The sequence below is a fragment of the Erithacus rubecula genome, assembly GCF_903797595.1.
Source record: "Erithacus rubecula genome assembly, chromosome: Z".
Lineage (NCBI taxonomy): Eukaryota > Metazoa > Chordata > Aves > Passeriformes > Muscicapidae > Erithacus > Erithacus rubecula.
In genome coordinates, this window is record NC_136661.1 from 29,721,293 (window position 1) to 29,985,993 (window position 264,701).

At 43.9% G+C, this 264,701-nt stretch overlaps 8 protein-coding genes and 1 long non-coding RNA gene across 14 annotated transcripts in view; 5 read left to right on the top strand and 4 right to left on the bottom strand.

Annotated features, from left to right (window-relative positions):
* LOC306814384 overlaps window positions 1-31,172 on the bottom strand; it is a 40,316-nt gene extending 9,144 nt beyond the window's left edge. Inside the window, exon 1 of the long non-coding RNA XR_013777162.1 lies at window positions 31,083-31,172. This is a non-coding gene — a long non-coding RNA (uncharacterized lncRNA). The remainder of the gene's footprint in view (window positions 1-31,082) is intronic.
* Window positions 31,173-42,424: 11,252 nt separating this feature from the next.
* Window positions 42,425-53,717, top strand: LOC306814374 (urea transporter 2-like). The gene is made up of 7 exons (XM_079330373.1): window positions 42,425-42,641; window positions 43,475-43,603; window positions 46,378-46,570; window positions 48,174-48,321; window positions 49,777-49,911; window positions 51,112-51,161; window positions 52,998-53,717. Exons 1-7 carry the CDS (start codon window positions 42,463-42,465, stop codon window positions 53,265-53,267), a joined length of 1,104 nt encoding a protein of 367 aa, XP_079186499.1. The 5' UTR covers window positions 42,425-42,462; the 3' UTR covers window positions 53,268-53,717.
* An 11,238-nt stretch (window positions 53,718-64,955) lies between these two features.
* Window positions 64,956-79,621, top strand: SLC14A1 (solute carrier family 14 member 1 (Kidd blood group)). Of its 2 annotated transcripts, none has more exons than XM_079330371.1 (9): window positions 64,956-65,183; window positions 70,264-70,426; window positions 71,142-71,331; window positions 71,753-71,881; window positions 72,973-73,165; window positions 74,944-75,091; window positions 75,640-75,774; window positions 77,468-77,517; window positions 78,556-79,621. In XM_079330371.1, exons 2-9 carry the CDS (start codon window positions 70,279-70,281, stop codon window positions 78,730-78,732), a joined length of 1,170 nt encoding a protein of 389 aa, XP_079186497.1. In that variant the 5' UTR covers window positions 64,956-65,183; window positions 70,264-70,278; the 3' UTR covers window positions 78,733-79,621. The 2 variants fall into 2 exon arrangements, with proteins under 2 accessions (XP_079186497.1, XP_079186498.1); XM_079330372.1 differs by lacking the exon at window positions 64,956-65,183 and adding an exon at window positions 68,059-68,113.
* A 14,108-nt stretch (window positions 79,622-93,729) lies between these two features.
* SIGLEC15 (sialic acid binding Ig like lectin 15) lies at window positions 93,730-105,444 on the top strand (the record flags this gene model as incomplete). Its single annotated transcript, XM_079330389.1, has 6 exons — window positions 93,730-94,776; window positions 96,612-96,995; window positions 99,695-100,054; window positions 101,507-101,537; window positions 103,245-103,359; window positions 105,394-105,444. Exons 1-6 carry the CDS (start codon window positions 94,725-94,727, stop codon window positions 105,442-105,444), a joined length of 993 nt encoding a protein of 330 aa, XP_079186515.1. The 5' UTR covers window positions 93,730-94,724.
* Window positions 105,445-105,967: 523 nt separating this feature from the next.
* Window positions 105,968-167,518, bottom strand: EPG5 (ectopic P-granules 5 autophagy tethering factor). Of its 3 annotated transcripts, none has more exons than XM_079330327.1 (44): window positions 167,410-167,518; window positions 162,223-163,149; window positions 159,876-160,119; window positions 158,925-159,061; window positions 158,271-158,378; window positions 157,224-157,297; window positions 155,505-155,613; window positions 155,075-155,189; window positions 154,365-154,515; window positions 153,317-153,472; window positions 152,806-152,963; window positions 149,104-149,258; window positions 148,406-148,546; window positions 148,017-148,181; window positions 146,689-146,808; window positions 137,874-138,115; window positions 135,929-136,069; window positions 135,392-135,536; window positions 134,318-134,515; window positions 133,470-133,580; window positions 132,603-132,722; window positions 131,065-131,231; window positions 130,649-130,873; window positions 128,729-128,852; window positions 127,723-127,864; window positions 126,521-126,692; window positions 125,163-125,325; window positions 124,423-124,565; window positions 123,026-123,182; window positions 121,830-122,024; window positions 120,666-120,879; window positions 119,788-119,948; window positions 119,476-119,683; window positions 118,642-118,717; window positions 117,719-117,819; window positions 117,354-117,529; window positions 116,690-116,875; window positions 115,020-115,229; window positions 114,724-114,868; window positions 113,307-113,549; window positions 111,929-112,148; window positions 110,250-110,465; window positions 108,995-109,109; window positions 105,968-107,919 (listed from the first exon to the last, which is right to left on the bottom strand). In XM_079330327.1, the coding sequence occupies exons 1-44, from the start codon at window positions 167,455-167,457 to the stop codon at window positions 107,737-107,739; spliced, it is 7,707 nt and encodes a 2,568-aa protein (XP_079186453.1). In that variant the 5' UTR covers window positions 167,458-167,518; the 3' UTR covers window positions 105,968-107,736. The 3 variants fall into 3 exon arrangements, with proteins under 3 accessions (XP_079186453.1, XP_079186452.1, XP_079186451.1); XM_079330326.1 differs by having other exon boundaries at window positions 117,719-117,822; XM_079330325.1 differs by having other exon boundaries at window positions 117,719-117,822; window positions 146,689-146,811.
* A 2,742-nt stretch (window positions 167,519-170,260) lies between these two features.
* Window positions 170,261-192,635, bottom strand: PSTPIP2 (proline-serine-threonine phosphatase interacting protein 2). Its single transcript, XM_079330374.1, has 15 exons — window positions 192,554-192,635; window positions 184,344-184,444; window positions 182,621-182,698; window positions 181,605-181,639; window positions 180,090-180,196; window positions 179,367-179,429; window positions 177,806-177,904; window positions 176,994-177,039; window positions 176,556-176,635; window positions 174,754-174,852; window positions 174,168-174,264; window positions 173,787-173,868; window positions 173,098-173,132; window positions 172,739-172,796; window positions 170,261-172,212 (listed from the first exon to the last, which is right to left on the bottom strand). Exons 1-14 carry the CDS (start codon window positions 192,584-192,586, stop codon window positions 172,747-172,749), a joined length of 1,005 nt encoding a protein of 334 aa, XP_079186500.1. The 5' UTR covers window positions 192,587-192,635; the 3' UTR covers window positions 170,261-172,212; window positions 172,739-172,746.
* A 2,970-nt stretch (window positions 192,636-195,605) lies between these two features.
* ATP5F1A (ATP synthase F1 subunit alpha) lies at window positions 195,606-204,223 on the bottom strand. Its single transcript, XM_079330353.1, has 12 exons — window positions 203,040-204,223; window positions 201,816-201,894; window positions 200,626-200,795; window positions 199,689-199,862; window positions 199,445-199,611; window positions 199,169-199,317; window positions 198,076-198,227; window positions 197,722-197,946; window positions 197,510-197,617; window positions 196,852-196,996; window positions 196,502-196,652; window positions 195,606-195,833 (listed from the first exon to the last, which is right to left on the bottom strand). The coding sequence occupies exons 1-12, from the start codon at window positions 203,097-203,099 to the stop codon at window positions 195,752-195,754; spliced, it is 1,662 nt and encodes a 553-aa protein (XP_079186479.1). The 5' UTR covers window positions 203,100-204,223; the 3' UTR covers window positions 195,606-195,751.
* A 3,280-nt stretch (window positions 204,224-207,503) lies between these two features.
* Window positions 207,504-215,939, top strand: HAUS1 (HAUS augmin like complex subunit 1). Its single transcript, XM_079330158.1, has 9 exons — window positions 207,504-207,596; window positions 208,020-208,194; window positions 209,223-209,358; window positions 210,327-210,461; window positions 211,397-211,520; window positions 212,277-212,342; window positions 213,532-213,603; window positions 214,689-214,736; window positions 215,690-215,939. The coding sequence occupies exons 1-9, from the start codon at window positions 207,534-207,536 to the stop codon at window positions 215,747-215,749; spliced, it is 879 nt and encodes a 292-aa protein (XP_079186284.1). The 5' UTR covers window positions 207,504-207,533; the 3' UTR covers window positions 215,750-215,939.
* Window positions 215,940-224,156: 8,217 nt separating this feature from the next.
* Window positions 224,157-261,958, top strand: ARK2N (arkadia (RNF111) N-terminal like PKA signaling regulator 2N). Of its 3 annotated transcripts, none has more exons than XM_079330740.1 (4): window positions 224,157-224,313; window positions 238,813-239,626; window positions 257,660-257,842; window positions 261,795-261,958. In XM_079330740.1, exons 2-4 carry the CDS (start codon window positions 238,903-238,905, stop codon window positions 261,941-261,943), a joined length of 1,056 nt encoding a protein of 351 aa, XP_079186866.1. In that variant the 5' UTR covers window positions 224,157-224,313; window positions 238,813-238,902; the 3' UTR covers window positions 261,944-261,958. The 3 variants fall into 3 exon arrangements, 2 of the variants coding, with proteins under 2 accessions (XP_079186866.1, XP_079186865.1); XR_013777209.1 differs by lacking the exons at window positions 257,660-257,842; window positions 261,795-261,958 and adding exons at window positions 245,593-250,258; window positions 250,308-252,019 and having other exon boundaries at window positions 224,173-224,313; XM_079330739.1 differs by lacking the exons at window positions 257,660-257,842; window positions 261,795-261,958 and adding an exon at window positions 245,593-252,019.
* The last annotated feature ends 2,743 nt before the right edge of the window (window positions 261,959-264,701 follow it).

Sequence of the window (264,701 nt, forward strand, 5' to 3'; positions counted from 1 at the left end):
CCAGAAGCAACACCATTTAATCCATTACTTGATGCCAGTAGTTGCAAAAATAGTAACTATGCACCTCAGCCCACAGTGGTTCTCTCAAACTGGCTGCAAACAGCCACATCAGTGGCATCAAAATTGTTGCATGTGTCTGGAATAAAAGCCCTACAAGGAATACAAGAGACATCACAAGGAGGCTTCTACTCACCCACATGCATATCCAGGGGATCATGTGAGTTTGTGTTGATAAGGGTGAGACTGCCTTGCTAGGACAATATTTGGCAAACAGGAAAAGATCCAAGCCGCTGGCTTGCACCAGAGTTATCTTCAGGGCTGATTTTGAGGCTGGCTCAACATCATCTTAGAGGGCTGATAATGGCCTGCCATGGCTCATCTGCTCCCCACAGGGAAGAAACAGCTGTCAGTGAGAAACGACCAAGGGAAACGCTTGAATGCTGAGCGTGCAACTGCAGAATGAGGTGACACCTATGTAGGAACAGATTTATGTAGTCGAAGATCCTGGATTCCCATCACTAGGCTGTCAGGCAGGCAAGGATCAGTGCCAAGAATAGAGGATAACTGAGATCTGTGTCCAGCTATGAAGCTGAACCCAATCCAAGATGCCCTACGGCTGTTTTAACTAACTAGGAAAACTTAAACATTCCCCCACAGTCAGATTCAATCTTTTGCACTCATAATACCTCAACAGTTCTTCGCCATGATAAAGGCTGTCAAGAAACAAGTCCTCAGTATCTGCAAGGAAGTTTTGAGCCAGTCAGAATCATTTGTATCCATGCCTTCAAACTCAGCAAGAATGTGGGGTGGGAATACGTCATTATATGCACATTCCAGCTGCAAAATATTAAAATCTTCTGCAAGCATCATGACCTAACTCACGGTTTTGGCAGCTACCTCTCTCACAGGGATCATCTGCTTATGACACATTCCTTACTTCATTTAAGAGACATGTTTTCAACAATTGTCATGTGCAATTTCCTCTGCACCTGATATTTTTCTTACAAGGATGAGACAACTGAGCAGCTTGGTGGGGTGGAGTCTGACCCTGGTGTGCCACTGTCACACAGCACAATCCTTGAGCAGAGACAGTTCCTACACCAGCAGCTGTGAAGAGAGCAGGGCTGAGAACATTTGCAGACCTGGGTGATGCCTTAAGGGACACTTTTAGCCATTTCTGGCTGGCTTCTGATAATGTCAGTGTTACTTAGTGTTTTTCTCTATTAGATAGAATGACAATGTGAAAAACAAAAACGGGGGGAACTGGGAAGACCATGGTCATAGACAGAACTTTTTGTATAGACCATATTATTAAATAATAAATAAATTATTAAACAGCTAGTCCAGGATGATTGCCACTAAAATTATCAGAGAGCTGGACACCTCTCTTAGGAAGACAGGTTGAGAGAATTGGATAGTTCAGCCTGAAGCAAAGGAAATCTTAAAGAGCTTCAGGAGAGCTGCACAGGGACTGGGGACAAGGCAGGGACAGGACACAGGCAATGGCTCCCAGTGCCAGAGGGCAGGGCTGGCGGGATATTGAGGAGGAATTCTGGCTGGGAGGGTGGGCAGGGCTGGCACAGGGTGGCCCAGAGCAGCTGTGGCTGCCCCCTGCATCCCTGGCAGTGCCAAGGCCAGGCTGGATGGAATTGGAGCAATTTGGGACAGTGGAAGGTGTCCCTGCTCATGGCTGAGACCTTGGAACAAGATTGACCCTTAAGTTCCCTTCCAGCCCAGGCATTCCTAATTCAATGCTGAGCCAGCGGGGCCATTCCCCATGAACCACCCCTGCACAGTTTCACCTGGAGGTGCCTTACTATTTCCTGGGAGCTACAAAATTTCTATCAGAATAATCTTGGATAGGATGAGACAACCCATTGTAGACACCAAAAGGAGAAAGCCTATTCTTCAGTAAAATGAGAAAAAATTTCTTCCCAACAAAAATAAACCACCGAAAAACCCCACCAAATTCCATCTTACATATGCACAAACAGCCTTGTTTGTGCTAACAAGTCTAGTTTCAGGCATCTCCCAGTCAAAAGTGATGTATATATAACTGCTATCACATGTAGCAATTAGAAACACCCTGACATTCTGTTCTTTCTGCTCCTTCCCCTCCTCCAGTATTCAAATACTTCAGCTCCTAAAAAACACTCACCCTCATATCCCATTCCCCTTCATGTCAGCACCAACCTGGTTGGCCTCTTCCTTACCTTAAGTGTTCAAAGGTAATTTTAAAGAACACCTCATTTAGCTTTCATTTTACTGAGATTCAGCCTGCCCATAAATCAGAGCTGAAGGGGAATTGGAGAGGGTCTCAGCTAATCAAAGCTTCAATCTCTAAAATGTTTAAATATAAATCAAAATAGTTGAAGGCTCTCCAAAGCTTCAATTTTCTTTGAAAGCCTTAGCTCTTATTTTCCCTGTGCTTAGCTCTTCAATTTCATCCTCATACCTTGTAAGGTATTTTCTAAGTATTTTTTAGTCATTTTTCCTAGACCTTGAGCTGCCTGGTTCAAGAATTATATAAATTTTGACCTGTGCAGGAGTTGCTATGCTCCCAGTAGGACTGCTTTGTCCAAATTAAGGTTTTAGGGTTCAGGTTCCTAATTAAAGTTTACTACTTAACTTTAAGGCTAAAAATGTTCCTTGGATCTATGAAAACATGACTTTGATCATCCATTCCATATGCAGTTAGAACTACATGCCTCATATGTCAGAAAGATAAAATGTTTCTGCCTCCTTTTTGCATCAGGAGTCTGGAAGTCTGCTAAATTAATCTGCTTACCTATCTTTATCACATCTTATAGTTCTGGAATGGAATATGGGTTAGGAAAGTTAAGAATATAAGCTTATTTCTCTCTCTCCTGCCTCCCTTCCTGTGTTAAAGTTATTGAGAGAGAGGAAAAAACTACACATTGTAAAAGATACTTTAATCTGTGGGTTTAATCGTTCAAGCATGTGAGTTTACCAAAAAGAGTTTTCACTGAAGGCAGATCCTTTCATTCTTCCCAAAATGTGGGGTATCAGCATGTCACATCAATGAGTTTCCTTTTGCTAAAAAACCCAGTCTTTCAGAAAACCCTCTTGCTAGGAGAAAGAATGGGGAATGTGGGGCATAGGAATATTTGGACATTTTCTGGGTGTGTGGTGCACATGCATAAACATCCACAGAGGAATGATCTTCTGTGCAAAACTGCAATAACTGTTAACAGAAGGTGTACATTTTTTTTTTTTTGTATTTACAACAGATACACAAATGTTATGCAGTTATGCAAATCAGGATTTAAGAATATGTCTTGAAACATACCATATTGATACTCTCCCACCTACAATAGTTCTTCAGTTATTGGGTGACCTCCTCAGATCCCCTTTAGACATCTCTGAGTTAGGGCAGATGAACATCAATAAAAACACTGAGATGTGTGCAAGGGTTGGTAGATTGTTGGGCAAAATTTTCCACACAACAGACATTTTTGTTTACTTTAATTGCTAAACAGATTTCTTTAGATTAAACAGAATTTTTGAACCAGAGTGGTTTCAGCTGCCTCACACAATAAGAAATTTTGGGGGATTTTAATCATATGGAGAGTGCACTTTCTATCAATAAAATATCTGATGGATATTCAGCTGCATGTGAGCAGGCTGACTGCAAACTTGGTTTACTCTTATATTAAATATGCAGCCAGAATGGAAGTCCAGGACATCAATCCAACTGAAGGGGGGCTAGTGATCAAATCCTATGCAGGGGAGGAAAGGGAAACGGAAAGGAAAAGGAAAAGGAAAGGGAACAGGAAAGGAAACGGAAAAGGAAAAGGGGAAAAGGAAAAGGAAAAAGCGGAAAATGGGAAAAGGAAAAAGGGAAAAGGAAAAGAAAAGGAAAAGGAAAAAGGGAAATAAAGAAAATATTTCACTCTCATATCTATCAACATAATAGAATGGAAAATGTAGAATCCTTGGGCTGACTGATAGCAACTTTATATGATATTTGTTCAAAGCTCTCTCTTATTTGGCCGACCTCATATGGTAGCTCTCACTTTTCTCTTTTTACAGAAGGTAAGTTGCAAAATGTTTAATTTCTCAGCAGGTGTCTTCATTCTGTGTGGGAACAGCCTCACAGAAATAATGAAAAACCTGTTTCCTGGAAAATGAAATGTTTTGCATTCACATTCTCTTGGCTTTTGCATTCTTGTCATCCAATACAAAACCAGAAAAATCAAAACTACGAATAATCAAATAAATTAGTAAAGATTTCTTAGGGACATTGCTTGTACCCTTCTGCAAAAAAACCTCATCAATGCCCAGCAGCATTTGGGAAGTTTTATAAAGACAACTTCCACAGGTGAGGCATCATTCAGCTAGACTTTTTCTGAAACAGGTTGAAATGCAAAGGAGAAAGAAAATGCAATTTTTCAAACAGTTGGCACAAAACACGTAACAGACAATGTGTACATAAGCAAAAAAAGTGTTCCTTGAAAATATGGAATAAAACAGTTGTCCACATTTACAATAATTAGGTACACAAAAAAAAAAGCAATCTAAAGAAAAGAAAAATATTGCCAAAAAAGAAAAAGTTTGTAATTCCAAGGCTGTATGCAGTCTGGAAGGGAGGAACATCTTCCTATGCACACAGGATATTAGTATCCTGGGATGTCCATCACTGGCAAAAGGAAGGTGAGGGAGAGAAACTCAAACTACTTTTGTTCTTGATACCCAGTGAGTCTCTGAGCAGAGGGATGTGAATCAGGACCTGAGGTGGAGGGAACTGTGCTTGAGACTCTGCTTCTAGTTTTCCTCAGGGCTGCAGAAAGCTGTGCCCATCCTAAACCAAACCACCAGAGAGCCGTTTGAAATCCCTTCGGAAAACTGAGTGCTGGGGGAAAGGCAGCAAAAATGTGTCCTTTCATTCAATAAGGAGAAAAGGTAATTTCTTTCCTTTCATGTTGTGAGCCTGGCTGACAGCTAACCAGACTGCTGGTGTCACTTGCCAGTGTGCAAATATTGTAGTACATTAGTAATATAAATATTACTAATGAATGACAGGTATCAAAACTGTAATTTTCTCAGGACTTTGGAGGATCTAGGTAAACCACAAATCAGACATGGATGTGCTGACAGACAGACAATACAGACCATTGTATTGCGCTTACACAAGGACCTGTGGCATGGGAATATATTAATTTTTAATGGAAAATGTTATTCTTTATGGCCAGCTCTTTCAGCAGAATAATTTATCAAGACTGACATCAACCAGATACACTAAGGATTGATGTTAAAGTGAGAGGGGGAGGGGCACATCTAATATTTACAAATGGCACGGCTTTTAAAATGCCACTACTTAGAATCAAGTGCAATTACAGTGTATTTAAACGAGTATTAAAGTATTTGTATTGCCAGTTTGCAAATTCAGCATCTTGAGAAGCCCGAATGGATTTTCATGTAATTATTGTCATTAACTCAAAGAAGTAAATGCTCAGCAAAGTCTGCTTTAAAAAAAAATTTAAAAAAAAAAAAAAACAAGTGCATAAATGTATAATTAAATGGCATCTTCATGCTTAATTCCTCACATGATATTCTAAAATATACACCTCATAACTGCTGAGTACCTTGGTGACATAGCCCAAGCTTCCTTTCTGCATAGCATTAGCATCAGGGTAGCTATATTTGGGGTCTCAGAAGTTTCTCTTAAGAAGGTGACATTGAGAAATTTTCTTTCCCTGAAGCCTATTTATTTGCTTTTCATGCTAGGATATCCTTGCCTGTAATTTTCTACAAAAACTAGGAAAAGTATCTTTGCCAAACATTCTTACTGTCACAGCTGCGGTGCCGTTCATACTAGAAATCAGTTATTGTGTGTCCCACACCAAATGTCAACCAAAAGAGTTATAAAATCACAGAATCACAAAATAGTTTGGAAAATAACTTAAATCTCATCCTCTGTCACCACCTGCCATGGGCAGGGACACCTTCCACTATCCCAGGTTATCCCAGATCCCATCCAACCTGGCCTTGAACACTTCCAGGTACCCAGGAGCAGCCACAGCTGCTTTGGGCACCCTGTGCCAGGGTCTCCCCACCCTCACAGCCAAGAGTTTATAATAAATAAGGTGATCCAGTTCTTTGCTTCTTGTAAATTTGAATATGCTTTGGCAAGGTGAGTTTTAGAAGCTGATAAATAATAGAGGGCAGGAACAGCTGGAAATTCCAAGCTGAAAAATGATGCTTCTGTGTTTGACACCATCAACGTGTGGCCTCAGTGAGTCCTGCAGTCTCCATGATCCATGGGCACAGGAGTCCTTATATTTGCAGAATGTTCTCATCATCCTTCAGTGAAAGATTATATGAAATTTCAAATACCTGATCAGTTCCAGGAGTAGCATGTGGTACTTTATATGAGAAAACCTTCAATCTACCCCTTAGAGATCATGAGCCCCTGAATGACATAGGACTGTACTTAAGGCTACCTGGCTTTTACAACAAGATAATTTAGAGGGATACAGGCAGACCAGGGGGTTTTTGGCATTGGCTGAAATAGAAAACCAAGGAAACAAAAGAAAACAAAGATTATGTTAGGCTAGCTTTAATGAGGATGCAATTATAGGCTGGGAAGTCTATCAGGAGTCTGGTCTGTATATAGCAAACCTCTGTCTCAAGGCAAACATTGAATAGTTGCTGGTAACAAAGAATATGGCATTCATGGTGATAGGCAGCACTGATAGCTGGACTTGTGTGAACCTGATGAAGTTCAACAAGGCCATGTGCAAGGTTCTGCACCTCGTTTGGGACAATCCAAAACACAAAAACAGGCTGGACAGAGAATGGATTGAGAGAATCTTTGTGATGAGGGTGTTGATGGATGAGAAGTTCAATATGATCCATCAATGTGAATTGGCAGTCCATAAACCAGAGAGGGACATGGAGGAGGGATTTGGAAAGTGCATGGAGTGGTAGCACAAGGATAAATGACAAAAGGAAACATTGTCAGGGGACAGAGTTAGATTGATATCTTTAGGAAGAAATTCTTCCCTGTGAGGGTGATGAGGCCCTGGCACAGGGTGTCCAGAGAAGCTGTGACTGCCCCATCCCTGGAAATGCCCAAGGCAGGCTGGAAGGATTTTGGAGGCACCTGATCTAGTGGAAGGTGTCCCTGCCCATTGCAGGGGGCTTGGAACTGAATTATCTTTAGAGACCCCTTCCCTTTTAAAGATCCCTACCAGCCCAAACTATTCCATAATTATATCATTTTATGATTCATCTCTCTTTTAGAGATGTAGCCAATATTTGCTCAATATAAAAATATTTATTTTGTAAGTAATGGTGACTTAGAAAATAGTCTGATCAAAGAACTGCTTTCACCAGGCTCAGATGCTTTCACTCATAATCTCAGTGCTTGCCTCATTGTCTCACAAGGAATATTTTTCTCTCTTGATTGCCACAAGTAGGTCCTTGTTCCACCCAATGTAGTACCTGCTTTCAAACTGATGCATGAACTTCATTTCAACTGCTACAAGAGCAATTTCAAACTTAAAATGTCAGTGTCTAGTGCAGGGCTTTGCTTTATAAACATTCCTTTGTTAATGAAATTGGATAAGTTCATAGGAGGAATTTTCCATGAGTAATTCCTCATGTAAGCACTACTTAAAAGTCTATTCTCTCAAATTCGCTTTGACAGCTGTTTGGGAAATAGTAATAATAACAATAATAGTAATAGTAATAATAATAATAATCCTTATTTCTATATCAACAGAGTGGAAATCTGCAGGTTCAGGCACTGGAACCCAAATTTCCATCCAACATGATGCTCTGTGCTACCTAATGGCTGAGCAAACCCATGCAGATTGGGAACTAGACCCAGACTGGTGCTCAGCTGTGGAGACCACCACTTTTAGAGGACACTGAGGAAACTCTGATGCCATTATCCAAAGGGAAACACCACTTTGTGGTGTCTGTGTATTTCCCAAACCCTTCAAAACCCCTTTTTCTTTCCTTACTGCTGTCCATAAGCTGATTCCCCCTGCTGCCTCTTAAAGACAGATTGCCATTTCAGAGAAAGGGGGCTGGAACTTCATGATAAATTTCTACAGCACCCTGTGAAATGGTGATGGAATCCCCAGGGATTTTTGAGGTAAAAATAATTAATCTGACAGATTACTCCATGAAGGGGCAATCAATGAAGAGCAAGTTACTCACATCTTCTCTGTCAGGTTCCCATCACTCCATAGTCAGTAACTCCAGGAGAACAGAAGGAAAATGAGATACAAGAAGTCAAAGTTGATATGGCAGTTGTGCACCTTTCAGTTTCAGGTGACAATCCACATTGTAGCTCCTGCATCTCCCACATTCCCCAGAGCTGTTCCACCCTAACTCATGCCCAGCTCTCCTGCCCTATCTTTGTCACTCTCCTGAAATGAGCGGCATGAGACAAACACTAACCCAGATTTAGAGGAGCTTAGGGATGGATGAAACTGATGCTCTGGTCTTAGATTCAGAGCCTGAAGCCATTGAGGACATAAGTGAAGCACCAGAGCTGTGGGTACCTACAGATCTCCCTGCTGCTGTGATCTGCCTCACTGGACTGTTGTGTAAAATCCATAATAAACCACAAAAACAGCCAATGTGAGAAAAGAAACAAAGTAAGAAGTTAATGAAATGTTGAGTGCACAGACAGCACAAGAAAATGTGGGTAAAGCAGCCTGAGGAATAGCCCTGTGCACCAGTGTCTCCATCAAAAACACTGTGCTGATTGAACCAGCAATGTTCAAACTGGGTAATGAAAAATGTGAATCATGCAAGAAGCCCAGTGCTCATTTCACTGCCCTGCTGTTGTAACACAAAGGCTTTCCAAGAGATAAATATTCCTATCGTGATGAGTGATCTTTAAGTCTGCAGCTATGTCCCTCCCTAGAAAAAGGAAATGATGGAGTGCTGTTAGCACTGCCTCATGCCCCTTTGATTTCAGCACTATAAATATTTCCCTTCTCACTGGTACTGGCCACAGCAAAGATTGGCAGAAAAAAAACACTCTAGAAATCAAAAGAGCAGAAATTATAAGAAGTAGGTTTGGGCTTTGCAGTGCACCCAGGACACATGGAGCTTTGAGGTCCAGCTCCTAGGAAGAGTGACCTGTTTAAAATCAAAACAGTGATTTTTTTATCACTCTTTAGTCTTGAATTAGTGAAGAAAGACAAGAAGAGAAAAATAAATCTGCCTAGGCTTTGAGTGGACATGGTCTTGAGATGATAAATTCAAAGCTTTATTACAGAATCACAGACTGGTTTGGGACGGAGGGGACCTTAAAGTTCACCCCATCCCATCCCCTGCCATGGGCAGGGACACCCAGAGTGCTCCACATCCTGTCCAAACTTCCTTGGATGCTTTCAGGGATCCAGGGGCATCCAAAATTTTTCACCATTCCGTCATTAAGAAGAGGACATGTGAGTGCAAAAACAAGGTTTGCCTCATGATGTTTCTTTCTCTGTATAAAGATATAAAACTGATGGATTTTTAAAAATAGCTTATTTTCTATTTTTTATTATGTCTAGTCTAAACCACTGTCTGACAACAGACAGTCTACTCTGAAATGTAAGATAAGAAAAAGTAAATATCTGAAAGGGGAACTTAATGTAAGTGTTTATATAATACCAGTGCTTAATCTTTGGTCCTCAGAAAACCCGTCCTAAAATTTAAATCCTGGCACTTTCATTCACACATTCTTTATGAAACGCTCGAAGATTATTCACTGGAAGTCCCAGCAAGGACAAGCAATGAAATATTAGAATGGAAAAATGTGAAAGCCTTTTGTTGAGGTTCTGTTGTCAAAAGGATGCACAACAAGAATTTAGAAAACTTGTAAGAGCAAGGACTAATTGCTGAAAAACCCTCAAAGGTTACTTCTATACCCTGCTTTCCTATATATCATAAATAACACAGAGGAGAGAAGCCAAGTTGCATCCTTTTCTATCTTATCCCTTTATAAGACAGAAAAAACGGTAAAGATTTCCATAAATAGCCATTTTCTGCATTAAAAGCTGCTTGTGGAGAATGTTTCTACCCTGCTTTCCAAAGAAAACAGGGACTTACATGATCCAACTTATGTGCATATCAACTCATCTCTTTGTGTCCCCCTGACAAGTTTTGAACCTGTTTCAACAAAATTTGTTAGAATTGTACATGTTTCATGAAAATTTACTGCCTGGGGGAAGACAGGGACTTGATTAGTTGCACCAGACAGAATAAGAGAGGCTCCAGTTACCCTTTATCAAAATGTGGATAATCTGTGTTGGGTGGAGACACTATTCATATCACAGCTATGGGAAAATGTTAAATTGGCACCCTATTTTAACCAGAAAGTTCAAACCTGAGACACACATCCACATGAAACATGGTTTTGTTAATTCTGCTGCTCATGGAACAGCTTGTTGCCACTTACATCTTCAGTTGAAGGCATTAGCAAAGATGACACTTCTTCCATTAACACTGTAGTTTCCAAAAACCACCAGCTTTTAACAGCAAAATAATAATAATAAAATTAAAAAAAAAAAATTAAAAAAAAATGCTTTTAGAGGCTTTTTAGACTGGTGACTTTTCCAGATCATCTATTCAAACTAACTCCTTACACAAGCATAAGCCTGTTTCATTGTGCTCTAATATGAGTGTTAAGCACATGGGCAGAAATCCACAGCTTCTCTGAGTGCAGGCTGGTATGTTGTACACAAAGAAAGGCACCAAGGTGTTGACTCCAGGGGAATTTTTAAGGCACAGTAGAAAGGAACTACTTTCTGTTCACTGCTTGGGAATGGAGCTGCCAAATCATCATTGTGGTCTCAGCAACTGGGTCCTTTATCCCATGGACCTTTGGTGCTTCACAAAGCTTTTTTTGCAACTAGAAAAGTATTTGGTGTGTTGCCCTATAAATACATTCACCTTTTATTTATTGATCTCCCATAAAGCCTTTGACACCATTCCCCAAAACATATTTCTCTCTAACTAGAGATGGACTTGATGGGAGAACTACTAGATGGATTAGGAACTGGAAGGATGGCTGCACCCAGAGGGTTGTGGTCAATGGCTCAGGGTCCTGGGGGACATCAGGGACAGGTGCTGTCCCTCAAGGGTCCAGTGGACACCAGTGTTACTGAATATCTTCATTAATGACACAGGCAGAGGGATCAGGGGCACCCTCAGTGAATTGCAGATGGCACCGAGCTGGGAGGTGCAGCTGGCACACCTGGAGGATGGGATGACACCCAGAGGGACCTGGACAGGCTGGAGAAATGGCCCAGGGGAACCTCATGAGGTTTAACCAGGCCAAGTACTGGAGCTGCAGTGGGTCAGGGCAGCCCCAGGATCAATCCAGGCTGGGGATGAGCAGAGGGAGCAGCCCTGGGAGAAGGAGCTGGGGGTGCTGTGGGTGAGAGCTGGAGCTGCCCAGCCTGAGCCCCCTGCCCTGGGCTGAGCCCCCAGCGTGGGCAGCAGGGCAGGGGGGATTCTGCCCCTGTGCCCCTGTGCTCAGGTGAGACCCCACCTGCAGAGCTGCTCCAGCCCTGGGCTCCAGCAGCACAAGGATGTGGAGCTGCTGCAGCCAGTGCAGAGGAGGCACCAAGGTGATCAGAGGGATGGAGCAGCTCTGCTGTGGGGAAAGGCTGATGAAACTGGGATTGTTCCATGTGGAGAATAGGCAGCTTCAAGTTAACCTTCCTGAGTGCTTCAGTACCTGCAGGCTTTTATAACAAGATGGTCTTTAAGGTCCATCCAACACAAACCATTCTGTGATGTTATTATTGTCCTACTGTCACTCTTCTGTGGCTCTCCAGCATTTCAGATTCCTGTGTCTCTTTGTTTTAGGAAGACCAGGAGCTATCCCTAGTTAGCAACAGGCTGAAGCAGACAGGCTTGACTCTGCAAGAGTACAAGACCATCTCAATATCATTACCCTGGTGAGTTCAGAATCCCTGAGTGTGTTTGACTGCATCTTCCTGCCCATGGAAGTCTCTCATCTGAGTATGCTGTTCACCTCTCTACTACACCAGATGCTTTTATTTAGGCCAGAAACTCATTTAATTTATAGGGAAGGCAACTTTTTTCCAGCTGCCTTGTAAAGAAGCTTCTCAGCTCTTCAGGGAAGCATGGCCAGCTATACCCTTTCACTAGAGGACACCCTGGCAGGCAGCACTAGGTGGAGGATCTTTGTCATGTGTTTGCAGCACTGTGAACACATCCAGGCTATATCAGGGCTCTCAGTCCACCCTGTAACTCTGACACCATCAAGGTTTGCTTTCAGAATGTTCTGAGGAGCAATTACTCCTCCAAATAAAACGTATTTAGTTCATTGCAGGATATGTAGGAAATGGGGTGGTAAAAAAGTTATACCTTTATACTATATATATATATATATATATATATATATATATATATATATATATAAAAAACTAAAAAGTCACTACTTCTCACTACAATGACTATTCAGAGATAGAAGAGTTGTGTACATGCATTACTTGTAGTAGCAAAGCTTCTCCTTGGGACTCTCTCTCCTTAGAATTGCAGAATAGTTTGGATTGGGACCCTTTCCACTGTCCCAGGCTGCTCCAATTCCCATCCAGCCTGGCCTTGGGCACTGCCAGGGATGCAGGGGCAGCCACAGCTGCTCTGGGCACCCTGTGCCAGGGCCTGCCCACCCTCCCAGCCAGCAATTCCTTCCCAATATCCCAGCCAGCCCTGCCCTCTGGCACTGGGAGCCATTGCCTGTGTCCTGTCCCTGCCTTGTCCCCAGTCCCTGTGCAGCTCTCCTGGAGCCCCTTCAGGCCCTGCCAGGGGCTCTGAGCTCTCCCTGGAGCCTTCTCTGTGCAGCTGAGCACCCCCAGGTCTGCCAGCCTGGCTCCAGAGCAGAGGGGCTCCAGCCCTGCAGCATCTCCTGCCTCCTCTGCACTGGCTGCAGCAGCTCCACGTCCTTGTGCTGCTGGAGCCCAGGGCTGGAGCAGCTCTGCAGGTGGGGTCTCACCTGAGCACAGGGGCACAGGGGCAGAATCCCCCCTGCCCTGCTGCCCACGCTGGGGGCTCAGCCCAGGACAGAGCTGGTTTTCAGGACTCAAGTGCACTTTGATATGTCATGTTGAGCTTCTCTTGCCATGGTTTGGTCTCTAAAAGATTAAGCAGGCTGTGGGCATCAGGTTTATTCCCTTCAGGATGGAATCCATGAGGGTGTAACCCCCAGCCTTTCAGGAGAAATGGCTTAATCTTTTACAGTCAGTCCCTCAGGGGTGCAGTGGGCCCAGGCAGTGAGAGATCTCAGTCTGTGACTGGTAATGGTCACAAATGACCCGTGGAATTTTTCTTAGGAAAGACCATGCCTAGGGATGAATATAAATAGTATAACACTGTAGCCCATCCGCCTCCCTATCAATTAACAAATTATCAACCCAATAAGGGTCAAGAAGATTCTATTCAATATATAAACTGCAAATGCTGGCTTATTTTGAGCTAGTTGGTATGAACTAACAATCATATTAAAAATTTCTTATTTTTTGGAAATACACTTCATCTGCCTTTGCATGATGGCAGCCAAGAAAATTTTGTTCAGATTTTCCTAGGTGATTCACTTCCTGGCTTCTAACAAACCTGGTAAATGTCAGGTGCCAAAAATTTCTTCAACAAGATTTTTGAGCTAGAATAAAAGTTCCATTCCAAAGCATAACTTTAATAATTGTTCATGCTACTGTTTTTCTATATTTGGGTCTTTTTAAGAAGACCTCACAAGAAATAGGTTATTTTGTTGATATCTTTAGTACATTTTCAAATTCTTGGGGGAAATATCAGATGCAGTTTTGATTTTGAAGGTCATTTAGGGACATGAACTTCACAGTTGTTGAAGATCTCCTGTTTTTTCCTATTCATTCCTTCCAACCCTGCAGCACAGAGGCAATACTTGCAATGTTTTCAGTATCTTTTTAACCCTTCTTATGTGCCCTGTTGGAAAGCAATTTGACAAAAGGCCCTCATTTTTGCAATATACTATATATCTTCCCCCTGAAACAGATTTGAAAATCGGAATTCCAAACACTGAGGTGCATAAAAACATCTGATGTCTTTTGCACCACTGATGGGTCTGAGGGGCAAAGTCCCCTAAGTGTGGCAATAAAGCAGAGACAACCAAAGCAGGTGAATACAGGTCACCTTACTCTAGAGAAAGGAGCAGCTTTGCCATTTCACTTCCCAGGAAGAGCTGCAGAGCTCTGTGGGCTCTCTTTACAAATTTCATTGCCATGTGCACTTGGCTTATTAATTAAAACACATTCTTTACTGTTTTCAATACATTAAATTGAATGTGTCTAATGAATATCCAGCTGCACTCTTCTTTCTTTATACATAACAATTTAGAATCATAAATTGCACTCATTTCAACCCAGGAACATTTTTCCCATTATATGGCTGCTGGTGATAATGTATCAGACAGCAATAATGATGCTTGATTTTCATAAGCTGCACTAAATGGTAAGTGCTCAGAGCTACATGTTTTGATTAGCAGACTAAGCAAACCATGACATGAGAATCCTTATTTACACTGACTACTAAGGATTTTTTCACAAGGTAATTTATTTAGGCAGAGGGACAGTTTAAGTGTACCTGACCTGCCTCGACTGAGTTCTAGATCATCCCAAGTTGGACATCTGTGACACACACAGTACTTGAGTGATTGTCTTATCTAAGCCAGATATGCAAAATCATATACTAGAATTCATTCTGTGCAAGATTTACCAGGAAAAATAAGGACTATTTTGATGCTAGATCTGTAGAAGTTGAATCAGGTGCAGAGTATACTCTGGAGAGGCCTGTAGACAAGAGAAAAGGTATTTTGTCCCAGATGTAGGTTTTTATGCCCTCCATTCCTTTCCCAACTCTCCTCCATCATTCTCTGCAGCAGTCCTGCATCCCTTCACCGCACAGCCACACTTCTTTCATTTCACAAGTGCAATGCCTTCCTGGCACACTAAAAAAAAAGCAAACACACCCATGTGTGCCTTCACTCACAGGCTCTGCCTTGTTCCTTCAGCTCCATCTATCGACGTCCTGAAAAACGAGCTGCCAGGGCAGCAGGTCCCTTCCACCTGCCCCTGCTCACACACAAAGGGGACCCACAGCAGTTCTTCAGCACTTTGGGGGGCATGGCTCACCTCTGTGGGTTCAGGACAGCTGGTCACACAAGCTGTACTCCACCATGTTCAGCTGGATACTTATCCTTTGGGCTGTGACAGAGAGCTGAGTTTTAGTTAAATAAATCTGAATGCAAGCCAACCCTAAGGAAGAATTATCATTAAGATCATTGTCATCATTTGGTTTAAAGGGTGTCCCAAAGCCTATAGAAGCAATCAGTGTAAACTATAGAGAGGTGAAGAAATTAGGATGAAGGAATGTGTAGCCACATGAAATCTGAGCTCTTATTTGGCTCAAATTTACTGCTAGTGTCCCTCCTTGATTACAAAATACTTTTTCACTTCAAGTGTCTCTTAGCACCTTTCACATCTTTTCTATGCTCGTGTTTAAAGGAGTGTGTCAGATCATCCCCATTTTACCTGGAATGGCACTCACCCAAATAACTGATGGCAAATAAGGTCTCAATGGAGAGGGGTTCCTCTTCCAGCAGTTGCACTTTTCCAGTCCGTGCTGGGGAAGTCACCCTTGGCTCTGTGGTCAGGGAGAGGTGGTGGTGGCACCACCAGGGAGTTGCTCTGAAACACTGAAAAATTTCATACTTCTAAATATTAAATATTTCTTCATATTCAAAACTACTTCTTGATTCCTGGTTGGAAGCAAAATGCAAAGTGTTAAATATCATTTTGAAACAAGGACTGGGAAACTTTTCTCCAGCCATATGTTTGGTTTAAATTTGTTTTGGTAAGTAGCCCAAACTACTGGATGTGCCTCTAAAAGCATTGCTGGGGATGACTCTGAGTGCTGATTGTATTCAGAAACACACTCACACCTCTGCAGGTCTCCAAGCATTATCTGAACCATTCCAGATTGCAGACTGCTGCTGGAAGTCACAGAGAAATGGGCATTTCTATCATCTCTGGTAGAAATACCTTGACAACAGACTCTCCATGTCCTGGCACTTGTGGTTCCAGAAACTCGAGATGGAAGTGGAAGGGGAGAGAGAGATTAGAGGTATTTTGTTTCTGCCATCATAATGAAAGATTTGGTCAGATACATCCAGCACAGTCAGAGACTGAGCAACACATCCATCATGGGCTTCTGAAGGGCAACATTATAGCTTTTATCTTCTCCCCTACATATCTGAAGCTTATAAAGTAATTTGGAGAGCCTTTCTGGAGATAACCTGTCACCTGGAAGGTTTACAGCCTTGCTTCTGCTCTGCACTACCTAAAGAGGGGAAGGAGGTGTACAAATCCATCCCTGTGAGCTCAGCTGGGCTGAGGGGAGGCAGCACAGGGAATGAACCTGGCTTGCAGCTTGCTGTGTTTGATAAGAGCCATGAGAACTGATAGAATGTGATCCAGCTCCAGGCTCTGCAACAGCAGAGGCAAAAATTGCATACAGGCATTTTGGGAACAGGAGACAAAGCTGAAAGAGAAAGTCTTGTGGGGGGATACCTCAGGGAACTGGATTTGCAGCTCCTCCTGCTGCCACAAAAATTTGGTACTGTTCCTGTGAGAGCCTGACATCTCCAGGGAGGAGTTATAAACCCAGACACCTTAGTCTCTCCCCTGCAGCAGTCTGGATGAACCCAAACACACAGGTACCAATACCACAGAGCCATCTGACCACTTGCTACCATGCTCACAGAGCATGCTGCTTCCAGCCATCTGTTTGCTTTGTATCTGGGCCCATGCTGCCTGCAGTTTGACATTCTTGTATCTCTGCTAACTCTTCCCTGCTCTGAATTGCTCCTCCAGCATGCAGGAGTCACACTTCATGTCGAGATGCTGCAGTCCATAGAGACACATCCCCACCCCAGGCACTCAGACAGAGATTTTACTAACTCATGGAGTTTGTTTGTTTTTTTTCCTAGATCAAGCAGAAAAGTAGTTACAACAAAAAGGCTGGTGTGGGTGGGAAAAGAGGGAGGATATGTTCATTCTGCTGGAGGAAGCATAGGCTGAGGACACAATGTCTTCTGTTGAGGAGAGAGAGAGCAGGAGAGAGCATCACCTCTGTGCCCTTCACTCAGGCTGTAAGAATCACAGAATCACCACACCATGGTTTGGGTTGGAAAGCACCTTAAAGCTGATCCAGTGCCACCCCCTACCATGAGCAGAGACACCTTCCACTGTCCCAGGCTGCTCCAATTCCCATCCAGCCTGGCCTTGGACACTGCCAGGGATCCAGGAGCAGCCACAGCTGCTCTGGGCACCCTGTGCCAGGGCCTGCCCACCCTCACAGACAAGAATTAATTACCAATATCCCAGCCTTTTTTCAGTGTGAAGCCATTACCCCTTATCCAGGCCCTAGTCCAAAGTCCATTTCCAGCACTTCTGTGGTTCTTTTAGGTACTTTGCTGCACTAAAGTCACCCTGGAGTCTTGAACAACAAGATCTCATGTGGCTATGTCCACATGAACAGCCTGCCAATGCAAGACTCAGACACCTGAAGTCAGAAACACCAGATAAGGGTTGTCATTTTAAATAGGTACAGGGTCCTGGGGCACTCTTCAAGGCAAAAACCACACAGCCCATGTGTTTGGTTGAAGTCCAAACCAAACTGCCTCTTCATACAAGTCATGAGGCTTGTAGCCCCACACAATTTCTGCATTTTTTTCACACACATTTGAGCAACCAGTGCATAATCCCCACAGCTGCACATTTGCACTGTAAATTTACTGTCTGGTTCACCATCCCCTCCTTATAAACACACACACACACACACACACACACATATATATATATAATCATGCTCGGTCTGTGCCAAGGCTGAAAAACCAATTCGTAAAACACCTTAAATCTACACAGAAATTTTTATCCTCAACCATCAAGTTTCTGCAGTGATAGCTTGGTTCAGGTACAACATAGGGGCAGAAATGGTTTAGATTTTCATGAAGAAATGAGCTTATGAGCATTTGAGGTTTGCTTTGGTAGTGGGGAACACAGCAAATATTCCAGGAAGCTTCTATCAGAAAGTTATGCAAAACAACAACAATCATCTCACCAACTTCCAAACCTTATCCTTTCCCTTCCCCCATCATCTCCAAGTTATTATCTGTTAACCACATTTTTAAACTGCAACAAAGAAAACAGAATAAAATCAATAGCTCTCTTTGCAGCTAGGAGGACAGAAATATTCAGCTCCCCAGTGGGAAAACTGGTTCTTTCTTTCTTCCTTTCCTTCTAATTTTAAACTTCACTTAAGGTTCAGTGATTGAACAAAAGCAGACAAAAAAATATTGCAGTTATCTGACGTACAGAAGTGTAACATGAAGTCTGCTCATTATGGATAATATTTATGGCAGATCATAACGTTAAATTACAACTCAGCCGCCTCAGCCAGAAATTTGTAACACCACACATGTGCTTCTAATTAAGGGCTTTTGAAGTTGCCCTGGATATTTATTTTCAAGGGATTTAGTGCACAGAACGATTAAAGTTTGCTCTTGTTAAGAGTTCTGCAATCGAAAAAAAAATTAAGAGAGATTGCAACTGGACCTCAAACTAATATATACATTCATTTTTGCATGAGTGTATACATGTACATCTGTTTATCTATTGCCATAAAAAAAAATAAAAACGTGTGTGTTAACACAGATAAAATAATATATTAAAAAGAGGGAGACAAAGGGCCTTTGTTTCAAATGTGGTCTGAGTCCAAAATTTGTGACCGTAATTTTGTTTATAGGAAATCCTTTATAATGCTAGTTTAGTGTTTCCATATGGAATTCTCATAGGACTCTTTTCTCCCTCCCCCTCAACCCCCCCACGTCCCTCTTTTATTTGGATAAGGCAAGAGAAAAGTGAATGTACATTCCAAAGATGCATAGTCATTCCGGATCAAATTCAATGGATTCTGGCAAGAGTTGAAAAACACAGATGCAGTGTTTTAGGTCTCCTGCTGTGCAGCCTCCAGCCATGAGTGTCTGGTTGAAGCACTTTGTAAAATCATGAAAACCCTATTAAATTCATGAAATATGATATACTGCATTTTCTAGCTAACTTTCCATTGAACTGTCCATGAAGACGGAATTTGTCTGGCTTGCTTATGGTGCTCACACACACACACACACACACGTACACACTCAGGCATCCCTGTGTGCACACCAAGATACAACCAGGAGCTCCTGCAGTCCTTTATCCTCTGCTTCTTCAACTGAATCCTCCTCTCCAAACCAGCAGAACCTGGGTCAAAGAATTTCCCATTAATCCTGTTCTGTCCTTGCACCACACAACTCACACACTGATCCCCAGCAATTAAAGAGGTCCTGATGTTTAGGCAGAGGGAAGTGAGCATCCAACACAGCTGCCCCTCTTTCAACTTAAAACAAAATCCCTTGCTAGGAAACTGAAAGCAGACTGATATTCTTACTTCATTTCCTATTGGGTTTCACATAATAAAATCATCATATGTTTAGGATTGGGTTTCTTTTCTCCTCTTCTAAATGAAAAAGTGAGAGCAGTCCCCTGAGGACAAAGGTCTTGCTGTTAAAATTGTCCTTGAGACACGGGCAGTTGCAGGCCCCTTGCATGCCTGTCAGAGTGAGGAAAAATATGTATTTTAGTAAAGCTGGCCTGCCCTTGCTTATTTATGTCTTGGCACCCACGTGGCTGAAAGTTGCAATAAGTCTAATGAAATGTGGCTGTACCTGAGCTCACCATGCAGCCACGTGAGGTTTTCCTTACCTCCACGTGAGGCAGATGGAGCTCTCCCATAAAATACATTGTACTTCCAACTGTGGCTTTTATTCAAGGATCTGTAGGTACTTTAGAAACACTGAGATTCATAAATGCTCAGGCCAGACAGGGCATTTGAGCATTTGACTTCCAGTTTTGGGCTGAAGGCTTCAGGAGAAGAGGGATGCATTTCCTTTCCTGGAAGTTTGCTACAACAGCTAATCAGTCCTTCTATTAAAAACATTATCATACAATAAATAAGCCATGAGGTTTAAGATAATATTGCTAACAGGAGGATTTAAATTGTACATCTGTGGTTAAGATCGTCCACAGAAGGCTTAACTCCAAACTTTCTGAGCAAAAATAGTGATAATGTTCATCCTTTTCTGTCCATAGTCTCTACCAAGGTCTGCTCCACCAAAACCACAGATAATTTTTAAGATTTTGTGTGGAAATGGTGATTATATTTATCTTCATAAATATATCTTCAATTTTGGTACAAGATTTCCCTTTTTTGCTGTGTACATTTGCTGTCAGTAGATGATGGAAAGATCCTTGTTAATACCTGTTAATTAGGTTCACATCTTCTCATGAACAGTGTTATTGCAAGCAGTAAATCAATTCAAGACTAGAAATTGCTTTGCAAGTCAAATATCCAGAAATTTGTCTATGTAACTTTAAAATTCCAGATCCCTTTGGAATGGAAGCAAAGGCTTGAATTTCAGGACCACAGTGCAAGTTTGACACATTTGCTGGCCTCAGATATGCCAAAACAGATACGATAGACTGCTACTTCCCATTCCAGATAAGGATAAAGGAATGTCTAAAGCCCCTTAAATACTCACTTTTTTGGTATAAATAGTTTTGTACTTGAGCTTGTTTCAACATTGTTTGCATAAGTGTTAGATGTAAATTCTCTTAGGTTTTGTATAGATTATTTACCTTCTTTAGGTGCCTGTATATCTCTGCTTACTAAATAAGGAAGTCTAGGGTAACTTATTTGGACCTCCATGTCTTGTTAGATATTTGTTTTGGGTGAGAATCCCTTTTTTTTTTTTTCTTACAAAAACTCATTGAAATAAAGACATTTGCCAAGTCTTGCTACAGCAGTAATTGTCTAAGAACACAAACAAAAACGGGTGTACCAGAGATATGACTTTTTTGTTGATGAGGTTAAATTGCAGTATAATTCTATATCACGTACCAGCTAAGTTATTTTACATGTCTTTAAATGTCATTGATATTATGATTCATAATGTAATGCTCTGTGGTCTTCCAATTTCCTTTAAAAAACTGAATCATACATTTGCAGGCACTAAAGCAACATTAATTAGCAAGGTTTGTGTTAACAGACATCTTGAGAGGATTAATGTGCAAAAATTAGATAACAAAGTGCATGCCATTAAGGCTTAAAGTGCTACTCCTGCTGTGTCATGTGAACATTTTATGTGGAAAAACACCTGTATTCTCCATCATGCAACAAAATAATGGGGACTTAACAAGCTTTACTAATTCGATATATAAAGTGGCAGCTACAGGAAGTATGTATTTACAGGCAAGGAAGATTGTTTAAAAGAAACAGACAGAAATGGCCTGGGAATATTTTACTGGATATCCAGTGAGCAAGCTGAGTGAAAGTAAAATCTGGTACACTCTTGCATTGTCTTGGCCTCCACACTGCAAGCCCAGCCCTTGGTGGTTACAGCTGTCACCACAGGATGTTCAACCTTTTGATAAGGGCACATCTCTTGCAGGGCTACCTTTGGTGGCAGTGACCACTGTCCATGCTATGGAGATTGCATAACATTCCCTGTTATTCCAAAGCCCCCTGACACAGGAGGGAACACAAACTAGAGGTGACAACAGGATGCCTGGTGTCTTCATTACTATCTCTGACCAAGATGTCACATCCTTCCTTGCAGTGCCAGAGCTCCCAAATCCCCCAGCCATGTGAGCCAGCTCAGACCAGAGCCTTGTGAATGTGGATTTACAGGTTGTTCCCAGAAATGCCATGGAGGCGAGCAACACAATAGAACTCACAAAGGCCTTTAACCCTGTTATTCTTTACTCATTCAGCAAATCATACAAAAGATCATGGGCCTGTTGGAGTGAGTGCAGAGGAGGCAGGAGATGCTGCAGGGCTGGAGCCCCTCTGCTCTGGAGCCAGGCTGGCAGAGCTGGGGGTGCTCAGCTGCACAGAGAAGGCTCCAGGGAGAGCTCAGAGCCCCTGGCAGGGCCTGAAGGGGCTCCAGGAGAGCTGCACAGGGACTGGGGACAAGGCATGCAGGGACAGGAAGAAAAGGCTGTAGACTCCCCATTCCTGGAATTGTTCAAGGTCAGGTGTTTCTGAGTAACCTGGTCCAGTGGGAGGTGTCCCTGCCCAAGGCAGAGGTGGAACTGCATGGTCTGTAAGGTCCCTCCCAATCCAAACCATTCTGTGACTCCATGATTCTAAAATAAACAGAAAGCCCCCTCCCAAATGAACAGATTACACACACTTCTGTAACTAAGCTCTCTCTTTGGTTTGAATTTGTATCAAAGTCTCTCTGTGGAACCAAGATCCTGTTTACCTCTGGAAAGGTTAATCTTGGTTCTGCATTCAGGCAGTGTACTACAGTCCACCCAGCTCCATGAACAGCACAGAATATTTTACCACCATGCAAATAACAGTCCCCGATAAAACATTATCATTAAGGTTGGCAGCAATAGCCAGTGGCTCCATAAATCCTCATTTCTATACCCATAGCTATTCATCACTTCAAATCCCATTTAAGAGGCTTTTGGATCACAGTCTCTCTTCCCCCTCTCCAACAGCAGTAAGACTGTGCAAAGAGAAATATTTTGTTTATTGCTTAAATGCAATGAAATCCTTTGTCCACCACACAAGCCACCAGATCCCAAATCCTTTCCTGCTGCCCAAGGCAAAACTCCAACTAGAGAGTTCAAAACAACCATATCATTACTGGCATCCTGCTTACTATGCATTGGAGGGGTGTTTGCCATGGAGTAACAGGGATGGCACAGTTCAACAGTTGCTTCCTAAAACTCCCATTTAGAAAATTTATAAGCTAAAATGTTAGTGTTCCGAAATACAATTCCCCATCCACTTGCAAATTCCAGTAACCAAAAAAAAAAACCAAAAAACCAAAACACCCTAGCTTAAATTAATTTGAACTCTCTTGCTGGTGTTCTACTTTTAGATGTAGGATTTATGTTAGCTGTTCTAACAAGCTTATATTCTTCAGTATTATTCACATTATTCTTATTATTCATATTGGGTTCCTTTTGGAAGCCTTAATAATATATCCCACTAGGGCAATGTTCAGCATACTCAGTCCAAAAAGATGGCTCTGTTCCAAGATGATAGTTCAGGACAGAAACATGGAACAAAGGAAAAGTGTGATATAGACAAACATGTGAAAACATGAGCACAATACCAGGCAAACCTGGTCAGCTGAGCAGGCAGGAGCTCAGCACACCAGAGCCTGACTGCTACTAAATGTTTTTGCTCACACCACTGGGCTGTTTTCATTCAGTTCACTTATTCCTAACAAGGAAATTAGTCTCACCATCACAGCTCCAATTTCCCAGTGAGCCTGGAAGAAAACGGGGAGAACAAGAGAAAATAGGAAGGAACTGATTAACATGAAATTCCACAAAGCTCTAGAACAGACTTTATATGGAAATACCCAGGGAGAAACCCAAGTGGGCTGGTTTTTAGAAGAAGAAAGGGTATGTCTATGGGATTATAAATTGGATTTATGGGTGGCAACCAGGAGAAGGGCTTGGTAGCCCAGGACTTGTTGTGTATGTATAACAGGAAATATAGCTTTAGATCCAAAGGAAAAAGTTTCATAAACATATGTTTCAGAACAGCAAAATCATACAGAGAAGATAAAGGCTATTAAAAACAAAATCTACACACACAAAAAAAAAAAAAAAATGTTTACAAAGAACAGAAGCCATATATTGCTAAAATGTACCAGTCAATTTTATCACAGAATCATCACAGAGATTGGAAGAGACATCCAGGACCAGATAGCCCCACCATCAACAAACACCACCATAATCACCCCTAAATTCCAGCTGCTCCTTGAACAGTTCCAGAGATGGTGACTCCACCACCTCCTTGGGTAACTTATTCCAATACCCAACCACTCTTACAGTGAGGATTTTTTTTTTTTTTTTAATAACATGTATCTGAACATCCTCTGGCAGACCTTAAAGCCATTTCCTCTCATCCTTTCACTTCAGATGTGGCAGCCAAGAATGACCTTTATCTCACTCCACCTCCTGTCAGGGAGTTGAGGAGAGTGAGAAGGTGCCCCCTGAGCCTCCTTTTCTCCAGACTAAACACATCCAGCTCCCCCAGCTGCTCCTCATGAGAAATGTGTTTTAGACCCCCTCCACCCACAACATTATGAAGAGTAATTGCACATGTTCTGCAGATATACAAATTAAACTCCTATTTCTATTTCCAGCTCCTGGGACATGTTCAGGGCCAGGGGGTAGGACAGAGAATCTTTAAGGTCCCTTCCAACCCAAACCATCATGTGATTCTGTGATTCTGCAACAGACACAATTCTGTTTGGTGCTTTGAAAGATTCCCAGTAAGTACCAGCTACACCCTCAGGTCTCACAACGTGTTTGGGAATATGCATCAGTTAAGAACCACAGTGATAACAGTGGCTGAAGATTGCTCAGCCCTTGAAAGGGCTCACCCAGAGCTCCCTGAAGTCAAGAGAAAGTGTTCAAAATTACTTCAGTGAGGTTTGCACATAGGATTTGATTTCTAGGGCTGTTGATCTGTTGCCTTCCATGAGCACTAATTTTACTGACGTAGCTTTCAATGTAGTTCAGCTATCTCTTGGATAATTTCAAATCTGCCAAGTCAGATGGATGTGCTGCATGCCATGGTCCATAAAAAGGAAAGGCCAGCTATTAATTGGCTTTGCCTTCAGCTTAGTGACTTTTCTAAAGTCCTTCTTGCAGCCACAACATATAATTTATCGAGAGATATATTTGGATCTATTTATTTCAAGAACAAAATTGTCTGGTTTGGTGCCATTTATTTTATAAAAGAGATAATAAAAATGTAATGAGTATGGAGATTCAAAAGTGGAAATGACACAAAGAAAGCAATAATCATTAAAATAAAAATATAAACAAGTCTATAAACCAAACCCTCAAGACATTTGCCATGTATAATGTAACTTTTATACCTCTTACTTCATAATGCATAACTTTACAAGAAAATTAATTTAATGCTTTTGCTAACCTTACTCAACCCCAATCAAGTAATAGGTAGCAAGAAAAACAATTATATGCATACACAGTAAGCTTTCATTTAGATCAAGTGGTGATTCAAGTATTTCAATAGCATAATAAAGACCTGAAATCTATTTAACCAATGGCAATACCAAAATCCCTGAAACTCTGTTTTCACATGAGACTGGATATTTAAACCCACATAAACTTCTATGGCAGAGCTTTTGTGGGACCTCTATACATTTCATCAGGTACTTCAGCCATGATACAGAAATTATTTCTAGATACAGCAGCAGTCTAGAAGGAAGAATGGGGCTTATGGCCAAAAGATGCTGGAAATAACAGTGGAGAGGATCACAGGTCCCAGTCTGAGAGGGCAGGAGGGAAGGACTGACACTCATCACCCACAGCAGAGGGTTTAGCCATGGCAGCTCACACCACAAGCCCAACCCATCCCTGGAAGTGTCCAGGGCCAGGTAGGATGAGGCTTGGAGTAACCTGGCCTAGCAGAAGGTTTCCCTGCCCATGGCAGGGGTGGAACGAGATGGTTTTCCAGGTCCCTTTCAACCCAAACCATTCTGTGATGAGAGCTAAGGTTCTCTTGGAGAGGCAAATCACCACCACACCATCCATGTGATGTCACAACACTGCCCATGGTGATATAAGGGGGTATCAGAACAGAGGCAAAGGGCTGAAAAGCTCTTTAAACCCTCACCTCCCTCCCTGAGATCCTGCCCCAAGCTTCCAGCAGCATGATTCCCATTCCACTGCAGAGAGAATGGCTGAATCATAGAGGTATTGAAGTGGTAGGTTAAAATTGGGGCATTTAGTCCTTACATCTACTCAGAGATAATTGGCTTAATTTTCCCTGTTGTGAGGCCTTCCTGCCTCCTGCTGCCTTCAAAAGACATCAGACTGCACACACACAGATTAGAAAATAGCACTGACTGTTAAAATGTTTGATTACAGATATTTCCATAATCACAAGCAAACATGTCAGACTTAAATGATCCTACTCTTAGGCTCCCCACCTGTAAAACATGAAACAAGGCACTTGATGCACTTTTCTAAAGCAAGGGCAGTGTTATTTCTAGAGCTGGCTGAGGCCTTAGGCAATGGAAGAACCATGATCAGAAAGTCCAGGGATAAGTGAGTATATGCTGCATAAAATACTTTAAGAGGCTTTCAGAGGCAGGAAGAGTTTCTTTGTACTAATAAATCCCTGCAGGTTTTGGTGCCCTTGAGTTCAGTGACACGGCTGAGATATCCATGGTCATACAAAGACTCCAATTCTCTAAGCAGCTTTGTGGATATCCAAAGGCAAGATCTACAAACCAGTCATTACCACAATTCATATCAATTACTTTTAAAACTGATGAAAAGCCAAAAGCTTCGGCTCAGTAGGTTGCCTGTTCCAGTGCCTGATCCAGAGAGAACAACAGGGCAATCCTTGTGTCCCCTGACCTCAGCAGGGATTGAAGAGGGACTTCATGTCTTTGAGTCACAAATGCTGGGGCTTTAGACAGATCCTGATGGGTAACCAACCCCACGGGGGCCAGAGAATTCAGACACCCATATTACTGCAGAAAAGCATGAACTTAATGCAGATCCAATAAAATAATTGGATTTCCTTCAGCCACTCCCATTTTCAACTCAGTCAACAAGCATGACATCCTTCCATGTTTGGCTGGAAATCCAAAAGAAGAGTTTTCTGACCAAGTCACATCCCAGGAGGGGAGCCAGGAGCCAGCTGCCAGCAGAGGTGGAGCAGCCCATAGTACCTGGGGTAGGAGTCAGGGGGAGGCTGCTGCCAGGCTGGATGAAATTTTGGCAGGTTGACTGCAGCCCACAGGTCGCTTGTTCTCTGCCTCCTGCAAGTCCATTGTCCAATGAGTCAAAAGTCCCTTGCACCAAGCCAAGGAACAAGGCAGGAGCAGCAGTGCCCAAGGTCTCCTCACACCATCCCGTGGCTGAGAATGACTGCTGAACTTCAAAGCTAATTCCCTTTGCCAGATTCTCAGCTTCTTAAACTTTCACAACTTAAAATACTTATCTGTCCCATTACCTCAACCAGCTTGTTGATATGTCAGTTGAGGAGCATGTTGGCAAATTGGATGCAAATGTTTCTTCTCCTTTCCCTACCATGTCCAAAACATACAGTTACACCATCCTGAACTCACATAAACTCTCAACTGGGTTTCTTTCAGAACTGTAAAGCTGATTTGACCACAAGGAAATAGAAACAAATCACTTTACAGCCTCCAAGTTGGCTTCTGTTACCCAAATATCCCTTTTTTGTGCCTTGGGCCTCAACAATTCTCCACCAAATGGGCCTCCACCAAATGGGTCTAAGCACAAGTCATGAGTAGATGAGTTATTCCTAGAACATATATTTTAGGGTTTTTTATACTCAGATTATTTTTTTTTTCATTTCAATTCCAAATATCTGGTTTTCCTTAATCATTCATATCCTTATTAAGGACCTTGCCAATGTTTATTTAAAGCAAATGATGCCTTCTTGAATGGGTCAGACCATTCAGAAAACTAGAATTTTTTCCTCTTGTAAATCTATAATGGGAACTGTGTGAATAACTCTTTTTTTTGTTGTTGTTGTTGGTTTTGTTTAATGCTTTAACTGAAAAACTAGGAAAAAGAATTAGTATAGAATGAGTCTTAAAACTGTTTCATTTTTCTCAAAGGAATGAAAACAAGCACAAAAACACAATAAATGTTTTATTGCAGTACTTTTCTCCTTTGAAAAATTATCACTGAATTTAGCTAAACTAGGCTTTAATACATGCAGACTGTAACTCTTTTATTTTCCCTTCCTGCATTTGATCTTTTTTTATTTTCCTCTGACAAAGTACTCTGCTAAACACAGCTGTTACTTCTGGATGTGGAGTGACCTGAAACTGCTTTTTTAGCAATAAAAGGCATCTTTCTCTATAATTATTCTTTTATATCCACAGAGAGAAAGAGATCTAACCTTTTCCTCTCTTATAGGGCAAAACTAAGTATTTACTTGTGGTGGGGCATGAGAATCAGCCATGGGATTTGACTTGTGCTGTGGCCATGGAAAACATAACCATGGCACAGAGGTAACATATCTAATGTCAAGGGCAAAATTATTTAAAGTGTGTTTCTTCTCTGACTGTGTCACCACAGCATTTCAGCTCTTCTTGGAAGCACAGGAAATCCCAGAGCAGCCCTGAGGAGAGGAATTTTGGTCCAGAGCAAGGTCCCTGGGGTGCACCCCAAGTCTAACCCCACCTCAGATGAGGATCAGGCTGAGGGACTCAAAGCAAGTGGAAGCAGCCCTTGGCTCTTCCCTTCACATCAGGCAAGCCTCAGCCAAATCCCTGGCTTTCCAAATCAACTTTTCATGACCTCCAAACTAATCCCAACCTTTGCACTGGACTCAGTACAACTGGCAAATTTATACTGTAAGCCTCATTAAGCCTCCTTCAGTCTCATAAATCCTATATTACCCAAGAACTGGCTATGTAGAAAGCACTCAGGGTCACACAAGACTAAGAGTGTGGCATTTAAATAACTCACACTAGTTAGATGTTTCCTCCACATAACTAGAAGCCTTCATTGAAACAGAATGTTGCATTTTGAGCATTACAATAGAAACCAGCATTAAACCTAACCTTGGCTGCAGATAAGGCATATTCCTCAGGGTGAAAATTTACTGTGAGTAAAACAAGCTGATGCAAACTCCATTTTCCTTCACCGCTGTGCCAAAGTTCAGCACTAAGGTTCTGCAATGCATCTTTCAAATCCTGTAAAAATAACTTGTACTAATAATACAGAGAATGAAAAAGACATAAAGCACATCAAGAGGCTAGAGCTTAAAGAATTCAGAGTGATATCAATATTCTCCATCACAGAACTTGCGAATTTGAAAATAACTGTAGCTCTGTAGTCACAAGTTTCACAGAGGTTATCCTTGATCTAAGGGCAGGAATACATACCAAGAAAAAATTCAGAATAAGGCAGCCAAATCTACTGAGAACAGCACACAGCTTTTCTCTATGGGGTGAACAAAATTCAGCCCTAACCATTGTTCTGCAGTAAATCCTTTCATATTCATAACCCACCTGAGCACTATTTTGCACATGTTCCTAGTGCTAAACACAAGGTAGCAATAGAGCACTTTTTAAAAAGCCCAAACTGTACAAATCATGAACATATCTAGCCTGAACCAATTCTACAACTCTGTTGGTTTTTTTTTTTAATTTTAAAAATCTTCAATGAATAAATTTAAATTTTGAATTCCTAATACCCACCCCCATGTTCTTCCGAATAACTTCTGCACCTGCAACTGATTCCCAGCCTCAGGCAGTGCACTCTGCTCAGCCTAGAGATGATCCCCAAATTCCCTCACCTACCCAGCTATGAGAATGAACCCAGTGTTATTCATACACACAGGGTGAAATTGGGAGTGCCTTACTCAGAGCCACCAATACCACATTTCCACCTCTTTTCCACTTGAAGAACTAGGTGTTAATTCAGAAATTGGCTATGATTTTGTCTCCACTTCCCTGTTTCACACACTCCAATCTGGATCCCATATCCCATTCCCTCCTTTCCTCTCCTCTGCAAGAGCCAAACCTTGACCTTCCCCATTTTGGAGATCCATCTCCAAACTTTTTCCTATGGAAGCTCAATTTAAACACATCTCCAGTCTTTGGTGAATTCACAGCACTCACACTTGCAAATGATACACAGAAAGATGTCTGGCAAAATGCTCTTTCTTTTTTGTCTGTCTTCCCTTTCCTCACAAGCATGGACATTTCACCTAAAATATATGATTACATAGATTTTAGTCTCATTTATCCCCTGTACAATGGGTACTAACCCCATTCCCAATGATAGTTGTGGACTGGTCATCCAATAATATTACCTTCTAAAAAAATTAAAGCAAAATTAAACCTTTCGAAAGATGTAAATTTAAAAAATATATATTATAGTAATTTTAATTTTTTTTTCTTGTTGGAAATTTCTATAAAGGAACAGGGTTGCTCTGCACACCCCTTCAAAATCCTCCACAAAAGGAAGAGGAAGAGAAACCTTCCTCCATCCTTCAGTAAAGATGCCCCCACTTACAAACAGCATCAGAAACATATTTTTATGTACAACAACAAGAATCCAAAGCAGCTCCACTGAGACTGATGAAGATGACCTCTCTCTCAGTTATATAAGTGATGCTTTATTAACTACAGAGGAATAAAGCCTGAGGTGACAGCCAGACCCTATCAAATAAGTTTTTATCTGCAGCTCTCACTCCTTTCCATCTCTCCCATCTCAGGTCTGATGAAAAGACCATTCACATTAGGGGAATCCCTTGCACTGCATTTCAAAAAGACATTAGGCTATTTCTCCAGTGCACAAACACCAATCCCATGGCACAGGAGCAGATAAGCTACAACAGGGGTGTGGAGACAACAACCCAAATTAGAGAATCCTTGAAAAGCTTGATTTAGAATGGGACCTTAAAGGTCTTTTAGTCCCAATCCCCCTGCCATGGACAGGGGCACCTTCTGCTAGACCAGGCTGCTCCAAGCCCCATCCAACCTGAGTACCTGCAACATGCCACACTTCACCATTTTATTCCAATGACTCTGAGCAGCAGCTCGGGAAATTTGTCCTGTCGTTTACAATCTTTGAAGTGCAAACTTCAGACTCACACAGAACAGAGAGCAGAACTGATGTCTGTGTTTTCAGGTGAGCAAAGCTGCAGACTTCAAAGGTTCCGCAGTAGTCTGTGAAGCCTCTTAAAGATTGTCACCTGAGTTTATCAAAAGCTGGCAGAAAACGCATCCATACATCCAGATAAACGTATTCTTTGATCTGAGTGATAAAAACAACTGTTTTTCTTCATGTAAACTCCTTTTTTTGTAAATGTTTATGAACTGTGGGAAATTATGTCTCTGCCAGAATTTAAAATAAAGTGATTCAATGGGTTTGCCTTACACTTACCATTCATTATGTTCATAAACATTGCAGGAATCCCAATGGAGTTTTCAAGGAAGGTTCACGATGCTGTAGTTACCAGGGAAACACATGATAAATTGCTGCTATCTAAAAAAGAAAATCCCCATTAACTTTCTATTAAAGAGCAAGCGATGTGAACTATATGGAAAAATGCCTTTACGGTTACCATATTAAAATGCTGAGTGCTTTGTCCCAAGATTAACCAAATAATGGCCATGCTCTGACACTTTAATTCACTGTGAACAGCATCTAGCACTTTACAATCTGTGCATGCCTTGCTAAAGACAGCCCAGTATTCAGCAAGATCAGCCCAGGAACAGCAGACACCATGTGATTGTACTTGCAGTTAAAATATTTACAAGCAAATCTTTGCTAAGCTAGGCTAGAAAAAAAACATCAATGTATTTCACACCAAAACAAAGAGATTTTGCCAACTCCCCAAGGCTTGTACAGGATGTCCAACCCCAGATGAAGAGCTTAAAGGTTTAACAACAAGGTAATTTTTTGCATAGAATAAACAAGGTTTCTCAGTGCATGTTAACATCAGGCATTTGGTGCTGGAGCACAGGTGTTGCAAATCACCAAACACCTGTTTCTGCAAAGCACTGATGGGGTCATGGATGCTTCAAGTCTGCCTTGCCCTTTGTGCATCCTGAGAAAACCACATGGCACCACCTAAGCAGCCACACAAAAAAAAACAGAAAAACTTCCTTGTTCAAAGCCCTCTTTAAGCTCTTGCAGTCTGGATGGGCAGCTGAAGCAGGAATCACCACCCTTAAGCACTGCCCCCTTGAAGGATCCAATGTCTCTACCATTTTTTGGTGACTCCCCAACCTTTGAAATTGACCACAAGACTGCCTCCAATCTTACTGCAGCAGGAGCACACTGCCTAAAATCACCTCCAGCATAAGCTAAATTAAATCTGCCTTCTTCCACAATAAAATGTCCTAAGGCACATTTCCTTCCCTGTCCTCTCTCTCACACCCATCAGTTATTGTATCTCAGCCTAGCAGAAGGTAGCCCTCAACAAAGAACAGTAATTTCTCTGGCAGCTCCAAGCTGATTCACATTTGGCTGCCCATGTCTGTCACACTCAAGTCTTACAGAGTAAGACCTTGAATCACTACAGTGATTTAAAAGGAATTATTCTCATTGAAGAGGTCACCTCTGAATTGATGAGAGACATTCAGTAGCTGACATACCAAGTTTTCACTGTGAATTAATAAGAAAGCAGGGATATTGTCTAGTTTCTTGCTGTATTATTCCTACCTCTCTACTCTCCGGATTAAAGAAGACATTCATCTCATTGGAGCTTGTGTTAGGATGTCTGAGCTTTGCACCACAGGAGAGGATCTTTAGAAATACTTCTGACAAGTAGAGACAGTGTTTATGGGATGTGGGAGTTAATATTTCCCTCCTGATAAGACAGAGCAGTGACTCATTCTGAAAATGAAGGCAGCTTATGGTCAGTGTGGAGGAGAAAGACAGGAGGTGACATCAAAGTGAAACTCAGGAAGATGCTGCACAACAAGGCAGATGTGACCCCCAGGACAGATGTTGTGCTAAAGGAGAAGTGGTACAACAGGACAAGAGGACACAGCAATTCTTTATGGAAGGGTTGTTAAACATCAGGGTCCCCACCCCTGGAGGTGTCCAAGGAAAACTGGATATGGTACTCAGTGTTCTGGTCTGGGTGACAAGGTGGGGATCAGTCAAAGTTTGAATTTGATGATCTTGGAGGTTTTTCCAACCTTTATGATCCAATTAAAGGATCTGCAAGGTTTAGACACATCCTAGAAATGAGGCTCTATACCAAACTCTAAAAGCAGCATGAGCTGAAGGGGTGGGTAACAGCAGAGAGAAACAGGAAAAGAGGTGGGAAAGGGAAGGCAGAGTGAGCACAGGAGCACTGCTGGCAGGGTTTTTCCTTGACAGTTCTGCAGGTCTGTTCCTGCTCCAGGTCAGACAGGATATCTCACACTTCCCTGTCCCCTCTCTGTAAGAAATGGCTGGTCCTGGTGATGGTCACATCTCTAAGGCCATAACACTCTAGGGAAGGGAGGGATATTGGGTTCTCTCTGAAGGCAGGACCCATATCCAACTTCCATTCCTAGCTGTCAGGTCACCTGGCTGGTTTCTCATAATATCCAAGGCACTACTTCAGTTAAATGTTTGACATCACACAACTTCACACCACAGATTTAGCCCTAGCTGTAAATCAGTGTCAGCAGGATGCAAAATAATGGAACAAAAGTCTCATTTTAGTCTGTTGACCTGTTTTCTTCTTCCTTGCCTTATTTTTACTTTTACTGCTCTGCTTCTTAAATCTGTTCCTAAAACAAGCAAACCCTTTTTGTTTCCATTTGCAAAGGATATTTAAAAAAAAACAAAACAAAACAAAAAAATCCAAAAATGAGTGAGAGAGACGCACAAACACAAAAAGCCAAAAAGAAACAGTGGAGAGGTATGTGTTATTGGACAAGTGTTTAATTTATGGAACTTGGCCGGCAGAACAAGAGTTTGAATTGTACTTCAATAAGTGGAGCTCTTAGAATAAATGTGGCTTGTAAAATTGTTTTACAGTCTGCTTTGCCGAACAGCCAACACCTCATGGAAACCTTTGAAAAGCATTCTGTTTAGAAGCTATGGTTTTTATATTTCATATTTTCACTATTTGTTTTTCCCTCTGGTTTTATAACTGGAACCATATGCAGGAAAAACAAGATTTTTGTGTCTTAAAATATCTACCTGACTTGACTATTTTTACTTTTAAAAAACAGATAGCATTTTGAAAATTCTTCACATATAAGGCACTTGGTTCAAACATGAAAGTGTACTTGTTTGATATCCCAGTGAGCTAGAGATTTCCTGAATAACCTTAGGACAGTAATTTAGCTGAGACTCATCACGCCTCTCCCTGAGTACACGTGGTGCAGCTGTGTGCATCTGAGCTGTCTGTCTTTCCCATTATAGACAGAAAATGTGACAGCATTTGGACATGATTCATCTGTGTAGGACGGGAGAGGATGAATCATGCTCGAGATGCCTTTATTGACCAGCTCTTGAGTGGAAGTCAAGGCAAGATGCTCAGGTACAGACATTCACACTGCATACACAAACCCTCATAGGTGCCATCTCAGTGTCTCTGCGTCTCCACAAAAATGAGGCAGACACTTCTGGAAGTAGAGCCAACCCATCCCAATGATGATGGGACCACCACACACCTGGGTGATCTCCCTGGACAAGATACTGATCATTCCATGTCAGCCATGGATAGGTAACACAATGATAAGCCTTTGAATGGTTATAAGGAATATAGAGGAATGGTTATAGAGAATATAAGAGGAACAGAACTAGAGTTAGATAATGAAAATTATGAGAAATTATTCTCTGTGAGGGTGATGAGGCCCTGGCAGAAGTTTCCCAGAAAAGCTGTGGGTGCCCAATCCCTGGAAATATGCAAGGTCTAGAAGGTGTCTCTGTCCATGGCAGGGTGTGGGACAGGATGAGCTTTAATGTCTCTTTCAACACAAACCTCTTTGTGAGTTCATGAATCCCTTTCTGACAGCACCATTCAGGAGACCTGTGGTACGGGAGCCAAAGCCTCCTCCTTCACAGTTACACACATATGCATGTGTGTGTGTGACTGTGGGTGTGCAGACAACCCAAACACAAATGGTGCCAGCACAGCTTCTACCACAGACACCAATAAAATCCATTAAATAAACTCTGTGCCTCCACTGGCAGAGTGGGAGATGCAGCAGAGGGGGAAAGAAGTAGTAAACTTTTGCCTTGGAGCATATTGCATTACATAGTACAGAGACTGGGAAAGAAAGAAACAGAAAGACTCCAAGACCACACTGTAAAAGCCAATTATCTAAATAAGGATGTAAGAATCATATTTATCCCCATTAAACTACCCCAATTGCTAACTGTTATAGTTGTGCTTGTAAAGATATGATAGAACTGCTGTAAGATGTGACTTTATTTAATGCCTGTGATAGGAAAAAAGTTCACTTGAGCACCTTTTTTTTTCTCTTGGGTGTTTTTTTTTTTTTTGGTTGATTGTTTCTTTGGTTTTTTAGGGTTTTTTGTGGTTGGTTTTTTGTTTTTTGGTTTTTTGGGGGGTTTTTTAAAATTATTTTAAAGGTCTGTGGCTAAGGGTTTTGTACCTACTCTCAGAAAATGTGCTGCATGCACCCTCAGCAACTGTTCTGAAATGCCCTGCTTTATTCATTTGCTTTCAGAATCACAGATTGATCTCTGGTAGAGCCTCACTTGGTAAAGTCATTACAACTCAACCAAGCATTCTGCCACCATGCCAAAGTTTTTCCCTCTAGCTGTACACAGTATTTCTTCTCTATTCCCTTATAGCTTCTTATAACCATGCTTTTGCAAACTGTTTCTATTCAAGGCCCTTATGAGGCCACGTCCCTTGAAGTCAATGCATTTCTGATGACTGTGCTTTCAGCACAGAAGGGGAAAGATAATTTATCCAGGCTTGGCTTCAGCTACCTCAGCACATAGCCAAGCTCCCAACACAGGCAGCAGCCCTGTACAACCTTTGGCTCAAATTGCTCATCACCCTTCATGCTAGTCATGAACCATCTCACTGTTCTGACCAAAAAATTGGTGGTTTTATTTTTTAATTTGCATGAGGACACCAGATCACTGAAGGCTTTGTGATGGTGATAAGCTGGGAACATTTTCTTTAGCAGCACAAGACAAAGAGAAAGGCAGAGCTTGAGCTGGAATGCTTTAAAAACACACATCTCTGTGCTGCCAGCACCCTGTGCCTCAAAAACAGGCTGCAGCAGCTGTGTGCTGGGAGATGAGCAGGCACAGGTAGGTCTGGTGGTGAGTCCCAGCCACCTGGCACTACCCTGCAGTCTGTAAAATGTTCTTAACAAGCAGGACTGCTCATTACCACACTGATGAATTGGTGTTTGCTAACAAAAGGCCCTTTCTCAAGGAATTCCTCATCAGCCCTAGGTGTGCCATAAGTGATTCAGGCTCTCATTAGACTTAATTAGATAATTGTTCGAATGATTTCTCTGTTATTCACACAGCCTGTACCACTGAGCACCAGCCCATCCACAGACTGACAGGTGTTTTCTGCAAAGAAATGGTGGCTTTTTCCCAGGGTGAAATGATCCAGCAGAGATCACTGTGCTCATCATCACAACTCTCCAGGATCTTATCCAGCTGATGCAGCTCCTTGGGCTGCTCTTAAGTAAAGTCCCACAGTTCACCACTGCAGCACTGCAGAGGCTTTCAGCACCACCAAATCTCTCTCTCTTTTTTGTTTTTTTTTTTTTTGGTTTGGTTTGGTTTTTGTGGGTTTGTTTGTTTGTTTATTTGTTCGTTTGTTTGCTTGGTTTTTTGTGGGGTTGAAGAGTTTTTGTTTGTTTGTTTGTTTGTTTTTGTTTTGGTTTTTGGGTTTTTTTGCGTTACTTCTTTCCCCCAAAATTTGGTAATTCTTCAGCCTTCTCCTCCAGACATGTCCCAAGCTGCCTTGCTATCTGAGGAGGCTGATTGTGTTCCATCCAAGGTGACACTTATTTCCCTTCTAATCCATAAGAAGAAAGCAATCAGGAATCATTAAAAGGGGCTGTTTTGGGCTTTTTCTTAGCCTCAGAATCTCCAATGCCTGGCTTGATATGGATTACAGACCTGTTGCAGATGGCTCAGTGATTTAAAAGCACTAGCCTGGGACTACAGATCCCACTCCCAAAAACTTCAAGGTTGACCTTGGCAAAGTCTCTTAGGCTGGAACTTTTCTTGTCTGCAAAGAGACATCTGAAAGCTCAGCCACCAGGCTCCCTCTGCAGCCTGTGGAAAAAGAGAGGCAGAACACCCTTCTTTTTTTCCCTCTTTCAGAACTCAGCTAGGTATGTTAGGAAAAAGAGATACCAATCACTCTCTGAAGGTATTAGTTTCTCCAAACAGAGAGGAATTAGCTGCAAAGGGGTCTAATATAATGACATTGCCCTTAACCCCCTAGAGTTAAATTATGTGAGCAAGACAAGAATTTTAAAAACACACAGGTGCCACATCTCAGTTTCAGAGGGAATTGAGCTGTGCAGTCTTGTAAGTACAGGGTTTAGGAGCTCTGATGTCATGTTTCTGCTTTGTAAAACCCACAAGTAATTTTTTCTGGTGGGGTTTAAAACAAGCATAAGTTTTTCATGTGCTGTGATGACTTAGACACAACCCCTTGGCATTTATTCTCCCTGCTGGTAATAGCTGTACTGCATAGCTCATAGTGGTTACTGTTAGCAGCAAAGAGACCACTCACCTTTCTTTATTGAAAACTTCAAGACCATAAGACATGTTCCAGTCTCCTTTACACAGATCTAGTGCAGCTCTCTGAGCCCACCTCAGTCTTTGAAATCCTTTGGAAAACACTTCAGGGGAACATGAGCAAATAAACAGAGCAGACAAAATAGAATAGGATCACAGAAGCATAGAATTGTTTAAGTTGGAAAGCACTCTAAGATCATCAAGTCCAACAATAACCCAGCACTGCCAAGGCCACCACTAACCCATGTTCCCACGTGCCACATTCACACACCTTTTGATCACTTTTAGAGATGACGATTCCACCATTGCCCTTGGCTACCTGTTCCACTGTTCACCACAGAGTTATCTCTGTTATCAGATCAATTGCTAAATATGACTGTGAACCTCTCTAGGAAAAGCAACCTCAGTGACAGCCAGGTGCTGGCCTGGCATTACTCTGCAGTCTCTTCTCTTCTTGAGCTGTTGACTTCAAATTCAGTATATCTCCCAAAAATTATTGGATGCTTCACTAGAGCACCCAGGTTGAGCCATCGATGGGAATAGCAGGACATTTCTGTTGGCAGCTGTGGGCTCAGATGGCCTGACTTCCACCTGAAGGTGCCCACAGCTACACCCAAGGAAATCTTACAAAGCCTCAGTGCTCAGGGGATGTAACCAGACAGAAATATTTGGTTTTCCAGTAGGAGCTGGTCTCTTCCTATCTCAGAGGGATGTAAATTCCCAATATCTAACCACTGCAAGTTCCCTCAGCCTAAAGGACACATGGGAGGAGAAGGGGAATTCCAACTCAGTGCTCCCTACACTTAAGTCTTCCTGGCTAGCCCCTATGAATAGCCAAATGACAGCCCCCAAGGCTGCTTTAAACTGAAACCAGGAGCTGGACTCAGCTTCTGGCCAGAATGAGATTACAGATCGGAAAACAAAGAGAGATAATAAAACCACCCTCTCTCTTCTTTTGCCCCTTGTTTGTTCCTGCACTAAGCACAACTTTGCAGAGCCTCAAAACTTCCCCGTTAACAACCCCATAAGGCACCCCTGGGCAAGGGCTGGAGCCCCTCTGCTCTGGAGCCAGGCTGGCAGAGCTGGGGGTGCTCAGCTGCACAGAGAAGGCTCCAGGGAGAGCTCAGAGCCCCTGGCAGGGCCTGAAGGGGCTCCAGGAGAGCTGCACAGGGACTGGGGACAAGGCATGCAGGGACAGGACACAGGGAATTATTTTAAACTAAACCCAGGGAGATAAAAGTTAGAAAGGAAGAAAGTCTTGGCTGTGAGGCTGTGGTACAGGTTTCCAGAGAAGCTGTGGCTGTCCCTGGATGCCTGGCATTGTCCAAGGCCAGGCTGGATGGGGCTTGGAGCAACCTGGGATAGTGGAAGATGTCCCTGCCCATAGTAGGGTGTGGAATGAGATGAACTTTTAGGTTCTTCCCCACCTAAACCAATCCCTAATTACCTGATTCAAGGTTTGCAGATGTCTATTCCTTGCACAAGCACAATTTGTTTGTTTCAGATCATTTAATACCGTCTATAATCCTCCTCCATTAGGCTCTGCACAAACTGAGTGATGTCTAGGTTTTGTTAACACAGTTTCACACAGCAGCCTCTGCAGTTGCTGGTGCAGTCCTGGCCAGGCTGGGGGTGACCCCAAAGGCTCCTGCTGCCGTGGGGAAAAGCTGCAGAGCTGCCGGCAGAGAGAGCCAGAGCACCAGGGAACAGGAGCTGAGTGCAGGCTGTGCTCAGCAAAGCGCTGCCAGGGGCAGGGGAAAACCAGCCTTTGTGCTCAAGGACCTTCTTCTGAGCGCATTTACAGCCACAGCTATTTTTGGCATCTTCCTGTCAGTGCTCCTCTGTGCAAAGCAGCCTTTCCTGCAGCCAAGCATCCTCCCTGCTGCTGCCACAGGCTCCAGTGCTGATAGCCAGCATCTCTGAGCCACCCAAAAAACAGGCTCCTGCCGGAAGATGGTGCCCATATTCCACAAAACAGGGGGCAAGCTCTTCACAGCACAGTCCACTTTGGGGCAACACCCGGAAGAAACCCAGTCATACTACAGGAAAATCACCAGAGCAAACCCCCACAGCTGATGCCAGGCTCCCTCAGGCAGCAGGGATGCCATTTAGAGGGTGTGACCTGCAGTGTAGCTCACCAGGCCACAGTGTAGTTTATTTGTACATTTTCTCTTTAAGGTTTATATGGTAATAGACTTTTTAATGAGCAAAGCCCCACAACTGTAATTGGAAAACTAATAAACCCCTACTCCTGCTGAATATTCACCTGCTAACCAAGGAGCACACAGCCCTGAGCCAGTAATCTTGTCCTTGTCAAAAGCCACATGTGGATTCTGATTTCTGTGCAGTGTTTTGATGCCACCCCAGGTTGTTCTTGATGGTTTATTGAAGGCAGGTGTGGAATGAGGAGCATCACAGATTCCTGGTGATACACAAAAGCACCAACTCACAACATCAAGAAGGACACACGCTTCAGCCTCTCCTCTTGTATTTTCTCATCCCCTACTCTTTGCTGCTATTCTGGTGATTTGCATTGCTTGCCTCTAGCTCACTGCTGGACAAACTTCAGCAGACCACCTTCTCAGCTCCTGCCACAGTAGCTACACTCAGCCAAGCAATTTCAGCACATGGGTGCTACCCAGTTTTTTGGCAGATGTCATGTCTCATGTCCAACCAGCAGCTTGTCACAGGCTGCATCAGGAGCTGGAGTGAGGGTGGGATGCTGCCAGGCACCCATGCCATATCTCTCTTTCCCCCTACTGCTCTGTGTCTGTGCCACAGCCCCATGACAGCAGAAGGGCACTGCCTGGTCCTCATCCCTGAGAGGAGACACCACTGCAGCACACACCTCTCCCAGCTGTGTATCTGGCAGATCCCTTCTCCATAAATGCCCCATCTTTGATAAAAGAGATTACCACTGGGTTCTGGAGGTTGTCAGAGCCCAACCCAGAAGGTTTTTCTAACACACTCTCTCTGTGATTTACAGTTACCCTTTATCATCACCCAGAAGAGGATGGAGCTCGGCGAGATTGTTGTGACTGAACTTCCCAGTGAGAGGGAGATGTACAAGAAGGAGAGGCCAAGAGCCCAGCACCTGCTGTGGAGAAGTGGAAACTGGATCCACCATGGTTTTGGCTATCTCACAGGAGAAATGGAAGAATATGGAGAATGGATGAAAAGTAAGCAGAAGAATGTGTTTGGGGATATCCATATTGCCAAAGTACTTCAATGATGTGCTTCACCCCCTGAGGCAGAGCAGAAGCAGCATGGTCCAAGCTCATTGCAAACTCTGGCCTTTTAATTATATCACTCTCAGGAAGGCAGTCTCACTGCATCCCCTGTCCATCACTATGGCAGCAGGCAAAATTCAGCACAGTCCTTAGATGTGTTTCACACTAAATCAGTTACAAATCATCAGCATCACGTGTCACACAGCAGTGCCCAGAATCAGCACGGCAGAGCTAGGGCTTGAGTCTCATTTGTAACTGCCTTGGATCAGCCAGGTGTCTCATCCACCTGATGACAGGGAATTCCCTCCTGGTAGAGGCAGAGGCTCTTGAGTTCCCAGCTTTGGGGGAGCAATAAGCACTGAGAGTGCCATAAGAAAGGAGCCAAGCCTGATCTCAAATGTTCACTGTCCAGACAGGAGCAATGCATGAGCAGACAGTCCAAGCTACCTGTAATCACTGGGGAGGAGGGTTTGAGGGGCTGTCTAAGACTGTGGGTCCTCTGCCAAGGTTAGGGTTGTTAGCACTACACCTGTAGCTATGGGAAATAGGAGACATCCATTTACAGCCAGGCCAGTGTGATCTTCAGACACAGGGGAATATCTCTTCCTGCTTTCTCTTTACTCCAGTGGGCCATGCTTTATAGACACCCTTTCTTACTCAATGTTCTGGAAAGCTTCCACCACTGTCCTGTGGTCATATTTTGGATTTTTACTTATGTCTGAAATTAAGTGTACTGCTGATAGTTGTTGCACCAAATACTAATTAAAAGTAGTTCAGACAAGCTTGGTAATTTTCCTCTAATGAACTTCTTCCTCCTCCTCCTTTTCCTTAACCCTGCCTGGAAGGAGTTAATAGGAATAAGTCATTGCCCATATTCAGAAAATACCCTGGCACCTGACTGCATCTAATGAGCAGTCAAATTAAGACAATTGATTTCAAATCTTGAACAATATAAAAGATGCATATACACATTGCATGAACATCTGAACATCTTGTACCTGCAAGCAGCTCCCTTTTCCCATCCATTTTCCTTGCATCATCCTTTAATAACACACAGCAGTTCAGAAATGGTTGCACTTTTCCCAGAAGAGAGGCAGAAGAAAAACTCAAGTCAATTTGCAGTAGGAGAACCAGCAGCAAAAAGTTATTGCAGTGCCCTCATCCCACCTTGCCCCTGCACTCACCTGAGGGATCTGTGCTTGGTGTCTGTTTACTCTGCCTAGGTTCAATAACCTTCTCTAAAGAGCAATAACTCCTTGTCCTCTGGAAATGCCTCTTTGCCCTGACTACAGTCCAAGCTATAATTACTGCTTTCTAATTTAGGTTCTTAAGCTCTCAAAATACTTTAGAAACCTTTGACCCCATCTCCTATATACACCATAGCTCCGTGTTCAGGGTTGCTGATTTTCTTTCTAAAGCAGCAAAATTTCTTCCTTTTTTATATTTCCCTAAATACATACAAAGTATTTTCAGAGTTCTGCTCTGCACTTGAATTATACATCAAAAAATGTCTCCTTATTGAATTTACAGCAGAATCTAAAGTGATCTACCATGCAAGTGATCCTTTGACTATTCTCTGACCACCATAAATAAATCACTTGTTTGTCTGTCCCTCCATTAATTTTACAGCAGTGCCCAGTCCATCCCTATTAACTCTCAAGTAACAGATGAGAAATAAGCAGAGACAGCAATCAATCAGAGACTTGTTACACAGAACTGCTAATATTTCACCTCTGTCCTGTGCCCAGAAAGGGGCTGCAGAGATTGTGCCCTGCTACAAAAGATGCATTTTCAACAGTGTTTTGCTTTGATCTCCTCCAGACAAGCCCTTAATGGTTCAGCTGGTGGACTGGATCTTGCGAGGAACCTCCCAGGTGATGTTTGTCAACAACCCTCTCAGTGGGCTGATTGTTTTAGTGGGGCTTTTCATCCAGAGCCCCTGGTGGATGCTCACAGGCTGCACTGGAACCACGGTGTCCACGTTAACCGCGCTGGCCCTCAGTCAGGACAGGTAGGCCGCACCTCGTGCATTGGATAAAAATTGATGGTTGTGATATTATTCAGAGCCTACTGATGGGCCACTGCACATTATTAGAGACAGAAGACTCAGGTGAAGATAGAGCTGTGGCCCAGAAGAGTTGGCCTGTCCCTGTGTCTGGCTGTCCTCATGAAAACAGACAGTTCTTCCTCCCTGAGAGCCGCCCTCAAACCACGCAGGCCCTTTGAGTCACAAGGATCCATCACCCAGCAGCCCCCAAACTTTCCCCTTCCACACACCACTCAAAGCAGTACATCACTAATCTCACTGCTCTTTCATCCCTTCCACCAGGGACAGGACACTTAGACATTGCATTTTGGTGTATCCCAGTGCTGGGCCTGTCTTTCTCCTAGGCCGCATGGGCTAGGCCTGGCCTCCCTGGAACTGCTCTGGCCCAGCAACAGAGCACGCTCCTTGGCCTTTTCCCAGAAGGGAAAGAAGGAATAAAATCTTACTAATAATTTCTTTTCCCTTTAGTTATTAGAGCTTTAAAAACAGAGCCTGGCAAATTTTCAAGTCTTATGTTAAAGCCCGCCTGCCCCTGCCCAGCTCAGGCCACATGAAACTGGACTGGGCCAGTGTTACCTTATAAAAAAACACACACAAAAAAATAAACTTTCCCAAAAACACATAAACTTTCTCATTAGCGTAACAACATATCAATTTCAAAATTCCGACACTAATTAATCCTTGTCTAACACAAAAGAAACTACCCAAATCTCAACAATTAAAAATTTCAGAAAAACTTTACAAACCACCACAGCCACCTCCAGCAAAGCTTTCTGCCTCAATTGTTTCCATCACAGGTCATCCATCGCAGCTGGGCTGCACGGCTACAACGGGATCCTGGTGGGCCTGCTCATGGCCGTCTACTCGGACAAAGGGGACTACTACTGGTGGCTTCTCCCTCCTGTGGCAGTGATATCTGCAGCCTGGTAAGTGCCCTGCCCCTCCGAGGACAATTCCCAAAGGATGGGTCTGGCTACAATCAGCTCGGACACACTGAGGGCCCCCCTGTGCCCTACACCACTAACTGTCGTTATCTTTCTCTTGTTGTCGTTATCTCACAAACTGTGAGTTCTACAGCACTCCAAGCTAACAAGATTTAAAAATTTAGGGTTTTTTAGGTTTTCTTTTAGCTTAATCTCTCTCTTTCTACAAAGCCTTTTTAAGGTAAACTGCCCAATTATGCCTAAATTATTTTTACTTTTAACCCAATAATCAACCACCTGTGGCCCACAATGAGGACTTTTTTACCCAATCACACATATCACCTAGACCCGCAAAGAAGAAGGCGAAGAAGAAGGACTAGCCTCTGCCCTAAAACCTCCATCTTCCTTTATATATAATACTATATTCTAAAACCTTAAACACTAAGTTTTCCACCAGATGTTTTTGCACATTTCTATTCAAACTACACGCCTATGATCCCAGTTTGATCACTCAATTTTGGAAGCCTACTCCACAGCCTCAGGGCAAATGCAGTGCTCTCCTGGGGGTCAGTGCATGTCAGCACAGAAAGTCTGAAATTTGCAGTGATCAGGATTCCAGCAAGTAACTCCAGACGTGATGGCACTGGAGGGCTGTGCTAACCAGCACACACAGCTCATGAGGGATATGGAGGGAACAGAAACACTGATTATAGCCCACAGGCAAAGCAGCCCCACCCAAACCCTCTGAAAATGGCCCTCAGCAGCTGGACACACACAGGCTGGAGCTCATTGCACCCAAAATCAAAAACAAAACGTTCCTTCCTCATCCAGAACCAACCCTGGGCTCATTCTGAGGCTGAATCCAATATTCCCCTTCTCAGATGTGTAATCAGTCATGAGCAAAATTAATTTCTCCAAGAAGCTCCAAAGGACAGGCTATGCCCTTCCAGGATTAACTTCTGCCATTTTTAAGTACAGATCTGAACAGCACTGCAGAATCTGTTTAACAGCCTTAACTGAAATTAATTTAATAGTCACATTTTAATCACTGTAAGCAGTAAGATGCAAGTCCTTATTGGATTTTCTCTGCTTTTAAGATCAGATTTGTTTTATATTTAATTTCTTTAGTCTCTCTCAGCAAAGGTCATCTTATAACAATCTCTCAAAACCCAGGATATGTTGCAAGAATATTTAGTTTGTCTTATCTGCCAGAATTCCTTGAGGCCTTTTATTCAAAATTTTCTTCATTGTTTAGTTCACAAGTCTTGAGGGTAGAGCTGAAATATTTTAAAATCAGGCACTTCAATGATTTTTTTAACCGATACTTTGACTTTCAGCTGTAGAAGTCAGCATTTATTTAACAGTTTCCTTTTTTCCTGACAAGACGTGCAAGTGACAGAAGCTTTGTATTTCATCACAGAAATTAGGACACCATTTTCACTGAAGTACTGATTTTTTATTTTTTTCTACAGCTGCAAGCAAGGAAATCTGTAAACTACTTTGGGAACCAAACTTGTTAAAAAAAGAGTAGGCTTCATCTGAAATTACATAGGGAGAACGAAGTATTTTTCCCACTGATAGTGTCTATACAGCAGGACACAAGATGTTGCTTTTAAAATGTCAAATAATTTGGATGGGGTCGTTTTTTATTATAACCAGCTTAATGACCTTCTTGGGCTTAAATGCAGTTCCTTGAAAAATTAAAAGGTTTTAAACTGATTTTTCATAAACTATAATGTTCACTGCTACTTGGAGTAGACCATAAGAGCTCTTCAGCTCACCTGTAGCAGAAGAGCTCAGCTGGAAGGAGAACACAAGCCATTTGCACCAAGGACTGGCACCCAATGTGCTTCCATAAAATCCTTCATATAGGACATACACTTCAAGTGGAAACCAGGCAGTCTGGAAATGTCCTGAGAACAGCAGAATAAATGAAGATTATAACCCAGGTTCTACAGAAAAGAACTTCGGGAGAGGCACTGGTGTTTCATGGTTTACATGTTTTTTGTGTTCTGACTCTAGGTTGAGTCTCACCCAAATACTTTACGTGCTAAAAATATTCAATCAAGCTAATTAAAAACAAGTCTCAGTTTTCAGTAAGCGCAGTATGCTTTTGGATGTCACTTGGGCAGCACAAAATTACATTAGTCAAGGTCTGAGTGAAGTCTGGTACCAATACCTTTCCCAGCTCTGCTGCAGTGGTGGCTTCATCTTACACTCTGTTGGGCCTCATAATCCCAAAGGTAGTGTATAACATAGAAAATATTTCCATCTTTCTAAGATTTTCCACCCGCTTTGATCACTTCTTCTGCTTTATTTCTCTTCCAGAACCATCTCCTGATACCTTTCAAACTGTTTAAGCAAGAACAAAACAAAACAAAACAAAGGCCAAAAAAAAAGCAAATTGAGTGATTTCCAACACCCTCCTGCCACCTCGAGACAGCAGCTTTTTTAGATCATCTAAAGTTCTCCACAGTTTTTCATGTGACAATCACAAAATTTCCTTTTCTGCTTCTTGTTCAAAATTTAAACTGAATAGTAAGTCATATTGCCTCTGTCCATGCCCAAATGCTATGTTGGATGCACACATGGATGTGAGATTACTTTTTTCTACTTTGATGTAGATTAAGATATTAAGGTATCCCCCACCTGACGTTGCTACAAGAAATTGTGCTGGCCTTTATTTGCCAAAAATTACTATTTTGTGGCCAAAGAGGTAGACTGTTTCACCAATATAAATTGTGATGAACAAGTTATATTTCTTCTCCTGTTCTCAGCCCAGTCCTATCCAGTGCATTGGGATCCATCTTCAGCAAATGGGACCTTCCTGTTTTCACTCTGCCCTTCAACATTGCAGTGACCCTGTACCTGGCAGCCACAGGACACTACAACCCCTTCTTCCCCACAACCCTCATCAAGCCCGTGGCTGCAGTGCCCAATATCACCTGGTCTGACATCAATGTGCCACTGGTAAGATTCACACCAACAGGTTTTTGGTGTTTCACTGAGAAGGTGAGCATGAAGGCACTCACCTCTGGGTGAGACTTTCAAATGTCAGAATGACTCAGGAGCAATTCAAAGAGGTACAAGGGTTGGTTCAGTGCAAACAGAGTAGTGCCACAGAATCCCCAGGGAGAGTCCTGGGTGATCCAGCAGAAAGGCTGGTGGAGCCTGAGGGAGCTGAGGACATGAGCCTCTCATTCCACTCAAACTTGTCTTGTCCAGAAACTAGTCTTGAGTATGCATACAGCACACATCTGGATAAGGCCTACTGCTGTCCAGATATGGTTAAAAAACATCAGCAACAGAGTCGGTGCCAATAGGAAAATTGAGAGGAGGATTTCAAAGTGACAGAAACTCATTTATACCTAGTCCCCTCATATCTAGCTGTAGCTCTGGAGGGTTGCCTTCCCAAAGGAGAAAGGGTAATTGGTCCTGAGGGTTGTGGTCAATGGCTCAGGGTCCCAGGAGACCTCAGGGACAGGTGCTGTCCCTCAAGGGTCCAGTGGACACCAGTGTTACTGAATATCTTCATTAATGACACAGGCAGAGGGATCAGGGGCACCCTCGGTGAATTGCAGATGGCACCGAGCTGGGAGGTGCAGCTGGCACACCTGGAGGATGGGATGACACCCAGAGGGACCTGGACAGGCTGGAGAAATGGCCCAGGGGAACCTCATGAGGTTTAACCAGGCCAAGTGCTGGAGCTGCAGTGGGTCAGGGCAGCCCCAGGATCAATCCAGGCTGGGGATGAGCAGAGGGAGCAGCCCTGGGAGAAGGAGCTGGGGGTGCTGTGGGTGAGAGCTGGAGCTGCCCAGCCTGAGCCCCCCTGCCCTGGGCTGAGCCCCCAGCGTGGGCAGCAGGGCAGGGGGGATTCTGCCCCTGTGCCCCTGTGCTCAGGTGAGACCCCACCTGCAGAGCTGCTCCAGCCCTGGGCTCCAGCAGCACAAGGAGGTGGAGCTGCTGCAGCCAGTGCAGAGGAGGCACCAAGGTGATCAGAGGGATGGAGCAGCTCCTTTATAAGAAAAGGCTTGGAAAACTGGGTTTATTCAGCCTGGAAAGGGAGAAGGCTTCGAGGTGACCTAACTCAGGCCTTCCAATTCTGGAAGAGATTGTGTGGGAAAGGTGGAGGGAGATTACCTACAAGAGGCTGGAGGGACATTTGAAGCCATTTACCCTAAAGAGAAATTACTTCAGTTTGAGAGTATGTTTAGACAAATATTAGGAAAAAAAACCTCTTCCCTGTAAGAGTGAGGAGGCCCTGGCACAGGCTGCCAAGAGAAGCTGTGGCTGCCCCATCCCTGGCAGTGTCCAAGGCCAGGTTGGATGGGGTTTGGAGCACCTTGGACTAGTGGAAGGTGTCCCTGCTCATGGCAAGGGGTGGAACAAGGTGATCTTTAAGGTCCCTTCCAGTTCAAACCTTTCTGGGATTCTGTGAGGTACTCAGAGTTCAGCTCAGAGTTAGGGTTTCTTCCTTCCCTTTCCAGCCAATAGCTTGGACAAAATTTCTGCTGTGTCCCTCAGGGCACAGACAGGCAATAAATAACAAGCCCTTTTCTGCAATCTGCTGCAGCTCTTACAATCTATCCCAGTTGGTGTTGGCCAAGTGTATGGTTGTGGAAACCCCTGGACTGGAGGCATTTTCCTTGTGGCTCTGCTCATCTCCTCCCCACTGATTTGTTTAAATGCCGCAATTGGATCCACCGTGGGGATGTTTGCAGGTAAGAAATACTGACCAAATCATTTTTGCAACCAAGGTATCTTGACCCAAGCTGTCCAGACTTCAAAGTTGCATCAGCTTGGCGGTAGTTGGGACAACACTCTCATTTTCCAAATTCTCTCTGAATCTGAAAGCTCCTAGTAAAGGTTACACAACATGGTGCAGGCAAGAAGAGAAGCAGATTTTCTCTAAACTTTGCATTTTTTGTTAGATTTCTAACTCAGTCAGATGGTTTGTTCCACCTTACTTAACCCCCTAGCCACTGGATGGGATAAATCCCATGGAGAGTATGAGGAACCTAGTGAAAGACTTCCAGAACTGATTTCTTGCCACCACAAATGCTTTACATGATGACCACAAGCAAAGGTCTGCCTCAGAACTAATCAGCCAAACAAGAGAAACAGACTTTTCTGGGATACAGTTTGTTCAGTCCTCCTGTGGATTTGTCAAAATACTGAAAAGAATACCACTAAAAATGTCCTGTCTCTCCACTAATCAGGGAGAAACAAAACAGAGAGACATGAAGCAGACCCTAGAGGTTAGACAGCATTAATGCCACTTAATTGACCAATTTTAACAAATACTGGTGATGGAATAAGTGTAGTCTGGCTCCTTGGAAAAGACAGTGATCCAACAAGTTCTCTGTGCTCTGAAGCACTTTGTACAAGATGTAGCTGTCTTATATGCATGTTTTTAAGCAAAACTGTCCACAATTTGTATGGCTAAGAGCATATGGCAGGTCTTGTGTGACATTCAATCTAGAAGGGAAAGGTCAGGAGGAAAGTTCCTGGGGACAAACATGATGATAAAATAGAGGACAGATGAGGACAATATAGCAGAAAATGTATTAATATTGTAAGTGTCAGGATAGTGGCCTGTGCACTACATATTGAGATTTCCTTCCTGAAGCCTGTGAGAAATCCTGCAGAAGTTTCTGAAAGGTCAGATTTGGGGCAGATCCTCAGCTCCCATCCCCATGGAGAATTTCCACTGCACAAGTGAAATGACCGCCTCTAGTAACTAAAACATATCTCACAAAAGTCACTAGGAAAAAATGGAAAACTGTGCTTGCTCCTACAAGACACACAGTTGTGCCTCTAATATTCAAAATTAGGATAGGTATGAGGTTTAAACAGTGTGTGTGAGCACAGCATTCTGCAAGGAGGGCACCCAGGTAAGAAGGCTGTCCCACATTCTGCTCCTCCACCTGTGTGTGTGGATACAACACTCTTAGTGAATACACTGGAAGTTTTGTCTGAATTAAATGTTTGAGGCTGGGCCAAATTCCACTGCAGGGACATTATCAGAGCTCCAGAAGAGCCTCCTTTGACATCCTCCCTTTTCTGCCTGTGTGAGAGCAGACAAACACCTCTTGATATTATGAGGAAGAGATGACAGATTGCTCCTGCAGCTTCCTGTCATACTTGACCTCCCAGCCTTGCCCTTTGTCTTGCAGCCCTGAGCATTGCATCCCCATTTGACAGCATCTACCTTGGCTTGCACAACTACAACTGTGCCCTGGCCTGCATCGCCATCGGGGGCATGTTCTATGCCCTGACCTGGCAGACACATTTGCTGTCCCTTGCCTGTGGTGAGTATCTTTTATATAAAGGAAGGCAAAAATTTGTGCAGGTGGGCAGCACAGGTTTAGAGCCAGCCATCACTCTGTCTGTCCCAAAAGTAGGTACTGTGCAAGAGCTGCTTCTCTGGTGGCATCAGCGTTGAGCTTGATTGTGCAAGTGCAAAGAGAATAGAGACCCTGATAAGGTGAAAACATCTAGGAAGGGTGGAAGTACTGATTGTGAAATGAGCACAAATTAATCTATGAGCATGTTTAACAAATTAGAAACTCAACAGATACATGGAAGCATCTTTTTCATAATTACACATTTCACCGGGGAAAATGTGTCATGTTGCACCAGGTCAGTTTAAAATCCATCTATCCACATCCAAGAGCAGCCAAAACAAGGCACTAAGGGAACAGTTTAAGAAAAGATATTTCCCATTAAAGACATTTCTGTGAAGATATGCCCAGGCTCCAATTATCTTTATCTCAGTGTCATGAGCACAGTTTCTGGATTTCTCAGTAGCTTTTCCTTCCTTGACTTAGCCCTTGTGTGCCTGACCTTGCCTCCTGTTCTGCCATCCCTGACATCCTAGGGCAAGGAGATCCCTTGGTAACTGGTTATGGTATGAAGCCACAGAGCAGAGAAATTCTGAATTCCAGCACTATGGGAAAATTTCTGCAATTCTCACTGGATGTGGGTCAGGCCATGCCAAATAAATAGAAATTAAAAGAAATGCCACCATTGCTTCATCTTGACAAAACCACATTCTTCATTCACCATCCATCTCTACTGAGCAGATAGGACAAAATGTAGTCACAAAATCATTTGTGTTGGAAATACCTCCAAGGCCATGGAGTCCAACCCTTCCACAGCCCTGCCCAGGCCACCACTGACCCATATCCCCAGATACCACATCCACACAGCTTTTAAATCCCTCCAGGGATGGGGACTTCACCACTACACTGGGCAGCTGTGCCAGGGCAGGACAATGCTTTCTGTGAAGAAATTTTTCGTTAATATTCAACCTAAATCTCCCCTGTTACAACTCGAGGCCATTTTCTCTTGGGATATTTCAATTAATTGTTTAATTCTAGCAGTGATCCTCACTTTAGGGAGCTGAGAGGATATTTTGCTGTGCATTTCAACAATGATGCTGGTTCTTATATTTTCTTTGAGAACTGAACATTTTCCTCATCCTGATCTCTCTGGTCTTCTCTTCTCAGCATTATTTTGTGCTTACTCCAGAGCAGCTCTTGCTAATGCCCTCTCTGTGGTAAGTGTGGTGTTTTGTGTTTTACCTGATTTTTTTTGTTTGTTTTTTTTCACTTCATCTTGATTTGTTCAGATATAATGTTGAGGAAATGTCTCAAAACTCTCCATGTCAGCTTTGACAACACTGAAATGAGAATGTTGCAGCCAGTTGGCAGGTCTTGTACAAACCCTTTGTCAGCTGAATTGTGCTCCTGAAGACTTTATATCTGATAATAAGATTTCAAAGATCTTTGGAGCATGTTATCCACAACAAGGTTGTGCACATATATGTGAGCTACAGCAACAGCATATGATTTGAGATTAAATACTTAGCTGAACATTGTCTTTCAGCAATTCCAAATGGTCTAAATTTTCATTTTCTTCTTTCAAAGTCTTTCTCCAACCCTGCCCACAGATATTACTGAAGGTTGAACTGGGTATGAGAACTAAAATGAGGGGGAGGCTGTTCTCTTTAGTACAAAGTTATTATATTTGGACAAAACAAGAAAGGAGTGAAGACAGAAATGCCAGGTTCTGTTTCTTCTTTAAGATCTGAGAGATTAAAGCAAAACCATATTTTAATTAAATTGATTTACTAACTTAAAAGAAAAAAAAATATTAGAACTAGCAGCTTCATGCACTGAATATTTTCATCTGGCACCCTCTCAGTACTACATAGGTCCTTGCATATGGGCTGCTTTAAGCACACCTGGTTTTGAGAGGCATCAGGAAAAAGGACATCCACTTTTTACCCCTGTGATCTTGCTTTTGAAAGACATCAATTCAGGTCCAGAGGTGGGGGAACAGAAAGGGCTGAGGGTTGGATGTGATGCCAGTGTCATAGAGTCATTGGGGAGAGTGAATATATTTTACAGAAGAGAAAGGATAGAATTTTGGTTCCACTCAGCACCAGTACTGGAGCTGCACCTCTGTCAGGACTGAGGTCTGCAGCCTTGTAACAGTGGTGGTGTTTTTACACTACTTAATTAGTGGCTTGTCTAGAGTCTCTTCTGCCTTCACTCAGAGCCAGGATTAAAAAAATGCATGAGGGAAACTAATTTTCTCATGTTCAGACTTGGTTGTTTATTAAATCTTATTAAAAGTACAGAAAGTTCAGCAACACTTCTAGCAACCAGCTAGAAGCAAGCCAAATGGAGATGAATTCAGCTGCTGCTATGTCTCTTAAGGCTAAATAGTCCAATGGAGAATTAGCACCTATATTCTTTATACTTTTAACCCAATAACTAAATTCACATGACCCTCAGTGTGGCACTAACATTCCAACCAAAAACGACTACCTGAAACTATGAAGAAGGTGGAGGAAGAACACCGAAAAGGGACACCACCCAAAATCCTCCATTTGTCCTATACCTATTACTATATTATAAAAACCCTTCACCATGTGAAATCACACAGTTCTATTTAACTACACACCTGTGATTTTAACTCCATCACTCGAATTTGGAAGCTTCTCTAAGGCCTCAGGTCCAAAGCAATGTTCTCCAGGGGGTCAGTGCCTGACAGCACAGAAAGCTCAAAAAATCCCAGGTTTCTGGGAGCCAACTCAGTATCAGATGCTTTGTGCAGCCTCACACTCCAGGTGAAAACCAGACCTCAGCTCGGGCAGCTGAATCCACATTTGGTAGCCACTGTGTCTCCAAGGAATCCAGGCCCTCCCAGCTTCCCAAATGCAAGAATTTAGCTGCAGGCAGATGTAAGTTGAGGTGTTAGGGCATGGGTTGGGCTCCATGATCTTGAAGACCTCTTCCAACCTAATAATTCTGTGAATTCTGTGAATAAGCAGAGACCAGAAAGTGGTACCAAAGTGCATGCCTGTGTGTGCTCTGTCCCCTCCCAGCTCGGGCTGCCAGTGTGCACCTGGCCCTTCTGCCTCTCCGCGCTGCTCTTCCTGCTGATCACCTCCGAAAACCCGGCCATCTACAGAATGCCCCTCTGCAAAGTCACCCACCCAGAAGCCAACAGGATCTACTACCTGAGGATGAGGAGAAGGGCCTCGGAGAGCAGGAGGGAGGAGCAGAAGAGGAAGGAGCAGAAACCCTCTGACAGCCCAACTTTGAGCACCGGGGGTACCCCCCTGTGCACCCCCAAGAGCCGCCACGCTCACTGATGTCAGGCACACACAGCTGTGCAGCTCGGGGGCAGTTTGGGGGCAGCTTTTCAAACCTCACCCAGGCACAGCACAGCCACAAACACACACTTTTGCCAGCAGTCTGCAGGCTTGGGGATTCAGCGTTGCACACTGGGGAAATCACAGTGTGCCCTTGAGCTAAGCTTTCCAAAAAGCACTCAGGTAACATAATAACAGCTGCCTTATCAATCCACTGGCTGTTAACTTGAAAGTCACCTCTTATCAATAATAATTATAAGAATAGGCAGAAGAACATTAAAGCTGACAAGAGGCTGCATTTAATTTCAGAGGTGTAATTTAACAAAATAAATATGCTGAGAAGGCATTGGTGTCTAATAATAATAAATAATGTAAGAACTAAGTCAAGAGCTGCACTTCAAATTAAGAGCATGTATATTTGAAAGTGAAATAAACAGACTGTTCTCTTCCTTTCTTGTATGCCATCAATGTCTAACCCTTTTAATACCTCTTAACAGCTACAACACATACAGGTAAATATTCTTAGAGAGCACATCCTGTAGCACTTTTGGTGCCATCTCCTGGCTCCTCATTAATTGCCAAGGCAATGAATATATATGCTTTAATCAGACTAAAAAAAGAGCTAGCAATGATCAAACATTCTTCTTTTCCTTGAATAATTTTCTGTCTCACAAACAGAAGATCTCTCTCTCCTGCTGATTGCAGGATAGCAAGTCTGAATCCCTACACACATCCAGTGGGAAATAAAAAAAAAAACTTAATGTAAAGAATTTACTGCTGGTGGCAGTTCTTTCTCTCCCTTTCCTAGAGCAGCAGATCCTCTCCATTAAACCATGAGAAATTAACAAGGCAAAGGTTACCACTGACACTTTACGCCTCCTCGAAGTCTTTACAACAGGGAAGCTCCAACCGCCCTAAGGAGGATTTTCTCAGGAACCTTTTCCGAAGCCTCTGTGAAGGAAGCCTGACAGAGAGGCTTCCTCACTCTGAAGTAGTTTTAAGAGGTCAGCTTAAAACCACAGACCCAAGGGATGTGAAGATTTAAAGTCCAAAGGGACTGTGCAGTCACAAATGCTCGGGTCAGATGCTGTCCTGTCTGCCTGGTGATGTAGGGTTGTTTTGCAGATCCACTTGAGCATTTTTGAACAGGTGGGATCCCAACTCTGAAAACAACTTTTCAAAAGGGTGAGCCTGGGTGCTGCTCATGGGATTATTTGTGCCTTTATCACCAGAAATCCAGCAGCAGACCAGCATCTGCTATCCCCTCTAAATGTCCCCAAGAAACAGCATCCCAGATTGCACTCATCCTGGGAGACAAAATCATGGTGCTCTTTATGTTCAAATGATTCCAGTTGTTTTAAACAAGGGAGGCCATTCCAGGAATTCTGGTCAAATTTAGGTCCTACTTCCTCCCCTCTCAGCCAAGACATCCTTTGAGCCATGATATCAGCAAACCAATGCTTCAGTGGCCTCTACAAACTGCAAGGTCAGGGACATTCCCCTGCTGCTGCTGCTTTATAGAGAGAAAAAGAGAGGCAGAATAACACTGCCTGAAGACCTTCTCTCTACAGCAGTCAATGAAATATGAAGCACACACAAACTAGGAGAGCTTATTCATGGACAGTTTAATTCAGCTCATGCACAGTTAGAGAAATATTTGAATAGTAGCAATGCAAAGTTACTTGGAAAAGTACTGCAAAATAATGCTGGAACCTTATATGTGAAGAAAAACCCCAACTGCAGTTAGTTATGCCCAGCATATTGTTTGTTTTCCTAAAAATAAAGTGTGGATCCCAGGCACAATATGGTTATTGGAAAGGATTTGTCATGTAAGTGCCACTGCAGGCATTAATTCCTCAGCCACAAGAAAATCCATCCTGAAATCAATTAGTAAAGCAATTTCTAGAGTTGAAGCCTTCCATAAAAAATAGAGTATAAACAGCTTTTTTAAGTCTCTAGCTAATCAAAAAATTTGAGTAACTATAGCCAGTACTAATAATTCTTGAAAACAGGCAAGACAAATCAAGTGTCTCCTGCAAGGGAACAGCAGACAATAAAAGCACTAACTGAAACTATCAGTGGTAGCCCAGCAGCCTGATACCTAGAGAGTTCCATAAAAATTTTCATTAAGAGAGATAAAACGTACAGTTTTCAGTGGGGCTAATAATTTTGAGACAGCTCCCAGAGATCTAACATAAAACAAGTATGACTATTAAAGGAGGAAAAAAAAAAAATGTGTCTTCAATAATTAGAGCCATCACTCCATCCAGCTCACCTTCACCTTGAATAATATTTAATAAATGGTCCTGTACCAGCCAGCACCTGGCCTAGCCATAGCACTTAAAAAAAACACTACCTCCTAAAAATTTGCCTTAAAAAATAAGAACAGAACAGACTAAGCAAAGTGAAGGAATTGCAAAAGAGCTTCCCAAAATAAAGACAATTCTAATCAGAGCTCAATGTAAAAAATAGTATATACACTATGCAGTTCCAAGAAAAATGCTTACTTTGTTACCTCAAATATTTTTTTTCTCACTCTTGTATTTGCTTCATAACCCCTAAAAGAAAAAAATAAAAATAAAAAAAAATTTTAAAAGGTGCCTTTGCTCTTTGAGAGGAGGTTCTCAACCTTGTCCTTTAGACATAGATGATTCTTGATAAGCTCAGTCACAGAAGTCAGACAGAAGAAGATGGGGTAAGCCCTTAGATGTCCTGGATAGGGTATTGGTGGCTCCAGGATGACTCACCTGTTAATGACTCCTCATGAATAATTCCAAAGCTTCACGGTAGGAACATGGAAGGAAGGGATTTTCTTTCCCAGTGGAGATTTGTAGCAGAGGTCAGAGCCTCACTGCCACCTGCACTGGAGCATCCTCACTGATGGAGCACAAAGTTTCCCTCCTGATTCACAGGAGCCTGGAATCCTTGAGACTGGAGAAGCCCCCGAGTCCCACCACTCCCCCAGCACTGCTAAACTTGTCACCAACCCCTGTCCCCAAGTGCCACACCCACAGGGCATTTAAATCCTTCCAGGGATGGGAGCTCCATGCTTTGGGCAGCCTGTGAGTGTTTCACAGCCCTTCCCATATTGACTTTTTTTCCTGAAATCCACTCTAAAACTGGTTTCTATCATCTGATCTTCTTTGAGATCTAATCATCTCCTCACAGGGCTCAAGAGTGTGGGAGCCCAGGGCGTACCCCTGGCCTCCTTGGGGGTCTCAAAACCCCCCTGGCAAGGGGCTCAAAGACCTCTGAGTGAGACCCTGGTGTCACAGGTGCTGGATTCTAACCCCTGGGGGAAGTTGTCAGCACAAGGAGAATGGAAACAAGCTACCAAAATTAGTGAAGTGTAAATTAGATTGTTAGAACGTAGATAAATAGACTTTTGGGAATGTTTATGATAAAGGACACGTGGCCAAGATGGAGAATTTGGGGGGTGGACACCTTTTCCTCCTTCTTCTCCATGTCTTCCATGTTGGGTGACACGTTGGCACTCTTGGATTAGATGGGGTCAGGGCTGGACCATTTAATAAAATTGTATTGTATTGGTAAAATTTTGTAAACATGTAATACGTAGTACAAACTATATAAGATAAGCCCTGCCTTCACCAGGCAGATTCCACCATGGATGCCAGGCTGAGCAGATTGCTGCTGGCCAGGCAAAAAGTCCCAGAGATAAGAAATAATAAACAATTCTTGGAACAAGAAAACACCATCTCTGGCAGTCTCTTCAGCTGCTTCAGAGAAAACCAGGGTTTGAACCTTCGTGTCCCTCTGGGATGATCTCGGGGCAAAGGAGAAACCCCAGACTGGGACAAAGAGCTGATGGGAAGAGCAGCACAGAGGGAGACCACAACAGGAGGTGGTGACACTTGGGAGGACACCCAAAGCTGCAAACTGGAAAACCCAGTGCTGTGCTCCCAAGAGTGATGGGGAAAAGTGGCTGCAGCACTGTATGGCACTCACAGCCAGGCAAAGCACGGTGGGTTAAATCTGATGAACACATTTCCCTGTTGGCCTCTACTCTCAAGCAACCAGAGCTGCTTTGCAGCAGAGCCTGGGCCCTATTCCCTGTTCCATCCAACATTGTATTGAGCTTAATATTGTCCTTTTTCCAACCCTTCTGCAATGTGGCATCTCTTCTTCCCACACCTACAAGCAATCAGTGCAGGCAGGAGCCTGAAATCATCAGATACAGGGAGAGTGTGCATCTCTCCCCAGCACCTAGGCTGCTGGCACAGGGAGCCAGCCAGGTTTCCAGCAGGTACCAGAAAATACCAGGGAGGGCTCTGTGTTCCAGAGGGGCACTCCAGCAACATGGAGCCTTCCTACAAGCTGAAAACCCCAAAACTGCAAAAATTGTCAGAATAAGATCATTCCTAAAAATATCCAGCTGCTGGGGAGCTGCTCTGTGCTCTGCCCATGCCAGACATCTCCAGTCTGCAGTGACAGACATATAGGCCAACACTGCAGAATTATTTAGGCTTTCTGTAGATCACGTTTGCCAGGGTTGCAGAAATATCACCACTCTGAGGGACAGACCTGTTTGCTGAACGCTGTTCCCTCGCTCCCTCTTCCTCTACATCAGTTTTAATTTGGGAGATGGAAGTAGTTCAAACAGGAAAAAAGCCCTTGATTGCAGTTGATTTTACAATTCTCAGGGGGTCTTTTACAAGCTCCTACAGCTGTTGCCACAGCTGGAATTCACACATCACAGGGGTGGGATGAGATGTAGGATGGCTCTGTGGGAAGCAAAGGTTTCTTCCACCACGTTTTGCCTGGCAATGAGCTTGGGCATCTCTGACTTCTCATTCAGCAGCTCCTGAGTGCACTCAGCATTCTCTGTGGATTCAAGAGCTTAAGGTCTCATGGAACTGCACCCTCACTCCACTTTCAGGGGTAGCTTTTTGCATAGACAGGTGGGGCAGGCACAAATCCCTGCTCCCAAAATGTGCATCTTCACACAGCACAGCAGGGTTGAAGCACCAAGCGTGGGCAGAAGCCATTCCAAAAACATCCAACTACATCACCACCCAAAATGCACAGTTCTGGGAGCTGTTTAGCACATCCCAGCCACTGAAAATTAAACTGTGCTTTGCTCTGCATTGCAAAAGGCAAAGGCAGAGAGACAAAGGCATCCTTGACCTGTGCAGCTTAGGATGGTCTGGAATCTTTTCCCCCAGCACACCTTGTCCTGTACCTGACACTGCTTTTCCACACTTCTCTCATCTCAACCAAGTGCTGACGGGTCTGTTGCTCTGTTTTCCAAAAATCTCTGCTCTGCAGAACCACTCAGAAATCAGGTAGAGACTTCCTGTCTTTGGAGAGAACAAAAAAGTCAGAGGTGATGACAAACTGTCAGCCAATGATGATTTCTTACTGTAGCCAAGTGAGCTTAATTCACTTGTGCAAATTAAATTACATTAAGGATATTTTCTCTTTGCAGAAACTGAGTTATCCAATAGATATTACTTTTTTCTTTCTTTTGCCTATCCCAAAATGTGCATCTTTACTGCAAATTGATTTATACTTCTTTGTGCTTTTGCATGAAAATGTCACTCTGTAGTGCTGCTTGCAAAATCCTGTAACCACCCAGAGCCAGAGTAACTCACACCCTGCCCCTTGCACTATTAATTTTCAGTTGTTTCTACTGTCTGATTGTTCATTTTTGGATGCTGCCAGTCCTCTTTCTCTTGTTGATCAGCAGCCCATGTTATGTACAGCATCTTACACTTCTAGTGTGAGCTACTTGGCAAGAACATAGCAATCACTGGGATTTATAGGCTGAAAGAGTTTCTTGTTGGAAGAATTATAGTATTCTGCTCTGTGTTAAGGCCTAACACATACATCTCCTACAACATACAGGTTTGTGAGAATGGATTATTTCCTTGGAAGCAGCCATACCCTGAGGTGAGACTCACAGCCCTACCATCAGGGCAAGGGAAAAGTAAGGGACAGGGAAGTTTATTAAGCTGAGAGTAGATGCAGGGAAGTGAATTGAGTCTCAAATTGCAAAAGTGAATGAAGAAGCAGAACAACACTTTGCCTTGTGTCATAAGAAGGGGCAACTCTGGCCAGCCTTATCATTTCTAACAGGATCCTGCTGCCTTGAGGTAGGTTTAGAAAAAGAGCCTTTCTGAATCTGGGCTTTTCCTTGGAGCCAGAAGAACAGGAGAGGGGTTTGAAGCTGAAACTAAAAATTATTTGAGTTTTGATTTCCCATCTGTACTGAAATACAGCAGTACAGTCAACCTCAGGATTCCAAATTCCTCTAGTATTTCAGACTGTTTCAATATAATGTAGGGCTCCACCATCTCAAAGGTCTTCTCTGAACAACTATTCTATAATGCCACAATTCTAATGTAGATCCAGTGTAATTCTAGAGATGACCAGGAAAACAGCCTCAAGGTTCAGACTCAGGCATGAACCAGAGAGCTTTTCTCCCTCTCAGCTCCTGAGTCACAGGACTTGCAACTCAACCTCATCACCACAGGCAACCAGAGCAGCCTGGAGAGATGTCCACTGCTGTAGGAAAAATGATCCAGCTGACTGGGAAAAGGTGTCCACTGCTGCAGGAAAAATGATCCAGCTGACTGGGAAAAGGTGTCCACTGCTGCAGGAAAAATGATCCAGCTGACTGGGAAAAGGTAAGGGAACACAAAACCAAACAGGGGGAACTACCCAGAACAATGCATGGGCTTTTCTTTGACCTGTATTTCACTGGGTTTCATGACACACATGACTGTCTGCTCCTTCCTGAAGCCTCAGACACGTTTCCTGAGCTGGACACTGTGAGCACTGTGATCTTGGCACTGGTGAAAGGGCTGGTTCCAGGGCTCAGGTCCTCATCACCAAGCTGCTGAACCACCACAGCAGTCTTTGTGTTGGCCTTGGCTAGCTAGTGCCTTTCCACACAATTCCCTGCTCCCAGCAGCAACAACATTTTCAACAAATATCTTGAAAACCTTACAGCTGGAATAGAGTTGTTTTCTATCTACCCCAGCACTCAGAGCACCAACCTGCAGGAAGGGAGTCTGCACATCTCTCTAAAGTTGCCACTTATTTTTCCATGACAGAGCAGACCTTTTTTACACACTACTGTAGCTGCAAGACAACTACAACCTGCTCTTCACACACTCCTGCCCCACTCCTATCCCAGGATACAGAGGCTGTTGCTCCTATCAATAAGCTGGTTTCCAGATATCACTTATGCACTCTTGGAACTGCATGGACCCATAAGGTGAGTGATGAGAGCATGCCAAGGTGGACAGAAAGGACAGAAGGTCTCTAGAGCAGGTAGGAAGAGAAGTTATGTGCATGCATTAGAGAACTGGTAATTTTGGGAGTGTAAGTCATCAAGAGCAGTTCACAAAGCAGCAGATAGGCTCAGAGTACAAGGAGTTTGGACTATGCCAAGGCCAGAGAACTGCTGTTTGTGAGCCCTCTGAAACCAGAGATCTGAGTATTTGCTGCAATTTCCACAGCTGCACACGTGGCTGTGCTGGAGTCACACCATGAGAGGGAGACCAGGACTCACCCAACCCATCCCACTGCCACACACAGGAATGACAAACTGCAGTTCTCTCCAGAGAATTCTTACAGGCCAGAAAGGATAGAAGCTTCCCATCCAGCCCAACTGATGGGCTGCTCTGTATAAACCCAAAACTATTGCACTTACAGACACTGTGGTGCTCTGTGCTGAAACAGATTTTTGCACTCTTCACTCACTCATAAAAACAAGAGGATGAAAAGCAAAGAGGCCACAGATGCTGGTGGGGGCTGACTTGTTCCTCCAGGAACCCTGCCTGTGGGACAGGTCAGGCCACAGCTGGCCAGAGGAGCTGTGTCCTCAGCCAGGACTGGGGCTCTCTCCCACTCCTGCCACACTTCCATTACCACTGCCAGCTCTCCACACAGCTCCAGAGGAACCACAGACTGGCAGCACTTCTGGAAGTGAAACATTAGGTTTGGTGACAGTCAGCCCAGGTGAGCTATAGAAGTCCCTTACCTCACTGTAGCAAATTTGGAGCATCACCTCATTTTGACACTGTCCCATAACATCCTCACAGACAAGTTAATGAGGTATGGGCTAAATAAATCTGAAGCAAGTTGGATTGAAAATTGGTTGAATGGTTGGGCTCAAAGCATTATAAACAGTGGCACAAATTACACATCAGTCATCAGTGGTGTAAGCCAGGCATAATGAGTTTAACTTGTTAATTAATGACCAGAATGTTGGAGCAGGGTGCACCCTCAGCAAATTTGGGGAAGGCACAAATTTGGGAGTAGTGTTGGGTGTACCAGAAGGTTGTGCTGGCATCCAGAGGGTTCTCAGCAGGCTGGAAAAAAATGACCTGGCAAGAACCCCTTGGGGTTCCATAAAGAAGTGTAGAGTCTGCATGTGGGAAGGAACAATTCCACCCCTACATGCTGGTGGAAAGCAGAGTGGCAGAAGAGACCTGCAGGGTCCTGGTGGTCACCAAGGGGACCACAATGCAGCAAGGTGTCCTTGCAGCTAGAAGGCCAATGTCTCTGTGGCTGCATTAGGAGGAACACTGTCAGCATTTCCAGGGAGGGCATCCCTCCCTTTCTCTCACTAACACAGGTCACATACCACATTTCCACATTTCCACATTTCCACATTTCCACACCCCAGTCTAGCAAAAGCAGACCAAGACTTGGGGTTTAGTGACCTGCAAAGCTCCATACATGGATTTACACCATTTCAAAGCACTTGTTGGAGTCCAAGAGTTGATACAGCACCCTGAGCAGACCTATTCCCATTGGTAAAACCCGAGTGAAGGAACACTGCCAAAAACAGCAGTAAAAGCCAATCTGTGGTTTTAATTCACCTTTTCAAGGCCTCTGGGGCTTGAGGGAGGAGTGAAGCCAAAGTGTGTGAAGCTGAATTAGGGCCATTAGAATCTTTCCTGGCAGAACTGACCAGTTCAAGCTTTGTACCCAGCTGATGCAGTCAGACAGCTCCTGCCTGGCGAGCTAAACCAGCCAGGGATCATTCAGCATTTTTCTGGTGCTGCATCTGGTTGAGATCCAGTGACCAGCCCCTGTTCCAACCCTGTCAACCAAGGGATTGTTCTCAGGGATGCCTTCCCAGAGAGCACAGCAGAAGAAGAAACATCAAGCATCTTTGCCAGAGGAGAAGTGATGAGGTAAGTGACAGATTTAGAGCTCTTAAATCACACAGAGCTCAGCTGTCAGGCACCAACACCAGCTGCCTTGTCCTCAGCACCAAGTGCTCTTCACACACACTAAAATCAAGAGGCAGCTCTCTGATCATGTGTTACCTGCATGATCAATTTGCACACCTTTACCTGGTCACCCAGAGCTGGTGGCCCACTCCCAGGCAGGTGATACATGACAAACACGTGGCACATCACAATGCTTTTGCCAGGAATGGCCATTGCAGGATCAGTCTTCCCATCCCCAAAGGATGCCTACAGCCAGCACTGGAGGTTAGTGATGGGCACTAGAACTGACACTGAGTAACACCTGGGAGGTTTTCTGTCATTCCCACCCTTCTACATCAGTCCCATACAGAGGGAATCTCAGTTTTCAGGCAGCCAGGAGGGTTTTGCCTAGGGCACACAGCTGCAGGCAGGCATTCCTGCATCCTGCCCTGCACCTGGGATCCAGTGATTCTGTCACATGGCACTGGAGATCTTCCCTGCTCTGCCTCCAGCCCAGAGCTGGCTCCTTCCCACACGGGCATCAGCAGACTGTGATCCTGTAACTTATTAACCAGCTCTGATAATCTAAACAATGCACCACTGCAAGATATCCATCACTGAGCTGCCAGCCACTGCCTCGCTTGTGTGTCACTCCAACCTGTCAAATACCTCATTAAGGCACCAGAATCAGACAGAGCAGTCCTGAACCCAACTCCTTAGTGCAAGGACATGGTGACAAGGCAGGTGGGAGTGCCTTCATGCTGACAGAGATTAAATATTTGGAAGAGATTGTTCCCTTGAGGGTGGGGAGGCCCTGGCACAGTCCCTGCCCCATCCCTGGAAATGTTCCAGGCTGGGTTGGGCAGGGCTTGGAGCAACCTGGGATAGTGGAAGGTGTCCCTGCTCAAGGGGGGTGGAATGGGATGGGCTTTAAAGTCTCATTCTGGGGTTCTGTGACCCTGACATTGGTTTAGTTGGCAGAACATGGTGCTAACATCACCAAGGTTGTGATTCATTCCCTGTATGGGCCATCCACTAGAGAGCTGGACTCGATGATTCTTGTGGGTCCCTTCCAGTTCAGAATACTCTATGAATCTCTGAATGCCTGGAGGAAAGAAATACCCTACAGCACAACCCAGGAGTGAGCCCTGCCTGCCCCTCTGCTGCACCCCTTTGTGGGAGAGCTGAAAAGATGCTGCTTGAAACAACTTGAAGCCAGACCTAAGAATCCCTGAAACATGTGTGGTGTGAAGTTTAAAACTCAGTCTGAACAGACTCCCTGTGAGGCTCTCCCATCCAAATCACCCAATGCATTCCCCTTCTTTGGACATGCAAAGAGTCATTTCACAACTCGGGAAGCAAAGGCAGCCCAAGGAGAAATTAATGGGAATGAGAAAATATGTTAACTGCACTAGAGTGAAGCAGCTTCCCCTGCAAAATTTCATGTTCTACTGGGTGCAAAGGCATGGGATGACAGTGTCTGGCTCTCTCATAAGGGCTGCTGCCTATTTGATCAGAGGAAGACCAGCTCTTGCAGCAATGCTAAACTGACAGCTTATATCAGATGCCGTCCTCTTAGGGGAGAAAAAAAAAAATCCAGCCTGCTGTTAAAAACATCTCCATCAAAAGAGATGCACCCTGGGAATGAGTGCAGTGAGAATAACATGCCTCCAGCTCATGTGCATGCTGAGGCTGTTTCCACAGGGCTGGGGAAGCAGAGCCATAAAGCTAGATGGGTTCTGGTTGAACAATAAACCATTCTCTCCAGCACCCAGCTCAATTTGCAAGGTTGATTCTCTCAGCCATCACTGTGAAAGAGTCCTAAAGTGAATACTATGGCTTAAATTAGTCTAAAAGAGTCCCTTAAGTTCATCATCTTCTTCTCTGCCCTTTCTCCTGCATTACTATTCAAGACTTCCCTCTCCAGCCTCTTCTCTGTCATTCGCAGCACTTTCACAGCCTTATAAACCTCTCAAATATTACACACTTCTGATATTTCAGATTCCTCCGGTGAGATAGGGAGGGAGGATGGGTTAACTTTTATTTTTTTAAAGGAAAAGAAAGAAAAACACCCCGTGAATTTCTCAAATAATTGATAAAAGATAATTAAACAATTTAAGGTCACCAGGTCTTCCACTGCATTTCATTAAAAGAACAGTGCTTCTGAGAACTACCCAGAAACAGGAAAACTTGACAGACTGCTGAATACAAAATGCTGTGCTGCACATTCCCAGGTCAGAACTTTGATAGGGAAAGATGCTAAGTTGTATTGGACAAGGAGGATAATGCTGGAGAGGTCAAATTCAGGTACACTGAGAGTCCATTTCAAAATCTTCTTTTAAGTGGTAGAGAAGGAAAAAAAGAAAAAGAAAAAGAAAAAGAAAAAGAAAAAGAAAAAGAAAAAGAAAAAGAAAAAGAAAAAGAAAAAGAAAAAGAAAAAGAAAAAGAAAAAGAAAAAGAAAAAGAAAAAGAAAAAGAAAAAGAAAGAAGACATTTGAATGGATTGCTGGCAAGAGACCCAGGACAGACCAAGAGGAAAGGTGGAGAATTCAAAGGGGAACCTTCTTAGCATTCACTTGGAGCTCACCAAGTGGGAGGAGAAACAAATCAGTAATATCAGGACAGGAGCCATGCTGGCCTATATAAACCCGTGGGATATTTTCTTTTTCCCTACTTTCTTTCTGGCCTAACCAGCAAACCTACAGCTACTCCTGAGCTCATCTGAGAGGTAAGAACACTCTGTTCTTTCCTTTTAATGCACCCTGTTACTGACTTACCTGGGTCTTTCCTCTCCCTCAAAACACCTGGCAAACAGCATTTGAGCATTCCCGCTGAAGGAGAACAGCTGAGGGCTCAGGAGGAGCACGAGATTATCAGTTATCAAGGAGTTTCTAGCAGGGTGAGGATTTATTAGTACTGCTTAGCCTAGGTGGCTGAACCTTGAAGGAAAATGAGAAAATAAATAAATTTTTAAAAAAAAGAAATAACTGGAACTCTTTAATGTTTCCTTTTACTGCCTTTCCATTCTGCCAAATGAAAATGCCCAGATAGTAATAAGGCACAACTGATGGGATAGTGTCTCTGTATTTACCTGTTTCTGAGAGACAGGTTGCTGAAAACCAAATTATGTGTGAGTTTAATGAATATTTGAATCTGAGGGGTGAGCTTTCTTTTGAACTAATACTTTAAAATATGTCTTCTATGGGAGAACCTGAACTATTTTATTCCAGTGAGGGTCAAGTGCATTACACCCTGTTTCAAGGATTGTGCTTGTGCTTGCGTGTGTTCTTATGCCTAACACAATATTAATCCAGCTTTACTACACCCCTGCTAACATTGCACAGGCTGTGCTGGAATTAGAGCTGCTGAGAGTCTGGCCCTTTCCTCCTATTGTGCTTGGATGCAGGAATTCCTCTAAAAACAGGCTGCACACAGAGCTTGGCTGCCCGCAGACTTCACAGCAACAATTCGGAGAATGCAAAGTACAATGGCTGTAATTGTGTGGCAGCAGGTCCTCCAAACCCCCAGAGAAATTAAACCCTCAGAGAAATTTTGGCAGGGAGAGAGGAAAACTCCAGAAAGAGGAGAAAGCAGTAGATAACTTTGCTGCATTTTCACAGGTAGAAACCCCATGTCCAGCTTGGAAGCGCCCATTACCCAGGAGAACAAACCAGCCAAATTAAAAACTCTGTCCCTCTCCCATTGCAAGCACAGCACTGCTCTTACCATGCACAGCACAAAACCAAACAGTGGCCAGGCTTGTCTGCTCCTCAGCAGGTGGATAAAGGAGTATTTTCAGGGCCAGATGCTGCAGGAGTGCAGCCCCAGCTTTCACAAGGCATGACTGAGATGCCGTGGGTATGGCGTGAGAGAATAAGTGTACACAAGTGGAAGGAAAATTGATTTAGGGAGACATGGGGTTGCATAACGTCAGTACTTTGCTACAGGGCATTTATTAACTCTGAAAGGATGATTAAAAAAACACGGTAGATTAACATCTCTGCCCTGTGATGATTTCATCTTAGTAAAAGAGAAACGTCTTTTATGTTTTCTTTTATGTTTTCTGTTTTGTTTCATGGGAAGCTCTCACTTCCTGTGAAAATGGGTTTAAATAGTTTCTCTGCACTTTCAGCATGCTGCAAATCACTTGCACTTGCACCACTGGAATGAAAACTGCATTCAGGCTGGTTCTGCCTGGGTTCTGCTGCTGCTCCTGCATATCACCAGTTACACACTAACATAAACTTCTCTAGAGTTTATGCTAGAAAAGGCAGTGTGCTCCAAGCTGTCTGTCTGAGAACAGGACTTAGTCTTTAAACAAAACATTTTTCCCAGACGAATAGAAATCAAGAATTAAAAAAAAAAAATTACCAAACCTGCCCCCCTGCAGAAGCTAAGCAGACCGTTCCAGCAGAACACTCCCTTTGCAATTATTTCTATTTCCTTCCTTTGTACACTAAGAAAAAAGAACACTTCCAGTGAAAACCATGTGTTTCCATTAGCTTCAACTGCAGGCTTTCAAAAGACATGCTGCAGACCTGCAGCTGAAGCACACATGAAATCCTCATCAGAACATGAACACTTCAGCCTGCATTATTATTCAGACATCTCTGTGTTAAAATTCTCTGAATGTATCGACAATTCTGAGATAAGACACCTTTTGTATTTTCTCCTTTCTTAATACCTGCTATCATCTACTTCCTGAAGCAACATAATGCATTAACAAATCATTAATCTATGCACATATATGGTAGGGACTGCTTTGCAAAATCACTAAAAATGCCTAAAAAATTGTATGCTGGGGCCAGTTTCCAGGTGTTTCACTAACTCTTTATGCTCTTATTGAACAACTAAGTGGAAGTAGTACAAGTCCTTCATACTTTGTGTTTCTGAGCAGATGGGACAAGCCTCAGGGCTCTGGTGACAGCAAAACCCCCTCACACAGGATGCAGCCCCCACACAGTGCCTGGGGTAGGATTCAGGGGGGTCATGACACCAGTGGGGCTGGATCTGGGTCTTTGCTGTGCCATGAATGCCCCATCCAAAACCAAAGGTTGTCTTGGCCTGCACCTATTTCCCAGTTACTCTGCAGGTGAGGAGGTTGCTCAAGAATGGTTTTGTTCTCCCTTATCATAAATAACCACAGAGTGGTTTGGGTTGGAAGGGATCTTTAAAGCTCATCCAGCCCCACCCTCCTGCCATGGGCAGGGACACCTTCCACTGTCCCAGGTTGCTCCAAGCCCTGCCCAGCCTGGCCTTGGGCACTGCCAGGATGGTTCAACCACAGCTTCTCTGGGCAATGTCTGACATCCTGACATGGAACAATTTATTCCTAATGTCTAATCTAACCCTGCCCTCTCCCAGTCTGAAGCCACAGCCCCTCATCCTGTCCCCCACTACATGCTTTACTGAACAGATGAAGTCCCTGTGGTCCCTCTCCAGAGAAATCCATCCTAAACCAAAAGGGACTGCCTGAGGGGTTGGAATAGATGAGCTTTAAAGGTCCCTTCCAGCACAAGTATTCTATGATTCTATGACATGATGAACACGAGTTTGAGCAGCACTGCAGGAGGGAGGGTAACCAGGATCACTTGCAGTGTCTGTGACCCTGAATTCTCCACTGTGCTGGGTATTCATTGAGTGTCAAGTTCAGGACAGGTGAGTGCAAGTGACTCACCAGGTCACCTGGTCTCTCTGCCCTGCCAGCTGCAGTCAGCTGGCTTCATTTCTGCCCATGGAAACCAGGAGCACTGCCAGCTCACACTTGCCTTTCTATGGAAAAGAAATGCATCAATTTTTTTTTGTGAATTCAGGTCCTGCACTTCATCCACTTTTATCTCCACTGCACGAGTGGACTAGACAGTGACTCCAATACTTCATGTGTATGTTACACTCCATTCTGCAGATTCCTGAGTGCAAACTGCTCCTCACTCAGCCTGCAGGGGAACACCCAGGGCATGCCATGGGTCTGACAGCATCACCCCACACTGCAGTACTTCACTTCATGGGTTAGACCAGGGAAAGCCCAAGCTGCATGAACAGGCAGATCATTTATTAGCAAAATGCAAATGCACTGCCAAATGGAGAGCATTTTTATTGGCTGGAAATTCTGATTTAACTGGAAGTACATTCAACTCACTTATTCCAGAATAAAGTATGAAAAAAAAGTTAATTTAATGGATTAAGGTAGTGAATTATAACAAATCTAAAAAAAGCCTTCCTATATCAAGACACTACCCCCAGCACCACTGTTTCCTCCTTTTCTTTTCTTCCTTAGCCTTTTTATTCCAGGTCCTTACCTTCATGTCCCACACAAAGCCAAACTCACTACTTTTCTGTATATGCTGGTCCTATAATCAGTTTCTTATATGGAACCTATTCTTTTATTAGCTGGGCTCTCCCAGAAGGCTGAAAATGTCCGTTTATATTTGTGCAAATATTTGCTGCTTCCTGAAAGGTCACCACCAGCCCTCCAGTACCATAAGAGTGAGAAACTGGCCAGGAATAACCAATGGTGCAATAACCAGGCATTCCACTACACACACTCTGAGACACTTAACCACACTAGAGGGACTGGAAGTGCAATGCCCAGGGGTGAAGGAGTTTAACTACTCAGCACCTGTGTTTCTGAACTATGGGTTCTCTCCCCCAGCTGCCCACAAGGCTTTTAGAAAAGTTTAGAGTGAGCCAAGGATTAACACAAGACCTATGTGTCTGTATCATCCTATTTAGACTGTCAGCTCCCAATCTAAATTCATTATTTCCTGCACAAGCTGGTACTCACCAGTGATATCTGATACTAGTTCTGTAGTCATACAGACAAAACACCTTTGTCTGGTGTTTTCTTGATAATTACCAAGAATTAGCTCAGGAAACAGAGTATGCTCCAGGAACAGGGTTTTTATTTATTTGCTGACTTTGTATTCAGAATTGGCTCTTAGACAGACAATTAATTGGCTATAGGCACTGTTTTTTACTGTTAGGTGTAAGCCCCTGATCCACATGCCTGAATAATGCTGTCTAGGCTGTATGAGGTGCCAAACTGATTCCAGCAGCTCTTTATGCAAAGGGTGTGTGTCCCAAAGGGGACCCCATCTCCCAGTCCTGCACCCCAAACAACTAATTTAGGCCTAAACACCTTTGCTGGGCCTATAACAGTCCCCTAGCTTATTTAAAGTTTTTATGGCACCTGCTAGATTTAATAAATGTATTTTCATTAGTCTCTGAGGGTTTCTTAATACAGCTTCCAACATGCAGTCCTCAATACTCTCAGCATAGAGGAAAGCAACATGACTAAGGCAGAGTGGAAAGCAAGAACTGTGAATTTGGGGATCAAACTCTTGAGTCAATGCTGGGTACTTCTAGAGATTGGTCAGCTTTAAGTGCAGTTCAAATGAGAAAAGGGAGTGTATAAATGCATGTGAGTGTTGGAATAAAGCACCATTGGCTAAGCCCCTGCACACAAGAAAGGCTGAACTGATCCCAGTAGGTGATTATGAAACTGAATTTAGGTGCCTATTATTGATGGCTGATGGGTAAATTCAAACTGGAAATACGGGTTAAGCAGCAGAGGAGCTTAATAAATGAAACATCTTGTAACTGCATGGAAGTCTGGGAGGAAAGAGCATGTGAGGAGGGAATGTGCTCATAGAAACAAAAGAATCAGGTGTTCAGGGTAAAGATTTTCCTCTTTCTGGTTCCAAAGTAACATGTGGTGAGCAGTTATGTGGCAAAGAGAACAAACAGATATCAGAAAGAGACATGGTAATGAGGTCTCTTTTTTTCTTTTCCCTTGAATTTTATCAAAGATTCAGAACACCAACATGGAAAACGGTGTTGATGTCAAAATAGAAACCAAGGGGGAAAGAATGTCAATGAAGCAGAATCCCCTGAGCCTGGGTGGGAAGAATTTCTGCAGAACTGTGAGTTACCTCACTGGAGACATGAAGGATTTTGGAACCTGGCTGAAAGGTAAACCTACTTCATTGTGACTAATGACAGCAGATTCCAAATAAAAAGTACATCAAAGGGGTAATAACTAACTTCTCAGTGATGTGATTCAAGTTAAAGTAGTATAGAAAATACCCTGATTTATGTCCATTTTGTAGGTGGGAAAAAAATCAGCTTTGTGCAGAGATCCCATGCTGCTTAAATCTTGGGGATGTCTGAGGTGACATTTACCTCCCAGCATGCCATGTGCAAAGTGAATTTAGTCCCACAGAACATAGCCCTGAATGGTTATTCTGTACTCTGCCATTCTTCTTAGCACTCCATGTCCTTTCAGCTGAACAGTTTCTGTCAAGCCTAATGCCACTGTGAAGTTAAATTACACATAGTTAGGTGTGTTTGGTCCCTGTAATAAATCAGCAGTGGGATACACACACGATTTGCCATCTGAGCCACAGACATCATAAATTAGCTGGTTCATATGAATCTGGTCCAGGGTACTTTATAACACAGGGTTCTGGCAACCTCACTGTTCATCTCAGTTTTCCAGCTGTAAGACTTCACTGTGGACCATAATAAATCCCTATCAGGCTTTGCAGTCCCGTTGATTCATTACTTCAGTCGTGGTGCCAAGTCCCACTGCCAAAACTTTTCCCGAGTTTCAAAAATACCTCCCAAATCAGTACCATCTGCAGACTTTAGGGGGCTTGTTTTCATTGCTGAAATTAATCTTTTCCAGACAAACCTCTCCTGATCCAGCTCCTTGACTGGGTGCTGCGTGGGATATCCCAGGTGATGTTTGTCAGCAACCCCCTCAGTGGGCTGGTCATTCTGACTGGGCTCCTGCTGCAGAACCCGTGGTGGACACTCACTGGATGTGTGGGAACACTTGTCTCAACTTTGACAGCACTTATTCTGGGTCAGGACAGGTAAGTCCATCCTTTTTTGCCCCCCTCAGGTGGCCGGTTCAGTGCTGATTTATGTGTCAGATGTTTGATGTGGATGAGAAGCCTGGATTTAGCGTGAGGTGTCCCTGCCCACAACTTAGGGTTGGAACAAGGTGGTTTTTAAGGTTCTTTCCAACACAAACCTTTTATGATTGAGTGATCCAGCCTTGGCTGGGCATGGGTCTGGTCTGGTAGGAGCAGACAGGTCTTCCAGCAGCTGCACCTGGTGCAGAGGGACACTGCACACACCTGCAGAAGGGGCAGGTGCTGACCCAAGCGTGCAAAATCAAATATTGGTGGGCGAGTTCCATCAGATCACCCCCAAAAATGAGCCACAGCTGGGTGAAGAGGGAGGGCTGATGTGAGCAAAGCATCCTTCAAGAGAGCTGTTCCCTCCACACAGATCAGCCATAGCAGCAGGGCTGCACGGGTACAACGGGGTCTTGGTGGGACTGCTGATGGCTGTGTTCTCTGCTGATGGAGACTACAACTGGTGGCTCCTCCTGCCAGTGGCACTGGTGTCCATGACCTGGTAAGTCACAGGGATCCTCTGCTTCTCCTCCCAGCCCCAGAGTCCCCACATGTGCCACTGAGCTGCTGTGTTTCTATGCAGACAGCAGCAGAAAGGGAACACAACTAACACATATACTGTTAAATCTGCACTGGTATTTACGTGTTTAAACTCAGATGTAATCCAGAAACAAATAAAAATACCCACATAATCACAAAAAATCCCAGTGGGGAAAACAAAAATCGGTGGCTGATCATGTGTAATTCAATATTCTGAATGTGAGTCATATTGCTGTGATGCATCAATTAATTTCTGTTTCAAGAGGAACATTATTTTCACCATTTCCTACCACCATCAACCACAAGTGTTTCATCTATTTAAGTCACTATATAAAAATGTCATGAAGATTTACTTCTCCAAGCACAGAAGCTGTTCAGTGGTCCCAAGACATGATGGTTGATGCTAATCAAAACAAACAACTAATAATATTTTACTAGTATATATGGCACCATAATCTGCTAGGTATTTAGCCAGCAAAAAAATCTGAAACCTGGTCTTTGACCCCATAATGTCTAGATGCAGACTGCTAAAACCACACATGTAATTTGTCTTCCTGAAGTTCGTGTGGTGTTACAGCCACTTTGATGTCAGCTTTTACTGCTGATCCACCAGCCTGAGCAAGGGCACACAGCCACACTCACAGTTCACAGCTCACCCAGACCCAGCATGGGCACCACAGTCTCTTCAGGTGCTAAAAAGGTAAAGTAAACACTGAGACTGAGCTGGGGAATAACTCCTTTAAAGCATTGGATCCTTCATGCTCACCAAATTCACCATACCTATTAACATAAGGAGATTATCTGTACATTGATAATTGCCTTTGGAGGGGTAGGAAATTTATGGAGTGACCCTTTCCTGTCTCTGATTTGATCAGAAACATTGAGGAAATTAAACAGGGAGAAGGAGGAGACTTTTTTTATGTTTGGTTTGGTTTTTTAGTTGATTTTAAATCAACCAAATTTTCTGCAGCGGGGTTTATGGCTGGGTGGGTTCTGGTGTGATTTTTGCCTATCTGACAATCTTCTAGTGAAACTCTCTTTTTCTTCTTTCAGCCCTATTTTCACCAGTGCTTTAAGCACAGTTTTTTCCAAGTGGGACCTGCCTGTTCTGACCTTGCCTTTCAACTTGGCCTTGACCCTCTACCTGGCTGCTTCAGGACCACACAACCTCTTCTTCCCCACCACTGTCATTCACCCTGCGACAGCAACCCCCAATATCACCTGGGCAGATGCTGAAGTCACAATGGTAGGGTGTCTACAGGGGAACAATTTGCAATCTCGAACACTACAGAAATGTGTTATCTTCCTTTGTAAATTCCTATGCTTTGGGTTGGATGGGACCTTAAATGACCAAGTAATCTCAACCCTGCCATGAGCAGGGACACCTTCCACTGTCCCAGGCTGCTCCAATTCCCATCCAGCCTGGCCTGGGCACTGCCAGGGATGCAGGGGCAGCCACAGCTGCTCTGGGCACCCTGTGCCAGCCCTGCCCACCCTCCCAGCCAGCAATTCCTCCCCAATATCCCAGCCAGCCCTGCCCTCTGGCACTGGGAGCCATTGCCTGTGTCCTGTCCCTGCCTTGTCCCCAGTCCCTGTGCAGCTCTCCTGGAGCCCCTTCAGGCCCTGCCAGGGGCTCTGAGCTCTCCCTGGAGCCTTCTCTGTGCAGCTGAGCACCCCCAGCTCTGCCAGCCTGGCTCCAGAGCAGAGGGGCTCCAGCCCTGCAGCATCTTTATCACCCTCCCCTGGACTGGCTCCAATGTTATTCCACCTCCTTTGTTATTTCATTATGGCCTGGCAGTACAAAATTTGAATTATAGGAGAACTATTATCCAAAATATAAGGGTTTACTCTAGGAATGTATATTTTTGACAGCTTGAAAATCAGAATATTTTCATCTGCAGTTGGATCAAGTGTATAGATTATAATCTTCAAACACTCCCTTGAATCTAATTACCCATTTCTATTTCTATGCCTACACTGATCATCTCCCAACAGCTAATGTTGTGCTGAGAATGCCAGTTAACTCACAGGGCAATTCTAATTTTTCAGATACAGGCTGTTTATAAAATTACATATTTCTGATTAGATGAACAAGCAGATATTGCCGTAGTAGAATAGGTAAAAAATTGGGCACAGGTACACAGTCATGTATTTTAAATTTATATTCAAGTGGGACCTTTCCAAAGGAACATTTTATTCTCCTGGATTATACCATAAACAATACAGATACCAGAGTAACTATTTTCTCCTAAGGCTCAGCTGATTATTTTAAGGGGTTCCCAGGGAGTTAATAAGAAAAGGAAGCTAATTGTCACTAAATGGAAAACCACAAGTGACATTTCTCAAAGCACATTTACCATGGCACACAGTTTTATGGGGACTGTATATGGAAAAGTGCCTCAAAACCATCTTCAAGCTGTGACCCAGCTGGGCTCTGCTCACCAGCCCAGAAACTCTTGCTCATTTTTCCAGCGAATCCCAAGGAAATCATTCCCTAGGTTCACTCTTGTTGTCCCTATGGATATGTAAAAATGGTCAAGGAAAGAGGGTGATGAAACCCTTTCACAAAATATTTACCTTTAAACTTAAAGCAAAAACCTAGCAGAGAAGCTCAGGGCTGGGGAAGAATCCATGACTGATTTCCATTGAAGAGAATTTCCCTGTGGAAATGCCCTGCAGTCTCCCAAATGTTCCAATCAGAAAGACTGCATCCAACAAATGCCAAATGTGAGCCTGGCCAAGAAAAAATAGGCTTAAAAATAAAACCAAAAATTAAAAAAATTAAAATAAAATAAAATAAAATAAAATAAAATAAAATAAAATAAAATAAAATAAAATAAAATAAAATAAAATAAAATAAAATAGAAAATAAAATAAAATAAAATAGAAAATAAAATAAACACAAAAACCCCACAAAAATAAAAACCAAAAACAACAAAAAAAAACCCAAAACAAAACAAAAATGTTACAAAGCTAATAACAAATTGTCTTGTCTGTTTTGCTTTGTTTTGTTAATTTCCACAGCTCCTGCAATCCATTCCAGTCGGCGTGGGCCAGGTTTATGGTTGTGACAACCCCTGGACTGGGGGAATTTTCCTGATTGGGTTATTTATCTCCTCTCCACTCATTTGTGTCCATGCAGTGATTGGCTCAGCAGTGGGGATGCTGGCAGGTAATGGTTTGGCTTGTGCCACAAATTTATATAAAAGCATGGGGAATAGAATAAGAACTACAATAAGTGGAGCACTTAAAGTCACAAGTATTTCACCCACTGGAGAATGGCTTCTTGGAAACAAAATAGATTTCTGTTTCAAGAATTCTTTTGATTGACTTCCCCCTTCTCTTACCTTGCTTTGTGATGGTGGAAAGCTTCAGAAGAGTGCCCATTGTGCTGAGATTCATTTTTACCACAAAATACCTAATTTCTGGGTGTATTCTGGTGGGTTTGGGGGCAGATCAGTGAGTCACAGCCATCAGCCTGAATGTGGAGGCCTCAGGGGTGCATTCAGGGTTCACATGTAGGTTCATTCACTCACATGTGCTCTGTTGAAGTCAAATCACCAAACTCAGCTCAGCAGGAAAATTCTGCCACGATTCCCTTAAACCATATCAACCCAACTACAAACAGCTCCACGTGCCAACACTGGCTGGAACCTTTGAAAATCTGGATCCACACTGCTTTGTCTGAGGAATGACACATCTCTTGACTTTCTTTTCCAGGGCTGAGCTTGGCAACACCATTTAACCAGCTCTACCTGGGGCTGTGGGGCTACAACAGCTCCCTGTCCTGTGCTGCCATCGGGGGCATGTTCCTGGCTCTCACCTGGCAGACACACCTGCTGGCCATGGCCTGTGGTAGGTACCTGTGGGTGAAATCCCCACTCTTCTGGGCACCAACCCTGTTGGGTTATCTTTGCAAATGAGTAAAGCAGCTAATGGCTGCTACGAAGTTGTTTATTGAAGAAGCACGTCAGTCTTGAAAGCAAAGTCACAGGTGTTAAAGCCAATGTTTGGTATAAAGCCCCAGACTGAAGCAGAAGCTCTTCCTGGAGGTCCCAGGTCTTCTTCTTGGGTGGTGATGATGGTGGGGAGCAAAGCAAAGCAAAGCAAAGCAAGATGGCAAAAGCAATGGCAAAATGCACCAGCTCCCCTGTGCATGTTCTTATATAAAATTTTCTTAACAAGCTAACACATAAACTCTGACCACCACTCCTTAACCTATTAGAATTTTAGTTTCTTAATATGCCAGGTCACATATAAACCATGCATATGGTCTATCTTGGAAAATGTAAGTAATATCCTGACTATAGCTAAAACTATGTTCTTGGAGCTTCTACAGAAAACATTAGTGCCTAAGACTATGTTTTTCAACCTTCACTAGAACTCACACTGCTACTCTGGCATCTAAGACCTTTTGCTCACTAAAAGCACTTAAAACTCATTCTAAAACTTGCTTGCTTACTCACTTATCCTAAAACTTTAACTTTCACCTCTACTTTATGTGTGAGTGGCTCAACATCAACCCATCCAAAGGTTTTAATTCAATTCCTGCATTTTGATTTCTCTCTGAAGAATTCAGAGAGACTCCTGGCTCACTGGCTCCAGCAGGCACCCAGAGGGTTTCAGCTGCCCTCCAGGGCAGACAGGATGCTTTTGCCCAGGTTTTGCAGCTGGGCAGGGCTGGAGGCAGATGGGCACAGCCAGGCAGGGTGTGGGTGAGGCTGGGGACAGAGCTGGGTGTTGGCTTAACACACCCCATGCTCTCATTTTTGGCCAAGGGTTTTGTTTAAAGCCAAGAGCTGTGATCAGTGTGCAATGGTTAACAAGGTCTTTGAAACCAGATGCTTTCTTTTGAGTTGTTGATTGTGTTTGTTGCTCATTGCTGGAGGAATCATGTTGGGTTTTTTTCCAGCCATAGATACCAGCTCAAATTCCTTTTTTAAGAAGGACATGCCTAATCTTTGAGAAGAGTGCAGCTCTGCTGTAGTTAGACAGTACACATTCCCCATCCTCTGAAATGGATCAAAGGCATGAGCTGGGCAACACAGCAGGATTGAAGAATTATTTATAAGGCAATTCCATATGAAATTTCAATATTGGAGTGAGCTGGGAATGAAACTATTGCTCATTCAGTGCTCATAAAAGAAAGATTTAACTCTGCATGTCATTGACCCACCTTTAAGCCCTGGAGGCAGGACAGATGAGGGTGGAAGAGTTATTTTCCTACTTAACCCCATCCATCAAGCTACATACTTTCCACATCAGTGCATTTTTCAAAAGCCTGTGATACCATAGCACATTTTTCATCACTTCAGTTTTGTTTGTCTTTCTGTTTGTTTGTTTGTTTGTTTGCTTGCTTGTTTGTTGGTTTTGCCCCTCTCATAAGCCTCAGGTTGGAGGGGACACAGGAAGGGTTTAGCAGGATATTGTCCAGACAGGGTCATAATCACTGGTTGAGCTACCCAAGGCAGAAGGAAAGATATTTGTCATTTCTGTCCTACTCCATGAGCAACTGAACTCACCAGGATCTGCCTTTCTTTTCCCACAGCACTCTTCACTGCCTACCTGGGAGCAGCAGTGACTCACATGTTGTCTGTGGTAAGTAGTGTATCAGCTCAGGGCTGATTTCCAATACTGAATTTGTCTCTGGCTTGTCAGACAAAACACCAAGATGTGGAGAAAAATTCAGCCAGAGGCAGAAAACTGTCTGGAAGAGGGGTTACTATCTGCCCGGGGGGATGGTGTGATTCCCACTGGGACAGGTGACTGGAAATCATCATTTGACCCTTTCCATCCTTGGAGTTTTCATGAAGTTCCACAGCTCAGCTCCAGACACTTGGGAAATCACAGAATCCTGGAATGGTTTGGGTAGAAAGGGTCCTTAAAACTCATCAAGTTCCATGGGCAGGGACACCTTCCACTCTCCCAAGTTGTTCCAAGCCCTGCCTATCCTTGAACACCTCCAGGAATGGGGCAGGCACAGTATCTCTGGGCACCTTGTGGCAGGGCCTCCCCACCCTCACAGGGAAGAATTTCTTCCCCATATCCCACTAACCCTGCCCTCTGTCAGAGGAAAACCATTCCCCTTATCCTGTCCTTGCCCAAAATCCCTCTCCAGCTCTCCTGGACCTGCTTTAGGCACAGGCAGGCTGCTAGAACATCTCCTTGCTTTCAGATATTTACTTTATGTCTGAAACAATTGGAAAAAAGGCCCTGCATGTGTGTAAAGAAATATTAAATTTAAGTTAACTTCTTCTCTCAGTTGCCAAAAGCCAGTCAGTACAACAGCCCAGGGAAAAGCGGAATGTTTCTGGTGTCTGAATGTATTCTGGGAATTCTGGTGTCTCCTGTTTCATCTCCACCCTCTCCCACCTCACGTCCCCCCAGGAAACCTTCACCATGGCAGATGCACAAAGGGCAGGCAGAGCTGGTAGATCTGACCAGATGTCACCAGAGCTGGCAGATCTGGCAGGCTAAAGCACAATGCCAAGACTCCCTAGAGAAACCAGCCTCCCCAAGGAAAGAGTGCAAAACCCAGCCCAGTCTCCCCCTGAAACCTGGTTCCCATCTGGCTCTGAGTGTCACTCTAATGAAAGGACACACAGCAAATAGGTGGTTTGCTATTTCTCTTTGCAGTTTGGGGTGCCATCAGGAACCTGGCCTTTTTGCTTGTCTGCTCTGACCTTCCTGCTGATGACCACAAACATCTCAGGGCTCTGCAAGCTGCCACTCTCCAAGGTCACCTACCCAGAAGCCAACAGAGCCTATTACCTGATGATGAAGAAACATGAGAGGTCTTGCTGTGAAGCATAGAGACCCAGGAAGACAGAAACTCAGCAGATTTTAAGGCTAGAGCACGAGGTGTTTGCCCAACAGACTGTGATTTGTGTGCTGCAGTGCCCAACACCTTCTGCCTGGAGAGACTTTTCCCACCACATTTGTTTGTTCTATTAAGAAGATTTCTATTAGGTAGGACTGTGCTGTGCTGGAAGAATCTTTCCCAAGATCAACCTGCTATGATTTTAAAGCACACATGTCTGAAAAGACACTTGAATTATAAGCAACGGGAAAATGACTTATAAGCTGAAAAGAAAAATCTCTCTGTGAAATTGAAGACACCGAAATTAGACATAAAGAAATAAAGATCATCTTTCAGCACATGAGGGGACTTCAGATTAATGGCTAAACAGCTTATGACAGCAATAGGAGGCATCCTAGAGAGTTTCATTGTAGCAGAGAAATGGAATAAAGAGCACTTTTTGCCAAGTAGAAAATGGGTTGTGACGAATTCTGCCTGGAGGATCTCTCAAACCCTGTGGCAAGAGATGTTTATTAGCAATCAACAAACATAGATGGACATGATTTTTTGTGATTTTTGTGCTAATCTCATGATTTCTCTTAATACTTGAACTTGGTGATGGGTTAGCAAAGGAGGGGACAGCAAGAAAGTCCTTGCTGTCCCTTTCCTGTGCAATAAAATAGCTCTGGTCAGTCAATGCACAAATAGAACTACTTTGACCTGATCTGCTTAACTCCTCTCCCTACTTCTCCCTCAGCCCACAAATATCAAATATCAAAATGCTGCACTGTCCCAGCCTGCTGCTGGAGAAAAGGAGGCTCAGGGGGGACCTTGTGGCTCTGCACAGCTCCTGACAGGAGGGGACAGCCAAGGGGATTTGGGATCTTATCCCAGGGAACAGGGACAGGGGAGAGGGAATGGACTCAGGTCCAGGGGAGGGTTAGATTGGATATTGGGGATAATATTTTTGTAGGAATGGTTATCAAGCCTAGAAACAGGCTGTTAGGGGCAGCATCCCCATCCCTGCAGGGATGTAAAGGCATTGTGGATGTGGCACTTGGGGACAGAGGTCAGTGGTGGCCTGGGCAGCAATTCTGTGGCCTTGTGAAGCTGCTGCTCTGCCATTTCTCTCTGCCCCACAGTGGGAAGGGGATGTTTGAGGGCCAGCAGAACTCTGCAGGACACCAGCCCCCCCTGCCCAGGCTCCAGGGTGGGCAGTAGGGAAGAGGGAAGCTGAGCTTGTCCCAGCAGTGTGGATCACCCCTACAGGGATCCACTCTGCCACCTCTCTGCCTGCCTCACTGGCATGCTCTGTGCATGGTGGAGCTCATATCTTCACCAAAAATATTCCATGTGCTCAGGACCTGCAGCTGACAGGAGCCCACATGCATCAACATCCCACCAGGAAAATCAAATCAAAACCTGGTTTTCTTGTAGCAGATAAAATAAAGTCCAGCATGATTTTTGAGTTTGGGAAGAGGGAAAAAGAAAAACCTCAAACCACGTATTTTTGTAAACCTTACAAAGATCTAAGTGTAAAATACTTGTGAACTGTTGGCAGTATCTTCTGGTGAAGTTTTGGGTTTTCAGGTGTTCAACAGTATTTCTGTATGACTGACACTCACTTGTAAAATGTAGCATTTTCATGATTTACTTAATAAATATCTACATAATATTTTGTGGAGTTAATTTCTAAAGCTGACGTTCATCCTTTTTTGAGTTTGGTGTAAGTTTCTTTATTACCATTAAGTTCTTCCAAAAATAGGTTACCTCTTAAACAAGTAGTGTTGAAGGCATTGGAAAATAACTTTTTTTAGATCAGTGTGTGGGGAATACATAGGAAACTTTGAAATTCTGCTCTTTGTGCTTATCAAAGAATCACAGAATCACAAAATTATTTTGGGTTAAAGGTTCAACTCCATGCCATGAGCAGGGACACTTTCCACTGTCCCAAGCTGCTCCAATTCCCATCCAGCCTGGCCCTGGGCACTGCCAGGGATGCAGGGGCAGCCACAGCTGCTCTGGGCACCCTGTGCCAGCCCTGCCCACCCTCCCAGCCAGCAATTCCTTCCCAAAATTTTATCTAATCATGCCCTTTGGCAGTCATTCCCTGAGTCCTGCCACCCAAAACTTGGCCAAAATCCTCCCCCAGCTCTCTTGGAGCCTGTTTAGGCACTCAGAGGAGCTCTGAGGTCTCCTCAGATCCTTCTCCAGAATGAACATCCCCAGCTCTCTCAGTCCTTTGGCATTTTGTGGCATCAAACCTCCTTAAACCTGCAAGTGCAAAGTCTGGAGCTATACAGGAGGCACGACCAGCCCAAGGCACAGGGGCCAACAGAGCTGCAGTCAGAGCTACAAAAACCTGCCCAGACCAGGCAGTGATTAATTCCCAGCCTGCTGGAGCCCAGGCTGGGGTTAGATGGGTGATATTCTGTCCAGAATATGCCTGGAGCAGGCACAGAGGGCATGGAGATGCCCTGGGCATTTGGAGCCAGGCTGGAAGAGCTGGGGGTGCTCTGGACAGACAGAAAGTTTTGGGGAGATATTTTTGTGGCCTCTCAGTACCCAAAGACCTCCTTAAGAAAAATGTTGACAAGCTTTTGATCAGGGCCTGTTACAATGGGAAAAAGGTTGATGGTTTTAAATTAAAAGAAGATCAAATCTGACCAGATAAAAAGAAGAAATTTCGCATGGATAGGGTGGTGAAGGTTTGCCCAGAGAGATGATGGTTCCCCCATCCCTGGACAATTCCAGCTCCAGCTGGACAGGTCTCTGAGACACTTGGGGCAGTGGAAGATGTCCCTGCTCATTGCAGGGGTTGGACTGATGATCTTTGGGTTTCCAACACAACCCAAACCCAATCCTCTTCTTCTATGATTTACCAAACTGCAGTGTAAAAAGGTATTTTTAATGCCTGAGCTGTGGCCCCACCCAGGACCACGAGTGCCCCAGAGAGGCAAATCTACAAAGGTTGCTTTCCCCCTTATGTCAAAAATATGCACTAGAGCAAGAGAACAGAGTTTATGTCCAGTGTAAATCATCAGATTTCCTCTGACTTGTGCTATTCCAGCCTGCTGTTGCTGAGCAACAGAGACATTTTGGCAGTACCATAAAGAAATCATATGCACAGTACTGAAAGCAACAAAAGATGAAGGCCATGTCCCAGCCATTTAGAAAGATTTTGCACATCATTCAGAATTAATGCTAAATTTTACACTTTCCAGCGAATTTACTCTTCCCATCACCCCTCAGAAAGCAACAGCTATTTGGAAATTTGACATGTAAGTCAGTCAGAACATGCATATTATGCTTTTTCCCATTATCCTTCAAAATACTGTCTTTGCTAACAGAACTAATTTATCTCATTATTGAAACTGGATTTTCTTTGTTTGTTTTTTTATTTGTTGGTTTGGAGGGTTTTTTTTATCTTTAGACCAAATAAATACTACTCAGAGAACCCTTCTTTTTCAAGCACTCTTTTTTTCTGATACTTAGGGAATACCAGACTCATAAAAAAACATGCTGGGCAGAAATTTTGGGGTATTTTCCTGGACTACCTCCCAGTGTCATCAAAGAGATGTCACTGTGTTTACAATTCTTACAAGAAATACACATACACAAAAGTAAATACTACTAAAAAATAATTTGAAGGAAAAAATTAATAAAATTAAACAAAAGCATAAAAAAAATTAGAGTTTAAAAAAGAACCTAACTACTGGGAAACATCTGCTTGGAGTCACATTTTATCTAAATGAACTGCCTGACTGCCACTTCCTCAGTCACTCTCTTTGGTGATGTCTGATGCCCAATTTCATGTCAAAGTGCTCAAATCTGGGGAGATGCAACAATGCAATGTCCTTTATCTGATCCTCCAGGACTGCTGCAGGTTCTGTGTGGTTTTATTTTTACTGTGTTGCCCATGAAATACAAGCAGCACAAAGAATGATGGTGTTGATAATCATCTAATCTTTTGAATCTTGTCACTAAGTGTGAAGGGATTGACACAGAATTTGGCCATAGCTGGGCATAATTCACCCACTAAGAATGATGCTACCCACGAGGAAACAGGGCTGTGCACTGAAAAGATTATTCTTTGAATTATTTCTTGTTTCCCTTTCCCTCAGAGTGCAAGGACCCCCTGACAGGTGAATTGTTAGGCACAAATTAACACATTTCTGAAGCTTCTCTTTGTCTTGCCATGGAAAACTGCCTTCAGGTGCTAAGGCCCATTTTGTTACCAGCAGTTTGGGCTTTTTCCAGATTTGGAATGAGATGAAACAGCCCAACTCTCAAAATAAATACAGCTCAGTGAGTTAGGGCCCTCACTCTCCGAGTTCTCAGGGGCACAGACAGACTGTGGCAATTAATTTCACATACATGGAAACAGAAACTGTTTAAAAAGGAAAATACTTCAAGGATGTGGGTCAGAAGGATCATTTTAGGTCCTCAAAGAGGTTGTGAAGGTTAAATTATTTACCTGGAGGCTGAGGCTGCCTCTGACTTGCTATTGCACTCCAGTGTATAGCAGAATCATAGAAAAGAGTCGCAGAATGGTTAAGGTTGGAAAATACCATCAAGTTCCCCCCAGCACTGCCCAGGCCACCACTGACCCACTTGTTCCACATCCACACAGCTTTTAAATCCCTCCAGGGATGGGGAATCTACCACTGCTCTGGGCAGGACAATCCTTTCAGTGAAGAAACTTTTCCTTAATATCCAACCTAAACCTCCCATGATATATCTTGAGGCTGATTCCTCAAAAATTTTTAAAAATATTCATCTTCACAGTGCTCACCATTTAGTTTGGCACATACCTCTAAGATCAGTGCCATGATGATTTACTACAGCAAATTCAAACTCTTGGAAGGGAGCAACAAAATCAATCCTGTGAACAAACAGAAGCACCTGTGAGGTAAAATACAGCCCTGTTGTATTTGGAACACTGGAGCAATTGCTGCTAATTTTAGAACCAGTGATGGCAATGTCAACAACAGCAATTTTTTTAGTAAAATAAAACTGCATATGCACAACTATAAAAATGGGAGTTCAAATGCAAACACTTTTTAGAAAGTCTGTTGGGTTTTTTCCTTTTACCTCTCATGAAAATATATAGATTAGAAGCAAATGGATAGAAGCCATGGTCTTAGGAAACTGACTAACTGCAAATCCCCTCACTTTAGATTAAACATTCTTGGATTGGTCATCAGTTTAATCGGATAAGGCTGAGATCAGTGGGAGGTTAAGGATCAGATTTGCTAATTAGAACACTTAGAGAAGTAATTCTAGGAAAATCCTGCCCTGGAATGATGCATTGGGAAGGAAAATAAAGAAATTTTTTCAAGTGGAATTTTCCAGCAAACAGTCCTGGTGCCTCAGTCACAAAGCAGCTACAAAACTGATTGTGGTGTATGGTTGTGGTGGGGGGAGTGTGACACGGCAGGAAAGGGCAGGTCCAGGAGAGGGTGACAAAAATGGGGTGCTCACCTGCACAGAGAAGGCTCCAGGGAGAGCTCAGAGCCCCTGCCAGGGCCCCAAGGGACACCTCCTGTTTTTGGCCATCCCATCATGAATGGCTCTGTAAGCCATCACTCCCTTTCCCATTTCCCCAGTCCTGGTTTGCTTGCTGTGTGTGGGTGGTGGAGGAGTCACCAACTCCTCTGAGAAAGAATTCTGACTTCTCTACACTGCCAAACATTTCAAATTGACTGATCCTTGGCATTCTTTAGCCACAACACCCTCCAGTTTCTACCAGAGCTTATCCATGTTCCTTCACTGTCCATGAGCAGGAGCTCACTGGAGTTCATTCCACCCCAGCTGCCCTCAGCAGCTTCCTGGAAAGTACATGCCATTCACTTCTCTCATGAAAACAAAACCTAAAGACACAGAACTCCATTTCTGTGGGATGGGGAATGATAAAAAGCATGTAACATGACAAAAGGTTCCACAGCTCCAGCGACTTACTCCATCCAGGTTCAGGATCAGCATCACAGAACTGGAAAACCAACTCTGAGCCATGTTGAAAGGGCAGATTAAATGTCATTTGGCCACCTTTGAATCTCATGATACAGAAGACACTTTTGGATTGCACTAATTTAACTGGGAAATTTAAAAAATAATGGATTCAAGAAAGAAAGGATCCACTCAGTAGTGCAACAAAACACCAAAACATAACAGGGATTTAAATAAAACAGCACAGGGTTACACATAGCCAAAACATTATTGATACAGCTTTGGGGAGAATTTGACATGCTGTAGTTATTTTACTTTACTAAGCCAAAGGTGAATGCTGATTCAAGGCAGAGAGAGGAGATAGAATAGTTTTGAAAGGGCAAATTCCCCTAATAAACCAAATGAGAGATGTCTGTCATGGCCTCAAGTTGTGCCAGGGGAGGTTTCACCTGGATATTGTGAAATTTTTCTTCACAGGAAGGATGTTCAGGCACTGCAGCAGGGTCAGTGGTGGAATCTGCATCCCTGGAAGTGCTCAAAAGGCATGGGGCACTTGGGGACATGGTTAGTGGTGAATTCAGTGCTAATTCAGGTTGAGGGTTGAACTCTATGATCTCAGGGCTGTTTTCTAACCTTAATGAGTCTATGATTTGCAAGTCCTGCTGGGGAACAGGAGCAGAGCAGCAGGAGCAGAGCAGAGCAGAGGGAGATCTGTGCTCATCCTGAGGTGTCTGCAGGTGTGCTGGGAAGCAGCAAAGGGGTGTCACAGAAATGAGGGACACCCAGCAGGCTTGAGACACAGGCAGAGTGAGACTGAGACACCCAGGCTTTCCCACTGAACACCAAAAGCTTTTCTCATGTTTTCTCTTGTTACTGAAGTGACCATTGTTTCATATTTTGCCTGCAATGGAATTTCCAGAAGAACAGCTTTCCCCCTGACTCACACCTCCTGAAAGCAGAACTTGTCTCTCATCTTCAGCACCAGCAGGTGCCAAAAGAGGAATTACACACCAGGGATGCACAGCTCCAGCCTAAACTCTGCACAGGCTTTGTGGGATGGCCCTTCCCTGCAAAACAAACCATCCATCAGGTCTTCCCCAGTGCTGGAAATCCCAGCTGGAAGCACATCACTGCCTGCATTCCCAGGGTGGGAATGCTGCAGGGAATCACCAGGCTCACACTCACCAGCCAGGCTGAACCAGTGGTGCCCTTCAAGCTGGAGCACGTGGCAGGCCAGGGGATTTTGGAGCCCAAATAGCAGAGGAAATATGCCCACAAGAATGCTGTGCAGGAAAGTCACATTGTCCATGCAACAATGCTTCTCCCAGAGGAGCTGCTAACTTGTGTGCTGCAGGTTTAGGTCATAAATCTAAGGAGGCAACAGAAGCCTCATTTATGATGTGACTGATAATCATGCCAGCAATTTTTGCACATTCCTTTGTTCCATTTTTCCTTCCAAAGAATGATGGCTGTGTGTAAGGCTTGAAGAAATATGTGATTTAGATGAAGCTGTGAGGAAGCAGCAGAAGAAATGCACCCAAACAGTCTGACTCAAACACATGGGGCTGTTGCAGTGCTCCTCATGTACACATAACCAAATTTTCCTCTGGTCACAGGAGGGGTAACCACAAACCAGGACTGGAGAAGACAGCTGCCTACAGGCATGTTACAAATCCATCCAAGATTTAAGTTCTCCTGGGAGCTTATCCAAAAGCATTCAAAAGATAACTCAGAATTGTTTATATACTCAGGGAAAAATGGCAAAACCCTGACCATTCAAAATAACTAAACCTGACAGACAAATGAGAGATTATACCTCAGAGGATGTACATGTCTGCTCTTCCTCTCATTGCTAAATAACAGGCTAATCTTTCCACAGTATGATTATCTGTAACAAAACAATGCTCTTTGTCTACAAGAAATTGGCTCTGTTTCATCAACATGGGTTTAATCAAAATTTCTCTCTACGACAACAGTGGCAGAGATTTCCCAGAGGAATTGTGGCTGCCCCTGGATCCCTGGAGTGTCCCAGGCCAGGCTGGATGGGGCTTGGAGCTAGGACAGTGGAAGGTGTCCCTGCCATGGCAGGGGTGGGATTGGATGAGATTTAATGTTCTTTCTAACCCAAACCATTTTATGATGCTGTGACCTGCATTCCACTCCTCCAAAGCCTGTAGATGTCCTTAGTCACCCATCTCCCCAGCAGAAAGAGAAACCTCCTTTCCCACCTTGCCTGCAGGGATTTACAACAGGGGCAATCCAGGGGGACACGTTTTTAACCCTTTGCATGCTTAAGGACGTGCAGCAGAGCGAATTTCAATTTCAAATTTCAAATTTAAATTTCGATTTCAAAGCTAATTTCAAGCACCCCAAGTTGAGCCCAGGCCCAGCCCAGTGGGCTGTGCAAACCCCAGGGAGAGTCTCCAGGGGCTGCAGAGCCTCTCTGGCTCAGAGCAGCCAGGTCTCTGAGGATGTCACATGAGAAGCAGAGCTCTGTGAGAAACCCTTCCTGCCTGCCAAAGAGGGCCATTAACTGCTCTCTCCATCCATCATGTCCACTCCTAACCAGCACAGTCCCTTCACCACCTGCTTCACCTGACCTCAGCTCAGGCTGCCAGCATTTCTCCTACCCTGCAGTGACCAGTTTCACCGTGCTGATGCCCTGGCCCCATCCCACTGTGCTTTAAGGCATCTCCACACTAAGGCCACAATCCAGAAGGGGGCTCAGGGCTGCAGAGAGGAGAAATGAGTGTAAGGAAAAGGCAGCAGCAATCTCTGCTCCCTGTGGCAGGGACAGCAACCAGGGAAGGGCTGGAGCTGTGCCAGGGAGGTTTGGGTTGGATTTCAGGAAAGGTTTTTCCCCCAGAGGGTGCTGGCACTGCCCAGGCTCCCCAGGGAATGGGCACAGAGAACTCCAGGAGAGTTTGGACACTGCTCCAGGGATGCACAGGGTGGGATTGTTGGGGTGAATGTGCAGGGACAGGAGCTGGCCTGGATGATCCCTGTGGGTCCCTCCAGCACAGGATATTCTATGAAATATTAATGAATCCTCCATGCTGCCCTCACTCCCCAGCTCTGCTGTTCCCTTGCCCTGCAGCATCCCCTGTGCCCAAGCCCAGCCTGCTGCTCTGCCCTCCCCATCTCCCTTCTCAGCTCCTCTCCCTCTGCCCCCTCTGGGACAAGCATCTTCTGGTGAAACTTCCCTTCCCAATCCTTCCTGGACAGGAACACTGAGCTTCCAGCAAGGTCCTTGAGCCAACAGCCACGTGCACACAGGCTGTGAGCAGGGAGCACTGGGGAATGAAAATTATCTATTGTTTGCTCCAGCCCGCATGAGGTGAGGGTTGACATGAACAATGTGCTCCCCATAGCACTTCTGCTGCACCCTATCAGCTCTGATCTGAATCCCAGGAGCCAATGCCACCATCAATCACTGCTACTGAGAGCCAGCTCCCCTAGGCAGGGCTCTTATCTCACTCTGCATCTCCAGAGCCACATGAGGTCATGTCAGTCCTGCAATTAAGTAAAGGTTGCACTGGCCTGAAAGGGTTAGCACCAGCTCTTTTGGGAGCACTTCTGTGCTGTCACAGACCACAGCAAGCACAAGGAAGAAAAGAAAGTTGTCTTTAAACTGGAAAAGGGGAGGTTTAGACTAGATGTTGCAAAAAATTCTTCCCAGTGAGGGTGGTGAGGTATTGGCTGGCACAGGCAGCCCGGGGGAGCTGTGGCCACCCTGTCACAGTGTCCAAGGCTGGACAGGGCTTGGAGCAGCCTGGAATAGTGGAAGCTGCCCCCAAACATGGCAGGGAGGTTCAAACCAGGTGATCTTTAAGGTCCCCTCTAACCCAACCCATTCAATGATTCTATAAATTGATTTACCAGCTACAATTCACATGTCAGTTCCACTTTGGTACCTTCTGATCCAGCAGACCTCAGTACCAACAGCACAGAAACAGTTGGTTTTGCACACTTACCCAGATTTTGCCACCTGTTGTCACTAAAGGCTCCATTTTCTAGCAGAAATGTTTCCTGAGGTGAAGGCAAATAGTCAACACACAGGCAGCAACTCTGATTCTGTGATTCTGCATTTCTGTGGTTTTGATTCAGTCTCTCCCCTGTATCCCTGCCTCTTGCATTGGTCAGAAAATCACACCCACTGAGAAAACCAAACTCTGAGAGCAACCCCAATGAAAGTTAAACTGCATGAAAAGCCCACCACCAAGCTGCTTTCTGGGGAGCCCCTGCCACAGGGCAAAAATTACTGCTTCTCTTGGAGAAGGATCCCTCCATCAGAGCAAGGGAAGCCTTCATCTCTCTCATCTAATTCCTGTACCAGCTAGAAAGGAGCTGCTCTTGCACTGACAGGCTCTGCCAAGAATTCAAGTCAAGGTCTCCTGTTTCAATAGCAGTTCAGAACACTGCTTGCTCTTCACCCAGGTCATGTGCTACCTACAAAAATTATTTGTTGTGGTCTCCTTAAAGTCACAAGTCTCTACAATGCCATTAAAACACTCTTGCCTCTGTCTATAACTCAGCTGCAGATTTAACTGCAGCATAGACAATCCTGGGACCATCAGGTCAAGGCTGTCAATGAATATTGCCTCTGGACACAGTTCATGGGGAGGAGTGATCACTCAGCCCTGTCTCATTTATTATCTCAACAGCTTGGCTTCAGATCTCAACCTTTCCCCCCACACTTGCCCAGGGGCTGTGGGAGCTCTGCCCTCCCTCACCCCTTCCTACCCCACCAGGCAACTCAGCCCTCAGGTGAAACCCAAGGTTTGGGTCTCAGTTCAGCAGAAAGTGGATGAAAACCTCTGTGCTATGCTAGAAATTACATAGCAGAGCACATTAGCAGAGGGACTGTTATCCTCTGGCCTTTATTTGTTTCAAATGTGCTGGGCCATATTTAAGAGTAGAGATGATAGTGAGGTGCCCTTGCAAGGTGAGAAACCTGTGGATGATGCTTGCAGATGCTGAAGAGCACTTCTGGAGCCACAGAGCAACAGGTAATAATGCCAAATGGAGAATTTCAGTAAGGGGAAATTGATAAACAGGCCAAGGTTCCAAAAAAAAAAAAAAAAAACAAAACAAAAAAAACAAACTCAAGAAAAAATCCCACAAACAAACAAAAAACAAACAAAAACCATGACAGCATTCTGGCCAAACTTTGCATTTAAATCAGTGAAAACACTACAGGCTATCAGAAGGACAAAGGACAACAGGATTGAACATTGCCCAGAGAAGATGCCACAGTAATGTCACTGGAAGGGCACAGGATCCAGGCAAGGCAGGGTGTGGGTGAGTGAGTGACAGGAGAGGTATAGGGCTTATCCTAAGGAGGTGCCACATTCATTATCACAGATTTGATTCTGGGCCCTTTTTAATCTGTTTGGAGCCTGTGAAGTGAGGCAAGAGAGCTCAGATCATGGATCAGAGCCTTTCACTGGCCAAGAGTGCCCTGTCAAGGGAAAGTTCAGGATGTGCTTCAGATATTGTGTGTCCTGGTGGGAAGAAACAGCCCACACTCCTTGCCAAAGGAGAGCAGCTCTCATCCAGAGCAGGGCTGTGAAATCTACAACTAGAGGAGCATAAATCTCTTCAATCACCAGCAGTGCCCATTCAGCAGGGAGAGACTGAACACATAAATCCCCAAAGGCTCACCTTCAGCAGGGCAGGCTCTGTTCTGGTGGCATTCCAAGTGCCTTTGATCAGCCTTTTGGATCAGTCCAAGGGATGTGTGGTGACTCTGCCCTGCCAGATGGCTCAGCCCTGGCTCAGGCTAATCCCAGCATCACAGAGGACAGGCCAGACCCTCTGTGCTGGTTTGGGGGACAGAATGGCCAGAGCAGGAGGGGACACTCAGTGCCTGATGAGCTGACATGGGTCTGAGGAGGGCTGGCAGCCCTAAAACATTCCACAGCTCTCACCAAGCAAGCTGGTGCAGATCCCTTGTGAGCCAAAGGTCTCTTGGGGTCCCTGCAATGAGTGGCCACATCAGGCTGGTCAGCACAGAGCTGTGGTGACAGCAGGGCTATCTGCACTGCTGGCTGGGCTGGGACCAAGCCCAGTCTGGAGCAGGGAACAGCAGCACCTTGGTGGCCCCAGGACCATCCCCAGGGTGGCTTTGACCTGCCCTGGTATGGGCAGAGCAGAGGGAGCACTGCAGGTGCTCATAGCCAGGGCAGAGGGTGAGAACAGGCAGCAGCAGGGACAGAAATGCAAAAATTTGGGACATCAGAGCTGCTCATCCACCTCAATGGATGTGACTGCATAATCAACAAACAACTTAGAGAGAAACACCTCCTTTGCCTTTTTCCACTGCCCTGTTGTGCATATAACACAAGCTGTTTTTCATGCAGTAATTGCCCACTAGGTGCAAATTACCCAATTATACACTTAATTTGCTTTGGCTGATGCTCACCAGAGGCAACAAGGGTTCACCAGCACCCGTGTTCCAGCCCCACCAACCTGCCAACACAGCTCTGGTGATGGAATAGCCCAGACCCGGAGCAATGGCATGGCAGGCAGGAGGAATTCCCAGGTCAGGAGCATTGGTGAGGGGCTGAGCAATCACCACAGGACAAGTGGCTGAACCTGTAGACTCTCAAACCAGACCAGCAGGAGCTTGAGGCAGTGGTGACAGTGTTCTGCAGCACCACACAAATCCAGAAAACAGGATCAGTGTCACCTGCAATAATGATGCCTGCATTTGACACCCTCCATCCCTTTCTACTTTTCCTGCTCTGTAGATTTATTCTTTTTTTTTTTTTTTTTTTTTCTGCTTCTTCCTGGGTGAGGATGAAGTAGATACAGAGGGAAGGTAGAGCAGATACAGAAGGGGAGCATGGCTCCACTTTCTGCTGCTGGCAGGGACCAGACAGAGGGAAAACCCCTCTGTCCTCCCAGCTTCACTTCCCAGCTCTTCACAGAGCCAATCCCTCCAGGGAAGAGAGCCAGATGTGACAAAACACGAGGCTGCTGCTTCAAAAATGTGCAGGCTGGCACTCTCAGAGGACCAGGAACACACATGATGCTGAAGTAATTGAAGTAGAAAACCTTGGAGCTGAAGCTAAGACCTAAAGGGAGGGAGGGGAAACACCTGTCTTCACTCTGGTCCCTGAATAAGGGGGTGAATTATCAGCACAGGCAGAGCTACACAAATAACTCTTTTCTTCAGCCCTTAGTGACAAACCTGGGGCCAGGAGGGCTGAGCTCTGCCATGCTCCTCTGCAGCCACATGTTGGAACCTGGGTGCAGACCATCACCACCCAACACAGAGCCATGGGACCATTTAGGATGAAAAGCCCTCTGAAACCATCCAGTCCAACCATTCCCAGCACTGCCCAGCCCACCACTGACCCCTGTCCCCAAGTGCCACATCCAAACAGCTTTTAAATCCCTGCAGGGATGGGGACTCCACCACTGCCCTGGGCAGACTTTTTGTGAGAGAATTTTTCCCTAATATCCAATCTAAACATCCCCTGAGACAATTCCTCAATCATTCATCACAAAACTGCAGGAATTTCTTAGGGAGGCTGGAGAAATGCCATTGTTTGCAGCCTTTAAATTTACTAGGACTAAAACTAGTATTTGGCAAACATGGATGTCATCCTGGCTTTGGTATTGGACCAGAAACAGGCATCCAAATGAAATCTTACACATTATTTAAGCACAGACCAGGGGGAAAAAAAGGTCACAGAATGTGTGGATTATACAGCCATGGATGATTTTGCTTACAAAATTTTTTGGCTGATTCAGATAGTTGTAAATCTTTTTAGCTATACGTTATCAACTCTGTATTTGAAACACTAAAATGCTTTGTTCCAATAGCCATGGTCCAAGAAGAAAATCAGTCCACAGATAAAACTTGAAGGATTTGTAGTTCTGCTCTGATTTACCAGATATTTTTCTAGGAGATGCTGCAGTAAAACATTAAAGAGGAAGAGGATCATACTGGTGTTAACTGCAGCTATTCTTTACATTAATCATTTATGCTTCACTGTAACAAGATGTTTTTAACATGGATTTCACTTTAATCTTTTACTTTAATCCACTGAGTCCCACTGTGCCATGAGTGGTGAAATGCTTAAAAAAGAGTCACACCACCAAAAACTTTACATCACAAATAGATAAAATCAAGCTGCACATGGGGGAAGAAGGGGGAGGTACACAGAAAAGGCAGATGTCACAGATGTGGTAGGGATTACAGGTCTCTCTCCTGCCCAAGGATGACATGCAGAGGGGACAGATCTAAGTCGATATTTGAAAAATTAACACTCTTGGCTGAGTAGCAACAGGTCCAAAAACCATAAATAAGAGCTGGATACTTCTCAAAAAAGGCCTGGGGAACACAGAACTCTCACTCTTCACAAACACTGTAAAGGGAAGGAATAAAGGGATCAGAAAGCAGGGAGCACCCTTCACACTAGCACATCTCAAGGTCCCCCTGCTAGGAGATTCTCCTTGGGGTGAGAAGGGAGCAGGGATGGCAGGAGCAGGGCAAGGGTCCAAGGGGAGCCAAAGGGAGCCCAAGGGGAGCCAAGGGGAGTCAAGGGGAGCCAAGGGGAGTCAAAGGGAGCCAAGGGAAGCCAAAGGGAGCCAAGGGGAGCCAAGGGGAGCCAAGGGGAGTCAAAGGGAGCCCAAGGGGAGCCAAAGGGAGCCCAAGGGAGCCCAAGGGGAGCCAAGGGGAGCCAAAGGGAGCCCAAGGGGAGCCAAAGGGAGCCCAAGGGGAGCCCAAGGGAGCCCAAGGGGAGCCAAGGGGAGCCCAAGGGGAGCCCAAGGGGAGCCCAAGGGGAGCCAAAGGAAGCCCAAAGGGAGCCCAAGGGGAGCCCAAGGGGAGCCAAGGGGAGCCCAAGGGGAGCCAAAGGGAGCCCAAAGGGAGCCAAGGGGAGCCAAGGGGAGCCAAAGGGAGCCAAAGGGAGCCAAGGGGAGCCCTGTCATTCCTCCTGGGGTGGGCGCTGGCTCTGGCACAGGGAAAGCAGCAGCAGCAGCATCTCCTGGCTCTGGGAGCCCTCCAGTGGCTGCTGCAGCTGCAGTCCCGGGATCTGCGGGGTGGGAGGCACCTGGAGCATCTCCCAAGGGCAGGGACACCAGAGCAGGCTGCTCCAAACTCTCTGTGAGCCCTGTGGGCGCTGCTGTCCCCGGCACCATCCAGGAGGGAGGCAGCAGAGCCCTTCAGCAGCACCCCAGGCTGGGTGAGATTATCCAGGCACACACTATTCCTCCCTCTCTCTGGCCTGAAGCAAAGGCAGCAAACCTCAGGCTGAAGCCAGGCAGGGAATTCACACCCCAAGGCTGTTAAACTTAGCCATGAGATCACTATAAGGGAAATAAACACACCAACAGCTCTGCAGATGAGCAAACTGCACAGTAAATTTGCTAAAGCTGAACGCAGAAGGAAAGCAGGAAGCATTTGCATAAGGCAAAAAGCTGGAATTAATCTTATTTCAAAGGAGGGAATGACACATCACTCATCAGGGTCAGGTGAGTGTGGACAGAGCACCAGGGACACCAAACCACTCATCCACCAGTGAACCTTGGCACAAGTGTCTCCAAAAGAAGAGTAGTTTGGGGTTTTTTTTCTATGCCTAGGGATTACAAGATCCAGTGAGCACAAGGGGTAAAGCACAGCTGGTTTGAAGGCTCCAGGTTCAGGCTTCAGGTTCCTTCTCCAGGAGAAGGAGCTGCCTTAAGCTAGGACAGTAAAAGCCTTGCTTGTCACAGCCTCAGGCAGATTGCAAGGATTTCCTCAGGGCTGGTGAGTGGGTAGCAAAAGCCATCCCTGTTGCCCCATGTTTGCAGCTCCAGTCTGCAATTCCCTCCCCTTAGCTGGAAAATGGTTAATCCTGTGATTCCTTCTGGTGCAATTTTCATATGACTGACCACAGAACTATTAATACCTGAACCCAGAGCTGGATCAGCTGAACAACTCATTCCCTCCATGGAGAATAAAACCACAACTTCTTCTACCCCTGGAAAAACCTTCTGACTGCAAGACCAGCAGCTCAGATGGTTCTGGTGTGCTGATGCCCCTCAGGAGAGAGCAGAGAGCAGCATGAGGGAGCTGGGCTTGGTTCTTCTGTGCCTCCTTCCCATCTCCAGGAAGGGTGAGTCCTGAGCTGCTGCCAGCCCCTGCCTCATCACAGCTTCTCTCCAGTCCCAGTGCCAGGGACTGCCTGCTGCAGCAAACTCTCCTAGAACTGCACTCTCCATCATATTGCTTAAAAGTATCCTGAAATTCCAAGCGTGTGACAGCACTGGGAAAAGTCAGGATTAGTGATTACCAGACAGGTGGTCAGTTTCTGGGGGAGTTTTGCATTTCTTTGTTTCCCTAACCTGAGCAGGAAGTTCATCTTGCTTTTACCCAGCTTTGCCAGGCAGATGCAGCATTTTCATCACCTCTCTGCTTCATTTTCCTTAGGAGTTATTATGCAGCAGACACAATATTTTCCAGTTCCACTGAGCCCTTAAGCTCACATTTAACTTCAAATATGCTCTTAAATTCCACCTAACTCCATAGGATTTGCTTTGCTTCACTGCCAAACTGCATTTTCCAGAGCAAGGGTGGTGGCTGAGCTGGTCCCCAGCTCTTGCTGTTGTCTTCATGACCTTTCCCACTGACAGCCAGCAGTAACACTGACCTGAAAACTCCTTTTGGGAGTTACCTTCTGTAAGATGTGCAGGCTATTTGCCTCTCTCTTTCTTGTGAGAGCTTCACAAGCTCAAATGGAGGATGGGTATTAACAAAAGGAATATGGAAGATCTACCATGCTGAGGCTTTAGAGTTAAGGGTAGATTATACACTGGAAGTTGACAGCTCCCTCCACTCACAACTAGGCAAACTGTGTTGCCATGGAAATGGACAGAGATGCTAACATTAAAAGCACTTATTTTTAACATTATTTTTCATCTGGAAGGCAAGGGGCGGGGGGGTTTATGTGCTAAAAAAAAAAAAAATTTAAAGGTGCTCTTTGCTTAAGATTGAAAACCAAAAAAAAAATTTATCAAAGGGTGGCAGAAAGAAGCAAGTCGTACTCAAAAGCACACGATCTACAGTTCTCCTAAAGTAAAGGTTACAGTGACTTGCTGCAAAATAACTAAAACAAGAGCAAACAAGCTAGAGAGCAATAGCAATTGCTGTTTCCAGTGCCAGGTCCTTGTGCTCAAAGCCCATGAGCTTCATGAAGCTCCTGCAGTGCTGCAGCATTGTTTATTAGATTACCTGGGCTGGAAAAGGTGCCCATACTGTTATTGTGTATGACAGGGCAGCATGACTCCAGATCTCAGTAATCAAAATTCTGGCTTGGAGCTGACTCCATGTAAATATCTGAACAGGGAACTGGCCCTAGGATGGCCTTTGTCCATTGTGTAACACACAATAGGTTAATACAAGCTGCACTGCCACAGAGATGTTTGTCAGGTGCCATGGGCCACAGACACAAAAAAACAAATCTTATCTTTGAGCCTAACAGGAGTAATCTGACAGCTGAATGCCCATATGGTGGAGCCAGCAAGACCAGGGATGGGTGGAACTGCTTACAGGATGCTTTTGCATTTTACAGGTATTCTCAGCTACTGAGAGCCCCTGATCTAATGGAGTGAGTTTCATAAGACAGGAATGTAGGCACAGATGTTTCTGAAGCCACAATCTGCTGCTACAGCTGTTGATAGCAGCAGAACAGTGGGTAGACAGACATGTCTATATATTAAACTGAAAGAGAAAAGATTAAGATTAGATATTAGAAAGAAATTATTGGCTGTGGGGGTGGTGAGGCCCTGGCACAGGCTGCTCCTGGATCCCTGGAAGTGTCCAAAACCAGGCTGGATGGGAATTGGAGCAACCTGGGATAGTGGAAATGGCAGGGGGGTGGAGTGAGATTAATTTTAAGGCCCCTTTTAACCAATTCCACTCTGCAATTCCATGATCCCTGCTTGCTTGCAGGTGTGCAGTGCAATGGCTGGTCTGTCCACGTCCCCTCTGATGTTACTGGAGAGCTTGGGAAGATGGTGATCCTGCCCTGCACCTTCACACACCCCTACAAATCATTTGACCGGGCTCTCACGGCCATCTGGAGGATCAGGGAGCCTTACAATGGCACAGTGATCTTCAAGTGTGTGAGCCAGAGCAGCAGTGAGCTGTGCAGGACTGCCATCAGCCACAAGAACAAGTACAAGCTGCTGGGGAACCCCAGGCACAAGGACCTGTCCATCAGGGTGGAGAACCTGACCTGGAGCGACAGCGAGAGGTATTTCTGCAGGGTGGAGCTGGCTGGGGACATCCAGGACAAGTATGAGAGCAGGAATGGGATAAAGCTGCACGTGATTGGTAAGAGGGCCTGGGAGGCTGATGGGTTTTTCTGGATATTTTTTTCTCTTTTTTTTTTTTTTTATTTATATATATCTGTGAACACAAACAAGAGGATGGGAATGCTGGAGCTGTTATCTCCATCCCAATCATCAGCCTCATTTTACAGAACCAAGCAAAGGAGATGGAACAGCTTCAGCAGCAGCACAGCAGACCAAGTTCTCTTTGTTCCAAAGTCTTTTAACAACTTTCCACCTAACAGCATAATATTAAAAGCTGAAAAGCATTTGCTCAGGCTAATTAATAAAGCCACACATACATCTTGCTTTGAAAAATGTTTGCTTGAAATAGCTTAAAACAATGGTTAAAACTTCATTATTAAGATTGCATATTTCTTCTATCTTGCTTAATGTATTTTCCTGAGGCCTATCTTTATACAGCTCACAGCCCTTTTGTTTCTTGTCCTTGCATCTTAACATTCTTGCATTTCTCCATCTTGAGATTTGCTTTCACACAGCTTTCTGAGAGTTTTATACCTTTTCTGTTTCCCACAATAGGCAAAGGAGGCAAAGCCACCCTCTAGGGAAGAGCCACCAGGGTGTGGGAAATGACAAATGGTTGCAGAAATTTACCTGAGATGGTTTTCCAAAGGGTTGGGTTTTCTTTCTCCATGGTAATAAGGAAAGCTCATTTTCCAATATGAGTCAGTCTTCCAATACGAGACAGTGAGCACAATGCAGGGAAGGGAATAGGAGCAAAACTGGTAAGGAAATGGTGAGGCTCTGGCAGTTTTTCCTGGAAAAAAAAAAAGCCCACAAAGTTTTTTCCTGGAAAACCAGTTTGGAGCACCAAATGTTAAATGTTAATCCCATTCCCAGGGCAAGCTCACAGACTGAGGAGATACAGGAGGACTCAGAATCAGACTCAGATCTTACCCAGGCCATCAGGTTGGGTGGTTTTGCTACTGAGAGGGAAGTTCCCTATGCCTGCTGTGCAGTGTGAGTGTCCAGATGATGAGCTTGGCTGTTTCTTGAGCAGCTCTTCACAGTTTTGGCTCTCCTTCAGTTGTACCAGATCCTGAACATCCACACACAGCAGGACCAGGGCAGCACAGCAGCAAGACCTGTCCCTCAGGGGCTGCCTGGATTTTAACAGCAGAGGAATGATAACACACACAGATACAGTACCCTGCTTGAAAATGGGCCCTGACACTGTGGTTAGGAGGGGTTAATTAATGCTTAAAAGGTTAATTTAAACACCAAAACAGACCCACCACACACAGCCTCAGATTTCTCCTCCACTACATGGACAAAGGGGAAGACATGTGGTTGCAAACTCTGTTTTTGTTGTCTAGTCTGAAAAAAAATGAATTCCTGCTCTTCTTCTGTGAGGACACTCATTTAGTGCCCTTCACTTCCTGTAACATCTTTAAGAACATTTCCAGGGATGAAGGCTCCACCATCTCCCTGGGCAGCCCCTTCCAATGTCTAATCACCCTTTCTGTGAAGAAATTTCTCCTGATGTCCAGCCTGAAAGTGACCTGGTAACTCTGGGGCTGGAAAGAAAATAATCAAAAATAGGTTGTGGATATTTATAGGGAAAAACAGACATTTTCCCTATAACTAACCTGCCAGATCTAGCAAAGGGCTCACACAAATCCACGTGCACTCTGGAGGTCAGGGATCACAGGAACAGCCACAAAATGCTTGAACACTTTGGGTGACATGTCCTGGACCTTGTGGAGAACCAGCCAAGTCCACAAAGGTCACCAGCTGCACCTGAGCCTACAGTGGTGGGTGGCACTTCTCTGCCACCAAGGAAGGACAGAAGCTGACAACAGCTGAAGTTGACCAAAGTTCAGAAAAATGTGTGAGCCACTACTGGAATAAAACAGAGTACACATCCTTTCATCCAGGCTTTGCTGGGTGAATTGTTTTGCCCCTCTATCCAACATGGACTGGGTGGGAATATCTAGTAGAAGAAAGTGCCAAGAAAGACAAGGAAGGAGAGGGCTGATTCCAACATCCATAGAGTCATTAAATAGTTTCTGTTGAAGAGAATCTTTAAAGCTCATCTTGTCCAACCTCCCTGTCATGGCAGGGACACCTTCCATTCTCCCAGGTTGCTCCAAGCCACTTCTAGCCTGGCTTTGGACACTTCCAGGTATTCAGGGGAAGCCACAGCTGCTCTGGGCAATATTCTTTTCAAAAACATTCCTCCTCAAATCTAAGTCTCTACTCTTATAGTTTTGAAACATCAACCCTCGTCCTGTCAAAAGTCCTGCTAAAAAGTTTTTCCCCATTTTGCTTGGAGCCCCTTCAGGCCCTGCCAGGGGCTCTGAGCTCTCCCTGGAGCCTTCTCTGTGCAGCTGAGCACCCCCAGCTCTGCCAGCCTGGCTCCAGAGCAGAGGGGCTCCAGCCCTGCAGCATCTCCTGCCTCCTCTGCACTGGCTGCAGCAGCTCCACCTCCTTGTGCTGCTGGAGCCCAGGGCTGGAGCAGCTCTGCAGGTGGGGTCTCACCTGAGCACAGGGGCACAGGGGCAGAATCCCCCTGCCCAGCACAGTTCAAGGCTGGGGCAGGCCCATCTCTCACCCAATATCCAACTTTTACCCTGCCAAAACAACGCTAAGGGTCCAAAAAGACCAAAACTTCCCTCCAGTTGTTCTGCACCAGCCCTGCCTGACCCAAGCGCTTTCCCCGCGCTTTTGTGCTTCCCGCAGCCGCGCCCAGGATCATTAACATCACGGTGAGCTCCAGCAGGGATCACACCTTCCAGGCTCGGTGCACGGCCGAGGGGGAGCCGGCCCCGGCCCTGAGCTGGAGCGGACCCCCCGAGGGCAGCCCGGGCTGGGGCGGCGGCTCCGGACACCGCGTCAGCAAAGAGCTGCGCAGCCTGAGCCACGACGGGAAATACACCTGCACGGCCGCCAACAGCCACGGCAGGGCCGAGGCAGCCCTCTACCTCTACAGCTTCAGGGCTCCCGACAGCTCCTCCTTCAGGATCCTCATCTTCGTGCCGCTGGGAATCAAGGTGGTGCTTCTGCTGGCCATGCTCAGCTTCGCCTTTTTCTCCAGAGAAGGTCAGTGTCCTGACTTCCCGTCCATCCTGCTGGATGCTGGTTTGAAGGATAGGTGTCTGCTAATAAAGGCAGGAAATGGAGAATGTAAACCCCCTCCCTCTAAATTATCAGAATTTTCAACTTAAGGGTCTCTCAGATAAAGATATGGGAATTAGGAATAACAGTTCTTTACCAGGAAAATTAAAATAGCAATGCAGTATTACACAGAACAATCCCAGCCCTGCCAGAGTCAGAATCCAAGCTGGCACAGTCAGTCAGTCAGGGTGGTGGCACAGTCCCATTCCATGGTGCTGCATCCTCCTGCAGGGGCAGATGTGGCTCAGCTGGAGCAGTGCTCCTGGAGAAAGTGCAGTTTCCTCTGAAGCTCCAGAGATGATGTGGAAAGGTCTGGTTTTCCTCTGGAATCCAGTGGAAAGAAGGTTCCTTGGTGTCCAAAATCTCAGTTTTTCTCTGGGTAGGAAAGGCTTGGCTCCTGCCCTGGCTGGAGCATCTCCCAGTGGGATGATGGAATTTTATCAGCCATGCACTGGGACTCACTGGCCATGAACAGGAGATATCTCCTGGAGGGAGGATGGGCTGTGGGAAGATAAAGATGATTGCCCAGCTGGTTTAAAGCTGGCCCATTAGCAGATAATATGTGCCACAGATGGTGATGGAATACACATTTCTGGCCACATCAACCCAATACAGATGTGCAGACAAGTCAGGCAGGAGGAGACTGGGTTTGGAGGGAGGGAGTGTTATTGATTTTATGATTTTCTGCCCTAGGAGAAGGACAATTCTAGCAGGAAACCTAAGAAGAGCCAAGAGCTCTTGGCTGACAGAAGGGTCTTTGGAAATTCAGAGGAAGCAGGAGTTTTCCTGTGCCCAAGAAGAAATGTTAATAAACCAACAGAGGGGAAATGGGTGGAATAACCCACTGCCTACATAACCAGATCTTTGGGTTGTTTTTTTTTCCCTTGAAGCAGGCTAATAACTATATCTTTTCCTGCAGCCCAAAGCCAGGGTTCACCTTTGCTGAATGCCACACAAGTTTAATCTCCTCATTTTACAGAGCACCCTTGTCAGTCCCCTAGGGCTGAAATCCCAGGGACTTCCCCAGCTTACAGGAGATGAGCCCTTGGACTGAGGGACACAACATCCCTGGTTCCCAGCCCTGCAGTGCTGCTAGTGCTGGCATGGGCAGGAGGGGACTGAGAAGGAGGGGATGTCATCTGTAGGGACAGGCTGGTGTCACACTCATGGAAGCCACCACTTGTCTGGAACAGTAGTGGTTGTCAGACCAGCCAAAAATACTTTTCTCCTTATATTCCAGTGCCTAATTCCCAATCATATGGAGAGGGACAGATGCCTGACTTCCCTTTCACTGGAGTGTCACAGCCACCCCTCAGTGCAGCTCCCCAGCCCACTCTGACCTCATTGCTAACCCACATCACCATTTCCACTTCACAGGTCCCCCCTCTGCTCCATCCAGCCTGGCCAGGTAAGGATGTCTTGCCTTCTACTTGTGTTACCCTGCAGGAGAGTGAGGATGGCCAAGGTGAGAAATGCAGCTTGTCCTTGGTCTTGGCAACAATTTTCTGGCCTCAGAGCAGCTGCTGGGGCAAGGAGAGGGTTGAGCTGATGACCAGGTCAGCCAGTGTGAGGGAACAAGGACTGGACACTGCTGGGAGGAGGTTCTGGCTTGGGCACAACTGAGAGGAGACCCCAGTGGTGTGAGGACAGGGGACTGGGCAGCAGTTTGGAGAGACCACAGCACATGGCTGCTGTACCAGCAAAGGGCTGAGAGCAGTTTAGATGAGCCATAAGCCCAGAGCTTGGCTGGAAGGCTGCAGACAGGCTGGCAGAGCTGCACAAGAGAAGGCTCCAGGGAGAGCTCAGAGCCCCTGGCAGGGCCTGAAGGGGCTCCAGGAGAGCTGCACAGGGACTGGGGACAAGGCAGGGACAGGACACAGGCAATGGCTCCCAGTGCCAGAGGGCAGGGCTGGCTGGGATATTGGGGAGGAATTGCTGGCTGGGAGGGTGGGCAGGGCTGGCACAGGGTGCCCAGAGCAGCTGTGGCTGCCCCTGCATCCCTGGCAGTGCCCAAGGCCAGGCTGGATGGGAATTGGAGCAGCCTGGGACAGTGGAAGGTGTCCCTGCCATGGCAGGGGTGGCACTGGATGAGTTTTAAGTTTCTCCCAACCCAAACCATTCCATGGCTCTGTGATGCCACATTAAACCAGCAATGGACCAAGGGAAACGTCAGGGTCTCTGCTGACACTGTGAAACAGAAATCTTCCCATCCCTCTGCACCCCAATTTGTAATGGAGTGGAAAAAGTTGCCCCACCAAAGCTGATGAGCTCAGCCAAGTGTGCAGGGAAGGTATGGAGACAGCAGAGCCCAGCTCAGGTGTGACAGGGCCTGGTTCTAGGGCTGCATCCACACCACACTCCCACAAACCTCTGGCATTTCCCATTACCCAGCACAACACTGATCCTGGACACTCCTGACAGCTGGGGTGGCCAAATTTCTGGGACAGGAAGAAATAAATTTTAAAAGAAACAAAAAATATACCAAAAAATCCTACCAAAACCAACCCTTGATCTAATGGAAAAGAAGACTTATCTGAGGCCAAGGACAATTAGATCTGCTTGGGGATGCACTCCTTCAATTTGAGTAATTTCTTTGTGATACCTCCTTCCTGAATTACCCCACATCACCTTCCCTGACCTTTTCCAATAGCAATGGCCATTCCAGCAGTCAAGTGTACAGGGCACAGCCCAAGAAACAAGGCATTGAATCATACAGTCAAATCTGTAATTATTTGTAAAAAAAAAAATTTAAAAAGGCAGTTTTGCTGATTTATAAGGGTCTAAACCACATTGTACCCTTGGTTATATTTACTTAGATTCCTACACAGGAATCTAAGAAGGCTTAAAGCCAACACTCACATGAGAAGATCTTCCTCAGGACAGGTTTGTCACAGCCTCACAAGGCTCTGGGCAGGACAGGAGAGTAGCACAGTGGATATAAAAGTGCAGGAGACTGTGAAAGCTTCAAGGTGTAGAACAGCAGCTGCAGCTCAGACCCTTAAAATCTCCCAAAGAATGGATGTGTCAGAGTGCTGCAGACGCTTCCTCTGCCACCCACTGGAGCCTGGCAAAGCCCAGAGCAGTCTGAACATCCTGCCACGTCTCGTCCTGCCAGGGCACAGCTGCCAGAGTGCACCTACAAGAACTGTGCGCGCCGAGAGCGGAGCCCGCGCGCCGCCGGAGCCCCGCCACGGCTCCCCCTCCCCAGGGAGCAGAGCCAGCCTGCCCAGGCACAGCTCACACCAGCCTGGGAGCACAGCCAGCCTGCCCAGGCACAGCTCACACCAGCCTGAGAGCAGAGCCAGCCTGCCCAGGCACAGCTCACACCAGCCTGGGAGCACAGCCAGCATGCCCAGGCACAGCTCACACCAGCCTGAGAGCACTGAGCCAGCCTGCCCAGGCACAGCTCACACCAGCCTGGGAGCACAGCCAGCCTGCCCAGGCACAGCTCACACCAGCCTGGGGAGCAGAGCCAGCCTGCCCAGGCACAGCTCACACCAGCCTGGGAGCAAAGCCAGCCTGCCCAGGCACAGCTCACACCAGCCTGGGAGCACTGAGCCAGCCTGCCCAGGCACAGCTCACACCAGCCTGGGAGCAGAGCCAGCCTGCCCAGGCACAGCTCACACCAGCCTGGGAGCAGAGCCAGCCTGCCCAGGCACAGCTCACACCAGCCTGGGAGCAGAGCCAGCCTGCCCAGGCACAGCTCACACCAGCCTGGGAGCAGAGCCAGCCTGCCCAGGCACAGCTCACACCAGCCTGGGAGCAGAGCCAGCCTGCGCAGGCACAGCTCACACCAGCCTGGGAGCACTGAGCCAGCCTGCCCAGGCACAGCTCACACCAGCCTGGGAGCACAGCCAGCCTGCCCAGGCACAGCTCACACCAGCCTGGGGCTGCATCCTCTGCAAGGCGCCTTCCACGATGCTCTGAGCTCCAGCCCTGCTTCTCCTCGCCAGTGAGAGCAGCCTTTGTGGGGAAAAGAGAAAAAAGAGAGAATGATAGAGCTGGGAGAGCAAAACATGGTCAGTTCCATGTGCTTTTAGCCCATATCAGATATTTAGCAAGCAGGCAATAGTGTGAGATTGCCTCACAGATTTTTGCTTTGGTATTTTCTGAACATCACCCTAAAAAGCCATTTTCACCACTCTACTTCTCCAGCCACATCCAAGTGGGCTGCTGACATGACAGAAATCCTAGCTGTGGCAAAACACTGCTGGAATTTCTGATTTGGAATTTCTGGGGTTTGTTTCTTTTTTTTTTTTTTTTAATTATTATTAATCCTAAACTTCCAGAAAAGTTTATTTTAGAGTTTAAAGGAAACCTTAACTTTAAAAAGGAATCCAAGCAAGTTTTTTTCCAAAAACTGCTAGAGCTGAAAACAGGACATGAGAAGTCTAAACTAGTCTTAAAGTCTAAACTCTAAAGTCTAAACTTAAAGTCTAAACTCTGCTTCAGCTCCTAGTGACTAGAAACTCAGAGCTTTGTGATAAATGTTCCTATACACAAAATCGTTGGGTTGAGTTCTCTTTTTTTTTAATAGCTAAGAAAAAATATTTCTAAACCATTTCCATGCCTGCGTTACACAAAGGAGTTTCTTTAAGGTCTGACTACCCATTTCTGAAATCTTTCTTCTGAGATGGAGTCACTACTATGAAGTCCCAAAGGCTAAGAAGTCCCAAAGGCCAACCACAGACAAATCTCTAACTCAACTGCAAACATCCTCCAAGATCAGGTGAACAGATCCAGCTTATGGTATCCCAGTGTGGGTCAACCTGGAGAGGCAGGCAGAGCACCAGGATGGCTTAGATGAGGAGGAGGAGAAAGAATTAACAAAGAGAAGGTGGTTGGAACATATTTTCATGTTTATACTGATGGATTTGATGCTCTGTGCAACCATCCCAGTGTAGCAGCTCCAAAACTGTTCCCCAAACAATCCTGCTCCTGGTAACAGCCACCAATTGGTACTGAAATACCATCAAGCTTGCAAGCTCAACCCCAGGCTGGGAATCATTATTTTAAAGTTCACCTCTTCATAACATCTGCACTGGGAAAGCAAAGCAGAATTCTAAATGACTTGAGCAGAATGATAAGAGGAAAAAAAAAAATGCAAGGATATACTTGAAACTGATCTTTTAAATCCCTGCTTAAAATCCCAGCAGTGACAAAGCCAGATTTAATAAAAATAAGAAGAGATGCAAAGAGAAAAAGGAAGTTACAGCAGACAGTGTATTCACAGACCTGTGAGCTCAGTTTCACAGGTGTCACAGAGGAAAGAGACCTCAGAGATAATAGCTGGACAAACTGAATTGGATTTCTGAGCCCCTATGATTTATAGACAAAGAGTAATGAGAACTCACTTCTACCTCTGCAAGGTATTGAGGCATGGCTTTCTGATGTTTTTTTTCCTCAAAAATTACTTCTTTAACTCAAGTAGTTTGGGTCCAAATAGATGCATCAGACCTCATGTCCCAAAACCAACTCCATTCCCCCTGGTCCTCATGGGAGACTCAAACACCCACTCCAACCACTATAAACTGGAGGGATAAAACACAACAGTGCAGCCACCAGGACACTTCTGGTATTGAACTCATCTGGGAGATGCAGGGAATGCCAAAGTCCTTCCAGTAAAACTAGAAGGCATAAAAAGTCAATCTGCTGGGACTCCCAAGGTCTGGAGTTCAGATGTGCATAGGGAACTGCAATGCAGGTTCAGACTTCAGCCATTGCCATGCTGATCATGAAGCCAGGAGACTGGTCTGTAGGTGACACATGGAGCAATTATGTCTTATCTGATGTGGATCCTTCTACAAAGGTGAAAATATCACGATTTCTGTCACCAACTGCTTGATTTTCCGTTTTTATTTTGCATGGTCTTTGCAGACAGAGCATGTTATAAATACAACATTTGTAAAAACTCAAGAGCTGAAACAATTCCTCATTTTGAAAGTGCATGTCAAACACATATTTCTGACTTCTTCACATTTATATGCAACTGATCAGTAACATTGAACCTAATAAACCCAGTGCTTTTAAGTCTTTGGGGGGGAAAGCAGCAGAATGTATTCCTCCAGACATAAATTTTCCAAAAGAGTCTGTTAAAAACCATGCTGCATTGGTATCTGGTTACTATACAGAGGGATGTACATATATATATTTATTTATAGGCTCGCAGATAGAGCAAAGAACTCTAAGACCACATTAAAATGATGGTGATCCAATGACCCAGCTGGCATAATTAGCAGAATCTGTCACAAAGGAAAAGGTGATCTGTCCTCTAGCACCAGAACCAGAGCAACAGCTCAAAGCATCACTGACAGACAGTAGGTAGCACATTTCTATCCCCTATTGACCAGAACTCATGTTTTAACGTGCAACCATGTCAAAACCACAAAGGCACAATTAATGGAGGAAAAAAAAAAGTGATCAGCTCCTTCAAGAGATGTAGGGACTAAGACTGCAGGACCTTGGGCCAGCTCTAATAGATCAGTGATTAAAGGGACATCAAACAAGCACCAGGAAAAAATTGCCTTCTGCTTTTCCCAAACAAAAGTGCATCCCATGATCAGACAAGGCAACAAAACCAGTGACCATTCAGCTGAAACAACAGATTTACAGGCTCATGGTTCATGCTTTGGCAACAGAATTTTAACAAGTGATCACCAAATTTAATAGAACAAAAATAACTCTTCACAGTGTCATCTAAAATCCTGTCATGTCATGTCCAGCCAGGCAGAAGAAAATAAGCTGAAGTGGTGGCTGTTAAACATTTCCTGTTGTTAAACAACCAGACTTAGGAATTACTGAATCCTATTTAACATGATCATAACTGACTGCTCCCCTCTCAGACTCTGGAGATCCAGAAAATATGTCTCTGGATTTAAATCCCCTTTAACTTGGCTAGAAGTTACTTGCATTTAATCAAGCAATATAGATGCAGACACACTAATATTAAGAAAACAGGAAAAAACAATGTTCTTAGTTCCCATTTTTGTTGGTATTTACAGAAGTGGGTGAAGATTGTAGGCATGCCTCTAAACTACGGATTTCTGTGGGATAGCAAAAAAGTCAAGATTTAAAATACCATCCTTTCAAATACAGGGATTTCACAAAAATTGCTAGACACACACTCATCAGGTAAGACTCAGAGCTATCCTGATTAAGAAAGTCAAACCTCTTTTACACACAATGCTCCACTCAGTTTTGAACTGGCCTGAGTGATGACACAATGGAAAATAAAAAAGGCACCAAGTAAAAACTTCAGACACTACAGGATGAGCTGTGCTGTGATTTTTACACCTATCCCCAGGCACCCTTCTCTCCAAAGGGCACCACACACAGAAGATAATCAAGTGCTTTCAGTCAATTAAAAAACCAAAGAAAACCAACCAAAAAAAAAAAAAACAAAAAAAAAAACAAAAAACCCAAAACGCAAACCATTAAGCAATTCCACAGGCCTAAAAATCAAAAGGAAAGCAAGAAAACCTTGAAGTGGAAAAAACAGTGTGCAGTTCTTATTCACAGGTCTGACTTAATTAAAGTGGAACTCTGAAGGTAAAGATAATTTGTGCAATAAGGACACTGTTTGTAAACCAAAGCCACCACCGGCGCCGCTACCGAATGCTGTCCAAAAAATGCACTTCTGGGTACAGGGTGTTCACCAGGAGGGACAGGAGGTTATTGCCATCCTGAAGGCAGTGCTCAGGGTGCTTGATGAACACAGAGGCCTGGGAGAGCTGCTCTTGGTAATCCATGTATTGTTTGTTGGATGACATGGCTTCCAGAGCACTCAGTGCCTACAGGGAAAAGGGAAAATTCTGTTAGTTTTGTGTATTTTGGTCTATAATACAGCATTATCTCCACAATTCCCCTAAAGGATCCTCACCTACTACAGAACCCAAAGTTTTGTGCCTATTCAGAACAAAACAGTGGCAAAATACCATCCCATAACAGTGTTTCCAATCAATTCCTATTTTTCAAGCTGTTCTCTCCCCAGTATCAACACAAAAACTATTAATTGTTTAATGTCCTATCAATGCTTCCTAGGATTCTGTAACCCAAACATTGTCAAATATCTACTTCATGAACTCAAGACGTGGTTTCACAGAAATTGTGTCAAACTATAAGCTGCAACACACTTAAATCTTCACTTTAGGTTGTTCTTATGGATATACTGACTTGCATGAAAGCACTGTTTTGCTTCCATTAATAGTATTAAAGTTGGATATTAACTATCAAGTTAAAAATTGTATGTAGAGAAGTCTATGTTGGCAGGACTAGCAAGGACAAATGTAGAAAATATTTCTGAGCAAGTTTTGGTTTATTTTTAGAGAAATAAACTGTACCAAGCTACTTTGCTTTGGTTCCTAACCAACTCCTCCTTCCTCTTCACAAGCACTTACTGAGGGAACACCACGGTCAGTGCACATGCTGAAGGGGGAATGTTTATTTGTCACAGGGCTTTTAAGCCCTGACCTCACATAAACAAATGTCAGTGTGAATAAAGTAGCCTTGCTTTATCACTGAAAGGCAGTGCAAACCACAGCAGCACTGTTTTTTCCTGTTTTTTTTAAACTCCTTCTACCTGCTACGCTCCAAGCTTTCTGAAGTCAGATTTTACAGACATTAAGTTCATCAGCCCCTTTTAAATGTGTAAGATTCAAAAATGGTGCCTACATATTAAGGCAGAACACTGTTTAAAGTTTTACCCAGAGTACTTCAGGATAGAGCCAAACACAAAGTTTAGCAACAAGGTGAGAGCAGGATTTACCTTGAAGAAACGCTTGCAGCGACTCTTAGAAAGCTCACCCTAAAAGCTAAACAAGCATGCCGAGGGGGCATGCCAAGCAGCCAGAGATGGGCACACCTCACCTGCTGAGCCTTTTGGGACAGCCTGGGCTCTGAGCCAGCCTTGAGGCGCACCTGGCCCTCGGCAGGGATCTGCACCAGCAGGAAGGCAGACAAACTGCGGGCAACCACGCGGAACCTGCAGGGGACACACAGAGGGGCAGGGTGACACCACATCTGCAAGGCTCAACAGCAGAAAATTGTTAAGATCCATCCACGAGGTATCTCTTGCATGAGGAACAAAGTAAAGGCTTGAGAGGACCTGTTCCAATGCATTAGAAACCATTTCAGTATCACAGAATCCCAAAATGGTTTGGGTTGGAAGGGATCTTAAAGATCATCTTATACCATCCCCTGCATGGGCAGGCACACCTTCCACAAGACCAAGCTGCTCCAAGCCTCATCCAACTTGGCTTTGAACACTTCCAGGGGTGGAAGGGAATCCCAGCTTCTCTGGGTATACACACAATAGCAAACAATACATACTAGAAGATAATATAATACCTTTATAGTAAATACTGTATCTGTTTCAAGCCTAGCTGAAATACTCCTCATCTCACATCTGAAGTACCCCTAAGGTGGCAAATGTAAAACATTCCTATCACCCAAACCAAGGGAATTACTTGAATGACACCAAGAATTCAGGGCAATTTAAACAGCATGGCATCCCAGAAGGGCTTTATAAACACGAAGCTATGCTCAAGTGCAGGATTGAATTGTTGTTCCACAAACATTTATTGGGTACTTTCTCAGCTTTCTTTCCAGAAGGGACTTGATTTTGATGCCTAACTATCAAACTTGGTGTCTGTGTTCAGAAGGTAAAGTAAATCACAAGCAAGCACATGCTCCTTTGTGCATTTCTTAGTGTTTCCAATAACTCTAGGTTAGGACAGAAATTCCAACGTGTCTGTTTATATACAAAATCTTGGGAAGTCAACTGAAGTAGTTTTCTACAGACCAGGTGAAATACCTTCTTCTAACAAACAGTCTGCATACAAACTTTGCTTGAGGTGGACTCTAATTCAGATTTAGAACTGAATTTTCTTTCCTTTTTCACCACAACCTTTGCAGAGGTTCATACTTGCCTCCTAACCTCATTAACACACTCATTGTGCTAATTCTGTGACAGGCCCAAGAAACATTATAGATCTGGGGACAATGTGGACTCTGATCATCTTTCCACACTGTGCAGGACCCAGACTGGGCATTCTGCACCCAGGCTGAGGTTTGTTTAACACCATGATGTAACCAAATAACCCAACCCAGCTTCAGCCCTCACCTGGGTGACAAAGGAGACCTCCTGCCTAAGCCAATAGCACCAAGTATTCCAGAAGTGAGTCTCTCTTCAGCCAGCTGGCTCTGCCGGGCCTGGATGGACAGCAGGGTCCTGGTGACAGACTCAATCAGAACAGGGTCATCTTGCTCCAGCTGCACCAAGGACAGCTGCATGGCTTTATGCCACCACAGGAACAGCTTTGCCTCTTCCTTTGCTGAGCTTTAGGTAAGATTTAAAGAAAAATGTAAGAAAAAAATAAAGAGTCAGATGAATAGGTTAAGAAGTTTATTTTCCTCCTCGTTAGGTCCATGAAGAATTCATCTTGTTAATTAATTTTATCATGAGGATAGCATAACTATACTACCCCATCAGGTATTATACTGCTGTGACTGCTACTGTTATGGATCTGATCCACCAGCTAGCAGTTTTAAGGGCCTGTAACAGGACAAAGAACAGTGCTTCCTTTTAAGCTTTACAACTGGAAATAAATGATACTGCAGTCATAAGTGGATTTAAACTCGCCTAAGACTTGGCACAAAAGGAATGTAGCTGTATCTCTACTCCTTTGTTCTTTTCTTTACTTACCAATAAAACACTTCAGGAAGCACTGAATGTTGTTACCACAACAATTTAGGTATTTAATATGATCCTTGAGAAAAGGAAACATTGAAGCTTTCTGTTGAGTAAAGCCCAAAGTGAAGTTCCCCCTATGCTATTTTTAATCTTTCCCCAAACAGTTGGCAGTTTAAGTTAACAAGCTCAGATTTTCCACATAAAGCACCAGCACGAGTTTCCTGCATCAGACTATCCTCACATTCCTCCTCCCAGTCATTTCCCATTGCAGGCAACCTTAGATCTGATGTTTACAGCAAGGTTTAATCTGCCTTATATGGTGGCTTTGCTGTCTTTCTTCATACCTTGGCAATGAAATTACTACAGTACCTACCACAGTGGAAGTATTTTTTGAATTTCAAGAAACAGTGGGAACATACATTTTCCCAAATTGTTCTTTTACAGAAAATTTGAACATTATCAACATTAACATGCAAAAATAATTATCAGGTTTGCTAAATCCTGGCAATTTCAGCAGCAACTCTAACTACAGTTGTTACATACATTAAATATTTGTATTTGACCCCAAAGCTATGCTTTGTTTCCCCTCAGAACCCAGTTATCTAAGATGTTTTACAGCAATACAGGCCACTGGCTCCAGATTTGTTTCAGAGCTGCTGCACAGTCCCATCCACCAGCTTTCAACACTAGTTCTCTCAGAGTGCCAGACTAAATATTCAGCACATAACTCATCCCACCTTGTGGACATGCTGGGAAGTGGAACCCAGAATGATGCAGGGTTTGCTTCGAGTCATTTTTACAGAGCACAAATCTGGGCTGTCACTGAAACCAAGCTTGTCTGACTGAAAAATGACTGAAACTCACTACTGTTCTAGCAGATTAAATTCCTTCTTCCATTTAACCACCACAGATACTTCCTATTGGCACTGCAGATGGACAGACCCTGTATTAGTACATACAGAAGGACAGGCCATGTCATCCAGATCTCTGTTGAAATTAACTTAATTAACAAGGGCTACCTAATTATACCAGCTACACAACTCTAAATAAACTTTAATCTAAAAAATAATAATAATCCAAAAGTCCAGGCACACTCAGAAGTTTCATACCTGGGGTATACTTGCTCCAGCCATTTGCTGATGGTCAGCAGAATTTTCATTTCATTGGTAAGGGTTTGGTCAGTGTTCAGGCATTGCAGCAGGTAGACATAGAGGGTCAAGTAACTTCCCAAAGACAGGCACTCCTGCAGGAATTCTTCCATGGTTAGCTCAGGAACTTGGAGGGAAGCAAGTATAGGGCCCCAGCTTAACTCCTGGTGGTGAGGGGAATCTTTGAAGAAAGCAGAAGCAAAGAACAAAAAGCATGTTAGAAAGCAGCACTTGGTAAAACCCAAAAACCAGGACTACTAGTTAAGAGAATCTGGGCAGGTTTAGCTGTTTTTCATGTAATCAGCACATCATGCAACTCTGATGAAGAGAATAGAAAAATTCCACTATCATAGGGCACCTCCTTGAGGTCAAGGTGAGGTATTTTCCCAGCATTCAGCCAGGACTAAAATTTGAACATATTAGCAATGGAATTAAAAGTATTTCCCTCAGATGTACTGGTATCTTCCATACAGTGAAAGAAATAAAAATGTAGCTCCACAAGGATTATGTAAACAGATAAAAGGAGAAGAGAAGAGAAGAGAAGAGAAGAGAAGAGAAGAGAAGAGAAGAGAAGAGAAGAGAAGAGAAGAGAAGAGAAGAGAAGAGAAGAGAAGAGAAGAGAAGAGAAGAGAAGAGAAGAGAAGAGAAGAGAAGAGAAGAGAAGAGAAGAGAAGAGAAGAGAAGAGAAGAGAAGAGAAGAGAAGAGAAGAGAAGAGAAGAGAAGAAGAGAAAAGAGATCATGCACACCACACTTGCAGAGTTTTACCAAACCAGAATATTTTTTTCTTAAATTAGCCCACAGAACACTAGAGAAGTGGAAAAATGTCTTTGGTTCTCTTGGGGTGATGTTTTTTTAATATAGTCCTCCATTTTAGCTGCAAAAATGGCAACACTACACAGAGCAAGTTGGTTTTCACAGAGATGGGTATGGATATTAAGAAAATACATTGTAAGACCCAAGCCACAATCACAGAATCCCAGAATGGTTTGGGTTGGAAGGGACATAAAAGATCATCTTATCCCATCCCCTGCCATGGGAAGGGACACTCTCCACTATCCCAGGTTGCTCCAATCCCCATCCAACCTGGCCTTGGACATTTCCACAGATGGAGAAGCCACAGCTTCTCTTGTAAACCTGCACTGGGGCCTCACCACCCTGGAAGGGAAGAATTTCTCCCACACCCCATCCACCCTTGTGACAGCGTGAAGCCACTTTCCCTGTGGCAGAGTGGCTGGAACAAGGTGATGTTTAACAACCCCCCCAAGCCAACCCAGCCCATAGCTGCAGAAGGTTTGTGCTCAGAGTGAGCAGAGGCAGTGGGACAGTTCAGGCTCCTACCCCTGCTGAAGTAGGAGGTGATGCAGGCCTCGGTGGTCTCGGCCATGTGGCGCACGGAGGCCAGGCTGTGGCAGGCTGCTGTCAGGAGGGGCATGGCCAGCAGCCCCTGCACCCTGCTGAGGATCCACCTGCGCAGGCTGCCCCGCAGGGACTCGGCCGTGGCCATGCTGGAGGTGTTGAGCATCATCAGAGTCTCCATGAACAGGCTGCTCAGGGCCAGGTGGCGTGTCTGCAGGTCCATGTCTGCCAGGCAAACACACAGAACCTGTCAGGGAACAGCCACTGCAACCCAGCCCCAGTCCCAGACACAACACACAGAACCTGTCAGGGAACAGCCACTGCAACCCAGAGCCAGCCCCAGCACTGGACACAACACACAGAACCTGTCAGGGAACAGCCACTGCAACCCAGCCCCAGTCCCAGACACAACACACAGAACCTGTCAGGGAACAGCCACTGCAACCCAGCCCCAGTCCCAGACACAACACACAGAACCTGTCAGGGCACAGCCACTGCAACCCAGAGCCAGCCCCAGCACTGGACACCTTCTGAGAAAAGTCTCTTCCTCGTTACACACCCAGGAAGAGACATGAGCTCACACCTGTTTCTGTGGAGTGTAGTGAGACACAGATTTCACCTGAACTCACAGCTTGACAGTCCCAGCACTAAAAATGAGATCTAGACAAAGGGTGTCTGGACAAATCATACCACTAGGGTACACCAAGATACCTCTTTGACTTCAACACTGTCAGGTTTTCCCAGTTTCACAATTTAGAACTATTTCTGAGCCACAGAATCATAAAATATAAAGGGCTGGAAGGGACCTTAAATGTTATTCCAACCCTCCTGCCAGAGGCAGGGACACTTTCACTAGATCAGGTTCTCAAGGTCCTACCCAGTGTGGCCTGGAACACAGGGTTGAGGTATCCCCAACTTACCTAGGCAACCTGTGCCAGTGTCTCACCACCCTCACAGTAAGAATTTCTTCCTAATACCTAACATAATCCTCCCCACTTTTAGTTAGAACCCATTACTCCTAATCTCTCAGACCAGGAGAATGGATTTGTGCCATTCTTCCCTTTAAAAAAAGAGGTAAATGACAAGTAAAATGAAAATTAGAAAAAGAAACCCAAACCAGATGACAAAGAAATGAATCACTAAAGATCCTGTAGATCAGCCTGTTTTACTCACAAACATAACCCTTGTTTTTAGTGTTGGTTCTGTCACTCTTGACAGCTCTGATTCGTATTTTTGCTTTGTGGTAATATACCACCTATGTACACATCACCTAAGCACCATAAGGGAGACATGAAAGTAACACAAATAATTAAATCATCACAGATGTTCATCAATCCACACAGCATAAAAGAGGATTTTGACAGCTTTTAAAGTAATTTGCCATTTCCTCAACACAAACCTGGGGGATTAAAGATGACTACATCATCTAGCAGCTTGGCCATTTCTTGTTCCAAAACTGCAAGGGTTATCTTTCCACTTTGTTCTAAGGTGCTGAGGAACTGAACCACTTGGCGAATGTATGCTCGGCACTTCAGTGTTGCATCCTGTCAAACAAAATCAAAATCAATTAGGCAAAAAGAAAAAAAAAAAGAAAAATCACACCTAGAACTCTTTCTATATCCCGTAATATACACAAGCAGAACTTTGCAAAAGCCAAGAACAGCACAGAGACAGTCCAAAATTGTTTCAACTCACAAGATGGACATGACTGTCTGAAGATGCCCCAAATCCTGCTGAGATTTTCAGGAGCTTCACGATGAGTTCAGCTCCAGCATCCTTAGCAAGGATAACAGAGGGAGGGTAGTGACTGTTGCAGTAGCTGATGATGCTTTCATAAGATGAAATGCCCACAAGCTGCCAAGGAAGGGAGCTGGTCTGTCCAAGAAGATTTATGAGTGGAGATTCCTGAAGATTTAAACACATGAGTTTAAGCTACACCTTCTTTGCAGTTTTCAATTCATACTGACAGTACTCAATATTGGAAGGAAGCTCTGGCTTCAGAATTTGAAAGAGATGGAGCTGAAAACCTACATAACAGATGACCTTAGGGAGTCTTTCTGAAAAGCAATTCCTTACTCAAGCAGTAAGCTAACACACGTATTTAATCTCTAGTATTTGCAGAACTGTATTTAGGCTGCTGCAGCAGCTCTAACCAAGTACAAAAGTCTGTGAAAAATGTTAGAATTTGACATGTAAACATATAAAAACAGCTAGAAAGAGACCCTTCAAGTTAAAGTTACTTCAGTACAAGTTTAAAAGAGGCATTAAAATATTATTTTTTAAATTACATTAATGTAAGTTCACAGGAGAAACTGTGTACCTCAATTTTCCATTTTGTGAATCATCCACCAGCCTGGGGGCCTCCTCATGTGCTTATTCTCATAAATGCTGAACAGCACAGCAGCCCCACAGCTCACACAGGCAGTGCAAGTCAGCAGATATAAAAGTCTCTCTGTCTATGAGCAGCTCCCATCTATTCTTAAACATCTGCAGTGAAAAAAAGAGCCCCCTGGACACAGAGGAACACCAACTGGCATGGAGCTGTGTCAGAAGTTTAAACTGGGCATCAGGAAAGGTTTTTTCCCCCAGAGGGTGCTGGCTCTTCCCAGGCTCCCCAGGGAATGGGCACAGAGAGATCCAGGAGAGTTTGGACACTGCTCCAGGGATGCACAGGGTGGGATTGTTGGGGTGAATGTGCAGGGACAGCAGCTGGACTCAATGATTATTTCCATCTCAGAATATTCCACATCCTATGCTATGTTTTCTACAGGTTTTAGAATGAACAAATACTGGAATTGTGATGACAGTCCAGAACTCAACCAAATTACACTACTTCTACAGGAATGTGACACTGGTACAACAAGTACTCCTCAGGTTGCTCATGCCCTGGAACACAGGGCTGAGAAAGTTTGAGATTTAGATCAAGGTGTCACAGGAGTGCTCTTGGAGGCAAAAATCTCCTGACAGTATGTCAGTTTAACACACTGCTGGAGGGAAGGAGGGAATTCCTGAGGCTGACTCACACCATGTGCAAACAGCTATCTTCTGAAGCTTGAGAAGCTTCTGACAAGCAAACAAATTCAGGTCAAAGCATGTAAACTCTGGTAACTTTCCTAAACTGAAATACAATGATGGTGAAAGGCTGCTGGTGACATCTTGCTGCAGCATCTTGTAATGCCCCAGAGGAAATGGAGAGCAGAAGACACTGCAAGTGCAGCTGGCAGATGTGAAATGGAACTTCTTGAAGACAATCAAGACCCTCCAGATTCTTCCAGAAGCAATGAAATGGATTTAGCCACATCTCATACCCTTTCTAGTCAAGGATTATTTTTAAGAGATGGGTATGAACTGTCACAAAGAATTACCTCTTCGCCTATAAGCTGTTCCTCCTTTGCCAACAGGACCATCATGTACAGCAAACAGACAATCATGCCATGGGTCTGAGGGTGAGGGTTGGGATTCCAGGCATCAGAGAGGACACTGACCCAGTTTACTTCACATAAAACATAACCCAAGAACAAGAAACAACTCTTGGGGCTGCCTCTTTCGATCTAGGAAGGAGAAAGGGAAAAGAGTGTGTAAAACAATGTAAGATGTAAATACTTTTATACTTTTCAGTTCCTTAGCCAACTGTAAATCTACAGCAGCACTTTAGGTCAGCAAAGGAGTAAACAATTGTCTTTCCTCCATCATTTCCCCCTCTGGCATCTTTACCTTTTCTCAGATGACTTGGAAGTGAGAACAACATGGCAACAGCAAAATATATTAAATCTAACTAAAAGCATTAAATACACATGCAATAAATGAGACATTCTGGCAGATCAGCAAAGAGAGAGCTGTACACCTCCCCACAATTTTGTTAAGACTGAAAAGCACTCCTTCATAAAAATTCATCATAAATTGAGCAGCTGTGAATGCTAAAAACAAACTTTAAAAGCTTGTTTGCTAAAAGAACTGTGTTCTGGTCTCCAGCTATTTTCAAGGGCAGTACTGACAATGAACTTAATTCAACAGATGCTACAAACTCACTTTAAAGAACTCTTCCATAAGCATCTGGTCTGGATGCATTTCCTTCCATGGAAGTCTTCTGAACTCAGTGTGGAAAGCATAGAGAATAAACTCTGGCATTTTGGGGGCTGTGCAACACTCACAGTAATGCATGAGGTGCAACCAGAGAGCCCCATGGTGACTTGGCAACAGCTTTTCTAGAATTGAAGAAGATAGATGAATTAACAACAGCAAAAAATTCAGATAAAACTTGATTTCAGAAGAAAGTCTGCTTTTGAAGATTTAAAACTTGCAAATTACACTAAAATACACTCAAAGAAAAAAATGCACACTAAATTTTGGGCTTTTTTTCCTCCAAGTGGGGAGGCTTAGCATTTCATGCTCACCTTTGAAGCTCTCATGCAAAAGCTTGATGCAATCTGCAAACAAACAGACCACAGTGGAGGCCACAGGAGTGTCACTCTCCAACCAAGGATAGCAGGGCTGGCTACTGAAAAGAAGAACAACACAAATTTCAGTGTTCAGTTGCCTGAACAGAAACATTTCCAATTTAAATATTCTAAGCAGGGAAGTACAAGTATCAGCAGTCCTCCCAATTTCAGTTTTTTGGGACTCCCCTCTTCCTCCTTAGAAGAGCTGCACAGTTCACTATCCCACCAAAGATTCACTGAGTAAGCAGAAATTACTTGTTTGATATTTCATAATGGAATTGAAAGAACAGAGTTTCTCAGTGACACTATTCACCAACTGCAGACAACCTTTTAAATTCACTGCTAAAGGTGCACTCACAACTCCCAAAACTTTTAATTTTGAAAGAAAGCAAAATTTTAGTGTATAGTAACACAACTAACTTTTTATGTAAAGACAGAGGTACAGATGAAAATAGATCTTCACAGCACTCATTTAGCCTAAAGAGTCTTTATATACTACTGGCATTTGGTATTTGTTCAGCTTTTTTGTTTTCTTTTAAATAGATATTATAGATATTACAGAAGATAAAAAAGAGGAATCTGAAATTCAAGTTTCTGTGTTTTTAAAACTGTGTGAAATCCTTCAAATAACCGAGCTCTGCTCATATTATTGCAAGATCTTTCTCATATCTAAAATAATTATCCTATCCAAACCTTGGAAAATTTGATGTAAGTCATGAATTACTTCTGTAATTATTAAGGAAATTACAAAGTGAAAGCTATTTAAGTGGAAGGCAAGACAGTCACAAATTAATAAAAACCAGGTAATAATGAAAGCCACTCTTACAGAAGTCCCTACTTTAGCAAAAATTAATTTAATTTTAAAATGCAATATATACCTAGCATCTTCTTTCTCCAAGACCAGTATCCATGGTTTGAAGAGTCCAGCAATGATTGAATACAAAGACTGCAATGCTAAAGGGAAACAAAACAAAGTTGCTTTATTTCTTCAGATCAAAAACAGTGAACATATTATACTTTTCTAAATTTGCATATCATATCCGTTTCTCGTTCTAACATTCACAGAATTATAAATAATTAAGACTAGAAAAGACCTCTAAGATCATTGAGCCCAACCATTCAATCAGTCCTTTCTGGTCAAATAAAAATTTAAAATACAATATGCTTAATAATAACTCCAGTTAACAAAAGGATTGTTTTAACAACCAACATAAGCATTTTGCATTGTTAAGATGTTTTATTAGTATAACTTTAATAACACACCAGAGATTGTGAGAGCAATGCTGATTCACACTTTAAACCTGTACATATTAAAATGTGTTAATTAAAATTTGAATTAAAATTAATTAAAAATTAAAAGAAAAGCCAACTTTCTCCAGATCTAAATCAACCATGATAAAATTCAGTAGTGTCTCCTCCCAAACCTTTGCTCAGTGCAAAAGACTCTATTTTTCTTGAAGAAAGTACAATTGCCTCATAAAATAATTTTTAAGCAAGCTCAAATATGAAAAAGCTTCCTTTCAGATTATAAAGTATCAATTCCTACATGGCCATGAAGCAGCACCAGCATTTCCCATCCATATTTTAATATTACCATTATTGCACAAATGCAAAGTAACAAGATTTTACTGTATATTTAACTGGCCCCTAACAGAGGGAACTAGAGAAATCAGGTGTCTGTTCCTATGCAATTTGCTTTTAAGGCATGTTACCTGCTAAAATTCTGCTACTGCCAACAGGCTCTTGGGCTAAATTAGCCACTTCAGTGTCAATCAGTCTTTTAATGAGATAATCCAGGAATGTGTTCACTACAGGCACATAAGGAGTCCATTTTGAAAACAAGCCAAAAGTCCTGAAGTCCACAGAGGCCAGTCGGAGTTTGCAGAAGGATGTAGAAAGCCACTCTATTGTCTCTCTGACCTGTGAAAAGAAGAAAGCTATTCATCAGCTGCAGAAAGGCTGCACAGCAGCAGGAGGATATCTGTTCCACCCAAAAAACATGAATCAACCCAAGAGGCACCCACCTGTTCTGTAGAGAGGAGAGTTTTTGCAGCATCCCTCACCACAGGACCTTCAGCAGAATCGCTTTTCTTGAAACTGCCCTGCTCAGTCACTGCTGAATCACAGCCCAAAGCTTGAAGTGATGCCTTCCAACAGTCAGGGCTTAGAAGCTGCTCTGATGAGCCTTAGGAGAAAGAAGGGAATGCACTTGTAGAAACCAGAATGATGTTAGTCCCTTTCTCCAAACAAGTCAAAAAGGATTGTAATTATAGCTCCTTGCTACATGAAAAATTAGGTAATGTGGGAGTTTAAAAGCACCAAGTTTAAGGGTGAGAGATTATCTCTGGTTTGCAAATGTAATCAACATTTCCTTTTGGCAGCTACATGTTTTTCTCCTTAGATAGCTTTCCTGGCACCACGGCTGCTGCCTCAGCAGGTATGGTTTGACAAAGAGAAGTACGTTTGTTCTCATTTGAGGGGTGCATCAGAAGATGGGTGGCATCAACTGTCAACCAGGAGATTTTCAGCAGATTTCAGTGTCAGCTACATGGCTTCATAATTCCAGCTCTCTGCCTGATATTGAAGGGTAATCAAAAACAAGGGTTCTGTATTACAGACCATGCCATAACCATTCATAGGTGCTTTCATTAACAGAAGTGTCTCCTCCATCCTTCTCTTACATGGGCTGACAAATCTTTTGTCACTGATGTGTGTGCCTTGACCCACAGAAGAGCTACAATATGTCTAACAAAAACACATCACACAGCAAGGCACATAGAAATGCCTTAGGTAGAAAGCTAGGGAAGTGTAAATCACTCTGCAGTTTACTGCACAGAGCTCATATTTTTAAGCCAGAAGGGATCTGCACAGAGGCTCAGGATGCATCACCTCAGATACTCACTTTGCACGAACAACCTTAAGAAATCACTGTAGTGGTCAGGGAACTGATACTGGAGAAGGTTAGTCCAATGCTTGCAGAAGATATTGAATGGCATCAAAATATCTTCCTCAGGTTCCAGGCCACATGCATTGAGAGCCAAGTGAATGGACTCCAGGAGCTGGGTGCGCTCTGAGAGAGGCGGCTTGGCCACGCTCAACCACTGCGTGATGTCAAACTGCAACAGAGCACAGGGAGCCTTTGTAAGCAGGACATTCAACAGACACAACACCTGTAGGAGGAGGGAGAACTCACCAGCAAATTAAATCATGACACTTTCATGTATTGCAGAAAAACCTCACCAATTTCCATGTCGTCAGCCCTAACTCCAAACCTCATTCTTCAAAGGCTGTGATTTAACATACTGCAGATGTCTCCAGATCTATGAAACAGCCCTTGGCAGAGGGGCTCAGATTCATAAAGATATGTCTGAGTTTCTACACAAGCATTAAATTGGACTGATGCCATACATTTTCAGGTGGAGGAGCTTTCAGAGCCTCTTGAGCATCTGCTTGGACCTTGGTCAGTGGGACAGTAACTGGCCACTGCCACCATGGTCAGCTCAGAGTCCTGCCCAGGACAGACAGCCTCCTGCTTCCAGCTCCCTCCCTGTAACTGAAAAGGAGGATCAAAGCAGTACCAAAGGCCAAGTGTTACACTAATTTCTCCACTGGCAGTATGAGTAACAGGACATGTGCAAACCACTTGCTATTACCTTACTCTGATTTAAGAGAGGCAGGGAGGACACGGGTGCCAAACAGAGCTGGAAAATGCAGACACTGTCCCAAATTTTGTTTTGATTGTTAAATACCTGCTGTTCACTGGCTATTGGGATGAATGTCTTTGCACAGATACCAAACAGGAGAAATCATTGAGAGATAGTTTTCATTTCAGCAGTAAGCCCTGGGAAGCACGTACTGATAGTATCTGGGCTGGAAAAGGTTACTTAAGCTATTTGCTTTGGACTGCAGCCCCTCTTGAACTTAAATGTAACACTTACCATTCAGTGACCAACACAGCTCTACAGAACCTGTCAATGCTATTTTAAAGTAGCAGATTTGCATCTCTTTCCTTTTTAGCTTAAGGACATGGTCTTTAGGCAAAGAGCACCCACAGACCAGACTTTACCTTTGTCAGCAGCATGAAGACAACATCACTGTTATCCTCACTCAGAAAGGCCACAACTTTTTCATATAAAGTCACAAATTCACTGGGAGAGGCAACAGGAGTGAAGTAAGGAGAAAGGAGAGTACAGAGCCTCCGGTTCTGCAGGATCGTCTGGAGCAGACGCTTGCACTCTGACTTGGTCCCACTGATGAACACCTGAGAAAAGTGGGAATGGTGGAAAAAGTAACAGCCAAATATCAGTCAACTGGAAAATACACCTCTTAAGCTTGTTGTTGGGACAGCTATTATTTTGGTCTTTTTATAAAAAGGGAAGTTCTTCTCAAAAACAAAGACTGGGATTATAAGACTAAAATCAACTAAATGCTGTTATTCCACAAAACAAACATGTCTTCCTAGCTCACTTTAGACCAGCATTTGTGATAACATACATTGTCTGAAAACATCTAAAATAGCATTTTTCTCTGATGGAATAGTGTTAGAAAATTAATCCTGATTTCACTAGCCCTGCTTGATAATAGGGAAAATTTAGCAGAGCTAAATTTCACAGCTGTGAAGAATTTCTCAACACTTCAGCTGTTAGAGGTGCTCAAGGACAGCTGCACATGGAAATAAGCTGTATCTAAAATAAAAGTAAGTATCTGGACCCAAAGCAGAGGCTAATGATTTTTCTCAGAGCACAAACACAGCAAACATTACCACCACCACCAAGCACTTCTCTAACAGCAAAATTCTGATATAACTCACTACATGGAGAACACTGCAAGGCTGTAGAAGAAATATCAAATGTATCAAAATACAGAGGTTGACAAGATGTACATCAACCAGAATGTGACAGGTAAAAGTCTCTGCTGAAACACACTATTATGAACTGAAAGTATCCAAACCTTAGCAATCTGCCCAAAACTCCAGCATTTAACTAACACAATGACAATTTATTAACACTAAGCAGAGGCACCCCAGAGCAACAGTTTTTATTTTGCTTAAATGCAAGCTTCACCTCTCCTAAGGGCTATGCATATTACACAGTTAGTTGAAAACAAAATGGGACAGAAGCTTAGAAATTAACTCTGAGACTTCTGAATATGTTTAGGACCCCCCCCCACCATTAACAGCAGTGAAACTGGAGTGAGAACAAGCATCAAAAATCAAATTTAAAAAATTTAGAAAATATTTTTATATTCAAGAAATAAACTCACTTGGCCCAGAATCTCAATGCAGGATGTGAAGAACTGTCTTGTGGGAGGATTACGTTGAGTTTCATCACACACATATTCTACCAATGTGAAAAACAAACCAATTCCAACTTTCTTGATTGCAGGCATAGGCTGCACCTTGTAGATATTTATCAGGGCCCTAAAAATATTAAATTAAAAAGACAATTTATATTTATATACAGAGAGTAACATAGCCTTGGGATGAGTATTTGTGATACTCCCTGAGTACCTCTTCTTCTCAAATCCAGACTGAAAAGTCACAGATTTAGCTTATGTAATTTTGGTGCCTGAAATGGGTAATTCCAAACCTTAGAAAGTCTCCAAAATCAGAGTCAAAAAGTGAACAGTGAAAGATTTCCAAAGCATAGTTCCAATGGATTATTTCCCCTTTTCATCATGTACTCCTTATATTCTGATGACATCTCAAATGCCTTTGTATTGCTATAGAAAAACTACCCCATTTTATTTCACAGGTTCAACAATAAAATAATTAAGACAGAATCAATCTTTTCTTGTGTATTGCCAAGTAAATATTTAATTGAGATCAAACCCATGTCTTCACTAAGTCTGAATTAAAACAGGTGAAGAAGATGCAATTCCACAGATGAAAATCCCATGAGCTAGCTCATCCACAGAATTTTTCAGATTAATGATCAAGAATGAACAACAGAAGTAGTACATAAATCCTTTTACTTGTACAATCATGACATTCTACAGTAAACCAGCTACATTAAGAGAATCCCAGAGGAAATCTGGAAGACTGAGGATGAAGTTGCAAAAGTGGACCTCTGGGATGAACTGTAAAAGGTCTTCAAGGGAGGAAGAGGGCCTTGGATGACCCCATTTTATTCACACCCCTCCCAAAAAGTGATATTATCTTGCCTGCTTCCACTGCACCATTTTGTTTCACCTACTGAATAACTACTTCAAATTGTATCATTCTTTTAAAGATTTATGTTCTGCACTATAACAGAGAATAACCCATAGAGAGTCATATTCAAATCATGCAATTTAGCCTATAGCTGATTCAGCTGTGGTACAAGTTTGCCACTTCCTAAAGTTTAGCACAGCATCCTTGTCATCTCTCAGTGTCCTTTTACAGGATCAGGAGGCCTATTATAATGCACAGAACAATAAAAAGAAGTAGAAAACAATAAACTGAAGTACAACACAGTACTGTGTGCCCTGCTGAGCCTGAGTGACCCTCTGATAATAAGAATTACTGTGTCACAAACACATAGATCTCAGGATTCCAGCTCTGCTGGCCCGAGCTGCCGAACCCAAGGAAAAAACACACAAACAGGTTCCACATTTTAACTCTGACATACCAAAATGGAAACACAAGCACCACTGCCCAGAGCAGCACCTGAACAACCTACGTTATGAAATTCTCCACGTGCACAGCTGCCTCCACAACACCCAGGGAAGGTGGCTTCATGGCTTCTGCCTGCAGCTGTCTCACTTCTTTGCGCAAAGCATGAAGCTGCTGGCTCACGGCTTCATTTTTGTGCTTCCCTTCAAACTAAATGACAGAAAGACACACAATGATTTCAAAATTAACACAGTTTTGCCAAAACTCTTCCATGCTGCAGCTATTTCTATAAACAAAGCAGAGTGCAGTCAAAAAATTCTGAATTTGAACGGCTTTTCCCCGAGAGCTTTGATCAGATTTAGCACATCGTGCCCAAGTACACATCCTTGGTCATATTTCTAATTAATTATCACACACACTAATAGAATTCATGTCTTTTATCTAAGGCTTTTAATCCACAGGGACTGAAACTTAGAAGGGATCAAAAAATTAATTTACTAAGCAACATGGGAGTATTTTCATAAACATTTTCAAGCTTCTATTCCTATCAGCAAGCAAATTCCCACATCCATAAGCTGGGAAGCAGTTTAGAATGGATGCCACGAGCATAACAAATTATGCAACAACTTATTCTTCAGCTGTTGATCTGCTTCTCCTTTTGAGCATTACACATGAGGTGTTTCAGATCATTAATACACGTGTGGATTTATTTGGTCAAATGCTACCATTTTTGTATTAATTGAGCCATTTCACACTCATCCTCTATGCTCAACAGCCCCAAAACTGAGGTGATGCCATGCCTCTAACCTGGATGGTGAGCTGAGCTGCTCCCTGGCACTCTTTGTTTGAAGTTCCCCTGCACTCCAGGTGGAGGGTGATCTGCTCCTCCCTGTTGACATACAGCTTAGGCACCGTGTCCAGGATCTCATTGTTCAGAGCAACATGCTGAGACTCCCAGAGAGCTGCAGTTCTGAAAGGCATTTATTAATAAAATTACCAAAATCTTTCCTGAAAACAGCAACGCGAAGAATATTTAAGAGAGGAGACTTCAATTTATTGTGCTTACAAAGACTCATGACAATTTCCTGGAAAACATAAAAGGTTATTAAATGAAATTGAGCTAAAACTTCAAAGTAATAGCACTTCAAAGTGATAAAAAAACAGGTTCATAAGAACAAAACTACTCAAGTATGCGTGAGTTCTTTTGAATTACTTGATATGACAATCTGGAAAGAAACTAAACAGAATAATCTCAGCAGGAAATGCAATTTTCCACCAGACAAAAACAAAAAAAACAAAAAAAAAAAAAGCAAGGTGGAGTGTGATAATTCAGTCAAAAGTGAAAAAAAATACAGAAAGAGAAAAAAGAGAACCAATCTAAATTGATACTGGAATTGTTTAGACACAGCCTCTCATGGGCTTAGTAGTTTTTACTCTGGTTCATACTATAGTTATTAATTTACCACATTAGGTAAGAACAGCTTTAGATTGACCAGTTATGATTGAAAAAAATTCAGCTGGATTATCTGAGTTGGAACATTAAGAACAGAAGGTCTTTTTTATTCACAGAGCTAGCAGAACCAGAAATCAGATTTCTCTCCTGGGTGCTTCATATTGCAACTACTACCTTAGTGCAAAAGGGTAAATAACTCATTGTCAACAAACCTAGCCTAAAAGGAAGCTTTATTTCAGGAAATATGCCAAATGAGAAAATAAGTTAGATGACATCTGATGTAGTCTCAGCCATTAGATAAGACTTGTGCACTCTTATGTCAGTTGAAGAAGTAGAATAACAACCTGACAGAACAGAAGAAAGAGTAGACAAAGGGGACAAGAAGCAGAAATCAAGTACTGACAGTCTTATGTTAACACCACAAATGAGACTGCATCTTTAGGAAGAAATTGTTCCCTGTGAGGGTGCTGAGACCCTGGCACAGGGTGCCCAGAGCAGGTGTGGCTGCCCCTGCATCCCTGGCAGTGTCCAAGGCCAGGTTGGATGGGAATTGGAGCAACCTGGGACAGTGGAAGGTGTCCCTGCCATGGCAGGGGGTGGCACTGGATGATCTTTAAGGTTCCTCCCAACCCAGACCATTCTGTGACTCCCTGATGACTGTAAGGCACTGCTGGACACACTGGTGAGGGCCAAGGGGACAGGCATGACTCACCTGGCATGCTGCTGCAGGATGTTGAGGTCCCTGCGCATGAGCTGGATCGCGTCCTTCTGACTCACGAGAGAGCCAGAGGAAATCACTGGCACAGGAGCTCTCATTGTCTGCAGAGGCAGAGGGGGCTTGGGAGTATCAAGCTTCTTCAAATTGTTCATGATCCTCATTTTGGCTATTAAAAAAGCAGAAGCAAGCCTGGTCAATAAGAAAAGTTTAGGAGAAACTGAACAAAAACAGACAAATATTTCTCATGTTCCCCCATCACTCAACTGATCTTACTTTTGTCAAACTTTATTTCACACAGCTAATTTTCGTGACCAGCTCTTCCATCACACAAAGGTTAGGATCAAAAGACCCGCTGGTTTTCCTGAAACACTCCTATCTTCCAGTCTTCCTGTCACTCCATTTATTTTACTCATCTGACACAGGCACCCAGACAAAATTCTAAGCAAAATTCATCTTCCTTTCCCTACAACTCCTCCTCACCTCTAGTCTTGTCAGTGTCAATTCCTTTTCAGAGCACAGCCTCTCTCTGGGTCAGTCCTCTCCTCCTGCTGATTTCCATTCAGTTTCTTTGTCCAAACAGTGTAATTCACCTATGAGCTCTATTCCAGTTCCCTTTTGTTCCCTCACTCCTTCCTCTTCTTTGGATCAGCTCCAAATCCAATCTCACCACATACTTAATGTACCAGCTACACCCTGTGTACACCTACATCTGCAACTAGGGGTGACTATCACCCCTCCTGTGCTGGAACAACCCTTTCACTATGCCAAAATTTCAGGGAAACACACAGGGAAATACAACACAAAACTAAATCAAACAAACTAAACTAAACTAAACTAAAAAAATCCTAGAGATAGATGCAGTTGGTTTTATCTTTGATTTTACCTGTCTCTCTAAATTTTGGGAAAATGTCTGGAGCACAGTCTGTGCAGAACTTTTGGGGAGCTTGCCCATGATGCCCTAGCTCTGCTCTGTGACACAATAAAATTTGGAGCCAAAAAGCATCAGTGTTAGCCTCTCACACAAAAATCTTATCAGAAAACCATGACAACTTCATGGAAAATACTGTACCCACAGAAAACAAACCATATAAACATTTTTATTGACAGGCATCATTCAGCTCCTAAAGAAACCATAGCTTTGACAACCCAGTAATTCTTTAAGGTGCAGTTTCCTTAATGATATTTCTATCTCTTACCTGACAAAGGGTTGGTGAAATCTGTTTCCCCTGAAGAAGCAGAGGTTGCATGTGATTCAAGTTGAACCTGCAGCCAGAGGTTCAGTGCTTCCTGGAACTCATGGTGTATGAGTTCCACATTGACATACTCCATCCACAGATCCTGGAGTACAAAAGAATTGAATTATTATTGCTGACCATCCTAGTAGCTGGGGAACTAAAGTAAGTACATTAAAAATATACTCTGCAGTTTTAAGTCATAGAGATTTATTATGTGGGGCAAAAAATCTAAACTGAAGAAAAACACTGAAATATTTTTATTACATGTATCGTACACATATATCTACTGAAAAGCATTTGTGACATTTAGAGATGAAACCTCACAAAGGGTATAATTTCTAACACATAAGAGACAAAGAGAAAGACAGATTATTAAAAATCTGCTCCTAAAAAGGGAATACAAGAGACCAAGATAGTCTAAAACATCATGGCATGATTAACTGCAGCCAGGCTGCATTTCCAGTAGTCAAAGACACTGGAGGAGTGAAAACAAAACAAACATAAGGAAATGCCATTACAAAATCTCTCCTCTTGCAGGGTTTTGCTTATACTAAGTTTTTGGGCTTAGAATAATACACACTCACTAACTTATATTTGAGCCAGACATTTTACAGACTACCAACACAAACAAGTTCTGGCATCCAGTATTTTGTTAATTAACACTGCAACTTAAATAATCATCTAATACAAACTTAGAACATAAAAATATTTCCAGAGCAGTACAGAAAAAGGATTGTGTTGCAAGAAATGACAGATATGCAAGGAATCTATGTCTGAGTCCTCTTTCAAACATAAAGGAAGGCAGTTTAGGATAGTACAGAATTTTAGGAAAAAGATTAGAGCTATGAAGGTATCATACATGCTGTATGTGTATTAAAGACCAGTAACACAATTCTCTCTGATTTCAAAGACTCATTTTAGCAAGTGAACTTTAGATTTCAGTTTGCCAGTGTTATTAGCAACCCACCTGTTGATTCTGCATGACTTTAGCAAGTCTATGTGCATCATACTGCTTTGGTAAAGAAGGAATGTATGTATCTCCTTTCTGGAAATTCTCTTCTTCCAACCACAAAATTAAAACATTACAAAGCCTGAGGAGCCAAAAAAAAAGAAAAAATGAGAAAAAATCAGTGTGAGTTTGATTGTTATAAGGTTAGAATTAAGGCAACAAATAATGCTACAAGGTGGCATGGTTAAAAAAAGACATTTCAGCTGCTTTTTCACTCATTTACTGTCAAGTTAAAAACCAGCAGTGGAAAGAAGGTACTTAGAAAAATATGAAGGGCAGCAACAAAAGAGTAAGAGGACAAATTCTGTAAAGTAAAACATTTATGCAAACTAGCATAAGACCCAGCACTGGAATAGTCTCTTATGTCAGAAAATATCACTACAATCCCATTCAAAAGATCAAAGGAATAAACAGAGTACACATGATCAAGTTTTGGCTTCCCACCCCACAACCTCTCTGCAGTACCTGTTCCAAAAAGTCATGCCTGAGTTAAATCACATCTTTTAATTTCTTTCCAGGGTCTCATTCATGGCTAGTTCATTCTCATTTCCTCCTTTGTTAAAACTTTAACATAATACACCTTTTTTCTCAGCTGACATCATTCCACTGACTACTACCATTTTCACAACCACACCATCCAAGCCTTCCTGACAAGGAAGCACTAGAATGCCATTAAATCTTCACACTGTGGTATTAAATATCACTAGCAAACTCCTGCTTCCTTCATCAGTGTCATTGGTGAAAAAATGGAAGTAGACCAATTCCAAGCATCAGCCCCTATAAACCCTACCAATAATTTCCCTCCTGTCTAGGAAACCAGACAGGTCATTAAACTTCCTGAGCTTAAGATTTATTTGGGCATAGAGCAGTCTGGTTTTCTGTTGGAGTGGAGAACCTATTTGAAAGGAAAGACTGAAAATATTAATCTAGTTCATCTGGTGAGCATCTCTGGATTATTTTTCACAGACCAAGTGGGATTTATGATCTCCTCTTTTTGTTTGTACAGTACCAACTGAACACTGAGGGGAGCACTGAGCAGGAGCTCAGATTCCACATGTCCAGGGCCCCTGAACAAGGGACTCTTTTCAATTATTTCAAATAATTATTTCAATTATTTCCTCACAATATTCACATACTTCCTCAGGTTTAGTGTACACAAGGCATAGGTATCTCTTAGGAGCTACTATCCCTAACAACAGTGAGCATTCACCAGCTGAACAGCAGTGAGTGACTGTGTCCCCCTCCTTAGCCTATTCTAAGACAAAAAGGGAGTCCTGTGGCAAGGTTTTGGTAAGCAGATTTACTGTTTTTCAGAAAACACTTGGCAGAGCTCACCTTCAGGCTGCTAACCAAGCAAACTGCACTGAACTATGTGCTGAAGTCCACAGTGAATTTCCTGATGCAGTAATCTTACTCAGACATAAATTCAGGCCCTGGTCTGTGGCAAACATATATACACACCAAGTAGCCTTCAACATTTATAGCTAGTGTTGTACATATGAATAGCAGATATACCTAAATAATAAATATTTTGCCAGAAAAAATAAAAAAAGCTTTTCCCCTAAAGGAACTGACAAACCTATCAAAAATGTTTTATTTTTAGTAGTAAAACCAGCCTCCTCTCAAACCAAACAAGTTATGCAAACAGAGGAGTGATTTGAGTCCAGCTATGCACTTGGGGACATGGGTTAGTGGTGGCCTTGACAGTGCTGGACTTGATGATCTTGGAAGGCTTTTTCAACCTGAATGGTTCTATGATTTCATGCTTTTAGTAAGTGCCTGCAGTACATCTAAGGTCACAACCCTTCATTCCTCACAGCTATGACTGTGCTGTGGCAGTTGCATTGATTAACCTGGAACTGGGCAGGCTTTTCTTACCTGACGAGTTCCTTATGCAGCTCAGGTGAAGTCAGGTAATCAGGTGAACAGCTGGCCTTCTCTGGTGACCTGTCACTGCCCTCAGGACTCTCCACTCTCAGTGCTTTACTGGCAGCATGGTGGAAGTCTGCCACCTCTGTCAGCCGCTGCTTCATCTCGTTTAGCAAGTTAACATGAGCTGCACTCTGAAAAAAGCGTCTCCCAATACAGCCATCTACAGGTAATCTAAAAATGAACAAAAAAGCAGAACTAAGTCTTGCTGCAAATGTTAAATCAGCATCTCTGCAGGTAAATTGGCTCACCAGAGAAGCTGCTGGTACCCACTGCTTTTGGGAGCAGTCAGTGTCATGCACTGACTCTCACTTGCTGTGCACTCAATTAGTGCTTGCCAATCTGCTGGAGCAGGACAGACTCACCCATACTGTGGTCCTGGTCGGTGAAGGTACAGGAGGAAGAATTTCTGCCAGATGAGTGGCAGGAGAGGGTGGCCTGCAGGGGTAGCAAGGGCCTGGTGAGCCCAGCGGTAAATCATGAGCCTCTGAAGGGAAGGGACGATGGGCAGCTTCAGCTGGGTCTGGGCTTTCTGCAGAAACAACATTTCCAGACAAGTGTGGTGCTGTAAAAGGCTGTCACAGGTTAACTGAGCAGATTAACACAGCATGAACACTTGGTAATTACAGAAGAGAAAACTTAGGGAGCAGTCACACATCTGTCACAGGCCTTGAAGGATGAGCTGCCCATCTCACAGCCACGCTGGAGAGCAGCCCTGCATCTCTGATGCTTGCAAAACCCCAGCACAATGGCTCTGACACAAGGCCAACATATGGGCCTGGTGTTAATTACAGTTAATCACTGCTCTTCCTCACAGAAGTAGATGTCCCCAGTTTTGATTTCCAGCATGCTACTTTCAAAGTTTTTCTAGATTACATTTAATACAGCACTAGTGAAAATCTGAAATGTGAAATATAGCTAATGTGAAGAAAGAACACAGAAACAAAAGCAGAACAAAACCAAAGCAACCTGTGAGTAGGAGCAGCCCATTTCAGCAACATCAAAGACCCACTAAATTGTTAAACAGTCCCACTCCAAGTTCCCCTGGACTGGGCCTGAAGCAGGGGAGTGGGAGGCTTTTCTGAATTCCCAAGACTGGGAGCAGACCCTGGCACTCCTTCATCCCCTACACCAGACCTCTGGTATTCTTTTCCACACACCTCTTTTGTTTTCCAGCTAAATCAAGACATATGAAGCCAAAGAGCAAGTGTTCTCCAGACCAGCTCCAAGGATGCAAGACATGTACTTGACACAGCCCAAGCAAACCTATTTTCACAGAGCCTCCCTCTTCATTGAAACACTCTGAAATAGCTGAGATGAAGGATGGGCCAAAAGGAACACTTTGAGAATGGACAGCTTTGGTTTCCACTTGCTTCACCCCAGAATTTCTAACTGAATTTGGTCAAGGAAGTTGGAAAATGCTGCAATGTGACCTGAAGTACAGCTGATTAAGTGCCTTGTAAAAGGAGAGACCTAAATAGTTTTGAAAGCCTTGGAAAATAATGCAGAAAACAGAAAAAAGTAAATGCCAGTCTTCTGAGAAATCATCTGTTTGAAATATAGACACATTTTCCCACCTGAAATATAAGTACTCCCCATAACAGAGGCATAGAATAAATCCACACAAGGTATGAGGCACTCAGATTACTCAGAAAATCATGGAAAACCACAAATTTGTTTTCTCTAAATACTGACAGAGTAAAATCAGGTATTTCCATGGTAGCTTTTAAATGTAAAGGAACTCAAATGTACAAGAAAGTCTCCCTGCAGTATATTTTCTCCTGCACAGCCAGGTAAAGCATTATTTATCCTGGTAAGAAAGTAGTACGTAAGAGAAAAACTAAATTATACAGGGGAACACTTTTCTCTCTAATTATTAAAAAGGAATGAGCAGTTCTCTCACCTTCAAAGCTTGATCAGGAGTTAAAGCATTGATAACCAGCTCTCCCTCCACAACTCTGCGAAGCTGTGAATCTTCTTCAAATATTGACTCCATATTTAACACCATCCATGCAAACCAGACCTGGACAACACAGAAATGACAGAAATATTGATAACAAAACAGCAGGGAGCAGGATCAGGAAGCTTGGTGATTTCTTAAGAGGAATAAGTGTTTGACAGATTCTCATTGCAGAGTTGCAAAAAGCAGTATCACATCTCAACAACAAAACCTCTTTATTCTTAAATTCAAATTTCCCCTTTGTACAGTCTTGGGAAAGAAGGGGAAAAGCAGACACAACTGACAGAATTACCCAGAGAGCTCTAGAGGAAAAAAACCTTTGCAAACTCAGTAAAATAAGATTTCCTGCCTTCTACCTGCACTACACATCTCTCTCTGGTACTGCAAGGCTTTTTTTCTTCTTGCTTGAATAAGGAGCTCACTTAAGCAGAGAGAAAGTAACTCAAATTCAAAAGATTTATCATATGAAGACTGATGTAACAGAGAAATTCAGACTTTGTAGTTTCTGTCTTGTTAAACAGATCAAGAACAATAGTAGATTAGAAGAAAATTTAACTAATAAATCCTATTATATGAATTTTTGGACAGATCAGAAAATCTCTCCCTGTGCAAAATATCCATGTTCCTATTAGTGCAATGAACCCACAGCATTCTCTTAGGCTAAACTGGGACTTTTTTGCAGGAGAATTCTACGACAGGAAGAAAAAATGCCCAAGAGAGAAATCTGAAAAGAGAAAAAAAAAAAAAAAAAACAGACCCCTAGACAAATATGCTGCTTTTCCCACCACAAAAAATCACCATGGCACTCACCTGAGAGGAGTTGGCATTGCCCTCCACAAAGGATGGTGTGACATTGCCTGCCACGATCCAGCTGACCAGTGAAGACAGCATACCCTTGTCACAGTGATAGCCCAAAGCATTCTGCACAGAAACAGAAAACATTTGGGGTTTATTCGTGACCAGGTGATTTAGAAGCTGCAACTGTGTCACTCAATCTTTATTCAGGCTCCTTTCCACCTCCTGTTGCTAATTTCCAACCTCAACTCAGCCAGGCACCACTGAAATGCCTGCTTGGACTTTCTATTTCAGTGAAAACATCTTGTTGCACTGACTGTGTCTTGTTTTTTTCAAGAGAGGGAGCTGCACTTCTGTCCTCAACATTCTATCAGATATTTGAAATGCAAAGAAGACAAACCACAATAGAACTCACATGAATGAAGACTGTGATTCAAACTGGTTTTAGTAGTAATTATTACCATTATTACTAAATTGTCAGACATTTCATTAATCTTGACTCACTCAGAAAAAAATAAAAAATCTTGATCAACTCAGAAAAAAATGAGATAACCCCATCAATGCTCATCATCATGACTGGATGTCCAGAGGAGCTGTGGCTGCCTCATCCCTGGAAGTGCTGAAGAACAGTTTGGACAGGGCTTGAAGCAATCTGGGATAGTGGAAAGTGTCCCTGACCATGGCAGGAGTGGAACTGGCTGAGCTGTAAAGGTCCCTCCCAACCCAAACTATCCCAGGATTTCATAGTCAGTTCTTGTTGTACTTTCAGAAAATACATTCACATAAAAATCCAACTGTGCAACACATGAGCTGACCATTTACTCAACATTTACTTTACACACCGAAACACCACAGCTACTTACCTTGTGCTGCTGGTAAAGCAGCTTCTGCACACAGTCCTCTTGGCTGTACTGAAAAGCAGCTTTGCACAAATCATCCAGCAGGCAGAGCGTGGCCCTGTCCCTGTGCCACAGCTGCTGGCTGGTGAGCACCTGCACCCAGAACTCCAGGACTGCAGCTGGCCCCACTCCATTTGGATGGTCACTCAGAAAAATGTGAGTCTGACAATTAAAGGGGAAATTAAAATTAAAATTAAAATTAAAATTAAAATTAAAATTAAAATTAAAATTAAAGGGGAAAACTGGTCAACAGCTTGCAGTTTTGAGTAAAGCTTGAGAATTTATTGGACAACTCTGTTTGACTTGCTTGAGGCTGTGGGGCTACCTTTAAATTAAATAATTTACAGCAACACTCTCTATACCCAAGTAAGGACAGCTTTGTAATCTTCAGCCTGCAAACTTCAGCAGATTCTGAAGCCTGGAGAGCAGAGGATGTTGTGCAATCAGCAAAAACAGACACAGAAGCCTTAAACAGGACCCCTGCAGGCATAAATAACACCTATTTCCAAAGTCCAGGCTGCTGATCCTGTAACAGGCCTTCCCAGATTAAGTCTGCTTCCATTATCCCTCTCTATTATTGGAGGGTCTTAGGTTTTGACTTCTCAGCACTTAAAAAAAAACACTACTCTTCCTTAACTCAAGAACATTTTTCCATTCCAGAGCCCTAATTTAATGGTAAAAAACAGAGCTTGCAAACATTAATATCTCTGCTGCACTCCTCAAATAACACGAATAAGAAACCAGTGCTGCACATTACATTTCCTTTTTAAACAGTTTTGACCTGGTATGGCAAAATGAATTTTCCAAGAAGTCTGAAAGGCAAATATTGTTGTTAGTATCACATGTATTGCCAGATTTAGGCAAGTTTAAGCAGGAGCATTTTAGGAAACTAAATCCAACTCCTAATGCTTGATACAGGGTACTCTGTGAGTGAACTGCCAGGTTCAGTATCCTTTCTAATCTTTAACACTAACTCAGTCAAATAAGCTTAGTTTTATACACTCTCTCCTCCTTTTCTTTTTAAAATAATCTTCTTACCTGTATCATACTACTGAGCAGCTTAACATTTTCTCCATAGTTCACTCCTGTCAAGTGCTGTGTCACTTTATGGGTAACCTGCTGGGTCACTCCTTGAGGGACTCCACTATCCAGGTGCAGGAACAGTTCCACGTAAGATAAAAACCTAGGGATGCCAACAAATTAAATTAAAATATATCCTATTGCATATTAAACAGAATGCCTGCTTCTAGAGAATTTAAAACCAGCTCAGCAGCACCAGTGAGGCACACACAGAAAGGCTTTGATTCACAACCACAATGCAGATTTAATTTTTCCAGTTCAGCCATACACTGGGCACAGTATGAACATTTCACACCAGCCTGTAATTCAAGGCAGCTCATCAGGACTAAATACAGTTCTTGATCTACATCAGGACCCAAATCTTACTCAGAATTTGTCTGGGAGACTGTCAGGTATCTAAACCAAAATATTAACTTCCACTGCAACTATTAATAAATTAAATAAACAATTTTATAACATTAAAAAATGAACATATTAAGAACACATAATGCTTACTGTTCATTCTTCAGGAGGTAATACTGGCAAGAGTAAAACAAGGGTAAAATTTTATCCAGCACATGGACTACTGTTCTCAGATGTCTAGACTGGACTAGTACACCCAAAAGAGGGATCCCTTCAGCACAGAATTTCTCAATGCTGTCAGAAAATGAAACAAAACAAAGAAAAACATTCACTATCAGCAGGAAGACAAGGTGTTGATTTAATTCTTATTAACTGAGATGTAAATACATTCATAACTTTATACTTTATCTTCGGAAATCTAAATACAGAGGTTTTTTTCTTAAGCTGTAGAAGTCATTCAATTGCTGACACGTTTGCTAAGTATTTCCTTCTCAAATATTTACTAAGTATCTCCTTCCTTCACAAACTCCTTTCTGGGGATCAGTGTCCCAGCTTCCAAAAATCACTGGAGATGCAAGTCTCCATCAAGTTTCTATCACTTTAAAGCTCACTATTCTTGTCTAACTTGGACAACTGCCTCCCCCTCCAGGAAAAAGAAAAGCCAAATGCCAAACAGAGGAGGTGCAGGGGAACAGGCTAAAGAGATTCTTTGTTTTTTTTTCTTTCATGCTCAAAATTTTCACTCTCAACCCAAAATACCTTAATATTAGTCTCAAACTATTCCAGTGCTTTGAAGTATATATGGCAGAATGTTATCATGAAGCAATGGCTTCCTTGGGGAAGGAGAAGAAAGCCCAGATTATTTTTCCCTGAAAGAGTGACATATCACTATGCATAGAAAAGAAGTTAGTGAACATTTTGAACTGCACAGTACATAACCAAGGGATCACAAGTTCAGGGAAAACAGTTCTGGTGAGAACTGATCAAATTTTGTGTGGCTCTGTACCTCAAACAAGAACATTTGATGACACCCAAAAGCCTTACCTACAAGCCAGCTATGAGCACTGGAAAAGACTCTGTTGGAACACAATCATGGCTAAGAGGTTCACTGCTCTTGCAATACAATTTATTTATCATTCCCAGACTGAGCAGTTTTTTTCTCCTCACTATTTTCTGAATGCAGTGCTGGCCTGATAAAAGAAATCACCTCTAGAACAACCTTTTCAGTAAGTGTGGTTCAAAGTTACTCCAGTCCAGAGAAATCACTGTTACCCCACACTTTCAGTACTATTTCTTATGACTAGACCCTGAAATGCAGGCAAAAAAAATACTACTAGCAAAATTAAGGAAATAGCATGTTGCTTGAAATAATTCAGGAATAATTTCTTCACAAAAAGGATTAATAAGACTGGAACAGGCTGTCCAGGCAGGCACTGGACTCCCCAACCCTGGAAGTCTCCAAGGAAAGACATGGAACTCAGTGCTGTGGGTTGGGTGACAAGGTGGGGATTGGTCACAGATTGGACTTGATGATCTTGGAGGTCTTTTCCAACCCAAGTGATTCTAAGATTCTGTGGAACTATAGTCACAGAATCACAGAAAGCTGGGGTTGGAAAAGACCTTGAGATTATCCAGTCCAAAGCCCTTCAAGGCAGGGTCACCCTGAGCAGGAGACAAAGGAACAAGTCCAGGTGGGTTTGGAATGCCTCCAGAGAGGGAGAATCCATGACCTCCCTGGGCAGCTGTTCCAGGGCTCTGCTATCCTCAGTGTAATGAAGTTCTTCCCCACACTGAGGTGAAACTTCTTGTGTTTTAGTTGTGGCCATTGCTCCTCATCTGGTCACTGGACACCACTGAAGAGTCCAGCACCATCCTCTGGACACCCCTTTGAGTCATTTGCCTGCATTAATGAGATCCCCTCTCAGTCTTCTCCAGACTAACCAGGCCCAGCTCCTCTTCCTAAGAGAGACAACAACCTCCTCGATCCCTTCCACCGCAAACCCTTCACTCTTTAAAAACTCACAAACCTCTTTACAACCCCCAGCTCAGCCCCTGGGGGCCATCCAACCAAGCCAAACCCCCCAGAAAAAGGCCTGACCTGTGTCCCAGGGTGGTCATTGCCAGTGCCAGGTAGCAGCCGATGGGGATGTTTGCCTTCAGAGCCTTGAGCAGCGGGTGCAGCGCCGCCGCCTCTGCCGCGTCCAGCGCGGCGCGCTCGCCCGGCCGCGCCCCACGGTCGTTCCTGTGCAGCTTCAGCCTCAAAACCAAACCCCACGCCCACTGGTTGAAGGAAGTTTCTGGTGTTTCCCCGTAGCGAACGATGCTGGCCAGGTAGGAGACCTGGAACAGAGCAGGAATGAGAGGAAGAACAGACACAACACAGCGCATGTGGCACTTGGTCCATGGAAGGGGAACTGGTTGATATTTGGGTCCCTTTCCAACCATTAGACCAACAGCAATTATTTTTTAGACACACCATGTAGTTTACTTAAACATTCTCTTCCTGTAGCCTCAATTTCTGCCTCCTTCTCTTTCCCCCATACCTTTAGGTAAAGGCTGTCAACTTACCCGGTCTGCTTAAATTTTTCCAAACTGGATGCTGACCTTTAATTAAATTTTAATACAAAAAAAAAAAAAAAGCCAGACACAACCTTCAATAATGTTTAAAACATTTAAGACTGTTAGTGAAAGGAAACAGAAAAATCTATGCAAAAAATTATCTGCCTCCCCTTAGAAAAAACCCTGTATGTGGAAAGGCAGGGTCACAAATGTATGTGTCTACTGTCACAAAGACCTTGTCTAGATCACAAGGAATTGTAAATCTGGAGGAAAAAACAAATGTACACGTTCTCACAGAGCAGTGTAAATTGCAGGAAGGCACTGCAGATATTTCATCCTCTCTGAGTACAGGCACAAGAATTTAAGCACTATTTTCTCTCAAATTCTAGCTATAGGCTCATGCAAGTCAGGACAGATTCAACAGCAAAAGTGGCAAATAGGGCTGACACTGTCTTAAAAAAGAGAGCTCATCTGGCTGGCACAAGGTAACAAACCATGGTTAAGTAGTACAGAGGAGCAAGTCAGAACAGAGCAGAGACAGCAAGGAACATTCAGAGTGTGGGAAGAAGAGTGGGGGAAAAGAGGACAGAGGAAGAAAAAACACTGTACAAAAAATACTGTGAAGACAAAGCCCAGCACAATGCTAAAACCTCTGAACAAATAAATATAAGCATCTTTGACTGAATATCTATGGAGGGACTTGACAGCTGGCCTGTAAGTCAAACTGAGTTAGTACAAGAAACAGCAATTGATGAATTCCGAGTGCATCCACAGCAAGAAAGAAAACAAGGCTGTTAGCATGGAAACTGATTAAAAAGGAGACATGAAGGATTTTTGTAGTTAGACTACATGTGTAAGTAAACGTGTATACACACCTTACTAAATTTTTGCCAAAGTTTTGCCAAATATATTGGTAAAATATACAAATATACAAAATATATTGACATGCTGAACTGCCAGGATGGGGGCAGTGGGGTCAGAGCCAGCAAAGCTAAAGAGTAGCTGGGTGCAGGTGCCAATCTGGACCTGATTCTGACACCTGAAGAAAAGGTGAGCCAATGGGGACAATGGGAAATAATTTAACAAGCAAAGAACAGACTGTTTTATCTACATGGAAATCTTTGTTAATAAAATAAGGAGTTAAAACTACAGACTATGCTCTTTGTAGTGTTTTAATCTGCGCAAAGTCACAAAACTTTAAGACTGATGCATTTACTGCTTTTAGTGTTAGAGCTTGGAAGGAAGCTGGAGAAAGACTCTGGGATGTAATTTCAAAAGGGGATAAAGTAGCTGCAGATCTATCTCCTACTTGGAGATTGTTTCATGACACCCTAAAGGAATGGAAAGTGGAGCAGGATGAGAGAGACTCAGAGGAGGTGGCAGAAGGGGAATTGGAGCAGAAACTCAAAGCTGCTGGGGAGCAGCAGAGGGGAGAAGCTCAGCCTGAGAATATATCCTTCCCTGAAGTAGATCTTGCTGAAGTTGTTGCTGGGCCTGCTGCTACCAGAAACAAGGAACAAGTTGATAATGTCTCTCCATATGTCCCCAAAAGGTTCCGTGTACCCCTCCCCTGCAGAGCAACTCACTGGACTCAGTGTTAGATCTAATTATGAGTATCCAACACAGCAACTGGTTAAGATGACCTTAGGAAAAAAACAAATTGAGCCATCCACTCCTCTCTTGCTACTCCTCCTGAACTGCACAAACAAATGAAAGCATTAACTCTTCATCCTCCACTGCCTTCTGATACTGATAATAGTGAGGAAATTACAGAGATTAAAAGATCTGAATTAATGAATAAATCTGTTTGCTCTAAAACTGGTAACAAAGATAAGCTTGTTGTTTCAAGAACTCTGCCTTCTTGTCAAGTTACTGGAAATGCTTGACAACCTTTACAATTCTGTAAACACATTAAAAGGAAAGCAACTGAAGCAGGAGAGTGGGATTTATTGGAAAAAATAGGTCCACCAAAGACATTGGATATGCAGAGTGTTGATATGAATGTTGCTGGTGATAAAATGGCTTTTCCTGTGTTTAAAGCAGTTCCTAACTCAGGACAGAATTACAGTGATCAGGTTTTTGCATGGAAGTTTGTGCATGACCTCCAAGCAAAAGTGGCTAAGCTGGGTATTAATTCTCCTGAAGCAATTCAATTAATTCATGTTATTAATGCAGATCTGTTGGCTCCTTATGATGTTAGGCACTTGGCTATAATTCTGTTTCAACCAGTTCACTATGGAGTATTTCAAAACACCAGGAGACAACTAGCTGAGAGAACAGCTTTAAATAATATGCAACCCTTGTCATGCTGAAGGAGTTGATGCTTTGCTCAACCATGGGCTTTTTGCTAATCCAGACTCACAGCACAGAGAGACCTTCTGGTTTTAACACAGACTCAACAAATAGCTATGAGTGCTATAATTGAAACAGTGGAAATGGCAGCTCCAGAACTGAGATATGTCCCTATAAGAAAAGGTATTAAAGAGCCTTTTCTGCAATTTGTAGAAATAATAACTGCATCAATTGAAAAACGGGTAGACGATGAAAATTTAAGACAAATTCTATATAAACAGTTGGCCAGAGACAATGCAAATGAGGATTGCCAAAAAATTATTGAAGCTCTACCAGGATATCCCTCTGTTCCAGAGATGATAACAGCCTGCTCAAAAGTTGGCACAGTTCAATATAAAGTGACTGTAATGTTCCTCTTGTGGAGAACAAGGACATTTAAAAGCCCTAAAAATGTTGAACAAAAAGTGAAATCTAAAATGAATCCAGGTAATAAAATTACCTGTAATCATTGTGGTAAAACTGGACACTTTGCAAAATGGTGAAAATCAAAATACCATGCAAATGGACAATTATTGCAGGGAAAGGGGCACATGTGGACACAAATACCTCTGCAAGCACAGGCCCTCCCAGCACTACAAACTTACCCATTTGTGAACAATACCCAGGGGCAACAACTGGTTCAGCAGGAACTGATATACCCCCAGCAGACACAGTAAATATTAATACTCATGGTTTTGTTAAAGTATCCTTGGAAGACTGGGAACTGACTGGCAAAGGTCTCAGTGCTCTTTTGGTTGGAAGACCTAGTGCCACCTAATTGGGACTAAATGTACATAATAGGGTAATTGATGCTGACTGTACAGGGCAACTCTGTGTTATGATTTCAACTAATTATCCACCAGGTACTATACCTAAAGGAACTCTCCCTTCTCAAATTGTTCCTTTTTTGAGTTGTGATCCCTAAACAGAGAATTGACCACGTTCCACTGGAGGCTTTGGAATGCTTCAAGTTTTTTTGGGCATAATGACCACCCAGTGACCTACACTGCCCTACACTTGACTTCTGAGAATGCAAGACTTCAACAGATGCAGCTGAAGGGTTTGCTGGACACTGGGGCTGATGTACAATTGTGTCTTCACACTCATGATCCTCACAATGGCCTGTGCAAGCAAAGCACACTGGGCTGGGGGGCACCAAAATGGATGGAATTTCAATTAACACTATTTTAGACACAAACCCTGCAGGGCAAAAAGCTGTAAAGCCATAAGTTACCTCTGCTCTTTTGAATCTATGGGGTACGGATTGCCTCAGTAAATGGGAAGTGAAAATTGCTACAAAATTTCAACTGTGTTGCAGGGCATTAAGCAACCCACTCTTGCTTTGACCTGGTTAGCCACCAAACCTGTGTGGCTCCTTCATAGTGAAAAATTAATTGCCCTGCAAACATTTATTCAGGAACAATTAGCCACAGGACATTGAACCCTCATACAGCCCATGGAATTCTCCTGTTAGTTATAAAAAAGAAATGGCTACAAGGGGGGCTTTACAGCCTGGTTTACCATGCCCTACCACGATTCCTATGGAATGGAATACTGTTGTGATGGCCTTAAAATATTGGGGTTTTTTACAATTCCTTTAGCAGAACAAGACAAGGAGAAATTTGCATTCATGGTGCCAACAATTAACCATTCTGAGCCAACACAGAGGTATCAGTGGAAATTTCTTCCCCAAGGCATGAAAAACTCACCTAGCATTTGTCAGTGGTTTGTTGCACAAGCCTTAACTCTGGTGAGAGAAAGATATCCTGATTGTTATTATCATTACATGGATGATATTTTGTTAGCAGCTAAAGAACAGGAGCAACTGACTAATTTACAATCTTTTGCAATAATTTCTTTACAAAATTATGGCCTGAGTTTAGCCCCAGAAAAAATTCAAACTGTTGAACCTTGGAAATATTTAGGTCTCATCACATCTCAGAAAAAAGTGAGACCTCAAAAAAAAAATTATAAAACAAGATTGAAACGAAAATTTGATTGATGTGGAGAAATTAATGAGATCAATTAATTGGATAAGACCTTATTTGGGACTTACTAATTTGCAATTACAGCCATTTTTAAAAATGCTGAAGGAGTCAGAAAATCCTACTGTAAGTTGACCCAAGAAGCCTTTTCTGTTCTTGAGATGGTTGAGAAAGCTTTGTGTGAGAAATTTGCTCACATTGATCTGGCACAAGCAGTACAACTATTACTCTGATTAACAAGGAAACTCCTTTTGGAATCCTTGTGCAATGCAGTGATCAGTAGGAGGATCCTTTACATATTTTAGAATGGATGTTTTTACCTTCAGACCTATAAAAACTGCACCTGATCTTTTTGAATTAATTGCTATTAAGGCTCATAAACTATGTGTTGAATTAACAGGCTGAGATCCTGAAAGAATTGTTTTGCCTGTTAAGAATTAGTATTTTGAGTAGTGTCTTGCCAACAATTATGCAGCTACAGCTGCTTTTACAGGGCAGGTGTCTTATCATTTACCAAGTCACCCCTTGTTAAATTTTTTTAAAAGTACCAGTTGGTGAAAAACAGTTAAGTATAAAAAGTCCTATTGTTGAACTCACTGTTTTTACAGAAGGTTCTGAAAAAACAGGGAAAGCTGCAGTTACTTGGAAAATCAATGGCAGTTGGCAACATGGTAAAATGTCAAACAGGTTCACCTGAAATTGTTGAATTGCAAGCCACAGCCACTGCATTTCAGTTGTTCCCTCAAGCTGTAAACATTGTGACAGATTCTCCCTATGTAGCAAATTTGACCCAAAAATTGGACATGGTTGTATTATTTGAAATTGATCATTGATTTTTATTTGATGTGTTGCTGGAATTGTGGAATACAATTTAGCAACACACTGAACTATATTTTGTACTGCACAGTTGCAGCCACACTTCTTTGCCAGGATTTTTCACAAAAGGAAATACTGTATGTGATGGTCTCCTTGCTAAGGCTGCCATAACAGTCCCTGATGGCAGGCAACAAGCAATCAATCTTATTTCATCAATTTTACCATCAGGGATCTCAAGTATTATAACTGCAATTTGGCCTCAGTAACAATGATGCCTGTTCAATTGTTGCTGCATGCCCTGACTGTCAAGGTTTCCATGCTCCTGTACAGTATGGGTCAAATCCTAGAGGGTTGCAAGCATTGCAAATCTGGCAAAGACATGACTCATATTGCTGATTTTGGAAGACATGTACATATATCAATTGCTACTTTCTCTCAAGCTATTGGAGCAACAGCACATGCAAGTGAAAAAGCTGTAGATGGTGTTCGTCACTTTCAAAGAGCTTTTGCTGTTTTTGCAGGAGTTCCTCAGCAATTTAAGACTGATAATGGATCTGGTTATATATCTCAGAAAACAGCATTTTTTAGCTGCTTGGGGTATTGTAAACAGCACAAGTATTCTTCACTCTTCCACTAGACAAGCTACTGTTGAACAAGCTCATGGCACACTGAAGCACCAGATTCAAAAAACAAAAAGGAGGAATGCAAGGAGAAACCCCCCAGGCATGACTGGACAAAGCAGTCTATGTGTTGAATTTTTTATTTTATAGTGAAACAACTTCTTTACCTCCTTTGTTTTCCCCATCTTGTCTTTCTGATTTTGAAATCAGAGCTGCAAAAGCCTAATCAAGAGCAAGTGAGAGATTTGGTTAGTGGCCAGTGGAGTGGTCCTGTAGATTTAATAACCTGGGGGAAGAGGTATGCTTGTGTCTCTGCAGAAAATGGACCACACTGGATTCCTGCTCACTGTCTAAGCCTTTCCTGGAGCACACAGGAAGGAATAGGATGGAAGATTCCACCACAACCAAAGCAGAATGTGTGGGTGACACTGCTGAGGCTACATGTCAGGACACATTGTGTTTATCAATCTCCAGTCATGAAAATCCACTCTCTACATGTCCTGCTGGTGTCCCTCTTGACAACTAGCCTTGACCCTCACAAGCTTTTAATTGTAGATCAATGAATATTGTACACAATGTAGATTTTTGGGATAGTATCTATGCACACTTGCCTCAGGTTACAATTGAGCCACAAGAACTGGAATTGCTGGGATCATTGCAAATGGATGCTTGTGTAATGTTTAGTTACAAGAGGAAAGACAAGATCACAAGGGGGCTGCTTCCGAATGTAAATGTAACATTAGATGTATACAGAAATGCAAGCTTGTGGCATAACTACACTTCAGTCCTATATCAGGTGCTCTAATGTTTCTTTGTAGCTGCCAAAAGTTGCCTTTTTAATCTGTGGTGATGGTGCTTGGGTTGGTATTCCAAGTTGGATAACAGGAGATCCCTGCAGTTTGGGTGACTGACTCTACTGACACCCAATATCACAATGAAGCATCAAAAAATAAGAAGTAAACAATCACAGACATAAATTTACTTCTCAATGTCAGGATAACATGGCTTTTTGGGGACCTGCTTCTATTGCTTCTGCATCCATTTTCACACCTGGAGTAACTGCAACTTCTGCTCTAACCTCTTTGAATAAATTTGGCTGTCAGTCAGCTAAACAAAGCAATGACACATCTGTGGCTTTAAGTGGGTTGCTACTAGATGTAGACAGCACTGCACATGCCACTTTGCAAAATAGAGCAGCCATTGATTTTCTGTTGCTAGCACACAGTCATGGATGCCAGGATTTTGAAGACATGTGTTGCATGAATTTATCAGATCACAGTGAATCAATCTACAAAAAGCATTGCAAACTTGAAAGAGAAAGTCAATCAATCAATTACAGCTGGATGAAGGATAGGGATGGCTGAACAATTTCTTCATGAGTTGGGGCATCACTGGGTGGCTTAAAGCCCTTGTGAAGACTGGGGATTTTGGCCCTGCAAAAATCCTTGGCAGCTGTGTTTATAGCTCAAATACAAAAAGGGGGAAGTATGGAGGGGCTTGACAGCTGGCCTGTAAGACAAACTGAGTTAGTAGGAGAAACAGCAATTGATGAATTTCAAGTGTACCCATAGCAAGGAAGAAGACAAGGCCTTTAGTATGGAAACTGATTTGAAAAGACACATGAAGGATTTCTGTAGTTAGACTAAGTAAATGTTTGCACATGCCTTATCAAATTTTTGCAAAACTTTTGCCAAAGTTGTTATTCTGTTATTGTGTGTGTGGATGTCACATCCAACTGACAAATACCCAAAAAAGGGGATTTTTTAACCTTATCTTTCTATCCTTCCTGTTGCATTCTATAACTTGGAGCTAATCCTTCCTAAGCCCAGTGTGCTGTAAAATCAACTTAATAAACATCTGTGGTGTGTTCAGGTCACATAATACTGCCCACTGCTGAAAAGCTCCAAAATGGATTAACACTTGAGTCTTCAAGTAAGATAAGAGCTGAAGTGAGCTCTCTTATGATCACCAGTGTCTACCTCTGCATGAGTAAAAGAGGAGCAGTTTGTGACTACTCAAAAAATAAAATGCCTATTTTATAGACATCAAAATTAAATGTTAAAATTAAATGTCTATTTCAAGAAATATGGAGAGATTGTTTTTAAGAACATGGAGTGACAGGACACAGGGAATGGCTTCAAACTGAGACAGAGTAGATTTAGATCAGTTATTAGGAAGAAATTGTTCCCTGGGAGGGTGGGCAGGGCTGGCACAGGGTGCCCAGAGCAGCTGTGGCTGCCCCTGCATCCCTGGAAGTGTCCAAGGCCAGGCTGGATGGGAATTGGAGCAGCCTGGGACAGTGGAAGGTGTCCCTGCCCATGGCAGGGGGTGGACTAAAATGAGCTTTAAGGGCCCTTCTATCAAAACCATTCTATGATTCTGTGATTCTCACAGAGATGTTTAACAGAAGCCTAACAGTATTTTCAAATAGCTCTGTGGGTGTAGGCTACACTGAGTGTTTGTATGTTATGAAATTGTTGATGGACAAAGAACAGCTTCAAAAAGAAGAACAGAAAAATAGAGCAAACAAGGTCTTGCCCGGGAGATCTTCCCATTTAAAGTCATCCATAAGTTATTCCTTGTAAGGAAGGAGAAAGGATACCTGTTTTATGCTTTCAGAAAGCAGTCCAGCATATGGTTTTTGGGAAAGATATTTCTGATATGCTTCCAGGACCATCAATGCAACTTCAGAATGGACAGCTGGATCCAGGTGAAGAGTATTCTGCTAAAAACAGTGTCAGAACACAAAACCTTGAGTCATTTAAGAGGTCTCTACAACTGTACATTCAGCTGCACCACAGAGAAAAAAATCCTAATATTTTTCTGGCTGCTCAAATTAATCACTGCAATATCTAGACAAAAGTCTTTCTCAGTGAAAAAAATTCAGCTCAATGTTAAAGAGTACCAGGCTCACACTGGGCAATACAAAGCTCAACAACTTGATTATTTTTCTGAAATGCATAATATTCACTTTCCACATGCATTTTATGAACATATGACAATTAATCCAAAAATCTATAGATGCCTTTTTAAATTACATAACACAGACACTTGAACTCCTGCCTTTAAAAGCAAAACCAAATCCCATCACCATGTTTTTTGTATGAAAACACAGCAATTCCTCCAGCAATTGCCACATTAAAGAGCCATTTTCCCCCTATCAAAGGGTACAGACACGGCATTACTATTGCACAGCAAAGAATTGTTAATTTTCCCTAACATTCACCTTTCTTTACATGTCCACAAAAAACAGAGAGAAAAAGTAAGTCAATATTCATGTACAACCATCAGCATGGCAAAGAGAAGAGCTCAGGATGACCAAATGCACAGAATGCAATGCCAAACTAAATCAGCAACATTATTTCCCCTATCTAATTCTGCTTTTCTCTGAAACAGCATTCACCCTCAATTATATCCTGAAGTCATGGAGCTCCTAGAATTAACCCAATATTATGGGATAATTCACCATAATTTAAATGATGCTCAGGGGTTTGAAATGTTACATTTCAATCATTACTTTTCTTGCACTGTGTAAAACACACCTAGATCCCAGCATGCAAACTACAGTCACACCAGTCTCCTACACATTTTTCAGAAGATTCCTCTATTTCAGCAGTTAAAAGCATTTTAATCATGTGACTCATAAAAAATTGTCCTGACAGATATTGCCTCATTTAGAGAGGAAAAAAATCCCTCCTTAAATATCTCTTTTAAACTCATCTGCAGCACTGTAAAAAAGCAGCACAAGTAAATTCTCAGGCAGAGTGCTGTAAAATTATTATGAAATTCCCATTTTGTGCCATGAGGTGTACAGCTATAATATAAAAGCATGCAATTAACTGTTTTGAAATTCTGTTCCACTCCCAGGTTGACTTAAACTTTTGCTCTGAAAAACCAAGGAGGTTCAAAGCTTCTGTTTTCAATACCTACATGCTCACCAAATCCCCAGTTCAGCCCTTCCAAGATAATGCAAGCCAGTTTATTCTCCACTGCTGTCAGGCTGTAATTCAACAACCAGTCACGGATCAGGGCTATCTCAGATGAAGAAGGCTTCCACAGGTACAGGGGTAGCTCTTTAAACAGGTATAAAGAAACCTTTAGAGGAAGAGAGAGAGCAAAAAGTGCAAATCAGCACTCAGCACACAACAATAATCAGCACTGTGCACTGCTGTTTGAAAGGGAGGTATGACCAAAAACTCCACAGACAGGTCTTTAACACATCCATTCATACCAAGCCATGTGTTATCACACAAGCTGGTATGGGCCCTAGGTTTAACTGTCTGATTTAAATTATTTAAATTATAGATATCAGCACTTACCATCCCCACTTTATCAATGGTGTCTCTAATCCTATCCAGCAGTACAGAAATAATCTGGGTGTGGATGCTGGCAATGGCTCCCAGGAGCTCTCGACCAACCTTGGAGAATGCTTCCCTTGTGGAAAGACTCACATAGGACACCTGAGAAAATGAGCAGGGAGAATTTACTGCTCCTGGCTGACCTCCACTAACATGGAAATAAAAATACAGGACTAAATTGTTCTTGGTTATCATAAACAAAGTTGATAAATGCCCATATGGAAAATGAAACTGATTGTCCTAATAGACCAGGAAAGTTCTGTTCCACAGTGACAAAAAAACAAAGTCCAAAACTAAACACAGGAGCAACACAGCCACAGACACTAAAAATAATCTCACCAAAACAACAGAAAAAACACTACATAAGGAATTACAAAGCTACAAGTCAGGCCTGCATGAGAAAAATAAAACAAAATAAATGTATTTTTGTTTATTTGCTTCATTCTGGCTTTGCTTACAGAAAAGTTGTTCTTTTTTTCCAGAAAAATACCAAGTAATTCAGGCAATTTTAATTCAGTACTTCTTTTTAAAAAGCAGCAAATTTTTAATTCCATGGTAGAACCAACTACAGAAGCCATGAAAGTTTCACACCTTCCACTGTTACAAATGAAAAAAAGCATTTTCATTCTTTTCCTGAATGAACCAGTAATATTACTCACCTCATATATCTCCAAGACAACAATTTTGATAAAATCCTCATCAACATCAGCCCGTTTGGTTTGTGCCATCTGAGCAAATGTGGTGAGCAGACAGATTTCTTCTGAGCAGTTCATAGATTGGAGATACTTTTCAAACTGTGCAAGGTGCTCTGGATCTAGAAAAAAAAGACAAGTGAAAGAAACATGATAAAAGTGCAATAGGATACACATCAGCAGCATTTATACAGTAATAAATAGATAAATAAATAAATATGTATATATATACATGTATCTATATATGTGTGTGTATATATATATATATGTATGTACATGTGTGCATATATATATATATATATATATATAGTTATATATATAGTTAGTCATTCAAATCCCAAAGAAGTGATATGTGGAGATCATTCCATGCCAACTACAAATAAAAATTCTGCAAGTAACTATCTCCAGGTCTTGATTATGCCCAAGAACTATAAAGAAAGACCAGTTTTAATTTCCCAAATAAAATACAAGGAAAAATACTGGATGCACTTGCTTGGAATCTACCTCTGAAAACAGAGAACTGAACCTGCACAAACAGGAAGGCTAAGGCTTCACTCAAATTCAAGGGAGATTTCCTTTTAAATTCAAAAGAGATATTGCCAAAAGCAAATAAATATTCCATTCCTCAGGGTGTGGGACAACAGGAAGGTAAGAATACAAAGGAACCTGTACAGGGTTTTAAAATGTATTTTTAATTTCTTCTACATAACTTAAATAGAGTCTGTGCAGCAAAACAAGCACTGAAAGCAGCATTTGAGCTGTAAAAGTTTTGGAGAGTGATCTGCCTTCTCTAAATCACAACATGCCAGCAAACACTGATTACAGTGATTTTATCACAGCAGCTGAATATTCAGAAAAAGCACCCATTGTGCACTCAGCTAACCTGGACACACGTGTGCCTCAGCATGCTTGTGATCAAACACTTGGACTTAGGTTACATTCTATTTTAAGGGCTTTCAAGAATTTTGCAACTCTACTCCAGCCTGAGAAGGTCAGGCTTGTACAGGCAAAACAGCTCATGGAACAGCTAGAGGATTGTGCAATTTAAGAAACACATCCAACAGTAAGAGAAACTACACTGCTGACAGATACAGCAGGCAAACAGGGGATGCCACCTCCAATTCCAAATGGTATTTCTTATCCTTATGGCAGAAGTTACAGACAACTGTGTTTCCCCTTGTAATTTAGAAGGATATTAAAAATAACCACATCATTATTGTGTCTAGAGGCACAGCAGAGTGACCCACTCTGGGGAGAAGGGGTCAGCTCCACACTGACCTCAAACCCACACCAAGGCAGAGCCTGGGATTGAAGATGGGGATAAGGAATGAGGGAAGCAGAGACTCCATCTAAATCCTGTCATATCAGAGAGGAGAAACAGCATCTTCTTGCTGTTTCCATCCACTTGCTACTTGACCCTATTCCTTTCCTCTAATCACACTAAAATTCAAGTTCAAGGCACCCTAAAAATCACTGACTTCTCAAATTCTGATACTGGCAGCAAGGAAAGTGTCATTACAAATAAAATCATAGTATCCTTGGATTAAAGGGATATTAAATATTATCTTGTTTCAAATCCCTGCCATGGGCAGGGATGACACTCACTAGAACAGCAACTATGCTCCTGATGCCTTAGGATTTTAGCTTTTATATTTTTCATATATTTGTAATCCTGTAATTCTTCAGTGTATAACTCTAAACTCCATACAGAGTGTTAGCTCTTTCCCATTTTGGTCAAACAAAACAATTCCTCCAGGGCTGGGAATCAAGGGAATTTGGGAATCAACCTCACTGTTTCAGGCTCTGAGAAATGTAAACAAAAGTGAGTTGGGGAGAAGCAAACTTGGTGTAAATGACTTCATTACCTGAAACTGTAAATGGAAGATTAACCCAAATGCACAAATGGACCCAACTTACAAAAATATGAATACCTGAGACCCATCAGCCTTTATTTGGGTGTAGCCCCTGGGGGGCTTTGTCTGCCCCATAGGTACCTGAAAACCCTTCAATAAATATAACCACTTTTTATTCCCTTAATTTTGTCTGGCCTCTGTTTTTAGGTAGTCCCAAAAAGGCATTACTCCCACCCCTATGGATCTGATGCTTAAAGCTTCCACCAATTACCAAAGCCTGCTTCCACCTGTAGATTCAGCACCTTTTTTTCATGCATAATTTGGGAAAGGAAATCACTAAAAAAGGCTCTCTCCCAAGAGAGTCGTGGTCTTCCAGGGTAGGAATTACAGGAAATTAAGCATTAATTTGTTAAGTGTTGGTTAAAAGAAAATATTTCAGAAGATTAGAGCGTTTCACTGAACAAACTGTTGATACTCCCTGTCTACACACTGGTGAAAAACAGTATTATGCTGATAGAACACACTGAGGAGAATGAAGAGGATAAAGAAATCCTACATCAGCATACCAGGGACTTTGAAGCAAAAGTTAGCTAGAAGCAAAACAATGCCTGAAAAAGATAATTATATATTAAAAAAGAAATCTGTGTTTGTTACTGCAACCCGTAATAGATGCAGTAAAAACTTTCTAGCAAAACCACAAACAAAGACATTCTGCTGAAACAGTGTAACAGTTACTGCTTTGGCTGGCAAGTGCTTATCAGATCAGCACTTCAACTAGTGCACACAACTACAATCTTGGTATCTCTTTTCCTTTTTGTGTAAACCATCTTATGTGTCAGCTGGGTTTGCACAGAGCCAAGATACTCAGTCACCTCTCAGAATCACCATTTTCTGCTGCTTCTCCATCAAAATTGGTATATGAGACAACAGCTACCTGGGATACCAGCCAGCTGAGAAGTAAAACTGACAAAAATGAGATCTGCTCTCCTTGAAGACAGTGAAGAAGCTGTAAAGTAGGGAGCAGTAAACTGTTTGTTTACCTGTCCCCCTGTCAATCAAGTCCTGAAATATTATCCATGAATGCAGCAGCAGAGGGAAACTAGCATTCCAGCTGACCTCTAAATAGCTCTGCTATAGCTGAAGACACCACGTTCACTGTGGAGATCACCATGGGACAAAAGTCAAGAGGACATAAAAATAAAATGTACCACTTAGGACAAGAAATGCATGAAAAGAAAGCCTGAGATAAAGGAAGCATAGCTGGAGATAAGCAGTCTCCCAAATGTGAGTTACTAAAGCCAAAATTAGCAAGTTTAGTGGGGGGAAAAAAGGAAGACACTAAAAATACATTATTTGCATAACTATCAGCAGCTCAACAGTCAACCAATCACAAAAAAAACAAAAAACAAACACAAAAAATCAACAAACAAACCCAACCAAAAAATTGCCACACCAACCCTAAGTGATACAGAAGTCTGTACTTTAGGATTTAAATCTCACTCTACACATACTGTTGAAGGTCAAGGTGGGAAGTCATATGAGAACAGACAAGAGGTACCTCCTGCATGTCACCCTTGCAGCTCTGAGGCAGCCACAGAGAAAACTAGGGCAGCAAATATGTCAACTGCTGTTAAAATGACAATTTGGGCAAACAAGTACTGGAAAACCATGAACTGCCCAAGACATTTCTGCAGCCAATGAACCAGTGATGCTCTCAAGGGTGCATTTAAGAACAAAACCATCAAAGAGTTAAACCCACAGCTGTTCCAGCAGCAGCTGAATGGATTAGAATTGGTTCTGTGGGGGGTAATTTTACCTTTGAGTCTTTGCTTGTAGTCAGCAGGTTGAAGAGTAGAGCAGAGCTGCTCCAGGTGCTCATTCTCAGCACAGTGCATGACAAAGAAGAGCCTCCAAAGCATGTTGCTGGACAAGGTTCCATAAGGCATCTCAGACATGAACAGCCAGACTCCCAACCTGGTGGATATGGAAAGGCAGTAAGGAACAGCCCCACCCTGATAAACCCCAACATTTGGAAAGGAGACATCTCTGGCCCACACCTCTGCTCCACAACAGAATTAGCAATGTGAGGATGTGTATTAGCACCTCAGATTCTGAGCCAACCTCATTCTGAGCTGAGCAAGATTTCAGAGCTTCTGTCAGTTGCTACAATTCATGTCCTAATTCCTCCCCACCTTTATGGAACAAATGCACTGAAAAATCCTACTTATTTCAGTCTTGTTTAAACCTTTAACTATTTAAAGCCACTCCAAATCCCAGTTTCAAATATTCAACTCCTCCAACACTAAGCCAGTAAAGGGATTACTCACCTTTTTGCCTTCAGGACATGTAGAACAGCCCTAAAAAACAGCTCATCAAACTCCAGTTGCAATTTTTCCACAGAGTAGGGCTGTTCTACTGATCCATACTGTTTATTGCCACTGACATACTGGGCCCAGTGGTCACTCACATGACACAGTGTCATCCTACACAGCAGAGAAAACAAGCCAAAGAAGAATCATTATGTACGTCCCCATCTCAGGAAAACACAGACAAGGGCAACCAGATCAGAGTCCAGCCACAAGAGACATGCCCAACATTTTGCCCTCTAGGTTTCAGAGGGTTCTACATAAATTGCATCAGTCACATTTCTATGGTCTCCTTCCTTGGTTTTGCAAACAAACAAGGCATAATATTCAGTTACACCAAATTAGTTTGTGTGTGACCTTTGGAGCCTTAAGTAACTGTATAGGATGAAAGGGCAGTACATACAGAAAGCTCATACAGAAATAATTACACTGAAAAAGTTACTACCTCCATAACACAAAGAAAAATATGGATTTTGTTTCTGATTTGACTGTATTCCCCCTTGAGAATACACACATAGAAGCCAATGCTAGAGATTTAAAAATAAAGAGCAGCTTTTAGGCTCCAGCTACATTTACTTACTGCAACAATAAAATAATTTTCAGGGACCAAATTAAAAACCCCAAAACCATTCTGGGTAACAACAGCAATAAAACAGTTAACATCAGTTATAAATAAGTGAAATTCAAGGAATTTCTGTTTGTTGTGTTTCAGTGACTACCCAAAATAAGCCTAACAACATCACTAATGGAAGCCTGGTATTCCACAGCTCACCTGGACCCTTTGTACCCACAGCACTCATATTTTGCAATTTCACATTTCAGATTCCCAGACCAGCCAACCCTGAAGTGACCAAATGTCAGAGCAAACCCTACCTGAGAACTGTTTGGGTGGGGTTTGGGTTTTTTCAGCTATTTGATGGCCAGTTCTGGGGATTTTTTAGCAGCTCTGAATATCAAATATATGTATAAAACAGATTCAATAACACCACAGAGAAAAAAATTCTCTTACTTGATGAGCTGACCAATTCTCTTCACAAACTGTCGGTACCGTGCTCTATTAAATGTTTCTAACCCCACAGACAGGAGCTCCACTAAGGAGTTTGCAAAGGCAAAAATCTTCATCATCTTCTGGGGAGATGTTTTTTCAGGAAAATAAGCACCTAAGATGGAGACACAAAAATAAGAGTCAAAAAAGAAGCATGATTTCTGGATTTTTAACTAACTTAACAAGCAGTCAAAGCAACATTGGCCACATTGTGAACTGAAATGTGTGCCTTGTTTATGAAATGAACAATAACTACCTGGTAAGTATGAAAGTACAAATAAATTATGCAGTAAGACCTCTGCAAGCAATTACCTTCATGTATTTGTCTAGAAACTTTGAAAAAAGAAAATCAGAGAAAAATCACAGTAACATCACAATTAAGAGGCAAGGGGGAAAAACACTTCTGAAAGCACTTTTGGAAGTTAACTGACAACCAAATCCAGACTAAGGAAAAAGACTCTAATGTTTTGCATGCATATTGCTATGAGGTTTCTATTTATCCTATACACATGGCATTTATTTCCATCTCATCTCTTTAGCCTGTGAGCAGTTGCACAGGTTCATTGTTATTTTTCTCAGAGAGTTTCATAATAGAGTAGCATTCCAGGCAGTGGCAGTCATCAATTTAATTAGCATAAGCAAAATGACAAGTAACTCTCTAGCAACTGATTTACCTTCAGGTGTAAACCCAAGGAACTGCTGAAAGAGTTCATGAAATGGGAACTGTGACAACAGAGCAATCAAGTCATCTTCCAAAAGCAGAATCCAGCTTGTTTCAGGATCCTCATCCTATAAACAAATACAGGTGCTGTCAACAGCTTTACAGTAAAACCAATAGTAAAGGGCTTTGCTATTGTACTAATCACAGTTTTGTTAAGAAGAAAAGAAATATTTTAATTCTCTCTGCTAATACTCACTACTGCAAGTTCCACTCACTACAGTTATACTGCAGAGATAAAAAGAGACTAGAATAGAAGTAAATTCAAACCATGCATTTTAACTTAACAAGTCAGATTCTCTTCATCCATTTCACAAAGATCAATGAGCTTAAACAAAAGCATAAAGGACAAAAGAAAGAGAAACAAAAGAAGTCATCTGCCACACCTCTTCTCCTCCTTCATCTACCAGAGTCCAGTTCCCAGATTCCATCCCAGATGAAGAGGAACTTTTCCTTTCACCTGGTTTCATATGGCACATGAAGTCTGCACGATTTCTGGTTTAAAGTGAAAAATCAAGAATAAAAAATTAGAAAATTTAAAAATTTGAATTCAGTAATCTTTCAGTTAAGGCAAGACACTAAAAAAACCAGATGCAAGAGGAAAAAATTAGAAAGTAAAGCAGAAATATGCCTGGCAGGAAATGCCCTCTGGATGCTGGTGCCAGCAGCTGGACAGGAGCCCAGGAGGCAAGAGGCCAGTGGCCCCTGGGCTGTCCCAGGGTGTGACACAGCCCCAGGGCAGTGCCTGTCCCTGTGCTGGCACTGCTGGGACACTCCAGTGCTGGGGACACTCTGGAACCCTCAGGACAAGAGAGACCCCGAGGGGCTGGAGCGTGTCCAGGGCAGGAACGGAGCTGGGAAGGGGCTGGAGCCCCAGGAGAGGCTGAGGGAGCTGGGAAGGGGCTCAGCCTGGAGAAAAGGAGGCTCAGGGGGGACCTTGTGGCTCTGCACAGCTCCTGACAGGAGGGGCCTCTGCTCCCAAGTTAAAAGTGATAGGACTGAAAACAGCTTCAAGTTGCACTAAATAAGTTTTGGATTAGATATCAGGGATGTTTTTTTTTTTTTTAATGGAAAGTTGGTCAGGCACTGCAACAGATTGTTTAGGGCACCGGTAAAGTCAACATCTCTGGAAGTGTTCAGAAGGTTTGTGGATGTGGCACCAGAGGACATGGCTCAGCAATGGACACAGTGGTTCCAGGTTAAGAGTTGGACTCAAAAAACCTAAAGATGTTTCCCAACCTAGAAAATCCTGTGATTGTAAATGACTCTAGGATAACCTGGTTCCTGATATGCAGGAGCTGTAACAGACAAGCCTCAGCTTTTTCACCAGTAAGAGCAGACCCTGTGGAGGCTCTGAGTTCTGGTATCAACATTTAGAGCAGCACCCCAGATACATTAAGGGGCCCCTTGTTCCAAATACAAGCATAAAAAGGCACTGGAAACACACATTCCCTCAGGATATACTGGTTTCCCGAGGCAGTTCTAGAAAGGAAATGTAAAAATGAAACCCTTTAAAATAACAGCTTTCAATAAACAAGACTCCCACTTAACTCAGACCCAAACTATCAAGATCACAGTGACAACCCTAAATACCAGCAGTTTGATTCTTTGACCTCAAATTTCGGGCAGAGGGAGAGGCAAGTTATGTATTTTATCTGGAGAACTTGTGACTGTTTCATTAACCAGCCTCTCCAAGCACCACACTTGCACTAGATTAAAAAAAAAAAAACTTTAAAAAAATGAAAAATATATCAAGTAGTCTAATCAGTGTGCACACCAGCTTAACATCTTTACTCAGGGGATTCTACTGCAGAGACAATGCAAAAAACAGGCATGGTGCAAAGAAAGAGATATTTCAGACTTCACAAGCTATTTCACAGCTGAAAGAAAGATGCATCATACTGTGTACAGCACAAGGAGGAACTGCCAAGGCTGAATTTTAAGATGAGTAAGTAAAAATGTTTGAATTAAACTGCGAATCCATTTGTGCTCACTTTTATGACTTTGCCTGCAATGAACTTTCAGAGTTCTACAAGTAGGTTGTGTATTGTGTTTTCTACTCTTAAATAATCTGAACATATTTATAAAATCATGTTCATACTTACTTGACAGGAGACATAAGCAAGGCAAGAGACTGCATGAAATGAAAGACACCCGATGGGTTACCCAAGACTTTGATCTGAAATTAAATGCAAAAATCTAAATAAATCTAAATGAGCAAAGGGCAAATTATCCTTAGCACAGAAATTCTCATTTCTCACTAGCCTTTTGCTAAGACTTAAAAGAATCCATAAAAGGCAACACCCACACCCTGGATAAAGTATTGTGACTTGTCCAAAAGAATTAAATAGAAGAACTAGAAGAGGGAAGGAAAAAAACCCTGATCAAATGCTCCATAAGAAAAAGACAACCTCTCTCTGTGCCACATGTAGGTCTGGGCACTAGGGGTAATTCAGACACTGAGCATAGGGGAAGATGAAATCCTAACACATTAAATTAATTGGACTAAATGATATTAAAAGTCTTTCCCAAGCTAATTTATTCTATTCTATTCTTCTACTGCATTGTTTGCCTTTCCTGTTAGTGAAATTGAAGCCCTTTTCCTGTGACTAGATTTCCAACATTTTCTCCCCTTAAAAGAGCAAATATGCTCTTTGAAAGAACACCCTGATGCCTTTGGATAGCTGCACTCCCTCTGACCTAGACCACGTAAACCCTTTCCTTTGTCCCTGAACTTTCCAGGGAAATCAGTCCCACTTCATTGTATAGGACATTAAAAAAAAACTGGTCGTCCTGAACCCTTACACATCACACAGCTGACTCCAATCTCACTTTTTATATACAGCTGCTGCTTCAAATCTAAACATGTTTGCCACTTTTTGGAGAACACTCCCAAAAACCTGGTGCATAAGGCCTTGACTCCCTTGCATGGAATCTCTCCAGTCAGGAATGAAGTGTGTGCCCCTGTTAACCTGCACATGGTTGGCCTGACACAGATAAATGTATTCCCTGACAAACTCCCCACTGCCACCACAATTCCACACACCTGGAAAGGCAGTGTGGGTCATGAGGGATTAACCAGGCACAAGCCACTCTCCTTTCCTACCCACACCACTCCAACCTGCTAACAGTAAAGAATTAAACATTCACACCTGAATGAATGGACAAGCCCACTCGCTGATGCCAGCTGGACACCGAAGGATGTGGTTGAAGAGGAAGAGATGGTCACCTGGACAGCCAATTCTCTGCAGCACAGACACCTACAGGGAAGTTCAAATCATTTTGAAGTTCATTTCCTTACAATCTTGCTAACTAGAGTAATACTGTTCATTTCTTTTCTCACACTTTCTAACAAACCTGCATTTTCAGAGCATGTTACAGAACAATATTTAAAGTCTGTTTGCTTGCCTTATGAACCACAAACAGTTTTCTTTAGTGTACTTATTTTCTATAACTGCATTAAAATCTGATTTATTTAGAAACTGGCAGGAACAAAAGTTTCTCAAACATGACAAATCTGAACAGTTCTAATTTCAAAATAAGCACAAGTACAGTGAATATAATTGAGTTCACTGTGATCACTGTTGGCTGCTCAGGTGCCAGTCATCACTAATGCTGCTTGACTTTATCAGACAAAGGAATTAATTCTGAAGATCTGCTAAGGGATTCTGCTCCTCAAGGAGGATAAACCCCACCCAAAAAAACCCATTACCCATGGGACAGGGAGCAAACAGTCACATTTCCAGAAATCATTCCCAAATTCATCGTGTGTGTTGGATCAGATATATCCAGGTCTACTCCCTCACCAGTCTCTGCAGCCACATGAGAAGGTCACTGTGAAACTGAGGATCTTCAATAACCCTGCGAGTGAAGCTGAAAAGGACACTGATACATTCCTTCAAGTGGCTCAAGTCTGAAGAGAGATTTTCTGACTGCTTTGAAACTGTAAATTAAAAACATAATTAATGAAGTTTTGACAAGTAGCAGCAGCATGAACAATGGGTGTGGGCTGCATATAAAACTGCTCTCTGTATCTGCAGACACCAAGATATTTCAACACAGCTGCATCCTAAATCTATCAGGAAAAGAATACCTAGAGTACATTCTTTAATCTTATAATTAAGCTCTGGACACTAATTAGAAGAAGAATATACTATGGTTGCTCTCACAAAAGGCCTTCCCTCAACATTAGCTTTATAAGAACCACTGTTTACTATAAACTTTCTGGGAGGTGGAGAGTAAAGGGAGGAGCAATAAGAAAGAAAAACATATGGGGCAGGAGGAGGAGAAATACTTTATCTAAAAGATTATAGAGGCACAAACTCAAAAAAAAAAAAGTTAGGTTAAAATCCAAAAAAATAATTCAAAATATTAAGAGCTTAAGATTTAAAATGGCTTTCCAAGAGGAAGTAAAGCAGGAAAAATATCCAGCTCATTTGAGAAATGGGAAAAGATTGGGAATTTGGGTGTCCCATCCACACAGAGTTTCTGTGCAGTAACCAGAGTCTGTCTGCAGCTGAGACAGCAGAAGTCACTCCTGCAGTCAGCTTTTACTACCCAGTGATAAAGCCAAGGGAATTGGACATTTTCCTGTGAGAAAAAGGTTTCACTGATCCCTACAACAGATCAACAGCTTTTTGTAACAGAGCAGAAACACTCCAGTACACAAATTCCACCCCAACACTCCGAAACTGCAGCTGGACAAGGTGCAGGGCACCCTGACCAGGAGTGGGATCAGTCCAGACCAGCAAACACACCTTGCTCTTGCTGCTGCAGGGCCACAGATCTCAGCAGGGAGGAGCTGCTGAGCAGCCTGTAAACGTAGGACTCCACCTGCAAGCGGGACAGCACCGAGGTGTAGGAGTGCAGGGCCAGGGCCTGGTGCACGTGCTCTGCCTTGGCTTCCAGCAGCTTCCTCAGCTCGCCCAGCACGCTCTCCTTCAGCTCCACTGTCTGGTAGCGGTGGTGACCTGTCACCTTGCACTGATCTGCACACACACCCTGGGAAAGACAGCAAATATTTCATGGCAGCAATTCTGACATTTCGTTGGGTCGCGCTAAAGGAAATCAATCGCGATAGAACCCTCTCCCTAAACAGATCTCAAAGCTTTCATAAAAGGGGATATTTCATAAAGGGAAAGACAAACATTTGGCAATATCTTATGTGCTTTTTAGAGCTACTGCTTACTGAAGATTCATATCCTTGACTCCTGAAGAAAAAATGTATTATAAACACTCACTAACCCAGGAGTTATTTGCCTAGAGCACTGAGAGATGTGAACAAAACCAGGTGGCTCACTCCCAGTGAGTGCACCTGCTTCTTAGTTTAGGGGTTTCCATATATATTTGGATCTGCTATTTTAAAGCTAAAACATTCACTGGAACAAGATAAATATTCCCACACTCTCAAGACTGGTAATTTGCAGCAATTCCCCATTGCATGTTTAAAATGTTCAGAAATTACCTGCGCTCTAAAATTTTCCCAAACTGAAATTAAAAGCTCAGGTCAGTTTTTCTCTGCCTCATTGTCCTGGGACACTCATCTCTACTTCTTCAGCACAAGAAAAATACAATAAATAACATTCTTGTTATTCTTACAATAAATAACCTTCCTGTTATTCCTGTTTTATGCAATCAGGAAGCATTCCTAAGAGCCAGCACTTTGAAAGCTTACCTTGAAAGCATTTCTGTTTTTCTTAAATTAGCAGAATAAAAATTTTAAATTGGTATAAATACAACAATTATTCTGTACACACAATAAATTCATAGTGCGTTGGCATGAAATAAAGCAATCTTAGACAACTCTGTGATGACCTTAGAGGATGCAGGAGTGAAGCCAAAATTGTTTTTGGACAGAAAATTATCACTGCAAACCTGAGAATGTAGTGAGGCTCCGTGTCATTCCCCAAGAAAAAGGAAAGAATTCAGATGTGTTCAATTCCTCAACTCTGATGAACTGCACTCACAGAAACAGCAAAATCTACCCTGTGCATAGGTGTTCAGCATCTGTGGACAATTTCAATGATGTGTGGACTATAAACAGCACCAGAACAATTTAATTCACTCCCACTGTAACACTGAGCTCCAAAGGCAAACATCAGAGAAGGAGTCTGGGGGGAAACTTTCTGATGTGTGACCCAAAGAGCTCCACAAACCCCTCTGGCCTGAAGACAAAAATGTTACAGAGTACTTTGCCCACTCTGGAAGCAAGAAAAACCTCAGTTACAATTATGGAACAAGTTACTGCATCAATGGAAACTGTTCCTACAGCTGGCAGCAGGCCAGCAGGACATCACTGCTACAGTCACTCCCCCTCCTATCCCCACCTCTGCGTGGAGTGCTGTGGTACAAACTTCACCTGACACCACGCACAGAACTGGGTGTACACAGCTCATCCTTTCTGACCCCAAATGAAACCACCAACACATTTCACTGCCCTGCACACATCACGGGTCAAAAATCAAACAACAAACTGTTTTAGTCTCAGGAGGATGATATTCTGAAGTATTGGGGGTCAGTGGAGAGACAGAAAGCAGAGGCAATAACCTCTGGAACTGCTAGAGCCAGAGAAAGCTCAGAGGTAGCAAAGAAGTTGATAAGAGAACTGGAACACCTTCCCTATGAAGACAGGCTGAGTAAATTGGGGCTGATCAGTCTGGAGGAGTGTAGAGACCTCACAGAACCTTCCAGTATCTGAAAGGGGCCTACAGGGAAACTGGACAGGGATTTTTTATCAGGAACTGTAGTGACAGGACAAGGACTAAAAGGATTAAACTGGAAAAAGGGGAAATTTAGGTTAGATATTAGGAAAACAAAAATCTTTACTGTGAGCGTGGTGAGACACTGGCACAGGTTGCCCAGGAAGGTTTCCCCAATCCCAGCAGCACTCAAAGCCAGGCTGGATAAGGCCTTGAACAACCTGATCTAGTGGGAGGTGTCCCTGTCCATGGAAGACAGAACCGGGATTAAATTTTTAAAGTCCCCTCCAACCTTTAACACTCTGTGTTTCTTTACCAACAAAACAGCTTAACTACAATAAACCTGGCAGCAAGTAAAGTTAATTTGCAAACAGTCTGGGTTCAAAAGCAGCTTCAGCAACAGCACCTGCACAGTTTTCTGTTGTTCCTTGAACGTCCACAATCTCCCCTTCACATTTTGGCAGTCTGTTGCCATGGCCTGCAGCTCTGCCTCGGCCAAGAGCAGCTGCTTCCTGCAGCGCATGTAGTTCAGGAGCAGCTCGTAGAACTCGTGCCTGTCCTGATGAGCCACACTCTCAAACTCCTCCGCATAGGAATCGACGTTCTCCAGCCAGGAGCAGGGCTCAAAGATTTTCAGCTGCTCCCTGGTGAATGGCACCAGCTCGGGCTCGGAGGGGAGCTCGGGGTAGAGCCTCTCGTGGTGCAGCAGGGGCTTCACTGCCATGATGGTGGGTTTCTCGTAGGACAGCTCCAAGGACAGGTCGGGATAAACCGGGCGCGGCGCGCGCGCCTTGGGCTTCTCAGGGCGCTGGGAGGTGCTGAGGGGGAGCTTCTCTGAGGAGCAGGAGAGAGGATCTCTGAAGTCTTGTCGGTTTTCAGCTCTTCTGCCCTGTACAAAGCCCATCACTAACATAGGGGGAGCAGCACTGGGCTGAAAGGTACTGCTCAATAAATCCGAATTTCTAGACCCGCTGGCAACTGCCTCCACGGGGCTCTGAGGTTTGTCCAACTTGTTCTCCTCGCTCTTCTCAACATCCTTCACACATTCCTCCTGGGAAGGACCAGCTTTGACCTCTTCTGCATCTTTGGGAGGCTCCAGAGTCACTGCCAGAGCCCCTTCATCTGCTGAAGATAAATTGCTTTGGGGGATGTCAGACACATCATTTGTAGTTGTCCTATTGTCTACTTCATCTCTGAGCTGAATTTCTGTAAATTCTCCAGGATGTTCCACTTGTGCTCTCCTGGCTTGAGAAGACCCTTCTGCCAAAGGAGGCAGGAAAACATCATCAGGTTCTTGTACCTGGGGCTCCTCATTACTTCGTTTCTTCTTTTCCTAAGAAAACAAAAAACTAAGAGTGTCACTGCCAAGTGAAACTCTCCACCTTGTATCTCCAATCCCACCAACACCAAAAGTAGTATTTATCAACATTACAACTCCAAAAGCCTTTTTAAACATAATAATTTTCATAATACTAAAGATAAAAACAAATATACCTAACAAATCTTTGCTCCCTAGCTGCTCTATGAAGACTGTCTACCAGTGTGTGTCTTCTTGGTCACCTCTTGCACAATGCTTCAACATTTCTAAGTAAAAATCTATAAATATCACAGGACAGACTGTTTCATTAACACAGAAAATAATCAACATAACAGGACCCTGATACCTAAGAACAGTTACTCAATTTCACTATATTGACCAGGAAAAAAATAAGTTACTCAGTGATCCAGATCTATCTTAAGTTTTACAGAATATTTTAGTGACATGGGAAAATATTTTCAAAACAGTAATTTCAAAACAAAGCAAGTCTGGAATGCAACCCTTAGCTTCATTCTAAAACCATGGTAACATCTGAACAATTACTGAAATATCTATTTTCAGTAAGCAATACACACTGGAGATGTAGAAAAACTTAACAGGGCCATTAAAATTGCAAATCAATTTAAAATTACAATTTGTTTGAGGGTAAATAATTCCCATAAACCTAATCTAAGGTGTAGATTAGCTTCCTTCTCAAAAGCACAGCATAGGAAATGAACCAAGATTTTGATAACCTGTAAATCATTAGCCAACTTGTAAAACAAAAAACTGGCAAAGTGATTAGCCAATCTGTAAATTGTGTAGACCTAGCACTTTATTAGAAGCAAAACTGAGGAGTTAGGTCACAGTGCTCCAGTTTTGGATGACCCAGATAAGGTAACAATGAACACAGGTAAAATGAGTACAAGCTTTTAATATGGGGAAATAATAATAGGGAAAAGATGACAGTTTTGGAAACTTGCACACAGAATCACATATATTTTTACTAAATGTCTGAATGTTCTTGCCTTAAGAGAAGGCATAAATGAAAACAGCCCAAATCACAGCACTAACTCACCTTGATCTCAAGGCTAATTTTACTCTGAACATATGGCCACAGGTCCTTTACAAAAAAAGTACTCTGGCTTTGCTTTCATACTCTTTTCTGGTGTATTAAAACCTGTAAATACTTCTGATCACAAAACAGCTCTGACTCACTAGCTAAAGCTGCAGGTGAGAGGCTAAAAATACATCAGTGCAATTTTTTAAGCCCAGACTTGTCATAATAAGCATCTCCTGACAATTACCTCAAAGTCAATAATCTCCACAGGATACTCTATCACTAAGTCATATTTATACAGTGTATTGATCCACATACTTCACAAACACATGCTGCTCCTCTCCCCTCTACAATCTCAACATTTCCTCTTGCAGTCCTAGTATACAATAAAGAATAAACTCCCTTTATCTCTCAGTATCAGACTGCATCCCTCACAGACATAGCTGGTGTTAAAATTTATGATGTGCCTTTCAGTTCTCACTTCCCTAGGCAAAAAAAAAAATAAAAAATAAAAAAAAAAACACAAAAAAAAAAACAAGAAAGCATAATCATTAAAAGAGATTTTATGAGAGAAAAAATGAGAGAAATCAAGTTCTGAACTAAGCTACCACGGACGATTCTGCTTAAGCCACATATCAAAGAATCCCAGAATGGTTTGGGTTGGAAAGGACTTTGAGAACCATCTCATTCCAAACCCTTCCATAAGCAGGGACACCTTCCACTACCCCAGGTCACTCCAAGCCCTGTCCAGCCTGTCCTGGAACACTTCCAGAGATGGGAAAATGGCACATGGTCTTTAGTCTTGCCCCATGCCTGACCACTCTCTTCTCCTAGCACATCATCAATGACCCTCAAATTCTAAGGACATTTCAAACTTTTCAGGAAAATATATCTGAAATAGTTTTGATGCTTTTTTCGGACTACCTAAAACCAGCATCCAGACAGGATTAAGGGAATAAAAAGCAATTGTATTTATTGAAGGGCCTTCATGTACATGTGGGGCAGACAAAGCCCCCAGGAGCTACACCCAAAAATGGACAAGGGGTCACAGGTTTTCACACTTTTATAAGTTTGGTCCATCTGTATAGTGGGGGTTAATCTCCCAGTTACAGTTTCAGGTAATATAGACATTTACCCCAAGTTTGCTGATCCCCAACTCACTTTTATTTACATTTTTTAGGGCCTGAGGTAGTGAGGTGTTCCTGATTCCCAAGCCTAGAGAAGAATTGTTCTGTCTGACCAAAACAGCAAAGGAGCTGCTAACACTGGATGTGGAGTTTAGAGTTATACATTGAAGAACTGCAGAATAACAAATATATGAAAGACATAAAAACTAAAATCCTAAGGCATCAACCTGAGTGCCACACACAGAAACAAGCAGACACAGGGTCTCCTCTTCAAATTTCCAAGTGCACTGGTTTTGCCCTTTCACTGTGTTTGAATCAGTCTGGTGCTGCTGGTGCTGCACAAGTTTAACTTTGGGGCTACTACTGCCAGAAAGCCCTGGGCTCCATTCCACCATTTGGCAGCTCTGTAGCTGAGCCAGCCTTTCTTTCAGCTCACAAGAATTCCAGCTTTTCAAAGGATTACAGCTTTTTCTGTGACACGGGAATGGAAAAGTCCTTAATGTGACTGACCTGCAAACTGCATCCTCAGGCACACCCGGGTATTAACAGAGGTGAGCACCATAATAGCAACAGAAATACCAGAAATGGGTCATGTGCAGCGCTGGAGAACCCAGGGTTCTCACATGTGACACCTCCTGTGAATTGTTGCACAGTGAATTTCACCTGGAAGGGATAGCTAAAGACTAGAGTCACCACACACATGTCCTTAATGAAACAGCAGTGTCATCCATGACTCACCACCTTCCTGCAGGGAACCAATTCTCTTAGGCAGCAGTTTGAAGGTTCAACTGCCTTGCACACGCCAGGGGGGTGAATCAAAACCAAAACAATGACACAGTAACTCTTCTGTGATTGTTTTTCCCTGCGATCTTGACTTGCCTTCCACCAGGAAGCACACCCACACCCGACATTTAGATTTAGCCCTGGTTTTACAGAACACTGGCCAATTAATTCAGTGTTTTCAAAGAGTTTTGACAGTCATGACTTGAATATTCTTGCTCTATGTGGTCGTCCATAGGGACAAGAAGAAAGAGGTTAAGAAACCAAGGAAAACATTTCCACTTTGTGAGGCAGTTCAGATCATTCCCACAAACATTCTACGTAAAGAAAATAAAGCCTTCAGAGAGCTGTCACGACTAATATCAGGAACAAGGAACACACTCAAAACAGGATTAAAACCTAGGAAGGGTGATACTTAAAAACTGCAGCACTAACTTATGAAGAAGCAGCCACTACTGTGTGCTACACAGAGCATCGTGCTCGCAGCACTTCAAAGCCAAACGTGGACAAGATGGAGCAACACAGAACCACGGAACGGTTTGGGTTGAAAGGGAACTTAAAGATCATCTCATTCCACCCCTGCCATGGCAGGGACACCTTCCACTGTCCCAGGCTGCTCCAATTCCATCCAGCCTGGCCCTGGGCACTGCCAGGGATGCAGGGGCAGCCACAACTGCTCTGGGCACCCTGTGCCAGCCCTGCCCACCCTCCCAGCCAGCAATTCCTCCCCAATATCCCAGCCAGCCCTGCCCTCTGGCACTGGGAGCCATTGCCTGTGTCCTGTCCCTGCCTTGTCCCCAGTCCCTGTGCAGCTCTCCTGGAGCCCCTTCAGGCCCTGCCAGGGGCTCTGAGCTCTCCCTGGAGCCTTCTCTGTGCAGCTGAGCACCCCCAGCTCTGCCTGTAGGACTGCCTGCCCACATTACACCAGGACACTGTAAACGCAGGCCAGTCCCACTGCTGCACACGGCCCCAGCTCTCCCACAGGACACAGGACCCCTCAGGAGGCCGAACGAGCACATAATAAAAACCTTGTTTACTTCCTGCTACAGCACAAGGCCTATCACAGCTCCCACCCGCCGGCACGACAAATCCACAGATACAGAGCAGGAACCAGCAGGAATCTTTTTACGAAAACAAAAAAAAAAAAAAGCCAAAAAAACACAGCAACATCACCCATACACTCTCGCCCACTCTCCACCCTCCACCATTAGAGGCCGCACAAACACAGATGTAAACACGGCCTGGCGCAAACTGCCCCACACGCGGGACACTCCCTTTGCCCCCACCGCCCGCGGGGCGGGCCCCGAGCCCCGCTCGCTGCCGCGTTACCTTGGGGCGGGTGCGGGCGCGGCGCGGGGGTCGCACGGCCTCGGCCATGGCCGCGCTGCCCCGCGCTGAGGCGGCGCCGCGCAGCCACCAGCACGGACACGCCCCCGCGGCGCCGGCCAATCACAGCGGGGGACGGGCGGAGGGACACGCCCTCTGAACAACGGCCAATCACCGAGAGAGAGATGGGTGGATGGACGCGCCCCCGCTGCACCAGCCAATCGCCGAGAGGGATGTGGGAGGTGGGACACGCCCCCGTGGCGCAGGCCAATCGTTGAGAAAGAAAGGGCGGAGGGACACGCCCTCGCTACAGCGACCAATCGCAAGGCGCGGCTTGGGTGTGGGCGGGGCCGTAGCCGTGTGGGCGGGGCGGAGAAAGGGGCCGGGGAGCAGGGGGGCACAGAGAGTGTTGAGGGGGACAGAGGGACACTGCAACGGGACAGACAGACACTGCATGGGGACAGACAGACACTGCATGGGGACAGACACTGCACGGGGATAGACAGACACTGCACGGAGACAGACAGACACTGAACTGGGACAGACAGACACTGCAACGGGACAGACTGCACGGGGACAGACAGACACTGCACGGGGACAGACAGACACTGCATGGGGACAGACAGACACTGCAACGGGACAGACAGACACTGCAACGGGACAGACAGACACTGAACTGGGACAGACAGACACTGCATGGGGACAGACACTGCACGGGGACAGACAGACACTGCATGGGGACAGACAGACACTGCATGGGGACAGACAGACACTGCACTGGGACAGACAGACACTGCATGGGGACAGACACTGCACGGGGACAGACAGACACTGCAACGGGACAGACAGACACTGCACTGGGACAGACAGACACTGCACGGGGACAGACACTGCACGGGGACAGACAGACACTGCATGGGGACAGACAGACACTGAACTGGGACAGACAGACACTGCATGGGGACAGACACTGCACGGGGACAGACAGACACTGCATGGGGACAGACAGACACTGAACTGGGACAGACAGACACTGCATGGGGACAGACACTGCACGGGGACAGACAGACACTGCACTGGGACAGACAGACACTGCATGGGGACAGACACTGCACGGGGACAGACAGACACTGCAACGGGACAGACAGACACTGAACTGGGACAGACAGACACTGCATGGGGACAGACAGACACTGCAACGGGACAGACAGACACTGCATGGGGACAGACACTGCACGGGGACAGACAGACACTGCACTGGGACAGACAGACACTGCATGGGGACAGACAGACACTGCATGGGGACAGACACTGCACGGGGACAGACAGACACTGAACTGGGACAGACAGACACTGCATGGGGACAGACACTGCACGGGGACAGACAGACACTGCATGGGAACAGACAGACACTGCATGGGGACAGACACTGCACGGGGACAGACAGACACTGCAACGGGACAGACAGACACTGCACTGGGACAGACAGACACTGAGCTGGGTGTACTGTAGTGAGTGGGTTCCACTGTAGGGACACAGAACCAGCCACTGGGACCCACAGATTGTGCACAGGGACTGACAGACACTCCATGAATGACCAGGGTCCACCAGAGGGACCCAGAGATCATCCACAGGGACAGACAGACCATCCTTAGGGACTGACATATTATCCATAGGGACACACAGACCCTCCACAGGGACACACAGACTGCCATAGGGACCCACAGAGTGCCCAGAGGGACCTACAGAGAGCCCAGAGGGACCCACAGAGTGCTATAGGGATGCTACAGGCACCCACAGGGTGCTATAGGGATGCTACAGGGACCCACAGAGTCCTATAGGGATGCTACAGGGACCCACAGAGTCCTATAGGGATGCTACAGGGACCCACAGGGTGCTATAGGGATGCTATAGGGTTGCCATAGGGACCCACAGAGTGCCCAGAGGGACTCACAGTCTGTGGTGAACCAGAGACTGCAGCAGGGACTCAAAGTCTGCCCATAGGGCCAGCCCAAGCTTCTGCCACAGGGAGTTTGGGATGAAAGGCCAAGCCCCCACTAGGGAGGATGGGGAGTGTGAGGTCTCTTCTGTGTGCCCCAGGGCTGGGTCACCTCCAGCACAGCAGGAATGCTGTCTCAGCCCCAGACCAGATCCCTCAGATCCCTGTCCTGGCACCCAGCCACCCCCAGGGAGCCACAGGTGGAGCAGGGCACAGATCCCAGTGGGAGCAGGAGCTGCTTCTCCCCCTGCCCAGGAGGATGAGCAGAGCCCAGGGACACTTTGCATGTCACAGACCAGTTAATGGCCTTCAACAAGCAGTGTTCTCTCCATGGGACTTAGGGCTTGAGAAGTCTCTATGATACAAGTGTGACCTGGAATTTGTAGTATCTGTATATTTGTATTTGTAGGAAAGATAAACTGCACGTGAGTGTAGGGGGAAACCTTCCCCAGCACCCCGATTTTGGGATTGCTTCTGTACTTTTAGTAAGTGTGTAAGCCAAGTTTTAGCCTCACTGGGGACCTCTATATCCAGAAAAGCCCAACAGCAACTGCTGTGCTCAGTGGAAAAATCCCAGGAAATAAACCATGCAAGTTTTTGCAGAGCAGACATTCTTCCAGGGCAAACAGCCCTGCATGGTCTGCAGTTCATGGCTAATCATAGGCACTTCTCATGCCATTCCCTTTTGGGATGTTTTCTCCCACTGTTGTGCTGGTATTGAGCAAGGTCTGAAATAAAGGCTCAGCAAGGATGTGATCTTGTAGGAGAGATTAGATTGTTTTGCATGGATCCCAACACAAAGTAAACATGACAACTTCAAAAAAGAACACGTGCTCAGAACACAAGACTCAAAACTTATTTTTCAAAATATGTATTTATAGAATTGAAACTACAGCAGGCTCCTTCAGAAGAGTATTTGTATCTTTGGTCTTTCAGAAATAAATAGGACAGCTGATTCCTTGGCATGTGCACTCTGCACAGCTCACTGTGAGGCAGCAGGGCAGATGTTACAGCTCAGTGTCATCTTCCCCACACAAGCAAATTCAGTAAAAACCCCAAGGACTGGTGAGCTGAGGCACATGCTGAAGCCATGCAGATTCAATTTGAAAAAACACTGTGAAAACAGCAGATCCTGTTGCTCCAGGTTAGTGACCTGGCCCCAGGCTTAGACAGGTAAAGTGTGTTTATCCCCATGTGCTGTGTCCCTGTATCCAGTGTCATAAGGCAGAGAGGAGCAGTGAGGCAGCACTGCACACAGGGACATCAGAGAGACCAGCAGCCCTGAGGCACGTAAGCTTCTGAATCAAAGCCACAATCATATCTGTATCTGTGGGAACAGCAAGGGCAGGAACTTTCAGGAGATGTGGTCAGGAAACAAGTTTCACGGCTCCAGCTGTAAAGTTTGTTTCCAGTGGTGCATAGTCAGAACAAGTTCCAAAGTTTAGAGAGTCACATAAGTTAATTAAATCATAGAATCAGAGAATACCAGGATGGTTTGGGTTGGGAGGGACCTTAAAGACCACCTAGTTCTGATGCCTTAAGATTTTAGCTTTTATATTTTTAATATATTTGTAATCCTACAATTCTTTAGTGTATAACTCTAAACTCCATACAGAGTGTTAGTTACTGCTTTCCTATTTTGGTCAGCCAAAACAACTCCTCTCTAGGGAATCAAGGGAATTTGGGAATCAACCTTACCAGGAGATGTAAACACAAGTGAGTTGGTAGGGCAGCAAACTTGGGGTAAATGATTTCATTACCTGAAACTGTAATTGGAAGATTAACCCCCAATATGCAAATGGCTCAAACTTACACAATTATGAAAACCATGGCCCATTGTCCATTTTTTGGGTGTAGCCCCTGGGGGGAGCTTCATCTGCCCCAAATGTACCTGAAGGCCCTTCAATAAATACAACTGCTTTTAATTTTCCTTAATTTTGTCTGCCTTCTGTTTTAGGTAGTCCCAAAAAGGCATCAGTTCCAACTCCCTGCTAGGGGCAGGGACATCTTGCACTAGAGCAGGTTGCTCCAAGCCCCATCCAGCCTGGTCTGCAGAGCTTCTCAGGGACAACCTGACAAACTTTAAAGCTCACAAGACCCTCATCCAGAGAGGTGGTTGGAAAAGCTGAATTAATTCCTTCAGATCCTTCCTGGGACCTCCCAGCAGGCTGGATGTGACACAGGCCCTCCCTGGGTAGATGCAAAATCAGCTTGCAGTGTCAGCACTAAGCTTGGAGTACAGCCACAGCTAAGCCAGAAACGCAGTGAAACTGCTGGTGCCCCTCTAAGTAAGATATCTGAGAGATAAGAGCAAAATTTTACCTAAATGACAGGTTTAATCCCCACTAATGAAAGACTTTAGGAACAGGCAAAAGCCCTTAGGAACAGGCAAAACCTGAGATGTGGGAGGGATGCACATGCCCTGAGCACAAGCCAGCGTGCCCAAAGCATGGTGCAGCACTCCTCTCAGCACACACAACTTCTGAGTTATCTAGAGACAGGGAGGCTCCAGACTTTCTAGATGGCTACACTTTAGAGAAACTTCACATCAAAAACTTCTTCTGACACAGATCACCCCTGTGTCTGGTCGTTTTCTTCCTCTGAGTGTGAAAATCCAGCCAAGGAGGTTGCTGATCAAAGGCACAGATTTTTAGTAAGCGCTTTCTGAATGTACAAATAATTATTGGAGTCCTCAAATATTCTCTTGAAAAGCAGAAGCAGTTCAGCTCTATGTGTCTGTGAATAACTGAAAATACCATCTCTGCTACGCTGGTCACAACAACAGTGTCTTCTGTCTTCTGGAAAACCTAGAGAACAGGATCAACAGTGTCTAAACCACAGCTACAGCTCAGACAAGAGATGGGAGGGCTGACAGGAGCATCACTTCCAGTCAGTCACTTCAAATTGTCATTCCTTAATCAATACCCTTTATTTCTCCACTGTCCCTCTGTGTAACTTCATCTCATATTAAATCCTTACTTATAGAATCTCAGAATGGTTTGGGTTAGAATGGACCATCAGGACCATCTCATTCCAATCCCCCTGCCCTGGGCAGGGACACCTGCCACTATCCCAGGTTGCTCCAAGCCCTGTCTAACCTGGCCTGGGTGTCCCTGGAACACTTCCAGAGAGGAGGCAGTCCCAGCTTTTCTGGGCAGCCTGTGCCAGGGCCTCACCACCCTCACTGGGGAGAATTTCTCCTTCTAGCTCATCCAAATCTAGCCTCTCCTGGTATAAACCACTCCTCCTTGTCATATTACTATCTGCCCTAGTAAAAAATCCCTCCCCCTCTTTCTTTTAAGCCCCATTTGTTCATCAAGAGTGGGTACTTACTGTGACTGCTAGAAATGTACCAAGCTGTAGCCATCAACTGTGGCATAATCAGGCTCCCCTGAAACAAAGAGCACAAAAAAAAAAAAATCCCCTCAGGTTTCCCATGAGAAGGGCTCATTATGTGACTCTAAAGAGAGCAGAAGCACCACACACTGGCCATCCATGCTAAAGGGATGGCATGCAAGAGTGAGGCTCAAGCCAGGCTGGGTGAGATGGGGGTGTTCACTTGGAGAAGGCTCCAGGGAGACCTTAGAGCTCCTTCCAGTGCCTGAGGGGGGTCCAAGGGAGCTGGGAAGGGACTTTTGGCAAGGGCTGATAGCTCGCAGTGTGGCCAGAAATCCCATGAAGCAGTAACTCACCTGGTGCAGTGGTCGGGGTGGGCAGGGGTCCCCTCCTGCACAGAAGGAAACACAGAGCTGAGGATCTGCTGGCTAAGGGACTCTCTTTGCCCTGGTTCTGCACCCCCCAGCTGCCAGGACAAGAGGATTGGCCAGCCTGGGCTTTATGGAGACCTGACATGGCAAGTCATAGTGGGCTCACCACCCACAGCCCACTTGGCAAACATGGGAGGTGAACCTGACACAGTGGGGGAGAGGAAAAAATAACCAGAAAGCACTGACTTGGGGAAAAAATCACAAGTGAGCCTCAGGGCATGCCTTTGTGCATGCCTCTGCCCAGAGTGAGACATCAGGAAACCACAACTGGACATGACTCCTCTGTCAGTGTGGCAGCCAAAGTGGCAATTATTCATCCTTAGCATGAGTCCCGGCCCCTGTCATCATCCTGCCCCTGACAGAAAAACCCTTCATCCTGTCCTCCCTGCCCAGCTTTGTCCCACAAGAGTGAATCCAGCCCTGCAGTTCCTCCCTCCACCCACAAATGCTTTTAACTCTCCTCACACCACACCAAGAGCCAGGCAAGCAAATATTTTCCTCTAATACCCTCAAGTCAAGCTTCCAACTGACTGAAAGGAAAAAAATGTGCCTGTTTTGGGGGAGCAAGCATCATTTGCAATAGCAATTGCAGTTGTACATGTTACACACCTTACCTTGATATAGGTACAGGAGCTGGACTTCTTGCAGGAGTCACATTTCTCTGGGCATTATAGTAGTTTTCATAAACAACAGGAGCTAGGAAAAGTTGACAGTAGTAAAGTACAAGCCTCTTACAGACATAAAATACCTGCTAAACCAACATTCAGCTGCTAAGTCTTTCTCCTCTCTGAGAAAATGCCTGATCAGGAAATTAAAAAACGTGGCTGTGATCTCCAGGGGCTGTCAAAAGTGGCAGAAACTTGTGCTGCATGGCAACAAATTAAATGCAAAATTGGTATTTTTCTGCACACAAAATGATGCTGACCAGAGCAGCCAGCTCCATGGGGAGCACAGAGCAGGCAGCACTACTTTCTGAGATTCTACTAGGCTCTTACCTGGAGCCAAACTTCCAGTTTTGCGCAAATTTACGAAGAAATCAACATCCTTCTCAATGCTGCACATTTCTAAACTCTTGCGGATTTCCTCATACTTCTGCAAAAGGAGAATAAAGTGCATTTGTATACATCAGGTAAAAAAAAGAGGCTTTTTCCCAATTGCTTAGCACACACAGGGTGAAAGCCCAGTATTCACACAAACCCCAGAGTCAGGGGAATCACAGAATCACAGAATCCCAGAATAGTTTGGGAAGGAACTTTAAAGCTCATCCCAATCCACCCCTTGCCACCTTCCACTTGCTCCCAGCCCTGTCCAACCTTGTCTTGGACATTTCCAGGGATGAGGCAACCATAGTTTCTCTGGGCAGCCTGTGCCAGGGCCTCACCATCCTCTAAAAATGTGGGAATCCCAGAGGAAACCTCATTTGGAAGAGTTTTGGCCAGTCCTTCTGCTTGCCCGCTCATGTCTGTGGTCAATCAAAGCCACAGCCCAACTCGGGTGTAACACAACTTAGTGCCCACGAAAACAAACTGGGCTCTGCTTATGCAGAAAAATGAAGATTTTAATTTGAAAAAGTTGAGGTACCTCATCATTCTGGACACAGCCCAGGGAGAGCTGGTTGACATGGAGCCAGAGGGCATTACGGAAATAGTTGATCCTCTCGCACTCCTGCGTCTCGAAGAACTGAAACAACACAGACAAAACTGCCCATAACATCTTTGAAACCAGGGCAAATCTCTTTGGTCCTGATTGCTCCTCACCCCCACGTGCCACAGCAAAGCTAACTGCCCTGAGCAGCTGGTGTTGGTCTTCTGCAGGAAACAAGGAAGCCGTGAGTCCTCCGGCTTGTCCAGAGGAGAAGTGATCCCTCTATGCAACCACGTAATTCAAAGGTGAGCACTGAGTTGGAAAATCTGCAAGACTAATGTGGAGGGGACCACCCAGCATGTTTATACCTCTAGGGAGACCAAGCCAGCTTCCTAAGGGCAGCAGAGGTTCCCAAGGTACCCTGTGCTGCTGTGGTCCCAGCCCACTTCCCTTACACAGGTACCCTTAAATCACAGAATCATTTTGGTTGGAAAAGCCCTCTAAGATCATCAAATCCCACCATTACTCCTGCACTGCCAAGACCACCACTAACACATTCCCCCACATGTATGTGTTTTTTTAACATTTCCATGTTCCAGACATGAAGCAATAAAAAAAGCACAAGGAATGTATGAAAACAGAGGTGTATTGACTGGTTGGTATTCTTGCTCTTTTTGCCCAGCCCTCTTCCAAAAGTTTAAACCCTTTTGAAATCAGCTGTCTGGTACACCTCAATTTCACAAGTGTTTACTCATTTCCATGAACATCCACACTTGCTATCACTTACAACCTTTGCAGCACATAGAGAGGAAAACTTCCACACCATCCATCTGCAAAAGTAAAACTGCTGCTTTCCACTCCCCACCACAGAATCATTAGGGTTGGAAAAGCTGCCTAAGAACATCAAGTCCAACCACTAACCCAGCACTGCCAAGCCACCACTAAACTGTGTCCTATCCTAGAGGCTTCCAGAGAAGACTCCAAAAGCACACCAGCACAGAAACACCCACACAAAACACACCATGCACACCATACAAAACAGCAAATTCCAGTTCAAAAGGGAAGAGTAGAATAGCAGCCTGAAGAAAGGCGACTTGGAAGGGGTCAGCACAGCTGGGAATGGGAAAACTGGTTGCAAGCCTGAAGTGGATCTGGGATAAAATCTGTCTTTGCAGTCTCTATCCACCCCCCAGACACACATCAGAGGCCAGCAGCAGAGCAGCTGCTCAGCCCTCTTGCTACCAGCCTGGAATTCCCCAGCATGTGCTGGAAATCCCTGCTGGACCTCACTTCCCTGTGATACACCCACTCAGATGGGTTCCCACACTGCTGAATGGTCTGTGAGAAACAAGGTGAGGAGCCCTTGGCACAGGGTGGAGATGGCTTCACCAGCACCTCCAGCCACTGCTGAAAAGTCATGTAAAGCCCTCCAGAGTTTCACAGTCTCCCAGGTGTTAAGGCTCCAGGACATACTGTCTGGAGCCACTGAGTATCCAGAGCAAACAGCTCACAGCTATTCAAGATGACAGCCACACACATGCAAGCAGTCAGTGGGCAAAAAGGTCACCACCTGGACTCTGTCAATTTTAGAAGGTGGTGGGGAAATAAAAATAACAAAATAAGAGCATAAACCTTAAAGCAGTGGGGCCTTGAATCCAGAAGCCACACAGAGGGTTAGCTGCAATACATTCACTGCCAGGGGAATACACAGATAGAAAAACCTGCACAGTCCCTGAGCCCTGCAGGACTGCAAACCCAGAGGACCATGCTGCCATGTGGAGATGTTTAGGGGCATTTACCTCACAAGCTTTGATGTGCTCATTCTGCCACTCTTCCCGGATCTTCTCCATTGTGGTCACACTCTGCTGGTAACTCCTGTCTGCAAGATAAATCATATTTTGGCTGAAAGTGTCTCTGCCCATGGCAGTGGGGTTGGAATGAGATGACCCTTAAGGTCCTTTCCAACCCTTGATTCTGTGACTCCATGATTAACATTCATTTAAAAATGCCTTTGCTAGAAGGTAATTCTAGGGCTGAAAAGGCTCGGAGATCAGGGATAAAGCAGAAGGACATGGCTTTGGTGGGGCCATGCAGGCTTTTCCAGGAAAGTTGCCCACTGCCACTGTGATTCTGAAGAGTCATGCCTGACCCAAAAGCTGGAGCACACCAAGGCTACACAACCCCCTGCCCCTGGAAACACTCCCTTCACCCTCCCAACATGGCATTTCCACACTCACCAGTGTCCTCCAGTGCTGATTTTGTCTGAGCCAGCTTCAGGAACAGCTGCCAAAAACAGGAGAAACAAGAAAAGTGGAGAAGAGGCTGAGTGCATCATTAGTGGCACTGCAGCCCCACTGGGGAACATCACCAACCACTCATCTCACCCCAAAACCCAGAGCTGGGAGAAGAGCTATGGGGCAGGAGAGCTGCAAGAAAAGACATCCCTTTCCCTCTTTCTGCCATGACCACCTGTTAGTGACTGACTTCTTTTTTTCTCTGCCTTCAGAGTCAGGATTGAAGCATGAGAGAAAGGATTTTTGTGTTTGGACTCAGTTGTTTATTAATTCTTATCTAAAGCCCAGTGACTGCTACAGAACTTGTAGATAACAAGATAAAAATGACAAAACAGAGCTATATCTCACTTGTTATAAGGTCTTTTAAGGCCTAACTATCCAATTAAAAGCTAACATCTGTATTATTTATATTTTTGACCCAATGACCTGCGACCCACCCTGCGAGATTTTCTATCCAACCAAAAACTACTAGCTAAAACCAAAAAGAAGAAGGAACAAGAAGGAAGACCCAGTGCCCCAGAACCTCCATCTGGTCCCATACCCATTACTACATCCCAAAACCCCAAATTCCGAACCCTTCACCACGTGACATCACACACCTCCATTCTAACCACACACACGATTTTAACCCCACCACTCAAATCTGGCAGCCCTCTCCAAGGCCTCCAGTCAAAATCAGCATTCTGGGGGGTCAGTGCCTGGAAGCACAGGAGGTTCAAGCCTCCCAGGCTGCAGCAGGCACCCATCTGCCCTACCTTCTCCTGCTGCTTCTGCGTGACCAGGTTGGCGTTGCGGTGCACAGCCTGCTCCGCCTCGTCCTTGTCGCGGCAGCGCTGCTCGTACAGACGCTTGGCCTGGTGCCACGGTGGGAGAGCAAAACCAGTGAGAGCCCAGCTCAGAAACACAGTTTAAGAGGGGGGAAAACAGAAAAATAAAATGCATGCAATACTAAAAAAGAAAATAAACACGGACAGTCAGAATACGATGTGATACTTTGTTAGTTCGGGTGGCGGTAGCAGTGCAGATGAAGCAGCCTTGTGGAAACAGTGATCCTGTAGAAAGTTCTAGTAGCTCTTGTCCTCTGGAAACCAGTGGGCAAGGGCTACCTTGGTGTTCTAAATCTTAAGGGTTTTTTAGATAGGAAATGCTTGGCTCCTCCCCTGGCTGGAGCATCTCCCAGTGGGATGATGTAATGTTATCAGTCATGCACTGGGACTCAATGGCCCATTAACAGGAGATATATCCCTGGAGGAAGGATGGGTCACAGAAAATATAAAGATGACTGCCCCACCTTGTTTTAACAGATGGCCCCTTAGCAGAGGATATCTCCCACAGAGATAAGAATCACTGCCCCACCTGGTTTCAGCAGATGGTGATGGAACACAAACTTTGTAGATAGGATACATACATACATTATAACCTAGGACACCTAGGACACAGGCATCCCCCAGAGCCAGACACAGATACCCCTCGAGGAGAGGCCTTGGAAAAGCTCAACCTGGGAGGAACAGGCTGCCTGCAGAGCAGGGAATGGCACAAAAGGTTCCCTGCAGCTTGGGAAAAGCCTTGCAAGGCAGACTGCTCTTGGATTGGGGTGAAAAGCTCCTGGCGAACAAAGCCATGGGCATGCCCAGAGAAGGGCTGGGGAATGGGCAACAGCACAGGTCTGATGAGGAGCAGCTGAGGGAGCTGGGAAAGGGGTTCAGCCTGGAGAAAATGAGGCTCAAGGGTGACTTTGTGGCACTGCACAACTCCCTGACAGGAGGGGACAGCTGGGGGAGTCGGGCTCTGCTCCAGGGAACAGGGATGAGACAAGAGGAAGTGGCCTCAAGTTGCATCAGAGGAGGTTTAAAGCATTTATTCAGAAAAACTTCTTCCCAGAAAGGGTTTTCATGCCCTTTGGCATGCCATGGGAACAAGCTGCCCAGGGCAGTGGTGCAGTCACTATCCATGGAAGTGTTCCAAAAAGGTGTGGATGTGGCACTTGGGGAGATGGGTTAGTGGTGGGCTTGGCAGTACTGGGCAAATGGTTGGACTCAAATATCTTAGAGGGCTTTTCCAACCTGAACAATTCCCTGATTCTAAGCCATTTCTACCCAACCCTGCAAGGCTACCACTGGCCATGTCTTTGGCATGCTCTTCACTGTTTCTGAGCTCACCCTGCACTCCACTCACACAGACACAGCCTCAAGAGTCACAGCAGAGGAGCAAACCCCTCTCATTCTTAGCCTATCCTAGTGCTCTGTGTGTGTGTGTGTGTGTGTGTGTGAGCAGCACTAACCCACATGGCAAGAAACAGCAGCACGTTTGCTTTACCTCCATGGTCTTCTTGTACTGGAGATTCCTGTTTTTGTGAATTGCCTCCATTATCAGCTCTATCTGTGAAGACAAGAGACCTGGGGTCAGCACATCACTGAGCTCCAGGACACACTGTGAGGCTTAGAAGAGGAAGAGCCACAGACCACACTGAGATGTGTTTAAAGACCTACATCCACCCAAATCACCTTCACAGAACTCATGTTTTGTGCTTCTGCCTAAGCCTTGAATTGTGTATGCAAGGGAGATCTATGAACAAAATCCTAGCAATGTACAGTCCTGTATCACCTCCACAGACCCTGGCAAAATTGAGAAGCACACTCCCCTCTGCTAGATCCAAACCAGTCCCTGCAGTCCAAACCAGTCCTAGCAGTTTTCCCTGGTTTTCCTGACAAAGGAATCTCAAGCCAGAAGATGTTAAAAGGCTTGGCCATTTTAGCAGCTGCTATGGAGATCACACAGCAGTATAAACAAATGCCTTAGGAACATTCCAGTGCTGTGGCTGGCCCCAAAAAGCCCACAAAGAAGACGTGGAAGTGAGAAGAAGGAAGTTGGAGGTTACTACACAGTTCAACACAGTTACAACACATAGGAAGGAGCTCAGCACTTCCCAGCAGCACAGGCAGTGGGGGAGTGGAAGGGGCTGGCACATGGCATGAGACAGCAGGGGGATCAGCCCCTTGCTGGGGCAGGACCAGCCCCCTGCAGGAAGGCACATCTGACCTTTTTCCGATGCAGCTTTTGCTTTTCCCTGAAATCCTCCATCTTCTTTGCTTCCTCCCGAAGGGTTTGTGCCAGCTGGATGTGACCTTGTCCCACATTATCTATCTCTGCAAAGAGAAAATAAATTCAATATTAATATATATATATTCCTAAAGAGACTGTTTCTCAAGTCAGCTTAGAATGCATCACACATCCCCTCTCAGAAATGTGATAAATTCCCAGCTTGTTTGAAGCAGCCTCCAAGCAGTGCTCACCAGTGTAAGGATCAGTCCTGCTGGGACCTGCTCCCCAGTTTGAGAAAGCTCTCCCCTTCATGCAGGTAAATCTGGGCATGTTTCAACACATTGCATTGCCCCAGGCCAGCAGGCAACAACTACAGGCATAGAAAAAGGAAGGCTAAAGCAATCTCAGGCTCCTCTTGCTGAAGGTAAATAGCCACACTGTGAAACACACCCCAGCAAGTCCAAGGGAGCAGAGCCAAATGGCAGCTCCTGATTCAACCCCCAAAGCTGCTTCAAACCCACAGCTGTGAACTGTCAGCAATGGTGAGGGCAGAGCTGTGCTAGGGAAGTCCACAGGGCAGCAAAGAAACCTGGATTGGGCAAGGGATGGACTGGGCACAGGATAGCAGAGTGCTGACCTCAAGATGCTGTCTGAGGGTACTATGGCAGGATGTGACACATGACAAGCTACAGTGGCCAAAGCACCATCCTTTAGATGCCCCAATTACAATCACACAATCATTTAGGTTGGAAAAGCCCTCTTAAGATCATCAAGTTCTCCCCCAGCATTGACAGGGCCAGCACTAACCCATGTCCCCAAATGTCACATTCACAAGGCTTTTAAATCCCTCCAGGGATGAGGACTCCACCACTGCCCCAAGCAGCTATGCCTGGGCTGGATAACTCTTTCCAAGAAAAAACATCCCTAATATCCAATCTGTCCCGGCCCAGCCTGAGGCTGTTCCCTCTCCTCCTGTCCCTGTTCCCTGGGATAAGATCCCAAATCCCCCCGGCTGTCCCCTCCTGTCAGGAGCTGTGCAGAGCCACAAGGTCCCCCCTGAGCCTCCTTTTCTCCAGGCTGAGCCCCTTCCCAGCTCCCTCAGCCTCTCCTGGGGCTCCAGCCCCTTCCCCAGCTCCGTTCCTGCCCTGGACATGCTCCAGCCCCTCGGGGTCTCTCTTGTCCTGAGGGGTCCAGAGCTGCCCCCAGGTTTGAGGTATGAGTTACAATGTCCAACAAACTCCAGATGAGCTTCCCATGCTCAGCTTCCTGTGTACAACATAAACACATTCAGACCTGAAAACCCAAAATCCCAAAATGCTGCCCTGCAGTCTCCTGTCCCACGTCCTGTCTCACTTTGTCCCAAACCCCACACACTGGGGTGAACCAGCCCAGCAGTATGCCTGGCCTCAGCACTGCACAGCTTTGGAGATTCCTCTGCTATTTTCTCCCCAAGCAGTTGCCTTCAGGTTTTAGTGCTGCCAAGTGTCCTGGCAAACACCAAGAATTACTTACGCTGCTTGAAAACGTCGAGGGATCTCTTCAGTGTGCTGGAAAATACAGGCAGGGCATTAAAAAGGGTGGAAAAGCACAGTCAGGCACAGGCATCAGCAGAGCACCTCTTCCAAAACTGAGCTCATTCAACAATGGCAAAAGTATCTTCAAAACACATTTATTTATCCTCTTAGTACCTCCAGCTCTTTCCCCTCTCAGCAGATATAACACAGTTCACCTGGTTTGGCACCTACTTTACATCTTTCTGAACACTGGATGCTATTAAAAATTCAAAGTTTCAGGACAAATGCTTCCAGCAACCTCCCAAAACCATAATTTGAAACAAATGAACAATTTCAACATGGTTGGAAAAGTAGGGAGCTTTTCTCTCTATTAATATTGCATAGTAAAGACATCAGAAACATTTTAAGTGACACCTCAATATGAAACTGTAAATAAATGAACAATGGTGTGTTTGCCAGTAGTTGGAAAAGCAGGGAGCTTTTCTCCCTGTTAGTTTTGCATAGTAAAGATGTCAGAAATATTTAAAGTGACACCTCAATATTAAACTGTAAGTAAATGACCAGGGCATTTGTAAAGTATGGAAACAAAAGAGGTAGCAGGAGGCACTGAGGGTCACTTGGGAAGTGGGGTAAAGTGTGGTGGCCACAGCATGATGAGCTCTGAAGATTTGCATGGTTTGAGCCAAGGAAGTACCTGCACTTCCCTCTGGCTACAAAACCTGCCCAGAGGTAACCCAAGGTCTCATGATCCTCAGCATTCTGCTGACCCACCAGCCCACACCACCCTGAGCATCCACAGTGCTCTGGTTAATCTGTGGCCAAGGGGAACTTGGTGGGCTCCAAATAAAGCAAATTAGAACCCTGGGCACTGCTCATGCATGAGAATGATTCAGCTCATCTTCTGAACATCACAATCACATTTCACATTTCAATTCTGTTTTGTCTCACAGCTTCCTTCCTTCTCTTCCCCCTTCACTGCTTCAGGGATATCCATAAAAGCAGGTGTGAACTTACTTCAGCTCTGTCTGCCCACAGGGCTTCTTCTTTGACAAGTTAATGAGCTCCTTGCCATATTTTTCTTCTATAATTGCTCTGTTGAGGAAAGAGAGAAACCAAAGAAAGAAATCATCTGATTGGGTTGGAAGGGACCTGAAAGCTCATCCAGTTCCACCCCCTGCCATGGGCAGGGACACTTTCCACTGTCCCAGGCTGCTCCAAGCCCCATCCAGCCTGGCCTTGGACACTGCCAGGGATGCAGGGGCAGCCACAGCTGCTCTGGGCACCCTGTGCCACAGAGAGTTCTACCACCCTCACAGCCAAGAATTCCTCCCCAGTACCCCATCTAACCCTGCCCTCTGTCAATCTGTGGCAGCAAGTACCCTCTGTACCCATTCCCCATTCCCTTAGGGAGAGCACATGAAGAAGAGACCAAATCTTGTGAGGTGACATAAATAACACCTTTGAGAGACCATATTATCTCCCCCTCTTGGAAGAAAGGAAGGAGGAAAAGAGAGCCCATGTGTTGCAGAGTAAGAGCAAACAGTTCTTGCAGCTCCTTTGAAATCACCACAGAACCAGGGCTGGACTTGCTTGGTCAAACATAATTCTCTCCATCTGGGCAACCCTAGGTGTCTGTGGAAAGGAACAAGTACTGCTAGAGGCTGCCATTAGAACATCTACTGGATAAAACAAGTAACTTTCTAAAATGCCTTAACTCCTAACACAGGTGGAGACCCCTGTGTTTCTGGAGTTTGGCCATGAAATTCAGCTACCTTAACTCTAAAAACTCCAGAAGCTAATAGGGAAATTGAAAAAAATATGTATTATAGATTGATTCTTTTTTTCTACCTAACAACATTCCCATTAGCTTTGTTTGAGACAAAACATCCAGCAGGCACATTCTCCACAGCTGGAACTGTGTAACTGGATAACTGGGACAAGTCCAGGTCCAGCCTCTGATCTCCTGGCTAGGCACTCCAGTGGCAATCTACACCTCCTTTGAGACCAAAGAGGGCACAGGAGGCTTTTGGCACTCTCTGCACTGCCACAGATGAGTGAGACTTGATTCTCAGGGTCCAGTTCCTCATGGAAGGCCCAAATTTTCCTGGAACATGGAATTATAGCCTGGACAGATGTAGGTGCATTAGACTCTTTTAAGTGCAGGTCTCCTCCTCTTCATGCTCATTCTGTTTGTTCCAGGATGCTCTGTACTGAGCCATGCAGTCAGAGGTTGATTTTCTCCAGTTAAATTAATGTCATTACCAAAATTATCAATTTTTTTTCCAATTAGTGTCATTACCAAAATGATGTTAATTCAATGTAATGTACATGTTCCACGTGTTCTACAACGCTCCTCATATTTAGCCAGTGCTAACCAGGTGGCAAAACCTTAAAGGCAAAATACATGGCCAGATCATCACAGCTGTTTTTGCAGCCACAGAACATCTGCTTAGGTAATCACTGATTAATAATGGCAGCACCTAACCTTGACACTTTTTAACACTGAATCTGTGGGATGTAGATAACATACAGAGACAAAGATAGGACAAAGCCATGGCACTCCTAGGCCAAAATCTTTTAACCTCATCTTCTGCAAGGTAAGCAGCAAGGTGAACTTAATGGGAGAGCATTTTAACATCAGTTAAACACGGCAGAAGTCAAAGTGGGGACAGCAGGAGAAGGAGCAGTGCCACAGCACCACTTCCAGGCTCCACTGTCAGAGCACAAAGCTCCCTACCTTTCCTTCAGGAAGTCCTCAAACTCTTTGCAGTTCTTCCTGCCATCATTCAGATGCTGAATGATGCTGTCGTAGCCAACTGTGCTGGTCAGATCCGTGCTCTGGAAACACAGGAACAGCAATCATGACCTTGCCAGTGCAATCCATGGCCACTGCCACCTCCTGAGGTTTGACAGGCCATGCTCAGCAGCAGCAAGTGTGCAAGGGCCTCTTTATGAAACAAAATCTTTTCTTTTAGGGGTGGGAGAGACTCCAGAATGAGAACAATGGTGGCTAGTTGAGACAAGGTACATCTGTGCCACTCACTGACTTCTGAAAGGTCAGTGTTTTGTTCCAAATTATTCTTTAAAAACATATATTGCACTGATGCATGAAGGAAAAGGAAATGGAGAACGAAAAAGAAAAAGAAAAAGAAAAAGAAAAAGAAAAAGAAAAAGAAAAAGAAAAAGAAAAAAAAAAAGAAAAAGAAAAAGAAAAAGAAAAAGAAAAAGAAAAAGAAAAAGAAAAGAAAAGAAAAAGAGAGAGAAAAAATAAAAGAAAAAGAAAAAGAAAAAGAAAAAGAAAAAGAAAAAGAAGAAAAATGGAAAAATTAAAAAGTGATAAAGTGAAAAAATAAAAAAATAAAAAAATAAAAAAATAAAAAAATAAAAAAATAAAAGATGTAGCAATGATGTAGGCTGACTTACTCTACTCCCTTTTTTTCCCCACTCCTATGCAAGGCTGCAGAAAAGGGAACAATAGCAGGAACAGGTATGAAGCTCAGCAAAAGGAAACAAAAGCCACAAAAAGTTATCAAGAAACCTGAAGAGGATAGTGGCAGGATGGAGAGACTCAGGAAATGGTTCAAAGCCAGGTTGAGAGCAGGCAGAGACCTGGCACAGAAGTGAGGGCAGCAGAAGAGGGGATTTCTCAAGAGTTTGTTCCTGGTGCAATAAAGGAGAAGGAACAAGGCTGGTATTTGTGATAAAGGAAGAGTTTAACTAGGTGGAATTCCCTATTTAGGTTCTTGACTGTGATTGACCAGAAAGCAAGAAGTGAAGGGGGGATGTGGTGGAGTGGGACTGGCAGAAAATCCAGAGGCATGCCAGATCTGCATGGGAAGACAGGACTGTGCAGCAGAACCTAAGCAGGAGCCAAACTTCCTTCACAAAGTACAAAATGAGGTTAGTACTGATAAACCCACAACCAGCTCTCAGCTCATGGTGTCTGTGAAAAGCAAACACTGCACTGGAATCAGGCTTCACTCCATTGCAAAACACAGGAACAGCCTAACTTGGATTCCTGTCCCACTTTCAAAGGAACAAAGTGGATGTAAAGCACAGCTGCTGGTCACTGAAGCCCAGGCAGGAGGGAGGGTCAGAGCCCATCACTGCACATCCACAGGCTCCTGCATCCTGCTCTGCTGCCTGGCACTCCTGGGCTCAGGGGAAAACTGGAAGTATCCATCAATAATGTGCACTAAGCTCCTTGTTTTATCACTCTTCCTCCTACAGTAGAAGGGTTAAATTCCAGTGTGTGTTTCCTAAGCACCCAAGGCTGTAACAGACCTCAGGGTGCAAGGGTTACATGGAACACAGAACCACACAATTGTTTAAGTTGGAAAAGCCCTCTGAGATCATCGAGTTTAAATGTTCCCCAGCACTGCCAAGCCAATCACCTTGCCACATCCCCAAGTGCCACATTTATATGGCTTTTAAATTCTTCCATGTGAGTTTTCCATGGGAGGAGCTCCCAGCCCAGATGGAGCTGGGCAGGGTTGTATGGTGCCAAATCAGCCTTTGCAGAAACCTTCTGGGCAGGTCTGGCACAGAAAGAGTCAAAAGGACGAGCATGACTGGGAGTGTTCAGCCTGAAGAAGGCTCCAGGGAGAGCTCAGAGCCCCTGGCAGGGCCTGAAGGGGCTCCAGGAGAGCTGCACAGGGACTGGGGACAAGGCAGGGACAGGACACAGGCAATGGCTCCCAGTGCCAGAGGGCAGGGCTGGCTGGGATATTGGGGAGGAATTGCTGGCTGGGAGGGTGGGCAGGGCTGGCACAGGGTGCCCAGAGCAGCTGTGGCTGCCCCTGCATCCCTGGCAGTGCCCAAGGCCAGGCTGGATGGGAATTGGAGCAGCCTGGGACAGTGGAAGGTGTCCCTGCCCATGGTAGGAGATGGAATTGGAAGGTCTTGAGGGTCTCTTTCAACCCAAACCATTCTGGGATTCTGTGACTGCAAAGGCAGGGCTGGAAACAGCAATGGAAGAGGAAGTGCAACACAGCAAGCACAGAGCCATGGGCCAGAGGAGAATATTTACAACCCTAATAAACTAACCCAAAGGCAGGTGTGCAGGATGGGGAATTGCACCAAGCCCTGCCCACACAGAGCATAAGGATCTCTCCTGCCTTCTCCAGCACAAATCTGCCCTGGTCCTCCCTGGGCAGAGCTGAGGCCACGTGCTCTTTAGAGGACAGCCCATGGAAACTGCAAACAGATGATTTCAAGGTGACAAAGCAGCACCTGATGCTTCCCGAGCTCGCAGGACATGCAGCCCCCCCCTTCCTGATCTGCTGCCTGGATTTGCACCCAATGGACTCAATAATGAGAAGGAGTTCGTGTGCTGCTTGTGATGTTTTGTTTTGAGGTTTCAGCCAAAAGACAGGATAAAATGCTCTTCTGGGGATGTGAGAGCACATCATGATCCTGTCTGACTCACCAAGCTGATGAGCTTGATACTTCCATCTTCTACCCCACTTTACATGGAAAACCCCTGCAAACACACAGCCCGTGAAGCAAATGGCATTGGAGAGACACAGAGACATAGAAAAGTTCAAATTAGAAAAATCCTCTAAGGCCATTAAGTCCAACCACTCCCCAGCATTGCCCAGCCCACCACTAATTCACCTCCCCACCTGCCACATCCACAAAAATCCCTCTGGGGCTGGGGGCTCCACCAATGCCCCAAGCAGCCTGTTTCTAGGATTAATAACCCTTGTCATGAGGAAATTTTCCCTGATATCCAATCCACTTGACACAGCCTGGGGCTGTCCCCTCTCCTCCTGTCCCTGTTCCCAGAGCCTGTCCCATGTGCCCAGGTGTCACATCCACGTGGCTTTTAAACACCTCCAGGGATGGGGACTCACCACTGCCCCAAGCAGCTGTTCCAGGGCTGGGAAACTCTTTCAGTGAAGAAATTGTCCCTAAAATCCAATCCAAACTTCCCCATGCTCAGCCTGAGGCCGTTCTCTCTCCTCCTGTCCCTGTTCCCTGGGGTAAGATCCCAAATCCCCCCGGCTGTCCCCTCCTGTCAGGAGCTGTGCAGAGCCACAAGGTCCCCCCTGAGCCTCCTTTTCTCCAGGCTGAGCCCCTTCCCAGCTCCCTCAGCCTCTCCTGGGGCTCCAGCCCCTTCCCCAGCTCCGTTCCTGCCCTGGACACGCTCCAGCCCCTCGGGGTCTCTCTTGTCCTGAGGGTTCCAGAGTGTCCCCAGCACTGGAGTGTCCCAGCAGTGCCAGCACAGGGACAGGCACTGCCCTGGGGCTGTGTCACACCCTGGGACAGCCCAGGGGCCACTGGCCTCTTGTCCCCTGGGCACTCTGGGCTCATGTCCATCCCTGTCCCAGCCCAGGCCTTTCCCAAAGGGCCTTTCCAGCCCCTCTGCCCCAGCCAGAGCTGCTGGGGTTGGAGAGATTCAAGTGCAAGACCTGGCACTTGTTCTTGTTGAACCTCACAACTTTGGGCTCAGCCCATGGATCCAGATCCCCTTGCAGAGCCTTCCTGCCCTCCATCAGTCTGTCCCAACCTTCCCAAACCTAAAGGTTTGGGGCACTGCACTTGTTCATGGACCATCTATTGAAAGATCTATATTTATTCCAAGCTCTCATTATATTTTCTCAGCCTCGTTTGTTAGAGAAAGGCACCAGAAGGCAGTGAAAATTTTAGTAGTCAAAAACACTGTGCAGCTGTAGCTGGCTGTGCTGTCCTTGTTCACAGACCTAAAATCTCTGTCCTGCAGAAGCAGTTGAGACAAAGAGAAATGCAGATGCTGGTGCCTGCAGGAGGCAGGGTGAGAAGAGGCTGCACAAGGCTGTGGTTCCTCCCCACCCCATATCCAGCAGGGTGGAACAGAACAGACAAAACTCATTGCAGGGAGGAAAAGGCTTCAGTGCAAATCCACCCACCTGGCACCAGCACCCTGCAAAAAGCAGCTTTTTGGTTAATAATTTTCCATTTGAAGTCTCCTTCCCCTAGGCAAACACCTTCCCTGCTCATCCCAGAGACACCAAAAGCAATGGACCATTCTGCCTTGATGCAATGATTTCTTCCCACAAATCCCACCTTGTTCCTTTGAAACAAGGACCTGGGGATTTCACAATGCTGCTGCTAAGTTCCACCAAGCCAGTCCCCATTTAGAGAAGGACAAACAGGGGAAAGGGGAAGTGAAACAGCCACCACCAGTCAGCAGCAGGGAATAAAGCCAGGAACCCAGGGCTGCATCCCCCCAGCCCCAGGCTGTTTTAGCAGCATCACTAAACACTCTGCAGGGAGCAGAGCACTGCCTCATTGAAGGCAAAATGACCAAAATTCCATTCCCCAAGTCACAACCTGTTAGCCCACAGATCAGAATTAGAGTGGCTCTTAGCATTATTGTCATTTCTATTTTGACCAAGTGGTTTTACAGCACCAAACTGCACTGATGAGACCCAAGGCTGTTGGGTTACCTGAAATAGGCACAAGAACAGGCTTGTGGAGAACAAGGCATGTGCTAAGAAAGTGCAAAAAAGTGAAGGAAAAAACCCTTGCACAGTGAAAGAAGAACAGATTGCAAAAAACAAATGAAAGCAAAATGTCAGGCTTGCCCAACTTGTGGCAATCACTACAGACAGGGCAAGAGCAAACAAACACGAGCTTTGGGGTATTTTTGTTTTTGCATAGCTACTTCACAGGCAGGCAGGATGCACAGCCTGTGGGAGTTGGAGCATGCAGGGCAAAAAAATGTTCAGCTTTGGGCATGTCTGGACTTCAGTGCCTGAGAAAGCAGGAGGTGCAGTGGGGTGCCAGAGAGGAAATATCTTTATTTAAGAAGATTTATCATCCTATATTGAGACCCAAGAGCATAAGCAAACCTCAGTGCAGAGAGCCAAGTGGCCCTGTGTTTTCCCAACAGAGCACATCAGGAATATCACACCACCAGCTCCAGCAGGGAACAGGAGCCAGTGCAAAAGCAGACACAGCACCCCTAAAGGAACCAGAAGTGTTGGGGTTTAAAACACAATCAGTCCCCAGGAAAGGCTGGAAGTGCAGTCCTGCTACCCTGACAGAGCAAAGGGAGAGCTGCAGCTTAGCCTACAATTACAGAATCCAAGAATGGTTTAGTTGGAAGGGACCTTAAACCTCATCCCATTCCACCTTTGCCATGGCAGGGACACCTTCCACTGTCCCAAGTTGTTCCAAGCCCTGTCCAACCTGGCCTTTGACACTGCCAGGGATGCAGGGGCAGCCACAGCTGCTCTGGCACCCTGTGCCAGGGCCTGCCCACCCTCACCATTACCATCCCATCCCCACAAAGAAATCTGGAGGTCATCACTCACAACCAGTCATATTTCAAAGCTGGAAGATCTGACAGCAAAACTAGTCTAGGTTTTGAGACTTTGAACATTTTTTTAGTCTTTGTCCCATTAGTTGGACCATATATCCCCTGGAGTGCTCCCAAAGTCTTCTCCTTCTCAACAGGCTTTTCTAACCACTGAAAAATTTGGTCCCATCACATTAACATACATTTTTCCCAATATTTAGGGATTCTGCAGGTAGATTGGGATGATGTGATAATTGCGGAGGGGGAGCAAAAGACATGGACATTTTGTTGGACCAGCAAATCTGAAGCTGAGCCAGCATCACCTCTAGAGAACAATGTGTGGCAAGCATCTGCCACCTGGATCATGCAGCAGTGGCCTTTTTGGTCTCACCTTGTCTGAGAGGTGAAGAACCTACAGAAGATCAAAGTTGTGCCTCACCAAGTCTTTGTAATGATGGGACAAGGAATGATGGTTTTAAAATAAAATATGGAAAATTTATATTAAATATAAGGAAGGAATTGTTTGGATTGTTTATGACTGAGGGTATTAAAACACTGGCACAGGTTACCCACACAAGCTGTGGCTACACCATCCCTGGAAGTGTTCCAGCCCAGGCTGGACAGGGCATAGAGCAACCTGGTCTCATGGAAGGCATCCCTGACCATAGCAGGGTGGTGGACTAGATGATTTGTAAGGTCTTTCCCAACCCAAACTGCTCTATGCTTCTATGATTCTAAGAAATCACTTGCTTCAGCAAAGACTTCTCCTTCTATTTTTGCCTTACGCAAAGCAATCTAAGAGGAAAATTGCAGGAGGAAGTGTGTGCACACTCACAGCACTCAGCAGCAGGTGGAAGCTGGATATGCAGCCCCCCCACAAATCTTGTCTTGGCTTTTTTCTTCCTACCCTTACTCACCCCTCCTCCCCAGCCCTCACAGCTGATGCACAGTCACCAGTACATGGTGTGGCAGCTGCCTGGGGTGGTACCTGCCTTTTCCATGGGCCCAACGACAGCAGAAGGGCTCAGTCTCTCCACTGAGTCACATCTATCACGTTCCCATCCAACCTCCACACCAGCTGCCTGCCCCAGGCACGTTTCCTTGGTCAGGGGACTTGGAGCACACAGGCTTCAGAAAGGGCAAGACTGAGGAAAAATTCCTGGCACCACCCGTGGTTTGGGGCTCAGCAAGGGACAGGGATTATTCAGGAAATAGATGTGGTCAAGCAGGGGTGAGCACCCCACACAACACCCCAGATCCTCCTTGTCTTGGGAGCTGGAGGCTGTTCCTGCCCTGGTGTTTTCTCCCACTGAGCCCCCTCCTTCAGGATCCTCCTTCAAAAAGCACCACACCACTGCTGGAGAGGAACAAACCAGACAGAAATAGCCAAAGTCAGCCCTGAGGTGAGAAACTCTTCTTCAATCCAAAGTGCCACTGAGGCACCACAAACCCTGTCAACTCAGCCTTTCTGGCATCACAGTTATTCCCCCAGCCCAGGGGTGCTGCCACCCCCCTCAAAACCTCCCCTCTGCACATCTGCAGAGCAAAGGGAGCACAGTGGAAAAACTGTGTGTAACAAATGGCTGGGAAGCAGCTGCCAGATGCAAAGTTGGCTTTATTCTCCACAACAGGTTTGACACCTGTGTGGGATTTACAAATTTGACAATGCTATGCCAGTTAACTCTTTAATGATGCTGGGTGAGGATGGTGCTCTGCACTTACTCCTCAACACTCAAGAGTCTCAAACCTGGTGCCAGCTCTTCCTGGGCCTGTGCTTCTCTCCTACAACCTACAAGATGGGAGCTGTTTCCAGACAACATCTGGGAAACCCCAATCATCATTCACAGATGAGGATTTTCAGCCCCAAAAGACCAAATTTGGTAATTTACTTCCTGGTTGCCAATACCTAGAACGAAGATCCACCACATGAGGAACCAAGTAGCCACAGAGCTGAAGCTTTGCAGCAGATATGTGGGTTTCCTGCACTTCTTCTTTTATAAAAGCATAATTCAGACTGAAAAGAATAAATTGTGGTTTTCCCTGAACTGTAGGTTTTCCTCCCTGGTTCAACAGCTGGCAAGAGCACCACACCAAGTGACTTGCTCCTAGCCCAGGATTAGCTCCACATCAATAAAACATTTTTCACCATGGTGTCTCCAAGTAGTTCACCAATGGCAAATTAATGGTATCAAATGCTTCAGCCTGGCACTGACCTCCTCCAGCAAGGCAGCAGCCACTAGCTGGGATTATTTTGGCTGCAAGGAGCAGGCTGTAAAGCCACACCTCTCAAGATATGCATGGTGGGCAGCACCTGTTGGGGATCACAGAATCCCAGAATGGTTTGGGGTGGAAAAGACCTTGAAGCCCATCTCATTCCACCCCCTATCGTGGGCAGGGACACCTTCCACTATCCCAGGTTGCTCCAAGCCCCGTCCAACCTGGCCTTGGACACTGCCAGGGATGGGACAGCCACACCTTCCCTGGGAAACCTTTGCCAGTGTTCTATCGACCCAGAGCATTCAGCAGTGTCACCCCACGGCCGCGATCGTTGGCTTTGGAGCCAACTCTAACCAGAGAGCAGTGATCCCTCCATCTCCAGCTGTGCTCCCCGGCTCCGGCTGGCTGTGCCCTCGCTGTTTCAGTCCCGCCGTGCTCCCACTCACCCAGAAGTGGTCCCTGAACCGCGCCTCTCGCATCCTGCTGCCGCCGCCGCCGCGCTCCGCCGCTCCCTGCCCGGCCCTGCCCGGCCCGCAGTCTCCTCCCACGCACGGCTGCTCCCGCCCCGGATCCCGGGACGTGCTGGGGACATGGGAGGGACCGGCGGGGAAAGGGGGCTCGGGGTCAGCGCGGCCCGGGACAAACCCACCCGTGAGGGCCGATCCCGCCGAGCCGCACGGCTTTCCCGGGAGAACGCGGAGCGGGAGCGCCGCCGAGCCCACTGCAGTACCCTGCCCGCCCGGCTCGGAGCTTCAGGAGTATTTTGGGAAAGTTTCATGGAATCATAGAATCGCGCAGGTTGCAAAAGCCCTCCAAGGTCATCGACCATTCACCCATACTGCCAAACCCACATTAACCCAGGTCCCACGCATCCACAGGACTTTGTAATCCAAGGATGAAGTCTTCACTGCTGCTCTGGGGAGCCTGTGCTAGGGCAGGAAAACTCTGCAAGTGAAGAAATTTTCCTATAATCAAGTCTATCCCAGCACAGCTGTCGCCTGCCCTGTCCCTGGAGCAGAACCCGACCCCCCCGGCTGTCCCCTCCTGTCAGGAGCTGTGCAGAGCCCCAAGGTCCCCCTGAGCCTCTTTTTCCCCAGGCTGAGCCCCCCAGCTGCTCCTGAACACACGCAGCCCTCCTCACACACACACACATTTATTAGGGACCATTGCCTGACACAAGGCACTGTGTGGAGATCGAACTGTGTGCTGAAATGCCTCAGTCACACCCACCACACTCAATTTCTGCCTCTGCTTGAACACAGGGACAGCAAGAACACCCCAGTAATGTAAAAAAGGGCATTTTTAAGTTACTGAACTAAGTCTACTCCATTGTAACCTGAGGCTGATTTAGGCAGACTAACCCTGTGCATAGGTTGCCTCCTGATACGAGATGACAAACTGCCACCACGAATCCACACCATCAAGCACCCAAACGGGCTCTAAGAGAGCTGGAGAGGGACTTTGGACCTGGGCAGAGAGAACAGAACAAGGAGGCGTGTCTTCCCCGTGAGAGAGGGATAGATGGGATGTTGGAAAGAGACTTCCCAGAGACCGCGGTGAGGCTGGGGGTGCCCAGAGCTGCTGCAGCTCCCCAGCCCTGGCAGTGTCCAAGGCCAGGCTGCGTGGGGCTTGGAGCAGCCTGGGAGCAGCCTGGGAGCAGGCGTCCTGCCCACGGCAGCAGGAGGATGGAGATGATCTTTAAGGTCCCTTCCAGCCCAAACCATTCTGGGATTCTGTGACCCACCCCCTGGCCAGGGCAGCCCATGGAATCACTTAGGATCTGTGACATCCTCCAAAAACCTTGACGCGCTGACCTTCACTCTGACCCAACTGGATGCATTAGTACATGGCGCTTCTAAGAGGAAGTTACCACCTTCCTGCATCAGAGCAGCAAGATGGCAGAAACCAGAACCTTGGACCATTTATCTTGCATTACAAAAAAAAATTTTAAAAATTTTTAAAAAAATCTCTGTACTAAGACACCTCTGAGCTCAGGGCTTTCCAACTACAGCAGCACTTAAGTAAAACACAGCACAGCAACATCAAGGAGTAATCGGGGCTTAGTCACTGGGCAGAAACAGTCACGAGGTGTAAAAGCTGTCCGGGAAGGAACGAGTGATGTTGGGCAGATCAGAGTGGAAAGGTTCCACAGCAATATTCCCTCACACCTGTGATGCCCCCACAGCCACCTCTTCTGGGACTGTGGGATAAAAAAGCCAGGATGGTGAAAGACCAAAAATCTGCAGAAGTCCCTCCTCCTGGAGTACAACACTAACTGCTCCCAAAAAGCTTTCTACCATCTCTGGATTGCAAGTGTGCCTTTATTTTTGTGCAGAGCTGCAGAGCTCACTCTCTCAAAGCACTCAGGCCACCAAGAGAAGCCTGTTAGCCTGAACTGTATGAGAGCCCAGCCACCTGTACCTGCACAGGTTTGAACAGGGAGGCAGGACACTCCTGTACAGAACTGGGAACAGTGCACACACCAAGAGCAGCCCTGCCCAGCCTGAACCCCCTGCCCTGGGCTGATCCCCCCAGGGTGGGCAGCAGGGCAGGGGGATTCTGCCCCTGTGCCCAGGTGAGACCACACCCGCAGAGCTGCTCCAGCCCTGGGATCCAGCAGCACAAGGACGTGGAGCTGCTGCAGCCAGTGCAGAGGAGGCACCAAGGTGATCAGAGGGATCACCTCTGCTGAGAATTAGGATTGTTTCAGCATGCAGAAGAGGCAGCTTTAGGGTGATCTAACTGCACCTTCCAGTACTTGAAGGGAGTTGACAAGAAAGATGGGAAGACACTATTTACATGGGCCTGGAGTGATGAGCAGCAATGGCTTAATAGTGCTGGGCTAGATGGGATATTGGGAAGGAATTCCTAGCTGGGAGGCTGGTGAGGCCCTGGCAGAGGGTGCCCAGAGAAGCTGTGGCTGCCCCATTCCCTGGAAGTATTCAAGGCCAGGCCGGACGAGGCTTGGAGCACCCTGGAATAATGAAAGGTTTCTCTGCCCATGACAGAACGATGGAGTGAGATGATCTTCTATGACCCCTCCAAAACCATTCTGGGATTCTCAGATTTAAATCTCTAGCTATTGCTACTGTGACAGCTACATCTAGAGCTGTCCTGAGACACAAGTATTTCAAAGGCCAGGCAGCAGGATGGGTCAGACACATTCCAAGAAACGCTCTGTCAGTGTCAGGCAGTTCAGAGATTCCTGCAAAGTCCAGGGGGTTATCCCTATGACAAGGCAGGCCAAGCTGCCTCCCCAGCTGCACTGCCATGCTGCAGGAAAAGCTGCCTGGCACAAACAATGAGCACGGAGAAGGTCCCTCAGCCCTGCTGCTCTCATGGTTCATGTCGGGGGAGTGTGCTCACTCAACCACTGGAGACCCTGATTCCAGACTCCTCCAGCAGGGCTGTGTCCAGGGGAGGTCAGCTCTGTGATTCTACACGCCCATGAGTGAGCCAGAAGTACAGACAAAAAGCAATCATTCAGAACACAGTATCTTACATTCAGGACAGAGCCTTTTTACATGGGAACCTTTATTCTCACCGAGATCTGTACATTCAAGTCGCACATGCTCTGTCTTTGACGGAGCTGGAACACTGGGTCACAACAGCCTGGTTACAACTGTTAAAACAGTTTTAAGAGTTTATGCCTCGAAAGTAGCCAGGAAATTTGTGACTATTTCCTTCAACTTCGCTTCTGTCTGGTCAGAGATCTTCCCTTCGGTCCTGTGGGAAGAGTTCAGTTAAATTCTGACATAGCAACCAAAACAGAGTCAAACCCGAGGCAAATACTGAAGCTTTACAACAAACCTCCCCATTTGAAACAAATTCAGTAGATAAACGAACACATTTGTTTGGTGCATGAAGCCATCCCACTGATAGAACACCCTTCTCCTAGAAGAGCCAGTTCTGTTTAAGAACTGGAGTTTGTTCACACATTCTTTCAGAATAGCCCTATGTATTCCAACAAGGCTCAACCTACAGAGCTGTGCCCCAGAGACAGAAGGCATATGACTTTCTTCATGACAAAAAAAGTCAGGACTAGTTTCCACGACAGGACTATGGAAATACTCAATCCCCAACAGTTCACTCAGCAGCACTTAACCCACAGCACTCCAACAGCTCAAGGCTGTCCACAATATAGAAACTGATTCAATCAAGTGATTCCTGGAACAGGTGCCAGAACAGAAACATTGGAAGAAGGCTCACTTTAAGCATCAGCTCCATTTCCTAAGAGCTGAGGAAGGTGGATGGTAAGAAGGCTGATTTAACCCCTGCTTTTGATGCAGCCAGCTGAACATCTGATGTTCTAGGATACACTAAATTAACAGCTGAGTAACCATTATCTGCAGACATCAATGCCCTCGGCGATAAAGCAAGGTAAACAAGCATACCTGATTGTGGAGAGGAGTGACTGGTGCTGGCTCAGCACATGAGCTAGGAAAGCACTCTCAAATTTTGTGATCTTGCTGGGCTCCAGCTTGTCCAAGTGACCTCTTACACCAGCATAGATGACTGCCACCTGCTCCTCAATAGCCATGGGAACTGCAGGAAAAAACAGCACTCACACCACTGGAACTGTTCCATCAGGACACAACAGACCACAGAGTCGTTGGAAGACCAAGCGTACAGTTTGGTTCAAGCAAAATCTGCATTTGCCATGTGCACAGAATAAATGCTAAACAATAAATGCTAAACAAGCCCAAGCTCGTTAGCACAAGGCACTAAGGGGCAGGGCACTCACCGTACTGGCCCTGCTTGAGCAGCTCCGTCAGGCGCACGCCGCGGTTCAGCAGCTGCTGCGTGGCCGCGTCCAGGTCAGAGCCGAACTGGGCAAAGGCAGCGACCTCCCGGTACTGAGCCAGCTCCAGCTTCATGGTACCTGCCACCTGCAGGGACAAGTCAGAGCCACTGTGATCACCTGCAGGAATGCCTAGCAGTTGAAGGTTATCTGGCAGCTGATCAGTTGTCACGAGTCAGCTCTGCCGTGCATTCCAGGCAAGTCAATCTAAAAGCTGACAGATTATTAATTATTATCACAAAAATCCTGCATTTATCCTAAGTACACTATTTCTCCCCTAAAAAAGCAACTGTTTATATTAAATCTAATTCTATGTCTGGACTAAAAGCCTGTGATTAAGACAGCATTCTCTAACCCTAAGTGATCAACACATAAGCACTTAATACTACATCATTACACAAATATTATTTCCCTTTCTCACACGCCTTTCTCAGCAGGCAACGGAAGCATTAAAGAGATCTCCAAAGTTTGTTCTTTCATAACACTAAGAGATCCGAAGCTTTATTCTCTCTCTGTTCACAGCTCATCAGAATGAAATGGCTGGGAAGGCCTACACACCATTCATCTCTAGCATGAGGACAAACACCAAATTCTCAATTACCTGCTTCATAGCCCTGGTCTGAGCAGCAGAACCCACACGGGACACAGACAGACCAACGTTGATGGCTGGACGAATACCCTTGTAGAACAACTCAGTTTCCAAGAAAATCTGCAGGATGGAATTGTATCATTATCTTGTTCAGAAGCCTGGAGGCCTCCTCAGAGACCAGCCACAAAGTTCTGCGGAGATGCTGGGCTGTGAGGAAGCCCTACCTGTCCATCAGTGATGGAGATGACATTGGTTGGAATGTAAGCAGACACATCCCCAGCCTGAGTCTCGATGACAGGCAAGGCGGTCAGAGAGCCGCCCCCGAAGGAGTCGTTCATTTTGGCCGCTCTCTCCAGCAGGCGGGAGTGCAGGTAGAACACATCGCCCGGGTAGGCCTCTCGGCCAGGGGGGCGGCGCAGCAGCAGAGACATCTGACGGTAGGCAACGGCCTGCGGGGGGCAAGGACAGCCTTAGAGCTCAGCACCTCAACAAACATCTTGGATTTCTAAATATGAGCTGTTCTTACAGCTACAAACACCAGTGCAACACCACAAGGCCTAAAACCAATGTTTCCTGACCTGTTTGGACAAGTCATCATAGATGATTAGGGCGTGTTTCCCGTTGTCTCTGAAGTACTCCCCCATGGAGCAGCCTGAATAAGGAGCCAGATACTGCAGGGGTGCTGCATCAGACGCTGTGGCAGACACCACAATAGTGTACTTCATGGCATCTGGAAAGGATTGGAGACACCTCTGAGTGCCTTGTACACCATGCCCAAAATCAGCAAACACAACAAGCATGTAAAGCACCAGTGCTGAAGCAAGTCCAAGCAGTGTCACTACACTGCTACAGGAAAGCCCAGCACACCAGCAGAGCATGTCTGCCAGCAAAACTGACTCTGGAAGTCTCAAGGGCAAATCTGTGGCAGCTAACATCTAACATTTGCAGACTTCTTTCCCATTTAAAACAAAGCTTAAAACCAACACTAAACTAGTAAGCTTTTGTTCTAGAAAAAATTCACATTGAAAGCCCACATTTTTCTGGCTGCCGCAAGTACAACCCTCTGACACAGTCTCAAACAAATTACTGTCCTTAAAATGTGGGTTTTTCCATGACAGATGCCAAGACCACCAGGTATGAGGGTGAAGTGCTTGATCTCCTGTGAGCTCTGCTAAATGTGGAGCCTTGGTCATGGAGATCACTGGCTCTGAAGAGATGTTATCATTTAATGCGTTGTGTTTGGGCAATGAAAGCTCTTCACCACATTTCCAGCTGCCATTCACACTGACTGGCATGTGGAACACATGGGACCAATGCCAAGTCCACGACAACTTGGAAGGCCACAGCTTGTCACCAGGCCTGCCTGATGGCCAAGATGAAGCTTTCAACTATGCTGGAAAAAACCCTCAAACCACAGGGTGACTTTTCCAGAAGTAGTTCAGCAGTTTGGGGGCCTCAGAATAGCATTCCTAATTGGGATACAGCAAAAATGAGGGTTTTTTCCCCCCAGACACCTATAGAGATTTCTTGTTCACAGAACTATGTAATTCACTAATGTAATGTGAATTCTATCTACACTTGCAGCCAGGAGAGGTCACAACAATACTCAGCATTACAAACAGAACAGTATGTCATTGGGTGCTAGGCTCAACCATCTCCCAAAATCCATACCTGCATCAGTGAGCCTCTTCACCAGCTGAGCAACAGTGGATCTCTTCTGGCCAATTGCAACATAGATACAGTACAGCTTCTTCTTCTCATCTGTGCCATCATTGAATCGTTTCTGGTTGATAATTGTGTCAATTGCAATTGAAGTTTTCCTGTGGAACAGAGAGGCTGGTAAGTTAAATTGCCCAAGGTTCTCCCAGTCCCCACCCAACCTGTGTCCAGCTCCACTGTATCTGAGACTCTGTTTAAGGAACATTTTAGGTTTGGGTATTTACTTACCCGGTCTGCCTGTCACCAATGATCAGCTCACGCTGGCCACGACCAATGGGCACCAAGCTGTCCACAGCCTTAATCCCAGTCTGCATGGGCTCACGCACAGAGATCCTGGGAATGATCCCAGGGGCCTTCAAGCCAACTCTCCTACGTGACTTAGATGCAATAGCACCCTACAAGAGAGGAAAAACTGCTGAGGTCTGTATCGCACAGATACAAGCAGAGGTACTTAGCACCCAGCTACACTTACCTTGCCATCAATTGGGTTGCCCAGGGCATCCACAACACGGCCCAGCAGCTCCTCCCCCACCGGAACATCCACAATGGCACCAGTCCTCTTCACAACATCCCCCTCCTTGATCAGTCTGTCGTTACCAAACACGACAACACCAACGTTGTCAGGCTCCAAATTCAAGGACATGCCCTGGAACAGAGATCACATTACCTTGAGAAAACCTGCAGTGACATGCATAAAAACTTTAATATTGACATGATTATTTCACCGTGTACAAAATCCTACACTATCCTACACTGTCTACCTCAACTTGTGACAACAGTGAAGGTTTGGCTTTTATGTACAAAGTGTCTATTTCCTTCTATATGGGCTGGAGAACCTGCCTAAGTTTTCAATTTACCAGACAGTTATACCCCAGCAGCCTAGCACTCAACACTCAAGCCAACTGTTTATCTAAAAAGAGCAGAGAAGATAAACAAGGTTCAAGTACAACATTACTCCCTTTCCTAGAAACTGGACAAGCAAAAAGGATTGTTTTCCTCTCTGTCCAAAGTGAAATGGGTCACTAAAAATGCTCAAAGAGGTGTTACAGTAATTTCAAAACAGGTTTTAACTCTAACCAGTGACAGGACTACAAGCCAGCAAGCTGTATAATGTATTGAAACAAAGAAGTCATTACTAAACAGCAAACAGAAAAGACACCCTGAAACCAAGGAAAATAATTCAGTGCCAGGTTAGTCCTTTTACTTTCTAAATGAAAACAAAGACAGCTTGAATTTTCAAATTTTCAAATTAAAATATAAAAAAAAACATCACCAGTTACAACGTATTAAAGTTGCAACGAGGCTAACGCAATGCTCATAGTGGTACCTCCAAGCAGTCTTAGGCTCTTTTTAAAAACCTGCCTTTTCAGTATCTCTGTGCTAAAGGAACTCCTCTAGTGCTGGCTCACCTTCAGCCCAGAAGAGAACTCCACCATCTCCTCAGCCTGGACATTCCTGAGGCCGTAGACGCGGGCGATGCCGTCCCCGATGGAGAGCACGCGGCCCGTCTCCTCCAGCTCCGCCGAGGTGTCGGCTCCCAGGATGCGCTCCTCCAGGATCGAGGACACCTCGGCAGTACCTGGACACACACGATTGGAATCACATCAGCTTATTATTAATATGCACTCAGGAAGATTGCCTCGAATCCACAAGGTGCCCTTTGTCAGCTGTGCCCCAAAGTCTAGCTAGCAACACCTTTACTTAGAGCAAGATCAATACCAGCCTCTGTATTCCCAGCTAATAAAAGCAGCTTCAACTCATCATTACCAGCCAGCTTCAACCAAAAACAGGCTTGGCTGTGCAGTTTATCCACTTTCCTGATTATGTCCTATGCTCTCTCTCCCTAGAAACCAATTAAATTAATTAATCAGCCTTAGCTCAGGCAGGAACAGGCCTGTTTGCAGAGCAGTTACTTAGCCTTGGGTGCATCAGAACACCCTGCTAATGATTTGTAATCCAAGATCCACACCTATATAAAGGAACTGCATTATGTTTCAGGAGCAAGTTGTTCGATAAAAGATAAAAAATACATTCTCCATTCATCTTCAATTTGACTTCCAACAGCTTGTTAACTCCTCAGCTAAAAAACAGTAAGTAAACTCTAAAACTTATATCCTAGTAATGCCCTTAATCACCTTAAACCACTTAAAAAAATGTGCATGAAGCACTGCCAAACACACTGCTACACAGTGCAGCTGTCTCCTCTAAACACCAGACTGCTGGCAGCAAAATAAAGTTGTGCTCAAGGGCACAAGGTCAAACCCATGCAGGCCTGGGGAAGCCATCCACTCCTTCATTCTGTTACAAGCAACTCTAGTCTGGGGTATTTTTTTTTTTTTCAGAGTTTTCAAATAATGGTGCAGGAATCCTAGTAAAGCAGGTACTATGTAAGCCAGTCATACAGACACTCCCTGCTCTGGGGGCATTGTCAAGTTATTAAAGTGCAGTTTGCTGGATTTGACTGGGTAATAGTTCACCAGATAACCTCAAAACATAAATGTCCTCAAGTGCTGTCAATCAACACTCACCATAATCGAATTCCTTTTTCATCTGACAAACCAAATTTTTAAACTACACTCAAGACCTTTCTCAGACTCACCAGTTTTCTGAAAGCATGGTTTGGAGGCATGGAGGTTTCTTGAAGCAACAAATGCTGCACCAAGGGTGTTTCTGGAAACCTAAAAGAAATCATTGCTTCAGTAAGATTCCTTTAATCATGGAAAAAAAAAAATGCTGAGAGATTAACACATCTTTGATCTTGAGCTGCTCATGATGCATCTCAGCTTTGAGTTAAGCTACACAGTACCCCATTCACAGCTATGGAGTCCTGGAATAAAGTCCAGCACCTCCAAGGAAGGACACATAATGAAGATTTCTCCAAATCCCTCACTGCATTCTTCTGCAGTGCACTGATGTCACCATCGACTGCTGCAGCAGTCCCCAAAAAGAAACCTCCTCACGTTTGTCATTTCTGTGCTGAACATGACAACCTTGGGGCATAAAGAAATCACTGCGTCACTCAGGGTTCTGCACAGGGAGAGAGCTGTGTATTCTAACACAAAATCAGCAGCGGTTTGGGTATTGTTAACACACATAAAAAAATAAAAAATTAAAAAAAAAAAAAAACCCTAAGCACAAAACACTGTAACAAAAATACCTCAGAATCACAATTACTATGGAAAAGAGCTCTGAGATTATTTGAGTGCAACCTATGACCAAACACGACCTTGGCAACTAGATCATGGCACTAAGTACATTATATCCTTAAACACCTCTAAGGCTGGTAATTCTTCCATACCCCTCGGCAACCCCTTGCAATGTCTAACCACCCTTCCTACGAAACCCCAATTTTAAACACCAAACAAAAAAATATGTGAAATTGAGTGCACTATATGATCATACTTTTGCACCTTACACATGGCTCTCAGTGCAGCACCATGCAGCAACGCTGATGGCATTTAATATCCTGCACCCCAAGCAAACCTCTCCCCTGTTCACATTCACTGGAAACACTGGCATGAGTGGGTCCTCACGGCTCTTCCCACCCTCCGCTTCCTCACAAATACGAGATAAACCCTTACCCCCCCCTCGCACCTCACACCGACAACCTTGGCTTTGCCCTGGTAGCTTTAAACCACTACCCCGAGCCCGGGCAAGGGCACCCCGTTCCTCAGAGGGGTCTGCTCCAGCCAACGGACGATACACCCCACGCTTCCCTCACCACACTCCAATGTCAGCCCCTCACACCCTCAATGTCACCGCGGCCCCCAAGATGGCGGCAGCGCCGCGCTCCCGCCGGCTCCGGGGCGGGCACGGTGCTCACCAGGCCGGCCTGCCGAGGCAGGGAGCGGGCGAGGGCGGCGGCCACGCGGGCGGAGAGCATCGCGGCGGCGGCGGGTCCCGGGGGAGGCTGAAGCTGCGGGACGCTGAGGACACCCGGCCGCGCGCTCTGCACACAAAATGGCGGCAGCGCCTCACGCCCCTTTTGGCGCCGAGGCCGCGCCCAGGGGGCGGGGCGAGCGGCGGAACTGCTTCCCGTGCCCCTGGGCCGTGTGTGCGCGCGTATCTATCTGAAGGCACACAAATATGTAGGAAATGTCATAAAAGTAATACAAATAATTTTTTAAAACCTAAATGAAGATTTTAGGAAAAAATCCCACTGCGGGAGGTGTCCTTGAAATGGGCCCGAGCGGGCGGAAGAGGCGGGGAGTGAGGGATGCGACACGGGAAGGAAAAGGGACAGGAACTGAGGGAGGGACAGGGACAAGGGCAGGAGTACGGACAGGAACAAGGACAAGGACAGAGGCATGGAGAGGAGCAGGGATAGACACTTTGGTAGGGACAAGGGCAGGAATACGGAAAGGAACAAGGACAGAGGCATAGAGAGGAGCAGAGACAAGGGCAGAGGCATGGAGAGGAGCAGGGGTAGGGATTTTGGTAGGGACAAGGGCAGGAGCACAGAAAGAAACTGGCACAAGAGCAGGAGTATGGAAAGGAACAGCGACGGGGACATTGGTAGGGACAAGGGCAGGAGCACGGACAGGGACAGGGACATGGAAAAGAACGGGGATAAGGACAGGGACAGAATCAGGGACAGAAATGTTACCCGCGGGCTCGTTCCCCGGTGTGCAGCACCATTTCACACACCGAGACGAGGTTCTTCCATTTGTTTTTCTAGTTGGCACAAAGCAGGTAGCTGGGTGTCTAGGATTTTCATCGTCAAAACGCTACTCTGTTTTTACATTTCAACAACCAAAAGTATCAGCATCCATTGGTTACAAATTACATAATTTCTCTGTTCATTAGTACCATTTCATTAACTACCACTTCAATTAATTACCACTCAGACCCTTTTTGCTAGTTAGATCTCTCACTTCTCGAAGCTTTAGTAAATCTGTTTGGAGTTGGTGGTCAGTGACATTCTGGTCACAATCTCCCATTGCCAGAATTACTCCCAGGTAATACTCAGTCCTGCTGACTTCAATTCTTGTGACTCTCATCCAAACAGCCCATTCCTCTTGGAATTATCTTAATTTCCTTTAAAAAGTTAGTCAAGCACACAATGCTCACAATATGCAGCTGCTTAATCGTAGCTCTCCTGCTACAGCTACTGATTAAATCTTAAGGGGTGCAAATCTGGCAGGGCTTAGTATTTGGCATAGGGAAAGGGATGGGGCAGTGACAATGTTGTCTGCAAAAATTTGATTCCTTACCTGTTATGCAATAAGCCAATAATTATACACACAAGAGAGACATTGATTATTTTTGCAGGGTTGTGCAAGCCTGGGCTTGCTCAGTGGTATTCCAGAACTATCAAAACGCTTCACAATTTTTACATTTTAGCATACAAAGCAACTGGCATTCACTGGTTACATGTTACTTAGTTCTCTTATTAATTAGTATTCTCTTGGCTAATGATTCTGTTGTTTCTCATGCCCAGTCTTTCTCTTCTCTTGAGTCAGTGGGTTTCTTAGGTCAGTTGTCACCAATTGCCCCGGCCAGAATTGCTCTTTACCCAGTCAGGGTGATTTCAGCACAGATGCTGGATTCATTTCATTAGTTTCTTCTTCATCATGGAAGTTCAAGCAAATGTCCCCATGGCCTGTAAAGTTCGTGTTCTCTGTGCTCACTATCAGTGGTAAATCCTTCCTTCCCAAGCTTTGTAAACCTCCCCCTAGGTCTAAGATCATTGAAGCACATCAAGCCCTAAACCTCGACAAGGCAATTCCACCAACAAGAAATTTGTTTTCTCTTAATGCATGAACACCACTCAGGGCTTGCTTGTTAGCTGCTGTCTGTTCCATGGATTAAATCTGACTGGTTTCCCCAAATATAGAAGCCCAGAAGATAAGAGGTCGTGTGCCTCAAACACCAATACCTGGGTAACTATGGAGCCAACCAAATAACAATCAAGGTTTGTTGGTAAAAACACAGTGAGGAAGAAGAGGATGTGGTTGGAGAAGGTGCCATTCAGAGATAGGGCAGCATTTTTCTGGGACAGACATCCTTTTTCTAGTTCCTGGAGACAAACACAGAACAACACAGCACAGGAATGAAGCCAAGAAGTGGTCTAGGACTGTACAGGGAATCAAGACCACCAGAGACTCCTGAATCTCTCCAGCCCATTTTCAGAAAGATCTAGAATAATGAATTGTGGATGATAAATCTAGGTAAGCTCAAACCTACTGCCATGGGCTTATACAAGGAGGCCAGAGACTCCCATTAATTTCCATGCCAAGTATGTAATTTAACTTGGTAAACTTTTGTCAACACTCTGACTTTTGTCATTCCTTTTGACCACGAGCATCTATGATTCTTGGATGCTCCATTCCCCTAAAGGACTGGACACTACACCATGTCCAACCATCCCAGAACACGTCCAGGGTTGGGGCAGCCACAGCTGCTCTGGGCACCCTGTGCCAGCCCTGCCCACCCTCCCAGCCAGCAATTCCTCCCCAATATCCCAGCCAGCCCTGCCCTCTGGCACTGGGAGCCATTGCCTGTGTCCTGTCCCTGCCTTGTCCCCAGTCCCTGTGCAGCTCTCCTGGAGCCCCTTCAGGCCCTGCCAGGGGCTCTGAGCTCTCCCTGGAGCCTTCTCTGTGCAGCTGAGCACCCCCAGCTCTGCCAGCCTGGCTCCAGAGCAGAGGGGCTCCAGCCCTGCAGCATCTCCTGCCTCCTCTGCACTGGCTGCAGCAGCTCCACCTCCTTGTGCTGCTGGAGCCCAGGGCTTTGTCAGGAAAATTAATACACAAACACCAGAGGTTTATGTCCAAAAACGAGACAGAGGAGTCCTCTTGGCTTTATTTGAATAAAGGGAGAGGCCATGGGGCATTCCCCTGGGATCTCTCAAAGTTTTGGAGGACGCAGCCTCTTTTTTATCCCATTTTCCTGGCTGCTTTTCCCTCTCTCTTTCCCCCTTGGCTGAGGTACTTGAGAGGCACAGACTTCCCATAACGCCTGACACCTGAGATTCCCCTCTAATGTATGACCCTCCCTTTCAATTTTTAATTCTTATAGAATTCATAGTTTGCCCCCATTGCTTCTTTCATCTTCCAATATCCAATTTCATTTATCAGCAAACCTACAGTTTGTTTGTAAAGGCAAATATCTTCTTTCCATTCATCAATCAGTGGAATCTATCCCACTGTTTCTTTTACCTCTTAGTGTTAGTCTTATCTACCAGCAGATCCAGCTCGTTTATAAAGACAAATCCAACATTCCTCTTAGCTGGAGGCAGCTCTGCAGGTGGGGTCTCACCTGAGCACAGGGGCAGAATCCCCTCCATCCCTCAATCTGCAGCTGGGGATGATTTTATGCCCCATATATGAGACAGGATTTGGTCTGCCAGTAAGAAGGTGCTGAAATTCAGGCACAGTGTGATCAGTCCCTCTGGTAATCCAGAGAGGTTGTTCAACCCAGAGATTCCAGTGAATTCCCCTTCTGGGAATTGAAAATGTTAAGTGAAAAATCCTCAACTACTTTGACATGTGTTGTACCAACTGTGATTCTTCAGCAATTCTTTCTATGCTGATTATTTCGGAAATAATTTAATTTCTGTAAAAATCCCTGACTAAAAAACCCCAAAAACAATCAACCACATGGATGTGAATAACTAACACCACTACTCCCCCCGGGCCAGGGCTTGATACCCCTTTGTGTGAAGACAATTTTCTGAATATCCAATCCAAACTTACCCCAGCTCAGCCTGAGGCCGTTCCCTCTCCTCCTGTCCCTGTTCCCTGGGATAAGATCCCAAATCCCCCCGGCTGTCCCCTCCTGTCAGGAGCTGTGCAGAGCCACAAGGTCCCCCCTGAGCCTCCTTTTCTCCAGGCTGAGCCCCTTCCCAGCTCCCTCAGCCTCTCCTGGGGCTCCAGCCCCTTCCCCAGCTCCGTTCCTGCCCTGGACACGCTCCAGCCCCTCGGGGTCTCTCTTGTCCTGAGGGTTCCAGAGTGTCCCAGCACTGGAGTGTCCCAGCAGTGCCAGCACAGGGACAGGCCCAGCCCTGGGGCTGTGTCACACCCTGGGACAGCCCAGGGGTCACTGGCCTCTTGTCCCCTGGGCTCCTGTCCAGCTGCTGGCACCACCACCCCCAGTACTGTTACACCCCACTGTACTTATTGACGTCTTTCATCTCTTTTGTTCCGCTCTGCCGCTGTTTGGCGTTCCTTAACATCTCCCCTTAACTAACAGGCAGCTCGATTCAGAATGTTTAACCCTCCCATTCGCCGTTAAACACCATTTCGTTCCGATTCCCGCCGCTGCGGGTCCGTGAGGCGGCGGCCCCGCCCTCAGCCGCTCCCGTCAGGCGCCGGGCGCGATGGCGGCGGCCAAGGCGGCGGGAAGTTCGGACGGGCTCTCCTTCGACGAGAAGCTCTATCAGGTAACGGGGCTCGGGGATCGCTTTGTCTTTCCGACACGCTTTCCCCCACACACACACCCCATCGTCCTTCGTGCTGTTGGTGCGCTGGTTTCCTCCACTGCTGTTTGTGTGCTGGTTTCCTCCACTGCTTTGTGTAGGTCGCTGAGGCGCGGGTACGGCAGCAGGATGAGGGGCGAAGTGCTAGGTGTTGAAAGAAATGAGGGAGATTAAAAGGGATATAATATAGTCTTCTAGACCACAGAGGGTGTTTAAAGAAGAGGAAAAGGAATTTTTCTCCTCTTTTGCTGCCCATGCCTTCTGGACTGATGTAGGACTTACTCTTTAGGAATGCAGGATTTGCACTGTTTTACATTTTTCACATGTATCAGCTGTTTTCTGTCATTTCACATGATTGCTTGCTCTTTTGTCTCTCTTCTCTGGCAGGTTACTTTGTGGCTGAGGAAACTATATCTGGGTTTGCCTGTTCCATGGTATGAGGTGAATGAAAGGGCAGTGGATATTTTGTATAAAATTAAGGAGTACAATGAAGAGAGAGACAAGGATGTTATGTTGCTGATAGAGGACATGAAGGATCGGGCAGCCAAGTATGAAGCACAAGGTGAGTTTGAAGCTCCATTTCTTAGTTCCACCCAAGTCAGGCAGTTCTGAGTGATCTTGAAGATTGTATTTGTTAAAAACTTAGTGATATATATAAATATATGAAGTTGAAATAGTCTCAGGTTAGTTTGTTGTTGTTTTTTTATTTTGATGCATCACACGCCTTCCTTTCAGCTAAATTTACAGTGACTTAAGATTGGTTAAGAGCAATTTTTTAAGCCATCTTGAGTGAGCCATCAATTTGGACAAGCAGATTAATTGCTAAAACCTCCTAGTCCTCTGGGCTTGATAGCACAGCATAGAAATGCTGCCTGGATAGATAGGGAAGTGTCTCTGCAACTTATTCAAGAGTCTGAGGTGGTGCTAATCCACTGTTAAGGAAAGCCCTGGAGAAGCCCAAAACAACATTGAGGTGATTAAGTTGTGCTGAAGCTGCCTAGAGTGACTATTTTATGATTTGTTTGGGTTTTTTTGAGCAAGTGAGTAGTTCAGGGGACCATAGTATATTTTAAACACACAGAGGAAAGGACTGTCTCTTCACAGGCTTTTCTCAGGAAGGAATTTTGCTTTTCTGTACAAAGGCTGGCATAGTACACATGAAGATTTTTTTGTAAGAAAACATGTTCGGTTTTTGTTGCTTCAAGTGCCTTGCCACCAAACAAATAATGATGGAGACAAACTTCTTTGGTCTGCCATGAACAAGGCTCAGGATGAGCTTTGTGAGGAGATGACCTGCATGTGCTCATTGCTGTAGCACAAGGGTGAGCTCTTTATTTGTCTGATGTCAGACAGACTGGTCAGGGAGGGAGTGGAGCAGTGCTTTCTCCCTTTATACACTTAATTCATTTGACAAACAGAGATGTGGTAGAATTATGGCATGCTTAAGTCTTTTTTTAAAGTATATTTTTCCCCCAACAACAGGTAGGTAGCCAAGTTCACAGTGTGGGACTGTGTTCTAGCTTTGGAGAGTTCCATAGAAGAGCAGTCGTGTTTAAACAATCACTACTTTGAGTTGCATGTGTTTTCCAGCTTACGAATGGCATGATATCCTTAAAGAAAGCCTGGATTTTTCTGTGTATAGTCTGTCTGATGAAGCCGTCGCAAACATCAATGACCTGGTAGAAGGTGCATTGGAACTTGAAGTGGAGAGCATGTCTCTTACCAGGTAATTCTTCACACTCTGTGTTCGTGGTGATGGTCTGTGCTGTTTGCCTCTGTTTTTTCACATCAGCAGCTTTAAACTTGACACTAGGAATCTTGTTTGTCAGGCTTATTTTTCAGTCCTTGGGCAGCTTTGGAGTGCATGGGAACTGAGCACAAAGTGCTAGCTTTGGGTTATCCCAGCACAGGAAGGTTCTGAAGCCCGAGAAGGGCCTGGGATGGAGTTAAATCCCTCCTTTTTCTCCTGCTTTTGTGATCAGTGGCTGCAGGTTGCTGCCAGTTGGACTGTTGTTCCAGGTATCCCAACCTACAGCGGTGTTCACACTGCTTAGGCAGAGACTGGGGAGCTGTGATTGATCTTCCAGCCTCAGCTTCTCATCCTTGTCTGTCTCACCTGGCCTCAGCTCATGCGAGGAGATTCCCTCTGCCATGGAGAAATGGCATCTGTTAGTCTCATCTCCTTGGGCCTCTCCCTAGCATGGAGAGTGCTTGCAGAAAAGAAGGGGCAAAAGCTGCTTTGGGATCCAATTTTTATGTGATATTTAGGATTTTGGCTCTTACAGCTCTCTTCCTGAGCTGGAGGGGGAAGAACTTTGGGCCGCTTGGGAAGAGACTCAGATGCTGCTGGGCACATCCTGTGACCATGCATTTTTAGGGACTGAATACAGTTTCTCTCAAAGGCAGAGGCAGGTCAGGACTGGAGCATGTGGTGGTTTCAAACCCAGTGGTTTTATTCACCAGTGCCAGTTGTTGTTCACTTTCTCAGGTTGCTGGGCTGTTTTCCCTTCCATGTGGAAATCTGTGTTAGTTGTGGAAAGCAAATTCCCTTAGTGTCCTATTTTAATTTACTCCTGCCATAACGTCAGGAGAAAACTAAGTAATTTGTGTAAAGTGTGGAGAGAAGAATAACAATAAATCTGACTTTCAGAAGAGCTGACTCCTAAGCGTTCCCACTGATTTTCTCTTCACCAGCTTCTACAGTGCCATCACTTCCATGACCTCGGAGCTGCATAAAACAAAATCAAAAAACAATAAGATGGAACAGCAATTGAAGACTCTCAGAAAAAAACTAACTTCAGCAGTGATGCTGGAAAAGAAGTTAACGGAGTGAGTAATGGGTGAGGAAGAGGGAAAGATTAAAGTAATACTAGTGATGTCTGTCTTGGGCAACATTGGTTGTGGTAATTTACAAGGATAACTGTATTTTTAGAGGTTTGACACATCTCCAAAGTATTTGGAAATACCTATCAAAACCCATGCATTATGGATACTTTCAGTAATTGAAAGAGATCTGGGAAAGCATCAAACCCCTAATTTTCAAGCAAAAGTGATCTACAAGCAGTTTTTAGATACAACTTTACATCTTCCACCAGTTGCTTTTGTCTGAAGCTGAAGATAAATCTGATTTTCTTAGCATGTTTAGTGTGGGCTCTGTAGTCAGAGGGAGGCAAAACAAAAACCATTCCCAGGTAAGAAGTTCCCTTAACCAGTTTGTAGAAGATGCACTAGTAGTAATAACTCTAAAAAAGAGTGTCAAGTCCATTCCCTGAAGGTTGTAATCTTTGCCAAGCACAGCAGGATCCACCCCAGCCTTGAGTGGGGATTGGCCTGGATGCTTTCCACAGCTCCCTTCCAGTCTAATTGTTTGTGGGGTGGTTTTTTGGTCTTTTAAAAGTGATAATTTGGATTGTAGAACTGATTCCCGTGTGCTTTGTGCAGGTTTGCCTCTTCTTGGTTTGAGGTTTAGCTCATATAGCAGGTCTCTAAGTGAGGGAATTATGCACAAGACTATTACTCTTTGCTTTTAGGTATATGGCTATCCTTTTGCCATTATTTTCTATCACCTGTGGAGTTCTGGAGGTAACAGCTGTATATGTTTCCACTGGAAAATCTGACAGGGAAAGACGAGGTTTCCTCCATTTTATTCCTTCTTGTGTTGGTTGTATTGCAGGGTTTAGCTTGAGCATAGGTAAGTAACATTATTTGTATATTGATATATCTTTGAGTGTAACAGTTTTTTTCTTTTCATATTCTATTTTAAGGGATGTTGAAAAAGTACAGGAATCTCAGAAAGCAGAACGGGCCAGGATAGAGTTTCGATCCAAGAACCTGAAGTTCCTGGTACTTAAAATTAAGGACCTAAAAATAAAGATCAAGGAAGCTGAGGTAGGTGGAAGGAATTTTCTTACGAGACACTGTGATGGGATTACACAGCCATGGTTGGTTGAGCCCAAATTTTTAGTTACAGAGACATTCCAGAAGCTTGCTAAACTCCAGGACTGGGGACTTCTGAACTAACAGGACAACATGTAAATGTAGTTCAGTTGTCCCTGCTGATCTCTCCTCTGTGCATCCTGTGGTCAGTACAGTGCTCTCTCCTCATTCCCTGAAAAACTGCTAGCTGGGATTACCTGGTGGTTCTTGTGACCTACAATAGAACACAGACACCTACCAGTAGAGCAGCTGATTCACTGGGGTAGATTGTGTCTCAAAATAATGAATATGACCCATTTTTTGGAAAGAATGGATGACTAAATACAGAAAGGTGAAGTTGTACTGTCTGCTCCTTCACCCTCCCTAAATGATGAAGGACATGTGAATGCTTTATTTAACACTTGGATGCTGTCTAATACCTTGACAAATATGAGATGGAAAGTGTTGTGTTACAATTGACATTTTCCTGAGAAGTCTTTCTTCAGCCTTGTTGTGTGCCCTTCTCCCACTACTTTTCTGGAAAGACTTGTTATTCTTAATACAAATTTTAGCAGCACCTTACTTTGTACACCAGCTATAGCTGTGGCTCAAATAGCACACAATTCTGCTATGGACAACCTGCAATCTTCTTCACCTGTTCAGATAAGAACAGAAGGAGGTGATTAAATCTTTCTCCTTGTTACATTTTGTGCCCTCTCCTGTTTGCAGAATAAGCTTATTGACGTGGGGTTGGACCGATCCCTGACTCATGAGGCACTCATGGACTCATCTGAGGTAGGTTTTTGGGTACAAGAGGGATGTCTCTACAGTGGGACAGGCCAGGCTTGCTTGTGGTTTGTAGCTTTGGTTGCCTCAACAAATTGTAGTCTGCTGTTTGGTTGCCTGAGCAAATCTTAATGGCCAAAGGGGTTCCCATGAACTTGGCTCTTTTGGGTGGGTTTGTCTCTCCTAGAGGTATCAACTGGAGAATTTCCACAGAATAAATTCCCTGCCACTGAAAACAGATCTGCCTCCTTTATTTGTGGTCCATGTTATAAATAGAGTGGATATTCCGTGGACTAAATCCCATTACATGGCTACCTGAGTATTGCATTTTCTGGATAGAATGACTCGTGTGATTCTTTTTACTTTGTATGAAATAAATCTCTTTCAAACACTTCAAAACAAGGGGACAAGGTCTAATGAAACCCAAATTATGAACTATTGTGTGCGATTTTTTTGTTGTGTCTTTAAATATAACATTTTTCAGCTGTATTGTAAGCCTAGTGGAATATATGTTAAAGAAAAAGCACATTTCTTGAGTTAGTAACTACAGATTTTACACTTTTGTGCTGTGCACTCAACACATCTTCGTATTTTTTGCTGTTATTGTAGTGGGAACTCAGTGTTTCTTTCATTACTTTTGCTTTCTTTTCCTGTATGTTTTTGAGTGGAGAAGTGAATGTAGGTTTCCTGGTTTCTCTGTTGTGGTTCTCACCAACTAGCACTGGGTGGCAGTGCTCACATTGCCCAGTATTACAGGAGGGTACTGACCAGAATTTTTTTTTTTAATTTTGCATCCAAAAAGCCACAGGCAAATTTTCTAGGCTTGCCATCTTCTAGAGCCCAAGCATGAGGTAGGGTTTGACTCCTTGATGTTCATAGAACTGTTTTGCCAAGACATCAGTGAAATGGGCAGCACAGATGACTTTATGTTTTTTATTTAACATTGATTATTTGAAAAAGTTCAGGATTGTGGAAGGTACTCAATTGGCAGCCCCAAAGAGAAATTACTTCCCCTTGATAAGCGTGAGAGTCTTTTTGCTGCTTGTGTGTGCAAAACTTCAGTTTCCCATGTGCTTTATAACAAGATGAAAGCTCTCAGATTCTGAAATTTTGTACATAACTGTGGATCTATCTCACTCATTTCCATCAATTCTACAAGTAATTCCCTAGAATATGATCTGCCTTGCTCTCTCTGCAGGAACTGGCTGCACTGTACAAAGGAATGGAGCCGTTGAAAAAGGAGCTGAAGTCCTACCATGATTTACCTCTTGTAACTATTTATTCCACTGTTGCATTGTATTTGCCATCAGGTTAATTTTAGTGGACTTTGGAATGTAAGGGATATCTTTGTGATGGCTTTGGTGGACAGGTAGATGTCCTACAGGTCTGTTAATGATGCAAACCAAAGATTTAATCTCTATTTATTAATCAAAGCCAAGAAATTAAGTTTCCTTGTCAGGCAAACTTTGTTCTAAGATAGTAGACAGATTTGCTGGGTAAATTAGTGTTTAGATGAATTAGCTAGAAACTGGACAAAGAAAAATGGAAGAAAAGGAATCCTCTAGTATAACCAACTTTTTGAGATTTAGCAGTACTTTAGCTCTAACTGCTGTCAGGCTGTGTATATGGTGGACACAGCACATGGTGCAGAGTTTTGAGCTCTGAACAGGATTTTAAGTATCCTGAAGAAATAGCCAAATGTAGGTTTTGTCCCCTAAACTGGCTTCTCCATCATTTCCTTTGATTTCTCTTGAAGGTGCTGGGTACTCAGCTCCATGAAAATGCAAGTTTCCCATCTCCCTCATACAAGCACTGATGTCTTGCTCCTAGGGAAAAAGCAAAAAGGCTGTGGGTAGAAAGATGGGACTGCTGCTCTGCTTAATCCATCTTCCTCCAAGAGGCAGCTTCCTCCTTCCCTCAAGTGGAACAGGAGATTCAAATGGGATCAGGTTCTTCAGTTTCATCCTCCAGCCCTGCTGTCAGTGAAGACAGGGAGAGCCCCAATGCCTCACTCCTGGTGCAGGCAGAAGGAGGGGAGGGAGGTTTGTCCTTGCAAACTTACTGGGCTTTGGAAAATTCTTGCACAAATATGTTTGAAATTAAGTCCTTTGATTGGTAGATTTGGAAAATTGCTTAAAATGAGGTAATTTTTTTAGACTTTAGACTTTTGAAAAATACATGATTGCCCAAACCAAACCAATACTAGGCTTTTAAGGGCAATACCTTCTGCATGTCCAGTGCAGACACAAAACTACATTAATTATCCATTAATTCACTTGAGGTTTAGATCTTGTGAGCATGCAGGGACTCGTTTCCTCATGAAATGCTGATTTTTATGCCATTTTGTCTTTTTAGAGCATACCCCTGGCACGAGTGATAGTTGAAGAAGCAAGAAATGAACTTGTAAGATTTTATCATTCCAGAAGCTGCATGTGTTAATGGATTACAGATTTACCCACCTTAGACTGCAGTCTTAATGTTCTCATGGGGAAATTTGGTGAAGCAGAAGTTGCAGATCAGGAGAGCTGTTGGAGTGATGTCTGAGCTGCAAAGGCAGCTGGGCACAGTGATATCCATGGGGATTGGGTTGCTATATCCCCATGAATTTTGCCTATTGGAATCTTTATGCTCTCAGTGCAGGTCTCAGAAGCTTTATTGCTCCTCCTGAACTCTCAGAAGGCTTGAGGGTCCATATTATAGTCAACAGCTGCCTTGTAGACTGCAATGGGGACCTTCCCCTGTAAAACATAGTATCTGTTTCCTCCTTGCTTGTGTGATCTGCAGGTGTGGCTGTTGAGCCAAGCACCATAAAGCTGCTTGGGAAGTTCATACGTAGTTTTCCTCAGTGAGCTGGGCCATGTTTGAGCCCCATAAAACCTATTTTTGTTCCTTTGGGCTACTTACTGCCTGCTTGCTCGTAAGGCACAAGTGGCAAGCCTTAAACCTCTGATCAAAAGATCACAGCTGGGTGAGAGCATTTTTCACATTTTCAGGCAAGACTGCCTGGGTTGGTACACCACTTGTTTTTGATTCTGGAGTAGATGTTCCCCTTACCAGCCTGAGGCTTTTCTGGGGGCAGAATCCTCACCTCTGAGGAGTACCTGTGAGCTGGGAGGTGTCCAAAATCACATTGGGGCACAGATTGAAGGCAGCTGAGCTTGTCCAGCCCTTCATTTGGGGGTTTTCCCGTGGTTGTCTGCCCTTTGCAGTGACGAGTCCAGCTCAACACTGGGGTTAATCCATCCCTGCTGCTGACAGCCTCCCAGGGTTTGGTCATTGCAGATGTGTTTGTTTGCCAGCAGTGTGTGGAAACCCTCTCGTGGTCCCTGATTGCTCTTGGTTTTCTCTCTCGGTAGGAAGCCTTGGATAAAGAGCTCACAAGGGAGATTGAGACTGTGCCTTTTCACCTGACATAGCCCAGCAAACCCCAGTTCACCTGAAGGGGCCTACATGGAAAAGGATTTTACTTCTGTTAGCCTACTTGACACTAGCAATACATTTCAAAATTCTTACTGTACCTTGTCAGCTTCCTGCTGTGTTCTTCTTTCTGTTTGCCTTCTGTTTGTAAACTTCAGCTATTTTTCATTAAATAATCTCCAAACTTGCTGTTGTCTTTATGAGTTATTTTTCCCTCTGTAATACACACCTGTAAAGCAGCTCTATGGATAGTGCAGGCATAGCTTTAAAAAAAACAAACAAACAAACAAAAAAAAAAAAAAAAACAAAAAACCGCACAATAAGACCTTTCTAAATCTGAAAACGGTATTTTTGCAGAACCAATGTGGGACATGATGATTTTGAAGTCAGATTGTCCTTAATAATTCTACCTCCAATGTCATCTTCCACAAGGGTTCCTGAGCTCTATTATTTCCATGCCATCACCACATCAGCCTTCCACACTTTCAGAATTGTTTGGCACACTCCAGCTTTTAGAAGCCATTTGATACCAAAGCCAAAAATCAGAAAATCTCCTGTGGATAGGGAAAAAGCAAAAGAAATAGCAGTAGCACCTGAGGATATTGAGCATTGGCCTGTTTATTCTGGGAAGCAACCAGGCAAATAGTGGTGCTCTGTTTGCAATGGGAGTTGCAAGAGATTATGCATGAGAGCTGTTGCTTCACTGCAAAAGATGATTTTCCACTGATCTGCAGGAAGAGAGATTCGAAACTACACTGGTGTCAATAAAATACCACAAGTGTGACCTCTGATCTTTTTTTTCTTTGCTGTGATGGGGAAGAACGAGGGATGCCCGGAGAGGCACTGCCCATGGGAATCTCCAACCTCTTTCATACAGCAGAAGGAGTTGCTGTTTAGTTCCAGGTGCTTAAATCAAGCTGTATGGAAAGGGTGAGTTGCCTTTGTTTTGGGGCAGTTTATCTTCACTCATGGGGTGGAAAATGAGGGCAAAAGCAAGTGGAACATTCATGGGCTAAACTGGCTCAAGAGAAATTACCTCAGAGGTAACTGATGTGAAATTTGGAGCAGGCATTGTAGTGCAGAGATGATTACAGATACAGGTACTTCTTATGAGTAAAACCCACACAAAAGCCGTAGGAATGGTGTTTGAACCGGAAAGAGCATAAATATAATCTGATTTTCCTGTTGTGGTAGGGGAAAGAAGTTGTAGTCTCGGAAGACATGAGAACATGGCTAGGTAGACATCAAAGGATGATGTAACAAGAAAGCAAGTGTAAGCCACTGGAGGTCATAGCCTGGCAGTTAAGGAATCTTAATCACTGGAAGCTCATAAAAGCAGATTACAAGTTATTTGCTTGAGTGTTTAAAATGTGAGGGAGTGTTGATCATGCTTTGGGATACAAAGATGGGATAGGTGAGGGCTGGAGGGTGCTACCAGCCGTGCTTTTTAATGGGACCCTCAAGACGTTCTTGGCTAAGATTAGGACAATACTTTTTATCTGACACGTGTATCCATGACTCCAGGCTCGGGAGGATTTCCTGAGCACTGTGGCACTTCCACAGCTCCACCTTACCATGAAATGCTGTGCCAGTTGTGAAGCCTGGGGCTGTTCTCCCCACGCCCACGGAGCAGCTGCACTGCTCCCTGGCTGCTGCTCCCCATTTCACAGCCCTGAATCTGGAGAGCAGCAGGGCCAGACTGTCTGGAGAGCTGCCCAAACACAGCCACGTGTTGCTTCCTAGCACTGGAAACTCAAGGAGGAAAAAACAATCCCCAGCAGCTGCATCTGAGCCACAGCCACAGTCACAGCTGAGCTGTCCCCAGCAGACACAGTGTAAATCAGCAGACAGCTGCTCAGCTCTTGATGGAAATCGGGAAAAGTCAAATCAATGAGATTTGTGGAGCTCCTTGAGAAGGTTTCTCAGCTCTTTGGCTTTGCATGGGCAGAATGCCTTGCAGGAACACTTTATTCTGGTGCTTTGGGACAGAGCAGCTTTCCCCACATGGGGATGGGATGCTGGAAGAGGAGCAGCTCTCTGAAGTCCTGATGAGACAGGAGCACACCAGGCTGGCTGAGAAAACCTCTGGTTCTGGGCTTCCCCCTCCACCCTGGAAGCTGTTGAGTGTTTCCACGAGGGTCAGAGCGGGTGGCTGCCAGCTGGACTCTCAGCTGTTGGATAATATGGAATAGTCACCCAACTGAGAGGGTCATGATGCTGGGGAGGCCTCTGCTGCTTCACTGTCCTGCAGGCTACATCAGCTGCTCCACCCTGAGCTCCCAAAATGAGTTTTGGAGACACCTGTGTTAACACCTGCAAGAAGACAGCAGGTGCAGGACCAGACTGAGCTGCTGGCATTCAATTTTCCCAACAAAGTGCAAAAGGTGTTTGTGTTTTATTGCTGCATGCTCAATTCCTCCAACTGAAAAGCATGAGGAATTCCACCAGAAAGCAAAAAAGCAAAACAAAACCAACTAAAAAAACCACCCTAACCAACCAACCAAAAAACCTAAACAACAAAAACCTACAACCGTGCCCCCACACCCCCAAAACCCCAATAAAACCAGGAAAAAAAAGAGCAATTAAAATTATGGACTAGATGTGAAAATGGGGGTCAGCCTCAAGCAAAAACATTTTACCACAAATTGACATACTCTCCTTATTAGGCCAGTTTGCAAAATAGTAAATGTTTTAAGGAAAAAAAAATAATCTGCAAACCAGCAAAGTATTGTCGATCTATTTAAAAGAAAACATTTAGAATAATTCAAGTAAAATGGTAGAGAGCTGCAGATTCCATCAGGCAAATTTAAGGCTTCTAAGCTGACATGTGTATCTTTTTACTTAAAATGCATTGAATCAAAAGGTGTGGATGGAATCTCTTTTGGCTATATCTTTTGGCTAGTACTATAGAAATACTCCATCTGTTGCAAACATTTCATTGTGATTCCTTTCCAGTGTTCCTTTGACTGAAAGTATTCAAAACATCTTTTATTTATATAAATTCTTTAGCAGATGTAGGATATTAAGATGGGACTTCAATTAAAAATTACAAAAAATATAAAAAGTTTCAAGATTTATCCTAAAAGTAAGTTTGTTGCATTTGGTACCATGTCCAGTAAAACACTCCAAAATACCTTGATGCTCAATTCTGTTTTGTGTACTTATAAGCAAAATTTTATGTGTAAAATGGTACGTGTGTAAAAGATCTTTCAAATTACATTTAGAACTGAATAGGTCTTAGAGGTCTGGGAGATATTTTGTATTTCTCAGCTATTCTTTGAATTTTTAAAGTACAAGGTCAGCAGTGAAACAATAGTGATCCTGGTCTGCGTGACCTTGCAGGAAATCCTTCACTTTTCCTCCAAGCAGGCAGTCTCTGTTAGTACCTACAAGCAACTTGAGAAGCATTTCTTATTTTGTGAAACACTCACTTCTCTAAAGAATTTCAGTACTGGGCTGTGTTTCTGCTTCTCTGATTCACAAATATTTCTTCTACAGAAAAACACCACGTGTGAATAAGCAGAGGCTTTACCAATGAGAGTGTGTTTAAAGGAAGACTTGTGATTCCTTCTGTCTTTGTCAAGGGAGGGCACAGTGCTGCCTCCCTCTGCCTTGAAGTCCTTCAGCATTGCACCATCCTGAACTGTGTAAATTCCGGTAAAAAAACCATCCAGCAACTCCAAAATCACAGCCTAATCTAATAAATGCTTTCTCTAGCCCCTTGATAAATATGCCTCTAATGAAACAGCTGTGCTGGTTAATTAGATTATGTTGGCTGATAAAACCTAGCAGCGAGGAAATGTTTTATTTCTTTTCCTTCCCAGGGAGTCGCTGGCTGTACCTCGGGCATGGATGAGCACCCTGGTGTTCAGGACACGTTTTCCATGGTCCCTGTTTGGCCACTGCTTTGGCTACAGGGGAGCCTGGGTGACCTCAAGAGCAGCAGGGGGATGGCTTGGCAGCAGCAGGACATTTGTGATTTCAGAGACATTGAAAATGGATGTTATTTAAATGTTGCTTAGAAGGTGAAGCTTCCTTTGCAGAGGATGCTTAGTAATGCACCTGTGGATGGCTCCAAAATGAGCTCTTGAGAAGTCATTCTTCAGTCTGGAGTTGGAGGGAAACTTTTGGCTTGGGGCTGGGAAAGAGAAGGGAGCAGGGACAGAGGAGTGTCCCCCTGCCAGGAGCTGGCTGAGAGAAGCCAGCCTGGAAGCTCTTATGACCCAAAATGCTCTCACAACCAACTTTTACTTTGACAAGAGAGTGTGGCTCAGGGTTGTGCTCCAGCACCGAGCTGATTTCCTCCCATTGTCCTTGGGGAAGCGCCGAGATTCCCTTTGCTCAACCACATTTCTTCCTGGCAGAGGAGTTCTTATCACATCCTTGTGGGGTAACTGAAATCATTGCACTCTTGGCAGACACAGTCAAAGAATGGAGCCAGACGAGCCTAGAAGATGTGCTGGGCTGTACTCCCAAAATTCCTGGAGCCAGCACCACCTCTAGCCTTTCCTCTTTCCTTCCTAATCTTTCAGCCTGATCTCCCTAATTTTTCAGAACGAGTCCCCTGGTATTTCCCTTAATCTGGCATTTAAAATCTCAGGCAATAAAGCTTTCACCACTTCCCTTAAGTAGATGATTTTCCAGCCTGTGGTTTTCCATTCAAAAGCTTTCCACAGGGATTCTCAGCTTAGACATGTCCTTCTGTAATTTCAACCCATTAAAATCATTGATATATCCCCAGCCTTCTCCCTTGATGCCACTTGTTTCATTCAGACATTTACAGATCACTGGTGTCTCCCCGCTCAGTTTCCACTAATTCCCCGGCACTTAAGACAGAATTCATTTTCCTCTCTTTTGTAAAGCCTCCAGCCAGTCGATTCCTTCAAGCCGTGGAGTCTTGGAGCTGCTTCCCTTGTTTCATTCTTCCTGCAAATCCAAGGCAGATGCTCACCGCCCTCGCCTGTGTCCTTATGCTTTCCTGTACTCCGTCCAAAACCGCTCTGCCTGTTCCCGATGCCGTGTCCCGACGCCTGTGAGCTGCGCGGTGTCCTCCGGGTGTCTTTCAGGATCCGTGCCTCCAAAGCACATTGTCCCCGCAAATACAGCTCCTGGATGTTTAATACAGGTCCTGGATGTTTCCACCCCCCCCTGCAAATACAGCTCCTGGATGTTTAATACAGGTCCTGGATGTTTCCACCCCCCCCTGCAAATACAGGTCCTGGATGTTTAATACAGGTCCTGGATGTTTCCACCCCCCCCACAAATACAGGTTCTGGATGTTTTTACCCCCCGCAAATACAGGTTCTGGATGTTTTTTCCCCCACAAATACTAGTCCTGTATGTTTTTTCTCCCGCAAACACAGGTCCTGAATATTTTTTTTTCCCTGCAGATACAGGTCCTGGAAGTTCCCTCCCCGCAAATACAGGTTCTGGATGTTTTTTTCCCCTGAAAAGACAGGTCCTGGATGTTTTTTCCCCCCGCAAACACAGGTCCTGGATGTTCCCTCTCTCCCTCCGCCCCATCCCCGCCCCCCGCCCCCCGCCAAATACATGTCTTGGATGTTTCCCCATCCCGCCCCACAAATATAGGTCCTGGATGTTCTTTTCCCCTGCAAATATAGATCCTGGATATTTTTCCCTCCCAGCAAGTACAGGTCCTGCATGTTTTTTCAGCGGCCAGCTGAGCGGTAAATGTTAATGGTTCAAGCCGCGTAGGAAATCGGAGGGGGCTCTGAGTTCTGCCCGCAACCCAGCAAGGGGAAGATTTTGTCTTTGCTCAAGTACAGATTTTGTTAGTGCTTTTCTTCATGCCGACACCACAAATAATGCATTCACCTTCGTTGACGTGATTTTTTTTTAAACATATTTGGTGACAAGTACTTTGCAAAGTACCGATTTTAAAAATAATTGTGGGCTCCTGAATGCGTGGTTCTGCTTCTAGCTGAATGTCTTCATCTCCCCCAATATGATAAATGCTTCTGAGGCGGCATGATGTCTGTTTTTGCCGAGTCCGTGCACACGGTTTGGTGCAGGGAGGTTTCCCACACATTTCCGTGCTACCAGCCCTAGGACTGAGCCTGTGCCGCCAGCAGTTCTACGGCGAACGCTTAACTCTTGAATTTCCCATGTGCTCCTAGCCCCGATCAGGACGTATGGACTATGCTGAAATGATTTCCTGCCACGTTTCCGAGTCTCAGGGACACCTGCAGCTATGCAAGACAACCCCCGGGGTGTAGAAAAACCAGGGCGGTGCTAAACGAGGGCATTACGATGTTTAAAGCGTGCATTACAATTATGAAAATGTGCATTACGAGGTGTAAAGAGCGCATTTGAGTGTCGCTCTGATTGCACCGCACGTTCCCCCGCGCAGCCCCCGCAGCTCGGCTCCCCGGAGGTGATTCCCAACCCAACGATCCCGGGATTCTGTGGCTCAGGGAGCGCAGGATCGCCAGGATGGAAGTCGAAGGGAGAACGTGCTCGGAGTGCGTGAGAGGGGCGTGTGACAGTGACAGGGACAGAGTCAGTGACAAAGGACAGTGACAGGACACAGTGACAGTGACTGTTACAGAGTGGCAGGGACAGTGATAGTGGCAGAGACACTGGCAGTGACAGAGGCAGTAACACAGGGCTGGTGACACAGGGACAGTGACTAGGGACTCAGGGACACAGGTGGACAGTGACACAGGCACACAGACACAGGTGGACAGGGACACAGGGACACAGCCACAGTCACACGGTGACATGGGGCAGTGACACAGGAGCAGTGACACAGGGACAGGGACACAGGGACACAGAGACAGTGACAACGGACTCACGGACACAGGTGGACAGTGACACAGGCACACAGACACAGGTGGACAGGGACACAGGGACACAGCCATAGTCACACGGTGACATGGGGCAGTGACACAGGAGCAGTGACACAGGGACACAGAGACAGTGACAATGGACTCAGGGACACAGGTGGACAGTGACACAGGCACACAGACACAGGTGGACAGGGACACAGGGGACACGGTGACACAGGGACAGGGACATAATGACACAAAGCCTGTGATAGTGGCCCAGTGACACAGGGACACAGACAAACAGGGACACAGTGACACATTGACAGTAACACAGTGACAGGGACACAGGGACATACTGACAGGGACACAGAGATAAAGAGATGGGGACATAGAGACACTTTAGCATGGGATACAGGCACAGAGGGACACAGGCACACAGACACAGGTGGACAGGGACATGGTGACACAGATACAGGCACACAGGGACACAGGGATACAGGGACATAGAGACCTAGGGACACAGGCAAATAAGCAAACAGGGACATGGGGACGCAGGGACATGGAGATGCAGGGACATAGGGGCACAAGGACACAGGGATGCAGGGACACATGGGCACAGGCACACAGGGACAGAGTCGCAGGCACACGGATATAGGAAGAGGGACACAGGGAGACAAGGACACAGTGACATAGAGACACAGAAGCACAGGGACAGAGACACACAGGGGCACAGGGACATGGACACAAGGACAGGGACACAGGGACATGGGGACATATGGACATGAGGACATGGGAAAAAAGGGACATGGACATGAGGACAGGGACAGGGGATAGGGACAGAGGGGGACACAAACATGATGACAGGGACACATACAGGGGCACAGGAACATGGGGATAAGGACACAGGGATAGGGACACAGATATGAGGACAGGGACACAGAGGGACATGGACATGAGTACATGGGAACACAGGGACACGGACATGAGGACAGGAACAGAGGACAGAGGGACAGGGACACAGGAAGCTATGAACATGAGGACAGGGACACAGGGAAACACGGACACAGGGACATGGGGACACAGGGACATAGACACAGGGACACAAACACGCGGACAGAAGCACACATGGACACAGACATACGGACACAGGCACACACGGACATGAGGACACATGGACATGGGGACACATAGACACACGGACACATGGACATACAGACACACAGACACGGGCACACACGGACATGAGGACACACGGACACACGGACACACGGACACAGGCACACACGGACACATGGACACAGGCACAGATGGACACAGGGACACACGGACATATGGACACAGGCACACACGGACACGGGCACACACGGACACAGGCACAGATGGACACAGGGACACACGGACATATGGACACATGGACACACGGACAGAGGCGCACAGGCACACACAGACACACGGACACAGGCACACACGCACACAGCGCTCCCGCCATTCCCGCCGCTCGCTCCCGCCGCTCGCTCCCGCCATTCCCGCCGCTCGCTCCCGCCGCTCGCTCCCGCCGCTCGCTCCCGCCGCTCGCTCCCGCCGTTCCCGCTCGGGCCGCGCGGGGTCGCTGCGGCGCGCGGCGGGCGGAAGTGACGGCGCGCGGCCCCGGTGACATTCCCGGCGCTTCCCGGCCGCTCCGCTCCGGCTGCTCCCGCCGCCGCGGCTCCTCCGGCCGCCCATGCCCCGGCCGCTGCCCCCGCCGGGCAGGCCGCGAGGGGCCCAGCCTCGCACAGGTGAGCGCGGCGCCGTGCGGTGCGGGGAGGGCGCTCCCGGCCTGGCTGCCCCGGGCGGGAGCGGCCCCGCAGCCCCCGGAGCGCGGGCGGGGGCTGCGCCCCTCAGGGGTGGTCCTGCTGCTGCTGCTTCTCCTCCTCCTGATCCTGCCCCTTCCCCTCATCCTGCTCCTCTGCCCTCACCCCGCGGGCTGAAACTCCCCAAAACTCCCCACAGATTCTGGGCCGCTTTGTGTTTCCCGGGACTTTTGTTACGTTCCCCCTATTTATTTATTTATTTATTAACGTGCCATTTATTTAATTACTTATTTACTTATTTACGTCCTTCCTGCAACGACTTTTGAAGCGGTGGGTCCCCATTGCTTTGTCTTTCCCGGGACTTTTGTAACGTGCCATCTATCTATCTATCTATCTATCTATCTATCTATCTATCTATCTATCTATCTATCTATCTATCTATCTATCTATCTATCTATCTATCTATCTGTTTTTTTCCATCCTGCAACGACTTTTGCAGCGGTGCGATCTAGTGGAGGGTCCCCCTTGGAAAAACACGGGGTGCAAGGGCTCCGGTTGTGCTCTTCTCCAGGGGTTTCCTTTGCATCTTTGTTTACCTGGGATGGTGTGTTCCTGTGGAGGGAAAATGTGTTTTGTACGGGAAGGACGCTCAAGCTGCTGGTTTCGTATCTAGCCCGGGTTCCCCTTGAGCCTCCTGACTTCTAATGGGTTGCAGATGTGGCTCCGAGCCACACAGCCATCCCAGGGGAATATGAAGCTTAACTGTGCTACTTGTTTCTTTTTAAAAGTGAAAGAAAGACGGACTGAGCAGACTTGTAATATTTTAACTATTTCCCTAGTTCCAGTAGTGTAACTTTCTTAGCCTGGAGGTTATTGGACAACAAAAGCCATTTTCTGAAAGACTTGGGGTTTTTTGGGGGTTGTTTTTTTTTTTTTTTTGGGGGGGTTTTTTGTTTTTTTTTTTTTTTTTTTTTTTTTTTTAGGGTTACATTGCTTCCACCTTTGTTAAGTAGCATAGAAGTGCATTTATGTCTTAAATGCAAGAACAAGGCAACTTGCCTTAAAGTTTGTAGGTACCTTGGTGAAACTATAACTGCAATAACTTAGTTAAACAAGGCTGTGGTTGTAACTAGCTGTGCACTTTACACCAGCACAAAGTACCTAACAACACTTCAAAAGCTGAAAAAAACTTGTGTGTCAAGGTGGCAGAAGTCAGTCCTGTTGGATTTTTTTTTCCCTGACAAGTAATTCTAGCTTTTAAAAGTGAATGAATAAGTAAATATTTGAACCCTTGAGCATCTCTTTGAAAATGTAACATTTATATTAATTCCCCCTCCCAAAGACTTTATTCGGCGTTAGATCTTCTTTGGTACTTGTCAAAGTACCATAAGACAAAATAATAGTTTCACTTATAGGGGAAGGCTAAATTGTTTCCACTTTTCAAGCTAAAAATTTAAGTACAAACAGTAACGCCTCTCCCCTTGTAACAGCAAACAAATGCTACATTTAAAATGTTTCTCTTAAAGTGTGTTACATGTCTTAATCTATTAAAAACATAATGTTTGACCTTGAGGTGGAAACTGAGCGTGGTGTGGTTCTCCTGCCCCAGTTACCACCTGTAATTGCTGTTCCTGTGGGACAAGTGCTGGGAGCCAGGCAGTCAGGGCAGCACAGCTTTCCCTGCTGCCCTGGAGGAGGGAAACGTGGCCTCTGTGGAGAAAACAGGTCTGTAGCAAACTCTCAGGAGAACAGTGAGTTGCTTGTCATGTGTTTGCTAAACCCAGACATCTCCCCCCAGATATATATATACAAAAACAGTGAGAGGAACTCATCTGTCCAGCAGCAATCATTCTTAGGAGTCATTTTCTGAGTATTTCTCACCTCTAGTGATCCAGAGGAAGCTGGTGCTGTCCAGGCAAGCTCCAAAGGGGGTGGTTATGTGGCTACTGAAAGCCAACAAAAGCAGATTTCTGTGGTTCTGGCTTACCAGGACCCTGGTGCTCTGTCTGGGGAGCCGAGGGCAGGGACTCAGCGATGTGTGAGTCTGGGCAGCTGACATTTCTGCTCGGGTGCATGCGGGTAGCAGTTCTGACTCATTTTGAAACACTCGAGTTTTTTAATTGCACAGTGTTGACTCTTTGTGTTTGCTCTCCAGCCCAGCTGCTGGTTGGTGTGGTGAAGAGGTGCAGTGATAAGTCAGGGAGAGGGGAGCACCATGTCCTGACACATCCAGATGTGTGATGTGTGTGTGGCAGTGCAGCCTGGGCATCTCTGCCTGCTTGGAGGGAATCACAGAGCCCAAACCCGGAGTGGGTGCCTTCAGCTGGGTGCCATGGAGGGAGGGGAAAGGGGAAGGAACCCAAAGCCACCCACAAGGCAGCTGAGAACGGTCACGGTGCACAGAAAATGTTGCCCTGCTCAAGCTGATAAAGAGGAGGTAGAAAGGATGTCAGAGTGCCTTTGACAAATGGGCACTGTGGAGGGGGTGGGATTAAGGGGGTAAGTTAAGGTTGAGTGAACAGAGAGTAAATATGGATTATCATGACGGGCTTTGAACATCAAACATTAGGGAGATAAGTTTGGTGTAACTCAATCAGAGCAACAAGAAATAATTGCCTTGGCTGGCCTGACCTCCTTCTCCTTGCTGTATATTTACCTTTAAAATGCAGGATTCTTTGCCTGGATCCTGTTCACCCTCTTCCTTTCTCTTGTATATTATCACATCAACTCCCTGCACCACCAAGGATGTATGTGCCATCTTTGACCTGCCTGTATATCAACATCTCACTGAAACATCTGTTAATGAGATGGGGGGTCTCTATGTACCACACGGTGAAGGGGCTGCACACTGAGGGATCCAACTCTCTGGTTACCCTCTGACCAAATTACCACCAATTATCTAACAATGTGAAAGCTTTGGAAAGTTTTTCAAATGAGTGAATAGTTTCAAGCAACCTGCACGTGCTTGTCTGTAGCATTTCAAACTTGTGTTGATGGTACTTTTTGACAGCATTGGGTCTATGGTCGATCTCAGCTTCTGTGTTTTTATTTGCAGTTGACAGAATGGCTTAGAAAACTGCAACCATTGACAGAAACTGAGCAGCAGATTTAATAACACATTTGCTAGATCAAAGTAAAAGATTTAAATGCCATAATTGCCAGTGTGTAACTTGTACTCTGGAAAAGAATTGCTAAAACTTTAATATCTTTGCTGGCTTCAACATTACTGGTGGCAATGGTAACTGAAAATGCAGCAGCATTGGGAGAGGGGGACAGGCATAGTGCTGGGAAAGAGCTCTGAGATAAAGTGTAGAACAGTGTGTATCAGTGCTCTGAGATGACCTTGTGTGGAAAGGAAACAACTTTTGGTTTTCCAGAACTAAAATAAATGTTCAGCACATGAGCAGGAGTTCAGCCTTTATCACTGTAAATTAGGAGCAGCCAAACTTATGATACTGGAATCTGTGGCAGCAGATATTAATTGCAGGGAACTTGGACAACACAAAATCACCACAAAAATTGTTCTTTCTGTCACATATTTGTTCCAGGTTTTTAATGCATAATGCAGTTCTGAGTCTGCGACTTGAGGTTTAGAACACAATGTCCACAAATGTGCAATTCTGAGCAAAGAGAGAACTGGATGAAAGGGATTGTAAATCAAAATGTGCATATGGTGTAAACATTAGTCTGTGCTGTTGCTTTCTCTGATGTACTACATCTCCGAGCTAAGCTGAGGACTAATACTCCTCACTTACTCAGTGTTACTGTTTAAGGGCTCAAGTTTAAATCTGTGTTTGCCCTTTCCCACTTGTTAGTGTTGCCTCTGCCCGTGTCTGATCTGCATGAATGGAGCCTGTAGCAGTTTCTCTGCGGTCACAGTGGATGTGACTGGCTCCCTGCAGCTGGGGCACACAGGGATTACTCATGCAGGGCTGGAAATGAGCTGCAGCTCAGCAGCACAGGTGTTGCAGTGATGCTCTGTCAGGTGCATTGCTGGACTGCTCCAGGAGGTCATGAGGTGTGTCAGCTTTGGGTTCAGAATGATTCCACCTCATATCCCTTTTTATTTAAGAAGGTGTTCCGGGGTTTTGTATCCATGTGACCACGCAGTCTGTCTCTCCAATGCTCAGAAGTTTATATGAGTAGCAGAATAGTGCACAGGCTTCAGCCTTACCTTGCTTTGTGATATTTGGTCTCCAAGAAGACAGCTTAGAAGCTCTTAATACACCATCTGACAACTTTTGAATCATAAGCAGGACAGGTGGTTATTTTTTAATTAATGCAAGTATTTGAAGACTCCTTCGACTCCTTCATTTTTGTTTTGGTGTGTTTGGATCATGGGTTTGATATTATACTAAGGGCTCTGCAGTTGCCTGCAAGATACTCTTCTGTGTGATGCTTCAAAATTTCCTGAAAATGAGCAGGAAGAGCCAGACCTTGATTGAATAAGCATTCCTCTTGCTACCTCTCTGCTCTGGTGTCTTGTTTCATGATGCTTGATTGCTAGCATTTCACAACTTATTTTAGAGAGGGCAGATTTCACTTCCATTCATCCAACATGGGTAGAGGCCAAGTGACTCACAGTAGCAGAGCTGGGAATAACTAAGAGGCAGACTTTATAATACCAGTTGTCTGCATGATGAAACAATTACCATTTCAGTAATTTATTTTCCGCTGGGACTTTTGCATTTCCGTGGTTCCAGCGTGAGGCTGGTGCTCCAGCAGCACTGTCAAACATTTGGAAAAAAAAAATAAACTGGTTGTCCCAATAGCAAGGTGAGGCTGAAACAGTGCTGGTCTCTTGTACTTTAGCTTTCTCATCAGCTGGTAATTCTCCTGGCTCCTCAGCTCACTCTCCTGGTTCATGCTTTCTTGGGATGCCAGATCTTGCCAGAAGGACTTTTCTAAGCAATCTGGCAACTGAGGGGAAAAATCTTGGTAAAGAATAGATCAGGGAAGCTATCTACTAAATCTCTGTGCTTGTGACTGGAAATGCAGTGATTTAAAGACTGTCTCCTAATGAAGGAAATTGGGTGAAATGCTAGTTGTGGGGTCCTCATTGTGTTTGCTGAGAGGTTTTTTTGGAAAAAAAATCTTGCCCTTGTGGGAAAGAATGGTCTTTTGGGTAGCTGTGCCTGTGAGCCCATTATTGATAAGTGCAATTTCTGTTTCCAGTAACTAAAGTTCCTCCAGAGGAGGTAACACCTTTTGGTAGCACTGTGCAGAATCTGTGACAAGTTACAAAAATGCCACATATTTCTTTGAGCATTGTTTTCAGAAACCCTTCAGGGTGAAGTTATATATTTCATGGCTCCACTTACTGTTGTTAGCAAGTCATCTTAAATGCAAAATACAGACTTTGGATCCACTCACTGTAATAAAGAAAATCCAGAAAATGTTGAATAAAACTAAGCTAAGGAAGTTCATTGAATATCTTGCCAGGATTACCTTCATAACCCCTCAATAATCAGTTATAAACCTCACCCCAGCTTAAAGTGAGTTTGATAACAGATGCCTGATTTCCCTTGTTTGTTTTACAAGATCAGAATGTTTTTTTTAGTTTGACACCTGTAGTGGATTTTATTGTGTGTCTTTATGGAACTCTCGAAGCTCCAGCAGCAATAAGGCTGTGTTAAATTAATGAAATGAGGTTGAATTGATAATCCAGACTCCAAGCTCTTTTGTTTTTTTTGTTCCATCTCCCCTTTTACTGGGAAAGCTGTTTATATAGTTTATGTCTCCTGTGTCTAACTGTGCTGGCTGAGACACTTTTTCCTAAACAGAAATAATGATGTAAGAAGTAAGCTTTGGGTAAAAGATGCATTTTTAAGGCTTATTTGGTTTGCATGTTTTGTTGGGGTTTTTTTGGGGGGGGAGTACTGGAATGAGTGGGTTAATTTTCTTTTTTTTTCCTCCTGTAGTACCATGCTTGCATGGTACTACTGAAAACTGCCTTTTAATTATCTTTTTCTCTTTTTGTAGGTGGTAACTTGGTACCTTCTTACATACTGTTCTTTAATATCTGCCATCAAATACATACAAAGTCTTTTGTGTGTTGTGGGAAAGAAGTATCTGCTTTCTGGTCTGTTGTCTTGAAGTAGAGCTCAGATTTCTTCTCTGCCAACTGGAAGTAAATACTGTAGAAAGTATGTGATAGTAAAGCCCACGTTAGAGGCATTTTTGGTATCACACACGTGACTGGCATGAATTGTTTGTTGATTTAGGATCACTTTGGACACGTAAAAGCTGTGCTGTTGATTGTTAGCAGTCTGGTGGATGCTGAAATGAATTGGCATCTTTTGGTACTGGTCATTTGGTGTAAAGAACAGCCCAGCAGCTCTTAAATTTCATTATTTGAATGCCACATGACATCTGCAAATCTGTATTGCAGTATTTAGATTTGATACTATTGTTATTATTAAAGAAGCAACTGAACAATATGAGTGGCTGTGTGGATAAGGAAATTATTTGAGATCAGGGCTTGTTGGGCTTGCAGCTCCTCTTCAGCCCTTCTATAGAATTTAGATGTATCATCTGACAGTCAAACCATATAATAAATATCATACTGCCCTATACTGTATGGCACAAACATTCATTGATGCTGAATTAAAGCATTAAAATACCTGAGGGTCAGTTTTGTTTGGTTCCCATGGCAAAGATGTGTAAAAACATCTCACCATAGAATTTTTACAAACTGTAGAGTCACTTTAGTATCTCATAACTCCTTTTCCTTAAACAGCTGTCATAAATCCAGAGCAAATCTGATTCAATGCCTCGAGCTTTTGGGTGGCTGTGGGAGATGTGGAGAGACTGGAACATTGCTGTGGAATGTGGCACTTGAGGACATGGTTTACTGGTGATCATGGTGGTGGTGCTGGGTTGAAGGTTGGACTTTATGATTTTACAGGTATTTTCTAATCTTTATGATTCTGTGAGTGTGGCACTGCTGAGATGGATTTACTGGATTTACTGAAGTTACATTGCAGTTGGCCTGATCTACCAGTTGGAGCTGTTGGCAAATGGCACAATGTTGATTATTTTAAGGATAGCTCAGGTAAATGTTCCTTGCTTCTAATTCTCTGAGAATTAGAATTAATTTGTTACACGGTGCCCAAGCAATTCAAAATGTGGCTTTTATTTGAGCATTACTTTGATCTTGGTGGAACAACAGACCAACATTTCTTGAGGAGATCTGTTTGTATATAATGGGGAAGCACAGAACCCATTTCCTTCAAGAAAAAGAAGTGGATGGGTAAAGTGGGAAAACCTGTTAAACTCAGTATCTTTAGAAAAAGGTGGTCCATCCATGTGACGATCCTCTGTAGGGTGATCTTCGAGCTAATGTGTAGCAGAGAGAATAGGGAACTTTTGTTGTGTTGATTTATTTTCTGATGAAAGAAAAAATGTCAAAGCGAGTCACTTAAAGATTTAGGAACAGGTAGTAATAAAGATATGCCCTCTCTAGTTTTGAGAGTAGAGAGCTTTGTAGACTTTAAATTGTTATGCCCTTGAGAAAAATGGTTTCATTACGAGGAAGAAAGGAGATTCTTAGAAGGCTAAGTGCAGCCAACCCTGCATGCTTTTTACCCTGTGTGCAAGGACTGTGATTTTTTTTTTATTGTGGGGTTGTGAGTGCAGCTGGTGAATGTTTATGGAAGCCTGTCTACAGAGTTGTGAAATAAACCTTAGATGTTACTTGCCTCAAAGAGGCAGAATATGTGCATTAAGCATTACAGTGCAAAAACCTGTATTTAAATGTGCAGTCTTGCTTCTCATGTAGCATAAAAAATGTTGCTTTTCAAGATGGAAAAGGATGCTCTGCAAATCTTTGCATTAACACATACGCTTGTAATTTGTATTCAGGCTAGGGTAATTTGTATATGCAGCCTGTTAAACACTCAGTAGGAGCAGCCTGTTTTTAACTTCATTTATTTATGCAAAACCAGTTGAAACAGAATTAGTTTAATCCTTTCTTTTGTTTTGCACTGCAATTCTCTTACCATGTCGGTTCCAAAGGATCCTGTTCTTTGGGGTTGCCACCAGGCCTGATTTGTGAATCATCTGATAAAGATCCAGCTCCACTCCCAGAAATGTGCCTTAGGTGGAATCGCATGCCAGTGAGTCAGCTTTAGGGCAGCATTTTCAAAGGAACGCTATATAAATTACACAGTATCCCTGTGGGGGCGGCTCAGTGTTATGAAAAATCGGCTGTGGAGCATCGTGCACACACATCCACACAGAGCTGAGTCAACTATCTTGAGTTAAATTGACTGAGTGCTGGTCTCATTTCTGTTGTTTGAAGTACACCGGTTTGTGTGACACTTAACACAGATTCTTTTCATTTCCTTTTATCTTTGGGAGGAGCTGAACAAGCTGGGAAGTCCAGAAATTGTTGGTACTTCTACATTTGTCTGGGTGCAGATCAATCTTTCCCAATAGATGTCTGATTATTTGAATTTATTCATTTTTAGTTAATTAAGCATTCTGCTGTCTGGCATAAGGTAATGGCTTGAAACTGACAGTGAGTTGGTTTTGATGAGATATTAGGAAGAAATTCTTGGCTGTGAGGGTGGTGAGCCCTGGCACAGGATAGCTTGTCCCACAAAGTTCAAGGCAAGGCTGGATGGGGCTGGGAACAGCCTGGTCTAGAGAATGGTGTCCTTGCCCTTGGCAAGGGATTGGAACTGGATTATCTTTAAGGTCCCTTCCAACCCAAACTGTTCTGTGATTCTCTGATATCTCTATGTTTGGTTTTTTTTTTTTTTTTAAATGTCACTGGTGAGTTCACTGAATTAATTGTGTTGATTTTCAATGGAAAGGAAGGTGATTTGAGAAGAGTGTGATCGAGACACAGCTACACCTGCAAAGGATTTTGGTGAAGCTTCAGAAGTGGACAGGTTCATTAGCACTTCACATCTTCAGAGTTACACATCCCCCTGTCAGAAGAGGGCCTAACTTTGCTTTTTGCCAAAAATTTATCCTGTATTATGAAGCAGACATATTCATTGCAGTCAACCCTTTAGTACCTAGGCTGTCTCTCCTTTTCTGACCCACCCTCCTCAGACACACAGTGTTCAAGTCAGAGTTCTTAATGAGCTTGTCTGTGTGTTGACATTTTTAAAAACAGTCAGGTATTTTATATAATTTTATCAGCCTCTGTTTCATGTGATTGCCATTACCTCTCTCACACCTCTGATTTATTCCATCTCTCTTGCAAAAATGTGAGATAATATAATCCACTGGTGATGGAAATAATTGTTTGTGTAAAAATGAGCCATTATAGCATTTAGTTCCTTATAATTGTCAAAACATATTCAGATTCAGATGAAAATAACCGAGTTCTGTGGCACTGAAATGGTGAGGTTGGAAGGATATGGAAGGATCTCTAGTTAACTGTGTACTCTGAACAAATAATTTGTAAGCAGCACTGCAGTTGAACTTTTCATTTCTGTAGTCACAAAAGCCTAAAGAACGTAAACAATTTTATTTGCTGCAATAATACAGGTGCAGTTTCTAATTTTTAAAGAAAAAATTATGGCTTCTAATGGTAAGTGGTGAGTGGAGGTAGGTTATTCAAATATTTTTCTTTCAGCACTAACTGAAAGGCCACTAAAGGCAGTGTTCTGCTAGATAATTTTTTTCATTTCAACAATTGCTAGAATTGGCATAAGAAGGTGATATGACCTTCTTATATCAGGGATTTAGAAAAAAAAGAAGGGAAAACAAGTGGCCTGTTGGACTGTGATTAAGAGGAAATGTGTTAGTAATGAGCTAAAGTGAGTTTTCCAGCAAGCTGCTGTGAAAAAACTACCTGCCTCCAAAACAAGAATCTGTCCTGTCCATAGTTTCAGAATAAGAGCAACTGATTTGCTTTGTACAAACTAGGCAGTTTTAATCATTAGTCAGCTCATTAACACTTAAAATGACAATGTACAATTAAGATTAGGGTGTCATGGAGTTTAAGTGTTTCAGGCTGTTGTGAGATATCTCCTTGTTCAGCTTAAGTAAGTTGTAAGTAAAGTGAGTAACATTCTAGCCGTTAATGTAGGATAAGTGATTTAGTCTGTTGATTACTTTGCCTCAGTAGCTGGATTTGATGAAGCCTTCAGCCTTAAGCTGTGCACTTACTGCTGAGGACTGTTTACCTAAGTGAGGGCTTTTTTAGTTCCCTGTGCTCTGCCAGAGCCACCAGGAGCTCAAACCAGAGATCAGAAAGCAACAACCACCAGCAGAAGCTGCAGTTCCACACCAGCTGAATGGCCTGCCTGGACATGGAGAAAGAACTCAATGAGGTGCTGTAAGACCCCAAAAATCAGCAGTGAACTAAGGGGTGCAGGCAAGATGGGTGAGGGATGGGTGCCTAAATTGTGTAATTCCCTGGGGATTTCTCTGTTCAGGGTCCCTTTCCAGAGACACACAGCTGATCTGCTGCTCCAGCACTCTGTTCAATTATTTATTTTTATAATCTGATGCCTGAGACTCTGCTCTGGAAAATCTGCTATCTTTAATATTAATCTTTGTGCCACAGTATATATTACATGAAAATTGTTCTTTAGGAAGCTACTCTGAGACTCTGAGGCTTTTTGCTCTTAATTTTTTTTTTTTTTTAATTTACAAAAGTCTCTTCCCAGAGCAAACAGTGTTGTGAGGGAATGCTCAGCACCCTGTACTGTGTCTAGGCAGAACCTTTGAGTTCCAGGTGTGATGATGCAAAACAGCAGGCAGCTTTTAATCAGATTTGTTTTTTCTCTACAGGAATGATTTTTGCTTGCCCTTCCTTCTCTCCTTCCTGTGAGCTCTGTCAGAAAATTTCACTTAAGTTCTCATTTTGATTTCTGCTGGCTTATTGAAAGGAGTCTTCCCACCAAAGGGTGAGCCTGTCCTGTGCACAGGAGGGAATATGGTGGTGCAGTCACAGTTAGGTGAGAAAAGAATGGGGACAAACCCCAGAGGGGCTGGGCTATCTCTGCAAATCTGATCTTCAAAATCCTTCTGGATTTCTTCCCTGAAGTGCAGATTCCCTAGTGTACAAATTGTGTATCTTTACAAAAAAGCCCGTGATTTGAAAATATTTTCCAGGATAATCTAATGGTTTCTGCACACTAGTGTGTTCTGTGTGTGTCTTGGAAAATAACATTTTCTGTTGGAAAAATCCAGCACAAAAGTTTTTTTAAAAATTGTCTTTTAAAATTATCATTGCAATGTCTGTTTGTCAGCAAAAGAGAATGCCATTTCTGATCACTGTCTAATTAAGTATCCATCTGTGTCTGTAAGCATCACAACTAATTTTTCAGTGCTGTGTTCTCATTTCAGTAGAAAAATGGTCTTTTGCTAGCACCATCTTGAGATTTCCTCTTCTAGTACTCTTACTAGAAAGGTGAGTAGCAAGATAGGAATGGGGGTGTTTTGCTGTTCTGTATTTTTCAGGTAGAACTAAATGAGGACATTTTTTTTTCTTTCTTTGAGACAAGGCTTTCCTTGGCATAGATGTTTTCTGCCAAACTGACTGCGTTCTTCCCTGTTTGACAGAAGCCTGTTTGAGTCAGGCAGGTAGGGTACAGTTTTTTGGTAGGGTTTTTTTCCCCCCACAAATGAGTGAAAGGCAAAGCTCTGGGCCTTTTTTAAATATATATAAAAATCATGATATATGATAGACATCATAATTTAATGATGTCTAAAGAGTCAGTTCAATTGATCTGTAGACTACAAACCTTACCAGAACATGTGGGTTTTTTTTCTGTATGCACAAAAACACATCAGTGTTGTGAAATTACTATTCCCTCCTTTACTACCAACTCACTGAAAATCACTGTGTGAGGGATCAAACCAGTGTGGTTGGAGTAGTTAAAGAAAGTAGTTAAATCCTGCTTAAAAAATATCCAATAAAATCATTGTAATTGAGCTGTTAGCAAGGTGGCAATGTGCAGATGAAACGTATTTTTTTCTGGGTGATAGACCTGAGAGATGGAAAGGCAAGTGCAGGTGTTGTTACAGCCCTTTTGGGAGCTGTGAGGTAAATGATGTTTCCAAGTAGGACATTTGTGGAAAAAAGCCTACAGCTGACTTTGGCTGCCCTTTAGCTTCGTGTCAAGCTCTGTTCTTTGTGCTCCCCAGGCTAAAAGGTTCAACAGTGCAGAAACTGTTCTGCAGTTATTAGTATGAATATTTAAGTATGTTTTCATTTGGCCAAGCTAATACTCTTTTGGTTTGTGTCTGAGCAACCAATATTTTCCTTGTGTGTACATTTCAAAACTCTTAGAGAAGATATTTTTCATTTTGAAGTGCATGGCCAGAGGAAAGCTGGGAGCTGCACTAGCAGGTACAATACAAATTCCACTTGTTCCATCATCAAATCTGTGTTTTGCTTACCTGTGTAATAGGAGAATTATTTGGTAATACAGCTTTGTGAGTGAATTACTTAGAAATATTGATTTTATTGACATGCATTTATGCCTCAGAATGTGTGCATTCATCATTTGGGTTTGTTAGTGCTCTGCTGTAGCCTTGGAAATAAATTGTTCCTACGTGCTATTTAATGCTTACCTGTAATTACTGTCTCCAGAAAGTCTTCTTTGAAGTTGCTTTCAAGAGAGGGTTGTTCAGTGCCAGTATGCACAAATATTTTTCCTGATATATATGTTCCTCTGTTTCACTATGCACTTTATTCTGGTTTTTGGAAGGGAAATGCTGAGTTTATTGTTTGGGATTTTGGGTTTGTGGGGTTCTTTTTCTCCTATTTAGCAGACCTGGTCTTGTCATCTCTTTCTTATGATGTCTGATATTAAACAACCTTTCTTTCCTTAGCTAGTGTTTCTCTCCCATAAGTATTTTCATAATTTCCTTGTACCATGCAGTCCATTCATTAGCCTGAAGGAAGCATGAGCTCTATTTTAGTATTCTCTAAAAATGCAGTTTTGAAGTGAGTTAGGGCACACAGGACAATGCTGAGCTTTGCACAGCATCTTTCAGAAGCAAGAAAGTATCCTTATATTGTGTATTACATACATATATAGAATTACATGCTTACAGACAGCTTGGGATGGATCAGGAAACTGAAGGAGGATTTTCAGGGTATAGAAAAATCTCTCTGAAGAGAGATCTCTGAAAATCTCTCATCCATGCTTCCTCAGGGTGCTCAAGTACTGATTGGCCTCTTCTGCAGAAATGCAGTTTTTCAGATAAGATCTCACTGCTGCGTTTTGTTGCCTACACTTTGTTTTTTGAAGTGCCATAAATTTATCATTTACTATACTTCTGAAGTTGTAAAGGATTTGTTCCATGCCATTAAATCTATAAGTGAATGAGATAATCAAAAGATCTTTATTCTGTGTTGTATTCCAAGAGAAAATTCAGGTGAAAAGCAAAGTGTGAATAATGAAGACAGAACAGTAACTATTGATCTCTCCAGGAAAATTTCCTTGAAGTTGCTTCAGGTACTTTCGAGTAGACAATGTGCAAGTTATCAGTTAGATAAACAGCTTGGTCTTTGTATTTGCACTGAAGCAATGCAATTTATTAAATTATAACTTGAAGTGAAATGTAGGATACTAGTATGGGTAGATAACGTTTCTTGCTTGCAGCCCCTATTATTTAATGCTTTTTTCCTGGAAAATTTGAGAGAAACTAAATCAGCCTTGAGGTTCTCATATAGCCAGGGCTTGCATGGAAGACACTCAAGGACTTCCTGAATGGTGTATTAGATATTCCTAAAACATCTTTGTGACTCACCAGCATGGTGATTTTCTGGTGAGAGCAATCTGTGTGACACGTAGCCAGAGCCTGCAGCTGTGCCTCTAGCAATTCAGTAGCAATTCTTTATTGAATAAATCTTTGGTATATAAGGTTCCTATGCAGAATGGTTCCACTGGGAACCCGATTCAATGGATGTGTAGATGAAGAAATAATATGGTGTAACAGGATGAATTTACTAGGAAAAGGTAAATGAAGAAAACCGACATGATGCTGAGCAATAAGATGCTCTTCTGTAGAGCCAGGCTGGCAGAGCTGGGGGTGCTCAGCTGCACAGAGAAGGCTCCAGGGAGAGCTCAGAGCCCCTGGCAGGGCCTGAAGGGGCTCCAGGAGAGCTGCACAGGGACTGGGGACAAGGCAGGGACAGGACACAGGCAATGGCTCCCAGTGCCAGAGGGCAGGGCTGGCTGGGATATTGGGGAGGAATTGCTGGCTGGGAGGGTGGGCAGGGCTGGCACAGGGTGCCCAGAGCAGCTGTGGCTGCCCCTGCATCCCTGGCAGTGCCCAAGGCCAGGCTGGATGGGAATTGGAACAACCTGGGACAGTGGAAGGTGTCCCTGCCATGGCAGGGGTGGGACTGGATGAGTTTTAAGGTCCCTTGCTACCCAAACCCCTCTGGTGTTCTGTAAACCCATTCTGTCTGCAGCCAAAAGCAGTGAGTTGTTTGAGGTAACACTGTGAAGAGCAGACCAAGTTACTTGTGTAATTCTTTCCTACTGTTCTGTTCCTGTGCAGGCTGCTGCACTGCTGGAGACCACGTCTAACTCACCCAGCCTCCTGGACAATGTGCTCAATGCTTTGAGACTGGAAGGACCTTGCTCTGCAATGAAGATGGAGGCAGTAGGAAAAGCAGAAGAACTTGTTGATTCAGAAATTCCACCAAAGACTTCTGAAAAGCAGGAGACTGCTCCTGATGAAGACAGGCCTATAGACCTCGAGGCGCAGCCTCAGAAGGACAGCGTGCCCACTGCAGCAGACTCTGCAGTGCTCTCTTCCATGCCTTGCCTGCTGATGGAACTGAGGCGGGACTCCTCCGAGTCCCAGCTGGCATCCACGGAGAGCGACAAGCCGGCGGGGGGCCGAGTTTATGAGAGTGACTCTTCCAACCACTGCATGCTGTCCCCCTCCTCCAGCGGCCACTTGGCCGACTCAGACACGTTGTCTTCCGCCGAGGAGAACGAGCCCTGCCAGGCTGAAGCCGCCGTGGACGGAGACCCTTCCGCGGTGTCCGGGGCTGCGGTCGGGAGGAAATCCAGGAGATCCCGGTCCGAAAGCGAGACCTCAACCATGGCTGCCAAGAAAAACCGACAGTCTAGCGATAAGCAGAACGGCCGAGTCAGCAAGGTGAAGGGCCAGCGGAGCCAAAAGCACAAAGAGAGGATCCGGCTGCTGAGGCAGAAGCGGGAGGCGGCTGCTCGCAAGAAATACAACCTGCTGCAGGACAGCAGTACCAGCGACAGTGACCTGACCTGTGACTCCAGCACCAGCTCCTCAGACGACGACGAAGAGGTTTCAGGGAGCAGCAAGACAATCACTGCAGAGATACCAGGTAGAGGATGTTTTTTAAACTGAACTGTAACGCGCCTGACATCGTTTCTCAGCTGTCATGCTAAGTTAGATGAGTGACACTTGAGAAAAACCCAGGAGAACTGCAGCTCTGTGTAAATTTGAAGACTGCAGTGTAATAACAAGACGTGGGCAAATTTTAAAAATCTGTTTTGAGGTTCCTGTGTGCTTTTGCAAAACAACAAAGCATAGAAATGGTAAATGGGAGGAAGGACCACCTTTGAATTCTGGATTTTTCAGATCTTTGTAAGCCTATATGAACTCATGTCAGTGCTGTGAAATCCCCTTAGATGGTGATAATCTAATCCTTAAGATAAGTGGCCAGCTTTGCTTTAATATGTAAAGCCCACAGCTTGGCAGCTGTGTTAGAAATGGCACAGCACACCTCTTGCCTGTGTAACAGTAAGGCCCTGGCCATTATTGCACTTATTCTGTGCTGTCAGCTCAACATGTCAGTGCATGACAAACCTGCTTAGCCTTATTCTAAGTTCTTTCAGATTGCAGCTGGTCACCTATTTTAGGATACAGATGTGGTTGCACAGGTGCCCAAGCTATATTCACACCTACATTTTCAACATTTTAGACAAAGTTGTTACCATTTTCCTATGTTGTTAGGATCAATGATTTCTACACCCTTTGCCTTCTAACACATTTATGTTAAGATGGGAGGCAGCAAATTATAGGGGCCTCCTTGTCATTAGTGTCATTTTATTAGCAAAAGAAAGTTGAATTCTTCAAGATTTTTGTCTGCTGAGTCTTTGTTATTTAATTAGTCCAAGTGCTGTGGACAGGACTTTGTGTGAATTGCAGCATATTATACCATAGAACCATCATCATATGGCAATCAGAAATAAAATCCATAAAAATAAAAATACGTAAAAATAAACTTTTTTGCTTGCCAATTTTTCCTGGGTTACATGCCTTTTTGCCTGTTGTGATAGATTTTTTTTCTTTTTGAGAAAAATAACATCTTATGTAGGGCAGGAACATTTAAAGGAAAACTGCAATATTAAATAGTTGCTGAACTAATGCTTTCTAGAAGAATTATTTAAAATACTACAGCAGATCTCACAAATAACTGATTTAACTGAGTTAGTTATGGTGGATGATGCTGTCACCATGAAAACTGGCATTTTTCCCACACCTGCTAGGAAGCAGGTTGCACAAAGGAAATAAATGTTTATTATTAGAATGTCTGGAAAAGGCATAATATCCTCCTATAATTATTGTGTAGTAAACTTTTAATAGAGATCTAAAATTATTTTTACCAGTGTAGTAGTTAGTCAGTCTTGTTGCTTTCACAGCTTTTACATTTTTTTTTATAATATTTACACTCTGGGCAATTTAAACCTAACTTAAAGCCAGTTGAAGAAAACTATTTTGTTGATTTTTGGGACATGTTCTTCCCCACCTCTCAAAAAACGCTAAAATACACAAAACAAGTTCCTCAGGTCACATTCTTTTTTTAAGTCATAAAAGTACTTTGTGACCCAGAATGGTGCTACGTGGCATTTTCAGGTGTGCTTAGGTTTCTGAGGGTCATTGTGGGGATCTGAAACCACTCCAGGATATTTTTTATTTATCCCTGGGTGCTTCTGTATTTGACTCTTGGTCCTGACCACCAGATGCTTTTGGTGAAGGGGTTCCATCACATGCAGAGCTTGATTGTTAGTGATGATTACACCAAGGCCCAGCTTTACCTGCAGTACAAGAGTGCACAAACCATCCCAAGGTGGGACACTAACATTTATTCTAATTTCACAGCACGTGTCATGTGCTCGGTGCTGAGTTCTGTTTAAGACATTAAAAGGTTTGAGCTGTCCCCTTGCCCACCCTGCCACATTGTGGTTTTCCTTCAAATAGAAACAGCTTTGCTTTGTGGGAAATGCCTTGAAAGTGAGAGAGAAAAATGCCCTCTGTAGAGATAAGGATGTGGTTTGTCCAAAAAAATGCAACCTTTGCTGCTTGTGGGTGAAGGAGACGTTGTGGTTTGCAGGGCTGTGGTGGAGCCTGAGTCTGGATGGACTCGTGCAGCAGTGGGCTCCCAGTCCATCTGCCACCCAGCCTGGAGCTGGCAGAGGGCTCAATTCCTTTTTCTGGCTGGAAAGACATTTTAGTGCACTTATCAAAAGTCTGTGAATAGCCTCAAAACTGAGGGAGCGAACGTGTGGATAGAAAACAATGCAGGGTATAGAAAGGCGTTATTGGAATTTCAGGCTGCCAGTGTTCTCTGCACACAGTGGAAAGCTGAAAGGTTTCAAATCAGTCAGGACATAAGCATGAAAAACTTCTGCCTTTCACTTTTAAAATAAGAGTTACCTGTACATGTTGATGAAGATGAGTTTTTTACAGGCAGCATGTGTTCCCCTTAGTCTGTCTTCAGATATTCAGCTACAGTCATCTTTACTTAACATCACTTTTTTTAATATAATTTTTATTTTTAGCCTTCTGTTGTTTGAAAAACAGCTTTGCCAACAGAGATGCTTTAAAATTTTTAGTGGCAGTTAATTTTGCCCTCATGACAAAAATTACACAGGCTCTTGAATTGTCAATGCGGGTAGTGTTACAACAGGCAGTTTGCTTGCATGTGGTCTGAAAAATTAAATTGCCACGTTTGAGAATACAGTAGTCTCTCATGTGGTGTCACTAGAACTCTTCCATTTAAATAGTGCAGTAGTCCAAATAAGCCTTTTTTTAAAGCATCCACATCTGGACTCTGAAATATGTTTGGCTAAATTTGTGAAGTTAAGAAAACATTCAGTGAAATGCATGATGATGATGACGCCATGAAGTTACAAACAGCAGTTGTACAATAGATAGGTCTCTCTGCTGAACTTAAAGGTGGCAGGCTTGTTTTTTTCCTCAAGGAAGACTGAAGAGTTGAGATTTTACTGGTGATACTTCAATACAAGTCCTGTGAGCTGCACAGGAGCTCAGCCCAATGTAAGTTACAGTATTCTGGATGCATCCTGTGGTGTTAATTTACACCTGAAAATACAGATTCAGTCTAAACTTCAGAGGTGCTCTTGAGAACCTTTCCACTGATGTGAGCAGTCATAATCTTTGGCTATTTATTTCAGGGAATGCTGTGATTTTTGGTTTATTGCAGATGAGGAACAATTTTTTACCTTTTAATGACTGAGCCTCTCTGTTGGCATTTAAGATTTTGCCAATCTTAAACACTGCAGAAATATGGCATAGGAGTCCTGAAATACATTCTGGTAGACTTCCTGATGCAGTAGAAAGTTTTTCCTTTAAACAGTTTCACATGTGGTGCTGCAAGTTAACTCTGAATGAAATTGGCATGATAGTAAGTCTGGGAATCAATATTTATTCCTGTGTAAACACTTCTCTTTTGGAAGAAGTAAGGGATTTTAAAAAATTCAATTAATATAAAATAACATTTTGCATTTTACCACCACTGTGCTTTCTACAACTCAGAAAAATTTGAATTGAAATGGGGATAACTCATGTTTTTAGGCTATTACAAAAAACTGTCAAAAAGTTTGAGTGTTAATATTGAAAAAGCTGCATCTCACTTTGTTGAAAAAAAGACAGGACTTATAATATGCAGTAAACCCAAAGAGATGGGCACAGGCTCATTTCTCCTAAGAACTGTGCATAGATCTTGGATGAAACATCTGCAAGGGATGAATTTGATTCAAATAACTTAGAGTGACATGTACAGTTAAAGACTTCCTAAATTAAATTTCTTTGGATTTGGTTATTACTTTGATTGTACTTAGGAGATCCCATAAAGGGACAGCATTGGGACATTTCTTAGGTGCTGTTTTGCTGGATGTGTTGTCTTAAAAATGAGAGAGGAATTTTTGATTCTGACCCCTTTGTGACCTCAAATTTCTTCTCCTTTAAACCTGGCATAATTTATAAAAACTATAGTTTAAAGTTCATAGACTGAAGAGGGACCAATTGAATAAATGCTAGCATTTTTAGTATGTAAAAATGCATTTTTAGATTTGGGTTTCTTAACCCTAAAATTAAGAAAAGATTGAATAAGGCTTTTTGTAGTAACTGAATGGGAAACATTTAAAACATTGTTTTGCACTGCTGTAAATTTGAGATACTCTATGAATGATGCCTTCTAAAATTTGTATTGCAGGGCTATATATATTTCAGTACTTATTTTATTCACTTTACAAAACAATCTTGTCAACTGTGAGCATTCTAGTTCATTCTTAACTTTAAAAACCTGAGAAGATTGTCTCACTTGTTACCTACAATAGTTTTTATTTAAATTGCAATTAAAAATTAACATTACTTATTTGTATGTCTGCGGAAATCAGAAAGATTTTAACTTAGTTCTTTGAGTTTAAGGTAAGATCTACACTAAAGACAAACAGAATCATGTTGGATGTTCAGTATTAGAACTAAATGAACAGAAAAAATACATTTAGGGAGGAAAAAATGATTGAATACACAAAAGGAGCCATGTTTTAGGAAAAAAGGTACCATTTTGCTTAATTCATTTTAGTTAAAATTCAGTTGGAGGGATGTAAATTAGTTGCTATAAAGTAATTATCTTTAGCAGAGGACCTGAATGCTGAATTTCCAGCATGCCTGATAGACAAACAGATGGGTGTGAAAGACTTAAAAACTACTCTTCAGAAGTAAGGAAATAACCCTGGGCTTTTTTAGCTCTTCCTGAAGGATCTGTGTATCTCATCTCAACAGCTCCTAAAAAGAATGTAGTGTTTAAGTGATACTGTAATTTCATGTACTCAGTGAAATCCCAATAAAGATTTAGTGCCTTAGGTTTTTATTAGTAAATATTTACTTAGGTTGTGCAATGATTTATCTCATTCTTAGGGTATTTTCTATTATCCTTAAGCTAGAGGGTGCCACAAGTTTCATGTTTAGATATTAAATTTCCATATTCCATACCTTTGTGTAGTTTAATGTGATGCTTGTCTTGGTTTGGAATTACCTTAGGTAACATTTGTGTGTTTGGATGGCATGCACATATTGTTCATGATTCCTCAAAAAAGTTCAGAGCCTCATTTTCTTGGGGGTTTATTGCTTCCTAGATGATTCCTGAGTGAACTCCAGACTTTCAAATACAGATTTCATTGCCTTTTGTTATTGATATGTAGAGCAAGGCCGTGAGGATTGTCCTTCTCTTCTGGCTGCTGCAGTTCTTCCTGGTAGTCCCAAATCCAGTGATTTCCACTGTCCTATTGAAGTGCAGCTGGACACAGAGCAGTTTCCTTCCAACCATTCCCTGTTTTCTGCTCTGCCCGGGGCTGGCTGTAGGAATGGTGTCTCAGGGCAGGGTCCTGGCTGCTGTGGGGCTGCTCGGGGCTCCCTGGGGTGCAGGTTGTCCCTGTGTCCATCACACCTGACAGAGGATGCTCTCCCCTGCTGTGTCAGCACACCACTCACATGACTCACCCTGTGTTTTGTGTCGTATGTCCTCCTCATTGGCGTTCTGTGTGCTTCCCAAAAATCAGGCCAAGAGCTTTGGGTCAATTCCACCTGTGTTTAGCAGCCCATTTATAAAAGGGTCTGAGTGTGTAAGTAAAATTCATCTAATTATTCAGGTTTGTCAGTTAAAAAATAGCATTTTGGATTGCATCTTAATAGGACTAAACATGTTACTGTATAATATTTTTCCTACCTTCAGTTGAATTTGAAACAAATTGCAAGGGAACTGGAGCAATTTGGTAAAAAAAAGACACTTTTGTGACAGAATTGTCAGAGACTTCTAGAATAAAAATAAGTTCGATGCCAAAGTTTATATTATAACCTCAGTGGGTGTAAAATTTTATTATAAGAGTAATACTGTTGGTTAATATATGCTGATTCCTCTCCTGTTGTCATACCCAAGGGGCAGAATTAGAAAAGTTGTTTTCCTCAGTTAACATGCCTTAATAAACAATATTATGTTCTTACTTAACGATGTCTTATCAAATGGCCTCAATGTCTTTAAAGCTGGCTTCAGTCGTGCTGGGGGATCTGGAGGAGCGACCAGGGAAATTCCAGGATTGCTTGACAGGGGCACCGTGTGGGATAGGAACTGCATAGGCAATGTGCTGGAAGAGGCCATGAACTGCTTTGCCGAGATGCAGAGGCAGACAGAGGAGAAATTCCGCATGTGGATAGAAAAGCTAACCCGTCTTGACACGGACGAAGAGAGCAAGCAGCAACTGGAGCCCAGGGAACCTAAAATCCAACTAGTTGGCCAAAGAACCCCCCCTACCACACAGTCAGGGGCTTTTGTGCAGATGCCTGATAGCCAAGTGCTTCCTCAGCAGCCGTTTAATTCATGTGTGGGCTGTCAAAATGCCGATGCCGCCACAGAGTTTCCAGCGACTTTTAATAACAATTTTCCACCTGTCTTTCCAGAGAATGGGAATATGGCAGAGCCTGATCTGAATCAATCATAAACTTTAAAAAAAAATTAAAAAAAAAAATCTGGTATTTGCAATCTTGATGTTATTTTGGATTCTGCTAAAAATGAGGTTTGGTTTTTTTCCTTGTATGTGTTTGTTTTGTTTTCTGTTTTGGGTTTTATTACCATGATATTGTTTGTTTTTCTTAATTTATGGTGAATATATGTAGTTTTAAAAAAATCACAGTATACCCACCTGCATGTGCCAGTTCACACATATAAACACCTTTAAAGGTGTAGAGGGGGAGCCACCCTAAGCTTTCATCACCAAACTTGAGAAAATATAACTAAGAATCCTTGTCTAGATACCCCAAAAGCAGTAGGGCTATGTTTGCTACAATAGGAGCATTCAGGGTATTCATCCAGATGCCCTTTTTGCATGTTAAAACATTTATATAAAGAAATAAGTTTTTTATATTTAAAGAAATTCAGACTAGATTCAGACCCATGACATTTCCTTAACTCTCTGTTGCAGCTTGAACATGCCACGTATTAGCTACTTCATTTTTAGGCAGAACTAATAAATAATCTTACCCTAAAAATTTAGCTGTCTATAACAAGCGTGCACAGCAGATTTAATTCCCTTTCTTGTCTCCCATTCAGCAGTTCATTCAGACCAGGGTTTTTCATCAGAGTCACTGCTGTGTTACCCGTGGCATGTTTATGGAGGCAGCGTGCACACACAGGCACATGCACACGTGTGTGCTTGGATTGGGGGCAGCTCATCTCCACCAATTCCAGGTGTCTGCTCTGCTGTTCCCTGGGTCTCAGTGGGAAGAGATAAGCCCTCCTGGCAGTGTCTTTCTCTCCCATGAGTTGTCCCTAACCTTGCTTATCAGCAGTCCTTAAGAGATAACTTTGGGGTGAGATGAGTCACCCCAACCTGCTTCCTCCTGTAAATACAGCCCAGCCACATCCTTCACGCTGGAATAAAAACAATCCTGTCTGCCCTCAGATAAGCAGCCATCAGGGGATGGGTTGAGCCTGGGCACAGGAATTTAAAGGAAGGCTTGATAAGCAGACACCATGGTGGTCTGGTGGCCTGGGTCAGTCCAGACCATGCATGAGCACCACCAAATCATCCTTCACTTGTGATGGGGAATGCCACAGCATCAGATCCATTTAAGCAAGGCAACAATTTGCTGTTTTGTGGGTTCTTTTTTTTTCTTTTTTTTTTGTACTAATAGTTATCCTGAATAGGCAGGCTTGAAACTGTGATGTTTAAAGTAGGGTTTCTTTAAACTGTATATTAGAAATATTTAATTCTTACTGTTATTGTTACTCATGGGGATTTTTTGGTCACTTCTCCAATAAGGCCTTCTTTCATGTGAAGTAACTTCTCTGTAGCTACCAAAAAAATGTGTATTTATCATCAGGTAGAACTTGATAGAAGTTTCTAATGAAAATTAAATCAAAATTTTTACAATGGAAAATGAAAGTCTGCAGTTTGAATAAAGAAAACACTTAGGTCTCCTTTAGCTAAGTTACTCTGCTTTTTAAACCACAGTTGCTTTTTTCCTAATTATTTTAGTTTGCTTACTTTTCCTTATGTTGGGAGTAACCACAGTGTCTTCTCTAGGTCAGGATTTTTTTTTACCCTCCCTGAAGTCAGTGGGAGTTTTTCCATCAATTTATGTGACAGTTTGGATCAAACCTGTAACAGGAACTCAAGAAATACTATTTGTTATCAGTATAATATCAGCACTGGTATTTTAACATTATTCTTGTCTTAGACTTACTTTTTTTAACAGTATATGATGCCTTCATTAAAAAAAAAAAAAAGAGGTTAGAGATCTGTGTTATTTTCAGAGTAACTGTTTGAAAGACTATGCAGGAGATAATTTTTAAGTATGGGATAAAGTCTTTTCAGATCACCTTCATGCATAATTTTGATACAAAGATTTTGATACAAACTTGTTAGAAAACTCCCTTGTCTGAAATTATGTGCATTTCAGGTAAAAGTTAAACAAGTTATTCTATGTTTGATTGCAGTTTAAAAGCTTATCCTCATCTGTTTAAAAAGATCTTTCAGGGAGGAGTATTTGGTGATAAAATTTGGTGATAAAACAACCCCCATCCTTCTGGTGTTCACAGATATTTTATATATATATATATATGAATATATATATATATGAATCTCTTTATGATGATGATAAGAGCAAAATATTTTAAAGCATGACAACTCTACAAATCTTCCTGTGCATGCAGAAGCAGCTTTTTGCAGTGACTGGTTTATTTTAATGTGTATGTCTGTAAGCATGCCCATAGTCTTTTTTGTAAAATAGTATAAATGGAACAATTAGGTATTTCAGAACAAATTGTGTAAGGAGTTCAGTTGAGTTTATTTATCTCTCAGACTGAAACATCTTTACATATGTATCTCATAAATGGATAATAACTTAATTAGGTATGTAGCCAGTGACATTTCTGCAAATGTTCAATGTATTGGTCAGGTAGTCTTTTATAAAGAAAAAAAAAAAAAAATTGAAATTAATCAGTGTATGAATAGATAAAAAATTGTGTTTGGTTACTGGAGGCAAAAATTTAAATATTTTATGTTTTCCATCACTGTTAACTGTTATTTTCAATGCAAACAGCTGTGAACATAAAAGAATAAGCAGAGAATGACAGAAACAGACTTTAAAGCTGTCCTCTTTCTAGGATAAAATTACCTCAAGGCTCCTAGACGACTGAGGGAATAGTTCCTATTAGATATAATTTTAACTTAATTTACCCACAAAAGCCACCTGGCTAAAGGCTAAAACCACTTGTGCAAAATCAGTGGCCATAAATTGTTTTGTGAATGGTAAATAATGTTTCCTTTGGCCACTCATTCCACTTGGCTCAAAAACAAATCTTCAGTTTTGTCACAAACCCTCTCTTGGAAATGAAAAGTGTGCACAGATGTGCACAGCTGAGTATCTGCTCCATGAGCTTTTCCAGGTGTGGGGAATTATGAAACTGAGAGGGGAACCCCACCTTCCTGTAATTCAGGTGTAGCACAGCCTGCCATTGCCCATAAACAGAGCAAATCAGGAAATTTCCCCATGAACAGGAGCAATTCTCTTCTTGCTCTGTATTCTGAATCTGGGAGGTACAGAGCCCTGAAGGAACCAAACTCCAGGTACCAAAACTAGTGATGATTCTGTGTTTTAGCTGTGTGTAATAGTCTTTGGCATCTCTTTGAGAAAACAGGTTCAACACAGTTTCAGATTTTTACTTTTTTTTTTTGCCTCCTGGGAATATTTTCACTATATTTTTACGACATGGCTGCAGTTGAGTTTGTCATGATTTCCATTGTAAGCTCTTATTTTCAAAGGGCTTCGACTAGAAACCCTCAGGGAGTTAAAATTTCTTCAGATGAAATTTTAACATAAATTTTTATCTTACCCATTCTGTATCTCATGGAAACAGTCTGACTTATCTGAAACTACTTTAGGACTATCGGAAGAAAACTCATCTACTTTTCAACCCTGAATTACATTTCAAATGTATGTTTATACTCACATCTCATCAAAGTACTTCAAAACCACCAAATTTAACAAGTAGGGGAGAAATCAGTAGGAGTTTTGCACAGACATGGAGAACCACAGATAATTTAGAGTTTCTCTAATTGCCCCAGGATTTATACTTCAGAATGGTGAAAAGAAACATTTTAGTTCCTTTAAGGAATTTTACTTGTGGTTTGAACAGGTCAGATGCATGGGGTCAGGTATAGATGGTGCAATTCCAGGGATGATGGTGCCAGCTCAGACCTACCTGGCCTGTTCATAAAATCATGGAATGATTTGGATTGGAAGGGACCTTAAAGTTCCTCCAGTTCCACCCTCCTGCCATGGGCAGGGACTCCTTCCACTACCCCAGGCTGCTCCAAGCCCCATCCAGCATCTCCTGGGACCCTTCCAGGGGTGGAGGCAGCCACAGCTCCTCTGGTTCAGTCTCCTGTATTATCACTTTTAATGTTGAATTGTATGTTTTCAATATGACAGCTGTTCAGCTTGGAGGAGTGCAGCACCCACACAACCCTGGAGTTGGGATTTAGCAGCAGGTGAAACACAGAGGTTTTGGTTTCATGTGTTTCGTGAAGCTGCAAAAGAAGCAAGCCTTTATATATGAAGGCTCAGTTTAAATTCCACTAAATGTCAAACTGACATTGCAGTAAAAGGATTTCCTTCTAGAATCAGTCACTTTTTTAGGAGTCCAGGGGCTTCACTCTGCAGTGTTTTTACAGGTTGGACTGCAGGTTCTTGCCAAGGCATTCATGCTCCTTTCAGTGGGGTTTGGTAAGGAAGATTTTTAGGAATAAATATTAGAATGGTCAGGTTTTATTTAGGAAAAAAACCTCATACAGCTTAAAACTCAAGGCAATGAAACTTTTTTCATATTTTCTATTACGGAAATAGTGCAGGGAAAAAAAAGGAGTCAAAATGTAGAACTTTCAGTGTCATTTTTAACAGTACTAGGACAAAATAATTCAGGCAGAAATACACATCTATTTTTTTAAAATCAGTGTCTTTTAGTGTTTGTGCAGGATTGTTGGTTATTTTATCTGAGCTGCTAGGGTAAAGACTGGAAAACCAATCTTAACTTCAATGAAACAGTATTATGTTTGGCAATTATGTTACAAATTTGGACATATTTATTGTCACTATTTTCTCCTTTAATATATTTTGTCTCTTTCTGTACCCACGTACTATATGTGGATTAATTTATAATATGTCAAGGGCATTAAGAAATTAAACCCTAGTCCCATTGATAGCAGTAGAAATTTTCTACTGGTTTTAATGGAGCTAGCATTTAATCTCATTAAAAATTGGCATTACTCTGCAGCTTTTTGTCCAGAGTCCTCCAGCTGACCTTGAGGGGAATCTTTGCCTGATGGGGGTGTGTAATTCAGGCCAGTTGGGTAGTGTTTTTAAAATAATGGGGGTCTGCACTGTGACCACTGCAGTTACACGTGTTAGAACAAATGCACTGTGTGATTTGTACTGTAGAAGCCAAAATATTCAGGCTGATTGATAGAGATGGACAGTACCTTGCAAAACACGAAGCCAGAAATTGGCCTTTCTCACAAATTTCATTAGCCTCTTGGTGTTAGGTCAGCAAAATGAAGGCACATGGAAAAATAGGCTTATTGAGTTAGGAGGGATTTCAAGTGCAGAGTGATGGAACAGGGGATTAGTCTGGACCATCAGAGGCTGTGGAAAGCTGCAGTTTGTGCTTGGGAAAGTGGGATATTTTGTGCAGGGGTTCATGTTTGCTGCCTTTTCCTGATGGAAGTTGTATTAACACAGGGAATTATTTACTCTTTTTAACTGCCATGGCTGTGTAAGGGTGTGACAGTTTCCAAAGCCCTCCTGAGACACTTCTCCAGGTAAAATTGGGGAAGAGATCTGGTTGATATACCTGCTGCCATAATTACTGCATTGTTAGGCAGCATCACAGAAAATGGGTCCTGTAATGAGATACAAATTGGATGACACTTCCCAGTATTCTCAATCCATAGCCATATTCCATGTGCCTTTGCTTGACGCACAATTAAAAATGCTTTATTATCTTCATTCATGATTTGGTAAATTAAATCCAAGATATTTTCCATCTAGTCATCAAAAAGCCTGAAAGTATGAATGTTGTTCAGCGAGACTTGAATTTTTGAGATTTCTTTTCATGTGATATATTAAAAAGCATCAAGTCTGAGAGCAGATAATAATTTGATCATGTTGTTTTGATTTTATTTTATTATTATGGTTAAGAAAAAACACCAAACAGAAAAGCTTTACTGTGTGATATGAAGGAAAATGTCAGGAAAGTGGATTCACTGAAAAAGTTCACTTTATGATTTTAGAGAGAATGTTGTTACACTGCTATTGTTTTTTATTGTATTTACAATGTATTATTTGCTTAACCCTGTAAATTTTGAAATGTAACTACTGTAACCTGGAATAAATAAATAAATCTAAATAGCAATGAAGTGTTTCATGTTGCTAAAGAGTACAAAAAAGCACAGATCTCCAGCTCCCACTCCCCTTTGGGAATTGTTTGAGGGTTCAGGTAGTTTGTGCCATTTGAGCTGCACATACTTTTGAAGTGGCAGGTCTGGGTCAAGTTTTAATTAATGCCAGGTTGGTATTGCTTATCTGAAATGAAAAGGCTGTCACTCCACCCTGTAGTCTTGTGTATCAGTACTTCCTGTTAACTGATGTGTCCACTGTGAAATTATTTTGACAAGTCACTTAGGATAAGTCTTTTAGGTTTTGGCACACAAAATACGATTATTTTGATTATGATCATGTGACTTTAAAATTCAATAGGTAATAAAGCCCATTCTATGTTTTGTGTAATCTGGAAGTAAATGGGAATTACCTCTTAAATTTAAGCAACAAGTGTAAATGAGGGCATTCTTAGGTATTTAATTGCTTTAAAATGTCTCAGTATTGTCCTTTGTTCCATAGAAATCAATTCAATTAGAGTAGTGAGGCCGAGACCATCTCGCAGCCAGGGGTGGGGGTGAGGCTGGCTGTGTCTCCTGGGGCTCTGTGTAGCCTTTCTAGCCATTGCACCTTTCCCAAAAGCATTCCTAAGCACTGCTTCTAAACTCCTCAAACATTCACCAGTTAAAAATAGCTCAGTGATTGGAGGGGAATGTTGTTTTCAGCCAGGCTGAGCTCCTCTGCTCCTTAGCCTTGAGCAAGCTGCAGGCTGCTGCCTGCCTCAGTTTCCCCCGTGGATTGAGAGGTTAATAACCATCTCAGAGCTGTCCAGGATCCTCTAATGGAGAGCTTTTTGTAACAACAAAGTGCTGTAATTATTGTTGCTGTTATTACTGTACTGTTCTGTGTGTCTTAAAAGTTGGGATGATATTCACACCTAAACACAGTTCCGTGTCTGTTCCTTGCAGAGACACTGATGGCTCCAGAGGGTACTTCAGACCACTGAGATTAGGCTTTTAATTTTGGACTTACTTTAATCGGGATAGTTCTCTGGAGATTTCAGTCTTTTTTTCCTCAACTTGTAGAGGGAATTTAGCAAATTTTAAATCCCATCCCTGAGGCTGGAATTCATCTTGTGGAACTCTAGCACTGTAAAATTCAAGTGCCTGGGCTAAGGTGGTGTCTAAGCTGTTTGCTGGGGAAGGAGGGGAGGTGGTGCTCTTGATGCTCCAAGCTGCAATTTCCAGGCTGAGGTTATCTGACTCTGGAATTTCTCTCCCTGGCTGCTGAGGGAAGGAGTTTAGGTGATGAGCTCTGCTCAGCCTGCCTAAATGTAAGAAAGATGAAGAGAAAAAATGACTTGTAATCATAGAATGGTTTGGGTGGAAAGAGACCTTAAAGCTCATCCAGTGCCACCCCCTGCCATGGGCAGGGACACTTTCCACTGTCCCAGGTTGCTCCAATTCCCATCCAGCCTGGCCTTGGGCACTGCCAGGGATGCAGGGGCAGCCACACCTGCTCTGGGCACCCTGTGCCAGCCCTGCCCACCCTCCCAGCCAGCAATTCCTCCCCAGTATCCCACCCAGCCCTGCCCTCTGGAAGCCATTCCCTGTGTCATGCCTTGTCCCCAGTCCCTCTGCAGCTCTCCTTTGGGCCCTGGCAGGGGCTCTGAGCTCTCCCTGGAGTTCAAGCACCTGCAGCTCTCAGCCTATCCTCACAAATTCCAAGGACTTAATTCCCCACTCAGGTTCTGCCATCCAATATCTCGTGTTTCCTCTGCAATGATAGACAGCCTGTGCAGTGCAAAGGGACAGTGCTTCTTCTGGAATGGCTCCTTTTAACCTACAGCTAAAATTTTACACTTGAGTTCCCCTTTTTGCTTGTGCTGCTATTATGATGAAGCAAGGGATAATAGGAGTGTGGATCTTACAGCATGGGTTAGGCTGCTGAGTGTTGAGGTGTGGCTCTAAGAAAAGCAAGGGAGCAGGTAGCAGATGAGAAGTGATTTGATTTTCTGTGTTGCAAGTTTAAAATGAGAATTGGTATGTGTAGACCTGGTTTTGTGCATGTGACTCCTGATTCAGTTGTTCAGAGTGGAATTAGTTTTGATGAACTGTGTAAATTGAGGGAGAAGTGGACACTTGGAAATGCTGTCCCCGTGATGACCTCTGCCTCTGAATTCTTTGGGAAAGAAAAAAAGAAAGAAGGCTTTCCCTCCTCCCTTATAGCATTAAATGTCAGCAGCTGTATTTTGCTGCTGGTACTTATTAACTTTCAGCCTTGCCTTTTTCAAGCATTTATTGCTTTAGAAATGAATTAATGCTTGTCACCAGGGAAATGTACTTCTTCCAGCTACCTTGGGTCCTCAAAAGATGTAATTTTTCTGAAGCAGATAGTTTAAATTACTGACCAGGGAACCTCATAACTGTTCTACATTAAGTCTTGATTCTGGCATGGTTTGTCTTGATGTCTGTTTTTTAATCTGTTGAAATCCTGTTAGAATCAGTAATTACGTTTGTGTCTCTATTATAAAGAAAATATGATGAATTACATCTCTGGTTGTAGTTAATCCTTTTTTACCTTTTCAACCTGAAAGCATTTTTTCACTTTATTTCCTAGCTGAAGCCAATTGTCATTATTTCTTGGTACCATGCATTCACTTTGATCACATCACTGGATGATCACATATTTGGCTAGGGAAGTAGTATTTATTTCCAAATTTAACCATTCCTGTCCCATCCATGCAGCACTGAAAAGGAAACAGACTTTTGGGAACAGAGGATTCTTTAAACTTTTTTTTTCACATGCCTTCACTGCAGCTTTCATCTAGTTGTTGCCTGCAACTTCTTTACTGTTTGGTTTTGTGCGGTTTTTGTTGACTTTTTTTTGAACACACATAAGCATTTATGCTTATTTCTTTTTTTATAAATATGGGGAATCTGAGGATTTGTTGCAGTTTGGTGGCCATTAGCTTGGCTTTGTTAGTCATTTGCTGGTGATAGGTGTGGATAAACCTGGTGTTGGGGGCCTTTCCAAATTTCCAGATCAGATCCTGAAAGGCAAGGCTGAGAATTGCAGAAATACATCTCTGCTGTGATTGCTTTGTAAACAGGCAGCTTATTTGGGGTTCTTTTTTCCAGATTGTTAAATTGGTGGCTATTACCCTGACAAATATAATTACAGTATGTAAATTATATTGAAAATATTTTTGTCTGTTTGATGTATACTGAATTTAAACTAAGTTATAAGGTGTGCTCTTTGGAAGTGTGGAAGATACAAGAGTGGAGCTACAGATAACAAGTTTATGCTTGTATTTCCTACTGATGAAGACTTTCACACAAGTTATTTCTATGGGTAGGTGATGAGAATATCACTCTGCATGTATATACATTTATTATACATTTTTGCATGATTATACATGTAGGAGTGGTACAATTTTGACTTGAGACTATTGGTGCCTTTTGTCCAAATACAATTTTACTTGCGTAGACATGTCTATCTAAAAATCAAATTTCGCTTCTGCTTTTAGAGGTCTGAGTCAGAAGTGAGAGAAACAAAGGCCTGAAGGAACAGTCCAGAGCTCCTGAAATCTTAGATAACCTGTTGAAAAAATGGTCAAATAGTCAATATTGTACTTGACCCTCGTATCTTCTGCACTCGGCTGTTTATTTTTACAGCTCACATTATATATGTTCACGCTGAACTCTGATGATAAGACTGAAAGAAAACATGCCTCCCATGATTCAGTCCAGCCCTAACTTCTGCGTGTAATTTAATCATCAGCTGTCACAAATAATTAACTGAACACAGCCAGCTTAATTCTGAACTCGGTATTCCATTATTTTGTAATTGCCTTTTAAAAAGACAAAGATTGCCTTCCAGTTAATTATCAGGAATTCTGTTCCAGTCATAATCATCAGTGTTTCATGTTGCGAACAGTTTGGTCTTTAATACATTGGCATTTAACTACTCATTTATTTTTGTTGGGTCTGTTTTAAGTTTGTAATGTAACATTGTTTCATGGAATTGTTGTTTTGGAGGCAGGTCTGATCCGAAATATTTTTCGAATTTCTTCGTACCTTGTTGCAAAACTGATCTTTAGTATGACTTAAGCAAAATGTCACTCTCTGATGAGCTGTGGTGCTAATCATAAAGTTGGGGTTTCTGAAAATAGTCAGTTGAATTTTATTTCAGGCACCAAGTTACTAACAAACACCCCCTCCAAAAAGCCCCTAAAACCAAAATCCACTCTAAAAACCTCAGAAAAACAGCTTTTTGGAGAAGTAAATTTGAAACTTCTAGTTCATCATGTTCTTTCTGTCTTCTGTGAGCCACTTAAAACTCTGAAACCAGTTTTTGCTAAGGGCTTCATTCTATTCTTTATTGCTTGAAAATATTTCATTAGTCATTTTGTAACTCTGAAAGTCCTGTCTTCCTGAACACATTCTTAGTTTTTGATTATTTTATGTTATCCCATGCAAGTTGTACCCTCCATGTTTCACACCCATAACAAAAGGTCCTGCAGATGCTTAGAGCTCCAAGAACCTCCTTGGAGTTAAAGAATGGCAGAGAAGCTGAGCTTTGGCCCAGCCTGTGTTTCTGTCTCATCCTCATTTGTGTGGATGAAGCCTTGGTCCATAGAAAATTTTGATCCTCTCCTTTGGGGAGGGGAAACTCCAACCACTTTTCATCCAAGCTGAGTCACTGAGCTGCAGATGGGGCAAGGCATTTGGGCTAAAACACTCACATCCTCTCAGAATTTCATTATTTCTCCATTCTCTCTGCTTCCACATCAATCTTTGTCTTGAATTTGCCTGGTATTTTTCTGAGCCTCTTCTGTTTCTAGCATGCTTTCCAATTATAAGTGATTTTCATTCATCACAAAGAATTTGGTTGATCCTAACAAAACAGATCAAAAATAGGTTTTTGTTGTTTCTCAAGGACAGATTTCAGAATCAAGTAAGCAATTTTATCTCCCTCTTTCCTCCTTCATTATGGTGGCAAAAAATTCATTTGTTGAATGAAAAGCATATTTATCACTGCACTATATAATTTTGTTTCTTGTTATTCTTGATCTTAAAAAAAACCCCAACAAATACCACCAAAAACCATTTCAATTTTGAAAAATCCCCCTGCCCTTGACAGGTGACTGTTATGAATGGAAAGTTGCCTAATGTAAAATTCATTGTCACTCAATCAGTTTTATGAAAAAGTTACTTTTATTCAATCAACCCTATAATAATGTAAGCTGTCACTTCTGTAAAATTCTCTAGATAAATATCTTGTCTGCCCAATTTGATGTCCTGTAATTTATTACTTTTTTTTAATTTTATTATTTTAAACTGGAGGTTTTATCCTTTAACGATTGTAAATGTAACATTGTCAGATATGGATATGTTTATGTGTAATGTAAAAGACAGTACACAAATAACTGGTACTCTGATAAATGTGTGTTTCTGACACTTGTGTTTTTTGTGTATGCAAAAGTCAAAATGTCTCTGTAATCTCAGGCTATGTTCATTAACTGAAGTTTAATAATCCATACAATTTACCACTATGTAACTTTAAGAGCTTCATGTAGGATGCTGCATTAATCCTTAAGCAAATTATTGGTACTTTCTGAGGTATCTTTCAGTCTGTGCTGTGTTCTAACCTGTGTTGCTTTTCTCCCCTGCAGATGGACCCCCTGTTGTGGCTCACTATGATATATCAGACACAAACTCAGACCCAGAAGTGGTAAATGTGGACAATCTGTTGGCGGCTGCAGTAGTTCAAGAGCACAATAGTTCTTTAGGAAATCAAGACTCAGGATCTTCCTGGAGAACCAGAGGGCTGCTGAATGAAATGAGTGCTGATACAGGTTTGTTTAAATTCTCTGACATTTGTGCCAGCATTGCAGTTGGTGTCTCTTCTTCTCTTGCTTTCAGTATTTTTATAGTTTATGCAGCTGTAAAAGCTCCCTGTGTGGATTTTGTGAAAGGACAGGACAGGTGTTTATTAAAAAGGTCTGACATTTGTTCCAAAATAAAAGTAATGAAAATTGACAAATATTCCTGCAGTATATTTTTACACTAATTTTCTTAACTACTTTTCTTATTATTATTTTCCTTCTAATTACTACAGGGAACTTAAGGGTCTGGGGTTTTGGTGTTTTATTTTTTTTTTAATGAAAGTGCCTTAATCTTGTTACTGAATGATTGATTATGACAATCCATGCCACTCACTACTCAACTGCTCCTAATCTCATTTTCAGAATTGGGATTGCCAGTGTATGTCCCTTTTTTAAATTTCTTCTTTTGGGTTGTCTCTTATTATCTCTAAAATACGAGCTTTAATTCTTCCCATATTCCATCTGCATTTCTAGTACCCCTTAGAAAACTGGACTGTGTTTTGGATGTTAGCAGGGATTATTATGTTTCCCAAAGGTCTCCTGGCACAGGGCACCCACATGGGGAGTGTTGTGGTGGCTCTGAGCTGCTTTTCACTGTCTTAAAGAAGGGGTTAAATAAGCACAATTAGGTGGTGCTTCATAAAGAGATGTTCCATTACTATGGAGTCTACAAGTCCACAATTTGAGTATGAGAATCTCTGTGCTTTATTTTCACTGTGGTCTATTGTCCCAGCCTTTTTTAAGCTTGCCTTTGTTTTCCAAGCTCATTGGTTTTTTTTTTGCAGGACAGCAGCTGACTGATAGCTATTTGACCCCTAGCAATCCCAGTCCTTTATTAAGGGATTTATTAAACAATTAGAACAGCTGAAATCACCTATATTACAATAGCACTAATGGACAAGTACACCAAATTAATGTAAGGAAATATAAAGTGATGTTTCTTACCAAGCTTTCTTCCATTTTCCTCTTAAAATGCTGCAGTGCAGGTAGATTTTTTTTTCCTTTCTCTACATATATCCAAGGGGACTTGCAGGCAAGAGAAAACTGGATACATCAAGAGGCTTCTTCATCCCTGGGCGTGTTCATATGGATTTGGTTCTGGTGCTGTGTCCATGTCAGCAGCTGAAAGGATGATTCTCTTTTTGATCATGCCAAAAATCATACACCTTTCCCTGCAGCCTCTGTACACATCTGACTGCACCTTTGCCAGTGCTGGCCTTTTCCTACCAGGTCTAGGGTTGCACATTGGGAAAGCAGAATTTTCAAATCTTGCATCTGGCTCACAAGTGTAATCTTCAGCCAGTATCTAGTTTAGCAGACCTTAAGGAATGTGTTCCCATGGGAAAAAAAAACAACATAAGGAGCTCTATCAAAGTAAAAGATCTTATTACACTATCACATCTTAGTGCATGGGCAAATATTTGGGGCTGTTTTGCAAGCCCTGGTGGTGTAGAGCAAACAAAACATCACTTTGGGAGTCATCCTAATGTTCATGCAAAGAAATTAACAGTGTGGGCATGTTATTAGGCATGAAATTTGTGTGGCCAGAGGCTGTAAATCTGTCTGTCTGTGCTATAATCCTGATTGACACTCAGCTACTCTTACAGTATTTACTCTGTTAATCATAGATTCATGACTGCGAATTATCTTTTTGTTGTCTCAACCTAAAGTGATGGTAATATGTGGAAGCTCTTTTGGGACTCCAGTTTGTACCTCTAGGGATACTTTTTGGGGCTATTTAGGAGCTGGTTTGCTTTGCTCCTTTGCCAGACATTGTCCTGTCAGGAAAATGAAGGGTGGTTAGGCATTAAAACAAGATATTATGGCCATCCCATTCCACCCCCTGCCATGTCAGGGACACCTTCTACTGTCCCAAATTGCTCCAATTCCCATCCAGCCTGGCCTTGGGCACTGCCAGGGATCCAGGGGCAGCCACAGCTGCTCTGGGCACCCTGTGCCAGGGTGTCCTCACCCTCATAGGGAAGAATTTCTTCCCAGTGTCCATTCCAGTCCTGCCCTTGGCAATGTGAAGCCCCCAGCAAGCAAATCAAAGTCTTTGAGCACTTTAATTCCATGTTGCACAGTCTGCCCAGCCACTTCTATTAAAGAAATACCCATGACCCACTTTTGGGCTTTCTGGCAGTCAGTGATGTTTGCCAAGAAATGTTCAGCTGAACTGCAATGCTAGGAAGAGACTGTCTGGGCTACTAATTTGTTATAAGTTTAGTTGATAAATATTTTTTTTGTCTTTTGAAGTGGAAACTTCTCCTTCAGGTACCTGGCAGCACATGTGTTTATTTTCCTTGGTAACCCTAATCCAATCACCAAGAGTCCTGACTTTCCAAAAGCAGAGCATACAGCATGGTCTCTGCTCCTGCACAAGAGCTGCAGGGACTGGGGACAAGGCAGGGACAGGACACAGGCAATGGCTCCCAGTGCCAGAGGGCAGGGCTGGCTGGGATATTGGGGAGGAATTGCTGGCTGGGAGGGTGGGCAGGGCTGGCACAGGGTGCCCAGAGCAGCTGTGGCTGCCCCTGCATCCCTGGCAGTGCCCAAGGCCAGGCTGGATGGGAATTGGAGCAGCCTGGGATAGTGGAAGGTGTCCCTGCCCATGGCAGGGGGTAGCACTGGATGAATTCTAAGGTCCCTTTGAACTCAAACCATTCTATGATTCTATTTGCTTGCATCTTTCCCACATGCTTAAAGCAGTCATTAGAATGTTTCCCTGGCACTTGTTTCAAGTTTAATTTCTTCTCTCTGGTTCCTTTTAATCTCCCTGGGGGTGTAATCAGTTTTGCATTCATACACCTTTGAAATCCTGTGAATCATTATTGCTTCTCCTCCTCCTCCTCTCATATTTGACAAGGTGTCCATTCAATCTAGATACACATAAAATATTCACCTACTCTCAAATTTCCTGCTCAACAAATGACTTTTCCTCTGTGTAGTACAGCTGAGCAAGTGGTTTTTCAGAAGTAGGTAGTATCAGCTACTTCACAGCTGCCCAGCATCCCTCAGGCTAATGATAAAGAGAGACAGTGGAATTAATCATCTTCTCTTTTTCCTGCAGAAAAAAAAAAAAAAAAAGAAAAAGGGTAGAAGTTATATCTTTTAATTAATTGATTTTTCAAGAAATCTATTTTCTGTGAGAGAAATAATAATTTCAGCTGCTTTGTGTTTCCCATGGAAGTATTACCCTGTATGACTCAACACAGATTCACTAATTGGGGTGAAGAACCTTCTTAGCAGCGCTTGGCAGAAAAGGCAAAAACATGCCACACTTGCTGTTAGTATTTAGAGGGGACTTGTGGTTTGACTGACTGAAAAATTGGATGTCATTGAGGAACTCTAATAAAAAAAACCAGCACTGATGCATATGGAACTTAAGAAAACCCCTTTTTCAAGTATTCACAATAATGTTAGAGCAAATGAGTGAAGCAGCACTGCCAGAAATTGATGGGTTTGCTGTGTTTTTTCACTGACCAGCTTCCCCTAGTTTTTTATTTAAAGAAATTAAATTAATTTTCCTTGGTGTGTGGGATGTTTCTGTCCAGACTATAGGCTTTTTTAGCCATAGTATCATTCTGTTTGCTTGGATTGTTTCTTAGTATTGAAGAGATTTAGGACAGTCTAACTCTTAGCACTGTCAAAACATTTCAGCTGGAAATTCTAGTTGTTCTTGGTGCAGCAATCAGGCTTTGTTCACATTTGTGTGGCAGCACCATCACCAGACCTACTGACACTGGCTAAATCCAGTGATTTTCCTGCATCAGATATCAATTGTGAGCTGAAAAACTTGATCTAAAGAGATTTTCTAATCTCATTTGGTTTTTTGTTAGGTTGAGAAACTTCTTTTCCAGCTGATTTCTGAGTCATGTAATCTGTTAAACACTGTCTGTATTTCCATTTTCCCCATCTCCAGGTCGTTTGGATCCAGGCTTCCTTGCAGGTGACAAAATCTCTTGTGGCAATGCCCAGGCCAATGAAGAAATCAGCATTGCCTCTTCTGACAGTGAAGTGGAGATTGTTGGAGTTCAGGAACATGCCAGGTATGATTTTTTTTTTGTCTAATATTACTTTCATTTTATGAGAATGTCTGTATTACCAAAATCAATAAAGAAAGAACTGCTGGCCTTCACTTCTGTAGTTATTCATCCATGAGTGATGCCCAAAAGGCAGCAAATGTTGCACTTTTTTTTGGTTTTTTTTCTGCTTTGTTGGTCATGGTTTCCTTTAGAAAATTACCAACTTGATAGTTATTCAGATTAAATGAGTCAATATCAAATATTAACTGGCTAAAGATGTGTAGTATAGAAATACCAATATTGAGATACTAAGTGTACATATATTAGAAATACAGATTTTAAAGGAATACTTGAGTATGCAAATAGCTAAATGAAAATCTTTCTGTGGATTCTTGTTTCCTTTCAAAATATAAAGTTTTTTTTATGAACTTCCACTTTATTTATTAAACAGTAGGGGTAAAAATAAAATTATCTTTTCAATGGCTAATGTCATAAGATACCCCCTTTGGGTTAAAAATCAAATAACTTTGAATCTTGGGTTTATTTAAAGATTCAAGAGATGTCAAAGTAGGTGAGGGTAACAGTGCCAGAGGTTTCTGTCTCAGTCAGAAACCTGTGCAGCTTTTGATGTTACTCTTCATCTTTAGTCTGTGGTCTTTCCTTGGCTTAAAATATTATGAAGCAGTTGAAAAAAAACCAACATTTTCTAATAGTGTGGAGTGTGAATTTAGTGTAATATAACCAAGTTAAAACAGTACATAGACAAGCTCCTTCCAGAATTTTTTTTTTTCCTTTGTGGGTGCTCTTGAAGACAGAAGAGAGGTGTGAGGAACACAGAACAGAACTCTGTCCCTTCTCTGTATCTTTCTTGAGGAAAGAAGAAGGAAGACATGCAGGGCCCAGTTTCCCAGGCAGGAAACTTCATGGATAATACAGGCACAGCCCAGTGCTGTTGGGTGTTTAAAAAAAAAAAAAAAAGAAAATGTTCAGGTCCAGAAAGGGGTTTAGTCTTAGGTTTTAGAGCAGTGTGAAAGTCCTTGCATGACCAATTCTTTTGGAAGATGGTAATTCCTTAGGAAGCAGCTCTCCTGGCTGTTTTTGCAGCAGAGCCCAGGGCTTGGAGGGGCTTTGTGCTGATGGTGAGGGTGTGGATTCACCCTCCAGCACTGGCTGGTGTAAATCTGTGCAGCACTGCACACAGGACCCTTTGCTTCTGTCTGCCCTTTGCAAGCTTTCCATGCTGCTGCCTGGATAATTCTCACCCTTGATGGCAGTGGAAGCCTGAGCTAAATGCAGAGCTGCTGTTTAAATGGAGTTTTAGTAGATATGGACTGAAATAATTTCAACAAATCAGACTAAAAGCACTTTTCTGTGCTTTGCTTTATTCCTGTCCCCATCTCCCACAGACCAGTGTTTACTGCCTCCCTTGAATACTCACTCACACATTTCACTTGTTAGAATCCTATTTAGAATTTTATTTCTCTTGCAGGTCTAGGCTTGCAGTTATGAAGTTATCTTCAAATGCACCTTTTAGTCCCATTATGGAGTATTGATGGGCTTCTGGCAGGGTTGTCATTTGGACAAGGGTTAGGTTTTTCATCAGTATTTTCTGCATGCTTAGTTAATGTGGTGTTTGGATCCTGGTATTTATCACACTCCCTATTCCATGTCATCCTTGGGCTGGTGTGAGTTGTGACACCCTGGAGTTTGTCCATCATTTATAGTTATTTAGATTCTTAGTGAATTAGTGCAGTTTCTCATCACTGGGATATTCCTTGGCATCTACTTAAGACACCAAGTCATTTTTTTCAGTTTGTTTAATTTTTCACTGGTAGTTTTTTTTTTTTTTTTTTTTTTTAAGTGCATGCATATAAACCAGTTTTCATCTGGTTTTTCCTAGAAGGTTTTTTGGGGTTTTTATTGCCTTTACTTAGTATCTTTCCTTAGCTTCAGATTAGAAGCATCTTCCCTGAGTTCATGTTTGACTGAACATTTTGTTGTTGGTTGATTGTGTGACTAGTTTGAGGATAAACTAAGCTAAATTAACTAAACTTATTTTTTCCTGAGGTACTTTTCTGTGAGATAATTTACAGCTTGGTTTTCATCATCTTCAGGAAGAAAAGTTAGTCTTGGCTTTGCCTGAACACTGAGGACTTAGAATCACCACAGCTCCTCAGATAAAGCATCATATTTAATCTCCTCTGTCTACAAGCTTTTCTTGCCAGTTATGCTTAAAAATATTTCTCCTTAACATAAAGCTTTAAAAGAAAGAAATCTATTTGTTAGAGTTCCAGAGTTTTATTGCTAATTCTTGTAGATATATAGTTTAACTATGTGTTTTTATGACTGAAGAAGTAGTAAAAGAGCCATTCTGAACATCACATCTAAACCTAAGCAGTGTATCTGAGAAGGCAATGAGACATTTATATTCAAAGAAGTTACAGCTCAGAGAGTGAGATTTTTCATTTTATTTTGTGAAACTCCAACCAGAAGCAAGAGACCTGAGCATATAACTTAAGTAGTTTTGGAGAAAATAAATAGCACAGACTTGAATTGGAATAAATAAAATGTAAATGTCAGGGATATTTGATCAGTGCAGGAAATTTGAGTTCCCAAAATACATGTGCCTTCACAAAGAAATGGGAAAAAAGTTACCCCAGCTGCCAGAAACTTTGTGTTTATCCATACAGCCAGGAGCAGCTACAGCCACCACCAGTGTTTACAAGAGCAAAACAATTTTTGGAGCACTATCAAGTTTTATTAGTGCCTGTGAAGGATTTACAGCTGGAAATCAAGTGATCATC

Excerpts from the sequence above, each read along its gene's own strand:
- LOC306814374 (XM_079330373.1), top strand. The coding sequence starts at position 42,463 with ATGGTTCAGCTGGTGGACTGGATCTTGCGAGGAACCTCCCAGGTGATG. Across the intron at positions 42,642-43,474 it reads CTGGCCCTCAGTCAGGACAG|GTCATCCATCGCAGCTGGGC; the intron begins GTAGGCCGCACC and ends TTTCCATCACAG. Across the intron at positions 43,604-46,377 it reads GCAGTGATATCTGCAGCCTG|CCCAGTCCTATCCAGTGCAT; the intron begins GTAAGTGCCCTG and ends TCCTGTTCTCAG.
- SLC14A1 (XM_079330371.1), top strand. The coding sequence starts at position 70,279 with ATGGAAAACGGTGTTGATGTCAAAATAGAAACCAAGGGGGAAAGAATG. Across the intron at positions 70,427-71,141 it reads TTTTGGAACCTGGCTGAAAG|ACAAACCTCTCCTGATCCAG; the intron begins GTAAACCTACTT and ends AATCTTTTCCAG. Across the intron at positions 71,332-71,752 it reads CTTATTCTGGGTCAGGACAG|ATCAGCCATAGCAGCAGGGC; the intron begins GTAAGTCCATCC and ends CCCTCCACACAG.
- EPG5 (XM_079330325.1), bottom strand. The coding sequence starts at position 167,457 with ATGGCCGAGGCCGTGCGACCCCCGCGCCGCGCCCGCACCCGCCCCAAG. Across the intron at positions 131,232-132,602 it reads CTCCTGATCAAGCTTTGAAG|AAAGCCCAGACCCAGCTGAA; the intron begins GTGAGAGAACTG and ends TTGTTTCTGCAG. Across the intron at positions 107,920-108,994 it reads TGTCCCAAAAGGCTCAGCAG|GCACTGAGTGCTCTGGAAGC; the intron begins GTGAGGTGTGCC and ends TTTTCCCTGTAG.
- PSTPIP2 (XM_079330374.1), bottom strand. The coding sequence starts at position 192,586 with ATGCGAGAGGCGCGGTTCAGGGACCACTTCTGG. Across the intron at positions 176,636-176,993 it reads ATCAGCACTGGAGGACACTG|ACAGGAGTTACCAGCAGAGT; the intron begins GTGAGTGTGGAA and ends TTTATCTTGCAG. Across the intron at positions 174,853-176,555 it reads AGCACATCAAAGCTTGTGAG|TTCTTCGAGACGCAGGAGTG; the intron begins GTAAATGCCCCT and ends GTGTTGTTTCAG.
- ATP5F1A (XM_079330353.1), bottom strand. The coding sequence starts at position 203,099 with ATGCTCTCCGCCCGCGTGGCCGCCGCCCTCGCCCGCTCCCTGCCTCGG. Across the intron at positions 200,796-201,815 it reads ACCATGCTTTCAGAAAACTG|GTACTGCCGAGGTGTCCTCG; the intron begins GTGAGTCTGAGA and ends GTGTGTGTCCAG. Across the intron at positions 199,612-199,688 it reads GCAACCCAATTGATGGCAAG|GGTGCTATTGCATCTAAGTC; the intron begins GTAAGTGTAGCT and ends CCTCTCTTGTAG.
- HAUS1 (XM_079330158.1), top strand. The coding sequence starts at position 207,534 with ATGGCGGCGGCCAAGGCGGCGGGAAGTTCGGACGGGCTCTCCTTCGAC. Across the intron at positions 208,195-209,222 it reads AGCCAAGTATGAAGCACAAG|CTTACGAATGGCATGATATC; the intron begins GTGAGTTTGAAG and ends TGTGTTTTCCAG. Across the intron at positions 213,604-214,688 it reads CCTACCATGATTTACCTCTT|AGCATACCCCTGGCACGAGT; the intron begins GTAACTATTTAT and ends TTGTCTTTTTAG.
- ARK2N (XM_079330739.1), top strand. The coding sequence starts at position 238,903 with ATGAAGATGGAGGCAGTAGGAAAAGCAGAAGAACTTGTTGATTCAGAA. Across the intron at positions 239,627-245,592 it reads AATCACTGCAGAGATACCAG|CTGGCTTCAGTCGTGCTGGG; the intron begins GTAGAGGATGTT and ends ATGTCTTTAAAG.